This window comes from Notolepis coatsorum, assembly GCF_963971535.1.
Source record: "Notolepis coatsorum genome assembly, chromosome: 6".
Taxonomy (NCBI): domain Eukaryota; kingdom Metazoa; phylum Chordata; class Actinopteri; order Aulopiformes; family Paralepididae; genus Notolepis; species Notolepis coatsorum.
The window spans coordinates 75,628,954-75,917,311 of record NC_140170.1 but is presented as its reverse complement, the minus strand read 5'-3'; the positions used below and the strand labels follow the sequence as shown (position 1 = coordinate 75,917,311).

General features: G+C 44.5%; 5 protein-coding genes across 9 annotated transcripts in view; 4 read left to right on the top strand and 1 right to left on the bottom strand.

Moving 5' to 3' along the window:
- LOC311231071 (uncharacterized protein) overlaps positions 1-43,136 on the top strand; it is a 133,359-nt gene extending 90,223 nt beyond the window's left edge. For all 3 annotated transcript variants that reach the window (XM_084317547.1, XM_084317546.1, XM_084317545.1), the window contains exons 2-13: positions 399-508; positions 14,343-16,872; positions 19,270-19,330; positions 20,450-20,639; positions 31,514-31,578; positions 35,582-35,716; positions 35,855-35,931; positions 37,987-38,030; positions 39,231-39,394; positions 40,099-40,205; positions 41,117-41,237; positions 42,738-43,136. In XM_084317547.1, the coding sequence (XP_084173673.1) occupies positions 14,366-16,872; positions 19,270-19,330; positions 20,450-20,639; positions 31,514-31,578; positions 35,582-35,716; positions 35,855-35,931; positions 37,987-38,030; positions 39,231-39,394; positions 40,099-40,205; positions 41,117-41,237; positions 42,738-42,803 (3,537 nt within the window). In that variant the 5' untranslated portion in view covers positions 399-508; positions 14,343-14,365 and the 3' untranslated portion in view covers positions 42,804-43,136. The remainder of the gene's footprint in view (positions 1-398; positions 509-14,342; positions 16,873-19,269; positions 19,331-20,449; positions 20,640-31,513; positions 31,579-35,581; positions 35,717-35,854; positions 35,932-37,986; positions 38,031-39,230; positions 39,395-40,098; positions 40,206-41,116; positions 41,238-42,737) is intronic.
- A 12,331-nt stretch (positions 43,137-55,467) lies between these two features.
- Positions 55,468-149,774, top strand: loxl2a (lysyl oxidase-like 2a). The gene is made up of 14 exons (XM_084316246.1): positions 55,468-55,654; positions 59,433-59,748; positions 74,243-74,418; positions 100,102-100,310; positions 116,804-117,020; positions 118,941-119,124; positions 124,917-125,068; positions 125,750-125,917; positions 135,111-135,276; positions 136,873-137,113; positions 138,179-138,294; positions 139,174-139,310; positions 139,538-139,649; positions 147,244-149,774. Exons 2-14 carry the CDS (start codon positions 59,454-59,456, stop codon positions 147,312-147,314), a joined length of 2,244 nt encoding a protein of 747 aa, XP_084172372.1. The 5' UTR covers positions 55,468-55,654; positions 59,433-59,453; the 3' UTR covers positions 147,315-149,774.
- r3hcc1 (R3H domain and coiled-coil containing 1) lies at positions 146,583-190,263 on the bottom strand. 2 transcript variants are annotated; one of them, XM_084316247.1, is made up of 9 exons: positions 190,130-190,263; positions 187,750-187,922; positions 187,074-187,211; positions 179,920-180,592; positions 159,327-159,502; positions 158,630-158,700; positions 155,488-155,583; positions 153,144-153,274; positions 146,583-146,699 (listed from the first exon to the last, which is right to left on the bottom strand). In XM_084316247.1, the coding sequence occupies exons 2-8, from the start codon at positions 187,797-187,799 to the stop codon at positions 153,162-153,164; spliced, it is 1,317 nt and encodes a 438-aa protein (XP_084172373.1). In that variant the 5' UTR covers positions 187,800-187,922; positions 190,130-190,263; the 3' UTR covers positions 146,583-146,699; positions 153,144-153,161. The 2 variants fall into 2 exon arrangements, with proteins under 2 accessions (XP_084172373.1, XP_084172374.1); XM_084316248.1 differs by having other exon boundaries at positions 187,750-187,877; positions 190,130-190,253.
- A 25,337-nt stretch (positions 190,264-215,600) lies between these two features.
- sdhb (succinate dehydrogenase complex, subunit B, iron sulfur (Ip)) lies at positions 215,601-242,591 on the top strand. Its single transcript, XM_084316249.1, has 8 exons — positions 215,601-215,725; positions 217,474-217,601; positions 219,887-219,972; positions 227,425-227,561; positions 228,273-228,389; positions 234,376-234,477; positions 238,898-239,020; positions 241,932-242,591. Exons 1-8 carry the CDS (start codon positions 215,654-215,656, stop codon positions 242,010-242,012), a joined length of 846 nt encoding a protein of 281 aa, XP_084172375.1. The 5' UTR covers positions 215,601-215,653; the 3' UTR covers positions 242,013-242,591.
- A 32,854-nt stretch (positions 242,592-275,445) lies between these two features.
- mfap2 (microfibril associated protein 2) overlaps positions 275,446-288,358 on the top strand; it is a 19,136-nt gene continuing 6,223 nt past the window's right edge. Inside the window, exons 1-6 of one of the 2 annotated variants that reach the window (XM_084316250.1) lie at positions 275,447-275,546; positions 279,378-279,434; positions 279,550-279,597; positions 284,229-284,255; positions 285,509-285,568; positions 285,716-285,757. In XM_084316250.1, the coding sequence (XP_084172376.1) occupies positions 275,507-275,546; positions 279,378-279,434; positions 279,550-279,597; positions 284,229-284,255; positions 285,509-285,568; positions 285,716-285,757 (274 nt within the window). In that variant the 5' untranslated portion in view covers positions 275,447-275,506. Of the gene's footprint in view, positions 275,547-279,377; positions 279,435-279,549; positions 279,598-284,228; positions 284,256-285,508; positions 285,569-285,715; positions 285,758-288,358 lie in introns of both variants that reach the window. The other variant, XM_084316251.1, reaches the window with a different exon arrangement.

Below are 288,358 nucleotides of genomic sequence, written 5' to 3'. Positions count from 1 at the left end.
AACAATGCTGATTTCAAATTTCAAATTCTGTAATCCAAAAACTAATATTATAAACACTATAATAATAACACCTGAAACAATGACATGAATTGACATTGCAACCGTAAATGTGTTTGCTGTTACAGAAATGCAAATGCGGACGAACTATGGCTCTTTGTCTGACGGCTTCAGTTACTGTCTGTCTCACAGCTGTATGAGAGGAACAATAGACTACAAGACTGTGGTTATGTTGTGGTTTGATTGTGATTGACTGTGTCCACATTGACCGTGTATCATTACTGAAGCCTACTGTATCATGCTATATATAGACCATAAATCATACAGGACATAATCACACGTCTTATTTCCTCTCTCGCTCTCTCCCTCTCCCTCTGTATCTCTATGTCTCTCTCCCACAGCTCTGACTCAGAGAGCCATTTTGAGACCCCTGCAGCGACTCCGGTCCACGGTCCTGTGTCGCTCACAGGAGAGCTGGAGAAGAACGTCACTGATGCAGCAGACAGAGCAGGTAACCCTCAGAGAGAGAGAGAGAGAGAGAGAGAGAGAGAGAGAGAGAGAGAGACATAGTCAGGGTCATGAGGTGTACTACTGTATATGTCGCCTCAACAATCCTGGGTTGACCATCGGATTATTTTTTTTTACTCCTGTATGGAAAATTTTATTTTGGGGAACTGTCTTAACCAATCACAACTTCAAACCTTTTGCAGCCTCAAAGGTCATGTAAAACTGTCAATCAATAGCCCCGGCAAGACATTTAAGAGAGAAATAAAAGTCACTACAAGCAAAGCTATTATTATGGTGCCATTATTCTGCAATCATAAATGTGCCTTTAATATAACAGCATGTACACAACATAACACAAGTTATGAAACACGCCCGTTCAGAATCACGTTTGGCCTACATGTGGAGAGATCTCACTTCTTTGAAGTTACCATGGCAACAAGGGGGTCAAATATTCCTCTTTTGAAGCCCCCCCGTACCGCATGTTCCTTGAGGGACTGTGTGCGTGTGCATGTGCAATGAGTGTGTGTGTGTGCATGTATGTTCATGTGTGAATGCGTTCATGTTACTCTTTTAATGACTTGACGTTGTCCTTTGCCAGTCCATAACACGTGCAGTCAATAGTAAACAAACTGGCCAGCAACGCGTATATCACTTACAGATTTGCACATCTTTCATATCTGACTGTGAGATGTCACCTATAAATAGCTCTTCTGATCTGACCTTGAGTTCCAGTGTCTAGCCACTGTTTCTGCTGCCCTGACCGCTGTGATACAGGGAGGACATACCTGTAGCGTATTAACTGCTCCCCGCCAGAGTAACCGGAGCCACATGCAGACGGCCCGGCCCAGGAATGTACCTGCCCCAACGCATATCAGCTCGACAGGAGAACTTGGCCCCCGTCTTTTTTAAGGCACAATGTCATCATCTAAATGTAAACAAAAGGGTCGTCTGCCCAACTACTGACGTTCAAATCACAGGATCGGAGACATGCTGTCCATTGTCCAGACCACTACAGATAAACATGCTTTCTGGAGCTGTACAAGGTTTGCTTACGTCCAAGATGTTTGTAAATACTGGCGTAAATAGACCGGTACTGTATTTTTCAGTTATTCCAGGAATGTCTGACCACTAAGTGTGTCTGACTCTTAACCACCAAAACCTGCACAGACTACAACGTATGCCATATATCACGCCAGTCAGAGTACCATGTGTATACTGTTTACTTTTACTCGTACTCACAGTATACATTCAGATACAAATTCTTTATTGCCTATATTTATTGTAACATATATCATATATAGGGCATACAGACCCTCATCTGCACCTTTTTATATTCAGAGTTCATTATATTATTTACACTGTTTATATTGTCTCATATTTTTATATTCAGAGTACATTTTATTGCCTATATTTATGTCTACTATTAGTATTACCCTGTCCATACCTGTACCTTCCCTCCCCCCTCCCCCATGCTGCTATGACGCCCGAATTTCCCCAAGGGGATCAATAAAGGAATATCTTATCCTATCTTGTGATTAGTTGAGAAAGTTCCAAAGGGCTTATTTTCCATGATTAACTCAAACTCTTTGATAATGTATGTGAGTATATTTCAAATTTACAGTATATGGTCAAAAAAAACTAAAATCCAGATTGGAAAACATTCTCTTCTTTGGACATAGACATAGCAGCATTATAAGCCTGGGCTGGTATGTTATCATCAAACGTTATCATTGCAAATAAATACATTACAAGTAATCAGTGGTGCTACCTCAGCCCTCTGAGGTGGTTAATGTGTAATCTGTACGGTATGCTTGGTGAGTAAGCCGGTATGCACGCATGCCGAAACCCGAAGCACTGGGGTTTAGGTTGTGATGATGTCAGCAGCGGTGTCACTGGGATCTGAATGAGGGGGCGGAGCCTATAGGGTAGTGTGTGGGAATGGATCCTTTTGTCCCGGAATGCAACAGGTCGGACAATAGGCTTCGGCTCGGCCCCCGCTTTATATCGGTCAATGGCTAGAGGTCGGAGGTCGGGAGGGTGACTGAACATGTTGCGAGCGGGGGCCCCCACGGGGATGGGAGGGACTCCGGGGATATTCTGGAAGAAATGTTAATCACTAGTTGAGGCTTAGTGGTAGGGCTGCAACGATTAGTCGACATAATCGACGACGTCGATTATAAAAAATCGTAGACGAGAAATTGTTGCGTCGATTAGTCATTAAAAAAAAAAAAAAAAAACAAAAAAAAAATGTGTGCACTACCTATCTTTGTGAGAGTGGCTTCTCAGGGTTCCAGACAACATCATAACATGATGATCCCATAGCAAATTTTGGACATTGAAAACATTGTTCCCCTGCAGGAGATGATGATCAGACTAGACACACAATACATTACACACGCACTCCTCTCACTCACACACAGCGATCAGAGTAAGACACACACATACACACTCCTCTCACTCACACACAGCGATCAGAGTAAGACACACACACATACACACTCCTCTCACTCACACACAGCGATCAGAGTAAGACACACACACATTCACACTCCTCTCTCTCACACACAGCGATCAGAGTAAGACACACACTCTCTACTCTAGACTCGCGCCGCGCGCGGACCCCCAAACTTTCTCCTGCGTGAGGAGGACATTCGCGGACATTCTCTCAGATAAAGAAAAAAAAAAGCTTACGCAGGAAGGAAAGGTCTCTCTCTCTCTCTCTCTCTCTCTCTCTCTCTCTCTCTCTCTCTCTCTCTCCCTCCCTCTCTCTCTCTCTCTCTCTCCTCTCCTCTCCTCTCTAGTCGACTAGCGCCGGCCCGTGCTCATAATAGTATCTCTCTCATTACGCTGCCGGCAACTGATTACGTTTGTGAGTGCTATAGACTAGTCCAATAGATGCGACAGCATGTCCTTTGTTTACAAATTAGATCCGCACCAAACAGGGTAGTGTGAACGCAGACCAAAATTAAACAATGTATCATTTTCACATTTGGTGCGGATCTAATTTGTAAACAAATTAGAAAGTCCGGACTATCCCTGGACTTTCAGATGTGAACACACCCTCAAAGTCTGGGGTGATGGTAGACAAGCAACTCTGAGGTCATGCTCAATGTCCAATCTGTTCCTCTGCTCTGTCTTCAGCTGGACCAGAGCTGAGAAGCCACTTTCACAAAGATAGGCAATTCAAAAAAAAGAAAAATCATTTTTTTTTCTTTTTTTGTTGTTGTTTACATTGGTTTTCGATTAGTCGACTAATCGAAAAAATAATCGGCAGATTAGTCGACTACCAAATTAGTCATTAGTTGCAGCCCTACTTAGTGGTTAGGCTTGTGGTCTCCAGATGGGTTAAAGATCCACGGAAAGGGCATTTACAGATATGACGTATTTCTGAATGACCTTTGGGGTGGGGTCGATTTGAGTTTTTATAAAGTTGGAGGAGGGGTTCAAAATCGACTCGGTACTGGGACAATGTTTTTGGAGTGACTCGCCAATGATTATTTCCAGGAAGAGACGACAATGGATTTCTTTAGACGGAAATACAAAAGGAAATGGTTTTTGTGGCACATGATGAGTAGATAGTAGATGAGAACAACAGACAAAGGGAGAAATGGGAGGGGGGCATTTCCTAGGGGGGGGGGGGGGGGGGGGGCACAAAAATACGGCGTATTGATGTTGAAACTTTTACCCAGAATTACCCTGGAGTCCCCCCCCCCCATGCTGCTATACATACAGCATTCTAAATTATTTTGGTTCACTTTCTCTCATCACTCCTTTTAGGAATCTAAATCTAATCTAGGTCAGTTTGTGTATTGTTTTGGTTGAATAATCCATGTTGTGAAACTCAAGAGAGAGAGAGAGAGAGAGAGGGTGTGTGTGTTTGAGAGAGAGAGAGAGAGAGAGAGAGAGAGAGACAGAGAGAGAGAGAGAGAGAGAGAGAGAGAGAGAGAGAGAGAGAGAGAGAGAGAGGGTGAGGGATACAGCAAGAGAGGGAGAGAAAGAGAGAGAGAGAGAGAGAGAGAGAGAGAGAGAGAGAGAGAGAGAGAAAGATAGAGATGGGGTGTGTGTGTGTGTGTGCTTGTATTCCTAAACCTGTGAGGACCAGTTTGACATCCAATAAGGGGTTATCGGATCATATTTTAAGATAAAATATGATTAGATTAGATTGAAATGTATTCTCATCGTACAGCACAAGTATACAGTACAAGGAAAATAAGTTTGCATCTAACTGTTTACTGTTATCAAGTGCAAAGGTAACAGTAAAGTGCATAACAACATACAGTATAACAAGATTAAATGGAATATATATATAACAAAGTGACTGAAATATGCTAATCTGATGTATACACAGTATTATTATGTATAGTATAAATACACTATGATAGTAAGCCGTACTGGCAAGTGGTATAACTAACAAGATTAGGTATGGGATATATACATATATATATATATATATATATATATATATATATATATATATATATATATATATATATATATATATATACAGTGTGTACAGTGCACAGAATGGGTATGTATACAGGTATGTAAACAAGAATATATGCAGGTATATTCATACAGATATAGAAAAAAATATATACGGTATATGCAGGACTATTTGTGGGAAGTGAGAACATTTTTGAGTCGTCACTTAAAAATAGGTAATTTTAGGGTTAGGGGTTAGGGTTAGATTAAGGTTAGGGTAAGGGTTAAGATTAGGGTCAGGGGTTTGGAAATGAATGTCTTCAATGGAATGTAGTCAATACTCCTTGCATTGAGAGAGAGAGAGAGAGAGAGAGAGAGAGAGAGAGAGAGAGAGAGAGAAAAGAAAAATTATATATATAGAGAGAGAGTACTCAAACAGTACACAGACAACAAATCTCAAATTCCTCCCAGCAGAATTGAAAGAAATGTGTATGCTGTAAAAGTGAGTCTGTGAAGAAGGAGAGAGGAGGAAGAGGAGGAGGAGAGGGGACTCTGGCTCCGAGTTCACGAGGAGAGGCTGTCCTTGGCGGAGTTTAATGTGCCTCATCAGTCAGCCATGTCCCGCCTCAAAATGGTCCAGCACTCTGCAGCTAGGTTCTATTTCATACTGGTTTCCGTTCAGCGTCATTCTGCACTAACCTCACTTCGTGCACAGCACTGAATAAAAACTCCACAATGTACCTTTACATACCGACATCCGTCTGGCCACACCCCTATCCGCTTACCTTCATAAGCAGGTGTGTGGTCACCTACTCGCCTCCTTCTTCACTTTCACCACAAGGAAGTGCCTTGGTATATACCCCACTTGACGAGGTTGTTTAGTTGAAGAAAGTTGATACGTGTTTAAATTTTTTCTTGCTTTTTTCTTTCTCTCATATATTTTAAAAAGAAAAAAGCTAAGTCATAATGTTTACCTCGGAGGGTCGCGCTAGCAACGTCACCCTTCACCAGCGGTTCTCCATTGCCTCCTCTGTCGTGCGTCTTGGAGTGGGGTTGAGGCCTCTTTCGTGGTCGGCAGCCACGCCCGGTAGGCGTCCGATAGATAGTTTGCCTCTCCAAGGAGCTGGTGCACCAGCGCCGTCTCCTGTGCGATGGCCTGGTTCCGGCTCTGGTTCCTCTGCCTCCGGGGAGTCGTCCGCTGTTGGGCGGCCGGCTCCTCTGGTTGCGGGGGATTTGAGACGCAAACTTTTTGCGTCAGCTCACTCCCGTCGCAAGATGGTGGCTTGTAGACGCGAACGGCCTGGTTTTGGTGAGTTGCTGGAGCCGGATGAGGATGCGTCTGATTCTCCATGGCCGATGGAAACAGAGGACTACATGGTAGAAGCGGACGGGTTCTTGTTCGAAGCCCCGGTGGAGACATGTCCGCCGCCCGTCCAGGTAACACTGGAGGGGGGTGAGATGTCTCCTTGGGATTCCTCGTACGCGGATGTTGGGTTAGAACCTCCGACTCGGTGGCGGGATGCCCTGCTATCAGCCACATCAGAATGTGGCTCTTTAACCAGTAGTCTGCTGCATGTGAGGGACGCGAGCTCGGTGGGGGAAAGTATGCAGGGAGAACTGCATGCTTTGTTCCCCGAGCTCATGGCGGCGGCGGCAGTCGCAAACGGCGTGCCGCTGCCGCAGCCACTGCCTGTTCCTATTCCTGACGATCTCATAGGTCATCTATGGCAACGCCGTCCGGTGAGAGGGGTGGACGTTGTCTGTCCATTTTTCCCCTCAATGGAGGCCTACGTCCGTCAGGGACAGGTGGTCTCCCACATCATGGGCCTCACCCCCGCCTACGTGCAAGTCACGAGGGTGGTGGGTTTGGTAGAAGGTATGAAGGAGGGCGTGCCTCGGCTTGATAGGCCGATGGCGGCGCTCCTTTGTCCTGAGGTGGTGTGGGAGCCGTTACGGAAGCCGGTTCCCCAAGGGAAATTGGCGAGGCGGTTGGCTTTCTGGAGTGACCAGTCATTTATCTCCGCAACGCAATTTCTGGCTGCCACTTCGAACATCGTGCAGCTGGCGAGATTCATGTCCGGGATACTGACGGGCGGTACGGAGCTGACTGATTTGCAACATGATCAGCTCGCCCAGTCGGCAGGAGCCATCCTGCATCTGATCCAGCCGCAGGCCATAGCCGCTGGGAAAGTATGCGCCCTGGCCACTCTTGTCCAGCGCCACTCTTGTCCCCCCCTGTTCCCTTCCCGGCCCAAATATGATTTGTTTATAGAAAATAAAGAGTCCCTCCTTTTGTTACAAACTGTGTGTTTATTCACCAAACATATGATGGGGATACGACGTGTGAATCTTTCGCTAGTATGGGTTTGATAGGAGGGCTAGACTTTAAGTCTTGTTGGTCGCTACATTCATGTTAGAGCTTAAGCAAGGCCTGCAGCTTACACTCGGTTGAAAAAGGTTTTTTCTGCCTCGACCTGAATCTTCACATAAAGGTAGAGGTTAGTTGTGTGCTCTGTTGCTTAAACAGTGATATTGAGCCGCAACACTATTGTGTTGGTCTGCAGTAATGCTCGTGTATGAAAAAGTACCGCGGCTCAGGCCGCTCTCTCTCTATCAGATTTTCTGTGTCTTACAACATAGATACGGGTGTCGGGTTCACACATACATAACTTGGCATTGCTATAAACCCTGTTCACAGATGTGTCTGTGGCTAGCGTGCATTGAATTAGCTTTGCGCTGTTCATTAGCATATTGGCTACTTAAGGTATCATATGGCTGTTTGTTGTTGTCGTATGCAAGGGTTGGGCTTGCGAGGGGGTACCGGATAAACCCCTCCCTCCCTCTTCTGATTGGTCAGGGGGTTTCTTGGACTCTCTTTTCATTCGGTCAGGGCCAAGCTGTTAGGCAGCTTGGCACGGGGGGGGGGAAGGGTTTCCCTGACTCCGCACCTATCACAGGCGGTTGAGTCATGGGTTTCCCCCCGTCATAGAAAACGTCACTAGGCACGTTTCTATTGGACGACGGCTTCCGTGAGTTTTTTCAGACCCGTATGTAGGGTCTGTTATTGTCAAGTTGTCGGGGCAGAGCGTAGGAACTTACTGTTCTACTACGCTCGATATACGTGTGACTTGAGTCTGTTGGTCACATGACTCAATGTTACCGTGACTTTTCAATCTATGGCTCACGTGGGAAGTCTCTCTGAGGATTCCCGTCTCCTCTCTGTGGTGAGGGTGGCGGGATGTAAGAATGTAAAAAAAAATTACCCTCGGCCGCGTCACGTGGGATTCATGTCAGTCGGTGTTTCTTTCTTTTTAATAATAAAAAGAGTGAAGAATATGAAGCACGACAACTTCTTGTCGTTCTCCCAGGCGACTTGAAGGACCAATGTCTGGTGTCTGGTTAGACTATCCATTGATGTGTTTGGGTCTCGACGCGTACATAGTGCTGGCTCGGGGTGTTTTCTGATAAGAATCATGCAGGAGGCTAGTACGCCTTGGTTGCTCGTTATTAAAACAGCGTTTTTATAGGGCAACTCGGATGGGGGATTTTTTCCTCTTCCGAGCACCTGTTACTGGGTCTCGACGGATTCTCGTTCATATCTGGGGGATGTTAACGGAATAGATCAGAACATAGGTAGAGGGGTCTCACGCCCTTGGGGTGGGCCACTGAGCGCGGTACAAATGGGACCGTCTGGGTGGCGCCCTCTTTTCATGTTTTAGATCGACACGCATACCTACTCCCTCTCCTGGAGTGGGCATGTCGGCGTGGTTAGGGCACGGGACTGGTTCTGGTCGCGCTGGTCCAGGTCAGTTAACCCGTTGTCCGCCGGGGATGCAGATCTGCTGTTCTGGTACCCTGAGGGACTTGTGTTTTTTTCGGGGGGGAAAATGCCGGGTCGACCCGGGTGTCACAGGGTTGGGCGTTATGGAGACCCTTTGTTGGGTACATGTTGTACCCTGCACTATCATAAAGGGGCTGGTTCTCCATTATTTTCGCTCCTCTCTCACGCATGGCGAAGAGGGGGCTGTTGGGGTGGTCTTCTGGACCTCCTCTGGTAGCCCTGTGTGCTTCCCGAGCCGCCGGGCCCGGTCCGAAGTTGTGTTTCGTCAACCCGTAGGCCTGGAATAACCCTTTTTTGAAAACTGAAACACGCGGTGATATACCCGCAGGTGTGTTTTGGAGTTTTTTCTTGAGGGGTTATAGGAACAACCACCGCATGTGGTACCAAGAGGGTGGTTGATTCCCTGGTGTGTTGGAGCAGAGTCAACTCCCGGGTTACCCGGTTGAGTGTGCCCCTGCACGTTCATGACGTCTGCCAATCGTGTCAGCCTTCTCTGCCTCGACCCCTCTGGGTGGGTTTTTTTTGGTGGAGCCTTTGTCATGGTGCGCAACAATGCCAGCATACGCCCCTTCCGCCGGGGTGCTGTTTTCAGTTGACCCCTTTGGCGCCTGTCTCGTCCGCAGTGCTCCAGGCTCGGGTCTAAAGCCTGCTGCCTGGTTTAAGGGATCGACCCCTCTGGGGTCGTCTCCCCGGTGCGCTGCCTGCTTCCGTTATGGTTCGCCTTTTGAGTGCTTCAAGTTACGGCCATGCTGACTGCCTGTGTTGCAGGGTCAGTGTGCCAGGCGGCGTACTAGTGGGGGGAAGGGCCCGCTCTTGGAGGGGCCCTGTCCGAATACGCTGGCGATGTGGGGGGCGGTGTCACTAAGTGACCGCCTGGTGAGGTCTTGATGCTTGGCGTCATTGACCTCTCCGGGCCCCCTTTTTCCAGGGGATCCAGTCCCTTCAGTGGGTCTGGGTCTTCCTTCGTGCTCCGCTGCTACGGCCTTGCCGCGGGGTTGAGTTTGCTCTTGACCCCGTGTTTTTGGGGGCAGTAACGAGGGTTGTTCCTTCCGTTCGTTCCCTGGTGGCATGCGGGTTGTGCGTGTGCGTAGTCGTGGGGTCAAGCCACGATTTGCTCACCCTGTGCGTTGAGTTGCTCGAGTTTCTCTTCGCACGGTCGGATCCGTCTCCCTCCCGTCCTCCAATAGGGAGGGTATCCTCCATTAGGGAGGGTCGGGGGGCTCGGTCCTCTCCGGTCTGATGGTTGTGGGGGGCCTCAGCGGGGTACATTTGTCGAGCTTCTGGCGTCCGCTCAGCTCCTGTTGTGCAGAATGACGCTGAGCGGAAACCAGTATGAAATAGAACGTAAGGTTATGTATATAACCAAGTTCTATGAATACTGGTGACGCTCAGCGTCAGGACGCCACTGCGGCCCTTGACCTCGCCTTGTGGTGAAAGTTTGGGAAGGAGGTGAGTAGGTGACCACACACCTGCTTATGAAGGTAAGCGGATAGGGGTGTGGCCAGACAGATGTCGGTATGTAAAGGTACATTGTGGAGTTTTTATTCAGTGCTGTGCACGAAGTGAGGTTAGTGCAGAATGACGCTGAGCGTCACCAGTATTCATAGAACTTGGTTATATACATAACCTTACGTTCCTTACCGGCACCAGAAAGAGAGAGCACATCACACCAGTCCTAGCCTCCCTACACTGGCTCCCAGTCCCACATAGAATAGATTTCAAAATCCTCCTCCTCACCTTCAAGGCACTATCGGGTGCAGCACCCCTATACATCACCGAGCTCATCACCCCCTACGCAGCACCCAGGTCACTAAGGGCCCTTTCTCACTCACCCTATTCGTTTCTATTTCGTTCCGTTCTGGCCCGTACCGAGATCTGATGCGAACCCCCCCCCCTCTCCCCCCTCTAGTTTGCGTACACACTGCAGTCTTGTTTCGTTCCGGGTTCTGTTTACGGTTTGCCTTTTGAGCGTTTACGCTTGCCGTAGGTGATGATGTCACGTTCGAAAATGTAAACACAGGAAGTGTTAACATGGCGCTCGAGACTGAATGCTGATATAAAATGAATAAATAAGCAATAAATATGAAGTTATATTTGAACCTCTGTTGTCAAGCCTTGTCAATATAACCCACCCCATTTTATCACGAATGGATGGTGTTGTAGAGTTCGCTTTTGAGCGTTTCCCAGGGCTAACGCTAAGCTAACGGTTAACGCTAGTTAGCTTAGCCTAGTCTAGTATAGCCTGTAGCACTTTCTTTTCAGCAAAGAACGTGCAATAAACAAAACTGATACATTCACTGTGTGTTCTGCCTGTCATTTGTTGATGAAACAAAACTAACATCAACACAAGTGACCACCAAGAGCGGATAGTTTAGTCTCAAAAAAGATCTGTGACTTTTGTTAGCTACATTGTTAGCTGCATGCTAACGTGAATGGAAGATGCCATTATAACAGTATAGCATTGTGGCTAGAAGCTAACGTTAGCTCACGCTAGTTAGCCAGCACCAAACTGATGATATCGGGAGCCATCAGTAGCTAGATAACATTAGAGACAACACTGTGTGTATTAAACAACGGTGAATAGATGACTGGGCCATTTGTTTAATGCTTGTTAAGATTGAAAGAGGAGCTCTGAGCTAACAGGCTCTGATAGCTAACGTTAGCCAGCTGCTCATGCAATCGCCGAATCGGTAATGCTAGCAGAATGAATGGATGTAAACTTTATTTAACATATTGCATATGGGTACAATACAATACGGCTCAATACAAACAATTGTTAAGGGAATGCAGACTGTTGTAGCTTGGACTGGGGTCCTTATAACAATAACTTCATGTTTTCATCCACTTGTTTTTGGTTGAGGTCTGAACTCTCAAATTGCCCATAAATATCGTTTTTGTGGGTATTCTCCAGTTGTTGCTGTGTGTGGTGTTATCTGCTCAAAATTCAAGCAAGCATGACAGTAACGACGTTGTGTGTGTCACAGCGCGCACAACCCGCACGGCGCGATTCCGAGACCACCTAATTCAACTGATCCCGTTCAGCGGGGGGTGAAACGAATCAGCGCCGTTTCGCATCGCAAAAGGGGTGAGTGAGAACACTCCCCCCCGTTCTCGGGAGCAGTGATTCGATCTCCAAACGCGAGTGAGAAAGGCCCCTAAGATCCTCCAACCAGGCTCGGCTGGTCCCCCCCCGCACCAGACTAAAAAAGAGAGGCGATCGCTCCTTCAAGGCCGTAGCCCCAAAACTAAGATAAGATATTCCTTTATTGATCCCCTTGGGGAAATTCAGGCATCATAGCAGCATGGGGGGGAGGGGGGGGGGGGTACAGGTAGTAAAAAACAACACAGGCAGTGTAAACAATAAGGTCAATTTGGTCAATATAATTTAGTATCTAACTAGCTGAAGAAAATATTCACATTATTCACAGTGTCACATAAGGTGCAGTATGCATAAGGTAGTGTTATAATTTACTATCTACTGAATATACATTATTCACAGTATCACAGTATCCACTGAAATATACATTATTCACAGTATCACAGTGTCACAGTATCCACATAAGGTGCAGTAAGCCTAAGGTAGTGTAGGTTGTCCTCCTTGGGTTCCTATAAGTCCCACTATGGAACCAGCTTCCCCTGGAGATTCGATCTGCCCCTACGCTGGAGACATTTAAGGCCCGTTTAAAAACCCACTTTTATTCCCTAGCCTTCGATTAATCCTGTTTCTCCCACACCCTAACCCACGCACTCCCATGCAATTTTATCCTGCCCCCTCCCTCTTGTATCTCTTCTTGTGCTCCTCTGTCCCTGGTGTGCTATACTGTACTTTGTGCTCCCCTATCCGCTTGTCCTATTTTTTTTAATGTACTGTCCTGTCCTGTTGTGCCTTTTTGTATTTGTGTATTTTATAGGACATTGATTTTATGCTTTGACTGTACTGTACAGCACTTTGGTTGGCTCTCGAGCTTTTAAATGTGCTCTATAAATAAATGACTTGACTTGACTTGACTTGACTCTAAAGTCCTTTCTATATAAACACACGCCGATGGCTTGTTTGCCTCGAGTCATCCAAGGTCCCCATTAATACACCAGGGACAGGCTTTGTGTTCGTTAAGACAGCCGGTAAAATGTTTGGAAGATAGATAGTGACGTAACAACTTAACAAGTCACTGTTACCACCCGGATGACACAAATCAGGAGCTATCAGCTGAGCTGATTTGGTCTAATTTCTGAATATAGTATTATTGTGCCTTTAATGAGAGTAGACTTATGTTCAGATTTCCTAATATGTATGTATGTATGTATGTATGTATGTATGTATGTATGTATGTATGTATGTATGTATGTATGTATGTATGTATGTATGTATGTATGTATGTATGTATGTATGTATGTATGTATGTATGTGTATGTATGTATGTATGTATGTATGTATGTATGGATGGATGGATGGATGGATGGATGGGTGGATGGGTGGGTGGGTGGCTGGGTGGGTGGGTGGGTGGGTGGGTGGATGGATGGATGGGTGTATGGGTGGATTGATGGACAGAGGGATGGATCATACACTAACATCATACACTAAAATACCATTTCCATGACAACATTATCTAATATTAATATTAATATCCTAGTAACCATTGGGCAATTTAAATCCATGATTCAAACAGCCTCGCTATATGTACAAGGAATGGCCATTCTACCAATAAAAATTATATGCATAACACACACACACACACATACACATGCACATACACAAACAGACAGAAAGGTAAATATACTGTAGACCCTTGACTACCATATAAACACACTTCTATACCATAATCAGGTAGTATGGCCTATATATAGTATAAATATCTCGGCAGCATAGCTGATGTGTTTTAATAATGTGGCTATAAATACACCAGGCTGTCAGTGTTCCAGTGTTCCTTGTCTCATAGCAACATACTGTTGCCTGAAAACTGTGAGCATGACAGGCGTGCTGAAATATGTTGACACCCGGGGCATTGATATTACAACACCATAACAGTCACTGTTTCCAATGCTCGGCATACAGAACTATCTCTTTTTCCTTTTCTCCCAAGCACCGTTTAGCTGTCACCGTCTGTAATCGCCATGGCAACAGATGCAACTTGGCTAGTTAGCAGGGTAGCAACCAGTACTCTGTGAGCCAATCAGATATCACCGACCTCTGTGGATATAGATTTGATTGGACGACTCAAATCTAACATAACCTGTTGGACCTGTAGTTCGTGTTTAAGTTTAGACGTTTTCCAACGCGTCAACATAAACATTCAAAATGGGCCCAAGTTTATTTTGTGTCTGCTGACACCGATTGACTCTATGACGACGTTATCTATAAATAAATATATAAATCCTTTCAGGAGTGTTTTGGAATTGTACCTAAGAATCCTTAGAATTCTACCACTCTAAAGCTTTCAACAGCCAGTAGCCATTTTGAAATCATAATTAGAAAGTTCTCAAAATGATTGTACACCTGAAATGGTTAATAATAAAATAATAATAATAATAAAAATACACTTGAGCCCAAGCTTGATTTTTCTTATCTTGTCTTCAGATTTGGAGGAGGAAGAGCAGCTGATGGTGATCGGTCCTGCTGTGGTTCAGGAGATACTGCCGGACCAGAACATGGGTCAGGGTGGGTCCCCTCTGGACATAAAGATCAACAGCCAAACACCGGAACAGACAGAGGAACCTCCAGAGTCTGTACCAGATCCGGCCTTAACCATGGCCCAGCCTAAAGTGGATGAAGACACAACCCCAGCCCCATCTGTAGCCCCAGAGCCAACTCTGGCCCCAGCAGAAACACAGGTTGCTGCCCGAGCCACAGTAGAGGCTCCATCTCCAGCCACAGTAGAGGCTCCATCTTCACGCACAGTAGAGGCTCCATCTTCACCCATAGTAGAGGCCCCAGCACCAGCCACAATAGAGGCTCCAGCACCAGCCACAATAGAGGCTCCAGCACCAGCCACAGTGGAGGCTCCATCTCCAGCCACAGTGGAGGCTCCATCTCCAGCCACAGTGGAGGCTCCATCTCCAGCCATAGTAGAGGCTCCAGCACCAGCCACAATAGAGGCTCCATCTCCAGCCATAGTAGAGGCTCCAGCACCAGCCACAATAGAGGCTCCATCTCCAGCCACAGTGGAGGCTCCATCTCCAGCCACAGTGGAGGCTCCATCTCCAGCCACAGTAGAGGCTCCAGCACCAGCCACAGTGGAGGCTCCATCCCCAGCCACAGTAGAGGCTCCAGCACCAACCACAGTGGAGGCTCCAGCACCAGCCACAATAGAGGCTCCATCTTCAACCATAGTAGAACCTCCATCTCCAGCCATAGTAGAACCTCCATCTCCAGCCATAGTAGAGGCTCCATCTCCAGCCATAGTAGAGGCTCCAGCACCAGCCACAATAGAGGCTCCATTTCCAGCCACAGTAGAGGCTCAATCTCCAGCCACAATAGAGGCTCCATTTCCAGCCACAGTAGAGGCTCCATGTTCACCCATAGTAGAAGCTCCATCTTCAACCATAGTAGAGGCTCCATTTCCAGCCACAGTAGAGGCTCCATGTTCACCCATAGTAGAAGCTCCATCTTCAACCATAGTAGAGGCTCCATCTCCAGCCACAATAGAGGCTCCATATCCAGCAATAGTAGAGGCTCCAGCACAAACCACAGTAGAGGCTCAATCTCCAGCAATAGTAGAGGTGTCATATTCTGCCACAATAGAGGCTCCACCTCCAGCCACAGTAGAGGGCCTGTCTTCAGCCACAGTGGAAGCTCCATCTCCAGCCCCAATCCAGAACAGTGGACCTTCACCCGGCACACTTCCAGAGCCCCCTGAGGAGATCCCTCTAGCCAGGCCAGAACCACTGTGTAACGGCTTATCGGGCCAGAGTGATCCTGCTTCAAAGGCCAACACTACCAAGTCTAAGCCATCCCTGAAGATAAACACGTCTCTGAATGAGTCAGCTCTGGAGGACCAGGATCAAGATGTCCAGGTCCCCAAGGGCAGCTACAACTTCAACCCCAACGAGTTGGATGACGCCTTCAACCCTTTCACCTGCGGAGGCTCCAAGATTCAGAACTCTCCTCCCCCCTATGGCACGAACTCTCTCCCCAGTCTAGAGCCCATCGGTGGCTCACTGCCTCCCCAAAAGGCTAGCTCGGTGCCTCGAATGCCAGCAGAAGTGACGGAGTCGTCCTTAGAGGCCAAGCCCGTGAAGCTGGAGTTTGGCCTGGACGAGGGGGCGGTCAGTAAGCCACCGCCGAGGAGGCTGGGTGGGAAGAAGACTCTGAGCAAACTCCCAGGGAAGAAGCTGAGGCCCAAGTCATCGGCAGCTGCCCCGAAACCTGCGCCAGAACCCACGGTATCTGAACCGGTTCCCGAACCCATATCAGCACCAGTATCAGAACCTGTATCGGAACCAGTGTCGGAGCCAGTGTCGGTTGCAGAAACTGCTTCTGCTCCAGTCTCAGACTCAACCGGGCCTTTAAATCTGGATGACGTTCCCATTCCTAAATCAGGCTATAACTTTGACCCCAGTCAGTGGGACGATCCCAACTTCAATCCGTTCGGTAGCAATAGTACGGCGGGTGGCTCTCCGGGGCTTCCCAAGGGCTCCTATAATTTTGACCCCGACAACTTTGATGATTCCATGGACCCCTTTAAGACCGCCAAAGCCTTGAGTGATGAAGGGTCATCCGGTGCGACTCCTGTGCCTGAAAAGAAAGTCAAAGGTGGCGTCAAACAGAAAGTGGAGCGTCCCAAAGCCTTGAGTGATGAAGGGTCATCCGGTGCGACTCCTGTGCCTGAAAAGAAAGTCAAAGATGGCGTTAAACAGAAAGCAGAGTGTCCCAAAGCCTTGAGTGATGAACGGTCATCCGGTGCGACTCCTATACCTGAAAATAAAGTCAAAGATGGCGTTAAACAGAAATCAGAGTGTCCCAAAGCCTTGAGCGATGAAGGGTCATCCGGTGCGACTCCTATGCCTGAAGAGAAAGTCAAAGATGGCGTCAAAGAGAAAGCTGAGTGTCCCCAGGTGGAGAAGAAAACGCGACAACCTCCAAAGAAAACCAAGGAGAGGGCAATCCCGTAAGTGGTCACGGACATACTAGCTTAGATAATAGCATTCAGTGTTCACCGTTGATCCATATAGCCATAATAACCCTGGTCTCTATAGTGTAGTTACCTGACCTATACAATTGTACAGACAACATCATATTTTCTAAGAAATGTAAAGGTCGATTCTGTAATGTCATCAAACAGTGACCTCTAGTCCCATGTGGTATTGCATTTTGTTTACATTTTAAATTTTTGGCCTGATGTGTGGGTTGGAGTTTAGTAATTTATTATACTGTGGATCTCTCCAGACTTCTCTTGGCAGAGCCTGAGTGTGGCCAGCAATAGCAACCCCTCCCCTATACCCACTGAAATCCAACCCGACTCCACCCAATACAAGACCAAAAAAACAAAGTGTAATACCAAGCGGGGCTCTTTTGCCTAGAGGTCACTGTTTGATGGCATTATAAATTCTACCTTTAAGCAAGTACTGTACTATTGAATTATTTTTAAATAGGGACAGTACATATTAATGGACATTTTCATCTAAATATGCATTATCTGTAGTCCCTTTGCAGGTTGATGTTAACAGATCAGACAAATTACAAATGTACACAAACCTCATAATCACAAGAACAGACAACAGTACATGTACAAGTTACTAAACTACACAAACTTCACAAGCACAACAACAGACAGTAGATGAAACAGACAATGGCAACACAATATATGCAATGTGGCGAGACAAACCGGGAAATAGGAAGACTATACGTTTAAAGTGCTTTAGGTACCAAGTGTGACTGGTGCCCTTTTGCACAGAATTTCAGCATTTCACAAGTTATTGCACTGGATAAGCATACATAGATGTATTTATGTACATATTTTGTAGAACGTTGTATATACAGATCAGGTTTGTCCTAGCCACATCATTCAAATGACTGGAATAGTGTAACATCAACACATATGCAGTCACAACATACATATATCAAGAGCTATGCACATAAAAAGTAACTGAAAATTGTTTATAGTTTCAGTCCATGCACAAGGAAAGTACATAACATTTATTTGATTTTGGCCGCAAAGAACCTGCTGTTTCTCAGGCTGAATGTGTGTAATGCTGTGTGTACCAGCTAGTCTAGATGGAATATGTATACCCACTACCCAGCACTGCTTTGAAGTTCAAACACTTGGCAAACACTTAACACTGCATATCGGTCATTGGTGTGAATCCTGTACTGGTTAAATATAGGGCGTTTAGAGCTTAGCTGCAGTGATTGATCTATACTTAGCTTTTGGCATTTTATGGTTTATGGCCAATCCCCTCCCGCAAACTCTGATTTTACTGCTGGCTTTCTCTAACCTGCTGAGCTGAACCCCTTTAATCACTCACTCTCGCTCTCCTGTGTCCCCTTCTCGTCCTCCACCCTCTCATCCTGATCTGTCTATCTGTCCCTTTGTCCCCTTCCTGTCCTCCACCCTCTCATCCTAATCTGTCTATCTGTCCCTTTGTCCCCCCTGTCCTCCACCCTCTCATCCTAATCTGTCTATCTGTCCCTTTGTCCCCCCTGTCCTCCATCCTAATCTGTCTATCCTATCGTTCCTCCTCATCATCCCCTCATCCGCCCTCCCCCCTCATTCCCAATCTCTGCATTTTTCCACTTCTATTTACCTCAGGACCTCTGAACAAGTCAAGTTTCTCTGTTTTCTGTTGTAAGTACTCTCTCTCTCTACCTGTGGTCTCTATCTCTGTCTCTCTTCCTACCTATGTGCTCTCTCTATCTATGCACTCTCTCTATGTGCTCTTTCTCTCTCCCTATCTCTCTCCGCCTCCTCCTTTCTATCTCCTTCTCTCTTCTCTTTTCTCTCTCGCTCCCTTTCTCTCTCCTCCTTTCTCTCTCTCTCTGCCCATCTCTCTCAATCCCTATCTCCCCCTCTCTCCCTTTCTCTCTCCTCCTTTCTCTCTCTCTGCCCATCTCTCTCAATCCCCCCCCTCTCTCTCTGTCTCTCTCTCCCTCCCTCCCTCCCTCTCTCTCTCTCTTTCTCTGCCCCCCCCCTCTCTCTCCTTGTTTTATCTGTCTCTTTCTCATGCCCGGTCTCCATCATGCTCTCATACTGTAGCATGGTGTTGCTTTGGTAGTTAACTGGTGAGGAAGCATGTGAAGCAGACAGAGCTCTGATTGGCTAAGCTACTCATCAGCCTCCCTGACACACAAGGCCACAACAGCAATTCAATTAGTCCTGTCTTGTGATTTCCTCCGGAAAGTGATTATGTCCATTATGTATTTGTTCCTCGTCTGATATGGCAACAAGCTCAAATTGCACCAAATTGCTTACCGTGTGTATGGCTGCACAAACAGTGACTATATAGACACGTTAAGAAGACAAAGCTTAGAAACCTGTTTGACATCCGTTCCTCTGCTTGCCTTGTAGGAACTCCTGTAAAGTCAAGAAATATGAGAGCCAGTCCCTGGTCCTTGACGTTTGCTATCAGGTAAAGTGTGTGTGTGTGTGCGAGTGTGTGCGAGTGTGTGCGAGTGCGTTGTGTGAATCCAGTATCAGCTGAAAGTGTTCACCTTACTGCAGCAACACTGCAATGCCCATTACTCACCTAGTTCACTGTTCCCCTGGCCTCCAAACACACACACACACACACACACACACACACACACACACACACACACACACACACACACACACACACACACACACACACACACACTCCAAGCTGATGGGAGCATCAGTGTGCCTAGTTCTGCAGTGCTGGGCTGGCGCGGCCCGGTGACAGAGCCCTGACTCATCACTTGGCAGGCAGATATTAGGCTGTAACCCCTGTGTGCACTCAGTCACCTCATAGCCCTCACTTCAGATGTTACAAGGCATTCCAGTCAAAGGTGGTGACTTCCTTGTATGTATGTAGAAGCCAGTGGCAGTGGTGAATCGGCAGAAAATTACTACTAAATATTTCAGTAACAGTAGAAGATTGTGGAAAGACTAAGGGCGCCAAGGCGAGAACTACTTGGAACCCATGTGTCAAAAAGACTGGTCTGGTCCTTTGAAGGCGGGTTTTAACACAACAACAATTTGTAATATTCTCAGGCTGTGTTTTGCCAGACAATATGGCACAATGCCACAACCCATTGGCCAAGGTGGCCATTTAATTACAAACTACTTTTTAGGTGAACAACATGATGAGGTGTGGCTTTGTAGCTAGGTCGAAATCCATCCACACCTGTGTTTGTAGTGGATCATCACCTCATCCATCCACACCTGTGTTTGTAGTGGCTCATCACCTCATCCATCCACACCTGTGTTTGTAGTGGCTCATCACCTCATCCATCCACACCTGTGTTTGTAGTGACTCATCACCTCATCCATCCACACCTGTGTGTGTAGTGACTCATCACCTCATCCATCCACACCTGTGTTTGTAGTGACTCATCACCTCATCCATCCACACCTGTGTGTGTAGTGACTCATCACCTCATCCATCCACACCTGTGTTTGTAGTGACTCATCACCTCATCCATCCACACCTGTGTTTGTAGTGGATCATCACCTCATCCATCCATACCGTTTCTATTGGCTCATCATTTCATTCCGTTGTCTCCAGGAGGACGAGGAGGAGGTGGTGGTCCGGGCTCCAGAGATGTCCCGTCGTGTCCGTCACGCCACCGACGAGGAGAAATTAGCTTCCACTGGCATCTTGGGCCCGACCACAGACACCCAGGAGGAGAGAGAGGACTCAGTGTGCAGTAAAGGACTCGGCAGAAGCCACATCATCGACAACATGTCTATTAATGGTATGTCTTATTAGTGACTTTTGTACTGACAAAATAATTTTTGCCCCCTAGAAAACATTGCTTCAAGATCAAGCCCAACGGGAGATGGTCTCATTATGGGCTCACGGTTATACCTCTGTGTAACAATGACATTCCAGACTCAGATTGTGATCATTTTCTGCAATGTAGTTTGTATGTAGTTGAATAACTTTTTCTAAGTAGTGTTAGTTTGACAAACGAACTTAAAGGAACACGCCAACATTATGGGAAATGCGCTTTACCGTCTTCTCCAGAGAGAGACAAGAAGATAGATACCAGTTTCCTCTCTGTGCGTTCAGTAGAAAGCGATCTGGCTGCATATTAGCCTAGCTTAGCACAATGAATGGAAGCGGACATGACCGGTTTAAGTTCAAGTTTCTTTAATAGATGTCATACAGACGTACAGAATACTTTTATACAAAATGCTTCTTACTGTTACGCTCCAGAGAATGTGCTTGACAAGATAAGTATGAAATAAAATAGTATAGCATGTAAAATAGAAGTAAAAATAGAGGTCACAGTGTTGTTCAGTATAGACATATGTACAATGTTCGATGCAGAATAGAAGTAACTGAGTTACCATACAATATACAATATACTATGCAATGTACTAATATACAATACTATATAGTGCAAAGCAGAAATGGGATGAGGTACAATTTAGGTACAATTTACAGTAAGGTGTACGAGTTGTAGTGCAAATCCTTTACCAATAAATATAAAGTGTGTTTGTGTGATCTAAAGTGTGGAGAGTGGGTGCTGCAGTGTGTTGTTTGTTTAAGTGAGTGTGTGGGTGTGTGTGCTGTGTGCATTTGATGGTTGTTGCATAGTGTTTATTGTTCGTTGAGCAGCCTGATGGCCTGAGGATAGAAGCTTCTTCTGAGTCTTTCTGTGCTCGCCTTAAGACTCCGGTATCGCTTGCCTGACCGCAGCAGTTCAAAGAGGCAGTTGTTCGGGTGGCTGGAGTCCTTGATGATTCTCTTAGCCTTACCCCTGCACCGCTTGTTGTAAATGTTCTGGAGGGTGGGAAGCCCCCCTCCAATTGTGCGTTCGGCTGAACGTGTCACTTTTGTCAGTGATGGGAATAACGGCGCAATAAGTAATGGCGTTACTAACGGCATTCGTTTTTTCAGTAACGAGTAATCTAACGGATTACTCTTCCAATCTTAATAACGCCGTTAGCGTTACTGCAAAAAAATGCGGCGCGTTACTATGAATTAACCTGTTTCTTTCATCAGACAGATCTCTGCGCCGAGAGGCAATAATATGTTCTTCCTTGTTTAGTGGGCAGTGCGCGAGCCAAGCATACATGCTGACGATTGGCTGAGGTTGAATAAAATGTCATGGTAAGCCAATCAGAGGTGGAGGTGGGCGGGTGTCTAAAGCATCCAGAGTCTGACACACAGCGCGACAAGACAAGCGATCACTGATCAGTCAGCATGAGACCGCGGTCCGTGTAGTGTACGTTTTGAGCCCAAATAATCCAAAACGAATCCAACTAACAACACAAGCGACTCAGTCAACATGAGACCGCGGGTCCATGAGCGTTTTGTGTTCACTCTTTGCAGCGCAGGGCACTGAGTGGCTCTACTGCAGTGCCGACAGCCTTATCAACAGTGCTGCACTTCCTGGTTTAATAGCACAGGCTTCAGGTGCTCAGAGATATATCTCTGTATGTCATGCATGTCTTAAATGTCATGATTAGATTAGTTTAGATGATTCGATTAGATTCTTATATCTGTATGCTGTGTATGTCATTGATTGATTGATTGAAAAGTTTATTAACAGATTGCAGAATGGGTACAGTACAGTACAGCTCAATACATACAATTGTTAAGGGGATGCAGACCAGAGAAAGACTTTCGTCATAAATGTAAACAAGACGAAACTCTTTCTCTGGTCTGCATCCCCTTAACAATTGTGTGTATTGAGCCGTACTGTATTGTACCCATTCTGCAATCTGTTAATTAAAATGTTCAATCAATCAGTATATATTTGTTATTTATTTTTGGTATAGTGCTTAACAAGCATAATTTAATGTTGCCCAGTTGTGGCCTGTTGAGGGGCAATACATATCAAAAGTTCCAAAACATCTATTCTGTTTGTATTTGTATGATCCACTATATAAACATAGTAATTATAATATCTACATACATGGCATTTGATTGGAGGCTAGTCTCACTTTGTCCCACAGCAACATTAAAATAGTTTAGATTTGTGTATGTTGTTTATGTATAAAAAAAAATCTTGAAAGTAACGCAATAGTTACTTTCTGAAGTAACTAGTTACTTTTATAATTTGTAACTGAGTAAGTAATTTAGTTACTTTTTGGAAGAAGTAACTAGTAACTGTAACTAGTTACTTTTTTAAAGTAACTTGCCCAACACTGCTCTTTGTAGTCTGCTACGGTCTTGTGCAGTGCTATTCCCAAACCAGGAGGTGATGTTGCCAGTCGGGATGCTCTCTATTGTACATGAGTAGAAGTTCTTAAGGATTTTCTGACTGACTTGGAACTTCCTTAGGCGCCTGAGGAAGTAGAGGCGTTGTCGTGCCTTCTTCACAACACTGTCAATGTGTGTGGTCCATGTCAAGACAAGTCCTCGGATATGTGGGCTCCGAGGTACTTGAAACTGTTCACTCTCTCAACCGGTGCCCCGTCGATGCTGAGGGGGCTGTAGTCCTTGACCCCCGACCTCCTGAAGTCCACAATCATCTCTTTTGTTTTGCTGACGTTCAGGGAGAGGCAGTTCTCCTGACACCACTGTGACAGATTCTCTACCTCTTCCAGGTAGGCCCTCTCGTCGTTGGAAGAGATCAGGCCCACCACTACTGTGTCATCAGCAAATTTGATGATTGTGTTGTTGTTCCGCTGTGCCATGCAGTCATGTGTGTACAGGGAGTAGAGGAGGGGGCTCAGAACACAGCCCTGGGGGGCCCCTATGTTGAGCGTGATGGTGGATGAGGAGGTGCAGTTGCCTGCTCTTACCACCTGGGGTCTGCCCGTCAGGAAGTCCAAGACCCACTGGCAGAGGTCATAGTTCAAGCCCAGGTCCCTGAGCTTGGCTATGAGTTTGGAGGGGACTATGGTATTGAATGCTGAGCTGTAGTCGATGAACAGCATTCTCACATAGTTCCCCTGCCTCTTGTCCAGGTGTGATGCTGCTGTGTGCAGCACATGGGCTATGGCGTCCTCCGTGGACCTGTTAGGGCAGTATGCAAATTGCAGGGGGTCCAGGTTGATGGGGAGGCATCGTCCAACTAACACCTCTCCCGAAGGCTAACCGGTCATGTCCGCTTTCATTCATTGTGCTAAGCTAGGCTAACATGCAGCCAGATTTGAGGCTGCGATTCCCAAAATGTTGGCGTGTTCTTTTAAGGTTAAGGTTTGTTTGACTTGTGAAGTAGGTAGTAGTTTGGTCAACTACAACTTTAAAGTAGTTTCCCTAACACACAGGATATATGTATGTTACGGATGGTAGGGCCTGCAGTGATCCCATGTAGTCCCTGAGATTATTGTCTCCCTTTTTGCTGGCCGCTTTTCTGAGTCACCCACGCTGGCCTTAACCCTGGAGCAGCGGGGTTCACTCTGCCTGGGTTTGGAACTCCCCTCGCAGGCCCCCAAGGCCCCATGGGTCCGTTTGGTAGTTCTGCTTCGGGGTCAGAAAGAGGACATTGTTATATAAGAGGACTGTTACAGTAGTTCCTCCTCTGTGGTGAACAAGAGGTTCGGAGGAATATCACGCCAGTCCTAAATAAACACATTGTTCAAGACGACATAAAGGCCCACACTGTGAAATCAAAATGTAAACTAAAGGGTTATTTATTATGGGATTTTTTTATACACTCAGCGATTCTCTGAACTGACAGTATATGGAAACCATGCATGACTTTTGAGGCTGTAAAATGTTTGTTTACATTTGATTGATTGATTGAAAACTTTATTAACAGATTGCAGAATGGGTACAACACAGTACGGCTCAATACACACAATTGTTAAGGGGATGCAGACCAGAGAAAGACTTTCATCTTGTTTACATCAGGGTCCCCCATGAAATGTGAATGTGTGTAAACTTGGAGTAAAAGAGCATTAATTTATCAATTAGCAAAGCTGCAAAAAGCTTGTTTTCCATGTATTAGTCAAGTAAGGACTATGTTCTATGTAAGAACTAAGTACGGACATTTTAAAAGACATCTATGAGAACACGAAAGGGAAAGATTAAAAGATAAAAACACAAGAAAACACAAAGTAAAGTATAATAGAATAAAATAATAATAGAATAATATCAATTCACATCTCCACACATCACTTATGAAAGGTCATACAGATGTCAACAGATGGTGTTATGTGCATCAGGAGCAAATGCGTATCATATTTCTATTCATATACTGGCATAGTTACATGTCTGAAAATACCATATCATATCTATGGATATGAAAGATTTTCTTTCATAACGAGCGCATGTATTTCTATAACATATCAATAGGTTAACAGATGGTTAGTATAGGGTGACGTGCAAAGGAAATGTGGGACGTTGCGTAATCCCTCTAGTCAGAACAGTATGTACACATTCAGAACCTTGTCTAGAGTAGCTCGCCTTCTTGTTCTTAGGAAGGAAAACGATTACACATTTATTATGTGGTGCAAACAATGCTGGAGGCCAAACGGCATTCCCTATCTGTCATTTCACCCCCTGGCTTGTCATAACATTTAGTGGAGTGTGGCTACAGTATTATATACAGTATAGAGTCTATTTATGTACTAAACAGTGTATATATTTAGCTCCAGCTGAGCGTGGTGAAATGAGAGGTATGAGGGGTACAACTCTAGCTCGGTGGTTCTCAACCTGCGGGTCGGGAACCCCCAGGGGACCGCAAGATGATTTTTTTGGGGGGACGTGAAAGACATACAAATACATCATGTTTATGATCTTTGGTATGAATGTTTTTATTTTTTCTTGTGAGGTAAAAGGTATGTTAACACATTGGGCGCCGGGCATTGTGCCCATCATTATACCCAGTCTGCCAGCGCTGTAAGCCTATGGAGATGTTTACCTTCTTTGCAGGGCTATAACTTTTAAAATATTATAGCTATATCTGCATTACTATGGCCCATTCAACATCGATTATCTATCATTCCGGATGTGGGAACCTTATATTTTTTCATTCATTGTGTTAATACCGTCTAGAATATAAGTATGTTTTTAAGCTTTTCTGCTGTAATTCCAAAAACGCTAGTTATAGGCCCTGACGCATATGATAGATTATCGATTGGCGTTTCTTTCCTATACACGCTATATTAAAAAATTCAAATGTATATGATCGGTATCCATTATGCTTCATCATGCGTGAAGGAAAGGGGGGGGGGTCGTTTATAATTCATTGATCATCAGTAACGGCTTTATTTAGTATGGGTTGATATATTGATCAGACTGATTGCAAACAAAGACATGGGTAGAAAAAAGCAGGAAGCCGGACCAGCACTCTCAGGTTTAGAAAGTTTTAATCGCAGCCGGATACAGACATGTTTCAGAACAGGTGTTCCTTCTTCAGTGTTAATGGCTAGCCAAAGACATGGACAATCGGGCTGAAAATAACATTATATATAGAACATATAAATAAGGCCATGAAAACGTCATTCTTCCACCTAAGAAACATAGCGAAAGTAAGACCTTTCATAAATAAAAAGGATGCAGAGAAACGTATTCATGCTTTTGTATCAAGTCGGCTTGACTATTGTAATGCACTGTTCACTGGTCTTCCCAAAGCAACCATTGGGAAGCTTCAGCTTATCCAAAACTCTGCAGCTCGATTACTAACTCATACAAGGAGAAGAGAACATATCACTCATGTCCTCTTACCATTCGCCGATGAGACTGGAGGAAAAAGATCCCAATTATTTGACGTCAATCTCCTAGATCCATTTCCGGTATGGCGCAATAAACGCCGAAATCATATCGATTATTGCGTTTAGAAAGCGATCCAAATGCACTCAAGTGTTTGTCTGGACCCACGTAACAAGATATTACTGCCGGAGGAATTTCCTTTCGCCACTTCCGGTTTAGCGTGAGTGTAACTTGCCCGACCATCTCAAACATGGTGCCGCTGCAGTCCGGAGGGAGGCTGGATGAATTATGAATGCCATGGCGAATTTTTTTTATATTGATCCCAAAAACGATTTACGCCGTTGTTGGCGTTCAACGCATGGCGGGCAATAACCACTTACGCCGTTTATGGTGCACAATGTGTTAAAGGGGAACTACGCCCAGTTTCAGAATTCATACATGTTATTCCTCTGGTCTAAGACAGTATAAACATATAGTGAAAATGAACTCTCTCCCAAATCCAAAAACTAAATACAGGAGTCTCAAGGCGAGCACAGAAAGACTCAGAAGAAGCTTCTATCCCCAGGCCATCAGGCTGCTAAACGAACAATGAATGAACACTACACAACAACAACCACCAAACGCACATAGCACACACATCCACACGCACACACTCACTTTAAACAAACACACTGTAGCACCCACTCCACACACTTATAGCACACACCCACTTTAAACAAACACACTGTAGCACCCACTCCCCACACTTTATATTTATGGATGAAGGATTGCACTACAACTCGTACACCTTACTGTAAATTGTACCTAAAATTGTACCTCATCCCATTTCTGCTTTGCACTAGATAGTACTGTACATTAGTACACTGCATAGTATTGTGTATTGTATATTATATGGTAACTCAGAACATTGTACATATGTCTATACCGAACACTGTGACCTCATTTTCTTCTTCTAAATTCATGCTATATTATGTTATTATGTTATTTGATACTATCTTGTCTAGCACAGTCTCTGGAGCGTAACAGTAAGAAGCATTTTGTATGAAAGTATTCTGTACTTCTGTATGACAACTATTAAAGAACTTGAACTTGACTAAAGTATTTAAAAATTCAAACTTGTGATGTCATCAAGTATAAAGTCTGAAGCTGCTCCATAGACGATACATTGGGAAAGATTTTATAGATGACACTGAGAGCACCCAGGGGAATGTTCTGAGTGCTCTCAATGAGTTCATAGGAAAATCTTCTGTTTCAGAACTGAGGTCACTACTTTAGAATAGTAGTAAAAATTTAAATAAACATTCTGTCGGTCCCACATTCTGTCTCCCATTCATTGTAAATGGAGCAGCTTTAGACTTTATACTTGATGACATCACAAGTTTGATTCTTACTTCTCTAGTTTCTGGCTTTGGGAAGAAGCTCATGTTCACATATATTGATTGAACTGTCTTAGGCCATGGAAATAGCATATTAGATGTTTCAATTGAAGTGGATGTTCCCCTTTACTGTAAGCCTAAAGCCATGATCAAGTGAAACAGCGTGAGAAGTAGAAACTAATCACTCTGTGATAGATCACAGGCGGCCAAGATAGGGGTTAAATTTATAGCACAAACCCAGCAGTGGAATGTAGGGTTCAGTCAGTCTGCACAATAAGCAACACGTCATGATTAGATTAGATATAGATATATATATATATGCTGTAAATATAAATATATAAATGTATGTATACGGTATATATACCCCTCCCCCCCATGCTGCTATGATGCCTGAATTTCCCCAAGGGGATCAATAAAGGAATATCTTATCTTATCTTATCTTATCTTATACAGAGTTACTGTATATGGGTAGACTATAGTATGAGGTAGGTAGTTATGATTATTATGATTACTATGATTAATCCAACGTCCAAAAGGTATTGTCGGGTGTAGGTATACCGCTAATTTGCAGAAACCGGGGAGATGCCGGGCCTTGGGTCTGGAGGTCACGTTGTGCACGCGCCGCCATCTTGGGTCTGGAGCTCACGGCGTCATGTGTTTTCTATCAAATATTTCGTCTGGGAATATAATGGCCTTGCTGATCACGGTAGTTCACATAAACGGGAGCTTTGATGATGTTTTTCACTGCCACCTGGCTGAGACATGGCATGCCGTGGGAAATACCCAGGGGGTTTACACACAAGTGAAGAGTCGCGCAGCGATCTGTCTGTGGGCCATTACTGCTCAGGCAGCGCGCTGTATTGTTTTGCAGATGCTCGTCTCCAGAGTAACAGTTGCGACAGCTCAGATTTATCAAGACAAAGTGCGAGTAGAGCAAAGCAACGTAGAATCAATGTGGACGTGGTGTTCTTTTCTTTAATCACATACACATTTTGAAAGGAGAAAGACTGACTGGTCACAAGCCACATAAGTTGGCTTTTGAAAAGGGCCCTCTGACACAGAGACACAGGACATGCGTGACGTTGAAGATACCAGAGCAAATGGAATCAACGGACATCAGCTCCTGTCTAGTCTGTCATGGTTTTTGATTTACTTCGTCTTTCTGTGAGTTTACAGCTATCTATTTCGTCTTCCTGTGAGGGACAGCTGTCAATCACTGGCCTCTGTGATTAGTTGCCTCATGGTAGGGCAGGTGTGTGGGCTTGATTGCACCTGATTCAGTGCAGCTGTGCCTATGGTAGCTCTATTTAAGTTTGAATTTCTCAGGGTTAGCTGCTTTCTCATTTCCTTTTGTGTTGGCTATCCTTCCGGTCGGGCTTTGCTATATTAAAGTGTAGCGCTGATCTCTGCCCTATTCAGCATTTAGCCTTTCTCCGTAGCCATTCTGATTTTAGGCTACTGGCTTATTTAGCACTTTATTTTCTAGTAGCTGAGCCTTTTATTGTAGTGTGTTTCTTTTTATGACAGTTTTCTCTTGTTTCCTTTTGTCATTACTCATTAGTCCACTACTACACATAAACTCATTTAGTAGAGGTTTATTGTTATTTGTATGAACTCCGTTATTAGGAGGTGCCTTTGTGGCTTATTTCAGTTTTTCTATAATGCCTCTTTATTGAGTGTTGTCCTATTTTTTTGGACTTGATTTATTTTCTTAAAATACACATTTTGAGGCTTCCACCTATAAAGGTTGTTTTTTGCTGTTTACTTTCCCCTTCTCCTTAATGTCTGCTTAGCAGTTTAGTGGTTATTCATTATACGTATAACTTGGAGTCCCTATTATCTGCTCGTGACCCAAACACCTGCAGCCCTTACATAGTCAAGCTCTCCGCTAGTGTGTGAGGGGGTGGTCAATTGAACCTGTGTGCATCAATTAATTGGTGCACAACAGGTGCACAGTCACCCCTGCTCCTGAGCCTAATTGGCTTGAGCCAGTACAGGTGTGGCTTAAATCAAGCCATCCCCACACCACATACCAACTACAATACAATACAATACAGTAAAATAACTAAAACAGCTGAGTCTAACCAGGGTTCCCAGAATAAAAGACTGGACTCTAGGGTCCCCATACCTTAACAGTGCGACACCTTGATTGTAGAGCTATATTTATATTCTATATTATAGCTATGGAGACAATACTATAGTCATTTGACAGTGACTTTCTTCCATCGAACATGCAAAAAAAGAGAAAAAAATGTCATGCATACGTTCGCGCGTTATCCCGTGGTGAATATAAGTATAGTTTAGGAGTGATCCGGGATCATTCCTGAAAAGTTGATTATAGGGCGCTACGTGTATTCTACTATAAGCGTAAGGACACGCTACTATTTCCAAATCAAATGTATATAATAGGTATTATGTTTCATCATGAATGCATGAAAGGGGGGGGGGGGGGGTGTTTTTTTATGCTTTGATGGCCAATAACGGCATTCGTGTTGAACACTACAGACGCAGATCAGCTGGATCGATATGAAAACATTGTTGGATCAAGCTGAAATTGATGTCAGATAGTCCTTACCTTTGGTCGGGGGTATTCCAAAAAGAATATTCCAATTGTCTGATCGCAATTTCCAGTATTGGTGTCCATCTGGTCCCGGACATAATTTGGCACAATTTATGGATCAAGTGTGCCAGATGCGTTTCGAAGTGGTCAGATCGGATGAAGCGATTTACTCGGCTCCATCTAAATTTAGCGCCTGGAGGGATTTAAATGTAACACACGGTCTGGAACACGGTTTACTGCAGTCTCGATACTGCCACCTAGCCGGATCTGGCCGGTACTGCACCCTCTGGGTCCCAGTATGCCTTTTAACGGCAACATACAGGTCCGTGACATTGAATAGAATATTAAAATCGGAAAAAAGAAAAACGGACCAAATAACGAGTTTACTCGTTGTTGGCGTTCAGCGCATGGCACCCAATAACGAGTAAACTCATTGTTGGCGGGGAATGAGTTAACAGAATAAAAGACTGGACACTAGGGTTCCCATACCTTAACAGAATAAAATACTGGACTCTAGGGTTCCCATACCTGGCTAAAACAACATAATCAAATGACCAGACTCTGATGCAAATCCATTACAAACCAAAATAGACCTCTTTTCAGGAGTTCTGAGGTTCTGGAACAACGCTGTCTGTGTGGCCACACAGAGCAGTGACCACAAACCACCTCCTCCCTTTCAGAGAGCAGAGGCCCTGGGCTGCTGTGCTCTGGCTGGGCTGCTGCAGGGCTGCTTGGAGGGGTAGATGGTCTGCTTGGAGGGGTAGCCGGGCTGATTGGAGGGGTAGCCGGGCTGCTTGGAGGGGTAGCCGGGCTGCTTGGAGGGGTAGCTGGGCTGCAGGGCTGCTTGGAGGAGTAGCTGGGCTGCTTGGAGGGGTAGCTGGGCTGCTTGGAGGGGTAGCTGGGCTGCTTGGAGGGGTAGCTGGGCTGCTTGGAGGGGTAGCTGGGCTGCTTGGAGGGGTAGCTGGGCTGCTTGGAGGGGTAGCCGGGCTGATTGGAGGGGTAGCTGGGCTGCTGAGCTGTCGTCGCAGTTCGATTTCGACATGAGCTCTATAATGATGTTGCTTGTCTTCTTTGTAGGACCTGAGACCAAGATGACAGAATACCTGGAAGAGAAAGACGCCTTCAGTTTAAAACACAACATGGTAAGTAGATCTACTTGTGGCTACTACAGATAGAAACATGACATGGTAGGTACTAGGCCTACTAGCTGCTACTACAGGTAGAAACATGACATGGTAGGTAGGCCTACTAGCTGCTACTACAGGTAGAAACATGATATGGTAGGTAGGCCTACTAGCTGCTACTACAGGTAGAAACATGACATGGTAGGTACTAGGCCTACTAGCGGCTACTACAGGTAGAAACATGACATGGTAGGTAGGCCTACTAGCTGCTACTACAGGTAGAAACATGACATGGTAGGTAGGCCTACTAGCGGCTACTACAGGTAGAAACATGACATGGTAGGTACTAGGCCTACTAGCTGCTACTACAGGTAGAAACATGACATGGTAGGTAGGCCTACTAGCGGCTACTACAGGTAGAAACATGACATGGTAGGTACTAGGCCTACTAGCGGCTACTACAGGTAGAAACATGACATGGTAAATACTAAATAGGCCTACTAGCGGCTACTACAGGTAGAAACATGATATGGTAAATACTAAATAGGCCTACTAGCGGCTACTACAGGTAGAAACATGACATGGTAAATACTAAATAGGCCTACTAGCGGCTACTACAGGTAGAAACATGATATGGTAAATACTAAATAGGCCTACTAGCGGCTACTAGGGTAGAAACATGACATGGTAGGTAGGCCTACTAGCGGCTACTACAGGTAGAAACATGATATGGTAAATACTAAATAGGCCTACTAGCGGCTACTACAGGTAGAAACATGATATGGTAAATACTAAATAAATAGGCCTACTAGCGGCTACTAGGGTAGAAACATGATATGGTAAATACTAAATAGGCCTACTAGCTGCTACTACAGGTAGAAACATGATATGGTAAATACTAAATAGGCCTACTAGCGGCTACTACAGGTAGAAACATGATATGGTAAATACTAAATAGGCCTACTAGCGGCTACTACAGGTAGAAACATGATATGGTAAATACTAAATAGGCCTACTAGCGGCTACTACAGGTAGAAACATGATATGGTAAATACTAAATAGGCCTACTAGCGGCTACTACAGGTAGAAACATGATATGGTAAATACTAAATAGGCCTACTAGCGGCTACTACAGGTAGAAACATGATATGGTAAATACTAAATAGGCCTACTAGCGGCTACTACAGGTAGAAACATGATATGGTAAATACTAAATAGGCCTACTAGCGGCTACTACAGGTAGAAACATGACATGGTATGTAGGCCTACTAGCGGCTACTACAGGTAGAAACATGATATGGTAAATACTAAATAGGCCTACTAGCGGCTACTACAGGTAGAAACATGATATGGTAAATACTAAATAGGCCTACTAGCGGCTACTACAGGTAGAAACATGATATGGTAAATACTAAATAGGCCTACTAGCGGCTACTACAGGTAGAAACATGATATGGTAAATACTAAATAGGCCTACTAGCGGCTACTACAGGTAGAAACATGATATGGTAAATACTAAATAGGCCTACTAGCGGCTACTACAGGTAGAAACATGATATGGTAAATACTAAATAGGCCTACTAGCGGCTACTACAGGTAGAAACATGATATGGTAAATACTAAATAGGCCTACTAGCGGCTACTACAGGTAGAAACATGATATGGTAAATACTAAATAAATAGGCCTACTAGCGGCTACTAGGGTAGAAACATGATATGGTAAATACTAAATAGGCCTACTAGCGGCTACTACAGGTAGAAACATGATATGGTAAATACTAAATAAATAGGCCTACTAGCGGCTACTAGGGTAGAAACATGATATGGTAAATACTAAATAGGCCTACTAGCGGCTACTACAGGTAGAAACATGACATGGTAAATACTAAATAGGCCTACTAGCGGCTACTACAGGTAGAAACATGATATGGTAAATACTAAATAGGCCTACTAGCGGCTACTACAGGTAGAAACATGATATGGTAAATACTAAATAGGCCTACTAGCGGCTACTACAGGTAGAAACATGATAGTAAATACTAAATAGGCCTACTAGCGGCTACTACAGGTAGAAACATGATAGTAAATACTAAATAGGCCTACTAGCGGCTACTACAGGTAGAAACATGATAGTAAATACTAAATAGGCCTACTAGTGGCTACTACAGGTAGAAACATGATATGGTAAATACTAAATAGGCCTACTAGCGGCTACTACAGGTAGAAACATGATAGTAAATACTAAATAGGCCTACTAGCGGCTACTACAGGTAGAAACAGTAGGAGCTGAACATGGTGGGCTGACCTCATCCCAGGCGTCCCATACATCTGGTTTGAGGTGTCTATGTACAGAATAATGGGGTTTTAACACTCAAGATAATGTGTTTGAGAATGTGAGGGACATGGTTTGTAGAGCATGTTAGATCCAGCAGAAATTTGGGCCTGACCGATATTAACATTTATTTTTAAAGATTTATTTTAGCATTTTTACAGCTTTATTCTGGTCAGACATGACCGACAGAGAGCAGAGGAGAGGAAGAACGGGAGAAGATATGGGGGGAGGACATGCTGCAAATCCGTCCGGGATCGGGAGACGAACCCGGGTCGACCGCGTAGGTCTGCAGCGCAGTAACGTGGTGCACCACTCGGGCACCCCCGATATTAACATTTATAATCCTTTTTCATTTAAAAAAGGCACCTGTGTAGGGGCGGCTGGGTGGCGCAGCGGACATTGCGCTCGTCACCAACGCAAGAGACACCGGGTTCGAATCCGGCTGTCGCCGTTGCCTCCGGCTTGGGCCGGCCGTCATACTAACTCAATTGGCAGAGTTAGCAGGTGGGAAGTCGAAGGGTGGTAGTCTGGTCGCTGTGAACAGTGACTCCTACAGGTCGGTGGGGGCGCCTGCACAGCAAAGTCAGGAAAATGGCCGGGGCAGTGTGAGCCTCCTACACATTACTCTTCGCCAAATGAGAATCCGCGCTGGCAGGTGAAAAGATGTGACAGGCTGCCTCCACATGTATCGGAGGGGACATGTGATGCAAGGCTTCTATCCGCCCTACAACCGGTCAGTGGGGGGCATATGCGAGCAACGATCAGGACAGGGGATGGAGAATTGGCACGAGAGGTAAAATTGGGATGGGGAGAAAAATCACAGAAAAAAGGAGGAGAAAAAGTAGAAAAAAAAGGCACCTGTGTTTTTTTGTCTCACACAAATGAATAGCCTTGTGCTTATAGGGACACGTGGGAAATGTGCTTACCATACAGAGTCAGACGAGAAGATGGATAACAAATGTCCTCTCTGTGCGAAGAAATTGTTATCCATCACCTTGTCAGCTGAGTAACAATGTTCATCAAAGTGTTGAGTGCTATTGTGGGTTAGTATTTTAGGACAAGTTCATGACAGTAAGGTTAGTTAGGGTTAGAGTTTATTTTAAATTTTTTATATATTTCATTTCAGATAATGATTGAAGAAGTGCGTCTTTAGTCGATGGCGAAAGATTGGACGGGTTTCGGCTGTCCTAACTGGGGTAGGAAGTTCGTTCCACCATTGTGGGGCAAGGACGAGAATAGGTGACTTCTCTTTGATGACCCTCCCGGAGCTCGGATAGGAGTAGGTCTGAGGCGGCCGGAAGATGCAGAGGGTAGGGGTCTTGAGGGTGTGTAGTTACACACCATTGGCCGGAGGTAGGCGGGAGCCGTTCCCTTCACCGCACGATATGCCAGGTCGACGGCCTTGAAGTGGATTCGTGTGGACATGAGGAGCTAGTGCAGGTCCCTGAGAAGTGGGTACATGGGCTGACTTCGATAGGTTTGAGATCAGGCGGGCCGCTGCGGTCTGGATGAGTTGAAGTGGCTTGGTGGCAGTGGTCGGAAGACTAGGTATAAAAGACAATAAAAGTAGTGCAACGTAGAACGTGCAGACATAAGAATAGGCATAAAATAAGTACAGTGCAGATAACAATCTCAGGCCAATATCGGCTGAATGTGTATAGAAATGTGTGTTCTCTATATGTCCTACAGAATGAGGAGCTGTCAATCAACCATACGTCAAAGGTGATTGGCGGTGAGAGCGGTGACACAGGAAGCCCTTCGCAGGATCACATCTCCCTGAGTGAGATGGACAAGGCGGCAGTGCTGACCCTTATTAGAGAAGAGGTAGGGCACCACCAGGCACCACACCACACATTAACTTATCCTCTTAGGATAATAATGTTTGAAGACATTGTTTCTCTGACAACTTAAAACTGAGTTACATGGATCTTTGTCTGAGGTACTCAATGTTCTCTTCAACAGATCATCACGAAAGAGATCGAGGCCAATGAGTGGAAGAGGAAGTATGAAGAGAGCAGAGCAGAAGTTCTGGAAATGAGGTATAAAGTTTAAATTTTTCCGGCACCTTTGTTTACATTTATAGAATGTTTGAGTAATAGCTTCTTTATTTACATTCATATAATGTTAGAGCAGTAGCACCTTTATTTACATGTATAGAATGTTAGAGTAGCAGCAGCTTTATTTACATGTATAGAATGTTAGAGTAGTAGCAGCTTTATTTACATTCATATAATGTTAGAGTAGTAGCAGCTTTATTTACATTTATAGAATGTTAGAGTAGTAGCAGCTTTATTTACATTTATAGAATGTTAGAGTAGTAGCACCTTTATTTACATGTATAGAATGTTAGAGTAGTAGCAGCTTTATTTACATTTATAGAATGTTAGAGTAGTAGCACCTTTATTTACATTTATATAATGTTAGAGTAGTAGCACCTTTATTTACATTCATATAATGTTAGAGTAGTAGCACCTTTATTTACATTTATAGAATGTTAGAGTAGTAGCAGCTTTATTTACATTTATAGAATGTTTGAGTAGTAGCAGCTTTATTTACATTTATAGAATGTTTGAGTAGTAGCAGCTTTATTTACATTCATATAATGTTAGTGTAGTAGCACCTTTATTATACACTATACCTACTCAAATCCAATCCAGACATCAGACAAAAATGTGAAATGTAAACAAAGTGCAGTACCATGTTGTCATCTTTTGCCTAGAGGGCGCTGTGTGACGACATTACTGATTCTACCTTTAAGGGGGAAGTGGATCATTGAAAAGTCTGTCTGTAATCCCGCAGTACCTACACAATCAGATAGAAGCTACTAACCCTAATATCCACAGTCTATGCTTTTAGAACCTACTGTTCAGTAGATTCAGCCAGTAGGTCAAAGATCTGCTCCTACTGTGCAGTTTGGAAGTAATGTTTTTGTCCCACTCCATGTCATGGAGAATAAACATCACATTGCATGTTATTAGTGTCAACAGCAGCAATATGCAGCATTTAACTGGGTTGGGTTTATTGTTTATTGTTTAAAAGGATCCCCATTAGATGTCACCTAAGTGGCGAGCTAGTCTTCCTGGGGTCCACACAGAAAGACAACAGAAAATACAAAACATAACAACATGAGATACATATGACAATCACAATTAACAATGATAATCTAAAAACAGTAAAACATTGTAGACATCATTATCAACATCAGAATATTTTGCTCACATATTTAAGTAGTGCATTCTCAGGTGGTATTTGAAAGACACTTTACTATTTAATTTACTTATGTTCAGTGGGCAGTTATTCCAATGATTGATGGCACGATAAACAACAGTCCTCTTTAAAGCATTTGATTTTGGACGTGGTAACATAATCTGTCCATCATCAGCTGACCTAGTAAAATAAGAATGAACCTGACTGCATCTGACAATTTGTTTGTATAAGAAAACAGGTTGAGACATAAAGACAGTGTTCCTGAAAAATTTAACTGTGTTGAAAACCAGCCTATTCTCTATTGGGTGTTACATTTGCGATGAACAGACAACAGTAAACTGTGTGGGGCTTTAAATTGGCTGCTTCCATGATTGTGTTGGTTGTAGGATACGTCAGTGAAGTCACGCCTTTTATTGTAATACTGCACTGCATTTTGGGAGGAATGTATGAATCCACTTCCTGAAAGTAACCGTGTTAAACATAATCAATATAACCCAGAAGACAGTAGACATCCGCTCATTTGAATGGTACTGAAGGAATACCCCAAAAATGCATACTCAACCATCATAAAGTTAAGACTACTGAGCCTCTGTACAGAAAAGATCATACTTCCTACTCAACGAACCATCATAAAGTTAAGACTACTGAGCCTCTGTACAGAAAAGATCATACTTCCTACTCAACGAACCATCATAAAGTTAAGACTACTGAGCCTTGATTGGTCATAGAACTATGAAATGTAGCCTTCTTGTCGAGTGCAATCGCATTTCTTTCAAAGAAAAAAAAAATGGGTAAACAGTACACTAGGGTACAAATGTAACACAGATTATAAATATATTTGAAGGACACAGAGAATAAAAGGCTTACTGATGTTCTTATCTTGACAGGATAATTGTGGCAGAATATGAGAAAACAGTTGCACAGATGATCGGTAAGTTTTCTGCCTACTCCTGTGTGCTCTATTCAGTATTCATGTTGGTTCTAGCGTTAAATAGTTTTACTTAATGTGCACTCTCACAAAACATACGGTGCAACAGCAAGCTAACTTTCCCTTGTTGGATACTGTCCGTTAAACTGTCTGTGGCTAAATTTATGATTCAGCGTTACACAAACGCGAAACATGTGGGGTGAGACAAAGCTCTCAGGAGCTTTTACCAGAGGGGTGTTTTCAATCATCAAGCTGTGAACACACTGTTCCAACGTAAACCATTTAGGTCACATGCATTCATGTGTTAGAGCTATAATCAAATTGATGTTCACCGCATTGAATTGGATAATAATGTAAAGTGTGATATCAAACCAAAACCAAAAAAGATATTGAGAAAAGAGAAAAGAAAAGAGTGTTAATATGTGGTTGTTATCGTTCATCTTCTAGATGATAATTGTGCACAACGATATCACAATTTCACCACGATATGAATACAATAAACGATCATATCGATTGATCGCCCATCTACACTGTTTAACTGCGGTTAGTTGATTGGTTGTTAAATGGGTCAGCTTCTTCCCACAGGCCATCAGAACATTGAACACTGATCTCTCCACACACAAGAACACATGAACACATGAACACACACACACACACACACACACACACACACACACACACACACACACACACACACCACACATTCTGCACTCTCTCACATACAAACACACCACAGCTCACTTTAAACACATAAAATGTCACTTTAACCTGTTAAGCTGTAGGTATATTTCACCTAAAGGCACATGCCTAAGTAAATGGAAGATTGCTCCACTTCTGCAAGGTCAATTAGCATGTTCTTGGTATCTAGGAACATCTAGGGACCTGGGGGTATGTATTTCCAGTGTCAGAAATATTGTCAAAAAAAAAAAAGTCACTTAAAAAAACTGGATGTTTTTGTATAGTATAGGTAGTACAGAATGAATGAATGAACAACGTTATTTAACAGATTGCAGAATGGGTACAATACAGTACGGCTCAATACACACAATTGTTAAGGGGATGCAGACCAGAGAAAGACGTTTGTCTTGTTTACATCAGGGTCCCCCATTTTCAATTCATAGTGACATATAGTATAACTGTATAGTAGTGTACATAGGACTCATTACCTTTAATTAATTGTTAAACCCCCTCTGTGTCATCCAGAGGACGAGCAGCAGCAGAAGGCCCTGGGCTGTCACAAGAGCGTCAGACATTTGACCATGGAGAGAGACCAGGCGCTGTCCGACCTCAACTCAGTGGAGCGCTCGCTCTCTGACCTCTTCAGGAGATACGAGAACATAAAGAGCGTCCTGGAGGGCTTCAAGAAGGTCAGTAGAGCTGAAAGAAAACACCAGGAGGTGGTCATACATCACAGACTTCCATACATGTTTAATCTGGATCAAAATATCTGGGTAATTAAATCCCCTTGAAATCAGAATGTTTTTCAAAACATTGTCAGGTTGGACAATTTGTATTCAAATATCCTAAAATCAAGACTTCAATCCCGATTCCCAGTGCTTCAATATGCCTCTCTGCTGCCATCTGTTGGTCCTGTACTGAAAAGTAACAAGTAGTGAACTTCATGCAAGTTTTTGAATGATCTTTATTCACTACAGAGGATACAAGGACAACATAACAAACGTAAAAAGGTATAGCATCCTGGTTTAGTTATTATTATTATTATTTTTACAAGATGCACATATGACAATCTGTTTTTGATCCCCTTTAAAGCGCAAAGGTTGATTTCTCATAAATCCTTGCAACCCTAAATCCACCTATCTAGTAGTGGGATTAGTATCATCTGGAAATGTTGCACCAAAACTATCCAGATTCTTACCTTGAGCTTTGAAAAAACCCTAAAACAGCATTTAATCTGGATAAAAAAATAGGACTGGATTACCAAATCCAAAATTTCAGCATCAGGATTTATTTTATCAGTTTGGGAAAAGAAACGCAATTTGCGGATGAAATCCAATCCATTTACTATTGTCTTCTAACCCCAGATGTCCTCCATCTGTCTGTGTGTTTCCAGAATGAGGAGGTGCTGAAGAAATGTGCCCAGGATTACCTGGTGAGGATCAAACAGGAGGAGCAGCGCTACCACACGCTCAAGCTCCACGCCGAGGAGAAACTGGATAAGTAAGTGTGGTGGCAAACCCGTTTCCCCTGTTTATCTACACAAAGGGCAGACACATTATCAACACATATAAGTAAGTCTCTGTTTCTGTATTTGTATCCATGATGACACATTTCACAACCAGCTGACAGCTCCTCACAGCTCACAGCTCCTCACAGACGTACACACAAGAGCCACGTACACACACAAGTCAAGTACACATAAAAGTCAGTCAAGGTCACCTAGCTTCACACAGAAAGGTACATAACAAACTCATTTCTCAGTAGAAATATAAGGTCACACACACACACACACACACAAATAACCTACAGTAGCCAAGAGGCTCGGACAAAGTGGCGTAGGATGTTTTCATTTTTGAGAGCTGTGACGACAATTGACGAATAAACTTCCTCAAGTGGGTTTGACCAATTGAATCCTGTGTTCTGAAGTATTTCCCTGGATCGTGATACTTATATAAGTATAGTTATTGAAATATACCATATAAGCAAGGCTTCCGTCATGTTTTATATACTGTATGCTTTTAGCCAAAGCACCTTACAGTACATGTGTTAATGTGGGTGGCTCACCAGTGGAGAAAGAAGTACACAATTCCTGTATGTAAGTAATAAGTATAAATACCCCGATAGAACAGTCCACTGATGAAAGTAAAAGTACTCTATTCAGAATTCTACTTAGGTAGAATAGAATAGAAAGGTATTCAACCCTCTATCGTGTTGAAATGGTTAGTGGTCCCATCCCACTTCCTGCAGGTTTGAACATTGAAAGTGCATGATTTTCAGTCTTCTCCCTTTCTCTCCTCTCTCTCTCTCTCTCTCTCTCTCTCTCTCTTCTCTCTCTCTCTCTCTCTCTCTCTCTCTCTCTCTCTCTCTCTCTCTCTCTCTGTCTCTCTCTGTCCCTGTCCCTGTCCCTGCAGGGCCAATGAGGACATAGCCCAGGTGCGCTCCAAGGCCACCTCTGAGGGAATGGCTCTCGGTGCCGGCCTGAGGATGGAACAGATGAAGGTGGAGTCACTGGAGAGAGCCGTCCTTCAGAAGGTATTATTAGAAACACAGACCGAGCGCCATTTGATTTTGAAAGCTTAATTCTTCCCACTTTGGCTGCTCAAATGCTACACTGTTACCTAGTATTAAGCAACCAAAAACAACATAAAGTCTAACTTAATCAAAACCACAATAGGCTAACAGAATAACCCCAACAAATGAAGTTAGCTTGAAGTGAACTTTAGAGGTACCCATGAGACAGGTGTTTATTGAATTAGGAATTAGGATTTATTATTTATTTTGTCATTATTTCAGAAATGCAACATTCTTTCTTTTTATTCTATTGTTATTCATGAGAGGATATTGGATTATAAATAGGGGGTGCAGGAGGTCAGGGATGGGAATGGAAGCTCCTAAAATGTATCATGTTCAAAGGACAGAACTTTTACGGACCACTAGTGTGCAGTAGGTTGTGAGATGAACTGCTTGCCTCGACTCCTCTTGTGTTCCGTGAGGATGACGTTCTCGATAGACGACGATCAAAGACAGTGGAAATTCTTTATCCCTGCTCTGTAGAGGCATTTTAAGCAAGATCAACTGTGTCAAATACTTTCAGCTTCAAGTTACACGGCACCAGTTTGATCACCCTATAGTCTGCACTGCCCGTCTGAAAAGTCTGAGTTCATTATTAATTATTGTCTGATACTGAGCATTGATCCAATCCGTTATTTTTGCTAAACAGTATGGATGGAGTGAAATCCTTGAGTTACTGGACAAAAGTAATATTGCAATATAATAAATGTTTCTCCATGAGAGAGATCTAACATCACATGTAAAAACAAAGCCTTATTGCTTTGAATTTTTTATGTTATACATGGCTCTTGATATCAGATTATTGGGGACATTCTCTGATACCCATAATTTAGCTTGATATCTACCCAATTTCCCCCTAGTTCAAAACCTATGTTCAGTTTAACCTGACCTGTCAGATGGTCTGTTACACAGAACCATCTGGGAAGTCGTCCTTTGAAACTGTTTCGAATTAGGGCCGGCACTTTAAGAAAATGTCCTGGCAGGTGATTGGATCAACCATCAGTCTATCACCGTCTATCAGTGGCTATGGAGAAAAAGCCTTGCTCTTTGCTCTAGTTTCAATGAAGAAACGCCCTCCAGTTCTGATATGACTGATGCTATTGCAGCATCTCCGCTAACCTCTTCAAGAACCGCCATTGCTGTCGAATTAACTCCGATTACAATCCTCCGCTCTCCCGTAGCAGCCAGTAGTTCCTCAAAGGACGCTGATTGGTCCAAACCACTGTGGCACAAGTGCATAACTTGAAGCCTGACCAGATGGATTATCTCGTGATCTCGGGAAGCCAGCTGCTGTGCGAGGCTATGTTCAGTTGTCCGTTTATTTACACTGCCTCATTCTTCTCTTTAATAGTCTTTCTGTATAACACAAGTCTCTTGACCCCCCCCTTGTCCGTCTCTCTCTCTCTCTCTCTCTCTCTCTCTCTCTCTCTCTCTCTCTCTCTCTCTCTCTCTCTCTCTCAGAATCAAGAGATTGAGGAGCTCACGAAGATCTGTGATGAGCTGATTGCCAAACTGGGAACAGACTGAGGGCTGCTGACACTGTGGTTGTGCAACACTCCCCTGCAACGAGACGTCCCTGTGGGACTAAAGCGACGCCGCTGAGGAGGAGCTCCCTGTTGGGCGACGTCACTCATCAGAGTTGCTCAGAAGGTCCCAGTGTGTAATGATGGCTCTAGAAATACTACAATCAATCTTTTTAGCACTTGGCCCCCGGCTTTCCACAGCTGTGCTCCCTGAAAGCAGCCTTAAGAATACCCCCCCACTACAGCTCACAATGTAAATACCAACCCACACATCTCAACCTTTTTCCATATCAGCAACATTCTTTTTTTTTATTAAAATATAATTGCAAAGGCAGAATAGTTGCATTCAGCTCCTTTTGCACCTTCCTGCAAATAATCAACCGACATTATCATTTGTTTGAATGCAGTCAAGTCAAGTCAAGTCAAGAGTTTTAATTGTCACGGCATACAGGTATACAGTGAATGCAAATAAAGTATGTGATATTTAAAGCAGCGTGCATGCTAACACAACTTTATAGTAAGGTGCATTTGAGGATAAATATTTTTTGAACATGTCATTTGTGATTATTGTATCCCAGTTGGGATAATAATAAGATCCTAGGATCTTCTTGACGATGTGTGTCAGGTCAGTGACTGACTGGTGATTCCCTACCGTTCAACTCTTTGATGGATTTAAACGCTTTAAAGACACACTCTGTAGGATCGGATATTAAACCGTCTGGGAAGACACAAGCGAGCCCGATGGGCTATAGAGTTTTGATGTGTAAAGCGTGTTTATCCACATTCTATAGTTTATACAGCATGTTTTATACAAAACTGTAGAAGATAACATGGGAGAGATGCAATATGAAGAAGATACAGTACTGTGGCACACAGGTAACATGACCAGACATCAATAATAATAATAATAATAATACATTTGAAAAGCACAGTCAAATAAAAAAATAAATATATATATATATAAAGGGACGAAAATCAACTGCGGAATAGCGTTATTCTGGACCCTGGCCGTGTGGTTGGGAGACGAGTCTGAAAAGGTGTTTTCAGTCTGTTTCTGAGGAGGCTGATGGAGTCAGAGACACGGATGGAAGGTGGGAGGGAGTTCCAGAGTCTGGGAGCAGCAGCAGAGAGCAGTCCCTGAGGCCGGATCGTTTGAGGGACAGAAGGAAGTCCGGTATCAGAGGAACAGAGTCCACGTGTGGAGGGTGTAGGGGCGGAGTAGGTCAGTTCTGTACATACTGGAGCCGGGCCGGGGAAGGGCCTTGGCGGAGAACACCGTAGAGACGTGTGATGTACTTAAGCTGGGAAAAGGCAGACTTAGTAACTGATTCAATATGGGATTTAAAGGAGAGGGGTGGGGTCGAGCAGGACCCCCACATTGCGGACTTCGGAGGAGGGGCAGATGGAACAGCTGTCGATGGAGAGGCTGAAGTTGCTGATTTTCAGAAGGGTAGCCTTGGGTGCCACAACCGTTTTGTTGCTGTTTGGTTTGAGGGAGTTGGTGGTCATCCGCTCGTTGATTTCATGGAGGCAGGTGATGAGGGAGGGGGGGGGGCAGATGGTTTGGTATGGAGATATAGATGGGTGTCATCAGTGTAGTGGTGATAATTGAGATCATGTTCTGACCAAGGGGGAGGAGAAGAGATGGTGAAGAGAAGTGGACCGAGGACTGAACCCTGGGGCACACCTTGTTTTACTAGGGCAGATCTGGAGCCACTGAGTGACACTTATACTGATGCCTGTCTGATAGGTAGGACTTAAACCAGGCCATCAGTGAGAGTGCAAGCACATTCATATTCTGGATACTCGCTAATATCCTGGTGAAGTTCTTGGATAAAGTGTTATGAAAATATATGAAAAAAATATGCATTTTCATAACCCAATCACCTATATGCCTGTATACAAATGGGCTTATCCTGGTTATTGTAAACAGGATACAGTGTTTACATGCGCCAACTCATAGATGGAATACTATAAACAGAGTTTTATAAATAATATTGGAATATGTACATGTAAACAAACCCAATATTTCCTTATTTTTGTCATCGTCAGCTCATTGTTGCTACGGATCACTTGATGTACAGTGTACTGTAAATGTTACACAGTCACATTCTGGAGGGAGAAATCAGTTTTATGGAGTGCCTAAAATATATGATTATATTCAATTTTATCATCTTGTAGCATTTTCTGTTATTCCTTTGACAAGTTGGGGATTTTGCTGAAATGTTCCTTTCATCACAAATCTAAGTACAGTATATCCAGTGTAACTCTGCATGTCTTCAGTTGCCTTTGACTTTATTTTTGCTGTCAGTTGTTGCCAATAATGACAGTCTACTGTATCTGAAAGATTCCCTTGTTGTGTGTCGTCTGAAGTCAAACCATTGAGGAATGTTGACAGTTTGCCCCTTCGTAGTTGATCAGTCGATTCATCGTTCGGTTTGGTTTTATTCGACCAAGACTTTGTTAGTTCATTTCTATGCTTTTTCACACGCTGAATGAGTTATGTCCTGACAAATGATAAGCACATCTCTGGTCAGCACTAGATTTCTGCATCATTACATGTGGAAAACTAAGATGTTTACAGATGTGTCGATGGAATCAACTATTCGATTAGTCAAAAGATTATTTGACTGATAATTGATTAAGAATTAATTTAGACGAGGACAGGCCTACAGTATACTGTAGAACAAATGATCAAGCTGTTCAATCTATGGATTTGTTTCACGTGAAAAGCACGTAAAATAATAATGTCATACTTATCTAACTCTCATTCATATAAGAGAGAATCTGATTAGAGTTACAGTCAACTTTTCTACCATCATTGTGGTGGCTACGTGGCTTAGTGGGAAAGGCGCTCGCCACGAAATGCTGGAGACGCTGGGCTCGTCAGTTCGAGCCCAGCCCTCCACATTTGCTTTCAGTTTAGCTGGTCGTTCATACTAATACACATTGGCCGTATTAGGGGGTGGGAAACTGATGGGTGGGGATCGGGCATTGTGGACAGCGACTCCTACAGGTCGGTTGGTGCGCCTGCGCAGTAGAATCAGGAAGTGTCGGGGGCAGCGTGAGCCTCCCACGCGTTACTCCTCGCCACTGAGGGATCGAGCTGCGCAGGTGAAAAGATGCGACTGCTGTTACCTCAAGTACCGGAGGGGACTTGTGCTATGTATGACTTAGTCCACATTGCAGGCGGCTTGTGGGAGGCAAGAAACAGCGTCCGTGACAGGGGAGGGTTGAATTGGATGATACGAAATTGGGATGGGAGAAAATATAGAAAATGGGAGAAAAAGTGGATAAAAAAAAACATTTCTACCATCATTATTCTAACATTACCCTCACAGAAGAAAGAAAACACATGAATCTCACAAGTGAAGGATGTATGAAGGCAAACTGTCATACATGGAATCATAGAAGCACAAGTTGAGTCATGTAAATCAAATCTGACGTGTTCTAATACATTGGAAACGTCCTACCAAATATGGTAGGATTGGTTAAAAGATAGACAGCACATACCGTACTGTAGTGCTGTGGCCATGTAGATATTTTTCAGTCATATTCATGTTTTGTCTGAGACCTCAATATTGCTAATGTGCCTTTACTTTGATTCTTTGTAAATAAAATGTGCTCGTTTTGTTTATCCATTGATCTGTTGTTGCAGGTGTTCCCAAACCTTTGCCAAAGCATGTATATATAGGCCTACTGTGCTTGTTCAAAATATACAGGACACATGGATTTATCCATGGATAATGGATTTGTAATTGTGTTGCTTCACTTGCAATGGTAGGTAATTCAGCCATGTTTGTACATGAACAGTTCCATTATGTTGTTTTTAGACCTGGAGATGTGTGTCGCTGCTGCTTCAGTTAAAGCCACAACGTGTGACATATTGTGTAGATCAGTGACATTTTGAATTGGTTGTTGTTCTTCACCAGACACTTGACAACATGGTGGCGTTTTTACATTAAGTCCTTCAGGTTCACTAAAATGGAATATTAGCTTTATTGGCATTCCTGATTGAAACCAATGGGCACAGCCAGCTAACAGGCTTACAGCCTGCAGTGCCCCTATGGTTTCAACCAAGACTTCAAGTTTTCAGAGTACCCCTTTAAGCCAATGTGGTGTTTAGAGGGGCAGAAAGGACCTTGCTGTTATATAGCTCATCCTGTTTCCTCTTTCATGCTCTAATCTCACCTACAGTAGCAGCAGCATAGCAGCACAAAAACACATTGGATTTGGTTGGTTGGATGGTATACACTGTATGGTCGAATAACAAACAGGATGTGTTCCTGTCTTCACTGTTGAGCTAAAGGAGCCCTAATCCTTGGAGCAATGGAATGGCTTTTGGGACATTTATATCATTGTATATCAATCAGATAAACTGTAAAATACCATAAACTGTGCCAAATCAATGGGGGTTCAGTATGATTTCATATCCTGTTTTGATGGTGTTGCATTTGTTTAAAGGTGCTTTTTAGTGTAAATCCATTGTTGCCGTATAGTACAGGACATGTATATTTTATACTTAATGAAGAGGACATTATTTTGTTGTTGATATTTGTAAAACGGAAGAAATGTGCTTAGATTCTATGTCAACCGCTATATTTTGTGCATAAGGCATTCCTGAATAAATGGTTAACATTTACTGATATGGTGTCATTGTTGTTTGCTGTGTTGTTTAAAGGGGGATTCAGCTGAAATGGACTTTTAGGTTGAAATTGCCCAAAGGAAACCATTTCCCTAAAATCTATTATAATATTTTCCTTCTGTTTTGTGAGTTTTGAGTTGTGGGCTCTCAAAGTAAGAGAAATGCATATGTGATAATAATAATAATATAATAATAACTTTATTTGTATAGCACTTTTCATACAGAGGTTGCAGTTCAAAGTGCTTCACAACAGTAAAAAATACAGGCATAAGCGAGCATAAAAAGATAGACGGGTAGAATCACAGTGTTTCACATTAGGATCTAGCATCCCAATAGGCTCTCCGCTTACAGTTTTCAGTAACACAAATAGTAAAAATAGTTTAAAATGATTCAGTTTAAAAATAGTCAAAAAATTATAAAATAGAACGGACATAAAAAATACAGGCATGAGCGAGCATAGCAAGATATGGCAAATCACAGTGTTTCACATTAGGATCTAGCATCTTAATAGGCTCTCTATTCAGTAATACTCCTGTAGTTCATGAACAAATAATCACAGTGTTTCACATTTGGATCTAGCAAATAATAAGAATAAAATGATTCAGTTTAAAAATAGTCATAAATAATCCTGTATGCATCGTTGTTTAGTGTGTATGTGTGTTTATTGTGTTGTGTGTGTGTGTGTGTGGTTATAACATCATAAAATTGCATTGCCTGAAATTAAACAAATAGAACTTCTAAACCAAGAAAAAATAAACATTATATAGGTAGGTTTCAACCAATTTGATGATATCTGATATCAGTGTGTTGAATTGTCATCTGGAGAGCTCAAAATTCAGAAAACATCTCATAACAAATGAGAATTGTAAAATGTTGGAAAAAGATGTATACATAACGTTAGTACCACACAAGGTCCTCTTGCCACATAAACACAGTGCGGAGAGAGGTCTCTTTAAACCAGAGTGCCCTGCATGTCATGGTTTTTACTTGGTTTGGTGGTCCTGTGATGGACAGCTGTCAATCACTGGATTCTGTGGATTTATTCCTGTGATGGACAGCTGTCAATCACTGGACTCAGTGGTTAATTGTCCCTTAGATAGATACTATGTTAATTGCCCCTTAGATAGATAGATACTAATTACCCCCAAGATACTATGAAGTGGGTGGAAAGTCAGCCAAACTGTTTGCTCTAGAATAGACTAAATAAAAATGAATGTATAAGGCGGCTGGGTGGCGCAGCGGACTAAGCGCTTGTCACCAACGCGAGAGACACTGGTATCAAATCCGGCTGTCAGCGTTGCCTCCGGCCGTCATACTGGCTCAATTGGCAGAGTCAGCGGGAGGGAAGCCGGTGGGTGGTATTCTGGTCGTTGTAAACAGCGACTCCTACAGGTCGGTCAGGGCACCTGCACAGCGAGGGAGGGAGATGGTGAGGGTAGTGTGACCTCCCACACGTTACACCTCGCCAATGAGAGTCTGTGCTGGCAGGTGAAAATATGCTGCTGGCTGTCTCCTATGTCTCGGAGGAAGCATCTGATAGACTTCAGGGCTCCCTAGTCCGACCAGTGGGGGGCACATGCGAGCAACGACCAGGAAGGGGAGGGGGGAATTGGCATAACGACCAAATTGGGATGGGAGAAAAACACAGAAAAACAGGAGGAGAAAAAGTGGATAAAAAAAATGAATGTATTACCAAGGATACTGTATCTCTTCCAGACACTGCCTGTAGAGGTCACTGAGAAACAATTCACAGAGTGGGACAAAGGTTTTATGTCCCACCATTTAACGATTTCAAGATGTATTTGGCAGGGGAAAAGACCTAGAATTAGACTCAAAACACTGAGGTCTAGGGCCTCCACAGATGCGCTTGATAGAGCTGGCGGACACTGGGGTTGGCGCTCCGTTTAAAGAATCACAGGGCGATGCTTCAGTTTAGGGGTTTATATTCAGGGAATATTTGTGTGTGGTTTTTAATTTCCCCAAAATAAGAGGCAACTGTAGCATACTAGCACTAGTACTAGGAAAATACTAGCAGGTACACCGCTGAAACGGACATACTGTTGGATACTATTGAACTGCCAAAGGATGCCTTGTTGTGTTGTGATGTAAACTGTAAAAATGAGATGCATTGTAATGACTTGTGCTTTTTATATGAACGTATAATCGAATGTCTCCACGTTTCTAGTAAGCCTTTATATAAAGGTAAAAATAGGCCTACCCATCATGTCTGGAATGAGCATGTGGCAAAACTTCATAACGAAGCGAGGGACGCTTTTAAAGAATGGGCAGGGACTGGTAGAGTGAGACAGGGGCCCTTGTTTGAGCACAAAAAACGGGCTAATGCAAGATTTAAATATGCTGTCCGCTTCATTAGCAGGAATGAGGATACAATGAGGGCAGACTCCCTTGCTCGGAAACTTACAAAAAACAGCTATTATGACTTCTGGAAAGAAGTGAGTGTTATGAACAATTGCAAAGCTCCCTTGCCATCCAATATCAATGGTGTATGTGGATCTGATAAAATAGCAGAGGTATGGAGACAGCACTACTTTGAGCTGTTTAATTGCATTAGAAGTGATACATTTGTACCTGAAGATGTAGACCCGTCTGAGAACGTCTGTTAGTCCAGAGGAAATCCAACATGCCATACTAAAGCTAGATAACAACAAAGCCTGTGGTGCTGATCATATCACTGCTGAACATCTAAAGCATGCCAGCCGTAAGGTCATCCCTCTCCTCACTTTGTGCTTTTCTGGCTTTTTAAAACCTGGTATTTTACCTGACTCCATGATAGCAGTTCAACTTGTGCCTGTTATCAAAGACAAGACAGGTACAATTAACAGCAAAGACAACTATTGGCCAATTACATTAGCCAGCATACTATCTAAGGTGCTGGAGAGAATCTTATTGTATAGAATAGAAATGTACATTCTCACCAGTGATAATCAATTTGGCTTTAAACAAAAACATGGAACAGACATGTGCATATATGCTTTAAAACAGTGGTCACCAACCTTTTTAAGCCCAAGATCACTTTTATTTTTTTGGTGAAGGCAAGATCTACCTATTGAAGCGTTGAGAGAAAAAGACAGCCAAGATTGTACTTTAAACTAAATGACTTTTATTTGCCTGTATTCTAATTACATGCAATGTTTTGGTCCAACATTAAAACGTCAAAGTAGAACTATTATGTACTTTCTCAGTCAGTGCTAAGTGCAGTCATCATATGCAGCATCACTTTTCACATCAAAACAAAAGTAGAACTGTAATGTGGACTTTCTCATATTATTAACATTGACAAACATATTTACAATTAGCATTTTATAAAGTAGAACTGTAATGTGTACTTTCTCAGTGAGTGCTAAGTGCAGCATTACTTTTCACATCAAAACAAAAGTAGAACTGTAATGTATACTTTCTCAGTCAGTGCTAAGTGCAGCATCATTTTCACATCAAAACAAAAGTAGAACTGTAATGTGTACTTTCTCAGTCAGTGCTAAGTGCAGTCAGTGCTAAGTGCAGCATCATTTTCACATCAAAACAAAAGTAGAACTGTATGTGTACTTTCTCAGTCAGTGCTAAGTGCAGCATCACTTTTCACATCAAAACAAAGGTAGAACTGTAATGTGGACTCTCAGGGTAAGATCTAAAAAAAAATATATATATATTTTCATGGAAAGATCTACAGGGACAGTCTCAAAGATCGACCAGTCGATCAAGATCGACGAGTTGGTGACCACTGCTTTAAAAGAAATAGTAGCCAAGTATAGAAGACAGAACTCTACAATGTTCTTATGCTTTATGCCTATGGATGCCTCTCAGTCTAAGGCATTCGATAGAATAAACCATAACATACTGTTCCATAAACTGTCCCAAAGAGGGGTTCCTAAGGTCATAGTTAGGATTTTAGCATTTTGGTATGCCCATCAGCTTATACAAGTTAAATGGGGTAACTCGATGTCAGCTAATTTTAATGTGGGTAATGGAGTAAGACAGGGCAGGATTTTGTCTCCCTTCCTGTTCAATGTATATATGGATGACCTCTCCACTAAACTAAGTGAAAGATAGTTCGGTAATCAGCCAATCTCATCTCGTCATCTCCTTCGTGACTCTCCCTGTTCTGCGTTGTTTGTTTTCAATACTTCACATTGGCTGTCACACACTGTATCAACCCCTGTTAGTACATCCGTTAGTCATAAGAAACGACACTGCAACGTGATCTCTTTCCTTAGATCCTCATGTTTATTTTCATAAACATAGCCTCTGTACCAGATGTAACCAATTCGGTAATGTCCTTGAACAGTCTTAATTAATTCTTCTCCACCGTCTTTTCTCTCATGGTTCTGGGCCTTGTCGTAGCCAACCAGCCAGTATCCTGTTAGCCGAAGCTAGCGATGATGTGTCATATTCCCCTCCCCCACCCGGCGAGGGTGAGGAGGGATCTCACAGTCTCTGATCAGCGCGTCTGCTTGATTGTGTGTCGTGTCTCAATCTAACTTATCCCGGAAGAAACTCAAACCTCATAACATTCTCCCCATAGCAACGGGCCCGCCCCCTCTTCTCGTTACTATGTGACACGCTACCATGGCAACTGCTCTTCACCTTTAACACACTAAACATCCGTTCTATCAATGTCAAACTTTCCCCATAGTTCTCTCTGACCAAACCTGCTTATCAGTGTTTATGTTAACAAGCTGCCGAACGACCTCGGAGCCATGGGCTCTGCTATTAGTCTGCTGCTAATACACACTGACTGCCGGCTACTTTTAAGATCTATAGATCCGTCTGAGTAGATGCTGTCACCCACCGATATATACATTATATACACATTGAAAAACATAGATTCCTTCATAAGGGAATGTAAGACTGGATGTATGGTGGGAGAGAGCCTTATCAACCATCTGATCTATGCTGATGACTGTTATACTGTCCCCCTATAGTGCTGGTTTACAGCAACTGCTTAAAATCTGCTCTGTGTATGGCATACAACATGATATCAAATTCAACCCTAAAAAGAGTGTTGTTATGATAGTGAAAACTAAGGAGGACCAGAAGCAAAAGTTTCCCTCCTTCTTGCTGTCTGACTGCGCTCTAGTCTAGATGACTGCGCTCTAGTGAAGAGTATGCAATATTTGGGTCACAATATCACTGATGACATGTGTGATGATGTTGATGTGCAGCGCCAGTGCGGCCAATATGCTGGCACGAACATTTTATATGTGTACAACAATGTAAAAATAAGCCTGTTCAGAGCCTATTGTACTCAGCCAAAAAAGAAAAGAAAATGCAGGTAGCAATGATGCATTTAGGATCCTCATTAAGCTCCCAAGACGGACTAGTGCAAGCCATTTGTTTGTCCCCACCAAATGTCCCCACCTTCCATGCTCTGCTGAGGAACCTGATGTTTAAATGTATGTGTCGTTTATTAGAGTTATTGTATTCTTGTTGTTGTTTTGTATATGTGTAATATGGACCTTGAGTTGAGTCTGAAATAAAGTCTTCATCATCATTACCAGCAAACCAGTATGTGACACTAGCTGGAGCACATCACACACTGAACAACTACATTGGCATAACACCAATCACCCTCTCCTGCCAATGAACAATGACAACATATTAAAGGGCAATTACAAATCAAAGTCATTTTAAGTCAAGGGCTTTCCTACAGGGAATGGCGCTCCCCTGCCTTAAAGATTACTATGATGATAATCTTGTTCCCAGTTTTATCGGGCAATTACAAATCAAAGTAATTTTAAGTCAAGGGCTTTCCTACAGGGGGAATGGCGCTCCCCTGCCTTAAAGATTACTATGATGATAACCTTGTTCCCAGTTTTATCTCCGTGAGATAAAGCCTGATAAAGAACTACTGCCGAAAGTGTCTATGGGGTAGAATTTCCGGTGTATGTACTTCCCCTGGAAGCTGCCTCCGAACAGACCAAACTTTTCCCGAATCCTGTCAGCAAACAAGCTAGAACGTCCCGGTCATGTAGTAAATTCTTCAGGCAAAATCGTTGCAGTGGCTTAAACGAGGAAATATTGTGCACTTCACACGTTTCTATAATTGTTTTGTCGAAAACCGGAACGCCTGTAGCCTGTACTTCCGTTTAGACACTTTAGGAGGCATATCTTGTCCAGCCTACTATGATGAGGACAAACTAAGACCTTTGGTGTGTTGGTGCAATCCTAACTATAATGCACAATGGAAGGATATAGAAAGTGACTTGGTTAGAGATGTTCCGATACAGATGCTGATCGGAGACTGGGACCTGATGAAGAATCTGACCCATAAAGAAAACCCATGGATCAAGTTACCACAAGATATGGAACAAAATATTAAAAAAATGGCAGACATGAGGGAAGCGGGAAGGGTGTTAACCCTTTCACTGCCACACTACCAAAATGGTTAACCCTTTCCCCGCGACAATACACGGAAGGTTAATAACCCTTTCACTGCCACACACAACAGCCGGTTAACCCTTTCACTGCCACACGACAGAAGGTTAACCCTTTACTATCACACAACCGACGGTCGGTTAACCTTCTGCCGTGTGGCAGTGAAAGGGTTAAGATGATGTGCACACGATTTAGACTTGACCCTGAACAGAGACGGAAGCAGAAGAGACTCACATTCCATTATAAGCTGTATATGAAGGTGGAAATAGAATGCTTGGAGAAGCTGTAACTGAGACATGGATTGGAAAACGATGACTTCTATTGATATCTCCAAGTGCCTCACTATTTAGATCAAACCATTACAGAATATCATATAAGAACCATAGAGGAAGGCGTATTAAAGGTATTCATAGCAGCATACAATTCAGAACTGAGAAGACGGAAGTATACAATGGATTACATAACTTGAAACAGATACAGTATTGAACTTTACTATAACAATAGAATAATTGGAAACGATATGTAAACACCAATGGAAAATAACTAACTCACAGACTTGTAGAGAATTTGAGTGGGAAAACATGGTCAGATTCTTCCATCAAACCCTCACAGAAAAAAGGAAGTGGATGAGTCAGGTGGTGCCGACGGAGGGAGAATGGATGAACGTGAGCATAGATCTCTATGTGATGGAAAGATTGACGTATGCACTGAGACAGTACAGGGAGAGGGTTGACAGACCAATAAGTAGGTTGTTGTAGCATCTTCTAACCACTTGGTGGTGTAACACCACAGCATCGCATAATACTGGAGAACAGGCCGCAAGAGGGGATTGATTCCTTGATTTCCTTCAGAAGGTCGTGTCAGTGACTGAGGGGATTTTACATTGTAGATTTATTTAGGAGGACTACGGTATTTGGTTTGCCATTAAAACGAGTTTATTTCATTCATTCAAGGTGCAGTGGACTACTTTTAATAGGCTTCAGCTTCATCTTAATTAATTTCTTGGAAAATATACAACTGATTACAACAAGTTACAACACTCCAGCAAGTCACTCGTATTTTTTTTTGTCTAGTGTTTTCACCCAGAGAAATGTTCATTCATACAAGATTAACATTCCTTGCCCTTTCTTATCTTTGGCGCTTCTTTCACTCTCATTGGCTGCACTGTGTCTTTTGTAAACTCTGTCATCTAATCTGATGAAAACTCAACGTCAACTCAACACACAAGTTTCAAATTTGGTTTTATTTGTCACATAATAATGTACATTATTACAGTGAAATGCTTGCTGAGACTGTGCTTCACATATCTTAAAAAAGTACAAAATGCAAACAATAAAGTACAAATGCAAGAATGAGGTGTAGGGATGTCGTGCAAATATGTTTGTAATAAATAGATAAAAAAAATATGGTGTAGTGTTGAAAGTGTCGAGGAATCCCTTTTTAAATATTTTTAACCCACTCTGACTCACCAGTATAGTATTAACCTCGGACACGTTGACGTGATGTTCACACTCAGTACCACTTGGTATTGTTTTCATAACCCCCCCTGTTTGGGACAAGAGGCGGGTAATGATGCTGGGACCGTGTAGGATTGGTGCTTTCTGGGTGGATGTGTGAAGTGGGACGGTAACTTCGAGGAGTGCGGCTGCAGATGAGAGGGGCAGACCAGCGGTGGGAGGACAGAGCAAGGAACATATGGACAGAGGAAGGAACAGAACACATCACAAATAAAGACCCGCTACTTACTACAGAACTACCTACCCAGTCCAACAAGTGGCGAGCTGAGCTGAAGCCTGCTTCGTTTCTGTTCAATCAAAGTAAGTATTTTTTCACAAGCCTGTTTTTGCATGCTGAGATGATGAATTCCGCAGCCTCTTCTGTTTGCAATATTCTGTCCGAAAACTTGTCATACATGGATGGCTATAATGGTTAATTAGCTGAAATAAGTAGCTGCGCGATGGACACAAATGGTAAAACATACATAGCCCCCTAGGCGAGCACTAAACCTTTATATTTTGAACACTGCATGGACCATTTTCGTTTTGATTGATATTTCATAGCGGTTAAAGAATGTGATAGCATATCAAGACACACTTACTGTAGCCAATGCTGAACTGTCATTTCAGGAAGAATTGCTTGAATCTTGAATGAGACCAGAGAGCCAGAGCTCTGTTCTGTCCCAGAGTCAAGAAAGAATACTGAGAATGTGTGACTTTGGCATCAAGAAACAGGCTGTAGCATAACTGGACCCGTGCTAGACATTGATTTACTCTTTTTCCAAGAAGAAGGAAAAAACGATTCAAGAATATCTCCCTTGTTTTGGTAGAAATATGGCCTTGAATGAGGGACATATACATTTAAGATGTGGAATGTTTTACTTTTTGATTGCTATGATTCTCTTGAACACCATTCCTGGCCTGCATTTGAGATGGGTCTGAGGCTGTGATGTAGCTTTATATTTCTGGTTCACGCCTGGGCTGTGATATGGCTTTATAGTTCTGATATAAATGTATAGTTCTGGTTCAAGCCTGGGCTGCGATATAACTTTATAGTTCTGGTTCAAGCCTGGGCTGTGATATAACTTTATAGTTGGTTCAAGCCTGGGCTGTGATATAGCTTTATAGTTCTGGTTCAAGCCTGGGCTGTGATATGGCTTTATAGTTCTGATTCAATGGGCTGTGAGCCTGTGATATAGCTTTATAGTTCTAGTTCAATGAGCCTGTGCTGTCACACTGCTGTGATATAACTACAATGTGTTTGCAGTTGTGTTATCAGAGCCAGATGTAATGTACTGCTGAGTGCTGACTCTAGCTTCTGCGGGCAGAGATGGGAATTTCACTTCCAATATGTAATCCATTACAGACAGGCTACTGGTTAGGCTCATAATTAACATCACTACTGGTTAGGCTTATAATTAACATCACTACTGGTTAGGCTTATGATTAACAACACCACTGGAATACTCAATTGGATTTACTTCAGTTACTTTTGTGTTCCTCCGTTTGCCTCCAGAATCTGTAGAATAGCTCAACTATAACAATTCATCCCAGTTTACACAGACGTAAAAATAACACAAAATGTGTGTATCAAAAGAAATGCCTTTTCTGAGTGATCTAACAAATAATCATCATCCTATAAAAAAAAACTCTGTAATCTGCTCACTGCCCCCCCCCCCCCCCACCAGGTAATCTAATTGATTACAGTTTTTCCTGTAAGCAATTTGTTTAACCCTTTCACTGCCACACGACAGAAGGTTAACCCTTTACTATCACACAACCGACGGTCGCGTGGCAATGAAAGGGTTAACCGGTGGTCGTGTGGCAGTGAAAGGGTTAACATGTTACTGCCCAGCTGTGACAGCATGTTAGAAGTGGACGGAGCCTCTCTATCCATCAGCGGTGGAGTGCATATTTCTGGACACAGGGTTAAACTAGTCCAGCTGAAATGTATTCATATTAGGTGGAAGGGAAAACAGATGTGTTACCATCACGAGTGACGCATTGTGTCCTTAATTTATAATAGGGACTTTCACTTTCTGCACTTCAAACTAGTAGTATGCAATATTGGTATTGGAACTGATCCGGCTCCTAAGAACAAACTAATTATTTCACTTTGGGTGCACTGTAGAGTACTGTAGGGTGCAGCATTTGGGCCTATTTCACGGCTAGTACAGATTGAAGTGATTGCTTTACATTTGTTTTGTGGCTAACTTGTCAGAGCTTTGAGTATCCAGTAGCTATGTAGCACGGCATGGACTGTGAATGACTAACCATCAGCAACATCATTGGATACAACGTCATAGGAAATAGGGCTCTGGGTAAAAGAAAATCTGAATTCACCCTTTAATTATAAACTCTTCCTGCACCATGGTGATTCTTTGAGGTATAAAGACCGTGAAGATAATAATAATACAATTGCAAACTGCCAGCTGTGCGAAACCCAGGGAGGTCTAATTTCAAGAACAAACAACAACTGACTTTCCCTTCCTGTAATTGTCTTATAACAGGCCAATAGCCTACGAGTGAGAAAGTACTCTACTTTCAGAGAGAGTACTCTACTTCAGAAAGTACACTCTATTTGTTCTGAAAAATCAACAACTTGTTACATCAGAAGTTTGTTTGCAATCGCCATGATGTCAAATAGGAAAATCCCACCCCCTGCCCACCTCATTACTCCCCCTTCCCCCTCAAGGAGCCTCCTCTCTCCTTGGCACGTTGACAGTCTGGGGGTGAGAAGGGCCGGTTGAGTAACCATTCTCCCCTGTATCTGGTTGCAGTGCCTGCAGGGCCAGGTGGAGACTGTTAGATCAACACAGAGATACCAGGGGCTCGCAGGACCTTCTGCAGCCCTCCAGGATTCCACATTGGTCTTCATTTGACTGTCAGAGAGAGATAGTGTGTGTGTGTGTGTGTGTGTGTGTGTGTGTGTGTGGTTGGTCCTCATTTTAAAACGGGCTGTTTTAGGGTCAGTGGTTAAGGTCAGGGTTAAAGATCAGGCATTCAGCAGTGAGGGATAAAGTTAGGGTAAGTGGCTAGGGAGGTGTGTGTGTGTGTGTGTGTGTGTGTGTGTGTGTGTGTGTGTGTGTGTGTGTGTGTGTGTGTGTGTGTGTGTGTGCGTGCGTGCATGTGTGTGGAAGACATTAATATCACAATTTTCACAAGGGAATCCCCCAACTCCCCACCTTCTCTCCCTCTCTCTCCATATCTCCCCTCTCTCTCCCCCCCCCCCCCCTCTCTCTCTCTCTCTCTCTCTCTCAGACACATACTCCCTCTCCCCCCTCTCCCTTTCTCTCTCTCTCTTCTCTCTCTCTCTCTCTCTCTCTCTCTCTCTCTCTCTCTCTCTCTCTCTCTCTCTCTCTCTCTCTCTCTCTCTCTCTCTCTCTCTCCATCTCTCTCCCTCATTGGCAGTAAAGTGCTGGCTCAACCCATCACCATAGATCTCTGTGGTGAGTCCTATAGGGAATGGTTGGCTGTGTGCTGCTTGGTGGTTGTGGATGGAGCCGACGAGGAGCGCAAGTAATGAGCAGTCGTGACCAACGAAGGCCAAACCGTGCCATTCCAGGCCGATAATAACGCAATACTACACTGAACCGGGCCCTGTGCTCGTATTCTGGACTGAAACACCACACACACCACTAATTGCTGTCTGATTTCCCCCCCAATATTCCATCCTCTTCTGAGCTCTTCGGGGTTGGGAAACCGGGGGGGACGGGGGTTGGGGGAATATATAGTAAATACGTATATATTGATATATATATTGGATCTTTTCATTTGAATTTAATATAATCAATTCTTAAAAACCCTGAGAGAAGAGTTAACCTGACCTCACCAGATGCTCTGTTACACAGTCATCCTTTGAAACTGTTTGAAATATGTCCGGCACAAAAAATACTGTTGTTACACCCGTACAACAGTAGCTGGCAGTGGTTCTTCAAAGGACACTGATCGGTCCCAACCACTGTGGTTCAGGCACAAGCACATGACTTGAAGCCTGACCAGATGGATTCTCGCATGATCTTGTGATCTCATGATCTTGTGATATCGTGAAGCCCAAATCGTTGTTAACCTTCATGTCGTATCTCCCTCTCTCCTCTAGGTAACCTTTTCGCGCGGCACCATGCTGTACCCAACCTCCGTCCACTGTCTGCTGTCCGCCCTGCTGTGCACGTGGGCACTGTGCCACGCCCAGTCAGACTCCGCACTGCCCCCGGGCACCCCCGTCATCCAGCTACGGCTGGCGGGAGACAAGCGCAAGCACTATGAAGGTCGGGTGGAGGTCTACTATAACGGGGAGTGGGGGACCGTGTGCGACGATGACTTCTCCATCCAAGCAGCCCAGGTGGCCTGCAAACAGCTGGGCTTCCAGGACGCCGTGTCCTGGGCGCCTTCTGCCAAGTATGGAAAAGGAGAAGGTGAGACAATGGAACCACTTTTTGGGTTAGATACGTAGCCGCCCTCCAAAGTTTGAGCGTAAAGGGAGACACTCAGTGTTCAGTAGGCCAGGGGTTCCCAAACTTTTCAGGCCGGGGCCCAGAAAATAAGGCGTCAGAGAGCCGCGGCCCAATGCACATCGTCTGGCTTTTTTTTTTTTTTTTTTTTGCCAGGTGACCGATTTTTTAAGCCAAATATCACTTCAATCCTATTAAGTTAGTTCAAGTTAGTTATTCATTTATATGTGCTATTTATGAGAGGGCTAACTTGTTGCAAAATAATAATGATAATAATAATAGCCTCATTAAAATACTATTGTTGCTTCGGTTGTTTTCAGCGTTTTATGTGCATAATCTGTTATTTAGTTTGAAATGTTCATTGAAATAAGTAGATTTTTCGTTTTTGTTTATTTATTAAGTTAATATAAAACCATATAGTCACATTTTAGAATACAATAGAATAGAATTTTAGAATACAACTAGAAACACTGTCCTGGCCTGCTTCTAAGTTCAGTGGCCTGACAAAAAAAATTAAAATAATTTTTTATTTTTTATTTTTTTTTAAATCATCTCGCGGCCCACCCGTGGCTGCTCGCGGCCCACCTTTGGGTCGCGACCCCGACTTTGGGAACCACTGCAGTAGGCTACTGTTCATCCAAATAGCATTGGAAATTATTAGCTGAGATAATGGCGGCGACAGTGGCTCAGGAGGTAGAGCAGTCATCTGGTAATCGGAAGGTTCCCGGTTCGATTCCCGCTCCTCCTGGGCAGCGTGTCGAAGTGTCCTTGAGCAAGACACTTAAGCCCTATTGGCTCCCGATGAGCAGGTTGGCTCCTTGCATGGTTGCCCCCACCGTCAGTGTGTGAATGGGTGAATGTGGGGAACAAAATTGTAAAGTGCTGTGGATAAAAGCACGATATAAATTTACCATTTATAATATTAACATATTTGCAATGGGGTCCAACATTAAACCAGCGTATGGGGTTTCTCTGTGTGAAACTACAGCAGGGAATGGTAAAGGGTCCTTTGATCTTTGACGGAAAATCCACAATGATGAGGCGATGACATTTTAGACTCTGGTGATTTGATATCCAGTTTCTTTGTGCTCTGTCCTACACCCCACTTGGGGCAAAGTCATGTGCCGGCATGCTAGCTAGTTAGCTGTAAGATACCTGTATATTACACCTGCCCCATCCAATCTTACCTCAAAATATGTCTTGGAAAAATTCCATTTTGCTAATACAGAAGCAAATACTTTGGTTTTCTGTATTCTTTCACACTTCTGTAGTGGCAATAATAATAACCAGGTTTGTAAAAGGAGATCAAATAGGCGCATATGTCCTAAATATTTCTGTAATGTGGCCCCAGGTTAAGTTACTGTATTCCACTGGAAGTTCTATACTGCACATGTTAGGGCATGATCAGACTGGACGCTTGTTTTCCATAACCAAACGCAGGTGTGAGCATCGCCAGTAGGGGAGACCGGGGTTGGTTAGCACACAGCTGTTTTCTGGTTCGTAGGTCACAGACATCAAAATGTTTTCCTTTTTGATCTGCACTCATCTATTATTATTAAAACATTAACACACAAGTCACTCACAGTAATATGGCACAGAGCGAAAACTGTAGCAACCAACCCCAGTCTCACCTACACAGGGAACAAGAGTGTTGGGAACAATACATCATTCTCATTGCTAAGCAGCACAGAGTTTGAGAAGAGGATGACATCGACATGTGTCTGAAATTCACTCCACAGCGCATACAAAGTAGATTTCACTTAGCTTCAGTCAGCTTTACCCCATTGACTTTACATAAGTCGGTGGCTGAGTAGCTAGAGCTACTAGTAGCAAATAGGGCTAGGGTTCCAAAAATCTGAACTATCCCTTTAAGTCTCTCTTTGGAACACTGAGTGTCAGCTCAGTTCACCAGCAGGGCGAGTTCAACAGTAGTATATCTCTGTAGACAGTTTCATATGTTCAGTGGAAATCCCTGAATTTGCCACCCCACTTCCCCCCGTCTGTCTCCTAATCCTCAGGAACTGTTTTCCTCATTAAAGGAGAAGTGAGACTCACTGATCAGTTCTGCCGGAAAGGGAAAGACTGGAAACTTGGGCCACACGCCAGGCAGACGCACACACAGACAGACATAATGTCATCGCTCCTCCCTTTGTCCTGTATGAATGACTCCGGAGCTGTGAAAATGACTCATGACTTTCCCCAACTCTGTAAACATGATAGTTGTTGGTAGTAGTGTGGCAGCCGAGACCAAGATAATCATAAGACCAAGACCCATTCCAGATGAGACCAGGATAAGACTGAGACTTCTGTTAGATGAGACCAAGAGAAGACTGAGACTTCTCTTAGATGAGACCAAGATACGACTGAGACTTCTCTTAGATGAGACCAAGATACGACTGAGACCCACATTAGATGAGACCAAGATAAGCCCAAGACCCACATTAGATGAGACCAAGATAAGACCAAGACCCATCTCAGATGATTGATTGAACATTTTATTAACAGATTGCAGAATGGGTACAATACAGTACGGCTCAATACTCACAATTGTTAAGGGGTGAGACCAAGATAAGACTGAGACCCATCCCAAGATAAGATATTTCCTGTTATTTTGTATCAAATGAGACCAAGATAAGACCAAGACATAATAATAATAATAATAATAATAATAATAATAATAATAATAATAATAATAATAATAATAATAATAATAATAATAATAATAATAATAATAATAATAATAATAATAATAATAATAATAATAATTATTATTATTATTATTATTATATAATAGTGTTAATTGAACAGTGTTACCAGACCACTCATCTGGTGGCTCAGTGTAGACCAGGTGAAAAGGACTTTCACTTTGCTGCTCAATGTGTTTACTTTCACCAGTGCTTATTATGGGCAATATAACATTATGTACCCCCTTGGGGCAGTTTTTGATGTAGTTTTAGTCAGTCTTTTGACCAAAGGGGATTAATAAAGGAACATTGGCTACTGTAAAAGGCACAATCTGTAATTCAAATATAACCAAAAGGGTAGCCCCACCACAAAAGTTCAAAAAGCAGGATGGAAGACATGTTACCAGAACTAATTCGTTTTTGAGGTTTTGTCATGCTATTCTCCACTTGCACAATCTCAAAGTAGCCATTTCCGGCTGACTTCCGGTTGCCAATGGCACTTCCTGTCCCATCCAAATACATTGGTTTTAGCTACTTTTCTCCCCTTATTTAAACAACTTTGTCGTCACAGAGAGGCAATGAAACGTTTGTATTATTATAGTATAGAATGTATTTAATAAGCAAACGTTTGTCACCAGGGTTTTTGGGCTGTATTTCATGTAAAAACGTTTACTGTTAGTTTCCTTGCTCAGCCAGCATTAGCTAACAGAAGCTAGTGGTTAAACAGGCCGGATTAGCTTTGAGCTAACTATCTTTCCCGACCCATGTATTCATTCCATTCTAAACATAACGTTAATTTACAAAACATGACCTGTCTATATAACGTTGAGGAACAAATTATAAGTGTGTGGGTGTGTGTTTTGGTGAACATTGGACTGCAACAGAAAATGCATCACAGTTACAGACAGTAGCTACTGTTAGCTGCACTCAGGCTGGCTGCACTCAGACGGCGCGATCAGCCTGTTGGACAGGGAATGAAGATCTCCAGCGAACACTTCATTGCCTCGGATTATGTTGTTGGGGGTGGAAGGTTTGTCCAGAAGACCACTAATCAGCTGAAGCCTGATGCGGTTCCCTCGGTCTTCGACAGACAGACCGGCGCAGGCTCCAGTTAGTTAGCACCAGCCAGGTATCAACGTTAGCTCTCAGAACGATAGCCAGTTAGCCAGCACCAGCCAGGTATCAACGTTAGCTCCCGGAACGATAGCCAGTTAGCACCAGCCAGGTATCAACGTTAGCTCTCAGAACGATAGCCAGAGCTAACGTTGATACCTGGCTGGTGCTAACTAACTGGCTATCGTTCCGGGAGCTAACGTTGATACCTGGCTGGTGCTGGCTAACTGGCTATCGTTCCGGGAGCTAACGTTGATACCTGGCTGGTGCTGGCTAACTGGCTATCGTTCCGGGAGCTAACGTTGATACCTGGCTGGTGCTGGCTAACTGGCTATCGTTCTGAGAGCTAACGTTGATACCTGGCTGGTGCTAACTAACTGGAGCCTGCGCCGGTCTGTCTGTCGAAGACCGAGGGAACCGCATCAGGCTTCAGCTGATTAGTGGTCTTCTGGACAAACCTTCCACCCCCAACAACATAATCCGAGGCAATGAAGTGTTCGCTGGAGATCTTCATTCCCTGTCCAACAGGCTGATCGCGCCGTCTGAGTGCAGCCAGCCTGAGTGCAGCTAACAGTAGCTACTGTCTGTAACTGTGATGCATTTTCTGTTGCAGTCCAATGTTCACCAAAACACACACCCACACACTTATAATTTGTTCCTCAACGTTATATAGACAGGTCATGTTTTGTAAACTAACGTTATGTTTAGAATGGAATGAATACATGGGTCGGGAAAGATAGTTAGCTCAAAGCTAATCCGGCCTGTTTAACCACTAGCTTCTGTTAGCTAATGCTGGCTGAGCAAGGAAACTAACAGTAAACGTTTTTACATGAAATACAGCCCAAAAACCCTGGTGACAAACGTTTGCTTATTAAATACATTCTATACTATAATAATACAAACGTTTCATTGCCTCTCTGTGACGACAAAGTTGTTTAAATAAGGGGAGAAAAGTAGCTAAAACCAATGTATTTGGATGGGACAGGAAGTGCCATTGGCAACCGGAAGTCAGCCGGAAATGGCTACTTTGAGATTGTGCAAGTGGAGAATAACATGTTTGTTTACATTGGTAATGTTAGTAAACATGAGTAAAACAGACAGTTATGATCAGTTAAAATACATAATGCTTATTTTTGCATCTGGCACTCACTTTTCAATTATGAATACACCTTCAAATACAAGTCAAAACTAATTACATCTCTAAAAAAGGCACAAACATTTACTTTGGTGTTCAACAACAAATCAGTAACAATTTTCTTTGTAAAACTGAAAGTGTAGTATTAGTCTCCCAATACATAAAACTGAAAGTGTAGTAATAGTCTCCAAATACGGAAAACTGAAAGTGTAGTATTAGTCTCCCAATACACCATTGAGTCACTTTTTAGCAGATGAAAAATTACAAATCATTTGTCTTTTATTGCCATTTTAAATGCATGGTTCCAAGTACGAGACCAAGTCAAAAACAAGACCTCTCTACCAGATGAGACCGCGTCAAGATCCAGACAAGAAGTCTTCAACAAATGAAGTCTTTCTTGAGACCAAGAATTCACAGCACACACCTGTTAATACATAATGATTCAATAATGATGAATTTGAATGATGTCCTTCGAGAAGGATTAGAAGAAGTCATTCTCAATTTTCATATGAGTGTTGTTAGTGGCAACAGTAACAACCTCTCAACTCGCCTCATAATTAAAGACATCTTTTTCCACTGAGATGGCCACAGTGGCTAGCCACTTCAAAGTAAAGAAATAAACAAATGTGTTCCCCTAACGGCCAGCGTTACTGTAACCATCTGAGGAATCAGATGCATGAAGTAATGAATACATGATGATGATGATGATGGTGATGATGATGATGATGATGATGATGTAATGCACTTTATGCATGTCATTTTATAAGGTATAAGATAGGGACATATTACTAAGGATGTACCAACGCCAATACTAGCGTTGGATATTGGGCCAATACATACTGGTGCCAGACGAAAACAGGGTATCCATACCGGCGACATTTCTCCCATATAAAATGTGAAGCCTTGAGTCATTTGAGTCATAAATCAAAGCAATATTATATTGATGATCAGACGATACTTTAGAGCTTAGAAGTCAGAGTCAGACTCAGCTAGTTCTTTTTTCTTCTTAAGCTTTACATTATGCTTGTGGCTTTTGGGCAAAAGCCAAGCTTTTCATTTAAAGTCAGAGTCTCTGACTGTGACTTATTAACCGCGCATATTGGACGATAAATCACATCAAACTGGAAGGCCGCTTTGTTTTGTTTTTACATCAACTTTAGACACACGTTGCTCACAGGCCTTGAGTGAATGTATGGTGCATGTCCTTCGACTAACGGTATATTGTATACAGTATCTCGGCTGGTAAGCATGTACATACGATACCGGTATTTGTGCAGACTGTAACAGAGCAGCCTACCAACCTAAGACCTGGTAAGACTGAAGCTTCGAGTGACACAGACGTTTTGGAGACGGAATCCAAATGTTCAACTAAAATTATTTTGTATGATTGTGGCCATTGCTTCATTTACCCCTTTAGAATCTTGCGTATCAACGTTCACATTAAAGCAAAGTTAGCAAATTGGTCAAAATCCATTATGTCTGTCCGCCCACTAGGTCATTACGTCGGTTCAGGTCAAGCTGCAGGAGAGGTCGCGGAGAGGTTAAATGCTGTTTCAGTGTGTGTTTCTCAGTGTGTGCACAAACCCTTTGAAGTTAACCGATGCTCGTTTGCCTTGTTCCGATGATATAAGCCTCAAACACACAGATAATTGACACATCTGATCTGAGGCTCCTATGGCTCCCAGCAGGCATCAGATTTGAAATGCCAACACGACAGAACTAGCAGCAGGTCTGGTGCTGCTATATTGTGCAGCAGAGGGAGCTTTTTATTTATGTCTGACGGGAAATGACAGTAAGCGTCTTGTTTGTTTGTTTGTTTCGGTGTGGGTCTGTACACCCGCCAGAGCAAATCAATTGGATGGGCTTCAATTTTTTCAAATGTGCATCCCTACATGTCAGTGAGTGAACATTCAAATCTCCATTAAATCTATGAAATACGATGTGACTTATACTAGAGCCCTTTTTACATGCAAGTTTTAATAGGCCCCACTTGCTATGGACTGCATTTGGACTGCATTTATATAGCGCTTTATAACATAGGCCTGCTATAATTTGAGAAATTTATTTTGGGTAGGACAGTCATTACAAGCTTGTTTAAACGTCTGAAAGAAATTCCCATCCTAGTCCCTGAATAAATAAACTGGCTTTGTCTTCAAACAGGTCAGTGATTGATTACTGCAGCCTCAGACAGGCCGTTTTAACCCTTTCACTGCCACACTACCAAAACGGTTAACCCTTTCACTGTGACAATACACAGAAGGTTAAAGGATCATGTACACAAACAAACAAGTCAAATAATCTCCTCAAACAGCCTTGTTTTGGTCGCTGGATACTCATTTGTCGCTACCAAAATCTAAACAGGTTGGGAGTAGGGGCGTCAAGGCAGTTTGTCGCACCACATGACCCTTTTGGTGCACGTTTGGTGCAAAAGCCACATATGACTTTGCCAATCTGGGCACACTTTAAGCGGAAGGGGAGAATTAAAGGGCCACTTCACCAAAAAACAATGCTGATTTATTTTGCACATAATCACACACATGTTCAAAAACTCTAAAGGGTTTTACACGCATTAATTTAGTTTGACAGTTATTGAGAGTAAATGAGTGTCCCTGATGCCATATTCAAACTAATTTACTCTCAATAACTGTCAAACTGAATTAATGTGTGCAAAAAAAAAAAAAAATTGGATGTGTGTGAGATTATGTGCAAAATAAAAATGTGCATTGGTTTTTGGTGAAGTGGCCCTTTAATCATACTTGTTTGTGAGACAATAATGGTCATTACAAAATGTCATGATCGCATTAGCCTCCAATTGGAAACCAGTCCAGGTTTTCTTGTTGTTGTTAATGTTGATTGATTGATTGATTGATTGATTGATTGATTGATTGATTGATTGATTGATTGATTGATTGATTGATTGATTGATTGAAAACTTTATTAACAGATTGCAGAATGGGTACAATACAGTACTACGGCTCAATACTAACAACTGCTAAGAGGATGCAGACCAGAAAATGACTTTCGTCTTGTTTACACAAGGGTCCTCCATTTTCAATTATGATGTATGTCTATAGTTGGGTTTAAACAAGAGTGTTTCTTTACTCTCCATAATACTGAGCAATCTTAATATTAGCAAACTAAACCGCAGAGTTGTTTTCAGTCAAGGCAGGAACATTACAACTTAGCACTTTGGGATCCCAGCGAACAAAAAGTGCATTACAAATCCAATCTATTATTATTATTATTATTATTATTATTATTATTATTATTATTATTATTATTATTATTATTATTATTATTATTATTATTATTATTATTATTATTATTATTATTATTATTATTATTATTATTATTATTATTATTATTATTATTATTATTATTATTATTATTATTATTATTATTATTATTATTATTATTATTATTATTATTATTATTATTATTATTATTATTATTATTATTATTATTATTATTATTATTATTATTATAACTATAGAAAATCTCTTCAGGATGTAGAAAATTCCTGACGGCCCATCAATTAAAAACAACAGTTCTTAACTCAACCACTGTATACTAAGCTCGCTTTTTATACCAAACGTGGCTTTTAGTACAGAAACAAAACCAGTTTTCTTATGTTTAGCAGAAAGAAGGTCGTTGAAGCGTTCTTTCTGTCTGTTTTGGATTATGGAGACATATTTTATAGGCTGCTGCTTCCACTCTAAAGCCTCTGGACTCTATATCATTCTGCCCTTAGATTTATCACTGGTGACAGTTATGGTACGGTACCCATCATTGTATCCTAGGTTCTGTGATCCTCTGGCAGAGAGACGTGACTTGCATTGGCATCTGTTTCTGTATAAGGCCATTATTGCTAATCTTCCACCCTACATCACTTCATTGCTGGATTGGAGCTCTGGACCTTATCATACTCGCTCTGGTGATTGTCTTACGCTTTAGGTTCCCAGAGTTTACTGAATTAGGAAGATCTGCTTTTAGCTTCTGTGCCCCAGACACATGGAATGTTTTGCAATGCACTTTAAAACTAAAGTCATTAGTATTTATTGGTCAGTTTAAATCTTTAATAGCAAACCACTTCACCACAGTCTGCAGTTGTTTTGAATTATTTTAAATATTTAATTGATTGACTTCTGTTTCTACATATAGTTCTTTTTTGTATTTATTATGTTTTGTATTTCTCAACGTCAATGTAAATGAGAGCTTGCTCTCAATGATCCTTCGAGATTAAATATAGATTGAATGAATGAATGAAAAGTTTGTTTTGATCTAGCAAAGTTTAACGCTACAACCTACCTTAACATCATCAACAAATAAACACATGCATAGCCTATGTACAAAAAAATTAACAGGAGAGGAGTAGGGGGGTGTGTGTGTGTGTGTGTGTGTGTGTGTGTGTGTGTGTGTGTGTGTGTGTGTGTGTGTGTGTGTGCGTGCGTGCGTGCGTGTGTGTGTGTATGCAAACAGATGCGTGTGTCTAGGTGCGAGTATGAAGATGAATGAGTGCTTGTATGTTGTGTGTGAGAGGGTGTACTGTAGGTATGCAAGTGTGAAACTGGGATATCAGCAAGAGCAGGAGGGATCTACTAAGAGCGTGTTGTCTATATTCTTGAAGGCAGTCAGTGAAGTAAGAGCTGTAAGTTTAAGGGTGTCTTGAAAGGCGTTCCAGTCATAAGCTGCTGCAAAGTGAAAGGAGTTTCGGCCGAAGGTGGTCTTGGAGCTTGGGATGTATAGTTTGATGAGCTCACTTGATCTTATGCCGTAAGTGATATGAGAAATGTGGAGCAGGGAGGAAAGATAAGGTGGGGTCTTGCCCAGGATTGTCTTGTAAATGGTGTGGAACCAATGTTGGAGTGGAGGGAGGGCCAGTCAAGTTTGTAAAGGTCACAGTGATGTGTATTAAAGGGTGCATTCAGGTGGCAAAGCGGATGGCAGAATGGTGACTGAGTGTCCAGTTTGTGTAGAGCCATAGTCCAGGATGGGCAGGACAGTCATCTTTACAAGGGTGAGATTTGCGGAGCGTGTGAAGGAAGCTTTGTTATGGAAGAGAAATGCCAGTCTGGCTTTCACTTTAGACTGAATATTATTAATGTGAACGGAGAAAGAAAGGGAAGAGTCCAGCCAAAGCCCTAAATATTTGTAGGACTTGACAAACTCCAGTTCGGTGTCGTCAGCGCAAAGGATCTTGGGGGGGCTGGGGGGTTTCTTTTTGCGATCGAATAAGATGCATTTGGTCATCTTAGTGTTAAGGCGAAGGTGGAGGTTATGAAAGGACTGCTTGATGGAAGTGAGACTGTCTTGAAGAGTGGAGGCCGCGGAATGGAGAGAAGTTAGATATCAATTTCCTCTCAGTGGAAAGCATTCCGGCTGCAAGCTAGCCTAGCACAAATTAATGGAAGCGGATACGGACCACTAGCCTATAGCTGTTGCCAGGGAACAAACGTAACTTTTTGACTTACCAGCCATTTGGCTGGTAGATTTTAAAAACTACCAGCCAGGCAGATTTTTTACCAGCCAAAAATTATAAATAGCTTTTTAGTATATCGCCATGTGTTATTATTACTATATAATACTCTCATATGCTATTTTCAATTAATATCATAAACAACATAAGGAATATTAGCATAATTTTGAGTGGACTGAAGGAATGAGTCAGCGTTAATAGTTTTAAATGCGAATAATTTATTGAAACATAGAAGTGGGGTCGGGACACACACACACACACTGTTTCAACTCACCACCCCCGCATCATATTGTAGTCTAGTCCGTCTTCAAACTTCCACTCCTCTCGAAACTTTTTTATATTTGAATATCAACATTATCTGTCCATCCTCAGTAATCCTCAGTTTACTATAATATATTCCTGTCCTGAGTCCTGACTAGTGACTTCATCGTCTTTCCAAAGGCACGCACGCACGCACACACTGTCTGCTGTTCTCTATGGCTCTGCGCCTCTGCCTCTGATCAGGATTAGCTTGTTAGCTTACGCTAACGTTGTAGTGATTGTAATGGTACATAAACGTTAATTTCAGGCGATGTGGGCATAAAGGAATGGCGACGGTGCAAAGCATGTAGATTTGACCCGTTGTGAGAAGAAAAAAAACACCACAGACTTATTTCGGGTCGTGTAGGCGCACTGCTGTGTAGCGCTGCTCCTCTGCTTGACAGACCTGCGCCGCAGACAATAGCACGGACTGGGCGGATATGACTCGCGGAGTTGCTACAGGGTTTTTCAAAATAAGAGTATCATATGAACCGAACGTTGCTAGCTGCCGGAGCCATCGATATTATGACTGGAGCTGCGCTTGGGGCGGAAATGAGACCCGCACAGGATTTTCAAAATAAGAGTATCGATATGAAGTACACGCCAGGTGGCGGGCAGACCTCTCATTTTTACTTGCCAAACCTTAAATCTACACGCATTTGGCGCTTGGCAGGTGCTTATTTTGTTCCCTGGCTGTTGCCCAAACACACCTCTCCCAGAGCTTTAAGCTAGGCTAGTGGTCCGTATCCGCTTCCATTCATTTGTGCTAAGCCAGGCTAGCTTGCAGCCAGAATGGAAATTAGTATCTATCTTGTCTGACTCTGGAGAAGACGGTAAGCGCATCTCCCATAATGTTGCCGTGTTCCTGGCACGATTTATCCCTTCCTGGATCTATTGTTGAGACTGAATAAGTGAACAGATGGAATGGACTGGAGGATATTTCAAACCTCAACCTAAATCGCACCGTAGCAAAGAGTTGTTAAGGGAGATGTCAATCTGTTGTCGACGGTGGTAGTACAGGGGCAGTACATTTAGCTGTAAAAGCCTGATCAAGCTCAATAGCTAGCTTCTGTAACACGAACGCAATTACTCTGTACGATGCCATTGTTGTTGTGATGTTGGCTGAGTTTGCACATGCAGGTTAAGGGAGAGGTGGGCTATCGCGTCATCGGTTCAGGAAAATGCACGTATAGGCTTGTAACGACGGCGACGCAAGGGGGGGGGCGTCTTCAGATTTTCCCACTCTGGGAACCGGTCTCAGAAAATAGCGTTTTCAGGCTCCCGTGTGGATGAAAGGTGCATACAATAAAATACTTATACTGATACGACCGAAATCGGTTTCGTCTGGACATGGCCTTACTCAAGTAGGTACAACAACAACAACCACCACCAGCACAAACATCGCCAGGTCCTGTCACATTACTGCATGGCTGCACAATATAATGACCCCCTTTAGAGAAAACCACTGCCAGTCCCAGGAATCATTTAATTCAAATGGCCACATGGTTAATGAGTGAAAATTAAAACAAAACATTCAGGTTAATGAGTGGAAATGTAAACAAACAATTCATTGGGTTTTATCCAAGCAAAATGTGAAAACAACTGTAACTACGCAGAGACTGTTTTGAAAACTGATTATGGTCTCAGTTTGGTACTGTTCTGTGCTATGGCTACTGTTTGTAGCCAGGTTTTGGTGCCAGCAACATCTCAAACACAAAATTCATGGCTTCCCGAGTGCTCCACTCCCCACTTTTTTTCACTGGCTTGTGAAATTACATTCCCATAAGTCGTTTGGGATGATAGTTTTAACACAGCAATCTAGTTGTTGTTTTTGAATAACAACTGGCAATGCTAAACACTTATTTGGATAGGAAGACTTTGGCCCCCACAATAAAAATTTTACTTTCGAGACCAACCTGAAACGATACACTATAAAAAAAACAATACATCTCAACACACGGTAAGATTGAGCCGTTATGATGAGAATGTTCCAAATAAAGCCATCCTCCACCGGGTGGGGGGGGGGGGGGTCTCGGCTACGTGCACGAGGAAACGTACCAAATGTAGTCATGTTCTACGGTGTGCGTGATCGGGATGTGCCCCCCCCAGCAACGCGATGACATAGACTGAACCAATGTGCCGTGGTCTCCCCTTATGGTTGATTCATGACAGCCAGCTGGGCGGCAGATGATGTGCCTGGCTGCCGTGTGTTAAACAGCCCCTTCCCCCGGCCTGGTTCAGGCTGAAAGAATGTACAGGACACGGTGGAGCAGCAGATGATGTGCCTGGCTGCGGCGTGTTGGACAGCCCCTTCCCTGAAATAATGTACAGGACACGGTGGAGCAGCAGAACCACTGCGTTCCCTCCAAGACGCTCTCCTGTCTCCCTGCCTCCCTCCCTGGTTGTCAACTCGGCTAACATGACTCAAAGATAAAACAGAACTTTTCAGTGTGTGAAATCGGGGCCCTGCTCAATCTGAATTCTTTGTCCATAAACTGGGTGATAGTGGCTCGGTTGGTAGAGCTCTCGTCTGGTAATCTGGATGTTCCCGGTTCGATTCTCCCACTCCTCTCGGCCCGGGGCGGCGTGTCGAAGTGCCCCTGAGCAAGACACTTCTTAACCCCTAATTTCTTCCGATGAGCAGGTGGCCACCTTGCATGATTGCCTCCGCCCTCGGTGTGTGAGTGAATGGGTAAAATGTGAGGAACAAATTGTAAAGTGCTTTGGATATAAAAGCTCTATATAAATGCAACATTTACCATTTAAATGTGTGCTGCAATGTTCAGTGTTGGGGTCCTGTCCTTTTCATATTGTTATCATATTGTTTCTTCTTTGAATGACTGTCATGCTCATATGTATGCGGACGATACTACTGTGTACTGTATCGCTGACACTGTTCAGTTGGCCATTAAGAACTTGCAGCTTTTTTGTGTTTCAAGAAGCTTTTATCAATCTTGAATTAGTCCTTTAACTAGTAAAACTAAATGTATGATGTTCTCCAGAGCCAGAAATGAGTATAAATAATAATAATAAGTACAACTAAATTAAGTTGGCATCTAACCAGAGTGCAAAGGTGCATTATATACTGTATAACATATAGTCAATATGTGGAGTATGTGATATAGCTACAGAGTAAAATAGGCTAAGCTAATTATTGTACATTGCTATAGTGTTATATGGATAGACAATAGGATATAGTGATATAATGAAGGTAGTTATGACTTTATGAGTACAGTGAGGTAGGTAGTGAGTACAGTGTAGGCAGTAGATAAGTATGGATTTATTAGGTATAGGCAACAGAGTTCAGAGTGTGTATACAGAGTGTGAGAGAGAGGGAGAGTGATTATGGGGGCAGGGGGGGTTGTCAGCAAGATGACAGCTGAGGGGAAGGATGGTTGGGTCGTGCACAAACATTTTATGACCTTACAAAGTCAGAGCCTCATTGAATGTCTGTGAAGCAGATTTTACATCCCAGTGACCTCATCGAGTGGAGGGTCCTCTCTCGGCCTCGATGTGATTCACACATACTGACTGTACTGTCCTGGGGCACAGGGAGAACATTATGTGGATTAATAAAATGGACATTTAATGTATATTGGCCAATGCGATGATCTTTTTCCTTTTACTGAACAGAATAAATGTGGGACATTAGTTTGGGGTCATTGAACAAAAACGATGGAGATATAATAGATTTGAATAGTTCCTTTAATACATTTGATAGGTTCACGTGTGTGACTTGGTCTGTTCCAGGTCGTATCTGGCTGGACAACGTGCACTGCAGGGGGACGGAGAAGAGTCTGGCTCAGTGCGAGTCCAACGGCCTGGGAGTGTCCGACTGCAAGCACTCGGAGGACGTCGGGGTGGTGTGTCACCAGAAACGCGTTCCGGGCTTCAAGTACGTCAGCAACCAGGCCAACGTCGGCGAGGTAGGTGTGGCGAGGGGCGTGCACGTGTGTTCACGTGGACGTGGACGTGTGCACACACACACACACACACACACACACACACACACACACACACACACACACACACACACACACACACACACACACACACACACACAGACTCTTGTGAGGATGATCAACTACATTCTACCCCGTTTTCTGTCAAGTACCCCCCCTTGACCTGTGTGGAAATAGCAAGATATTGTTGCATAGAAAGGCGATGCTGTTCATTTAGGAATGTTAAACAGTGTGTGGATCTTTATATAAATCATGGTATTGGTGTGTTGTGATTCTGTGATGCAACTTAGCTTTTTATTTTTATATATATATTGTGCACCCCTTGCAGTACTCACCCTTACCCCAGATTTGAGAACCTAACCTAACCTTAATTCTAACCCTAAACCTAACCCCAGCACCCTAATATGGCCTATGTTAAAGTGAAGACCAGATGAAATATTGTCATTTTAACAGATTTAGCTCATTACACACAAACACAAACACACACCACACCACACCGCACTATATACACCACACTACACACACCACACTACACACACAAGCAAGGAACACAACACAGTCCGCCCACATTAACAAAATATTCAAAAGGCACAAACATTCAGGCTTCAACATAACTGCACAGATGTTCACCTAAAAACAAAAAGGAGGGGGTAACCCCCCCAGACGAAAGCATCATCCTATCAGCTGTGTGACTCCCTCTAACCCTGGCCATGTCTGTCGTCTGTCAGGAAGAGTTTGCAACAATATTTCCTTGTTGAAAGACCCCCCCCCCCCCCGTTTACTGACACATGACCCGCTGGGAAAATAAACCTTGTTCTGCACTGAACACCTTTTAATGGGGCAACAATGTTGATTTACTTTGCACATAATCTCACACACATCCAAAAGCTCTAAACAGTTTTGCACACATGCATTTAGTTTGACGGTTATTGGAAGTAAATGAGTTTAAATACAGCTGTATGAAATGATGTAGATGAAAGAAATAACAATACCGTGTCTTATATGGACCTTATCGTTTCATTGCGCTGTAATTAACACAACACAAGGATTCAATGTCCTCTGATGACATTGGCCATATTAATCCTCTGATCACCGGTGGCCATATTCAAACTGATCTACTCTCAATAACAAACTAAATGAATGTATGCTAAACTGTTTATAGTTTCATTATGTGCAAAAGTGCATGTTTATTGGTCAAGTGCCCTTTAAAGACCAATTTTGACCATTTGTAACCTGAATCCTGTGATAATCGAACATAAACCTTACCAACAGGTTCTTAGCTCTCGAGACACAGAACATGTTTATAAGTTTTATGTTTGATTATCCCATGTCCTCGTCAGAACCGAACAATAGGATTAAGCCTGAAATTAGGCGAAGTGGCCCTTTAAACATGCTAAACCATTTGTCTTTTGGATTTATTGAGCACCTAGGGTAGAAGTTAGAGAGCTACTTTGCAATCGTATAAAACCTTACAGTCTAAATCTCTCCTTTGTCACCTCACCTTCAAAATATCAAAAGGTCAACAGCAGAGTCTTGTATGGTGTAATTTACGTATATCATTGAAATGAATGCAACCATTGTTAACAGTTGTAGACCTAATGGTGAGGTTGGAAGTCTAGCAGATTCCCCAAACTGTGTCTGGGGGTCTGGCTTTGAGCACCTGGAAGAGACATTAGGAGGCCAGTAACCCAGGTCAGGACCTGATGACATCATCACAGAGCGGGAGTCCCATGGTCTCTCGTCAGGTCTGGAAAATCACAACCCGGGCGAGCAGTCAAGTGTCCTTTACAGACATTCTTTAACCTTGGGGGTCCAACACTGGCACCAGAATGGACCGTTTTACAAAATGATGACTGACGGTAGCCAATCAGGGTGAAGACTCTCAAAAAAGACACTACTTTTTAATCACTCAGCAGTGATGTGATGGCGCCCCCACACCCCATACTGAAAAACACCTGATATTAAAGAAATGAGATAAGATAAGATATTCCTTTATTGATCCCCTTGGGGAAATTCAGGCATCATAGCAGCATTGGGGGGGGGGGGGTGGAGATCAATGTTTGATTGAAGATTACAGTGCCTGAAGGTGAACTCAAAGTGCTGTTCTGTGGGAACACGTCACTGACACGCTATCCCAGTATCCAGACTTTCCTTTCTCTTGTGACTCAAGTGGATAGCAGCTGTGTTCGTCTCAACGGTTTGTCAGACATAGCAACAGTAACTATGGGAAGTGGGTCAAATCTATCATGATCAAATGGACTATAGAATGCTGGTACCATGACAACCCGTGAGTTGTTTACTTCCACAAATTGTGACTCGACCTTGTAATTTAAAAACCTTGAGCTTTGCCAGGAATGGTTTTTAAATACAGTCATATCTGCCCACAGGAGAGTAGTGAAATATATCCAGCAGTCGGCTAGAGATGCCTAATAATGTTGCTGAGCTGTCCTCTCCAGACATTTGCGCTAATGGCTTTGCCAGGTCCCCCCTAGTCTCTCCCTGCCTACACTAGACTTCCCCTCCAGTGTCTGGAAGATTCTGTAAGGTGACTCATACAGACATATGTGCACATTTACATACACACGCACGCACGCACGCACGCACGCACGCACGCACGCACACACACACACACACACACACACACACACACACACACACACAACATACACACACAGCCCCCCACGGACTGGGTTGGAAGAGATGACGATATTCTGGGTAGCATTACCTCTGTCTTGCATGCCCCCCCCCCCACACGCACGCACACACACACACGCACGCACGCACACACACACACACACATGGACACATCACACACACACAACCAGAGGGGAATACCATCCTGGTTCATTGATGAGAACACCTTTGTGCTCAGATGGAAAGTCTTGGTGGGTTTGCAGACGTGAAGCAAGACAGGGAAGGAAGGAGAGATGGAGGGGGGAGGGGTGGAGGGAGGGAGAGAGGGGGGGCGAGAGGGAGGGAGAGAGGGAATTCCTTCAGTACAGAGCAGTACAGTTAATGTAAAACCTCTGCCTTTTGGCGACACAGCATAACTAAGAGAAATAGTTGTACAGTTGTAAAGTCAATCCAACATACATCACCTGAAAGTACTCAACGTCTACTGTCTTTAACTATGAATGAACACAACACTCTTAACGTACAGTAAAGTACCATCTTTAGATAATAAAATACTCAGCCTCTACTGTCTTTAACTATGAATGAACACAACACTCTAACTTACCATCTTTAGATAATAATACTCAACCTTGACTGTCTTTAACTATGAATGAACACAACACTCTAACTTACCATCTTTAGATAATAAAGTACTGGGGCGCCCCAGTGGCGAACCACATAGCGCGCTCAGCCGCGACACGGCCGACCCCCCACTCTGTCTCCCATTCCTCCTCTGTCTCTCTCTACTGGACTGCCCAGTAGCAATAAAGCGATAAAACGCCAAAAAATAAATCTTTAAAAAAAAGATAATAAAGTACTCAACCTCTACTGTCTCTAACTATGAATGCAATATTTGCCAGTATTTCGTTTTCCCATTACACATTTTTATGTTGTTCTTGAACTTGTAATACAATTCATACCAAATTTACTATTTATTTTACCCTTTTAATACTGCTGTGTAGGACATAATTTTTTTTATAAATTTGATTAATATACTGTATGTAGGGCCTATATTTTTCACACTATGTATATATTGTGGATGACGATATAGTAAAAATCCATAACTTGTATCATAACAATCTATGACAGTTAATATTAATATTATGTTTACCTCCCAGCCCTAGTTTGAAAATATCTGAAAATCTGAAAATATGGTTCCTCCATATATCAAGTATTAATGACAAATATGTAATATCTGTTATATGGTTCCTCCTCACTACTGTGCCGGTCAGGTGGCTGTAGAGTTGGTCAGGGTGGATGTAGAGTTGGTCAGGGTGGATGTAGAGATGGTCAGGGTGTTAATGATAAGCAAGCAGTGCAAAAATGCTTCCGCATTCGTCACCGCACGCCAGTACGGTAAAGCGCCTTTCTTTTCAGGCCCCGCTTAGACAAATGCTATGGCATTTCCGCGTACATTGCAACGAATCACTTGAAACCTCGGCTGTCTTTAACTATGAGTGAACACAACTGTCTTTAACTATGAGTGAACACAACGCAACATTGTAACGTTAACGTGTAATTTACTATGGAATATAGTATATTATCGCGACGATTGTAACGTTAACGTGTACTTCGCGAATATAGTATATTATCGCGACGCGTCGTCGGACTAAACACTGTTGTGAACACAACACATTGTAACGTTAACGTGTACTTTACTATGGAATATCAGAAGAAACTACTCAACCTCGGCTGTCTTTAACTAAACAGTGTTGTGAACACAACACATTGTAACGTTAACGTGTACTTTACTATGGAATATCAGAAGAAACTACTCAACCTCGACTGTCTTTAACTATGAATGAACGCAACACTCTAACTCACCAATGTACAGTTTCTACGCCAAATGTATATACACTCCTTTTTCTGGACACTTTTGTATCACAAACAGTACTGTATTTGCAAATGTATAGGCGTAGCAGTACTGTCTATCTGTATGTCATGTATGTCATATATGTTATGATGAATTGAAAATGGGGGACCCTGATGTAAACAAGACGAAAGTCTTTCTCTGGTCTGCATCCCCTTAACAATTGTATGTATTGAGCTGTACTGTACTGTACCCATTCTGCAATCTGTTAATAAACTTTTCAATCAATCAATCAAACCATGTTTAGATAATAAAGTACTCAACCTCTACTTGTCTACTGTCTGACTGAACACAACACTCTAACTAACTTACCATGTTTAGATAATGAAGTACTCAACCTCTACAGTCTTTAACTATGAGTGAACACAACACTCTAACTTACCATCTTTAGATAATGAAGTATGCAACCTCTACTGTATTTAACTATGAAGGAATTACAACCTTTATTTAATGGTTAATATTTTGATAAAAGGTAATTTACTATATTTGTATGGCATTTACACTTAAAGTAGAAAAACAAAAGTAATCTGTAAAATAATAGTGAATTTCCTGTGAAAAAACATTTATTTTTTACAGTGTACGTTACACACACAAATGCTACAGTCATTATGACACATTTTACAAAGAAAGTCTTGTATGAACTACCAGTAATATAAATAATATTAACAACAAAAATGTGTTCCATCTTCATGTCGGACGCACGCACCTGAGCCGAGCGAGCACGCCGCCGCCGCCGGTGCACGCACCTGGGCGCTGGGCGCAGGAAAATGAAAGGCGCATTACTGCACGCCACTACGGTACATTCTTGCACTGCTTGCTTGTCATTAAGGAAGACGCAGTCAGGGTGGCTGTAGAGATGGTCAGGGTGGATGTAGAGTTGGTCAGGGTGGATGTAGAGTTGGTCAGGGTGGATGTAGAGTTGGTCAGGGTGGCTGTAGAGATGGTCAGGGTGGATGTAGAGTTGGTCAGGGTGGATGTAGAGTTGGTCAGGGTGGATGTAGAGATGGTCAGGGTGGATGTACAGTTAGTCAGGGTGGCTGTAGAGTTGGTCAGGGTGGATGTAGAGTTGGTCAGGGTGGATGTACAGTTGGTCAGGGTGGATGTAGAGATGGTCAGGGTGGATGTAGAGTTGGTCAGGGTGGATGTACAGTTAGTCAGGGTGGCTGTAGAGTTGGTCAGGGTGGATGTAGAGTTGGTCAGGGTGGATGTACAGTTGGTCAGGGTGGATGTAGAGATGGTCAGGGTGGATGTAGAGTTGGTCAGGGTGGATGTAGAGTTGGTCAGGGTGGCTGTAGAGATGGTCAGGGTGGATGTAGAGTTAGTCAGGGTGGCTGTAGAGTTGGTCAGGGTGGATGTAGAGTTGGTCATGGTGGATGTAGAGTTGGTCAGGGTGGATGTACAGTTGGTCAGGGTGGATGTAGAGTTGGTCAGGGTGGATGTAGAGTTGGTCAGGGTGGATGTAGAGTTGGTCAGGGTGGATGTAGAGTTGGTCAGGGTGGATGTAGAGTTGGTCAGGGTGGATGTAGAGTTGGTCAGGGTGGATGTAGAGTTGGTCAGGGTGGCTGTAGAGTTGGTCAGGGTGGATGTAGAGTTGGTCATGGTGGATGTAGAGTTGGTCAGGGTGGATGTAGAGTTGGTCATGGTGGATGTAGAGTTGGTCATGGTGGATGTACAGTTGGTCAGGGTGGATGTAGAGTTGGTCATGGTGGATGTACAGTTGGTCAGGGTGGATGTAGAGTTGGTCATGGTGGATGTAGAGTTGGTCAGGGTGGATGTAGAGTTGGTCAGGGTGGCTGTAGAGTTGGTCATGGTGGATGTAGAGTTGGTCAGGGTGGATGTAGAGTTGGTCAGGGTGGATGTAAAGTTGGTCAGGGTGGATGTAGAGTTGGTCAGGGTGGATGTAGAGTTGGTCATGGTGGATGTACAGTTGGTCATGGTGGATGTAGAGTTGGTCAGGGTGGATGTAAAGTTGGTCATGGTGGATGTACAGTTGGTCAGGGTGGATGTAGAGTTGGTCATGGTGGATGTACAGTTGGTCAGGGTGGCTGTAGAGCACCAGTCTCCTCACGCCAGGCAGCACAAGTGTCTGTGTTTTTACAGGAACTCACACTCTCTAAAGACAACAGGCCAGAGGAGAATCATCTCACACCACTGTGTATCTTTCTCATGGCTGGTTGGCCAACTGTGGCTCAGAGGGAAGGAGTGATGGGAAGAAGGGAGAGAAGGGAAATTCCATCTCTAACTTTATATACTGTAAAAAAAATAGTTTTTACCTTTATTTACCCAGGGTTGATTCATTATGCTCTTTTTCAGCAGCAACGCCCTGCTTCATAGAGTAGTCACCCATTCACACCTGGGAGCTGCCCAGTACAACCACAGTCTTGACACTGTTGGCCACTGAGCAGTTGGGGGTTAAAGGCCCCATGAAAAGGTTAGCAGAATGCTATTTGATTCCACATAATTTACATGTTTCCTGTAAAAATAGGAAGCTAGGGAGGGACTTGTTGCAGATTTTGATTGGCGTTTACAGTAGCCAATAGAGCTGACTATGCGTTCCATTAGTCCATTAGCTAGCAAGCTAATGTTAGCAATATTATGCAATGTTAGTAACGTTGCTATGTTAGTAACATGAGTAACGTTGCTACGTTAGTAAAGTTAGCTAATGTTAGCTAGAAAGCTAACGTTGAACATTGGTTTTGTTAACGAGGCATGTGCGAGGCGAGTGCTAGCTTAGTTACAATGTACTGTAAATGTTATAATAGAAAGCATTTTATTGGATGCAAACTGTCGATGTTGGGACAGATACTGGCGTAGGCCTATTGGTGACAATCAGCGCAAGACATTATGTGATAAAAGAACTTAAACATCTATTTTGATTTTGTGGGGCCTTTAAGTTACTTGCTCAAGGGGTGTCCTGGTAGTTCAAAGAACTAAGGTGCTTACCATGTGCAATGTCATCTCCTCTCCTATTTCCTGTAACCCTCTTTGGTACAGTATACTATACTGTATAATAAAGAATAAATAAGAATTGCCTTAAAATGTATCTCTTAAGGGGCGGTCGGATGGCGTAGCGGATATTGCGCCCGTCACCAATGCAAGAGGCTGCGGTCTCGACTCCCGGAGTCAGCATTGCCCTGTGGCTTGGGCCGGTCGTCATACTAACTTGTTTGGCTGAGTTAGCGGGAGGGAAGTCGAGGGTGGTAATCTGGCGTTGTGGACAGCGACGCCTACAGGTCAGGTCGGGGCGCCTGCTCAGCGAAAGGCAGGAAATGGTGAAGGCAGCGTGACCTCCCACGCGTTACGCTTCACCAATGAGAGTCCTCGCTGCCAGGTGAGAAGAGAGCCACTGGCTGTCTCCACATGTGTCGGAGGAAGCATGTGGTGGACTTCAGGGTTCCCTTGCACCGACCAGTAGGAGGAACATTCGCACAACAACCAGGTAGGGGAGGGGGGGAGAATTGGCATAACGACTAAATTGGGATGGGGATTTTTTTTTAAATCAGGCAGAGAAAAAGAGGGAAAAAAATTTAAAAAAATGTATCTCTTAAAAAGAAAAGTGCCTTACTCAGGCTCACTTCATCAGTGGGTGTTTAAGAAGGTTTGAGCATCAAACATCCGGCCACAGGCCTGCTTCTCTAACCTTTCTAGGCCACTGTTGTCTCCAAGTGAAATCAGGGATGCAGGGATCAGTCCAATACCAGGCTAAGATAGGATATCGGTATCGGAGAATTTCCCCAGTACTAAAATCCAGTAAAAGCAATGGACCGGATTGGTACTTCCTGTATCGGATACTGAAACTTTAGGACTCTGAATGGGTATTGGTGGTGAAAAAGTGGTATCAGTGCCTCCCTGATGTTTACTCCTAGACATCACTCACAGTTCTGTTTATACTGTACGCCAGTCAGCTACAGATGTAAGTAAGTGGTGCCCTCCTGTTGCTTGTTTGTACTGTGCCTCTGGGGTGTTATTGGAGTTCAGTCTCCCCACCCTGTAAATATTTCCTCGGTCTGGCCTGAGCCTTTCAAGTCGCAGGAGAGTGGAAATGGAGGGGAAAAGGTGTCGCGGCGCCTCCTGAACCATGCCTTACCCTGACGTCAGCAACGGGTAGCCCTGTTGATTCACGGGATGAATTGGTATTTCATCCTGGCTAAGTCTGGAGACGTTACGCCCAAACCATGTCAAAATGACCACACATTCCCAGCACATTTTTATCCACTTGCGGACAGCCGCGAGTATTTCCCTCACCTCCGCCTGACGGCTTTCGATCTTTTAAAAATAGACAACCGATTTATCTGAAAGGAATAATTATGCACTTTGAACAAGTTAAGACACTTAATGCTTTGCTCTTCCTACAGTCATGGGATTTCTGTACAGCGGTCATCAGGATCGGTTGAGATGGGCGCTTTCTTGAATCCATTCAACATTTTGGCAGCTTATACAGCATTCCTCCAAGCCCTTATCCTTATTTTTGTCTTCATAAAGGGCGGACATTGTATCATACAGTTCAGAGACGAGGAAATCTCCATCTTGATTTGAAACTTGACAAGATTGTGACGCCCACCACGCGCTACCTGATCGGTTCTTGGCTGCAGCTGGTTGCAAATATTGAACTCTTCAGGATGATTGTATGTGCTTTTACAACTACAACTACAAAGAAATGTTTGCATCTGTGGAGCAAAGCATTCTGAGAATATAATATGTGAAAACACGTGGACTTCTTAGTCTCTCACAGATACTGTAATTAGCAGGTTAAGCTTTGACCACAAATAATAGACCGTCCATATTGAAAGCATGTGTGCAGCTACGAGCCGCATGAAGCGCCAGTCGGAACCAGAACTTGAGGTCGATGAGACCTCAGTGGAAAAGGAAGACTATAAGAAGTATTATCCTCTTGTGCAGAACCGCATGAAGTCATAGTATGTATGGTTTCTTCCGTCTCGCTCAGCATTTAGAGCTCATCGTTGGCCTAACTCTACTCTTATGGCCTCCGTTCTGTCACTGGGAGCTTCTTTCAGTTCTACAGTCTGAAGATCCTTTTCAAAGGAAGACTAACCAAGTCCTTTTCACTTCCTGTAATGTATTGCATGGGCTACGGCATTGGCATTAGAGCAGACAGGCTCCATTCACCCCAATGAGAGATGTTGAGAGATGTGGCTATTTTCTTTCTTTACCATAGAAATCAAGGTGAATAATGGACTGTATCTTACAAGTTGAGCGTATCCTGAACATTTTAACACTAAATGGATGTTTTTCTGACCTGTAGACACAGCGCAAAACAAGTTTATCTGAGAGTCCTGCAATCTCAGTGTTAATGACATCGCCAAATTAAAGTCCTGCCCACTCAGGAGACAGGAAGTGTTCCATTTTCATCCCACTGGCATATCTTCCTTTATTAGAGCATCCTTGACCCTGACCCCTCAGGAACATCTCTTAACCTCTGGCCCTCTCATGGGCTGTTACCTTTGCGTTATTTGCATCTTTAGTGCTGCCTCATGTTATTTGCGTTTTTAGGGCTGCCTCATGTTATTTGCGTTTTTAGGGCTGCCTCATGTGGCTCTGGCTTAATGGAGTGTCTTTTGGACACTAGAACTTCTCTCCACCAGCTAACACTAACTTATTAAAAAATACACAGCAAGATTTGGGGAATATTCAAAGGTAGAAACCTTCCATAGGAATTAACGGGAATAAAATGGAAATATAGGGGTTATTTGCACAGGCTGTATTTACCATGTCATATGCAGATAGAAGCATAAACCTTTGACCATATCATAAGCAGACATAATTGCAAACCCTTCTAATAGAAATAATAATGTGTTGAACTTGAATTAAATGAGTTGACTCTGTACATTGTGTTATATATTGTATTGGGAGCATACATTCTCAAGTTATGGACTTATTTCAGTCATGTTTCCCACGTTTCTTTTGTACGTACCATCAACGCCACAGTAGGTACAACCAACCAGTAGCACCTTCTATGGACAGTTTCACCGTCACAACATAAACATTCATAAACAGACCCAAGTTTATTTCCTGTTGCAATGTTTGCTAATGCAATAACTGAAAGGAAATACACTTGGGTCCAAATTAGGGGTGGTTCTCAAAAATCACGGTTTTGGGGTCACGGTTTTGGGTTCGGTACGGTTCAGCGGTACTAATTCAAATAGTATTTGGTAAAAAATAAATACATAAATACAGTTTTGCCTTCAATGCATTAGCTAAAAGCACAAGGAACACATACTTGTCTAACTGTTTCCTTAACAGCATTCCAGTGACGCAATCTATTATACAAGTCTGGGTATTAAGTCTCACTTGCTTATATTTGTCTGTCTAACTTCCAGTGCAACTGTTATGGTCTGTGTATTCCTTTCAAGTGCCTCAGGAATTAAACAGATGAGGTCATCCATTAAGGGGGGTCGGGGTGGGGTGGGGTGGGTGGGCGGGAGGTAGCGGAGGGGGCGGAGGGGGGGGGCCGGGTGCCGGGTCAATCTCCTCAGCAGAGCCAAACACCCAGGCAGCTGGGAAGCCTTGTTGTGTATCATTAGTTAGCGTTGATGGGTCTCTCCGCCCCATAATGGCAGGTCGCCGTGATCGTGGGAGCAGCCACACGTGGTTAGCAACCTCTGCCTGTGTGCTTGCGGACACAGCCCCTTTTTTGGTGAACTGGGAGGAGCTAAATATGTGTGAGCACACGTGGGACAATGCTGGAACTTCATCAAGCTTTATTGGCATGTCAGATGGTGTTTATGAGGAGCGTGAGAGTTGTCATTTGAGGCTAATGATAGGTTTATGGTTTTAGGCTTGATAGAGAGTTCTTCTCTGATGCCCTCCTGGTGTTCTCCAACGAGCTGGCACAACCGCAGACTCATCTAATTGTGGTACTTTGATAGGTACTTTGTACCTGCCGGTCTCTGTGGAAAGAAACTAAAAAACCTACCGCCGAGCTATACTCAGCTTTTAATCTTAAACCCAGGATCATGTGGTTCTCATATAAACCTGGATAAGAATAACAATAAACTTTATTTGTATATAGCACCTGTCATAGAAGAATTGCAGCCCAAAGTGCTTCACAGCTGAAATGTGGATATACTGTAGGCATAAAACGAGCATAGAATTGGCATAAATATAGACAGGTGTAAAATGAGCAGTGAATTGACTAAATAAAATGGATGTAGAAGATCGACCTAGATAAAAAATGTCCACATCATTTCTCCCATTGTAGGAATTTGAGATATACTATATAAGTGACACGTTTTTCTTTAGACGTGTATTGTTCCATTTGTCCTTTTATCCATTCTGTGTGATTCCAAGCCAGAGAAGAGGTAATGTGGTATCGTTGTGTGGTTTGGTCAATGAGTTGACTTTCTCCTGAAGAGCAAACAGAGGGCAGGTCCAAGCGAGTCGATCCGTGTGAGGATTTGGCGCCCAGGTCTTGAGGGTGATGTGTGGTGATATGAGGGAGGGGATGGCCTGTGAAGTACTTTTCATAAGAATACATTTAACAACAGCAGCGGCCGTAGCTGCTCGCCAGACCCTTCATAATGACGGAGTGCTGCTTGCAGGCAAATATCTTCTCTAAAATCAACATAGTAGAGCAGCCACTTGTAATAACAGAGGCATGTAAAGAGGCATATGGTTCTCTGCAACAGCTAAACGGGGCAAAGGTTGCACTCCTCGCCAGGCAAAATGGTATCCGTTTTCAAATTCAATTCTTAACATTCTCTGCGATTACAACAAAGGGAAACTCGAGCCTCTGAGTTGTCTCTGACGAGGGGGCTGTGTGCGAGGCTTGCAAGGAGGAGAGTGGTCGAAGGGAGGAACGGGCTGTTGTTACACATGGAGCTCAGAGTCTGCAAAGCATACAAACCCTTTACTTAAGTGAAAGTAGAACCACAGTACCCTAATGGAATACGCCTCTGGTAAAAGTAGAACCACAATACCCTGATGGAATACGCCTCTGGTAAAAGTAGAAACACAATACCCTGATGGAATACGCCTCTGGTAAAAGTAGAAACACAATACCCTGATGGAATACGCCTCTGGTAAAAGTAGAAACACAATACCCTGATGGAATACGCCTCTGGTAAAAGTAGAAACACAATACCCTGATGGAATACGCCTCTGGTAAAAGTAGAAACACAATACCCTGATGGAATACGCCTCTGGTAAAAGTAGAAACACAATACCCTGATGGAATACGCCTCTGGTAAAAGTAGAAACACAATACCCTGATGGAATACGCCTCTGGTAAAAGTAGAAACACATTACCTTGATGGAATACGCCTCTGGTAAAAGTAGAAACACAGTACCCTGATGGAATACGCCTCTGGTAAAAGTAGAAACACAATACCCTGATGGAATACGCCTCTGGTAAAAGTAGAAACACATTACCTTGATGGAATACGCCTCTGGTAAAAGTAGAAACACATTACCTTGATGGAATACGCCTCTGGTAAAAGTAGAAACACAATACCCTGATGGAATACGCCTCTGGTAAAAGTAGAAACACATTACCTTGATGGAATACGCCTCTGGTAAAAGTAGAAACACAGTACCCTGATGGAATACGCCTCTGGTAAAAGTAGAAACACATTACCTTGATGGAATACGCCTCTGGTAAAAGTAGAAACACATTACCTTGATGGAATACGCCTCTGGTAAAAGTAGAAACACAATACCCTGATGGAATACAACTCAGGTAAAAGTAGAAACACAATACCCTGATGGAATACGCCTCTGGTAAAAGTAGAAACACATTACCTTGATGGAATACGCCTCTGGTAAAAGTAGAAACACAATACCCTGATGGAATACGCCTCTGGTAAAAGTAGAAACACAGTACCCTGATGGAATACGCCTCTGTTAAAAGTAGAAACACATTACCCTCGACATTTCGAGAGTATCTAGCTACTGTACTATAGCGTGACGTATTTCTGAGTAAAACAGAATAGGCAGGCGGGACATATAATTCCATCGGCGGATAGCTTGACCAGATAGCTTTCTACTGAACGCACAGATCACCTTGTTTAAATAAACATGGCGGATAAGAGAAACAACAAAAATAAATAAATGTCTTCAAGCAAATAAACTGGGGTCACTGCTTTACATTCGTGTAGTTCACATTTTTTGCAAAAAATATTTGACCGTAGTCTTTTTAAGGATTTCACCGCACTGGTCGTGCCCAGACAGAAGAGCTTGTATAGACTATTTCACTTTCATGCATCACTTGGCCCAGCTCTGTAATTTAGCTTGATATAATAAGCAATATGAAAAGTTTATATAGAGCAGTTTTTAAATAATCTTTCACTTTGCTATACGGCTTTTTTGCAAGTTACTGAACAGTACAAACCAACTGGTAACAACACAGTACTCCATTTAAAGCATCTAGGCCTAAAATAATAACTAAGGTAATAATAATCACAATATTCAAGTATTGTTAACTTACTTAGCCATATTTGAGTTACTGTGTAGAAGTGTGGGGAAACACGTACATGAACAACATAGAGCCATTGTTTATTACAGAAAAGAGCGGTAAGAATGGTTCATATAGTGAATTCAAGAGAACACACCAACAAAGATATAGTTGAGTTACAGCAGAGTATTGCCAGGAAGCTTGCAGAAGTTGTTTGTTTTTAGCTCCGAGGACAAGAACCATGGAAGGAAATGTAATTGTAAGCATCAGTATGCACAGACTACTTTAAAGCAGATGTGTATTTCAGTATGTGGCATAGAACTGTGGAAATTCTCTAGAGGTAGATTTAAAGAGTTGCATAAATATCTTTCAGTTCAAGAAAATGTATAAAGACAGAACAATTGTACTTGAGACTTGACTCTATTTTCTTTCTTAATCTTTTCTGACGTTATTGTAAGTATTGCTTGTTAAATAATTGTAACTGACCATCTATTTCTTATGTCTTGAGTAAGGGGCAGGCAAGATACAATTCTCTTCTCCCTGCTCCTTTTCACTCAAGGGATGTGATGAAATGAGAGGTGCTTTGATTATGGAACACTGTATTCTTTCATGAAACTGCATCACTCTGCATTACCATGAATAGAACAAATACAAATTTAATTAAATTAAATGAAAAAGAAAAAAAAAATTTAAAACCTTTGATCTTATTAAACACAAGTACAAGTATCAGTATACCAGGAGTACCACAGCAGCCATGGCAAAAGTTATTTTATTTTATTTTATTTTATTTATCCAGGAAGGTCCCATTGAATAGAAATTAAGCGTGGTTTGTGTAAGAATGTATCACAATCTCCACAATCTCCCTCTGAATGTGTATTGTGGCAAAACCTTACCCTGTGACTATCCAGGATTTGTCATATGGCCCACATCTAGTAGAAGTACCTAGAAACCACACAGTCCTTGAGTACGAGCGCTCTCCAGCCCTGGATGCCGGCCTGATTCTCTGACGGTTGAGAGGACTGCAGCTGGAAGCATCCCCACCACATGCCGAACAGCTGGAGGCTGCGATGACTTTTAGTGTCTCTGAATGAAGCATGATAATGCACACAGGGACTGGGGGCTCTAGTCTGAGGTTGTTAATATCTGGCTTTTATGACGCAGCATAAATTCGGACGTCGGATGTTGACTCATCACCTGCGACTTAATCACTGGCGTAACTCTCTCTCAATGTGTGCCGGGGACAGATTTGGGGGCGTGGCGAGTGACGTCGATGGGGGGGGGGGGGTTAGGGCCCGTAGCCGCATTTCTGCAGACCCCTCTCTGATTGGTTGAACTCTATTTCTGCAGACCCCTCTCTGATTGGTTGAGCGAAGCCCCTCTCTGATTGGTTGAGCGTGCGCATGCGCATGAGCCGCGACAAGCTCCTCCAGAAACTCCTCCAGAAACTCCGTTAAGCTCCAGAGAGAGAGGCTGAAAACCCACAGTTCTTGCCCGACGGATGGGAGCGAATCCCGGATCCGAGGTTTCTGATGACTACCCCCAAAACACGGAGGTTGCGAACGCAATTTATACGCATGGAAGTATTGATTACGCCATAACGAATCATTAAAAAAATATACCGTTAACTGGAATATGTTGTGTGTGTGCCTTTCTGAATATGATTTGGGAGGGTTATAATAGAAGAAAGACAGTGTAAACAATATAACGTTATGTGAATAAACCGCGAAATAATAACTAATTCCTTGGTCAATAGAAGTCTCTGTGATACTTTCTGAATATGATTTGGGAGGGTTATAATAGAAGAAAGACAGTGTAAACAATATAACGTTATGTGAATAAACCGCGAAATAATAACTAATTCCTTGGTCAATAGAAGTCTCTGTGATACTTTCTGAATATGATTTGGGAGGGTTATAATAGAAGAAAGACAGTGTAAACAATATGTTTGACGTATTTTAACACACACCTAGGCTGACGACCCGAGCTATTATTATGCAAAGACAAGTACTTTAGCGAGTGGGTACTTGGCCCTTGCAGGGCAAGAATGCGACCCCCATCTACTGCTCTTTGCATAATAATAGAACAGGTAGTCAGACTCAGCTCTTTGGACGGTAAAACGTGGGGGGGACACGTTCCGCCGTCCCCGGCGTCAAATACGCCCCTGGACTTAATGCATAGGTAGATCCTGATGCATGGTCTGCATACATTGTGCATGGCATCACCGTTGGTATATTCAGATATCACGTGATACAATATTGTTGTAAATGAAAGGTCTGTGGAAACAGCATTCAGGGCATTGCAAGCTTCCGTGATTTGACGTATTTCTGAATGTAGAATGCAGCATTTAACATTTCTATGGAGGGGCGGGGTCCAAAATCGAATTGTATTGAAAATTAAAAAAAATGTGTTGCTGTTTGGCTTGAAGTGCAGAGTGACTCACGGATTTGGTATTTTCTTCCAGGAAGAGAAAACAATGGATTTCTTTAAACGAAAATAAAAAAGGAAATTATTAGGGATGTCCGATATTATCCAATATTTTTTTTACATTTATTTAACCTTTATTTACCCAGGCAAGCAAGTAAGAACAAATTCTTATTTCATTTATTGTCAAAAGTATGCATAATGTTGTGTTAATTCCACGACAAGAGATATGTAATGAAATTATTCCGTTTTTTGGGGGGGGGAAACCGGTTGATATCGGTATCGGAAATTAAAGAGTTGGACAATATCCGTATATCGGATATCGGTAAAAAAGCCAATATCGAACATCGCTAGAAATTATTTGTGTGAATATTTTGGCACATAGTGAGTGATACATAGATGAGAACTAGGTGCAGATAAAAGGGTACAATTCTCGAAGTCAACTTCCTGTCTGTTGTTGCTACGCATCTACGGTGTGGGGGAAAAATTCACTCCCGGTACATTGTTTACGCTTCATTTAGTGCAGAAAACGGACCGGAAAGCGGCAAATTAAACATAATCAAGGGTAATTTTTAGGCATGTCCGATATTATCGGCCTACCGATATTATCTGCCGATATTGGCATTAAAATGTGATATCGGATAACTCTGTGATAACTTTCTCACTTTATATGTATGTGTTGTGTCTGTCCACTATGTTTGTTGACTTGTTATCTCCCCCCCCCCCCCCCCTTATGTAAAGCGACCTTGGGTCCTCTGAAAGGCGCTATATAAAACGAAGTATTATTATTATTATTATTATTATCGGAAAATATCTGTATCGGTTTTCAAAAAAAATTATGCATAATGTTGTGTTAATTCCACGACAAGAGATATGTAATGAAATTATTCCGTTTTTTGGGGGGGGAAACCGGTTGATATCGGTATCGGAAATTAAGAATTGGACAATATCGGTATATCGGTATCGGTAAAAAAGCCAATATCGAGCATCCCTAGTAATTTTCTTCAGTGCATCAAAATTCCAAAGAGCTGCTGTGTCACGTTTTGTACCAATAACAAAATCAAAAATCTAAAACTCAAGTTTTAGTTTTATATAATACCAGTTGAGACATCACTGAGGGAAAAGTGGCTGGCGGCTATCAAGAGGGCACACGTAGACGCAGACGGGAGAGTCGACCAAAGCAGACACTGGTCCCCCAAGTCAAATCATACGTATGTCTGCTCTACCCATTTCATAACAGGTGAGAATAAGGAACAAATAGTTATATCGTAAATTATGTTTTATTGGCTGTGAGGCTGTAAACAGCAGAGAAATGTTAGCTTTTAGCTACTTCACCATATATAGTCCATTCTCCGTGTATGTGCACTGGAGGCTTCAAGTAGCCTACATGCCTTTTTAATTTTTATATGTTACTACTATTTATCAATCACATTCAGTGTTGTTGTCCTTTGTCTAAGAACTAACCCCCGAAATAAGATGGCGGCGGTCTCGTGACGTCACAGTGTCTTCAAGAATGAAATAAAATGAAGGAAAACTAATTTCTCATGGCATGGGATCTTTAAGATTGGCGTTTAAATGGAAGTGACTAAGTGCCAGGTTCCAAGAAGTTCTGTAATACCTTAGAAAGCTGCCGGGAGCTACTGTATGGACCTCACAGGTCATAGGTGGATCTCACAGGTCATAGCTATACCTCACAGGTCATAGGTTAGAGGGCAGAGGTAACTATAGAGGTCAGAGGAGAGACTTTGTCCAACAATGTTAAATAATGCTAAAAATGTGTGCAGCACTTTTTAACGACAATTTATTATAATCCATTAATAAATCATCCTAATAAAACCCTGTTTCTGGAATGTTTTTTGAGTATTATATCAAGTATGGGAATATGCATACAGTAGATCCTAAATAGGCTTCATGGTAGTATTTTTTATAATGGGACATAATCTTTCAGATCCCATTTTACTCCAAATCTAGTTCCCATGAACCAATGTACAAAACAAAGAAAAAAGGGGAGGGGAAAAGGAGGGAAAAGCCTCAGAATGTATTGTTCAGTGCTACAGATTGTGTAACACAAGCTCCTTCAAACTGTGTTTTTTTGTCAAACCACTCAAATGAACATAAACAATGTTTTTTTGTATTTGGCCGAACTTGGCCCCACATGTGCCGTTCCACACCGACTCCAGATTGGCCCTTTAAATATTAACAAATGATGTGTAGAACTGAAAACACTACAGTATGTTGCCCTTGGACACATAACAATGATTTCATCTGATGCGTTTGTCCGTGAGGTGACCTGTGTGTGTGTGTGTGTGTGTGTGTGTGTGTGTGTGTGTGTGTGTGTGTGTGTGTGTGTGTGTGTGTGTAGAGGAAGGGGGCTAGTCTATACACTGCAAAAAATAACTTACATCTTAACAAGTAATTACATTTAGCCAATGGGGTCAGATACTATAATTGCGCTTGTTCCAATACAAAACAAGCTAATGATGTTGAAACAGAAGGAGTAACCTGCTGCCTAATAATCAGATATTGTACCAATGATATGATATTAGATAGAATTACTAGATATTGTCACTTGTTTCATGAGATGCCTGATGTTCAGTTGGACTGGAACAAGTAAAGTTCTGGCAGAATGCTTCTTCACATCTGAAAGTGAAAACTAAGATCTGAAGATAAAAAAAAAATACGATTAGAATACTCAAAATGGGGTATTGGTCTGCAGTGCACCGAGGGTTGCTAGTGTTCCTTTACTCTTGGTCCTGATGGGGTAGTTAGTGCACCCCAATAGATATTCCAGACACAAAAGCACACACACACACACACACACACACAGGTTGAAGCCAGCGGGGTGTGGTGTGGTGTGGTGGGGGGGGGGGGGGGGCGTCTCGGGGAGCCAGATGTAAAAGCCATTTCAACCGAGCCTCACTGTTCCCTGGCTCTCACGTCTAAACTGTGGCTTGATTGCCATCGCTCCCCCGCCCGTGTGATTAGCGGGAGAGAGACGGAGCGGGCGCCGAGGCACGTGCGGGGCGAACGTGAAGCGGTGGAGCAGACGGGGGGGTTGAATAAGACGGAAGAAATGCACAGTGGATGTAGCATTACTCATAGCCACCGGCTAGAGACCACAGCACTCGCGTTCTTCACACGTCTAGTGAAAAAGGAAAACCCACGCAGGAAACGGGAGTCTCCTTCCCTGGAGATGGAAATAGTTCAGTATTGCAATCACTAGTTTTCACAACTCTACAATGAGTGCAGTTTATTCTTTTGGTTTATGCTTCTTTCCTCCCCTCCTTCTCCTGGAAACGGACCGTTAGCTACGTGCAGCCAAAATATTTGGGCTTCTATTCAAAGGACGGTATATTATTGGAAAGAAGCCTCCCTATGAATCAGAACGGCATGTTGATGTTGGAGGGGCCGTACACCGTCAGCCGGTTAAGGGCAGGGAAGGTTACAGGAATGTATTGTTGAGGATTAAAATGCGGAAGCCCCCAGTTGGGAAGTCAGCTCAGTGATTCCTGTGAATGTCTGGTCACCTTAAGATTCCCATCCTGTCTGTCTCTCTCTCTCTCTCTCTCTCTCTCTCTCTCTCTCTCTCTCTCTCTCTCTCTCTCTCTCTCTCTCTCACTCACTCACTCACTCACTCTCTCTCTCTCAATATTATAGCAAGTTGTCAATTGTATGGCTAAAGTCTGGAGTCACTTTGTATCAGTTTTAGCCTTTTTTTTATGACAAATTTATATTTGGGATGCGAGGACACTACTTTTTCCGTCTTGTTTTTGGCCCGACCTCTGATACCAGGCATTGATGGGGGCGACAGTGGCTCAGGGGGTAGAGCGGTCGTCTGGTAATGAGAAGGTTCCCGGTTAGATTCCGGCTCCTCCCGGCAGCGTGTCGAAGTGTCCTTGAGCAAGACACTTAACCCCTAACTGCTCCCGGTGAGCAGGTTGGCACCTTGCATGGTTGCCTCCGCCGTCGGTGTGTGAATGAATGTAAGTGCTTTGGATAAATGGATTTAAATCAGTGAACTTTCACATCTCCTGAGTTGATATTGGATTGATTTCTTGTGCCTGCGTTTGAGAGTGTGAAAACATGGAAGAGATTACCTGCCAACGGCCTCATGTTCTTTGCATTGTGGTCAGAATTCTTTACTGTTCCATTCCCGGAGCTATAAATGACCAAGGTAAAACGACCCAGGCCTTGAGCAAACGGCACCGTGCTGATGTTATGTCTGGTCTGAGGGGGGAAACGGTTTGGACTGAACCCAGCTGTGGTGGGTCTCTCTTCTCCTCCGTCCCGCTCAACCTCACACGCAGTCATTCTGCCCAGCCCGGACGGTTTCCTCTCTTGGACCCTTCTCAGACAAACGTACCCCCCTCCCCCTCCACCCCCTCGTCCATAACCGCACTCCCTCCAACAACCCCCGGCAACACTACGCTGACGGAAAAGTCTCCCTCATGCTGTGACCAGCGGGACTGACTTCATGAAGACGTGCTTTCTCTACCCTCCACTGCTACTGCGGCCAGTGGGAGGACCGGGGTCATTGTTGCAACAGACTTTGCCGTCTTAGTCATCATCGTACTGTATCTTCTCGGTTACATTCTCTGGCGCTGAGAGCTTCCTGGTCTGGGTAACATACTAACATTCCCCCCCGGCTGACGCCACGTCAGGAAAACCACCCGCTTTTTTTTTTTAATTTTTTTTTGTTGCGAGAGGAGTCTGGGCTGTTGCAGAAGCACTGAGATCAGCAGTAGCACTTCGTGGAGCAGTGTCGGCTGTCTCTCATGCCTAGCCAAACAGTGGTGGTGGTTGCTGAACAATGAGTTATTGGTTAGCCATTCACACGTAAAGCCTGGGAGGTCAAAGGTTACCGTGCTCCTCTGCTTTAGGGGACTTGTAGGACAAATGAGGCTAACTGTGGATGGCGACTTGTCTGATCATCTGGCTCTACAGGAGCAGGTCTATGGACCACCCAGATACACACTCCTAACCCAAACTCTGTCAACAAGCTTGCCACTACAGTCTTTTATCTACAGCATACAATGTCTTGTTGTTGTTGACCTATGATTAACATTTTATGGCTCGCATAATATATATAGTACTTTTGATTTTCGTATCAAATTACATATTCCCTTTTAAACCAGTAAATCTGTGATGCTTAGGGTGAGAACATTTTAAACAGATGTATGGATTCCTTCCGTTCTCTCCCCTCAGGGGAAGGAGTGCTGTATAATGTGTCTTGTCTTCCACCTTTACTATCACCATAGCAGTCGTTACGGCATTGATTCATAATTCACATTTCTACATAACAGTGAAATACACATCAAACAAAAAGTCCTTCCAAATCACCAGTCATTCAACATATTTCCCCGTCCATTACGATAATTTTTCGGCCTTTATAGGCAGCCAATCAATTTTTCCCAGTAGATCTATCACCGCAGTCAAAGCAATGGCTCGGCTTGAGAGAACGGCCATCTGTGCAGGTGCTGGTGGCGTCCCAGATAGCAGACTGACGTAGAAACAACGCTGCCTCAACGTTGAAGTGTCAATATAAATAGAATAGAATATACTTTATTGTCATTATATTTGCATACAATGAGATTAGGGAACAAATAACATCGAATCAGCGTTGAAATGTAGTTTTCGACCGATTCAATGTTACGTTCCTAACATTAAAAAGGCCATCGGGGCGGCTAGGTGGTGTAGTGGGCAAGGCGCTCGCCATCAACGCTGGAGACGCTGGGTTCGAATCCAGCTCTCGGCGTTGCTATCAGCTTGGCTGGTCGTTCATACTAACACAATTGGCAGTGTTAGGGGTGGGAAAGCTGATGGGTGGGTCCTGGGCATTGTGGACAGCGACCCCTACAGTTCGGTCGGGGCGCCTGCACAGCGAGGGTAGGATCTGGAGGGAGGTAGTGTGACCTTCCACACGTTACACTCTCCCGGTGAGAATCTGCGCTGGCTGCCGGCTGGCTGCACATGCGTCGGAGGAAAGCATGTGACAGTCTCCGGCCTCCCGGACCAACAGTAGGGGGGAGGGCGCAACAACCAGGAAGGGGGTTGGGAATTGGCATAACGACTAACAGTGGGATGGGAGAAAAATCTGAAAAAGGAGGGGGAAAAAAGATAAAAAAAAAGAAAAAGAAAAAAGAAAAGGCCATCGGTTGGGCCCACGGTGTACACCGTGGGCACAGGCGTTGCACCCACACCCTTTTGTCGGGCTTATCGGTGACAGGACAACCACAAGAGGGTTTGTCTCAGATTTTTATATACGTTTAATCAAATCCACAAAATTTACATTAGATACAGGGGGGACATCCCAGAGTTACACCCGGAGTTTGACTGGGACGACGTTTGGACAAATGCTATATTAGCCTCCCACAACCCTAATCACCAACAAATTAATTTTAATTATATTCATAGGATGTATCTCACACCTAGGAAACTGTTTGCTATGGGACTGGTGGCCGACTCCTGGTGCACGTTATGCTCTCTAAGAGCCACCGGCGGCGGCACATATATGCATATGGTCTGGGATTGCCTACCAGTGGCCCATTTCTGGAAATCTATAGCGGCTAGACTCTCGGGCATCTGTAACATATCGATTCCACTCACGGCAGCATCATTACTTCTAAACGATATATCTTCACTACCAACATCCATACAACAGAAAATTATTATTCTGGCAGGTGTTACAGCAGCCAAAAAACGTATCGCTATGAGATGGTGTGAGGATGTGGCCAAGCGGTGGAGAAACGTAGTCGGAGACATAACATAATTAAATACAAACAAAAATGTCTAATGTCTTTTGTGTTTGTCGTGTGTTTTTGTTTTAATTTTTATTTGGTATATTTGTATTTTGTATTTATTAGTTAAGTTTAGATCTGTATTTATTATTTCCTTTTGTTTTGTATCATTATTAGTGCTGTTACTGTTGCCGTATGTTTTTGTACATTGTATTTATTGTTATTTTTATTATTTCTGAATGTTTTATCGTTATTGTAGTTACTATTGTTGAAGTATGGTCTTGTTGTGTCCCTTGTATTATCGTATTATTCTGTATTGTGTTTTGATTGTTCATTTGTTATTGCTGTAAAAAAAAAAAAAAAAAAAAAAAAGGCCATCGGTTGTCGACATTGATCCAACGCTGATTCAAAATGGACTTTTCACCCTCAACCAAAAGGAGGATCGTGAACGTTCAATAAACGTCACTTTGCTATCCGGGGTATGTTCCCCACCAGGCCCACGGGGCACCTGGCCTCTCTCGTCCGAGGGAGCGAGAGGGAGCGAGGAGGAGCGAGAAGAATTCCAGACATGTAGCATGACGTGCAAAAACATCTCGGCACTTAGTGGAAACACAAGATTTATGAACTAGATATGTATGATTTACTGTACTTAACATGTGGAAACACAAGATTTATGAACTAGATCTGTATGATTTACTGTACTTAACACGTGGAAACACAAGATTTATTAACTAGATCTGTATGACTTACTGTACTTAACATGTGGAAACACAAGATTTATTAACTAGATCTGTATGATTTACTGTACTTAGTCGAGCTGGACAATATATTGAATTTATAATATTGATATTGCAATATGAAATAGCTATGATATATATCTTTTTTTTACATTAATTTGAGTAATACACAGTAAGTAAAGTAATGTGAATGTGAAATATCTGGTAAACATGCCTCCCACATGCCCAGAAGATGGACAGAGATCGGTCATTAGGGTTTTCCCACTATCTACAACTACTAGCTACTGAACATCATCGTTACAATTCAGTGAATGACTGAAGATCAATAAGATTCATTCACTTCCCATCACCATACTTCCTGCACATAATCCGGCGGGACGGTTCGTCTCATTCACTCCGACAAAATTCACTTTCATATATATTTTTTTTGTATCTACTTTTTCTCCCATTTTCAATGTTTCTCCCATCCCCAATTTCGTATCGCCCAATTCTACCCTCCCCTGTCTCGAACGCTGTTAGGCCATGCCTCCCACAAGCCGGCTGCAATGTGGACTAAGCCTTACATCACGTGTCCCCTCCGGTACACGAGGAGGCAGCCGTCGCATCTTTTCACCTGCACAGCGCGATCTCTCAGCATCGGGGGTCTGCGTTTGGAGGGCACCCCGCCCCCGCCGCTTCCTGATTCTGCTGCGCAGGCGCACCAACCGACCTGTAGGAGTCGCTGTTCACAACGTCCGATCCCCACCCATCAGCTTCCCACCCCCTAATACTGCCAATTGTATTAGTATAAACGACCAGCCAAGCTGATAGCAATGCGGAGAGCTGGGCTCGAACCCAGCGTCTCCTGCATTGGTGGTGAGCGCCTTGCCCACTGCACCACCTAGCCGCCCCCACTTTCATATATTTAAAGAAAAAACTCGAAATACTATTGCGGTGGAAGTCAGGGAATCCTGAGTTTGTAATTCCAATACTGTGTTCTGGCTGCTGTTCTGGCTGCTGTTTTGACTCTTTTGGTTCTTTAAGTGGTATTTTCTATAGCTAAAATGTATGGTTAACTCCTCTTGGAGGCATGACTTTGACTATACAGATTGTTACTTGTGCAGAACTTGTCACCAGACCACCTTTTTCTCATGTGTCCACTGGAGAGGGAGATGTTCTCTATACTTACCTGAAATCTGAGTTGCATGTGTGATGTCACTAATAGGTGACCTATCATGAGCCAATATGTGGTAAATTGACACCTTTAGGACAGCTGCTGAACAAATTCCTAGTAAATACAGCATCAATGCGTGCTTGTTGGCAATTTGCATATTCATAGATTATTGTGTTTTTAATGAGGGTAAAGGTGCAGAGATGCTGATAAGCAATTTTCAGTCGTTTATTGAACACATTTTTTGTTTTTAAGATTAATTTTTTTAGCGTTTATCGCTTTTATTCTACTGGGCAGTCAAGTAGAGAGAGAGAGAGAGAGAGGTGAAACGGGAGACAGAGTGGGGGGAAGACATTCGACAAATAACGACGGGTTCGAACCCGGGTCGGCCGTGCCGTGACTCAGGCCGTTATGTGGTTCGCCACTGGGGCGCCCCTATTGAACAATTTGATGTACATTTTTTTTTACATATTTATACAAATTTATATTCAATATAGAACCTTTTTCTAAGGGTATTCAAATACATCTGGATAGGAGGGGATCTTTTAACACTGAAGTGAAAGGACACCCCCGCATTCATACAACTCATGACATCCACGTCGAACCAATAATGGCTGTGTATACTGAACAACCCCCACCCCTCCCTGCAGGCTGTCAGTGTACAGGTGGAGGACATGAGGATCAGGGCCACCTACTCCCAGAGGAAGCGGGTCCCCATCACCGAGGGCTTCGTGGAGGTGAAGGATGGAGGCAAATGGAGGCAGATCTGCAACCAGGACTGGGGAAAGATGAACAGCAGGGTGATCTGTGGCATGTACGGCTTTCCCGGAGAGAAGAACGTCAACAGCCGTGGCTACAAGTGAGTATTGCCGATAACAGGCCTACACTGGAAACTAAGGGGAAATAACCTTGTTTACCTTTTCTCCCATCCCCCAATTTAGTCGCTGCGCTACTCTACTGTCGGGCTGGGGAGGGTTTAGACTACCACATGTCTCTGTCGGTCTGGGGAGGGTGTAGACTACCACGTGTCTCCTCTGTTGGTCTGGGGAGGGTGTAGACTACCACATGTCTCTGTCGGTCTGGGGAGGGTGTAGACTACCACGTGTCTCCTCTGTTGGTCTGGGGAGGGTGTAGACTACCACGTGTCTCCTCTGTTGGTCGGGGGAGGGTGTAGACTACCACATGTCTCTGTCGGTCTGGGGAGGGTGTAGACTACCACGTGTCTCCTCTGTCGGTCTGGGGAGGGTGTAGACTACCACATGTCTCTGTCGGTCTGGGGAGGGTGTAGACTACCACATGTCTCTGTCGGTCTGGGGAGGGTGTAGACTACCACACGTGTCCTCTGTTGGTCTGGGGAGGGTGTAGACTACCACGTGTCTCCTCTGTTGGTCTGGGGAGGGTGTAGACTACCACGTGTCTCCTCTGTCGGTCTGGGGAGGGTGTAGACTACCACGTGTCTCCTCTGTCGGTCTGGGGAGGGTGTAGACTACCACATGTTTCCTCTGTTGGTCTGGGGAGGGTGTAGACTACCACATGTCTCCTCTGTTGGTCTGGGGAGGGTGTAGACTACCACATGTCTCCTCTGTTGGTCTGGGGAGGGTGTAGACTACCACGTGTCTCCTCTGTCGGTCTGGGGAGGGTGTAGACTACCACGTGTCTCCTCTGTCGGTCTGGGGAGGGTGTAGACTACCACATGTTTCCTCTGTTGGTCTGGGGAGGGTGTAGACTACCACATGTCTCCTCTGTTGGTCTGGGGAGGGTGTAGACTACCACATGTCTCCTCTGTTGGTCTGGGGAGGGTGTAGACTACCACATGTCTCTGTCGGTCTGGGGAGGGTGTAGACTACCACACGTGTCCTCTGTTGGTCTGGGGAGGGTGTAGACTACCACATGTGTCCTCTGTTGGTCTGGGGAGGGTGTAGACTACCACATGTCTCCTCTGTTGGTCTGGGGAGGGTGTAGACTACCACGTGTCTCCTCTGTCGGTCTGGGGAGGGTGTAGACTACCACATGTCTCCTCTGTTGGTCTGGGGAGGGTGTAGACTACCACATGTCTCTGTCGGTCTGGGGATGTGTCCTCTGTCGGTCTGGGGAGGGTGTAGACTACCACATGTCTCCTCTGTCGGTCTGGGGAGGGTGTAAACTACCACATGTGTCCTCTGTCGGTCTGGGGAGGGTGTAGACTACCACACGTGTCCTCTGTTGGTCTGGGGAGGGTGTAGACTACCACATGTCTCCTCTGTTGGTCTGGGGAGGATGTAGACTACCACATGTCTCCTCTGTCGGTCTGGGGAGGGTGTAGACTACCACATGACTTCACTTCATGCACAAGCAGTCGGGAAACATTGATACTGTATCGCGTTTAAAAAAACCACTTGACATTACGGTATTTTAAAAGCAAGTTACAATATATATATCGTAATTATACTATATGATAATAAATCACTGTGAATTGACATGCGTGACAAAAACATAAAATGTTCAAATGTATGATAGAAAAACAACATTACACATCGTCGATGGCGGAAGAAAACCTTGTTGATTTTAATATATAAATCAACTAATATGTGTGTGTGGTTTTACAAAGTTTAAACAATGGGAAAGCATTAAACCAATCTTCTGTCTAAACCTCGTAACTCTATTCGCCCTCAAATCTGTGTTCGTTTTTTTTATCTCCTGAAAGGTTGGGTTTTTGGAGTTACGAGGTTTTCTTCCACCAGCGACGACATGCTCAATGCATTTGCTTTTAGTCTTTTAACATCTTCACAAAGGAAGACTGATGACTCAAGCCAGGCTGACGTAATGCAGTAATGGATTGTTTGTTTTAGTCACCAACCAAGCCTCTCGTCCATCTTCAGCATGTCTTTGAGGCTAAACAGGCTCAGGGTTTCCTTCTGTGGGGGGGGGTGGGGGTTCTTGGCAGGCAGGTGAGGACAGTCACTGCTGTGGAGCACGTTTTGAGAAGGTGTGGTTCTTCACGAAAAATTCCAACACGGGCTTGAAGCTTCCATAGTAACTCGACAGATGCTGACTCACAATAATGAATGAGGAAAAAAAGAAAGAAGTAAGATGTCGACTGGTGCTCTAGAAGGAGAGGTATTTCACTAAATTACTGCACATGTGCAGCAGAAACAACTTTAATCTAACCGGAGATCTTTCAAAGGGAGACTAACCAAGTCTAACCTAACCTACTTCCTGTAATGTGTCACAAGAGCAACAAAAGGTGACATTAGCTGCTTTCTCTAACCAAAAATAGCCTGGAACCGTTAGCATTTGCAGATCAGGTCAGTGGCATCGGGTCATTTAATGTTAGCAACGTGGCTCTTAAAATTAGGCTTGTTAACTAAACATAGAATCCTCCTGTAAAATGTAATCAAATGTTACCTCTCAACTCACATGCAACAAAATGACTGGTAAACTGGAAAGGAAAACATGGTTAATTTTCGCCACTAAATTGACCTTTTCCTGATCTGTTCTGTAGATCCAGAGCAAAACCAGTTTGTTTAAAAGTCCTGCGTGTTAACGATAGTGCCTGGGTAGAATCCCCACCACAGGAGACAGAACCTGTTCCATTTTCATCCCACGGGCACAGCGTGGTGCATCTTCCTCGATGCATCTTCCTCCAACCATCTGAGACAGAGGGAGGGGAGTGGGAGATTCACAATGCTCCCCTTTGGGCCTTGGAATTTTTCTTTTCATGTTCTAGGGCTAAAGTCGACGTCTAACCTCAAATTGACGTCACCCTCTTCCCAAAGCTAGATGCCACCAAAACGTGGCTTCTATTAGGAAGATGCTTTGTGTCCAGTCATTTGTTAGTCTAAATTCACATTCCACCAAATGAGTCAGATGTTGTTTTGCAGTGGAGTTTTCCTTTTCACGAGAGAAGACCAAGGAGTGCTGCAGGTCTACTGGCAATACGCTCTCCTGACTGTATCCATGTTGATGTTTGCTCTAACTACCATAGCTGCGATAGTTACTTTTCCATGTGTTGCATGACGAGAAGAAATTATTTTTCCTATGACTCCTTGCAGTCAGTGCAACGACATCCATCTTGATCTTCCTCACTATCTTAACGTGGCTGAGGGAAAGGTTGTTGCTAAGCAGGCATGAAAGGACAGATGTTATCGTTGCGCACAGGAACATCACCGCATGAGTGAGCGCATTTCCAGACCCGGCAAGTCATGGAACACGCGAGAACATTCTGTTTCTCTCTTGAAAGCCTCAGGAGCAGGGCTGAGATATAGAGCCCAGCGGAGACTTGCCTGAATGGATGTTCTGTAAGCTTGGTTTGTAATGGATCATTTCTGAGTAGGGAACCTTTTTATTGTAAAAACATATACTTCTCAAAAAAATTCATTTAAAAAAAGCATTTAATGTGTTGACATTAAATAACGTCACGATTCAACTAGGAAGCTAGATTCCTGAAACTATTTCACTAAATTAACTTGTTGTGTGAACACTGTTTGTCATGCAAATACAACATTAATACATCACAAATATATCATAAATACACCATAAATACATCATAAATACACCATAAATACACCATAAATACATCATAAATACACCATACATACATCATAAATACATCATATCTCCAAAAGATTCTTCTGGAATAAGGGAAAACAAACGTGTTTTCTGATTGACAGCCGTGGAATTTTGAACGTATGTAGTGGCCTTTGAATGGGTTTCATAGTCAATAGGATTAAGAAACGTGCTCAAGGAGAACTATGTAAACGTTCAATTCATGTAAAGACACGAAAATCACCTAAACCGATGATAGAAGGCGTTTGCCTAACGTCAGTGAATGATGTGTCTATGAAGACGTCGAAGACTAGATTTTCAGCACTTTCCATCATGAATAGGCGCCAATACAAGTGCATGCTTGCTTTTATGTCCATGGCGGATCTATTCATCACACACACCCACCTCAGGTCTCTGCTGATCTTCACATTGCTGGCCTCCACAAGCTTCTCAGAATATTCACACTGTCTCCAACCACAGCAGAACTACCACCAGACTGGTCTCGGGGACCACATTAGTTTCAGACTTTGCTGTGGACGCAGGTGTTGTTGTTGGGGGAAGGGGGGGGGGGGTCAGATAAGGCAGGCTGGTCATACTTGTGACCATATGGAATGGCCGGGTGTGACGTGGTCTAGTTTGCAGCTGCATTTGTCTGTGTCTATGAGTGGCTTCAGGGAACCTCAACTATTACTCTCTGGAAACATAGGGTAAGAAAACAATTTTTTATAGCTTCAAGCCCTGCGGGGCAGACAGTAAATGTGTGGATCTGGTCACAGTTTCCCAGAAACCCCTTTGCTCTAAGATGCAAAGATGCTTTTGGGAACCATGGTCCATCTTCTACTTTAAAGGGGAATGTCACCACTTTATGAGCTTTATATTCTAGTATTGACTAGAATTACAACCTCATTTGGATGTAAGAGCGCACTCAGAAGCAGCCCCAGATTCTACACAAGACTTTACGAGTGTTCTCTTTTTGATTTCTAGCTTGACTGAACTGTCCTGGGGCACAGAAAGAACATACTATCTTCACTGTCCTGGTACACAGGAAGAACATACTGACTGAAGTTTCCTGGAGCACAGGGAGAACATACTGACTGAACTGTCCTGGAGCACAGGGAGAACATACTGACTGAACTGTCCTGGGGCACAGGAAGAACATACTGACTGAACTGTCCTGGAGCACAGGGAGAACATACTAACTGAACTGTCCTGGTACACAGGACGAACATACTGACTGAACTGTCCTGGGGCACAGGAAGAACATACTGACTGAACTGTCCTGGGGCACAGGAAGAACATACTGACTGAACTGTCCTGGAGCACAGGGAGAACATACTAACTGAACTGTCCTGGTACACAGGAAGAACATACTGACTGAAGTTTCCTGGAGCACAGGGAGAACATACTGACTGAACTGTCCTGGAGCACAGGGAGAACATACTAACTGAACTGTCCTGGTACACAGGAAGAACATACTGACTGAACTGTCCTGGGGCACAGGAAGAACATACTGACTGAACTGTCCTGGTACACAGGAAGAACATACTGACTGAACTGTCCTGGGGCACAGGAAGAACATACTGACTGAAGTTTCCTGGAGCACAGGGAGAACATACTAACTGAACTGTCCTGGTACACAGGAAGAACATACTGACTGAACTGTCCTGGGGCACAGGAAGAACATACTGACTGAAGTTTCCTGGAGCACAGGGAGAACATACTGACTGAACTGTCCTGGAGCACAGGGAGAACATACTGACTGAACTGTCCTGGAGCACAGAAAGAACATACTGACTGAAGTTACTGAACTGTCCTGGAGCACAGAAAGAACATACTAACTGAACTGTCCTGGGACACAGAAAGAATATACCGACTGAACAGTCCTGGAGCACAGGAATAACATACTGATTGAACTGTCCTGGAGCACAGGGAGAACATACTGACTGAACTGTCCTGGAGCACAGGAAGAACATACTGACTGAACTGTCCTGAAGCACAGAAAGAACATACTGACTGAACTGTCCTGGGGCACAGGGATAACATACTAACTGAACTGTCCTGGGACACAGGGAGAACATACTGACTGAACTGTCCTGGGACACAGGGAGAACATACTGACTGAACTGTCCTGGGACACAGGGAGAACATAATATGTGGCTAAGATAGTGGCATTCCCCTTTAAGTCACATATATAATTTGATGTCCATCCTACCAGCTTCTGCTCTGAAGCGAACAACAACACTTGTTTTTTTTCTAGAACGACAATAACAAAAGCATGTCTTGGTCAAGCTCTTTATTGGTTTTATTGGGGTGAAACTTTATTGGGGTCAACGCGTAACTCTCCTCCCCACTAAATTATGCCACACAGTGTCATAGACATGACAGGAACCGCACGTATGCATCCTCACATGATTTTATCACATCTGTGCGAGATTTCCTACCCTTAATAAAGGTGGGCGGTAATCGTAGGCAGCCCCATACTGTTCTCATTACATGGTCTGCTTCATCCAGAAGTAAACCCCCCCTCTCAGCGGCTTCAGGGGCCACTGTTGTTGTGTTCCTTTGTGACCCCATAGGTTGACGACTGCCGTTTAACTGTAGGGTCACGGGACTGTCAAGGAAATTCCCACAACAATGCTGCCATTCTACACCAGATGGACGTCCCCCCCAACACAGAATACCCACAGACTCCCTTTCCCCCGAAACTACTTGAGGTGAAAAGGTCGTAATGTGTTCCTCTGATTTACGACATGGCTGTGTGAGCAGAAGACCCACGTTTAAGTCACTTGTATCACAACAAGGTTGCAGCTTCAAATAGTCATTGGTCTTTGCTTTGTCTACCATGACTGTCTCCTAGTTCGTATTTCTATCTCACACGAGAGGGAGTATACTGCAAATCATCTGTCAATACAGCAAATTGAATGTCAACAACAGTAGAATAATACTGTACATTTACTAATGGAGCCTTCTAGTGCTGTCAGAAATATTGTACATATGGTACGGCTGGGTAGCATAGAGGTCTAAGCACTTGCCTACCACCGCAGAGACTCTGGGTTTGATTTCTGCTGTCAGCGGTACCTCCGGCTTGGTCACCCATTCCTACAAACACAATTGGCAGTGTTGGCAGGTGGGAAGCCGGTGGGGTATGAGTCCTGGAGCGCATAGTCTACATACAGCTACAATCATTCCTTGAACACAACACCATCCATGATAAATTCCAATCTGGCTTTAAACCACGACACAGCACTGAAACGGCCCTCCTCCGTGTCTTAAATGACCTGATTTCAGCTGCTGATGCAGGCAACCCATCCCTACTACTACTCCTTGACCTCACAGCCGCCTTCGATACGGTAGATCACCACATCCTTTTAGCTCGCCTCGAGCATTACGTAGGCCTTAGGGGCCCCGTCTTAGACTGGTTCCGGTCCTACCTAAGTAATAGGACCTTCTCTGTCCAACTTGGTGACTTCACTTCCTCTGTGGCCCCCCTCACCTGCGGGGTGCCCCAAGGCTCGATATTGGGTCCCACCCTCTTCCTCCTATATATACTCCCCCTAGGCCAGATCTTGGCAAAACATAATATCTCATTCCATTGCTTTGCCGATGACGTGCAGGTCTACCTCCCCCTAAAACCCACCCAAGGGAAAACATCAATACAACCACTACTTGACTGCCTGGCAGAGATCAAGTGCTGGATGTCTGAAAACTCCCTGACACTAAATGAAGGGAAAACAGAGGTCATTGTTTTTAATAGTGCCCCCCCGGCCCCCCTCATCGACGCACTTGGTCCCCTGGGTCCAAACCTCTCCACCTCTGTCAGGAACCTCAGGGTTATCTTCGACAGCAATTTAAATTTTTAATTTATCAAATTTTTTATTTGATAAACAGGTCAGCGCCGTAGTCAAAAACTGTTTTTACCACCTCAGACTCCTGGCGAAGACAAAGGCATACCTCTCCCAAAGTAACCTAGAGACGGTGATACATGCCTTTGTCACCACTCGCCTCGACTACTGCAATGTCCTCTACACAGGCATCGACAAATCCCTGTTTCGCCGCCTACAACTGGTGCAAAACGCAGCCGCGCGCCTCCTCACCAAAACAAAAAAACATGAGCACATCAGCCCAGTTCTGGCCTCACTCCACTGGCTGCCTGTTCGCTTTAGAATAGATTTTAAATTAGCCCTAAATGTTTTTAAATCACTAAATGGCACGGCTCCTCCCTATCTATCCGAGCTCTTGCACCGCCACACCCCCCACCGATCCCTCAGATCAGCTGACCAGCTGCTATTGGTGGTGCCTAGAACTAGGCTCAAGACTAGGGGAGACAGAGCCTTCTCCACCGCAGCGCCTAGACTGTGGAACAGCCTCCCCCTCAACATACGGGCCGCCCAGACCGTGCAGGTTTTTAAATCACTTTTAAAAACCTACCTGTTCTCCCTGGCCTGCCCCTCCACTTAATCACCACTAGACCTCTGGCACTTCTATCCTCTTTGTTTTACTGTGTCCTACCTGTTTTTTATATTCATTGTTTTACTGTGTTTTAAATTTTATATCTTGCATCGTATTAATTAGTTTTTTATCAACCTGCCTGTGAAGCACTTTGGTGCCAGCTGCCGCTGCTTGGAAATGTGCTATATAAATAAAATTGACTTGACTTGACTTGGTTGTTGCAATAGTGACTCCTATTGGTCGGTCGCGGTGCCTGTTCAGCAGGGAAGGGATCTGGGGGAGATGGTGTGAACCTCTACACGCGTTACGTTCCCCCAGTTAAACACTGTCTGGCTGGCGACTCCACATGTATCGGAGGAGGCATGTGGTAGTCTACATCCTCCCCAGACCGACAGTAGGGCAGCATTTAGTAGTCTACACCAGTGGCAGCTGCTGACCAAATTTCTTGGTGAAGCACAAAATTATTATATTATATTATATATTAAATTATATTTTTTAAACATCCCCAACGCTGCAACACCCCCATTCCTCCCAGGTGTCAGGCTCCTCATTCGCTTCCATTCATTTTGGGGACCATGTTTAAATATCTGAAGTATAAACAAACTATACTGCTGTGACGATTTCAATAAAACAGACCATTCTGAGTCAATGGTACAGCAAAACTGTACATTAGGTCAATCCCATTGTCCCGTGGGATTATGCCCCCCCCCCCCCTCCCCGCGGCGATATTAATATTTGATTAGAAACGCAAGCAAGGCTTGCGGCGACTCATGTGGTCCTTGGGGGCTACCTGGTGCCCACACGAACCGTGTTGGTGTATTACACACGCAAGGCCACAGCGGGCCAATGAATTCATAATATAAAAATAATAATAATAATAAAAAATATATATATTTTAAATGCACTCACCACACAACAGCCAAAGCAGTGACCGATCTCATCTTCCATTGAATATTGCAGCGTCCTTCTTTCCTTCTCTATTGATATCTCCTCATCACATCTTGGGAATCATAAACATTCCTTCCTTCCTCACTTCCCTAAAGCGTCTTGTTACTCGCTCTGCTCTCGTCCCCCCGGCCCCCTCCTCCTCACGAGCTCCATGTAACGCGGAAGTGCAGTGGTCTATGCCATGTCTCGCAGCTCCTCTTTGATTGAGTCTCAGACCGTCGAGGGCTGTCAATCATTCAACCCGCGTTCGTGTGTAGCGTGCGCAAAGTTGCACGGGCAGGGCTTAGATGACTCAAATAGCCTATTTTGATTGGATAATAGAATAAAAAGATCAACCCATGCAGGGAAAGTTGCACTTGAGTGATTGACAGCTAGCCATTACTGACTGCAGGCCTGATCAGAGCGCTCAGAGCTGTCACTTTTGGCCATTTTTGAAGAAAAAAAATTCACTGGCATTTCTTTTTTACAGAGGAAAACATTTCTAATAAAAGAATTATAATAATAATAAAAAAAAACATATACATATATATGTAAATTAATAATAATTATGTTGTCATGGAATAACCTCCACTGGTCTACACCCTCCCCAGACCGACAGACAGTAGGGCAGCATTTAGTAGTCTACACACCCTCCCCAGACCGACAGTAGGGCAGCATTTAGTAGTCTACACCCTCCCCAGACCGACAGTAGGGCAGCATTTAGTAGTCTACACCCTCCCCAGACCGACAGTAGGGCAGCATTTAGTAGTCTACACACCCTCCCCAGACCGACAGTAGGGCAGCATTTAGTAGTCTACACCCTCCCCAGACCGACAGTAGGGCAGCATTTAGTAGTCTACACCCTCTCCAGACCGACAGTAGGGCAGCACAACAACCAGGAAGGGAATGAGCAGAACGACTAAATTGGGGGATGGGAGGAAAGATAGAAAGGCAATATATATATGTACCAGTGGCGGCTGGCCGATAGGGGCGCTAGAGCGCCGCCCTCCCTGGTTAAAAGAAGAAGAATACGATTTTTTTTTTGCCCTATAAATAAAATAAACATGTTTAAAATGAATCATATTTACTCATTTTAAGTATGTTTGTGTTTCAATGCACAATATAACGTTAATATATCAAATATAAATAATTGTTTTCATTAACAGGAAGTGACTCCTTTCCGTAGCCGCATTTCTCTCGGGCTAGACGCAATAGCGCTTACAGTGGGCGTGCACTGGTTTCATCGCTGTATCCGTCGCAGCCAATCAGTGCGTAACGCGCTGTGCGCTGAAATATGATGTATTATGATGGAAGCCGGGCGCTTTTCCAAGCGATCTATTATCATCTAAGCAAGCAGCGTCGAGACTTTCCGTAGCCGCATTTCTCGGAGACGCTCTCTCTGATTGGCCGACACCAATTTCTGGTTAGGAAGTTAGTTAGTTAGTTACTCGATGCTGTTGTGTTGTGATGCAGTCACTCTGGACAGTGGATATACATCGACAACAACAGTCTGGGACTGTGGGACAGTGGACATTATACACTTTATCAAGCCCTCCGGTTGAACCACGTTTCAACTAAACACAGTGAGTTAATGAGTTAATGCGGTCTCTCTCTGTCTCTCTCGCTCTCTCTCTCTCTCTCTCTCTCTCTCTCTCTCTCTCTCTCTCTCTCTGTCTCTCTCTCTCTCTCTCTCTCTCTCTCTGTCTCTCTCTCTCTCGCGCTCTCTCTCTCTCTCTCTCTCGCTCTCTCAACACAGCCTGTTAATTTCGCTGTGGGTATTGCATAATGGCTGAATGAATGAATGGTAACTTGTTTAAAATGACAAGATAGGCCTATATATATGTGTTCATTATTGGATTGATGATCATACGTGTACTAGTGTAGTATGAATCAATTAACTCGACTTAACGTTGGTAACGTTATGAGTCAGTATTCGCTTGGTCAGCTTGGTCAGATGCCCGCGACCACCCAAATGTAGTTCACACCGGCCGCCACTGATATGTACATATGACTTGAGTGCACATGAGTGACCCAACAAAGAGGAATTGCGAGTGGGAAACTCGCAACATTTCTCGGAAACCTGAGTTGCTGAGCTGGGGGTGTGCCAACACACACACATGCACACAGAAACGCTTCAAGTCACAGAAGTTATTATCATTGGCTAGAAAGAACATATTAAAACGTCAATTTGTAAGGATTTGTTATGTGTAAGATAGTTGCATGTTATTGCATAATTTCTGAGATAAAACAAGAAGCTCAAATATTTTTTATTTGACTACTTCCATGTTGTTATTATTACCAGGTTTCTGACAAAAAGTTGGACATGAGTGAGTGACGTGTTGTGTTTACGATTTCCAACCCAAGAACTAGGAACTTCCCTGGAGGACTTATAACTAGGGGTGTAACGGTACACAGAAGCCACGGTTCGGTACGTACCTCGGTATTGGGGTCACGGTTCGGTACGAGTTCGGTACAACAGAAAATATTTTTTTATAATAATTATATTAAAAAAATTATATATATATTTTTTAATATATTATATTTATGATAATAATAATAATTATTATTAAATAGCATAATTTTCTATAGGCTTGCTGTGGTAGTCAGTGATACTGATGTCATTCTGTGTTCAGGCATCCACTTTACATTTACATTTACATTTAGTCATTTAGCTGACGCTTTTATCCAAAGCGACTTACAAGTTCTGTACGACAAGTCATCAGGAAGGGCACAACTCTATCAGCTGAGTAACAATGTTCATCAAAGTGTTGAGTGCTACAGTGTAGCTTAGTTTATTAGGACAAGTGCATGACAGTAAGGTTAGTTAGGGTTAGATATATTTTTATTTAAAAAAAATTATTCAGATAATGGTTGAAGAAGTGCTTCTTTTGTCAGGAAGGGGCGGATCCTTCTGACGTTGCTCAGGAGGAATCTGCAGGTTCTGGTTGTCCCTGCGATGTGAGCAGAGAAGTTCAACTGGTCGTCGAGGACAACACCAAGGTTCTTGGCGGTCGGGGACGCGGTCACAGCTGCATTCTCGACTGTGATGGAAAGGTCGGTCAGGGGGGAGGATTTGGCCGGCAGGTAGAGCAATTCTGTTTTGCTTAGGTTCAGTTTGAGGTGGTTGGTCGTCATCCAGGCGGAGATGTCAGACAGACAGGCCGAGATCCGCTCAGAGACGTGAAGAAGAAGAAGAAGGAGAGAAGAGTTGAGTATCATCTGCATAACAATGATACGAGAAGCCATGAGACGTGATAATGTTACCCAGTGATTTAGCGTAGAGGGAGAAGAGAAGGGGTCCTAGGATCGAGCCCTGGGGGACACCCGTCCGCAGGGGGCGGGTGGCCGACAGGGTCCCTCTCCATGACACTTGGTAGGAGCGGTCATTGAGGTATGATGTCAGCCATGTCAGCGCAGAGCCAGCTACTCCCATTCCTGCGAGGGCCGCGAGGAGGATCTGATGGTTGACTGTGTCGAAGGCTGCAAATAGATCTAGGAGAATCAGGACAGAGGAGAGGCCTTTCGCTTTTGCTAAGTGAAGTGCCTCTGTGACCGCCGTTTCTGTGGAGTGGTCAGTCCGGAAGCCAGACTGATTAGGGTCTAGGAGGTCATTCTGTAAGAGATAAGCAGTAAGTTGGTTGGATACAGCACGTTCAAGTGTTTTAGAAAGGAAGGAGAGAAGAGAGACAGGACGATAGTTGCCTATGACGGTGGGGTTCAGGGTTGGTTTTTTTATGAGCGGCGTGACTCTGGCTTGTTTTAGGGAGGTGGGGACCACCCCCGAGTTGAGTGAGGAGTTGATGGTTGCAGTTAGGAATGGGAGGATGTCTGGTGCTATGGTCTGGAGGAGTGGGGAGGGTAGCCGGTCCAGCTAGCATGTAGTCGGACGGTTCGACGTTACCAGTGTCAGGGTCTCAGCTTCTGTAATGGGAGAGAAAGATGACAGAGTGAAGGATGAGGTTCTCGATTCAGCATTTGGAATGGGTGGGGGTTGGGAGAAGGAGCTGTGGATGTTCTCCACTTTTTCCTCAAAGAAGATCACGAAGTCTTCGGCAGAGAAAGATGAGGGGGGAGGGGGTGGGGGGGGAGTGAGGAGGGAGGACATGGTAGCATGCAGTTTGCGAAGATTCTTGGCAGAGGCCTCGATCCTATGGTGAAAGAAGGAAGCTTTGGCATTAGTAATGGTTTTGGAGAATGATAACAAGAGGTTGTGATATGTGTTGATGTCAGCAGTGAGGCGTGACTTTCTATACTTCCTCTCAGCCGCTCTCAGGACCTGTCTTTGTTCTCTCACTGGATCTGTCAGCCATGGACTGGGTGGGGAACGGCGGGCAGGTTTCTCAATGAGGGGACAGAGCTTGTCGAAGGAGGTTGCAAGGGCTGAGAGGAGGGTGGAGGTTGCCATCTCTGTGGGGAGAGCAGAGAAGGTGTCACTCAAAGGTAGAGCGGATAGTATGTCAGAGGAGAGGGTGGAGGGGGATAGGGAGGGCAGGTTGCGTCTGAGTGAGACGGTTTGAGTTGGGGTGAAGACCTTTCGGTTAAGCATGAGAGTTAGTGAGAAGGATATGAAGGAATGGTCAGATACATGTAGGGGAGTTACCGTGGTGTTAATGATGCTGGAGTTACGGGAAAATATGAGATCCAAGGAGTTACCTGCTTTGTGGGTGGGAGGCATGGCAGTGGGAGTCAGGTCAAACGATTGTAGAAGGGAGACCACTGGGACCGACTGAGATGAGTCAGGCAGGTTGAAGTCGCCAAATAGAAGGAGAGGGGTACTATCTTCCGGTAAGGAGCTTAGAAGCATGTCCAGCTCAACTGTGTGATCGAGGGGACCTGGAGGGCGATAGAGTGTAACAATGGTGAGATTGAAAGGATTAGAGACAGATACTGCATGATATTCGAGAGAGGAGAGTGACAGATCTGTGAGTGGTGTTAAGTTTGTACCATTTGTAGATAATGCTGCAGGTGTTGATGAGTTCATGGGGGTTATCCAGGTCTCAGTTAGAGCCAGGAGCTGCAGATTTTGACTATGGGCGTAGGCAGTAATGAAGTCAGCTTTCTTGACTGCTGATTGACAATTCCATAAGCCTACTGCCCCTTTAACAACTTATCCTTGCGCATCCTTAAGTTTCAGTTTCACTTCCACGACGAGACTGAATACTACAGAACAGAGATGACATGTTACTTACAACAATGGCAGAGGATTATTTGGATTTAAACACAGTGGAGCTCAGATGATCTGTCCGGACTCCGGAAAAGTATGTTTCTTTTTTTTATTTGATTGTGGGGAGAATGTTGATGTGTGTCGGCGACGCGTGTGTGTGTCTTTCCCTTGGTTTCATTTAATTAACGTTATTGAGCGAACAAGAAAACGACCCTGCAGCTGTTCCAATGTGTGCCTTTCTCGTGCACTCGCCCGCTTTGAACTGAAGTCGGAGAGGGAGGGATGCGGAGCGTTTTGCGCACGCTCCCGACTGCGTGTGTGTGTTTCCCCATGCGCGTGGTGTGTGTGGGGTGCTCTGTGTCCCTCTCTCTCCCTCTCAGTCTCTCTCTCTCTCTCTCCCTCTCTCTCGCTCTCCCTCTCTCCCGACTGTGACGGTGTGCCGCGCGCTGTTCTCGCATGTGCGACTGGTGTGTTTGCGCTGAGGCGTATTCGCCGTATGGCGCGCGTACCGCACCATGATGGCCGTACCGTAAATTTGCGGGACGAATACACGTACCGTTACACCCCTACTTATAACTGATAGTATAACCAGATAACTTATATAATGAGGAGTTTTGAACGGAGAACAAACAAACATTCAGAGAAAATAATTAATTGTTCTGTTATTTCTAGGGCTGTCAGTTTATCGCGTTAATTAGATTAATAAAAAAAAAACATTTGCATGTTCTTGGTATCTGATTCTAGGGACATCTATGGATCTCAGGGAATGTATTCCCAGTGTAAATTGTAATGAACCAAATGAGAATATCAATTCAATTCTTTAAAAAAATTCAATTATCTTAGACTGTGAATAACACCATGCAAAAATGTACCAGACCTGAAAAATCTAAGCAAATGAATAAAGGGAAGATGATTAAACAGAAGGTTTTGTAGATACAGTACTGAATTCTGCCATCCGGACATGCAATTTGAAATATGATTATAGAATATAGAATATCAGACCTAAAATGGTTATGCGATTAAAATGCGATTCATTAGATTAATTAATTACAAATTCTGTAATTAATTAGATACATTTTTTTAATCGCCTGACAGCACTAGTTATTTCATGTCGAGTAAAATTATAATCTACTTAATTTCGAGGGGAAATGTGAGTTTTAAAGATGTTTAAAATGAATAACTATCTCTGTGGTGAGTGGTTGCCACACTCACTGTTATGGTTTGTAACCGACCTCAAACGCAACGGCACAGACAGGTAGTTCAGAGTTAGCCAAATACTAGGGCATATTTATTTACAGAGTCAAAAAAAGGGTAAAGTACAATTATCAAACAAACAGGGAGACTGCCTTCGGCAGAGTCATCTGCGGCTCTGCAGAATCCTCCTGGTGATAGCGGTGGGGAAATGGCATGTGACGTTGTAGCGGCTCTGCAGATACTCCCAGCCTCCACTCAAGGTGGAAAACGGAAAGAGAGAGAGAGGTATCAGAAACAGTCCAACGAAACACAGAGGCAGTGTGGTTCCCTCCTCCCTTAGCTGTGTCCAGAACCAATTGACAGTGACAGTCTTCAGTGTTCCCCACAACACACAATTAGCTGAGTCAGTGCAAACAAAACGAAATCTTCAGTGTCTCTTCTAAAACACACAATCAGAATAATCCAGAGGGGTAACGAAATCTTCAGTGTCTCTTCTAAAACACACAATCAGAATAATCCAGAGGGGTAACGAAATCTTCAGTGTCTCTTCTAAAACACACAATCAGAATAATCCAGAGGGGTTTGGTTCCACTCACCCAAGCGCAACGCGTAAAAGCGGGAAAACGAGGCGCAGCTCCAAACGGGGAACAAGGTTCTCAACAGCGGTTCTCCACAGAAAGGTCCTGGAGAGAAAGTAGACCAGGAACAGCAACGGGGAAAAAGCAGGCAAATGCAGTTGTATTCCAGAACGACCCAACATCGATAGAAAGAAGGTCCAGGTATATAAAGCCCTCTGGGGTGCTGATTAGAACACACATCAGGTGCGTGATGGTAATTGATACTTGACCTAGAAGTGTGCGTTAGGCAACGGACCAATCATCACAGCACCCCAAGAAGCGTGTGGCGGGGAATGCACCAATCCTCACACTCACTAAGGACTTTGTGGCAGAAACCACCGGATGACAAAATGTGTAGAAGGGGGTCAGGTCTTGTTAGCCTTGTTAGTTGCCATTATCAAGATGGCGACGGAGTGAGCGGACTCCTCTTGAGAGAGACGTTGGTATAACCATCACCTGTACCTCTTCCCGCCGCAGGCTGCTGTCCAAGCGCCGTAAGAAGAACTACTGGGGCTTCTCCGTCAACTGCACCGGCAACGAGGCCGACCTCTCCGACTGCAAGTTGGGCCGAGAGATAGAGCTCAAGGGCAACATGACCTGTGACGAGGGCATGCCCGTGGTGGTCAGCTGTATCCCCGGACGAGCCTTCGCTCCCACCGTCAGCGCTGGATTCAGGAAGGCCTACAGAGTGGAGGTAAGGGGTGATGCTACATACTTGTGAGAGAGAGCTTCATGGCAGAATGATTGGGCTGGGTGATTTAATTTGAAAACTTTATTTAAACTCATAAGACACTGAGGTTACCCTCTTTTACAGTGACGACAAGCTTACAAAACAACATTTATCAGATATATATACATTTATCAGTTTATCAGATATTTCATACATATAGGCACAATGAATAAGAATAAACAATTAAAAATCAGCTAATATAATTCAATTCAGTGATAATTCAATAATTTATCATCTTTCAGTTAGGATGAAATCGTGATATTGAGATGTTGTGATACACAATTCTGTTGTCTATTTTGATCATAAGAAGCACATATTAACAAAATGTTATCTGAAATATTTGAGAGGATGTCATGTGAGAATCAGCAGTTTTGGGTCTATGTCACTCTTTACATTAACCATGCCGGCCGATGAGATTAAGGCTCTTTCTCAAATGCACGACCAGACTCTTTAATCATGATTCACTGAAAAGAAATCTGTTGTAATTGAAACCCCATCGTCTCCAGACTGCTTTTAATACAAGAAGTCAAGAGTACGAGACCGGAAGAGGTTTAGTTCCATCGTGAACAAATGGACAATGTCTTAGTTCCCAAATACTTGAGAGTCTAGCTCATGGTCTAGTTTTCTTACCGCTAAGGTCACCCTGGTCCAACAGTAAGATTAAAACCCAGCTGTGAGGTGGTCCAGTTACGCATCTGCCACTTTCTGGCTCAGAGTTGGCCTGAGAAAGTAGAGGGAATAAACCATAAGCATTAGCTTACTTACCGGTATTCAGCCACCGGTTTATACTGTAGCTAGCATATCAACTTTAACCCTTTCACTACCACACTACAAAGGGTTAACGCTTTCACTATCACACTACAGAAGGTTAACCTTTCACTACCATACTACAGTTAACTGTCTGTAGTGTGGTAGTGAAAGGTTAACCTTCTGTAGTGTGGTAGTGAAAGGGTTAAACGGATAGTTCTGATTTTTGGAACCCTAGCCCCATTTCTTGATCCATGCTGTTCCTCACACTAGCTCTGGATAGTTAGCCTTAAACCAATGCAAAGTCAATGGGGTCGAGCTTCTGTCTACAAGCTGACTGAGGCTCACTCTACTTGCACTGTGGAGTCGATTCCAGTGAGCCTCGGTCATGCGTTGCCATAACTTATTTTTTGAAGAAACCTGGGTTTATTGAGTCAACTAAATTGGAGAGTGAATCTGAAATGGCAACTTTATGACGCTCTTTATTTTGTAAAAAATAAAATAAAAATAAAAGCCAATAGAGACAGGATACTTGGACAAATAAGTTAAGGCAACTTATTATTTTTTACAATGTGAATTCTCCTCTAGAGGCAGAGGAACCTTGAGGAAAGGAATATACAGAATTCCTGACAATTGCCAGTGACAGTTCTGAGCTGAGTATTACAGATAGTGGAAATATGTCTGGACAATTAAAGGTTGGACACTCCACAGCTGGTTGTGATGCTTATGGAACCGCTCATTCAGAGATATCTGAGACTGTACAAATTAGGCTTATTAATTTCAGCTCTGAACTTCCTTTAGTGTAAAGCCAAGTTTTTATAGAGTCAAGTCAAGCATGGTCCATGGCACAGGGATCTACAACAAGATCCCAATACTTCTGTTCTTCATTCAGGTTCAGGGGTGTTCATATTTAACACATTGACCTTTAACCAACTCTTGGCCTCGGTCCAACAGCACTGGATGTTCAGTATTTCCGGGCCGTTAATGAGACGGCCTGAGGCCAAACAGCTGGTAACCATAAACTGGACGAGAGCTACACATCTGACACAGAGACAGCTGTTAACACACAACTTCCAGAGCGTTTTCCACTAACTGTATTGTTTTTGTGGGTGTGTGTGTGTGTGTGTGTTCCCATAGCAACCGCTGGTGCGCCTGAGAGGCGGGGCCATGATCGGGGAGGGGCGAGTGGAGGTGTTGAGGAACGGAGAGTGGGGGACGGTCTGCGACGACAACTGGAACATCCGCGCCGCCACCGTGGTGTGTCGCGAGCTGGGCTTCGGCAGCGCCAAGGAGGCTCTGACCGGCGGCCGGCTGGGAAAAGGTACCTTCTGATCTGTCACCAAACACACAACAAAGGTTCCGGGGGATACTTTTCTGCACCGATTCATGGTGGAAATGTCTTTATAAGGCTCCCAGGCATTCTGTATTGCTTTTAAATATTTATTCTCCTGTATTGTTTCTGCACATTCAAAAACATATCACACATGTTTTTTTTATTTGTATTTTTTTCAGAATCATGTAGGCTACATATCAACAACAAATCTTGTCAAAATCACAAGAAATCACATCTTTAAAGATTAGGCTACTCTTACAGGAGTATATGAGTATTGTGAGATATTACTATTATTATAGTATTTTCGGGAGGGGGGTGTCTTTCATATTAGCTATATTTTTTGAGGGGGACCTCTTCTTGTACCTCTTCTCAATATTAAGGGGACATATCCCCTTCAACCCCCCCACCCCCTAAATCTACACCTATGGAGTACTATTTATTTAGTACGGGCCCCGGTGGGAATGGAACCCCTAACCCAATACAGACAGTGCCATTACTGCTGAAGTACCCCTGAGCAAAGACACCTAAGCCCTGTGTATGTGTTTACCAACCTGCTCCAAGGACCAGTATGAAACATTATCAGATTCTAAATACAGTACTGAGCTTCAACATGAAGGGCAGTTGATGAATGGGTCATTCTGCTTGTGAAAACAAAGCATAGATAAACAGTATAACCTTGGCAGCGTTAGAGCCGTGCTCTCTAACCACTGAGCCACACTGGAATAATGAACCATGACTGAATGACCTTTCTGGTGCCTGACTGAGACCCAGTAGAGAGAAAGAACCCCCCCCCATGTATTCACATTAGGCTGTGCTTCCATAACACTGTAGTAAACCCTGTTCACTGCCACACGACAGCCGGTTAACCCTTTCACTGTGACTGTTGTAAATTCCCCATTATTTGTTATGCTGTGTATTGTTATTTCCAGTCAGGCACTTCTTTGATGGCCCAGGGGTCCTATTATTTATAGTCTGGCATCTCTCTGGACAGCCCAGGGGTCCTAATGGGTTTAAATACAGCGGCCATCTTGCCGCCCATGTGTTCCATTGCTGTCTGCTTTCCCAGTGAGAGAGTGCATTCATGAACTAAAATACCACTCACTCAATCTTTGATTGCTCCATCCAGCCCTACGACCTGGATGGAAGCATATCGCTCAACAACAGAATCCTTAATAAATACGAAAGGACTGTTCTCTGTGTCTGCGTCCGCTCTCTGACCGGGGTGTGCCCTTCTGGATGAAGTGGCTCCAGCAAACTTTGCAAACAAGCATTATATCTTCAATAGTGACAATACAGAAGGTTAGCCCTTTACTATCACACAATCGACGGTGATGCTCCATCATTAGCATCATTAGCTCTGCTAATTAGTCACTCCTATCAAGTAGTCTTCGGACGACTAATTAGTGAGTGAAATTAGACTGTTCCCCAGTTCTCTCTGGACCCTCTGGACGTCCCCCAAGGAGCCCGCGGGCCTCACGTTGACAACCACTGCCTGATTGTTCACGTGAAAATGTAACAGTAGGTGGCTGAGACCGACTGCAAATATCCACCTTATCACAACCCCCGGCCGAGGCCTTGTATGGAACCTCCTATGAAAAGACACCTGCTATGCGATGAGTTAAATCAGTCTAGACCACAGTCAGCATAGAGAGGCTCAGCGGGATACTGGACGCCCTCACATCAAACAGGAAAGAGACTTTGGGAGGGGGAGAGGGGGGTATAGAATAGCACACGGTAATCTTTGCACCCTTGGACCAGAGTGTTCATGGGAATGCCGGCCGTCACTCTCTTCCCAGAGAATCAAGACAATCCGCCAAGAGAAGAAAGAGACCTTTTATCGGATCCAGAGGAGGAATGCGTTGTTGGAGACTGCAGACGGGTTATTTCAGTATGAAAAAGAAATGTTCAGGATTCGACCAGCCTTCGCTTCGACTTGTGCCGTCCCAGACTCCCCACACTGACCATAGACTTGGAACGACGAAGTGCGTTTGTTTTCAGAGGTCATTCGCGACAACCAAACATCCAATAAAATGTATTGTTAGCCGAAAGAAAAGGGTTCAACTTCCCAGGGATGTGAAAGAGGCACTGAGAAAATAACGTTACTCCTTCATTTGGTGGAATCAGACAGTAGGGCTGGGCGATTAATCCAGTTTCAATTTCAAGTATTCCCACGATCATGAAAGCAAGATAATCGAGATAAAACGATTATTGTGCCGCGTTGCTCTCATTTCGTCTTGTGTCGTAAATGCAGCGCACCCTTCCTTCACAGCTTTACAATGAGTATTGGCAACAGAGTTCAGAGTCGTACAGTATGTGGGGCGGCGTGGCTCAGGGGTAGAGCGGGGCGTCCAATGATCGAAGGGTTGGTGGTTCGAATCCCGCTCAAGCCCATGTCCATCCCATTGCCGTTGTGTCCTTGGGCAAGACTAGTGGTTAACACTGTCGCCTCACAGCAAGAAGGTCCAGGGTTCGAATCCCGCTTGGGGACCAGGTTTCCATGATGCCAGTTACCCAGGTGGGGTATCTCCCAGGCCTTTCTGTGTGGAGTTTGCATGTTCTCCCCGTGCTCGCAAGGGTTTCCCCCCCGATAAGATAAACCCAATGGAAAAACATGCACAACAACAAGATCGCTAACGCTGTGGCGTCCTTGACGAAGACGGACAGGAGCACTTGGATTGGTCCCCTGGCGCGGCTCACGTGGCGCCTGTCTGCTCCCGGCTGCCCTTGGGGGGGAAGGACGACGGGATGGGTTAATCGCAGATACGCATTGTATGCATGGTTCGCATGTGTGCCAAATGGTGACCTCGGAGCAGGTCCTAAATTATTATTATTATTATTATTACTTAACCTACTTGCCTCGTATGAATGTGTATGCATGTGAATGAATGTTGGTGGTGGTCGGAGGGGCCGTAGGCGTTGATTATTCGCCACGCTTCCGTGAGTCTGCCTCAGGGCAGCTCTGGCTGCAATTGTAGCTTACCACCACCGGTATGACTGTGTATGAACGAATAATGGACTCTGTGAAGCGCTCTGAGTCAGAGCAACAGTCAGTCAGAGAAGAGCGCTATATAAATCCAATCCATTATTATTATTATTATGTAGAGCCCAGGGTGTAGGCAATGGAGTCAGAGTTCAAAGTTTATATGGTGTGGAGGGGGGGGGGGGGGTTGTCATCGTGGCACAGTGTTCAGGGAGATGACAGCTGAGGGAAAGAAGCTGTTCCTGAGTTTTTGCCTCTCAAGGCTTATGAGGCTCGACTGTAATTCTTTGCCATTTTACAAAACTCATTTGACAATCAATCTTTTAAAAATTGTGCACAAGAATGTGTGGCTTTTCTGGGCTATAGGCAGCCCCGCTGGTCCTAGAGACGTGAAACGTGGTCCAGATGTGTATCTGGACATACATTACCTAAAAGTTTTGCCTCTAGGACCTATAACCTTTAATGACTGACACAAAAGTTGCTGGTTCAATGAACAGGCTTTTATTCAGGTTGAAAATCTCAGAGATCAATAAAACATTGGTGGAATTAGACTATTTGCCAATATTTTATCAAGTGTAGCACACAAGGTTCAATTGACTATAGAATGCCACAGTAATCAGTGAATTTAAGCCAATGTCAAACTTGACCCAATCAGAGAGCTCCATGTATATTTTCACGAGTGGAGGTTGAAGCGCACAAAATGTCTGTCTCTTTCTAATAAATCTTTTTAAATATTAAAATATTGACTGCGACTCATGGCCGGGGGAACCCTGTTGTTTCTGCCAAGTGTCTTCTCCATCAACTGCCAGTGTGTGTTAAACTCTGTTGCTTTAGTGGTAACATTGCCAGACATTCCTGCCACAGTCTCACGAGAGCAGTATCAGCAGGGAGGGAGCAATCATGACTTCATGTTTTTATTTTTACAATATTTTAATAATGATTAAAAAACAACTTAAACACGAATAAGGACACTGAAAAGAAAAAGGAAGAAAAAAATTTGAACAGTCAAAACAAATCTATTAATAAAAAAAACAGGCAGCTGTCTCAGGTTTAAAGGCAGCGAGAGGGAGGGAGGGAGGGAGGGAGGGAGGGTGAGAGATTTTGGCGACCTAGTCTAAAAAGGTGGGGGCGACAGTGGCTCAGGAGGTAGAGCAGTCGTCTGGCAATCCGGAGGTTCCCGGTTCGATTCCCACTCCTCCCGGGCAGCGTGTCGATGTGTCCTTGAGCAAGACACTTAACCCTAATTGCTCCCGATGAGCAGATTGGCACCTTGCATGGTTGCCTCCGCCGTCGGTGTGAATGTGTAAAAATGTGAGTAACAAATTGTAAAGCGCTTTATAAAAAAGCAGCTATTTACCATTTACCATAAATATCATACTTCTGAAGTATAAACAAACTACTGCTGTGCAGATTTCAATAAAAACAGACAAAGATAGGTGTTTGTTTTGGCATTTGATGTTTGTTTACAGATGTATTACCTTTAGAAAATAGAAGCAAAGCCGGTCAATTTGTTGTGAGTGTGCTGTGTATCTTTGCCATTACAATAAATATTTGGGTAGTGGTTACCATGGTTGCCTGCTACCTTGCTGGAGGAAAGATTCTAAACATTCTGAGAAGTCGATCACAGTTGGTCAAACTACACCTCAAGTGAGAAATAGTACTTATCTAAGAAGAAGAAGTCTTTAATTGTCATGCAGATTAACATATAGTCAAATATCCCTTTATTAACAGATTTTATTACAGGTTAAAACATATCCTCCTTGGTGGAGATAGAGAAATGATTTTACAGTGGGTTAAAACATAGCCTCCTTGGAGGAGACAGAGAACTGATTTTCGCCTGGCTTCTCCTCCTCGACTTGTCCGGCATGGGTGACCCTACCAGGAGATCTCCCACAGGCATGATAACTAGTTCATTAGAGCAGCAAAAGCCCCCGCACCACGGCAAGGTATCAGTCATTCTTAGACTTTGCATTGTGCGATAGATCAAGAGGATGGAATGATATCACACAGTCCAGTGTGCAGCCCTACTCGGTGGTCATACAGCAGGGCTACAGTTGCAGTTATCGGCTGATCTAATCTTTAAATTAAATTGTAAGTTATAAACATACATTTTCAACTGGGATAGCCTTATATTTTATCTACTCTGTCTTATGACTATGCTGTTTTGATTTAGTTTACTTAATCACGGCAATTATGATTTGAGTTTCCCTGAGAAAAAAAATCTTAGTTCTTCTAAGCAAATTGACAAAAGTGCTGAGATATTTTAGGGGGAGCAGGCCATTTTCAGCTATACGTTCTGGCACATTCTGTAGGCTACTGGTAATGACCACCTCTTTATGGTGAGGAGATATCATTTAGCAGGGTTCCTATGCAGGTCTGGAAAGATGAGAAAAGCATGGAAAATGTATTTAATAATTTCCAGGTCTTGAAAAGTTAGGTATTTTCCCGGAAAGTCTGGAAAAATATGAGGGGCGCGGGGGAAAATCGTATTCAGTCCCAATACAATATGACTCCATATTTTACTTTGTTTTTCTCATTTGTCCTCACCATGATTAGACGCAGACCATGTAATGGCAACGTCCTAGGTTCAAATCTGGCCTAGGACCTTTGTTGCATGTCATCCCCCCTTCTCTCTACCCCCGATTTCCCATCAATAACTGTCCTATCCAATAAAGCAAAAATGCCAGTAAATATCTTTAAAAAAAAAAAAACGTAGCTCTGAGCCCTGATGTCGCTCTATACCTTCACAACCAGATGAGCGAAAACTAAAAAAGTGTTGTCCGGTTTGTTCCCGTTGCAGGAATGGGGCCGGTCCACATGAACGAGGTGGAGTGCTCTGGCTTTGAGAAGTCCCTGACAGAGTGCCACTTCAACCGCGAGTCTCTGGGCTGCAGCCACGAGGAGGACGCAGCGGTCAGGTGTAACATTCCTGCTATGGGCTTCCACAATAGAGTGAGTACAACCAACTCTCCTTTTAGTGTAGTACCCATACCTGTGCCAGTTTGACCCCTTGAACGTTGGGTCACACCCTCCCAATGTGTTTTAAACCCTTCAAATCATTTTCTATATTTAACCCTTTCACTGCCACACGACAGAAGGTTAACCCTTTACTATCACACAACCGACTGTCGTGTGGCAGTGAAAGGGTTAACCGTTTTGGTAGTGTGGCAGTGAAAGGGTTAATAACAATTTGTATGAATATGGTTTTCCACCAAATTGTTCAATATGCTGCTGAAAATGGCTTAGCAGCATCTCGACACCTTTGCCCTCATTAAGAATGCAAGGATTTATGAAACAGGAAAATGGAAGCACCATTGATTCTGAATCAGAAGCTTATATTATTTCATGCCTACAGTACTCAGTCTCCACATATCGGACCATGATAGGTTTGACCTTTTAACGACATCACATATTTAACTCAGATGTCAGGGAGAAGTACAGAGAGGCTCTCCCTCTCCAGGGGGAAGAATGTGAAAGCTCTGTTGACAAGTTCTGCACAAATAAACATCTGCATAATCAAAGTCATGCCTCCAAGAGGAGTTACTCAAAAAAAGAAAAACATGTTTTTGAGTGGAGGGGGATCTTTAATGTCATCGCTGTAACTACTCTCTCTTTCTCTCCCTCTCTCTCCAGCTACGTCTGGCCGGCGGCCGCAACCCCTTCGAGGGTCGCGTGGAGGTGTTGGGGGAGAGGAACGGTTCACTGGTGTGGGGCACCGTGTGCAGCGAGAGCTGGGGGACGATAGAGGCCATGGTGGTCTGCAGGCAGCTGGGCCTGGGCTTCGCCAACAACGCCTTCCAGGTTAGACCACTGGAGCCTGGTTTGCCTTTTTAATGCGTTTATCGACATGCGGGCGTGTACTGACGTGATTTCACATTCCTACATTATCCATGGTATCTCGGGGTCAGCCCTATGTTCCCACAGCCCTATGTTCCCACATGTCTAAGATACTTCCAAAAATTAGGCCCTATGGTCCCACAGCCCTATGTTCCCGGGCGAACCCTCTACTACCAGAGGACAATTGGATAATAGGTTGGGTGTAATTGGGTACCAAATTAAGAGAAAGGGGGATAAGATCAGATACAAATTTATGAAAAAAGGAAATGTGGGAACATAGGGCTGTGGGAACATAGGCACGCTCCCTTTCACATTCGTACATTTTCCATGGTATCTCATGGGAAACTTTGCCTTCGCATAATATCGCATGTGATCACAGGACGCTTGTATGGAGGTATCAGATATATATGTGGCTTTTCTGAAAGCGCACTGGTGTTGATGTTCCGATACTTAAGCTACAGAACATCTCTCTTTATAATAATCACAGGGATTTCAGGTTCTTGTTTTCACCCGTCGTGTTTGTTCAAAGCTCAAGTAGCAGGACTAATTGGTGGGCAATTTGATTTTAATCCACTGCACGTTGTGTCCCGTCTGCTCAGTGCGCATCGGAGCGAGTGAGACTTTAAAAAACACATTTTAGATGTTTCCATGTTGTCATTGTCCGATTAGTAAATAGGACAATATAACATGAAGAGGTCTATGGGCCACATCTTAAAGACTGAACTCAAGTAACTTAAGTTACTGGAGCACACGGCTCACTTATTAAATACTTTATCAATAAGGTGCAAATGGCGTATTAATAAAGTATTTAAGTGAATTGTTAATTGTGTGCTCCAGGGTCTTCTTTGGGTTCAGTCTATAAAACATAGACCAGTTCCTTGTGTGTGTGGTTGTATTAAACTACAGGCTTCTATAACAACATGATCTTAATAAGGTTCTATAGGAGTATTAAAAAAACGAACAAAGTCTATCCTGAAGATGAAAAACGGCATGCCTTGCGCTGGGCTGACTTGTTCAAACGGAGAGACAGATGTGCTACATAACGTCAGCCAGGTCTCGTGTCGGCAGAGCAGGGTTTCTTTGCATTGCAGCCCCGAGCCACGCCTCTCCTCTCTCCGCCCTCCTCTCCTCCTCGCTTCAAAGTGCCAAGTCAGTAAAGTTATGCACTGTAAGCCAATGGATTTCGTTTGTCAAACAGAATTACAGATGACATTGTGTTTTTACTATATTAAATCCAGTGTTATTTATTGAATTGTGTTGCTTCGAGTCGAGCAAAAACCCATTTTTTTTATGATCAAATCTTTTTATTTTTCCTTTTTCTTTTACATGAAATATAAAACAACACAAGACACCACACAATACAATAATAATAATAATAATAATAATAATAATAATAATAATAATAATAATAATAATAATAATAATAATAATAATAATAATAATAATAATAATAATAGACATGACTTCACAGGACAATAATAACACTAACAATAACAATAATGATAGTGGAATCACAAAAATAATAAATACAGAACCTAAAAATAAAAACATATTACCACAGACACCACAAAAGACATTTCCTCCCCCACACCCGCCCCCCCACCCCAGGACCCCGAGACCCCCCAGGACCAACATCCCGATCGCGCTCAGCCGCTATATGGTGGTCTTAACCATCTCTGCCACCGCGACCCACAGCTCAATGCTGGCCTGTCCCACTCCAACCACATGAGCAGTCGAGATCTCCAGATAAATAACATCCAGCAATGTCAGGGACCAGTTAATTACTGTGAGCAAAAACACTTTTTATTAAACAGACTATAGATAGTACGAGGTTGCTAAAGAAGAGGAAAGCAAAACAAGCTAAAAGAACCAATTCAATCAAAAAGAGGAAAATGGGAGCTCTCTTACAACACTGCAACAAATATAATGCATCTTTCTTTCTTCTTCTACCCAATCGAGGAGTTTTTCCAAATTCCTGAACCCTGTCCCTCCTCGTCATGGCAACCGTTGGTTTCCTTTTCAAACATACAGTAGTCAGGGTCTGGTGGATATCACTGAGTGACATCACAGTAAGTAGCAGCAGTGTTTTACAGGCGGTTAAGCCTCCGGAGACGTATCAGGGGAGGTGAAAGCGGGCCTGATGGCAGCTAGCATGCGGCGCTAATGACTCCCGTCTTACGCTGCGTGCGCGTCCTCGAGTCGGCATGTTCGCTTAAGCGCATTCGAGTGTCACTGGAATGCCATTAAAACTCTCACTCTTAATGAGCTCCAATTGCAGTTTATTGAGTCCCGAGGGGGAACCTTTCCGACGTCACGCCGGGCTCACAAACATCAAAACACGCGGCTACCGAACGTACATAACGTGGCATATGGTCGTAAAGGACCTATGACATGAGAGTGAAGTTTAACCATGTGCTTCTTCGAGGGGTGCTGAGGAGGGTCCGTGGCTTGTTTGAAGTTTATTGGACGCTCGACCTCCAGCCCCCCTCGCAGAGGCTCGGCAGCGTCACTAGTTCCGTTTTGCACTTTTCCCCTTTCACTTCTAAAAAGGGGATTCCTGTGCTTCCTCCACGTTATAGGGTGAGTTAGTGGATATCCCCACAGCAACCGCCCACTCACCGACCCCCTGCGTGCGCTCTCCTGTTTCATCTAATAGTCATGTTCTATTTTTGGACAGAGGCCAGGTCAGCGTTTCCTAGTTGCTGCTGTTGTTGTTTTCCCAGTAACTTGGTGATAATATTGTGGGTCTGGAAAGTCTGTCTACTCTGAATCCTGGAAGCTTCAATAATGTGATGGAGGTTTTTACGAGTGGAACTTGAACCCGGCGGAGGCTGATAGAGGCTGTTGTTGAGATGATTGCATGACAGTTAAACCTGTCATTATACGTTTTGGGAACAGCAGGACTTCACTCGCGCTTTTGTTCCCCACATTTTATTGACCACAGACCCAGCGGCCATGCAGCTAAATGAGAATTTCCTACTAATTAGTTAGTTGTAAGTACATGATATTCACTCAAGGCTTTTGTTCTTCTTTTTTTTTTATAAAAACAGGCGACTCAACACTTTTTCGTTGCTTCATTTTGCGCTGAGTTCCATCATGAATGTATGAAAGGGGGGGGGGGGGGGGTAGTTTCTGATTATTTGATTGTCAGTAACGGCATTCGCATTGAACACTAAAAACAGTTATCAGCCCGATCGGTATGAAAGCATTGCAGGATCAAGCTAAAATTGACGTAAAATCGTCCTTACCTGTGATCGGGAGTATTCCAAAAATAATATTACAATTGTTTGATCGCCATTTGGTATATCCAATGTCCATTTGGTCGACGGCATAATTCACCACAACATATGGATCGGAGATATTTGACGTGCTTCGATGGAACCGGCAGAACGGCTGCCCTCGCCCCCGACAAGGAAACATGAAACCGGAGATGTGGGCGTCCCACAGAGAAAGATACAAGGGCATAAAGGGTGCTCGATAACGCCGTCTAGCGTGATACAGCCGGTATTGCACTTTTACATTCTCATGATGATTCCCCATGTTAACCCAGAGTCCGTGTGCCTGTAATTAATAGAAATATCGAATAAAAGAAATAACAATCAAATAACGAGTATACTCGTTGTTGGCATTCAACGATTGGCGCCCAATAACGAGTATACTCGTCGTTGGCAGTGAATGAGTTAATAAGATAATATGTATCTTTATGAATCCCCTTGGGGAAATTCAGGAGTTAAAGCAGCACAGTGGAGGGCAAGCAGGGTAATAAAAAGAATAAAAGGTCATAGGCGGCTGGGTGGCGCAGCGGACTAAGTGCTCGTCACCAACGCGAGAGACACTGGAATCGAATCCGGCTGTCAGCGTTGCCTCCGGCTTGGCCGGCCGTCATACTGGCTCAATTGGCAGAGTCAGCGGGAGGGAAGCTGGTGGGGTGGTATTCCGGTCGTTGTAAACAGCGACTCCTACAGGTCGGTCAGGGCGCCTGCACAGCGAGGGAGGGAGATGGCGAGGGTAGTGTGACCTCCCACACGTTACACCTCGCCAATGAGAGTCCACGCTGGCAGGTGAAAAGATGCTGCTGGCTGTCTCCTATGTCTCGGAGGAAGCAACTGATAGACTTCAGGGCTCCCTAGACCGACCAGTGGGGAGCACATGCGAGCAACGACCAGGAAGGGGAGGGGGGAATTGGCATAACAACTAAATTGGGATGGGAGAAAAACAGAGAAAAACAGGAGGAGAAAAAGTGAAGAAAAAAAAAGAGAATAAAAGGTCATAAATAAAACTAAAGATAAGAGTCTGGTCAGCCGGACAGGTGAGACATATACTGTATTGATAATAATAACACAATGTTCTCTTATGTACAGCCCCCTCCCTGGTATAATATACAGATTCTATCCCCATGTCCAAATATATATAGCTAACTTAAGCCTACTCTGTACAATGGGCAATACTCCATACTGAGTCTGTCTATTATCTAGCCTGTTATAAATAAACAGATAAAGCAGAGTATTAGTAAATATAAAATGCATGTATACAGATAAGATCTAAGGTGATAATAAATGAATGAGTGATGTGTGAGTTATTGTGCAAGGTGCGCCAGAGCATGTGCCGGGTTCAGTAGTTAAGAGTCAGACAGGTCTAACAGTTCTCTGGCCGTTAGTTCTCCAGCCGTTAGCTAAGTCAGTCAGTCAGTGGCCACGGTTGTGGAGCCTTATGGCAACTTGCACAAAGGACTTGACGGAGGCGATTTGTGGTGTGTCGAGAGAGAGAGAGGGGGGGGGGGTCTATGGCTGAACCTCATCTTAGCTAGTCTATTGCCATTACTGTACATAAGAGTTCTCATGTGATCCATAGGTCGGGAGAGAAATGGATGGCGTTTGTTAGCATAGTGCGGCAGAGAGTCATTAAACACAGCGCTCTGACAGCCTGCTCCAGAGCCTCTTTCCTGTCCGACTGTTAAATGCTTTTGCAGGCGACCCCCACCAACAGATGGAAAACATGACTCCAGGCGTAAAGCTATACTATATCAACCACTATACTGTACTACCTCCCACCCGCAAACATGCACTCACACACGCATGGGTGTAGCCCTCAGAGTTTGGGAGTTTGCTCCAAAACCTCTGAAGATCCCGCAAAGAAATTAGGGTTACTTAAAGTAATCATTTCAAACATTTTCATATAAATAAATGTTTATTTTGCCACTCTCAATTGTCAATTGAACCCTTGCACTGAAGAACCATATAAAAGTCAGTTTAGAATTTTCTTTGACCGACCATGTATTTGCAGTTGTCAAGTTACTCTAAATCACTGGGAGTGTGAATGTGATATATCACAAGAAACAACTCCACCTCGACTGTCTTTAACTGTGAGTGAACACAACACTCATGAAGGCTTTTACATTTGCTGCTCTTGGCTGCTCTAAACACTGGTGTCTGGTAGGACATTCCTGGGAAAATGATCTGGCACACAGGAAGTGATGTGTTTTACATCACCAGCAGCCACAGCAGTTTGTTTGGAATGAATAGAAGATTAACTCAGTAGTTAGAATATTCAAGATGGAAAGCAAATCAATACAGTGGAAAAACACAAATGGCCACTTATCACCAACCGATGTCATCAAAACAAACAAAGACGAGGATGTTGAGGATTACCACTAATAAAAGTATAAAAGTATTTGATATTAGATGCACTTGGGTATGGGGCAGCTGAGTGGCGCAGTGGGCAAGGCGCTCGCCACTGACGCAGGAGTTGCTGGTATCGAGCCCAGCTCTCGGCATTGCTACCGGCTTGGCCGGCCGTCATACTAACACAATTGGCAGTGTTAGAGGGTGGGAAAGCCGGTGGGTGGGGATTGGACGTTGTGGACAGCGACTCCTACAGGTCGGTTGGGGGTGACGCCGGTGCGGCGGAAACAGGAAGTAGTGGGGGCAGCGTGAGCCTCCCACGCGTTACTCCTCGTCACTGAGAGTTCGAGCTGCTGCGGTGAAAAGATGCGACAGGCTGCCTCCTCGTGTACCGGAGGGGACACGTGATGTAAGGCTTCTATCCTCACTACAGCCGACCAGTGGAAGGCATAGTCTAGCAACGTTCAAGACAGGGGAGGGGAGAATTGGAAATACGAAATTGGGATCGGAGAAAAATAGAAAATGGGGAGAAAAGGTGGATAAAAAAAAATATGTACTCGGGTATCAAAAGTAAACATCATGGCCTCGTATTTCTGTAGGAAGACACATGTATCTATAGGTTAAGCTAAGGGTTTGGTGGTCCAGTAATGGTTTCCCTTCCTCTTAACAGGCGCCCCCAAAATTGGCCATTTTAGTTTTCGTTTTTTAAGACTGCATACTTTTTTTGCAAACCAAAACACTATACTTTTTACTTATAGCACATGCATGAGCCTGGTCTCTTTTGAAAGATGACATTCTGACGTTTCTGATACAATAAAGATAATCCACTTTTAGTGCTAATGAAATAGTGTAACATAGGTCTGAACTTGAGTTGTAGAAAAACGTGTTACTCACGTTTTTCTGTAGTAGTTAGTAGTCCAGAAGTAGTATTTCCCAAGAAATTCGTATGGCTGAAACGACACAGTGGGTCCATAGCCTGAAGTCTTGTGTAGTACATGACCAGATTTCATAAAAATCTGTTCAGAAATGAGTGATTCGATTTTTGGTAAACTGTGTAGCGTTCCTGGTTTTTATTTCCTCATAGACTTCAATTCATTCGGCGGTTTTTCTCTTCCTTGTTTTCGCTCGTGACTTTTCACCTCTCATTCAACAGAGGTACTAATTATAGCACCTGATACCATTGCCTCAAGGCACATGGGGTCCCTTAAAATCAATGCGCGCCAGCGCCCCCACATAAGAAACCTCTGGGTCATATTCGACCAGGCCATGAATCTGGACAAACATGTAAAAAATCTGACTCGCAATTGTTTCTTTCACTTAAGAAACATTTCAAAACTCCGGTCCATCATATCACACAACGAACTAGAAATGGCTGTACACGCCTTTATCTCGTCCAGACTTGACTATTGTAATTCACCTTTCATCTGCCTAAATAGAAAATCCATCGATCAACTTCAGTTGGTCCAAAACGCTGCCGCCAGGCTACTCACAAGGTCTAAAAAATCTTGCCACATCACCCCTATCCTTGCTTCCCTGCACTGGCTCCCTACAGAGCCCTCCATGGGCAAGCCCCCCCCTACATTAATGAGCTCATTCACCCACTCTCCTCCAGCCGGTCACTGCGGTCTTCCCATCAGGAGCTCCTGGTGGTGCCCAGGACCAGACTGAAGACAAAAGGGGACAGAGCCTTAAACAAACAACTCACTGCAGCACCCACTTAACACACTTTATATTTATTGGTAAAGAATTTGCACTACAACTCATACCTCATTACACCTTACTGTAAATTGTACCTAAATTGTACCTCATCCCATTTCTGCATTGTACTGTATATTGTATTGTAACTCAGTTACTTTTTCTACTCTGCATTGTATATTGTATATTGAACACTTTTGTATATTGAACACTTTTGTTTACGTACTTGACTTCTATTTTATACTTATCTATTTTTATCTAGCACAATCTCTGAAGCAAAACAGAAAGAAGCATTTCATATAAAAGTGACTGCCCCAAGGCTCTGGAACGCCCTCCCTTTAGCCCTGAAAACCGCTCCCTCAGAGCTCACCTTTAAAAGGCAGCTAAAAACAGGCCGTTTAAACACCCATAGCCGTTTTCTCTCTGTTCATGTCTGTTTTGTTCTTGTTTTTTGTTTTAGTTTTTCTGTGTCTATTCTAGTGTTTTAGCACATTTTTGTATGTTTCTTTTTCCAATGTTTCTTTCTTGTATTTTCCACTGATTTCCGCTATACAAATAAAGTTTGACTTACTTACTTAGATCCCTGATTCGTACATCCCCATGTGGGGTATCATTGGAAAGCCACACGCATTGGCTACAACCCTATCCAATGATTGACGGAGCTAGAGCCCTGGGAGTCAGTGTTGTATTTGTACAACACTGTGTACTTCGGCGCACACCTCATATATCGGCATGTAACTCGAGAACCGCTGAACGGATTGTCACCTGAAAGGGCTATCGACAGGCAACAAATAGGGCTTTAATTCGATATATATATTGTATTAAAAAATATGCACACCCGAGCCGCTAGAGTGCAGGTGGGGAAATCCTCCTCAAGAGGGCCCACATGTGGCCCCTCGCATGTTAAGAGGTTTTAATTTTAAGTTACCTGGCTCTGTTACAAATTACTTTTAATAGTATGAATTCATTGCATGTATTGTGTGCAAACCCCTTTATTTAAAGTAACTGGTACTTGCTGTGTTACAGTTACAGGTACATGTAGGGAGGTAAGAAGCAGGATATTTGATTTACTATGTAAGGTAGTGAAGTAAAAGAATGGCGATATTAAAGTACAATTCCATTCTAAGACTAGGCAAACACTACTTTCTATAATATGTCCCCTTAAATTAAAGTGCCCTAATATACCAATGCATGCCAAAAAAGGTCATCTATATATATTTTTTTTAATGTATATTCTTTATCTAAATTCCGATCTTCTCTAATCCTCTGGAATGTGCCTACAGTATATTGTGTCACTCACTTCATCTCCCCACTGGGGGGCGTAAATAAAAACTCCATCAGGGCAGATCCTCTATAAACATGACTCATGAGTCAAAGTGCCATGCATGTGAGCCAGGGGCAGAGTGGCTAACCGCGAATGAATTTGTGGGTTAGTGACATTGCTGGTCTACGAGGCGCTTTGCATCTAAAAACTGCAGAGCGAAACGATGAAAGCAGCTGCCAGTGTATGAGTATAGCCTTGTATGTAGTCTGGAGGTCAAACATCCTGCCATAATGAAATCAAATGGAAGCTCCGCCCACAATGGTATTCAGAACGCAGTTATGTAAATATGCAATTTAAATAAATATTGGCTCTACCAGTTTCGGTAATGGCAGAAAAACGTTTGACCTCCCTGTATATAGCTTTGTATATAGCCGTGTATATAGTCTTGTATATAGCATTATACATACTGTAGCCTTGACAACAAACACCAACATGGACACTTTCAGACCATACCTAGCAAAGAGTTGTATTTTCTTGGGCTAAACCACTGACAGTTTCATTGCGTCTGTTCTGTCAGGAAACGTGGTATTGGGAAGGAGACAAGTCCGCCGACAAGGTAGTGATGAGTGGAGTCAGGTGTTCAGGGACTGAGCTAACCCTGGATCAGTGTCTCCACCACGGAAAACACCTCCACTGTCCCAGAGGAGGCGGACGCTTCGCCGCCGGGGTCTCCTGCACTGAGGGTGAGATAGATACTCGACCATATAAACACAATCCAACATAGAGGGCCAGGGACCGTTTTTATGGACTAATTCATTCCCACCACTTAAAAAAAAAAGCAAAAAAGAGATTTGTGGAACCATTGTTTTAGAGTGTTTGGTCAGTAACATGGGTCTCCCAGTCCCCTAGAGCAGTGGTTCTCAACAGGGGTGCCGCGGCATCCTAGGGTGCCGCAGAGAGCTACCAGGGGTGCCTTGAGATTTAAAAAAAAAAATAAGTATTCTTTTTGGATTACAGAAAATTATCACTAAAGTGCTATCTGTTGCAGCTGCACTGTTTTCCATGAAAATACAATATTTGGATAAGTTTGACCATTTCTCAAAATCTGAAAATCATTATTTAATAAAACATAAAAATTTAGAAAAAACCTTTACAGACAACATTGAGACAAAGCTTCCTGACACATCTCCATCCAAAGTCTTGGAAGAACTCATTGAAATCTCATCTGATACCACCTGGAGAGCTAGTTTCAGAGTGTGGTGCTGAGTGCAAGTATCTCATGATGCAGCAGTTAAGGTGTTGATACCATTCAGCACTACATATCTGTGTGAAGCTGACAGCTCTGAAAACAAAATATAGGGCCAAGTTGAGCCTTGAGGATGACATGCGTGTTGCCTTGTCAAAGATCTCCCCACGTATTGACCGTATTATTAGCCAGCAGCAGCAGACCTCGCATTGAGCTAGAAATTTCCACTGAGTGAACGAGTGCTTATTTTCTGTATTTATTTAATTTAATTTTTTGAGAAATGGTAACTTGGTGATCCTTTTCTGTATTTAAAAAAATACATGATTTTCTGTTTTTGAGAAATGGTCAAACGTATCCAAATATGCTATTTTTATGGAGCACAGTGCAGCTGCAACAGATAGCATTTTAGTGATCCTTTTCTGTATTTAAAAAAAAAATACATGATTTTCAGTTTGAGAAATGGTCACAAATATTATGCTATTTTTATGGAAAAGTGCAGCTGCAACAGATCGCACTTTAGTTATAATGTTCTGTAATTTTATTTAAAGAAATATGCTCTTTGACTTACTACTACAAGCAGTGTAATGTCAACAGTAGACCTGAAACACCTGTTAATAATGCATTATATAGCCTGCATATACACACAAATGTGTTTCCCGGTTTCTTAAATAAACATTATTTTGAAAGCAAGCACTTTTGTCATCATTGTAGCAAAAAAGACAGGACCGGAAAAGTCTTTATCGTATGTAGGAGTGCCCTGGAATATTTTATTGAACACAGGGGTGCCTTGGCAGCAGAAAGGTTGAGAACCCCTGCCCTAGAGCTATTTAACACTTATTTTAACAAGAAAATACCACTTACAGCATCATCACCTTATTCCAGATTCTTTTTAGAAACCCTGTATAATGCCTGCAATGGAGTTACTGTTGTAAACCGTTCTCTCTCTCTCTCTCTCTCTCTCTCTCTCTCTCTCTCTCTCTCTCTCTCTCTCTCTCACTCTCTCTCTCTCACTCTCTCTCTCTCTCTCTCTCTCTCTCTCTCTCTCTCTCTCTCTCTCTCTCTCTCTCTCTCTCTCTCTCTCTCTCTCTCCCAGCTGCCCCAGACCTGGTCCTGAACGCCCCGGCGGTGGAGCAGACCACCTACCTGGAGGACCGGCCCATGTACGCTCTGGAGTGCGCCAAGGAGGAGAACTGTCTGTCCAGCAGTGCCGCCACGGCCGACCCCAACTCCTACCGCCGCCTGCTGCGCTTCTCCTCCCAGATCCACAACAACGGCCGCTCGGACTTCAGGCCCCTGTCGGGAACCCACTCCTGGATCTGGCACGAATGTCACAGGTAGAGAGGGAGCTAACCGTAGGGTTCGAGGAGGCAGGGGGCGACAGAAAGCTGCTCCCACAATCTGGCCTATAAATGGGAATGGCCGTTACAGTATAAGTATAGGAAGCTAGATGGCTCCCACAGCTGTTCCATTAAACTGGAGGTTATCACTTGTACCTACACTGTAAAAGCAAATCTAGCTTCCTTTACTTATACTTTTAAGTATAGGTATACTAACCATCTTTTACTATTATGCATTTTACTACTAAGTAATCTACCTTGCCTATATTACTACCTACTATACTAATATGTCTTTACTACTATGCACCCAAGACTGTAGCAGTCAAGTTCAACACTGTTTAACGAACAATCTAACTTACTCTTAGCTGCCAGAGTTGTACCCTTCCTGTTGACTTGTACAGAACTTGAATAAAAGCGTCAGCTAAATGTAAATATAAGTGCAATTAATTATTTTTCTTATCATCAACATAGCCTATTCCTACTCTCCAGTCTAGCCTATTCCAACTCTCTCCTACCCTTAAGAGCTCTCAAGCAGAAAACCATAGTCCCATTGTCTGCTAAAATCATTAAATACAGCTGACAAATATTGTAATATATTATCGTGGAAAAACAGGGACATTGAAGTTGTTAAAAAATGTACTTCAAAGGGCAACAAGCTCCATTGATCTATCAATGTACAGTAGTAAACAGTACAGCGTGGTCTCTGAGCATGTGGGGGAGTGAGTATAAGAACTTGCTAGAGAGGAGGGGAAATATCATCTATCTATTGAGCTATATTTAATTTAGTTTATATCCCACATAATTTGATTCAACCTCTTATACAGTCGTACAGCCCTGGCCTATATTTTATTTCATAAATATATTATTCTATTGTGCTTAACTTAGCTCATATTTAATTAAATTTTACTCCACCACTTTATTGTATTGTCTTTTAATGTCTGTCCGCTAATGTCGCACCAGTAACGTCCAAAGCAAATTCCTTGTATGTGAAAAGTATACTTGGCAATAAAGACCTTTCTGATTCTGATAACAATGTCCCATTATCCGTCTCGTCCTGTCCAGACACTACCACAGCATGGAGGTGTTCACCCACTACGACCTGCTGAGTCTGAACGGCTCCAAGGTGGCTGAGGGACACAAGGCCAGCTTCTGCCTGGAGGACACGGCCTGCGACGAGGGTAAAAACTCACCTCTCAGTTCAATCCCCTGTTCCTTCATTCATATACTGCCGCTTTGGAGAGTGCAACGTTCTGACCATTCTATCCATGTGTAATGGACATAAGCTCCTTTTAACACATGGCATGCACTGGACTCCTGAACGTAACTCAATCAGTATCTTAACACAGTCATTTGTGGCTTGTATGTTGCAAATGTGCCACCCCTCGGCCTAAACCAAGCAGTAAATAAAAAATATACGAGAACACGTCTGTCACAGAGAAACACATGCCCTGTGCTACATGTGTAAAAGGGCAACTCAAGGCAAGGATGCCCACATCTTGTTCTCTGCCCACACCTGATTCTCTGCCCACACCTTGTTCTCTGCCCACACCTGATTCTCTGCCCACACCTTGTTCTCTGCCCACACCTGATTCTCTGCCCACACATTGTTCTCTGCCCACCCCTGATTCTCTGCCCACACCTGATTCTCTGGGCATTGTGTGAAAGAGGCTATCGTCTGGATTTATGAGGTGGTGGAAAGTAGCCAGTCACATTTTATTTTAAAAGGTATTTATCCAGGAAAGATGGACATCGCTGCTTCAGACTCGACAGTTACACACATTTACACCTGGAAGCTCAGTTGGAGGGTGAAGTGCCTTTCTCCAAGGCACCTAGATAGACCAGCTGATCCAGAAATGTGAAGGCCTTACATAACGTAACGCTCCACAGATGGAACTGTGCAACACCATCATCTCAGAAGTTAACTCTATGAAACAATGTCCTCATTTAGAATTTTCTTTTACCATGGGGTAAAACCACGCCAATCAAACGTTGAAACATTATGAAACCCAGAAATGTGTATTTGTAACAATGTACATTTTTCTTTTTTTGTGAACCAGGTATTCAGAAGAGGTATGAATGTGCCAACTTTGGGTCGCAGGGCATCACAGTGGGCTGCTTCGACACCTACAGGCACGACATCGACTGCCAGTGGATCGACGTGACAGACGTGAAGCCAGGAGACTACATCTTCCAGGTAGACAAGAATGTCTCCGCCGCTCACACAGACATGGGTGTTAGATTCTGCCTGTTATTCCTGGCGAGGGTACCGGTAGTCCAACAGAGAAACAGATGTGTGGCAGCAGGGACAGCTTCTGCATCTCAGTACATTCTGAATAGCTCAAAGCAATAGTTTAACGGTAGAATCTGTAATGCCGCCATATTGCAAGTCATTAAAATACTATGAATTGTGTGCTCTCCTAGGTGGTGATCAATCCCAACTACGAGGTTGCAGAGTCGGATTACACCAACAATGTCATGAAGTGCCGCTGCCGATATGACGGACATCGGATATGGACATACAACTGTCATATAGGTGAGACGACTGCTACAGAGAAAGTATCATAATAATCCTTTTTTTGGATAAAGGTCAGAGGAAGTCGTAAAAGGAAGTTGGTTAATAAGGTAATTTGTAAAAAGATTTTTAAGAATAAGTTCTCACATGAAGACATTTTCAATACTTAAACCCTTATTGGTAGACGGTACCAGACAGCCCTCCCAATTCAAATCATACCAATCTAACTAATGGACCCTTTTTTATGTCGGCGTCATCTTGTAGGCAACTCTGCTGCCTTGCGAAATCAAACCAAACCATGCATGTTTTGGGACATTCCGGATGAAAGCGCTCGCACGGACACGTTGCCGGACGATCGCGTGGTTTCATCCAGAGACCGTCCCTTTAGACTTCCGACACCAAATTGTGCATGCGTTCCAACTCAAATACTGCAAATCTATATGGATTGGATGGATTTGGGTGTTTAGGGAGGAGTGATGCATTAACCGTTGATGGCATCACCAAGAGACAAATCATTGAGCTGTTCCATTGGCAGGGAATGAGAAGCGTTGTGGACAGTGACCAGTGGGATCTTGCAGGGATACGGGCACATCCCCTGGTTTACGAGTGCCTAGCACTACAAATAATGAAGCCAGGCGTACAAAGCGAGAGGAATCATTCATTGAGGTTATGAAGTCAGCTTAGACTCCCCACGTTCTCGTCTCTTGATATCACACACCATTGATTATTTGGGTTTCTAGATCTGGGAGAGTTGTTCCTGTTTACAAGCGTCCAACCGTCTAGAACCAAAGGAATATCATCTGGACTCTATTTCACGGTGGATTCTCAGGTTGATCTTCACAGTGAAAGTCTAGGCGTGGGGCCAACGGAATTACAAACAAAAGGGAACGTAACCAAGGAAAGTCAATTAACCCCAGAGCTATTGTTTAGACGCTGGGAAGAAATTATTTTACTGCCGGCCGTTTGTCTTCCGATTAACACTTTGGTTGCCTTGGGTTAAATTAATGATATACCATAGGTTGCCGGCTCTATTTGTCTATGGAGAAGTACCCCTTCTTTGCATGGCTATAACTTTTTAAATTCTATTGCTACATTGCCATTATTAGGGCCCATTCAAAGTCCTATATGTATTGTTCATTGTGTAGCAACGTTAAACTTTTTCATTCACATATTGATAGTAAAGTATGGTCTAATGTATAAGTATGTTTTCATCTCTTTCTGCAGCTTTCTCCAGAACGTGATCTATAGCCCCAAATGCATTATATTGATGATGCAATAGTTTTATGGCAATCAGCGCGATATAAAAAAATTCCAACTAGACGTACTTCTAGAAGTTACTACACGTCATCTGATGTTGACCGGATGGGCTAGGGGGCGTTTATAATTCCGTGGGCAGCGTTATACCAATCATCTAATGTGGGTCAAATGTTGATAATAGCAGTTAGTATCGAAGAGGGTAACGTTACACGCTGAAACTCACCCCAGTCTCCGCGCGCCGTTGGGCGATCATCGTCGAGTTGAAATCTTATCATTATGGGATGTAAATTTACCCGGTCCATCTCCAGCTTGTATAATGGTATATACGTCCAAATCATGTTGTTTATCGAGTTATTGGCAATCGATCACTGTGTAGTGTGACGAGCCAGAGTCGCGGGACCTATAGCGAGCACCGGAAGTACTACGGTCGTCTAGGACAACCTCTATTCAACATCCTGTTTGGCGATTGCGCAGATCGGCCACCAGATGGCGCTCCTGAACCGCCAGAGAGCTCAGTGGGTCCTGCTGGTGGATCTCAGGCCAGCGGAGGGACATTATGAATCCGATCGCAGATTTTTGAAATATTGATATAAGGACGCTGTACAGCGTCCCCCGGCAACTTTAGCATGGCCAGCAAAGACGTGAAAAGACGTGTCCCGGCACTCAAAGTGTTAAAGAAGCCATTGAGAAATAATCCCTTTGTGATGTCGAAACAAGGATACAAACTCAGAGGATACGATCAATTCGTTTTGATTAATAATTTTGCTGTCTTTTTTGGAGCCAGGAACACATGCCAACCTAATCAACTTTCTTTTGTAAAAGAAGATTTGATGTGTGTGTTACTTACACCAAAGTAGTTTCTTCCGGGAAAAAAATATTCCAGATTCAAGGAAATTGTAAAAAAGGATAAAAAACATTTGTGAATATATACAGTACAGAATATATAAAAAGGTACCTTCAAAACTCACAGGAGAAAATGTATGTTTAACATCCATTCTCAGCGTGTGATGCAAATGAATGATGCAAATCCATCCATTTAAATTTATTTTAATACGATTATTTACAAATTTCAACATATTCACATTTAACTTAACATGACACAAAGTTTAACAGCCCTGTGTGGTATTCATATTTCCCAGGCTGGGCTTAAATTTGGTCTGTTAACATAGACATTAATATTACAGATTATAGCAAATATCCTGGCTAAAATTGACAGTGGAATTGTGTTTTTTGGGAACAGCTTGGATCTAAGTGTATTTCTCGTGGCAGTGTTTTGCCAATAGCGGACAGGAAATTAAGTGTAATCCATTTAGAACATGTTTGCTTTTGTTGTTGAGTTAAAGCCATCTTTACATGCAGCAAATCAAAGATGCAATACTTGACTACTCCAAATAATATTGGAATATTAATGTGCATGTAACATTAATGGCCTCTTATGAAGCCTCCATGGCCTGTTGTTGACGCCATTTGATGTAAAGCCTGTTAACAATTAGTTTGTTTTATGTTTTTCTTATTTAAACCGTTCAGCTCCTTTCAAACTGAAGACTATAAACTGAAAACTATATTTTTTGCACTCTTGCTGTATAACATACATTTATACTTTTTGTTCTATAACCATCAATTTGCAAGTTGTTTGAAAGAGCGTTGTTCATAACGAGGAACGTTTAGTTTTTTCCCATATATTTTAGCTTTTATCATTCTATTAGATTAATCGCTCCAATGATCGAGAGAGATTAATCGACAAAATCAAAATAGGCGTTAGTTGCAGCCAACAGCACAAAGTTTAGCTCAACTTGCAACAAAATAGTACAATCAGTGTTGGGGCTAACGCTGTAATAATATTACTTGTTCCTATAACAAAGTAATGTAAGGCACACTGTTCCAATTTGAGTAATCATGTTAAGATACTAAAAGAAATTGGTTGTTAACCGTGTTACATTATGTTATCTCTCCCTCTGCATTGTTACGAATTCAAATAAATATACTGATAATTCCTTCGTTATCAAAAAAAGAAATCCCCTTGCCCACTTGTTTTAATCTCCTCCCCTATCCTCACATTGCTGAGGTTTAAAGTGCACTGGTGGGGAGAGGAGGGTGAACACACTGCAAGGTAATGTAACAAGTAACCAGGGAGTAATAAGAAATGTTACTGTTAAGAGAGGTCAGGAGTAAATACATTACTTATTTTAAGTAATGACACCATCACTCTGTACAATACAATCAACAATATTGGTAAATGGTACAAAAAGCTTATCATCCGAGATTGAACATTCACAAACTGATGAATTAAGAATCCCTGGAGTCTTGTAGTGGAGTGAGACAGAAATTACAGCTATTTATAGTGAAAATATCTTTATAGAAAAAACGTTTTTAATATAATTTAATTATATTAATGAGAATTTTAAAACAAACTGTAATGAGATTTTAAAAGGCACACACAAAATTACATGACTAAATGATATGTTTCAGGTGTTAGTGTACATTTAAAATACTGACCTTTTTAATACTATGTCATGCCCTTTTTAAAGAAAAGCTGTCAAAATTACAGGAGAAAAAAATTCAACCAACTGTATAGTTTCCCCATCTGTATTTCTTCCTTTACCTTAGTTTTAAGATTGGCTTTGACTCTATATCATAGCTCCTAAGAATGGCCCAACCATGGGATGAGTTAAATGATCACGTGAGTTGAAGTATCAAATTAGAACTATAACCTCGCTCCCACAACAACTGGGAGTAAAAAAATATATATATCAAATTAGAACTATAACCTCACTCCCACAACAACTGTGAGTAAAAAAAAAAAAAGTATCAAATTAGAACTATAAGCTCGCTCCCACAACAACTGGGAGTAAAACAAATAAATTATAATAATAATTTTAAAGGAAAGATTTCCTGGCACTTGAAACAGTCGAAAATAAAATTATAATAAATAAATTAACGGGCACATACATTTCAAATCAACATCAGCTCTAACTCGAGGGCCTCACTTTAAATTGCAGCAGTGTGCAATGTAAAAACCTACATTAGTTAAGCACACTCCAGTTCCCCAACCCCCACCCACCCCCGCTTCTCCCAACATTCAGAATGCAGTAGGCAGAGAACGTTGGCGACCGTCGCCATCTAGTGGTTGCATTCAAAAAGATAAAATGTCCCCCTGCAGTGGTTCTCAAACTTTGGCAGACCAGATTTTTTTGGCTCCCCCTCAACCAAAAACTAATTTTTTTTTTTTTTTTTATTGTGCAACCCCTTTGCTAGAACAATAACATACATAACAATACAGTTCAATAGAAACTCAGAACAATAACATACATAACAATACAGTTCAATAGAAACTCAGACGGTATGCTTTTCTTTTTAATAGAGAAATTGTGGTTGTTGCAGCCACGAGAAACACGTCGATGTCAAAACAATAGTTCTGACTGGTTCTCCAGTTGCTCGCCTCTGCGCCCCCCATGGGGGGGGGGGCACGTCCCATGTATTGAGAAACACTGCACTATAGGGACACTTTTGAATATTATGCTTTAGAAATCTGTGAGAGCTTGGAACAAGTCAGACATTTTGCAAAAGTATAAGCACTTGTGTCGCAACATTTTGCTGCAGAACCAGGATCTTTAAAATTGCATTGCAATTGTATCGTTCTACAAAATTTTCTACCTTTTTATCGTATGCACAGAAGTGTTTATACGGTTACAAAATGTCCAACTCATTAAAAGGTCAAGCTTTGCTGACGTTTTATGCATAATTAAAAAGTACCCCTGTTGGGAAAATGAATGGCGATTGGAATCTTAATGAATTAGGGGTGTCACGATTCAGATTCTAGGTCGAAAATCTAATGAAAAGGAGAAATCGATTTGGACCGTAGAAATCAAAAGCAGGCTTGCAATTCTCTCCACCTCCACGGCATACATTTCTGCACTAAAATAAACCAAAACAGACCAAGCTATACATCAACACCCCACTCCACCGGCGTTATAGAAGTGCAGATGTGGGGGATCTCCGACCCAGCGGTGCGATACCTGGCTGTCCTCAGTACCTAGAGTCCGACCCAGCGGTGCGATGCCTGGCGGCCCTCAGTACCTAGAATCCGACCCAGCGGTGCGATGCCTGGCGCTCCTCAGTACCTAGAGTAACACCTTTCCAACTATGAGTAACACCTTTCCAACTACGATTGGGACAAAAGCCTGTCGAATACAAGACACCACCTATCCAGTTGGTCCGCGCCCAGTTTTGGATCGCGTGCGGACCAAAACTGGGTGGCGCGGGATACCCAGTGACTTTATTATTTTATTTAAAAGAATAAAGTGGTGTACTCCTTCACTTCCACAATCAGATCAGTCAGCCTTTGCGCATGAATGTCAGGAATTGCTAGAAGAATAGTAGATAGAATTCTTAACAACAACGAAATATTAAGTTCAATAGATGAGGAATGATGACATGATGAAACATGTGTCCGACTTCCTCCTCTACTTTTTCCTTCCTCCTGCATGTAAACCAGATCACAAAAACCGCCTTCCACCTCAGGAACATTGCCCGTCTACGCCCCTCACTATCCTTCTCTGCTGCTGAAACACTGACCCATGCACTCATCACTTCCCGACTGGACTATTGCAACAGCATTCTGTATGGCATATCCACCAAAATCCTCAACAAACTACAATACGTCCAAAACTCTGCTGCTCGCATGCTCACACTCCACCCGCCACTCCGACCACATCACCCCCATCCTCCATGATCTCCACTGGCTCGGTGGCTCCCCATCATATACAGGATTCAGTTCAAAATACTCATCACCTTCAAAGCCCTCAACAACCTGGCCCCCTCCTACCTCTCTGACCTCCTTCCCCACCACACGCCTACCCGCTGCCTCAGGTCCGCAGATACTAACTTCCTCCAACCCATCAGGATTAAACTCCGGACCTGGGGCAACAGGGCCTTCGCTGCATGATGACGATAGTGCTGCATCTATTGAACTTAATATTTCGTTGTTGTTAAGAATTCTATCTACTATTATTCTAGCAATTCCCGACATTCTGTCTGTGTAGAGTACACCACTTTATTCTTTAAAAGAAAATAATAAAGTCACTGGGTATCCCGCGCCGCCCAGTTTTGGTCCGCGTGCGATACCCATCTGGGTGGCCCGCGGACCCATCTGGGCCTCTCTCGTGGACCAAAACTGGGCGGTGCACGCAGATCAACTGGATAGATGGTGTCTTGTATTTGACAGGCTTTTGTCCCAATCGGCGCCTCATATCCAACAATATGACGAAGACATTCTGTCAAGATCAGTCAGACCAGCGCTCCGGCTTCAGTCTGTTTGGAACTGGTATAGTTTGACAACGTAAAAGCTCTGCCCATTTGTTCTCATGCACGCACATCAGGACTTTATTTAACAGATTGCAGAATGGGTACAATACAGTACGGCTCAATACACACAATTGTTAAGGGGATGCAGACCAGAGAAAGACGTTTGTCTTGTTTACATCAGGGTCCCTGCTAGTTCTGTAGTGTGGTCATTTCAAATCTGTTGGATTTGGAGAATCGTGACACTCCTATTATGAATGCAACCACTAGATGGCGACGGTCACCACTTTCCCGCCCTATAACCATTTCAGCCAAATCGGTGTTGCAACCCACCCTCCCTCCCTTTTAATCCAGAGAGACAAAGATGTAGCACCACTCTCTTTCTCTCTGTGCTCCTGACCCTGGACCGTGGAGGAGCAGACGAGCGGTGGTGGGGGTCCTGTAGCGTCTGCTCGGTGCTGCCACATGGAACACTGGGGTTGGCAGCCAAACTGAGGCATCTGCTGAGCCTTCCTGTGGAAAAATAAACTAATATTAGATCATCCACTCCACTGCTGTTGGGAGAAAAACCCTGGATTAATAATGACGTTTTTTTTTTTTTTTTACTTGAATTTAAAAGCCGACTTGGAAACTTGGTTACAAGTTTCATGATCCTAGATCCATTTAAACTCCAATGAATCTCAAAATTAAAGTAGTTTTTTTGAAACGTTGGCCCTTTTGGAGATGCAAGGTTCTCACCCGACAGTTTTAATGTTTGATAACACCCAATGGGTTTCGGTAATGGCGCCTTCTTCAGGAATATGTTGGTTTGATCTACAGTATTTTACCAATGAAGGTTTTTAAATGTATACATTTAACTTGTGTTTTCAGTCACTCTTCCTTTGCACTCTAGTGTTCTGGCACTAGATTTCCCCAAACACCATGATAGTTTTTATGTTCATAAATACTGATTGGCCATTTCAAGGCTGCTTTTTACCTCCTCTTAAAATGTGATGTAGCTACAAGTCAACATGATAAAAGAAGCAATTCCTCATCCGTCTCTGTTTGTCCCCCCCAGGTGGCTCACTGAGCCCCGAGACGGAGGAAACCTTCCCCGGGTTACTGACCAACCAGCTGGGGAACAGGTAGACCCGCACGGACCCACGGACGGACGATAGGAGGAGCTGCAGTAGAATGCATGTGTATCTGCATCCTCGCTGAGTCCAAGAGGCACTCGTTCTTAGCTGAAGCTGCCACGTTACACAGGTGTGCCTTGGACTCTGCCAGAACGCAGATAGACCCTTTCTCCAAGAGTGACTTTGTGAGCAGCCAGAACTAATTAACGAAGGAACACTTGACAACCACTAGAGGGGGCTGTGCTCCACTCCCTCCTAGAAATGCCGCACTCCTGCCTCCCCGCTCCTCTCAGCTGGTACAAAAGGACAATGGACTAATGAACTGCTTGCTTGCTATCAACCACATTTGACTGTTAAAGAGGATGTTAAAGATGCTCCCATCTCTATCGTCAACTACAATTACATTTTGTTCTTGCGTATGGCCCACCATAACCGTTGAAACATTAGGTTTTGACCCGGTGCTCATTAGGAATGTTTTTAGGGTGGGAACATGCAGGATTACTTGAAACGATTGAGCAGCATAGCTGCTGTCCCAGTGACATTTTCAAAGATATTAGTGCTCTGACAAAAGCATTGACCAAAAAACTATGAGATGGGTCGTCCTTCACAATGAGACGGCATAAATGTGGCAAAATATAGTCATGATCAAGTAATGGGCATCCTACCTTATGAAAACCTATTTTGAATTGAATGGGGGAATGTATAAATCACAGGGTCGTTGAGGTTTAGCCTCCAACTGAAAACAAAGAGGCTCATGGTGCTCCTGTACTATGGGGTTAAAAGCTAGATGCAATGGCAACGTTACAATATAGATCATCATCAGTATTTGTTTCAAAGGGGAGATTTAGAAATCATAGTGTTAGGGCTGGTCAGTATGATCAAAATCTGATATGATTTTCTTATTTTTGACGCTATGAAGATATTTGACAGTATCTGTTTTCTTCCAGTGAGAATTAAAGTGTGATCTGACTTTTTTTTTATGTATTTCTTTTTAATGGTGCTTTATCATTCAAAGGGGTATATTTCAATCCAATTTCTATCTGCAATACTGCTGCAAGGAACAACTTTTAGAATCAGGAAATACATGCATCATTAGATGATTTGTGTAAATTGTTGACTGTAAAGTAAAAATCCAATGGATCCATGACAATATGCTCTAATATTCTGTACACCTCCCAGCTCTACGTAATGAACTTTAAACATCAGAATGACCACAATTTTCAGTACTTGTTTGACTTTGTGTGCATGCTCTGTTGGTGCGTGCTCTGTTGGTGCGTGCTCTGTTGGTGCGTGCTCTGTTGGTGCGTGCTCTGTTGGTGGTTGACAAAAGACAAAACCCAACTACAGCCTAAACCCGGTGATCTGGCACTAATAAGCAAGTAGTAATATGATGGGAAAATTTAAGGTCATTGTTATTTAGGACTTCCAGATAGAGAAAAGGAGTGTTACTTAGCTTAACTGTATAACGACTTTTCATCTTGGCCTTGTTTTGATATGAGCAAACTAAGCAACAAACCCAACAGGAAGTCAAGTGTACTGTAGTCTTAGCCGTTCCTAAAAATGCAGCCAACGCTGAAACCAACTATAGAATTTGTATCTCGCTTCTGTTGTCAGAGCGCCTCTAATGCTGAATATTAGGATGTCAATGAAAACCCCTTTTTGATTCTAACGGTTAATTTATATTAGGACACTCTAGCATACTGTGTGTGACTGGATAGGTAGATGGAATACCAGAACTTGCCATGGATCATACGCTTATGGTTTCACTCAGATTTTGGATGTAGCTAACGTTGGCAGAGCAAATTAACAGGAGCTTGGTGTCGCCAAACATGCAATACCTTAATATCTGTCAATCAGCGGTTGACAAAAGTGTTGATCAGAAAAGCAAGCAATTTGACTTAAGGATTTTTGGTGCTAAGGATTTTCAGTGACGCTGATAAGTGATCTCTCTTTTGGAATATCTCTGATGGCTTCTCTTTAGAACATCTCAGGTGGCTTCTCTTTGGAATATCTCTGATGGCTTCTCTTTGAAACATCTCCGATGGCTTCTCTTTTGGAACATCTCAGATTGCTTCTCTTTGGAACATCTCTGATGACTATCTCTTCACTTTATTCCCCCTCTGAATATTGTAGCATGTCCCTGAGTTTACCTTAAAAAAAATTCTGAAGTTTTTTGTTTCTAAAGTAAAACAAACTTTAGTTTTCAGAATCGGCACATAATCCCTCTGTTTTTTTTCTCCAAAGATCTGTGTCATTAAATTATTACAGTGAGGGACTTTTATATACTATTTGTTGGGTGTTTTTTTCTGTAAAAAGCCACAATTGTGTGTGAAAATGCCTCCAGGGCCCCTTCATTTTAAAAGGATGCTTGTGACTAGCTGAGTGACTGTTTCCATTTTGTATGTATATATATATATATTGTTGAATGTGGAAAAGCATTTGTGTAAAAATAAATAAAAGAAGCAGACCTCTACGATGAAGCAGCAATCATTGTGTACCACTTCCTTAAAAGGAACACGACAACATTTTGGGAAATTAGCTTACCATCTTCTCCAGAGAGAGACAAGAAGATAGATACCAGTTTCCTCTCTGTGCGTTCAGTAGAAGGCTATCTGGCTGCATGTTAGCCTAGCTTAGCACAATGAATGGAAGCGGACAGTGCCGGTTAGCCGCGTCTCTACAATTCGTAGCCGCATTTCTGCAGACCCCTCTCTGATTGGTTGAGGCCATTTCTGCAGACCCCTCTCTGATTGGCCGAGCGCGCGCATGCGCATGAGCCGCGACAAGCTCCTCTAGCCAGGAGTCGAAACTCCGTTAAGCTCCAGAGAGAGAGGCTGAAAACCTACAGTTGTTGCCCGACGGATGGGAACCGAATCCCGGATCCGAGGTTTCTGATGACTACCCCCAAAACATGGAGGTTGGGAACGCAATTTATACGCATGTAAGTATTACGAATCATTAAAAAAATATACCGTTAACTGGAATATGTTGTGTGTGCCTTTACACATATGTTGGATTATGTAATTGGTTTGTCATTAAATGTTGTGCCTTACTAATAATAACTAATTCCTTGGTCAATAGAAGTCTCTGTGATACTTTCTGAATATGATTTGGGAGGGTTATAATAGAAGAAAGACAGTGTAAACAATATAACGTTATGTGAATAAACCGCGAAATAATAACAAATTCCTTGGTCAATAGAAGTCTCTGTGATACTTTCTGAATATGATTTGGGAGGGTTATAATAGAAGAAAGACAGTGTAAACAATATAACGTTATGTGAATAAACCGCGAAATAATAACTAATTCCTTGGTCAATAGAAGTCTCTGTGATACTTTCTGAATATGATTTGGGAGGGTTATAATAGAAGAAAGACAGTGTAAACAATATAACGTTATGTGAATAAACCGCGAAATAATAACTAATTCTGTTATGTTATATAATGTTACAATGTACAGTTTCTAACAGCTGGCTGTGTTGTGAAATGTGCATAACGTTATGAATAAACCGCGAAGTCACGCGAAATAACGTTATACCATACGCGAATCTGGTAGTACATATCTTTTTATCTTCAATCTTGATATGATAACATAACATCCGCCTTTTACCGCGTGACGAGCTAAACCAATCAGAGAGGGGCTTCGCTCAACCAATCAGAGAGGGGCTTCGCTCAACCAATCAGAGAGGTCTGCAGAAATGGAGTTCAACCAATCAGAGAGGGGTCTGCAGAAATGCGGCTACGAATTGTAGAGACGCCGGTTAGCCTAGGCATTGTCCAACTAACACCTCAACCAAAGGCTAACCGGCACTGTCCGCTTCCATTCATTGTGCTAAGCTAGGCTAACATGCAGCAAGTAGGCAATATTAAAACACTTTTAGGTGAATAGCTGATTTGAACGTTTGTTTTGGTTAATAACAACTTGCACTTGGTCTTTCAAGACATTTAATTGGGACATTTGTTATTTTAATAATTATTCAAAACATATATAAGTAACTAGATTTACCAGTGAGGGCTACACTATATAGACAAGATAACATACAGTGATTGTTTTGACAGATATTCAAGTTAACTTGCAATGTGATGACTTGTGATATCGTTTTGTAAAGTCTAGTTTTAGTCTATGTTACTGTTTAGAATTTTAAAAAGGCATTTGAAAATAAGAATATCTCCCATTGGACATCCCACGGATGTATTTCTGGATTTGAGGTAGGTAATATATATAGCCTTTATATTATATATAGGCCTATTTCTATTATATCACACTGTACTGAATAATTTGAAGCTTTGTTCTTAACCGAGGTATTTGAACACTGAATAAACATTGAGATGTTGCAGTTTTATGTGTCCAACCAATTCAGTGGGTGTTTTCTGTGCAATTGCCGATAAAAAAAAGTGAAGCTTCACTTTGAAAAGTGACTTTGGTCATTTAGAAAAATATATTACCATGCCTGCACATCTTTTCATCAAATAAATATAGAAACATCTTACAGTATGTCAGTATGGAATCTGTTTTTCTTAACACTTTAAGTGCCGAAAACGTGTTTAGGCGTCTTTCCTAGCCATGCTCAAGTTGCCGAGGATGCCCTAACTCGTCTTTAATATCAATATTTCAAAAATCTGTGATCGAAATCATATTTTTCCTCCGCAGCCCTGAGACACAGTGCTGGCCTCCTCTCAACCCTCTAGCGGTTCAAGAGCGCCATCTGGTGGCCGATCGGCAGATCGCCCAACAGGAAGTCACCCTTTGAACCGGAAGTACTCATCCAAATGTGGTCCGGCCACTCTCTATAGCTCCCGCGACTCCATCTTGAAACACTCGATAATAGATTGCTCGCCCTAACTCAATAAACAACGTTATTTGGACGTATATACTATTATACAACCTGGAAATGGATCGGATATTTCTACATCCCATAATAGGAATATTTCAGTTCCACGCTCATCGTCCAGCGGCGCGAGGAAGCCACGGTAAGATTCAGCGTTATTCTCTAACGTCTTCTTTACTAACTGCTATGATGAACATATGACCCACATTAGATGAATGGTATAACGTTGCCCACGGAATTATAAACGCCCCCTCGCCCATCCGGTCAACATCAGATGACGTGTAGTAACTTCTAGAAGTACCTCCAGTTGAAATTTTGTATCTGGCACAGATCGCTATCAAATAATGCATTTGGAGCTATAAATCACGTTCTGGAGAAAGCTGCAGAAAAAGATAAAAACATACTTATACTTTAGACCATATTCTAGTATGAATATGTGAATGAAAAAGTTTAACGTTCATACACCCTGAACAATACATATAGGACATTGAATGGGCCCTAATAATGGCAATCTAGCAATAGAATTTAAAAAGTTATAGCCCTGCAAAGAAGGGGAACTTCTCCATAGACAAATAGAGCTGGCAAGGGATGGTATATCATGAATTTAACCTTCGGCAGTTAAAGTGTTAAAGGTCCCCTATTGTAAATAATTGTTTTAATGTCTTGGAGGGGAATTCACTTATGATTATGACGGCTACAATTCCATTATCAAACGATTCTCAATGCATTTATTATTTTCAATTTGATAATATTCAATATATTATCTTTTTAATTAGTTCTATACTAGCTCACAGCGTAATTACTTGAGTTGTTGCCACACTTCATGGTTAGAATATAGAATATTATTTAGAATATAATTAACTTCAGTTACTGTTAATAGGCTCGAAATTAGCACACAATACAGGGAAGAATAACTAATTTAAAACCTTTTGTACATTGTTATGTAATCACTTATTTCTCACAACCCTAGAATTCCTGAGGTGTGCCTTGTTGACGGCTCCTGGAGCTCCTCACCTGTGGTCATCGACAGGATCAGTATCTCAGGGCTCGTCCACCACCCCTCTGGAGCCCCAGGGCTCTGGTTACCATCCGCCTGGCTGCAGCAGAGTCTGTGCGGGGACGCTCCTTCACGGGTTGGAGAAACTCTGGACAACACAGGAGAAAGAATTTCTTTTTTTTAATGGTCCTAGTAGGTATCCGCAAAGAAAACTCTTCTGTGTCAAGTAAACTTTGGTATGACATTTATAGTTTTTTTTTTTTAACTTCATTTTTTAGCGTTTATCGCTTTTTCTGGTCAAGTATGACAGACAGAAACAGGTTGAATGGGATGTAGAGTAGGGGAAGACACTCTGAGAAAATACGGCGGGTCCGGGAATCGAACTTGTGTACCCCAGATCCGTGACGAGCACGGTTGTCCCCGACGCTGAAATAGCGCCGAGATACGCGGTGAGCTACGGGAGCTCCCCGACATTTATAGTTTTTAACTTAAGAGGTAGGGTAGGCAATTTCTGAGAAATTAGCAAGACTGAGCTTATATGTCCAGCAGAAATAGAAGAAGCTGGGCATCATGTTTCAAGCCACAACAAGAGGTTTTCCAGACTCCCAGAGGAACCAGCAGCTTCAAGCTGGATTTATCAAAAAAGAATAAAAGATGATTTCAACATGATCATTTCCGGCCACTGATTGGCAGGCAATTTTGTTCACCGTGGGTACTTTTGGACGAGGAACATGACTTGGCAGGCCAAAATAATCTGATTCAGGCCACCACAAGATTTTAGAATGGAGGGCCTGAAAAAGTCTTTCCCCAGTGCATTGGATTTTTTGGCAGCCGTTTGTATATAGAATTTCACCAAATATTACCAAATGGTTCTAAATAATATTGCCTACACCACCTTTAACACTTTCTCCGCCAATAACGTCATACAACGGGTTTCAAGTTCATGCGAATTCTGCCAGATCACGGCGTACGACGTTATTGTGATCATATTTCATATTTTCGCCATGGTATTCATATTTCACTCACGGAGCCTTGTATGATGCTGTGGGACTCAGCACAACTCTGCAACGCTTCAACACTGCCACCTGGTGGATGATCGGCGAGTTGCCAAACCGGATATGCCTGTTGCATATCGGTGCGTCTCCTAAATCCGTCTGGCCAGCCACTCGTATATCATCCCAGGACTCTAGCCACACACCGTGGATATGGATCGCTGCCATAACTCAATAATCCACATGATTTGGGCGTGTATTAGTATTATACAAACCGGAAATGGATTGCCTCGATCCCCATCACATAACTGGGATCTGTTTGCTCCAGTATCATCGCCCAACGGTAAGAGGAGGCTGCCGTGAGTTTCAGCGTTTTTGTTTATTATTATCGATGCAAACTGCTCTGATCTATATATCACCCATACTACATAAATCATTTAACGACAATCACAGAATTATAAACGTCCCCCCCCCCCTCCATTCACCCGCGCATGATCAGTCATAACGTTTAGGACCATGTACAGTTGAAATGTTTTATATAACGTGTATCGGCAACAAATGGCATTTGATAATGTATATATACATTTATGCCTATATCTCACGGTCTAGGAATTACTGCAGAAAACGATAAAAACATTTATATTCTAGACTGTATTTTTGTATGAATGTGTGAATGAAAAAGTAAAACGTTCCTACATCCTGAACGATAGATAATCGATGTTGAATGGGCCATAGTAATGTCAATTTAGCAATACAATTTAAAAAGTTATAGCCATGCAAAGAAGGTAAACATCTCCATAGACTTAGAGTGGTGGCAGTGATCAAACATTGATGGATATAAGCGTGGCAGAGAAAGTGTTAAATTGCTTTGTATGTGTTATTATGACACAATTCGTTTGTCTCTGAAAATATGTGGCAGCGTTAATCGCTTGAAAGCACCTCCTGTCTGCTTCAAGCAGACTGTAAAATAAATTATTGGAAAATGATTGGACTTATTGAAAAACTAGATTGGGGGGGAGCTCGGTGGGCAAGAGGTTTTCAATGGAACTAAAGACCTACTGAAAGACCTAAGACCTAAACTATGACCTACCAACAATGACCTACTACATTCTTTTTCAATTATGTATAAAAAACTGTTTGGGAAAAATAGTAACGTAATGGCAATCGTGAAGACAAACATGAGGAGGAGCTAATGTTGAGGAAAGAAGGGAAGTTATTGCAATATCACTTTAAGTCACATTTCCTTCATCAATAAAAAGGAGTCATATCATACAGGAGTATTAGCGTTTTAAGAAATCAACCCATTCTCCACACACTATCCTCAGACCAAGCATGTCATTGTGCAATGTGCTGGTAGTGTGACCCTTACCTGCTCGCCTGATGGCTTTGCCTTTGGCCTTTTTGCTCCCTTTAGACAGTGTACGTGTCTTCAGGAGGGGGTGGCTGATGGAGAGGGCGTGAAGCGCTGCGTACAAGACACAAGAACAGAGCTATAAACACTCTGTTAAATCACATGCATATAAGACACAACAACAGAGCTACAAACACTGTTAAATTAAATCACATGCATATAAGACACAACAGAGCTACAAACACTGTTAAATCACATGCATATAAGACACAACAACAGAGCTATAAACACTATGTTAAATCACATGCATACAAGACATCAACAGAGCTATAAACACTGTTAAATCACATGCATACAAGACACAACAACAGAGCTATAAACAGTTAAATCACATGCATACAAGACATCAACAGAGCTATAAACACTGTTAAATCACATGCATACAAGACACAACAACAGAGCTGTAAACACTGTTAAATCACATGCATACAAAACACAACAGAGCTGTTAACACTATGGTTGCCGAAAACGTAGAACTACGTTTCTGTCGCCCAATTGTTGAGTGCCGGAAACGTAGATCTACGTTTTTCTCACAGTATTTCTTTTCATCGCTATTGCCATTCATAATTCAGCGGGGCACCTTGTGCATACTGTTCTGAGTGTGTCTGAGCTGGCAGACGGTCTTATACCACCCTCTAACGCCTTCGGCCATTATTGCACCCCATTAGAAACAGGTTAGTTTCTTTTCTCTACCGAGCTGCGGCATGGGGGCGGGTCCTAAACACTCCGGCAAAACACACGCTTGTAGGGATGGTTTGGATGCCCAACAACGTCGGAGACAGGATCGCTGTGGATAACTGGAATGGCGATCAGCTAATTGGATTCTTTTTTTTTTCATTACATCAGATACCAGGTAAGGACACTATATATGAAAGCTTGTGTTGATCTGATATTTCTTTCTACCGCGATTGAAGCTATCTGTGTTTTATGTGTGTGGCTGTGTGCCGTTGGGATGCAGGAAGGGGGGCGCCGGTCTAAACCACATAGCATGCTTGCACGAGGAAGGATAATAATGATGATCTAGCAGGGCGGCTAGGTGGTGTAGTGGACAAGTCACTCGCCACCAGTGTGGAGACGCTAGGATTCGCGTGTTCGAATCCAGCTCTCCACATTGTTTTTCAGTTTGGCTGGTCGTCCGCAGTAATACACATTGGCCGTATTACGGGGAGGGAAAAACTGAAGGGTGGGGATCGAACGTTGTGAACAAGCGACTCCTACAAGTCGGTTGGTGCGCCTGCGCAGTGAAATCAGGAAGTGTCGGGGGCAGCGTGAGCCTCCCACGCGTTACTCCTCGACACTGAGAGATGGAGCTGCGCAGGTGAAAAGATGCGACTGCTGTTACCTCAAGTACCGGAGGGGACTTGTGCTATGTATGACTTAGTCCACATTGCAGCCGGCTTGTGGGAGGCAAGAAACAGCGTTCGTGACAGGGGAGGGTTGAATTGGATGATACGAAATTGGGATGGGAGAAAATATGGAAAAATGGGAGAAAAAGTGGATCAAAAAAAAAAATAATGATGATCTAGCATTGATTTCAGGAAGATTCGATAATCAGGTGAAAAATTACAACGTGTTTATTGAATTACACAAAAACGCTGTTTTCGCGTCTTTTCCCTGGAATTACTCAGAAGCACCCAAACTATATTCATATTCAAAACGGTATAAAACGGAAATGTACGGATGAAAAAATTATCAGTTTTTTTGCACGTTGACTGGAAGCAACTCACTGACACTCAACGGCGTTATTAGACCCATAGCTATACTATAAAATATAGGTTTAGCTCTACAAACTACAACTACGTTTACATGGGGTTAATGGACGGCAAGGCCAGGTCACTTCCCGGAAGGGGCGTGGCACTCAATGTGTTAACACTTTGGTTGCCTAAGGTTAAATTAATGATATACCATAGATTGCCAGCGCTATTTGTCTATGGAGAAAGTCCCCTTCTTTGCAGGGCTATAACTTTTTAAATTCTATTGCTACATTGCCATTATTAGGGCCCATTCAAAGTCCTATATGTATTGTTCATTGTGTAGCAACGTTAAACTTTTTCATTCACATATTCATAGTAAAGTATGGTCTAATGTATAAGTATGTTTTCATCTCTTTCTGCAGCTTTCTCCAGAACGTGATATATAGCCCCAAATGCATTATATTGATGATGAAATACAGTTTGATGGCAATCAGCGCGATATAAAAAATTCCAACTAGACGTACTTCTAGAAGTTACTACACGTCATCTGATGTTGACCGGATGGGCGAGGGGGCGTTTATAATTCCGTGGGCAGCGTTATACCAATCATCTAATGTGGGTCAAATGTTGATAATATCAGTTATTATCGAAGACGGTAACGTTACACGCTGAAACTCACCCCAGTCTCTGCGCGCCGTTGGGCGATCATCGTCGAGTAGAAATTTTATCATTATGGGATATATTATTACCCGGTCCATCTCCAGCTTGTATAATGGTATATACGTCCAAATCATGTTGTTTATCGAGTTATTGGCAATCGATCGCTATGTAGTGTGACGAGCTAGAGTCACGGAACATGTACCGAGTGGCCGGAAGCAATACGGACGTCTAGCAAAACCTCTAGTGCGCTTCCTGTTAAGCGCTTGCGCCGATCGGCCACCAGATGGCGCTCCTGAACCGCCAGAGAGCTCAGTGGGTCCTGCTGGTGGATCTCAGGCCAGCGGAGGGACATTATGAATCCGATCGCAGATTTTTGAAATATTGATATAAAGACGACGTACAGCGTCCCCCGGCAACTTTAGCATGGCCAGCAAAGACGTCTAAAGACGGCTCCCGGCAGTCAAAGTGTTAAGAGGTACTGCTATCGTGTAAAGGTAATGGATTAAGTCTGTACTGGCTGATGCATACAAAATCAGTAATTGCAGTGAAAAAATACATTGGTGCATCCCTAACAATATGATAATACTGTGGTGAGGCCGGTGGTGTGATTTAAGCAGCTACACCTGTTGGCTAATTGGGCCGAGAGCAGGTGCAACTGCACACCTGTTGTGCATTGAGCATTAGTCGGTTAAATCACCCCTCCCCACACACACAATTAGCATTCACCATGTAGAGAGGGGTCCTACCTGCAGACGCACTGGAGAAGACACCCAGTGCATGTGTGTTGTCCACCCATTTGATCTTCATCCCTCCATCACTGTGTGGTGAGTGAGTGAGGAGGTAGAGAGAACATATTATTCCTTGGGTTTTAGTGCATCCCCATACAGCATCTTTGTAGGCAAATAAATACATGAATAATAATTAGCAATCACCTAATTACCTAAATTTGGGCTGGATATGTGTGTGTTGCACATCGCTAGTATTGCAAAAGATATTCACAACATATGCACGGATGAGCACTGAACGGAATGTACCATATGTTTACATTTTTTTTTTATGTGACACACCTCACAGAATAATAAATTATAATAATGTCACTCATTCACTGATGATTTTCCACTCTGCCCCTAGTGGCGACTCACAGGTATGGCACTTTGTGTGAGTGACCAGTTCAATCTATGCAAAGATGCCCTGTGTGTCCTCGTTTCAATCCATGCTTGTATGTCTCAAGGAACATTTGCACATACGCACGTAAACAACAATAAACTTCTGTAGAAGAATAGTTCCCAATGAAACTGTCCACAGTGAGGTGTGTGTTTAATCTTGAGTAACTGAGTCATGATTTCTGGAAAGAGACATCGCTGTTGAGTTTTTTTTCCAAATGCATTTGGACAGAACTGCTCTCATGGACAGAACTGCTCTCATTGACAGAACTGCTCTCACCTGTATTCTGTGAAGGCGTCCAGCAGGTCTTCCGTTTTAAAAAAGGCGGGGAAGTCGTAGATCTCGATCACGTGGCTGAACTCGTCCTGGTTGAGCCACACGTTCTCGAAGGAAGAGTAGTCGTTGTGGGCGTGCTCGATGGAGATGCCCTCCATCTCCTTCAGTTGTGCCGTGATCTGAGGGACGGGAGACGCAACATAACTCATTTTATACTCGTTTTCCACTATAATAACGATTAAAAGGACTGCATTTATATAGCGCTTTTACCGAAAGCGCTTTACATTACAACTTATGCCTCACATTCACCCATTCACTCACACATTCACTCACACATTCACCGATGGCGGAGGCAATCATGCAAGGTCCCAGCCTGCTCATCGGGAGCAGTTAGGGGGGTTAAGTGTCTTGCTCAAGGACTCTTCGACATGCTGCCCGGATTACCAGACGACTGCTCTACCTGGCGAGCCACTATCGCCCCCTTACCTACCACCCTGGACACTACCCTGCTACTGGACTAGTAGCGTTACGGCTGAACTGGACGAACACTACCTGGACATCATTCCTGCCTGCCTTCCCCATCATCAACAGACATCAGTGTTGTGTGAATAGCATTCATGATCCCATCTCCTGTTCTGCTCCCACTGTGCTGCTGTCTAAATGTTACCGTCACCCACCAACTTAATCATGGAGTCCACCTGTTGGTTCTGCATTGCGTATGCTATTTGCCATACCACAACACAATTATCCTGGTCCCACTACTCCTTTTCTCCCACCGAAACCTGGCAAGAACCCAAAGAATTTTTCTCACCAAGCTACACCCCACCAGATTTGGCTACCTCTGCAAACCCTGTCCCTCTCACCATGGAGGTGGTTTATTTAACCTGGACTTTAGACTCACAGAACTCACTCTCTCAACAGTCTCATCATTTGAATTCTTAGCTTTCAAAGCCTACTGCTCAATGGGCCTCATTCACGAAGCGATATAAGAGATTTCCTCTTTTTTTTTTTTTTTTTTTTATCAAATATTTTTCTTTTCTTTTTTCCAACATAAAACAAAACATATCACAATACAACAACAACAATACATAAAAATACTTCCCAAGACAATAACTCAACACCACATGACAAGACAACAACTGATACAACTATACAGTGATCATCCTACATGGACACTCGCTCGTTCTCTCCCCCCCCCCCCTCCCCCCGCTCACCCCAGGACCTCAACATGAGTCACACTCACAATACATCACTCAGCAAAAAACAAGAATCAAAACAAAAATGTCCAAACTTATATGCGTTCCCTCAACTTTGCCACTGTAGCCAACCAAATTGCGTTATTTTGTTCTTAACTAGAATTTTGTTCTTACCTGGGATTCAGCAATGATTTCTTATTTTTGATTTTCTCTTAGGCAAGACCACATTCTAAGAGTGGTCGAGAGCACTCTTACCCAGATAAGAAACTCTTACCCAGATGACAAAAATAAAAATAAAAAGCCTACCATTGGTCAATTGCCCCCAAATACGACTTAAAAAACCCAGAACTTTTCAATTATTATAATTTTTTTTATCTACTTTTTCTCCCCATTTTTCTATTTTTCTCCCTTCCCCAATTTCGTATTGTCCAATTCTACCCTCCCCTGTCTCGAACGCTGTTAGGCCATGCCTCCCACAAGCCGGCTGCAATGTGGACGAAGCCTTGCATCACGTGTCCCCTCCGGTACTTGAGGAGGCAGCCGTCGCATCTTTTTCACCTGCACATTCTACTGCGCAGGCGCACCAACCGACCTGTAGGAGTCGCTGTCCACAACGTCCGATTCCCACCTACCAGCTTCCCACCCCCTAATACTGCCAATTGTATTAGTATGAACGACCAGCCAAGCTGGTAGAAACGCCGAGAGCTGGGCTCGAACCCAGCATCTCCTGCGTTGGTGGCGAGCGCCTTGCCCACTGCGCCACCTAGCCGCCCCACTTTTCAATTATTATTATAACTTATTGTGTGCGTTCTGCTTCTGATATGGATTATATACAGTATTGCTGTTAGAACTGTTAGATGCTCAGGGCGGCTAGGTGGTGTAGTGGGCAAGGCGCTCGCAACCAACGCAGGAGACGCTGGGTTCGAGCCCAGCTCTCGGCATTGCTACCAGCTTGGCTGGTCGTTCATACTAACACAATTGGCAGTGTTAGGGGTGGGAAAGCTGGTGGGTGGGTCCTGGTCGTTGTAAACAGCGACTCCTACAGTTCGGTCGGGGCGCCTGCTCAGCGAGGAAAGGATCTAAGGGGGGTAGTGTGATCCTTCCACACGTTACACCCTCTCAGTGAGAGTCCGCGCTGCCAGGTGAAAAGAAGCGGTTGATTGGCTACACATGTGTCGGAGGAAGCATGCGATAGCCTCCACTCTCCCAGACCGACTGTAGGGGGTAAGTGCGCAGCGACCAGGAAGGGGATTGGGAACGACTAACATTGGGATGGGAGAAAAACGGAGGAAAAAGGAAGGGGAAAAAGTTCAAAAAAATTAATAAAGATTAGATGCTCTGGCCGCCCAGGCCGTATGCATAGAACGCATATTTAGAGATAGTCTAGATCAGGGGTTCCCAAACTTTTCAGATGGTGTCAGAGAGCCGCGACCCCCATTATTATAGGAGGTATAAAAAAAAAGATTAATTTTTTATATATATATATATATATATATATATATATATATATATATATATATATATGGAAATGTATGGTTGAAACATGCAAACGTTCAAACGCACACACACTAATAAGCATTGGAGGCTTTTAACCATGGCCGGACTGGGGAAATCATTCAGGCCAGGAAATATAGTGCAAAATATAGCCCCAGTCAGGCCACTTTTTAAGCAGGGGGTCTGGGGGTCCCCCACCAGGATTTTTTTTGTTACAAAGACTTCATTTCCTGCATTCTGGTGCAGGATTTTTTTTATTTGTACCATTTAAATACCAGTGTTTGTGATGGCATCACAAATTATTGTTAAAAAACAGGCTAGCATATGTATGATTAGCAACAACACCGATTTTGATGGATTTTCTGTTTTTTTGTAATGTCAGATTGAAAAAAATACAATCTTTTATTCAACTTCAGCCCTGATCATAACACCACATATTCATTTTATAATTCTAACCCTTTAAATGCCAGTGTGTGTGATGGCATATATTTGCAATATATCAAATGCAAAGTAGATTTTTCTGGGGGGGATTATTACAGGCTAGCATGTGTCAATGATTAGCAACAGTTTTCCCGCCTCCACTAATCACATGCGGCTCCCTTTGTGTGTGCGTGTGTGAGAGCAAGAGAGAGAGAGAGATAGTTCTCCAACTCCAACTTGTGTGAGTTGCAGTGATCTCCTGGTTGTTCCCCACCTAGGTTATCTAACTATTGCGCTGCTGCAACTAGAAACACTGGCCTGGCCTGCTTCTAAGTTCAGTGGCCTGCCGGCAAAAAAAAATTTGATACATTTTTATTTTATTTTTTATAATCATCTGGTGACCCCCCCCCCCCCACGGCGGCTCGCGACCCCCACTTTGGGAACCCCTGGTCTAGATCAGGGGTTCTCAAACTTTTATACCACACAACCCCATTTTTTTGCTACCCCACACTTAACTCATTCACGGCCAACCACAACTATAGCTGGGTTATCTCGCCATGCGTTGAGCGCCATAGTCGGGTTTTCGATTGTTTTAATAGTTTTTTCTTTTATTCGATTTTTTTATTCTATACAGTCTCACAGACCTCGGGTGTTACCATTGGAACTCATTCTGAGACCCCGAGAGTGCAATACCGACCGAATCCTGCTAGGTGGCAGTATCGCCTACCCGTTGAAACCTTATTTGTGTGTTACATTGTATATGGCCCGGGCGGAGAATTTAGACCAAGCCAAGTGAATTGCTTCATCCGAGCACTTCGGAACGTGTTCAGCACACTTGAGGCATATCTTGTGCCACTTCATGTCAAGGACCCAATGGACATCAATACTGGAAATCACGATCAGACAATTGGAATATTCTTTTTGGGATACCTCCTAGTAAAGGTAAGGACTATATGACATCAATCCATTGTTTGATCCAACAATGATTTCACATTGATCGCAACGATCATAACGTACTCCAAAACGTATGCCGTTGCTGACGATCAGAGCATCAAAGAATACCTTTGATTTGGAAATAGTAACGTGTCCAGGCGAGCAACGCGAACGCCTTTAGCAAAATGCACATAGCGCTCCATAACTCAGCTTCCAGGAATTAGCCTGGATCACTCTGAAACTATACAATATTCACCACGGGATAACACGCGAACGTATACATGAAAAAACGTATAATTTTTTACATGTTGGACGAGAGATAGTGACTGTCAAATGAGCCATAGTATTGTCTCCATAGCTATAATATAGAATATAGATATAGCCCTGCAAACATCGTGACGCACAGTGAAAATGCCTATCTTTTAAAGCATGGCCCATTGACTACAGGGATGGGGATAATCGCTGGCGCTGAATGAGTTAATGTATGGCATAATTTAAAAGTGGAAATAAGGAATATCAAAATAAAAGCGCACGTTGTTGAATTTGATCATGCATATTTATTAGAAAATGAAATTACAGCACTATGTTATCAACTAGGGATGCCCCGATCACGTTTTTTGCCACCGATACCCATCACCGATCGTCGTGAGCCATATCGGCCGATACCGATCCGATACCGATAATTTCTGATTAAATTTTTTTTAAATGATTTTATATAAATTGTTTTTTATTTTATTTTTTATAAAATATATATATTATATAATTAGACATGAACTTGTATTATCTGCGAGACATCGCCACCACGCAACAAGTCAAAATGCTCGCTATGTGCAAACAGCTCCACTGTCTGTGTGTACTAGTAGCCTCCAGATACGGCCAGGATTCTCCGGCGCTGCAGCTGGACCCTCCGGCGCTGCAGCTGGACCCTAGTATTGGTATAAATCACATTCAGCAAGCCCTCAGCTCGAATACGCATCAAATCGATGTTATAAGACATTGATATCAGGAGCTATCTGTAGCTACTGCTAGCCGGCTATATAACGTTAAGACGACGCCTCAGTGAACTATTTAGTTCAATGGGACATTTCGTTTTGAACAGTGAACTAACGCGAGCTAGCTAACGTGAGCTAACGGAGGTATCAACATGCACTACTAGACTTGCTGGAGCATTTGTTGATATCAGGAGCTATCAGTAGCTAGCCGGCTAGATACCGGTTAGACAATGCCTACTAAAAGTGAATAGTTGACTGGGTAATTTTGTTTATACAGTAACGATAGCTAGGTAGCTAACGTTAGCTCACGTCGAATGCACTATAGACTCGAGCAGAGCCTCCTCTCAGTCCTGTGTTTACAAACTGTACACGGGTGCGGGCGGGGCAAGGGAGGAGGAGCAGCAGCAGTTTGCAGGTCCTGTGTGTCTGAGACAGACAGCGAGTGAGATCTCCGCTTGATCGGTTTCCGCGATCGGCGAATATGGCCGATCGATCGGGGCATCCCTATTATCAACAAAAGCAGAATTGTTTCTGTATACACATTTATAAAACGAGGCATATTTATCCAAAACCCCTGATTCTGCAGATCAATTATAATTTGAAGCCCTGTCCATGCACAATAGAACATATCAACCCATTAATCAGTTCATTCAAAACGCGCTACATGAACTATCAGCCACTGCCCTGCTGTCCAAACACTCCTGCTTTCCAAGTGACTTTGTTAACACATTGGTTGTCAACAACGAGAGATCTCGTTATTGGCCGCCATGCGTTGGTTGCCAATAACAAGATTTCTCGTTATTTAATCGTTATTTCTTTTATTAGCGATATCCATTAATTTTTCTTTTTTTTGTCCACTTTTTCTCCCCATTTTCTATTTTTCTCCCATCCCAATTTCGTATTTCCAATTCTTCCCTCCCCTGTCTTGAACGTTGCTAGACTATGCCTCCCACTGGTCGGCTGTTTAGTGAGGATAGAAGCCTTGCATCACGTCCCCCTCCGGTACACGAGGAGGCAGCCTGTCGCATCTTTTCACCGCAGCAGCTCGAACTCTGTGGCGAGGAGTAGCGCTTGGGAGGCTCACGCTGCCCCCGATACTTCCTGTTTCCGCCGCACCGGCGTCACCCAACCGACCTGTAGGAGTCGCTGTCCACAACGTCCAATCCCCACCCACCGGCTTTCCCACCCTCTAACACTGCCAATTGTGTTAGTATGACGGCTGGCCAAGGCGGTAGCAACGCAGAGAGCTGGGCTCGATACCAGCATCTCCTGCGTTAGTGGCCTTGCCCACTGCGCCACTCAGCCGCCCTATCCATTCATTTTTCATCCGTCCAGCCTGACATTATCATTGGGAATGGCTGAGCTCGAAAAGGGCAAATACCGCCGCCCATCGTCTCCCGGATGCTAATGCACATCATTGGATTGGATTGAGTGAAAAAGTGCATCAGAGAAATACTCTGGTCCAGGATTTTCCTATCTCTGGCAAGCAGTGTCGTGTTACCAGATTCACTGACGAGGCTGGAAGCAGCTTGGATTATGCGTTTCGGACTATAACGTAATCAATAAACACGATCAATATTTGGAATGGCGATCAGGAATTGGATTCATCTTTTTGCAGAACATCTGATCTGAGGTAAGGAATCTATGTTACCAGTTTTGGGTTAATCAGAGTTGTTTTTCACAGATTTCACAACATGTGTGTGTGTGTGTGTGTGTGTGTGTGTGTGTGTGTGTGTGTGTGTGTGTGTGTGTGTGTGTGTGTGTGTGTGTGTGGCGTTAGGCGCTGAGTGAGGCACGAATAAATTATTTTTAACCCCGCTTTTGTATCGTGCATAAGAACACAAATACTCTCAATAATCTAGCGTTTATTTGAAAACTATTCATAAATCAGCCGGAAAATGACAACGTGTTTTGTGTATTCCAGTTGGCTATTCTCGCGGAATTTCTCTGAAATTACAAGAACTCTCCGAAACTATACTCGTAATCAAAACGGTATAAAAAGAAAATGTACTGATGAAAAAAACAATCAGTTTCGTACATGTTGACTACAAACAAGTCATAGATAAGCGACGGGTGTATTAGCCATAATTTAAGATATAGTTTATGCGTTCGCAAATGTGCTCGTCCTCCCATTGATTAACGTGGTGGCATCCAAGCGATAAATCATGATATCCGGCTGGCAACCAATGTGTTAAGGCATTTCATCTTCTGCTTCAGTATTTTCATTTTCCTTGCATCTTCTTGCAAGTGACAACTGTTGTCGTATTTTCTGTGAGGCTTTTACACACAGGTCCGCGTTTTGACAGGTCCTGCAGTGTGTGTGTGTGTGTGTGTGTGTGTGTGTGTGTGTGTGTGTGTGCTGTGGCAGGTGGCCAGGAGCGCGCAACTAGACAGTATAAATATGGAATATTAATACAGTCTATTCCACTATATAGCTATAGGTGCTATATGACAATACATTTGAATTTGATCCAATTTTGATCCATCGCAAAGCGCTCCAGCACTACCTGTTGAATCCGCTCATGCAGAGTAGACCCATGTTTTGCACATGGCTCTCGTATTATAATGAGCTCTGTATGCAAATTAATTGAGCGTGAACGCGCATTTGAGTTTAAGAATGAGGGATTCTGGGGTGCCAGGGTGGCGGCATCTTCTCCCATCCTTCCTCTCTGCCGGGTCTGTCAAATAAAGCAATAAAAATGCCAAAAAAAAAAAAAGAGGGGTTCATCATTCAACACACCTGGGTAAGAACAGATTTGGACATTAAGAACAGGTTGATGAATGTGGCGGTGGCTTTTCTTATTTTTCTCTTAACTCATTCAGCGGCAGGGATTAGCCGGGTCCCGTTGTAGCTATGCCACGCTTTAAAGATAGGAGTGCGTAGGGGTACATAGGGGGTACGAGCTAGAGCATATGTGTGTAGGGTATTAGATAGCAGGTATTAGGTGTATATCCTGTATAAGACATTTAACTAATTGGTGACTTCATTGGATGTGCACTGTTAATTAATGCTTGTATATCTTATCTTGTGTTGTCATGTTTGTTTATGCGTTTGTTTAAAAAAATTATAAAAAAAATAAAATACAAAAAAAAGGAGTGTGTCACCTTGTTTGTTATTCTATAATATATTCTATATTATAGCTATGGAGACAATACTATAGTCATTTGACACCGACTTTCTTCCGTCCAAGATGCAAAAAAAGAGATAATTTTTTCATGCATACGTTCACGCGTTATCCCGTGCCTATAAGTATAATTTCAGAGTGATCCGGGATAATTCCTGGGAAGAGAGTACCGGTAATAGGGCGCAACGTGAATTCTATTATAAGCGTTGGCGTTTCTTGCCTGGACGCGCTACTATTTCCAAATCAAATGTATATAATAGGTATTATGTTTCATCATGAATGCATGAAAGGGGGGGGGGGGTCGTTTGTGATGCTTTGATTGCCAGTAACGGCATTGGTATTGAACACTAAAAACGCTGATCAGCTGGATCGGTATCAAAACATTGTTGGATCAAGCTGAAATTGATGTCAGATAGTCCTTAATTGTTTGATCGCCATCTGATGTCCATCTGGTCCACGACATAATACGGCACAACACATGCATCGAGGGGCCGAGACCCGTTTCAATGCGACCGAGTGAATCTCTAGGCTTCCCTGTACTAAAAAACTGCGCCCAGAGCGGTTTAAACGTAACACCCGGTCTGGAACAGGGTTTACTGCACTCTCGATACTGTCACCTGGCAGGATCTGGCCAGCACTGCACCCTCTGCGTCCCAGTATGCCTTTTAACGGCAACATACGGGTCCGTGACATTGAATAGAATATTAAAATAAAAAAAATAGGAAAAACGATCAAATAACGAGTATACTCGTTGTTGGCATTCAAAGGATGGCGCCCAATAACGAGTATAATCGTTGTTGGCGGGAATGAGTTAACAGGCGGTTAAGAAAAAATAATAAGAGAGTATTGGTGAATGATGCCCAATGACTGTCATCCTCATCTACCGGCCACCCAAACCTAACTCATCATTCCCGTCTGAACTCCAGGCGATAGCCACACCCCATGTCTATTGCTGCTTGGTGATCTAATATGTACACACACATGAACTGGACTCCAAGTTTGCATCTAAATTCACTGCTGTACTTGAATGTTTCAACCTCACCCAGCATGTCAATTTTACCACCCATATCAAAGGCCACATCCTTGGCTTGGTCTGCTCTTTCAACCTACCAGTACTCAACATCAATACCATGGTATGAGCCACAGCATCATGCTAACCAGACTCCAAGACCTCAGTATGGAAGGCACTGGACTCACCTGGTCCTACCTCACCAACAGATCACACTTAGTCTCCCTCAACAACCACTCCTCTGACACACCCAGTCACACAAGGTGTCCCCCAAGGCTCTGTACTTGGTCCACTCCTCTTCATCATCAACATCCTCCCTCTCAGTCAGATTCTCCGCCATAACAACCTGGACTTTCACTGCTATGCTGACGACAAAAAATGCAGTATGTCAGCAATAAAAGTCTTCCTAAAACTCACCAGTGACAAAACATTCAAAAATGCCACTCTCCCAGTTCAGTGTTAACACTTTGAGTGCCAGCGACGAGATTTCTCGTTAGTTCATGCCAACCGTTGAGTGCCAGCCGATGAGAAATCTCATTTTTAACCATTATTTTTTTTATTATCGATTTCCATTCATTTTTCATCAATCTAGCCTCACATTACCAGTGGGGATCTGTCTGAGCTCGAACAGGGAAAATACCGCCCCCTATCGTCTCTCCGGATGGTACTGCACCCCATTGGATTGCACTGAATGAAACGCATGGGGAAAAAAAGAGTCCGGAATCCACATTTTACTTGTCAGTAGGGATGACCCCCGGACCCCGGTTCTAAACGGGAACCGGTACTATATTAGAAAAGACCGGAGTAGGCGTAGGAAAGGCGGTGCGTCAAGATTTTATGATGTTATTTTTTTTTTTTTTTTTGTCTTTTTCCCCCTCCATTTTCCTCCGATTTTCTCCCATCCCAATGTTAGTCGTATGCCAATTCCCAGTCCCTTCCTGGTCGCTGCGCACTTACCCCCCACAGTCAGATCATCTGGGAGAGTGGAGGCTACCACGTGCTTCCTCCGACACACGTCCAGCCAATCACCGCTTCTTTTCACCTGGCAGCGCGGATTCTCATCGAGAGGGCGTAGCGTGTGGGAGGACCACACTATCCCCCTCGAGTCCTATCCGCGCTTAGCAGGCGCCCCGACCGAACTGTAGGAGTCGCTGTTTACAACGACCCGGACCCACCCCGCCAGCTTCTCCCACCCTCTAATACAGCCAATTGTATTAGTGCAGACGGCCAGCCAAGCTGGTGACAACCCCGGAGCTGTGAGCTGGATTCGAACAGGCGAATCCAGCTCACAGCTCCGGGGCTGGTGACGAACGCAATCTCCGCTCGGCCACCTAACCGCCCCGATTTTATGATGTTATAAGAGAATACAATGCACCCAAATTGGCGGGTCTGAGATTGAGCTGGGAGAACGATGTACGGGAGGATATTACTGAGGAAATGTGGGAGAAACTGGTGTCCAAGTGGGGTAAATTCTCTAGGGAGGCGCAATCACAACTTATTTTTTACAAAGTGTTGAACAGAAGCTATTGGACGCCTAGTAAACTGGCCAGACTGAAATTAAGGGACAGTGACATCTGCTGGAGATGTGAGAAGGAGACAGGCACTTTACTGCACATGCTGTACGAATGTGAGAAGGTCCGGAAAATGTGGGATCAAATTGTGATATTCCTAAGTAAGGTTCTGAATGTGAAGATAAATAACGCCCCAATGGCATGTGTTTTGGGTATAGTACCGAAAGGGATTAAACTGCCTAAATACCGGGGAATGTGGTATAGAATGGCCATGATATCAGGATGTAGAATTGCATTACGACATTGGAAATCACTGTTGATATTACTTTTAAAGAATGGATGGAACTAATGTTCCGGACAGCATCATATGAAAGGGTGACGTATAGAGTCGCAGGGAGAGAGGATATTTTCGCTGAGGTATGGGACAGTTTTCTACACCTGACTGAACGGTCTGGGGACAAATGATTAAGGTGGGATTACAATGTTATCAAGGATGAAAAAGGGGATCTGATCTGATGGTACTTGTGCTTTATAATGTATTGTGTATGTATGTACATGTATTTTATGTCCGGATGGTGTATCTATGGAACGGTCACTGTCTCTATCACACTCACATGTGCACAGGTATAGCCGCATACAAGTATCTAGGATACACATATTCATATGTGTACATAATAGGTTTACACACACTCATATACACAAGGATAAGTTATACACGTCAGGGGCACACATACATGCACATACTCACTTATAGGAAATAGGCATACACACACCTACATATACACATAGTTGAAGTATAAGCTTTCACTGACACATATGGGGGATACACATGTATATAGGAGACACACACATACGTAGCTGAGACGCACATATATATACACGTCTGAGATATACACTCACATAGGGGGCAGAGGCACACATGGATACGAGACACACACAAGAGATAGGAGTACAGTCACATACCAGGAAGATGCACACACACACATATGAGGCATGTACACATGCTTACGTGATACACGTACCCACATACATGTGTTGGAGACATGCGTGCATGCATGTTATCATGCACAACTGCATATGTCTGGGGCGCTTTCTCTCACATGCAATATGGAGAAGGGTGGCATCCCGATAGAGGATGCAGCACATACCTGCTCGAAGGTAGTTCGGTCTACATGCAAAGTATATATATCAGGGATGTATACGCATTATGTATAGTATAGTATGTTTCTTTTTTCGTAAGTCTTTTTTTATTTTCCATGTCAGTTGTTAATGTATTTGTATGAGTCCTTTACATGTTTTGTATGTTCTTACAAAAAAGAAAAAGGCAAATCCTGGAAATTGCATATGATGATGTGGAAAGAGATGTTTTGAATATTGGAGAGATTTGTGCAAAAAATATAAAAAAAAAAAAAAAAAAAAGACCGGAGTATTTATAAGCTCCGACGTGATCGGTACTGCTATCGATACTCTAGAGAAATTATTATTATTTAAAAGTTGCGAACGATCTCTCCTCTCTCTGTCTCTGCACGAGAAGCGAGCCGCAGCGAGTCATTATTATTACACACACTCCTCGCGAGTCGCGATAGTCCTACATATACAGGTACTTCTTAACTGCTGTCTCTACGTGCTGACACAGACAGCTCTGCCTCTGCATGCACTCGTGAGTCGTGATGGCGGATAGAGCGAAGCGTTCGAAAGTATGGATATACTTTACAAGAGTCAATGCCGACAACGCACGTTGCCACAAGTGCAACAAAACATTTGCCAGTAAGGGTGGCATTCAACTGCCTTGCGCGCAGTGTTCCATCTGCATCCACGTCCACTGCAGCCGGTAAGCCAAGATACGGAGTTGCCTAGGCTAATAACGAATTATTACAAATAGGTTAATAAACAAAATAATTGTTTAGCTACAATCTAAAAACGTTTTATAGATCGTCAAGCTGAGGCGTCAGCCACCATGTCCCAGCCCAGTGAGCCTGGCACCACCACACATCCTCCCTCTACCTCCACCACCCAAAGTCCTTTCTCCCTAGCAGCTAGAGGAAGGATGACAGGATAGGGTGAACGAGTGTCACAGACTCACAGGGCTGTGACAAAGTTTGTTGTCAAAGGCCTGCCCCCGTTCTCTACAGTGGAGTCCAAGGACTTTAGGTAACAACAACTAATCATTCAGTGTATATCGTTTTTTTTTGTATACAACATAGTTGTCTAACTTGTCTGTTGTTGTTATAAGTTATTATTGAAGCAGCTATTCCCACCACTCCACACAAATGTACAATAAATCAATCATTTCTAATCTTTACTGTAGGGAGATGACCAATGCTCTCAACTGCAAATATACCCCTCCCTGCAGGAATGTCCTCAGTAACACACTAATTCCTGCCTGGTATAATGTTGAAAAGGCCAATGTTATCACAGAGCTTAAAGATGTGCCAAAGTTAGCCTTTACATCGGATGGGTGGACCAGCTTAACTCAGGACCACTACTACTAAATAAAATAGAAAGTCCCAAAATAGATAATTTATCTGACTGCTTGTATTAATTGATAAAGTAGCCATGTGCAGTAATATAGTTATATAAAAGAATAATAAAGCAATGTCGATTCTGTTCTTAATAATTTGTTTAAAAAGAACCGATAAGAGTATTGATAAAGTACAGAACCGTTAAGCAGTATCAATAAGAGTAGTAGTATCGATAAAATCCTAACGATACCCATCCCTACTTGTCAGGCAAGGAACCGGAGACGATCCCACTCATCGCCCACCATCAGAACAGCGTGGAATATGTCTTTCGACCACCCAGCGTTGGCGTATTTGGAATGGCGATCAGGAATTGGAATAATCTTTTTGGAGAACATCTGATCTGAGGTAAGGAATCTATTTTACCAGTATTGGGATAATCAGAGATGTTTTCACTTATATATCAACGTGTCCCATAATGTGTGTGTGTGGCTGTGAGTGTGTGTAGCTGATCAGGAAATAAGATAATCGATTTTTCAGCCCGCTTCTATAGCGTGCATAAGTACACATTAGTGTTGTCAAAAATATCGAAGTATCGATACATATCGATACTGAATATTTAAAATGGTTTCGATACTAATTTCCCGAAATACCAATACTTTCTGCAGTATCGGTACCAGCTGGCGAGTGTTCTACCGCAAGTTGTTGACACGCTGTTCAGAGCACGCTTGCCCCTCCGGCTCCTCCAGCCCTCCCCCTCACAGAGCCGTCTTCAGTTTGTAAACAAACATTTTAGCTGAAGATGGCAAATGCAGAGCCTCCGCAACTTGTGCTTGTGGATAAAGAAAACAGCAGAAGTGCTGTTTGGAGGTACTTCGGGTTTGAAGTAAACAACGAAGGACAAGCTAAAGACCCCAATGCTATTTGCAAGCGGTGTTACAGAGCAGTGCCAACGCGGATCTCCATAAAGAAATAAAAGAGGTTCGTGACAGCTGCTCTTTCAACGTCACTGTTGAGAGATTTGGGGTGCTTTTTCAATGTATGTGATGTATAGATTGGGGGGAGGTGACCACAGCTAAAACGGTGATTGAAATGTGCATGGAAGACGGTGATATTGACGGTGGTGGAACCAGTGGTTTCACAGGCACAGGCCGCGTCAGCGAGGGTTTTGTTATGAATTCCTTGGAAGAACATCTGAGATTAGAGTGTACTGTCTCCCAGGGCAGGAGGGAGAGAGGTTCATCTTAATGAAACGTGAGTTTATTAGTGTTAAAGGTTATGCAGTTGTCATGACAACACGTCGCATGACAACCAGAAGGCGGGGCCGTCGTTGCGACGACGAACATCTATGAGTCGAACGGTGTTTCCGGGTGTAAGTCAGACTAGAATCTGACCAAGAGCGAGGAGGACTGAGATCACACAGACACTCTCTCCTCTCATTGAGAGAGAGGGGGGGGGGGGAGAATGCCACATCACCAGTAGCTTCGGCTACCACGAGGATGGTCTTAGGCTAACGAACAGGCCTGAACACTATTGGACTGAATCACAAAAGGACGATAGACGAACACACCGAAAGATCATTAGAATAGACTCTTCAAGGACGATACAATTTGATAACATCTGATAACATCTGATTATGAGGTTCTGTTTATAGCAATAAAACAACGCTTTTCCTCATAAGGTATCTCACGGTGTCGGAGTGTCGAATTCTTACGGAAGTGGAGAATTATTATGGTTTATGGATTGCACTAACGGGGGAGATAAGGATCTTATCTGCCAGTATCGGAGACGTCAGGACCATTAAAAGTACACAACGCAGAGGAATTGGATGGAGAGCCAAACAGACGAAGACGTGATACTGGCCAGTTTGATCAGAATCTTACAGTTGGTGCCGTGACCCGGATTTGCAAGAGATTAAAACAACGGGAACAGTTGGTTGTTGATGACAGCCGGATTTTCAAGAGATAAGAACAACGGATAAAGACTTTTTCAATAATGGGGCGACAGTGGACAACAGTCATCAATGTGTGGGAGAATCATGATCGAAGCAAGGCTGGCCAGCCCTGGGAGAGAGCGGCGAGTCGAGTGGTCAGGAGGCGAACCAGCGCTGTAGGGGAAACAGCGCTCCGATCAAAAATGTGAGTTCACTGTGCACACGGTTGTTTTGATCTTTTAAGCCAAATAAAAACGAACGAAGATAGTGCATCCGTAAATAAGTAGCGACAGAGAAGCCAGCTGTAATAATATGAGCAGAGAGCCATGGTGAAAATCGAGGGTGTTATCTACAGAGAATGAAAAGCAAACGAGGCAGGCTGCACTGTTTTGGTTTAAGGAGGGTAAATGCGAGATGAGGAAAGGGGGGGGGGGGGGGGGGGGCGCTTGAATCAGATCGAAAAATTGTTGATGGCGGGACTGTTTTCATAACAGAAGGAAAGTCGAAAGGAGATTGTACCAGTGTGTATTATGTCCGATCAGGCAAGAGTATTAGTCTGAGAAAGCGTCCCCTGATAATGGATAGGAAAGAGAGGAAAAACAGCTGTGTTTTTAGGCCTTGGAAGGAAGGGCAGCGTTCGTTTGTTGAGAGAGTAGCCATTTGCACCGAATCAAAATGGCCGCAGAGCCACGAGGGGTTTAGAATCAGGAAGTGACACGTCAACTAAAACACCATCGAGGAGGAGTAGGTCGCCACCTAGTGGCGGAGGGGGGGGGGGGGGTAGTGCTGGGGAGTTTCCATTACCCATAGGGGAATATTTAGAGTTTAAGTTAATTAAGGAGTTTAATTTTTTCAAAATTACCAACTGCTTGTGTGTATACACGGTGGTGTATGTGAGAACTTTGTAAAGGAACTCAAAGTGTGGTATAGAGCGACGGTGACAGCTCCAGGGCGACGGTAGACAGCCCCGTAGGGTATAGAGCGACGGTGACAGCTCCAGGGCGACGGTAGACAGCCCCGTAGGGTATCGAGCGACGGTGACAGCTCCAGGGCGACGGTAGACAGCCCCGTAGGGTATAGAGCGACGGTGACAGCTCCAGGGCGACGGTAGACAGCCCCGTAGGGTATAGAGCGACGGACAGCTCTGTTGTATGTTAGATGATAGTACGAGTACGTATGTGAGTTAGGGGCAGGGAACCAACCTGCTCTGTTGTATGTTAGAGCGATGCTCGGTTGTGTGTTATTATCATAATAATAATATTGATATACAGGTTAATTGAATAGTTTATTATTGAATGGGTTAAATAAGAATTGCAGAGAGAGAGGAGATGCGGTTTATTAAATAAGTTTAATTATGAAATAAGAGGGAGTTCGATCTCCAGTGGGGCCTTCTCACACCTAATAAATAGGCAGAGTCTTGAGGGGACACGTCACCAGAAAGAACTGGCGCGCGCTGGGGGTCACCCGTGGGACAAACGTAGAGCGCCGAGTGGGTATCGTTTAGCTGCTGGTGTCACGCCGGAAGACAACAAAACAGGGAACAGCCCTGTAGGATTAGATATGGGTGTTGAGAAGGTGGGGGACTAATAGAGAACAAATAGCGCCATGGGCTGTAGGACACTCACACCGTCCAACAGTCTGAAAGGGCGTGGCCATGGCAGGGGCTTGCAGAGGAAAAAATATATAGAGAACGAGCTGCAGGCCCAAAGCCACGGTAGACTAATAGAAAACACAGGGTCGAGTGTACAGAAAAACTGCCGGCGTGGTGTTTCTGCTTTCAGAGTCTGGAGAGGGCCGACGGCGGTGGAGATGAGCCTCAACCAAGATGACCGACAGGGCGGAGATGACCGACGGGGCGGAGATGACCGACGGGCGGAGACGGCCGACGAGGCGGAGTCCAGCGGTCGCAGGCGGTGTTTTCCCAGGGGAGAACGAGGCGGACATCGGAGGGGGTTTCCCTGCGGAGACGCTGTTTAGAGAGCGTTTTGAAACAACAGAGCACGGGCGGTGAATCATGAACAAACAGGGACTTCCTTTCAGAGTCAATCAGGAGATCGAGAGACGAGACAACAGCGAGAAGTCCTGTGTTCATTGATTAGGAGTATGAGATATAAATGGAGGATTCATATATAAGATATATGTATAGAAGGATATATATATATAGAAGGTAGATAAGAGGGAGAACAGTAAAACAACAGGATATAATTATTGGGAGCAGACAGCTCCAATGGTTATGAGTCGTTGGATGTTGTTGGTTTTGGTGGTCGGTTTCGGTTCCCTTTATGCACGAAGGGGGGCGCAAACAGACATCAGGCAGCAAGATCACTGGGTTGACCGTGGGCCGTCTTCGTTTCTTGTGCACGAGAGATGGGGTTGGTTTGCTTCAACCACAGGCTATTTTTGTGTATAATTAATTGAAAAACCAAGTAGTCTGTTGATTCTGAAAGTTGATTGAGAATCAAAGGGGGGAATGAGAGATTTGGGGTGCTTTTTCAATGTATGTGATGTATAGATTGGGGGGAGGTGACCACAGCTAAAACGGTGATTGAAATGTGCATGGAAGACGGTGATATTGACGGTGGTGGAACCAGTGGTTTCACAGGCACAGGCCGCGTCAGCGAGGGTTTTGTTATGAATTCCTTGGAAGAACATCTGAGATTAGAGTGTACTGTCTCCCAGGGCAGGAGGGAGAGAGGTTCATCTTAATGAAACGTGAGTTTATTAGTGTTAAAGGTTATGCAGTTGTCATGACAACACGTCGCATGACAACCAGAAGGCGGGGCCGTCGTTGCGACGACGAACATCTATGAGTCGAACGGTGTTTCCGGGTGTAAGTCAGACTAGAATCTGACCAAGAGCGAGGAGGACTGAGATCACACAGACACTCTCTCCTCTCATTGAGAGAGAGGGGGGGGGGGGGAGAATGCCACATCACCAGTAGCTTCGGCTACCACGAGGATGGTCTTAGGCTAATGAACAGGCCTGAACACTATTGGACTGAATCACAAAAGGACGATAGACGAACACACCGAAAGATCATTAGAATAGACTCTTCAAGGACGATACAATTTAATAACATCTGATAACATCTGATTATGAGGTTCTGTTTATAGCAATAAAACAACGCTTTTCCTCATAAGGTATCTCACGGTGTCGGAGTGTCGAATTCTTACGGAAGTGGAGAATTATTATGGTTTATGGATTGCACTAACGGGGGAGATAAGGATCTTATCTGCCAGTATCGGAGACGTCAGGACCATTAAAAGTACACAACGCAGAGGAATTGGATGGAGAGCCAAACAGACGAAGACGTGATACTGGCCAGTTTGATCAGAATCTTACACTGTGACTGAAGCATTAAACCATTAACTCTAGTTTAATACATGATACGTTGTCTACTGATGGCGCATAATATCAACAGCTGATTCGTTGTTAGTAACGTTATAGCTATCAGCTAACGTTAGCTACTGCTAGCCGTTAGCTCCGTTAGCTTAGCTTAGCTGGCCACCTTTATAATTACTGCATGGAAACGGAGTAACGTTAACGTTTAAACGTTATGTCGAGGTCATACAATACTACAGTCGACATAAGGTTAACGTTACCCCGTTTCCATGAAGTGTTTAAATAGCAGCAATCTTGTTGAAAATGTAACGTTACTAAATGCTCCGAGCATAGCCCCCCCCCTCTCCCTCTCTCTCTAAATAAAAATCAAAACTGTTACTAACTGTAATACAAACAGTTCAGTTTGTCAGGTACATGCAACACAGATTACAGTGTTTACATCCGTCTGCTTGAGAAAATACCATGTTCTGCATCTGCAATAAAAATTATTGAAGTGAGATGAACAGTTATTTTTAAATGTGTGATCTAAAGATAAACAAAGGGTTTTAAAAGTGTTATATTTATCTTCTCGTATAGTACCAGAGAGAAGCTGAGGAGAATCAACCAGCAACAAAAGCTAAATTTGTTTAAATATATATATATATATATTATTATTATTATTATTATTATTTTTGGTATCGAAATGGTATCGAAGTATCGATACTTTTCAAGGTATCGTATCGAAGTCGAAATTCCAGTATCGTGACAACACTAGTACACATATTAGGGGTGTAACGGTACATGTATTCGTCCTGCGAATTTACGGTACAGGCGTCACGGTGCGGTACGCGCAGCCATACGAAGAATACGTCTCATACCACTAGGTGAAACTAGGGTTACACATTTTACAAATCTATGCTCAATATCTTTACTTTACTTTACACTGGCTTACATTGATCTTTAACGTTGAATATTAAGCTTGTATTGCCAAATGTAGATGATGAATAAAATGTTGAAACTTAGGCACGATGACACTCTGCATTCGGCTCTCCCCTCCCATTTACTACAGCCTTTCATGTCCCTAAAACAAAACCATGAATGAATTATATGTTTGTTGTAACACAGCAGGGTCATTACAATTTTACAGTTTTCTTTCATTTTCTTGTTCGCCCAATAATGGTAACCAATGGAAAGACACACACACACACGCTCGTGAACACACGCTAACTTTCTCCCGCAGACTTTCTCACAGCTGATCGGAGAAGGAAAAAAAAGCACTACTGGTACATACTTTTCGGACTGATCATCCGAGTTCCTCTCCAGTTGAGCTGCTACAGTGTTTAAATCCAAAATATTGATAAATCCTCTGCCATTGTTGTGGAACACGTCATCTGTTCTCTAGTCTTCTTCAGTCTCGGCTTCACCTGAAGTTAAATTATTCGTATTCGTGACCTGTTCTGTCTAAATGTTTAAATGTTGAGCGATTTGCAGTGTAAAATTTCCCTCGGGATAATAAAAGTATTTCTATTCTATTCAAAAATCCTCTCTACAAGGGAAACTGAAACTAAGTTGTTGCATAAGTTGTTAAGGGGGCAGTAGGCAATTAATTTACTCAGTGGATGCCTGAACACAGAATGACACCAGTATCACTGACTACCACGGCAAGCCTAAAGAATATTATTCTATTTAATAATAATAATAATTATTATTATTATTAAAAATATATAATAATAATTATAAATATTTGTTTCCTGTTTTACGGAACTCGTACCGAACCGTGACCCCAATACCGAGGTATGTACCGAACCGTGGCTTCTGTGTACCGTTACACCCCTAACACATAATACTATCGATAATCTAGCGTTTATTTGAAAACTATTCATAAATAGGCCGAAAAATTACGTGTTTTGTGTATTACAGTAAAGCGTGATTCCTGCAGAATCCTTTTTTTTTAAGTTTAAAAAAACTAGCATTTTTCAAAATGGTATAAAACGGAAATGAACCGATTAAAAAACAATCCGTTTCGACAATGTTGACTGCAAACAAGTCATTGATAAGCGACGGTCGTATTAGACACATAGCCATAATTTAAGATATAGTTTATGCTTTCACAAATGTGAGCGCTCTGTCATTGAATAGAGCGGTGGCACTCAACGGGGTATATAGGACTGGCACGGCCGGCACGGAAAGTGTTAAAGCTTACTTCTTTGCTAAAGTCGGCTGTGCCGTCCTCTATGCTTGTGTCCTCCACGCTGGTGTCCTCCACGCTGGTGTCCTCCACGCTGGTCTCCTCCACGCTAGTCTCCTCCACGCTAGTCTCTGTTGGATGCAGTCTGTCCGGCACGACGCTGCCCGCCTCCTCCAGGGTCATGTACATGAAATAGGAGACTGTGTCGTCCCAGGCAGGGGGCAAGGGACAAGGCATGGCCTCGCACAGCTTCAGCACCACGGCCTCCTGTTGGTCCTCCGGGGGACAGGACGGCAGGCTTTCGGCGGCGGCGCTGTTGCATATACCGTCCGGTAAGCTGGGGGACGACGATGAGGACCCCATGACCTCCGCTGTGTCTGAACAACAGGAGCAGGAGCAGGAGGTGGAGGTGGTGCTGCTGCTGGCGGTGCCCGGGCTGCAGCCACAGGAGCCCGAGGTTGGTACCTCCTCCCCCCCCGTGGAGTCCTGTGAGCCTGGGAAGGACAGCTTCTCCCTGGCCGCCCGTGGCACGTAGAGGGCCTTGTCGGGCCGCCTGGGCCCTCGGTTTTGCTGCGGGGTAGATTTGGGCGTGGTTCCTTTGGCCATCTTCCCTCTACCTCTGGGCGTGGGGGGCTCCTCATAGAAGCTGTTGTTGCTTTCTAAGTCGCTGTCTTCCTCTACCTCGCCCCTGCAAAACAAAACGTACAACAAAAGGCATTTATATACATTATGGATTGCTCATGGTTTGAACATTGTTGGAAACATTTGGGATAATGTAAGTACACAACTCAACAAAATATATTATAACATGATCTCCCCGGAACCTCTTTTTTCTTATATCTACAAATTATGGCAGCGTTAAAGGCTTATGGGGTGCCGTGGGACAAACCATTAGAACATCACCAATTTCACAAATTATTTTATGACAAGGGTACATCGAGGGGCTTTGTCTCTGCTTTCTATCGCCACTTACTTATGTCCTCTTATAAGGACCTCCGCCTGGACACGATCTGGAGAAGGGATGTGCCGGGACTCGATATAGATTTTGATTGGGATTTGGTCTGGGAAAATATTCATCTATGCTCTTGCAATCCAGACCACCAACAGATTCACCTAAATTATGTTCACAGGACTTATCTAACTCCCAGACGATTGAATCTGATGGGTCTTATGCCTGATTCTCGATGTACCTTATGTCCACTTGGTGTGACTGGAACATTTATGCATATGTATTGGGAATGTCCACCAGTGGCACTTTTTGAGAAATGTTACTTCTCAACTATCAGATATTTTCTCCTTGACTATACCTGTATCTCCCTCTATTTTGCTTCTGAATGACACAATCTGTTCCTCGCCTCCATCCAAAGTCCCCTCATGAACTGCCAAAGACTCATGAACAATCATGTCCCGTTCATGAACAGTGTTCCTGGACTCATGAACAATCGTGTCCCGTTCATACTGTCCTCTGCTGCCATCTCGTGGACAAACGCTGCTATTACCTCTGCTATTACCTCTGTTCATGTTCACCCATTTCCTTGTCTATCTGTCCCTAGTTATTAACACTTTCAGAGCCTTTGATTAACCTTGATTTACCCTGTTGAATGCCACCATCCACTTCAATGTTAGTGTTAAAAACGCCTAATCTATGTTTTAAATTATGGCTATGTGTCTAATCTGCCCGTCGCTTATCAATGACTTGTTTGCAGTCAACATTGTCGAAGCGGATTGTTTTTTTATCGGTTCATTTTCGTTTTATAGCATTTTGAAAAGCCCTCGTTTTCAAGGAAAATATAAAGATTCCATGATAAAAGACATTTACTGGAATATTCTAGAATACACAAAAACGTTGTAATTTTTCGGCCTATTTATGAATCGTTTTCAAATAAATGCTAGATTATCGATAGTATATGTGTACGTATGCACACTATAGACGTGAGCTGAAAAATCGATTCTCTTATTTCCTCATCAGCGATCACAGCCAAACAGCCACATCACACATATGGCAAACGCTGAGATCTCAGCGAATACAACTCTGATTATCCCAAGACTGGTAAAATAGATTCCTTACCTCAGATCAGATGTTCTCCAAAAAGATTATTCCAATTCCTGATCGCCATTCCAAATATCGATCACGCTTATTGATTGATTATTGGCTGCGGTAAATATATATTCCAGGCTGAATTCTGTCCCGCAAGCAGATCGCTCTTGAGCAGACAGCTCGCCAGCACAAGGAGCGACTTGGCTCCCCCCCCAGACATCTACAGATCCCAGGTTAAGCGACTGACCGGCAGTTACACAGGGATAGACGATAGGGGGCGCTTTTTTCCAATCTGAGCTCCTGTAGGGGCTGGTGTACCAACGGGAGACTCGGTTGATGAAATATGAATTCAGATCGCTAATAAACAAATAAAACGATATTTGTCGTCGTGGGCGCTCAGTGGGGGGGGGTAATAAAACGAGATATGTCGTCCGTGGCACTGAAAGGGTTAATGTACTTTCTGTCATGTTGTCATTCCCTGCATTCTTGTATCTGCTGTGTCCTGTTGTCTAGTCTAGTGTTGTGTCAGGCCATGTCCCCACGTATCTGGATCTTTTGCCAAACGGATATTCTCAGGCTCCGTTTAAAAAGAAATCCTCGTCCACACGACAGTGTAAAAAAAAAACGGATCCAGACGCAAACACATAAACGCATATAAATTGCTCCAACAAGCATGAGGGCCAGTAGGAGGCGATAAGCGATATCTCAAATACCATAGTGGTATGAGCGGTCAGGACGATTGAGAAACGATAGGAATTGTCCATTGGTTCCCCCAGCCCATGTGACCATTCCTAGCACTTCCATTGGCTATATTGACATACATACAGTATATAATAAATAGAAAGATATAGCGGTGGATTAGATGCAGTCCAGAGGAAACAACCAATCTAGATATGTCACGATTCAATGCTTTACTTCTGCGCACTGGGCGACGGAGAGATACAATGTCAATGTTGAGAGATCACAATCTCCGGATTCTGAAACTAAATATGGCGAGTCCTTATCACAAACTATATATATACTAATTACAACAAGACATTCATTAATTGCATTGTACTGTTCACATGTGGTGCCGACATCCTCAACTATCCGCAACATCAGAGAGCATCAGGTGCAGACCTCTTCTGTCGCGAGTCTATTAACTAAATTTAGAATGCAATTTGGCTTTTAACTGAAACCGGGCGCAAAACTAGACATGTTTAGCAAAACATTAAATATCTTTGCAACAGTTTGTGATAATGCCTCGCCTTATTTTGTTTCAGAATCGCGATATTGTGATCTCAACTCAACATTGACATTGTATGATATCTCTCGAAAAATAAGCGGACGAAAAAAACGTCACTCGTATTTAACAACCTCAAAAACTTTCGAAACACGGTTTATATTAACTTAATAAATAAACAAAAACGAAAATGTCCAGTATAACTAAATAACAGATACATCCCTATTACACTCAAGCAGCGTCTGATGGCTGGATCTGTCGGCACTGGAGTATACAGTAGCTGTTACATCTAGACATTTATGAATGATATACAAGATATACAAATATAAATCAAATCAAATCAAATCAATTCAAATTTGTATATACAAATATACAGTCCGGTCTTACGGCTGCCAAAAAGCTAATAGCATCACGCTGGATTCAACCTGATAAAATGTGCCGGAGGGTATGGATTCTTACCTATCTTGATGTGATTTACCTAGAGATATCTACCGCACGAATTCTAGGTGTTAATGAAGCCAGCATAGCAATCTGGTCAGAAGTGGTGGAGAGGAGGATTAATATGAACTATTAATCCTTGGTATCAAACGGAATAATGGATGTATTCAAGGGGGGTCCGGTGGGGGGGGGGGGGGGGGGGGGGGGGGGGGGAGAAGAACGAGTAAGAGCATTTATGTGTTTTATAGTGGATTTCTACTGTAAATGTTTGTATGTCATGTCAAAAAAAATAAAAAATAAAAAAAACATTTGTTCACAAAAATATATATATATATACAGTACTGGTTAAGAGGCAGAGATCAATAAGAGAAAATATATACATTCGAGGGGGAAGAAACTACATGCTATTTCTGTCTGTCATTTCAGCACCAGGCGCTGTCCATCTTATTACCTCCGTGCGCTTCAAGGCTACGGGTGCCTATTGCCATAGATCAGGGGTGTCAAACTCATTTTCACAGAGGGCCACATCAGCATATTTTTTTAATACTTGTGATATTTCTTAACACTTTGAGCGCCACGCCGGGTTTTCCTTTTTACCCGCTGAATGCCACCATCGGCGCCAATGTTAACGTTAATATCGCCTAATCTATGTTTTAAATTATGGCTATGTGTCTAATCTGCCCATCGCATTATCAAAGACTATTTTCCAGTCAGTGCTGTCAAGGCAGATTGTTTTTTTATCGCGTCGTTTCCGTTTCAGAGCATTTAGAAAAGCACCCGTTTTCAGATAAAAAACAGCCCATTGTGGAGCATTCTATGAAAATCGTCTTTTACTGGAATATTCCACAACGTTGATATTCGTCAGCCTTTTTATGAATCGTTTTCAAATAAACGCTAGATGATCAATATTATACGTGCACGCAAGCACATTCGAGCCGCGCACGAATAATCGCCCCGTTGATTTCCACTCGGACCCGACATCAGATGGTATCCAACTGGTATATTCCAATTCCTGATCACCATTCGAAAAAATCGATACGTGTATGGATCCAACGCGATACAGTAGAACTCCATGATCAGCGGGGCTCTGAGGTTCCAGAATGAACTGTGGTAACCCCGGCTGGATCAGTGGACTGGAAAATGTGGAGTACCGGATTTTTTTCCCCATTCATTTTCATTGAGTCCATTCCAAAATCACTTATGTCATCTGGGAGACGACAGGGGGCGCTTTTTTCCACAATGATCGCCGGCGCCGCTCGGCTATACTCGGGTAGGCTCGGGTGATGCAATATGATTTCAGATCGCTAAAAAAAAATTATAATAATAATAATTCCGAGAAATCTCGTGAGTGGCTTTCAACCACCTATAAATAAACCCGAGTATTCTCGTGTGTGGCACGGAAAGTGTATAATACTGTGTCATTTTAAAGTAAACAGAAATTAGTTTTGAAGATACAGCTAATAGTATCTGTAGCTGAAGATATAGCGAGCAGAGCTGGCGAGGGAACACAAGTGGACAGAAATTAAAAATCTTCAACCTGAAGACCAGCTGATTCTTAAAACTTGGAACGAGCTTCCTGTGACATACCACACAATGCAGCGTGAGTATTGCCGTATTGACCATGTTTGGCTCTACCATATGCATGTGGGCAGTCATTCTCGCATATGAGGAACATTAAGACCAACCTACGCTCACGTTTAACTGATGGAAGCCTCAACGCCTGCATGAAGCTCAACCTCACCACGTATGAACCAGATTACAAGGCCATCAGCAAAACCATGCAGCACCAGAAGTCGCATTAAAAGTAAGACCTATTTAATTTATTATACGTTAAAAATACTATATGGCTCTCAATGAAATATATTTAGAAATATTTGGCTTTTATGGCTCTCCCAGTCAAAAAGGTTCCTGACCCCTGATCTAGACTATGCGTTTACAGTGGCTACACGGATCCACTGAACGGATATTTTGGAAAATCTTCACTTTAAAATGCGTTTAAAATCTCCGTTTGTTTCTGAAGACACTGTGTGGATGAAAGGCCCAATCGTGGAATAAAATGTGCGTTTGGCAAAAGATCCAGATATGTGGGGACATGGCCTCAGTGTGTGTGTATTTGTATTCGGTCCAGTCATGTATTCTAGTCTGTCTGTGTCTCCCCAGCTGTAGCCTATTGTAATCAGTATCTGTATATCTGCCTGCATCTTCCTGACTTCCTTGTTGTTGTGTGAAGCTCCCCGTCTACCCTGTTCCCCGTTATCCTGTCGTGCTACTCTGTTTATCATTTGTGAAGCTCCCTGTATCCTGTATTTCGTGAAGCTCCCTGTATCCTGTATTTCGTGAAGCTCCTGGTATCCTGTATCTCCTGTTTCCTTGCCGTGTAGCGGTTTGCACCGTGCGCCTTTTCCAGCTGTGTTTAGTTTCTTTTGTTGTCTAGCACTTTGGGATCCCAGCGAACAAAAAGTGCATTACAAATTCAATCTATTATTATTATTATTATTAGCGTTCTCAGTTTATTGTCGTGTACCCTTGTTTGCTGCCTTTCTAAGTAAAGCCCTTTTGTTCCACATCCCGTCGACTCTCGCCACCTCTCTCTGCTCCGCTCAGTCCCATGCTTGGGTCCACACTTCCCCACGCCCTACACCACCAGATTCTAACATGTCTCAATTGCCGGCTACTACACATATGAAAAGACTCATTCTTGCTGGCCTCACAGCTGCCAAGAAGCTGATTGCCACACACTGGATACACCCGGACAAGCTCTGTCTAAGTGTGTGGATCCTCACTTATCTCAACGTGATCTACTTGGAGATATCCACGGCACGTGTGATTAGGGTCAAGGAGTCTAATGTTGCTGTTTGGTTGTTTGCCGCTGTGAAGTTGAAGGAGCGTGTATAGCTCTTGAATACTGTATGTAACTCTGTATGTCCTTTTTTCACAATTTTTTTTATTTGATCGCAAAAAAATATTATAACATTTACATTTAGTCATTTAGCTGACACCTTTATCCAAAGCGGCTTACAAGTTCTGTACAACAAGTCAGCAGGAAGGGTACAACTCTGGCAGCTAAGGGTAAGTAACATTGTTCGTCAAACAGTGTCGAACTTGAGTGCTACAGTCTTGAGTGCATAGTAGTATAGACATATTAGCATAGTAGGTAGTAGTAGTATAGGCATGGTAAATTCCTTAGTATCTAAGTGACATTATATAAATATATATATATAAACATAGGTCTAGCCGTTTTTAGACATTTTAATGCAGAAATGCAGAAATTATATCTTTAAAAACGTTTTGTTACCAGACCTGTGCTGCCTGCTTACACTCCCCCCTGATTTTCCAAAGAATCTTGTCAGGACGGCCCATTCTGTGCTATAGACTCAGTCGAAGTGTGTGCTCCCCTTTGGCCCAAGACACACATCTATGCTTGTAGGGAACGACCTGTGTTATGACCAAGTGCAGCGTGAGATTCAGTACCTGAGCTCAGAGTAGCAGACCACTACCCTGCGACACCAGCCCTCGCCCACAGAGAAGGTTGCCAGGTCAGGATGGTTCTCTGCGGTCTTGTGAATCAAGTAGCGGAGCCGACTAGGTAGAGGAGGGAACAACAGCACACTGGACAGGGGGACATAAGAAGACATGACGGAGAGAAATGGAGAACGGTGAGGTGACATCTGCAAACAGACCGGCAAACTATATGTTGTTGTGACTGTCTAACGAGAGCCTGGTGTCTATTTGTGTGCAAACTGGGGTAAGCAGATACGGCTTACAAGAGCAGAAATCGGAAGTGGAAATCATTGGTCTATGCTCCTAAAAACAATTCTGCTTGAAAACTAAAACCTGTTGGGAGCTAAAAACAGGCAGCTAAAGTTATTTACAATACATTTTTTAAATCTATGATCACGCATGTGTATTCATCTCTATTTTAGGTTAAGGTGGGGCGTGATGTCTCCATTGAGGTTAAGGTATGGTTAGGTTTAGAAACTACTTTTATGGCAAAGGATCAACGAAATGCAGATACCTTCTAGCCAATGCCATGACCACCATTACCACTTATCTGTTGGTCTCACAAAGAAACGGCACTACTGGCAAGGTCAGAGGTCAGACAAACTGAAGAAGCACAGAGTATTTTCCTTGTAAACGTGGGCATTACCTTTTGTGGTTGGCTTTCTGTTGGTAATCCTCCAGTTCAACCAGGGCCATGTGCACAAAGTCATTCTCTTGCTTTGGGAGATAGAGGCCATCAAAGCAAGGAAACGCCAGGGTGGATGAGAATGACAGCTGTTGTTCACAGTAACGTTGTCGTAGTGGAGTGGAGTGGCTGACCTAGCCAGAAAAAACATATTTACAGTGTAACAATTAAAACTGCAAATGTTATGCCTGTCTATTTTGAAATGTGCTATACAAATAAGGTTCATTATTACCGTACTATTATTATTATTATGAATAGCCCCAGAATGACTGATATTTCATACAATACATGTATTCCATATACAGACATAGATCACTCAATGCAATTCCTTGGAGGGATGCACCCCCGCCCAAAATATGCTGCGACTTGCTGTCAGATTCTGTCTTATTGTATCAAATTAATTTGAACGCTTTGGCAGAAAACATATTAGTAAAACAAAAACATTTAATCTCCACTTTTCCACGAGATTCACACACTGACCATATTCTGTACGTGTAGGCCTACGCGATGGGGATAGTAATCACAGCTGCACGAAACACATGGAAACGTCCATTAACTAAATATAATAACGCACCTGGCAGGCTAATCAAGAGGTTTTCATGTGTTTCGTGCTGCTGTTATCGTGCTGCACCTATCACCATTATTATCACTATTATTGAGATTTGCACTACTTCATTTTGTACTTTAGTTTGTATATTTTGTATAATGTTTGAACTTTATTCTTTTTACCTTTTTACAGTATGAAGCCCATTATCAGGGGGCTCATACAGAACCAAGCATTTCACTGTAATGTACATGCAGGGGTGTAAATAACTTGAATAATTGTACTTCGTTACAATACTTAAGACTTACTGTTTTGGGGGATTTGTACTTTACTCGAGTATTATTTGGTTTGTATACTTGTACTTTTACTCAATTACATTTCAGAGGGGAAAAAACATACTTTTTACTCCTTACATTTAAAATGCAGACCTACAAAGTACAAATCTCGCCGGTCCAACCATTTTAATTAGTATTTATTTGTTTCTCTGGCCGAACTAACGTCAACGTTATTAATCCTGCGGCCGCACATTATTTAAAAACAGCCAATCAAATCCCCATCAATGGAAAATGAACCCGCCCATACCCATGCTGATTGGTCCTCCTTGTGCAAGACTAGACAGCGGGGATCTTTGATTAAACACCTGCTATCAGAAGAACAGACCACAGACGATAGTACGAGTGATGAAGAGCACGAACACCCGTGGCCCTATCTCCATGACATTTCCTCTTTGGCTGCAGTCAACACTGATTCGTATAGAATGAAATAAAATTACTTTTTACTAGTAAATTTTATTTTTTAATGTAGAAACTGTTTGACTTTTACTCAAGTGTGTTTTTAGCCAGATACTCTGACTTTTACTTGAGACGGTGCCCATACTTTCATAATGTTTGGGTACTTTTACACCCGTGTAAATAGAACAACTTGAGTGTGTGACACACCGCGCAAGGATGCATCCCTCCAAGAGGGGTTGCATTGAGTGATCTATGGCGTTAACGTTATATGGAATATCAGCCATTACTCGTTTTAACGTTAAGTTAAGCATGCCATATACATAAAGTTAAGCGGCGGTTGTGTATAAGCTAAGCACGTCAGTTTTTCTTAACTACTAACAACACATTTAAAATCGACAGCCATCGTTGGACATACTTGTGTGCCCAACCCCCTCCAATGTACAGTCATTTACCTAGTATGGTTGTCAATAGTCCAATGTACAATTTTGTTTGTTTGTACAGTGTCCCCCCCCCCCCCCCCCCCTCAATGTACAGTTTTGCTTGTTTATACAGTGTGCCCCCCCCCCCCCAACCACCTCCAATGTAGATTACCCAGTATGGTTGTCAATATCCCAGTGTACCCAACCCCCCCCACCCAACCTCCTCCAATGTACAGTTTCTACGTCAAATGTATATACTCCCTTTTCCTGACTCCTTCTGTATCACAAACAGTACTGTATTTGCAAATCTGGTATGTCATAAATGTATAGATGTAGCAGTACTGACTATCTGTATGTCATGTATGTCATATATGTCCTGATGAATTGAAAATGGGGGACCCTGATGTAAACAAGACGAAAGTCTTTCTCTGGTCTGCATCCCCTTAACAATTGTGTGTATTGAGCTGTACTGTATTGTACCCATTCTGCAATCTGTTAATAAAGTTTTCAATCAATCAATCAATCAACACAGCTGTTGCTTTGTCCAAGCAGCACTGTTAGCTAACGTTACCCTAAAACGCTTTCAGTTTTTGGACAAGGCCACTGTATCCGACATGAACGATCTTAAACATTATTTTAATTCTTACCTTCACGCTTAAATAGTAGCGCTAGGGACACCGGTTAGGGCAGGGAAATGGTTCTATATGAGGGGAAAGCTAACATTTAGTCCGCGGTGCATGTAGTAGTCTTGTTCTTGATTTTACCGGCGCGGTTGTCTAAACACCAGTTTGGCGCATTACCGCCACCTATTGCCCTGGAGTGTGGGAGGGAGGGCGTAGCTCTTCTTCTTCTGGCTGGACCCTACCATAGATATTCTATAGATATCTATGGACCCTACTCTCTCTTCTTCTTCTTCTTCTTCTTCTTCTTCTTCTGCTTCTTCTTCTGCTTCTTCTTCTTCTTCTTCTTCTTCTTCTTCTTCTATATTTCCGGCGGACTAGGCGTATTACCGGCCTCCACAGGACAGAGGGAGCACTATAGATTTCCAGCCCTCCCTAGAAGGATTTTCATTGTTCTCTGTACTTAATACAGTCCATCAGGACATACTGCACTGACTCCGCCCCCCCACACTCACACAACCCAGAAGGATGTTTCCCTACTGTACACAACGTCTGATTAAGCCCACAGTGCCCCAACCGTAATCTACAGATTATAACAGAGTCTCTTCTCGCCCCCCCAAAAGGGGCCCCATCCTCCTGACAGAGGGCTGGATAGAATAAAAATACCTCCCCTTGGTCTCCGAGTCCCACCTACACTGCCACTCCCTCAAAACCCTGTCCCTAATTTCCCCCCTCAGCTCGGCCCCCCCTAACTGTACAGACAGATCCGGGGCCATTCTACCTAATGAGCCTTTAGCTATGCCATCCACAATTTCGTTTTCTACAACTCCTGCATGCACTGGGACCCAGCAGAACTTTACCTCACAGCCAACCTTCTCCAGCCTAAACAACACCATCAAAATCTCCTGGATCATGTCAGGCCGAGCCTTTGACTTGCCCTCTCTCAAGGCCACCAAAGCCGCCGCTGAGTCCGAGCACAGAAGTACCCTCTCCGGCTTGACATCCTCCACCCACCATAATGCCCAGAGGATAGCCAGCACTTCTGTCACAAAGACTGAGCTCCCATCTGAAATCCGAAGCCCAGCCCGCAGATCCCACTGGGCCACATATACTCCAAACCCATTACAGCACGTTCTCACAATATCAATATTAGAATGAAATAGAGAGGAAACAGAAAAAACAAAACGATTATATATATTTTTTTTTACGTGTGTTGTCGGCCTTACAAATAAATTTGATTTGATTTGAACCTTGTTCACCTCATTTTAGCATTTTGTACTTTGATTGATTGATTGATTGAAAATTGTATTAACAGATTGCAGAATGGGTACAATACAGTACAGCTCAATACACACAATTGTTAAGGGGATGCAGACCAGAGAAAGACTTTCGTCTTGTTTACATCAGGGTCCCCCATTTTCAATTCATCATAACATATATGACATACAGATCAGTACTGCTACATCTATACATTTATGACATACCATATTTACAAATACAGTACTGTTTGTGATACAAGAAGAGTCTAAAAAAGAGAGTAATACATTTGACGAAGAAACTGTACATTGGAGGAGGTTGGAAGGTGGGGTGGAGGGGGGGGAACTACATTGGAGGTGGGGGGTGTTGGGTAGGCGGGGGGGGGGGGGGGTAACTACATTGGATTATCGACGAAACCTTACTTGGTCCCAAGAAGAGGGTCTTGTGTATTATTGTGTTTAATAGGACATTTATTGTACATTGGAGGGGGTTGCATTAGGACATTTACAGGGGCCAGTTTCGAATTGCAGTCTCTCCTAGGTGCTCTTCGAGAGTGGTTTTGAAAGTGGGTAGTGATTCACATTCCTTTACAGCTGTGGGTAGGGCGTTCCACATTGATGTGGCATAATTGCTTTGAGCCAAATCTGGGTTTAACATGATTTGTGGAGCTCCCTCTGGTGTTGTGGTTGTGGTATTCACTGACCTTTGGGAAGTATTTTGACATGTACATGGGTACCTTAGTCGTGTGTAGTGTATCTTGTAGACCAGGCCCATTGCAAGTTGCTGTACTCTGTCGTCTACTCTAAGCCATCCTAGGTTGTCAAAGTGGGCAGGGGTGAGGTGGGTTCTAGGAGTAAGGTCAAGCAGTAGTCTGACCAGTTTGTTTTGAGATGTATGTAATTTTGTTTTTAGCGCCTTTGAGGTGCTTTGGTACCATGAGGTGTAAGCATAGTCGTAGTACCCTTGAATGAGTGCTCCTGCCAGAGTCTTCAGTACAAGAATCTAGTTCGTTGGTTGACTTTTTTTATTACATTGGATGCCATTTTGTCACAGGAAAGATTTGCCTCTAGGATGGAACCTAGTAATTTCATCTTTCCTTGTGACAATATTGTCACCCACTGTAACTGAGAAGCCCTCGGTCTTGCTGAGTTTGTTATTTGAACCGAAGAGAATGGACTCTGTTTTACCCAGGTGTAATGATAGTTTGTTATCAGCAAGCCAGATGCAGATTTTTCCTAGTTCCGAGCTGAGGGTTTTTTCAACCTGTAACTTGTTCTTGTCAGAGACCAGCAGGGCTGAGTCGTCCGCAAACAGGAACAAGTTGCAGTCACAAGCTGACGACATGTCATTTGCATAAATTAGGAACAGTAGCGGTCCTAGTATGCTTCCTTGTGGAACACCACAGCTCACTGGGAGGGGGGGGGGGGGGGGATAGGGTACCGTTTACCTCCACCATCTGTTCTCTCCCCTCCAGGTAGGATTGCATCCAGCTCACTGATAGACTATCAAAACCAATTGCTTTTAGCTTGTCAATCAGAATGGAGTGATTGACAGTGTCGAAGGCCTTTTGTAGGTCCAGCATGACCATGCTACAGTATTTGCCCGCGTCCACCTCTTGTTTGATGTGGTTGTTAAAATAGAGAAGGCATGTGTCAGTGGAGTGGGATGTTCTGAAGCCAGATTGGAATTCATAGATTCGATTTTTTTCCACAAGGTACTTTTCGACCTGTTCGTATACAATTTTGTCCATGACTTTGGAGATGGAGGTAAGGATAGAAACAGGGCGGTAGTTGCCTGGGTCAAATTTGCTGCCCTTTTTGTGCAGGGGTGTTACTCTCGCAATTTTGAAGTCTTTGGGTACGTGTCCCTGTTTTATGGAGAGGTTTATTATGTGTGTGATGACTGGGGTGATGGCGGCTGCTGAATTTGGAGGGGATATTGACATGGCCAGTGGCCTTGTTAGGTTGGAGGGCGCTCAGTTTTTTGAGTACCTCAGCTGTTGTTACCATTTCTAGTTTGAAATCGTCTTTGCGGACCCCTAGGTTATTGTAGTAGGCTATGATGTGTTCTACCCCAAAATGCCCTGAGTGGGAGGGTAGTTTGTTTACCAGTGTTGTGGCTATGTTTGTGAATCTGGTTTTAAGTTTTTTACTGCAGCCTAGTTGATTATTGAGTAATTTCCAAAGTTCACGTGGTTTGTTTTTGTTTTCCTCAGTTTTGTCATTGATGGAATAATTTTTTGCAGTTTTGATCGTGGAGTTTACGTCATTTCTTAGTCTGTTTTTTTTCAGTTTGAGTTCAGTCACGTGGGCTTGGAGTTCACTGCTCGTGCTTTTGGTAAGCTTTGACTGACTTTTACGAAACTCAGAGCATTTTTTGTCTCTGGTTTTGTTATGGTTTGTAACCGACCCCAATCGCACAACACAAGACAGGTATGATGGTTTGCCAAGAAACAGATATTTATTGAGAACAGGGAAAAAGGGCACTGTCCCTTTAAGGGAGAAAACACAAAACACTGGAATAACACAAGAGGGGAAGGTAAAGTGCCTTAAGAGGTGGGCAGGTAAAGGGAACACTATGGGAAGGTAAAGGGAACGCCTAAGGGAAGGTTAAGGGAACGCCTTGGGACAGAGGACTAGGGACTAGGAGAGCTAGGGATAGAGGACTAGGGACTAGGAGAACTAGGGATAGAGGACTAGGGACTAGGAGAACTAGGGACAGAGGGACAGGTACTGGGGAACATAGGGAACAGGTTCTGGGGAACAGAGGGCCAGGTTCTGGTGACAGAGGGAACAGAGGCCCGCGGAGGCGGGCTGGGGACAGGGAGGAACTGGGGACTGGTGGGAAAACATCTGGGCCGCTCTGCAGAACAGAGGAGAGGGTTAATATTCAAAGGGAAAAAACAGAGCAGAAGCAGAACAGTCCAAATAACAAAGTAACAAAGTAAATACTATCTTCGTGTGAACAAACACACAGTGGGAGATGGAATGTCCAAAATAATATCCACGAGAGAACAAAACAGAGTGGGAGATGAAATGTCCAAACTAATAACTAAGTGAGAACTAAAGGAGGCAATACGCTGGGTGAGTGACATCACAATCAAAACTCACCCAGGCGTATGCGTAATGGTGCAGGAACAGCAGCGGGACGAGGGCAAGGGGCATTACGCTGAGTGAGTGACATCACAATCAAAACTCACCCAGGCGTATGCGTAAAGGTACAGGGACAGCAGCGGGAACGGGGGCAAGAGGCATTACGCTGAGTGAGTGACATCACAATCAAAACTCACCCAGGCGTATGCGTAAAGGTACAGGGACAGCAGCGGGAACGGGGGCAAAAAGCATTACGCTGAGTGAGTGACATCACAATCAAAACTCACCCAGGCGTATGCGTAAAGGTACAGGGACAGCAGCGGGAACAGGGCAAGGGGCATTACGCTGAGTGAGTGACATCACAATCAAAACTCACCCAGGCGTATGCGTAATGGTACAGGGACAGCTACGGGACGAGGGCATCGCCACCGGGTGGCTGGCTGTCCGAGCCGAGGAACAGAGCGCTGGAACAGCGGCGGTGGCGAGGATGTCGTCCACCGGGTAGCCGCTGTCGGAGCCGAGAAACAGAGCGCTGGAACAGTGGCGGTGGCGAGGGTGTCGTCCACCGGGTAGCCGCTGTCGGAGCCGAGGAACAGAGTGCGCGCCACACCTTGGTGTGCGCGTCGGAACAGTGGCGGTGGCGAGGGTGTCGTCCACCGGGTAGCCGCTGTCGGAGCCGAGGAACAGAGTGCGCGCCACACCTTGGTGTGCGCGTCGGAACAGTGGCGGTGGCGAGGGTGTCGTCCACCGGGTAGCCGCTGTCGGAGCCGAGGAACAGAGTGCGCGCCACACCTTGGTGTGCGCGTCGGAACAGTGGCGGTGGCGAGGGTGTCGTCCACCGGGTAGCCGCTGTCGGAGCCGAGGAACAGAGTGCGCGCCACACCTTGGTGTGCGCGTCGGAACCGAGAGACGCATCTGGTGCGTCTGCGTGGAGGAGTGTGCCAAGCAGGAAGGTCTGGAAGATGCGCGTCGGCGCGCTGAGGTCTGGAGAGCGTGCCAAGCTCGAAGGTCTGGAAGATGCGCGTCTGTGCGCTGGTACGGAGGAGCGTGCCAAGCTCGAAGGTCTGGAAGATGCGCGTCTGTGCGCTGGTACGGAGGAGCGTGCCAAGCTCGAAGGTCTGGAAGATGCGCGTCTGTGCGCTGGTACGGAGGAGCGTGCCAAGCTCGAAGGTCTGAAGTGGAACACTGGAATACCTCCCGTAGAGGATTAGAGAGCGCAGTACAGTGTCTCCCTCCAGGCAAACGGCGGCAGGTGGCGAAGGCTTGAGCGCATCTGGCGCGCTGGTCTGGAGTGGAACACTGGAATACCTCCCGTAGAGAATTAGAGAGCGCAGTACAATGTCTCCCTCCAGGCAAACGGCGACAGGTGGCCAAAGCCCTTGAAGATGCGCGTTGCGCGCTGGTGACTGGAGAGCGTGCCAAGCCCTTGCAGATGCGCGTTGCGCGCTGGTGACTGGAGAGCGTGCCAAGCCCGAGGGTCCGGGAGATGCGCGTTGGTCTAGATGTGCGTCAGGACGAACAGCTGCGCTGGGGTCTGCAGTGGAACGCTGGGGTGCCTCCCGTGGAAGTTACAGGGAGCGCAGAACAGTCTCCTCCACAGGCTACGGCGACAGCAGACGAAGGCTGGAGCAAACATCTCAAGGCTGGAGAGATCCATCTTACAGCATTGGTAGACCAGAGGATCTCCCGAAAGAGTCTAGATGTTAGAGAATATGACTCAGCATGAATACAACACGACCCCACGCCGAAACGAGGGGAAGAGCCCTGGTATTTAAAGCCCACAGGGGAACTAATTAGCCTGCCACCACAGGTGCGAGAGGTAATTGATAATAGTCCAGGTGTGGCCACTGAGAGTAAACGAGAGTAAAGAACGAGAGGGTGGGGGCTAGAGAGAGTGAGTGAGAAGGGAATTTCTAACAGTAGGCTTTAAAGAAACAGAGAAAAGGTGGTGAGCAGCGGGCAAAACCTCACAGTACCCCCCCCTCAACGGGAGCCACCCGGCGACCCAAAACAAATACAGACAGAGTGGCAGGGGGCAAAACAAGAGGTACTGACCAAGCCAGCAGGGGAAGCCACCACAAGAGTGGGGCTAGCAAAAGAAACAGGGTCGCCGAGGGGTAACTAGGGTAGCAGAGGGGCAACTGGTCTAGAGGAACTGGGTCTAGAGAACTAGTCTAGCGAACTGGGCAAGAGAACTGGTCTAGAGAACTGGTTTAGGGAACTGGTCTAGAGAACTGGTCTAGAGGAACTGGTCCAGAGGAACTGGGTCTAGAGAACTGGTCTAGAGCAACTGGTCAAGAGGAACTGAGGGGCAAGCAGGGTAGCTAAGGGGTAACCATGGAAGCACCGGGAAAGGGCTAGCAGAGGGAAGGTTGGCTGCCAGGGCACTGATAGCTACAGGGCCTATGCTAGCTGTACTGCTACATCAACATAGAGGCTGCGCAAGCTGCCGGAGCCAGGCTAGCAGAGGGAAAGGGTAGCTGCCAGGGCACTGATAGCTACAGGGCCTATGCTAGCTGTACTGCTACATCAACATAGAGGCTGCGCTAGCTGCCGGAGCTAGGCTGGCAGACAGGGCTGGACCAGCATGAGAGCACAAGCTAGCTGGAAGGACAGTCCTAGCTGTGTGAGAAAAACTGACCTTGCTAGCTGAAAGGGCAGTCCTAGCAGTGGGATAAACTACACAAAAAGGTGGAGGCCATGCAGAGGGACCGGGTTAGCTGCTTGGGCCTGGCTAGCTACAGGGCCCATGCCAGCTGCAAGGCTGCATAAACATAGAGGCTGTGCTAGCAGCCGGGGCAAAGCTAGCAGACAGGGGCTCTGCTGAGGGACTGGGTTAGCCGCCAGGGCATGGCTAGCTACAGGGCCTATGCCAGCAGCAAGGGCTGCATAAACATAGAGGCTGTGCTAGCAGCCGGGGCTAAGCTAGCAGACAGGGGCTCTGCTGAGGGACTGGGTTAGCTGCCAGGGCATGGCTAGCTACAGGGGGGTCAAACAGGGCAAAACGGGAAGCAAACAGGGGAGCTAACCGGGGAGACTAACAAGCTAAACAGGGGAGTAACAGGCTAACAAGGGAGCTAAACAGGACTAACAGGGAAGCTAAACTGGGCTAACAGGGAAGCTAACAGGGCTAACAGGGGAGCTAGAGGGGACAAGAAAAAAAAAGGCAAACTCAACATACACCGTCTGTGCTGGCTGGGGTCGTCGATTGGGTGGGGTCGTACTGTTATGGTTTGTAACCGACCCCAATCGCACAACACAAGACAGGTATGATGGTTTGCCAAGAAACAGATATTTATTGAGAACAGGGAAAAAGGGCACTGTCCCTTTAAGGGAGAAAACACAAAACACTGGAATAACACAAGAGGGGAAGGTAAAGTGCCTTAAGAGGTGGGCAGGTAAAGGGAACACTATGGGAAGGTAAAGGGAACGCCTAAGGGAAGGTTAAGGGAACGCCTTGGGACAGAGGACTAGGGACTAGGAGAGCTAGGGATAGAGGACTAGGGACTAGGAGAACTAGGGATAGAGGACTAGGGACTAGGAGAACTAGGGACAGAGGGACAGGTACTGGGGAACATAGGGAACAGGTTCTGGGGAACAGAGGGCCAGGTTCTGGTGACAGAGGGAACAGAGGCCCGCGGAGGCGGGCTGGGGACAGGGAGGAACTGGGGACTGGTGGGAAAACATCTGGGCCGCTCTGCAGAACAGAGGAGAGGGTTAATATTCAAAGGGAAAAAACAGAGCAGAAGCAGAACAGTCCAAATAACAAAGTAACAAAGTAAATACTATCTTCGTGTGAACAAACACACAGTGGGAGATGGAATGTCCAAAATAATATCCACGAGAGAACAAAACAGAGTGGGAGATGAAATGTCCAAACTAATAACTAAGTGAGAACTAAAGGAGGCAATACGCTGGGTGAGTGACATCACAATCAAAACTCACCCAGGCGTATGCGTAATGGTGCAGGAACAGCAGCGGGACGAGGGCAAGGGGCATTACGCTGAGTGAGTGACATCACAATCAAAACTCACCCAGGCGTATGCGTAAAGGTACAGGGACAGCAGCGGGAACGGGGGCAAGAGGCATTACGCTGAGTGAGTGACATCACAATCAAAACTCACCCAGGCGTATGCGTAAAGGTACAGGGACAGCAGCGGGAACGGGGGCAAAAAGCATTACGCTGAGTGAGTGACATCACAATCAAAACTCACCCAGGCGTATGCGTAAAGGTACAGGGACAGCAGCGGGAACAGGGCAAGGGGCATTACGCTGAGTGAGTGACATCACAATCAAAACTCACCCAGGCGTATGCGTAATGGTACAGGGACAGCTACGGGACGAGGGCATCGCCACCGGGTGGCTGGCTGTCCGAGCCGAGGAACAGAGCGCTGGAACAGCGGCGGTGGCGAGGATGTCGTCCACCGGGTAGCCGCTGTCGGAGCCGAGAAACAGAGCGCTGGAACAGTGGCGGTGGCGAGGGTGTCGTCCACCGGGTAGCCGCTGTCGGAGCCGAGGAACAGAGTGCGCGCCACACCTTGGTGTGCGCGTCGGAACAGTGGCGGTGGCGAGGGTGTCGTCCACCGGGTAGCCGCTGTCGGAGCCGAGGAACAGAGTGCGCGCCACACCTTGGTGTGCGCGTCGGAACAGTGGCGGTGGCGAGGGTGTCGTCCACCGGGTAGCCGCTGTCGGAGCCGAGGAACAGAGTGCGCGCCACACCTTGGTGTGCGCGTCGGAACAGTGGCGGTGGCGAGGGTGTCGTCCACCGGGTAGCCGCTGTCGGAGCCGAGGAACAGAGTGCGCGCCACACCTTGGTGTGCGCGTCGGAACCGAGAGACGCATCTGGTGCGTCTGCGTGGAGGAGTGTGCCAAGCAGGAAGGTCTGGAAGATGCGCGTCGGCGCGCTGAGGTCTGGAGAGCGTGCCAAGCTCGAAGGTCTGGAAGATGCGCGTCTGTGCGCTGGTACGGAGGAGCGTGCCAAGCTCGAAGGTCTGGAAGATGCGCGTCTGTGCGCTGGTACGGAGGAGCGTGCCAAGCTCGAAGGTCTGGAAGATGCGCGTCTGTGCGCTGGTACGGAGGAGCGTGCCAAGCTCGAAGGTCTGAAGTGGAACACTGGAATACCTCCCGTAGAGGATTAGAGAGCGCAGTACAGTGTCTCCCTCCAGGCAAACGGCGGCAGGTGGCGAAGGCTTGAGCGCATCTGGCGCGCTGGTCTGGAGTGGAACACTGGAATACCTCCCGTAGAGAATTAGAGAGCGCAGTACAATGTCTCCCTCCAGGCAAACGGCGACAGGTGGCCAAAGCCCTTGAAGATGCGCGTTGCGCGCTGGTGACTGGAGAGCGTGCCAAGCCCTTGCAGATGCGCGTTGCGCGCTGGTGACTGGAGAGCGTGCCAAGCCCGAGGGTCCGGGAGATGCGCGTTGGTCTAGATGTGCGTCAGGACGAACAGCTGCGCTGGGGTCTGCAGTGGAACGCTGGGGTGCCTCCCGTGGAAGTTACAGGGAGCGCAGAACAGTCTCCTCCACAGGCTACGGCGACAGCAGACGAAGGCTGGAGCAAACATCTCAAGGCTGGAGAGATCCATCTTACAGCATTGGTAGACCAGAGGATCTCCCGAAAGAGTCTAGATGTTAGAGAATATGACTCAGCATGAATACAACACGACCCCACGCCGAAACGAGGGGAAGAGCCCTGGTATTTAAAGCCCACAGGGGAACTAATTAGCCTGCCACCACAGGTGCGAGAGGTAATTGATAATAGTCCAGGTGTGGCCACTGAGAGTAAACGAGAGTAAAGAACGAGAGGGTGGGGGCTAGAGAGAGTGAGTGAGAAGGGAATTTCTAACAGTAGGCTTTAAAGAAACAGAGAAAAGGTGGTGAGCAGCGGGCAAAACCTCACAGGTTTTCATAGCGGCCAATATTTCGGAGTGCATCCATGGCTCAGCGCGATTTTTTACCCTGGTGGTGCTCAGGGGCGTTTTTAGGGTTAGAAAACATTGGGGGCTTCAGCCCGGGGGGGGTGGAGGGGGGGGGGCAATTTTAGAGTAATTAGAGATGAATACTGAATAACTAGAATCATTAGAGGTTCTCAACGTAAGGTCCAGGTCCATGAGAGGGATCTGGGCAGTCCCCATAGAAAATTCAAAGTTAACAGGACCAAATCATCAGTTTCTTATTTATTTATTTAACCTTTATTTAGCCAGATAAAACATTGATCTGGTCCAAGAAGCCCCAACAGGAGTACAAATATACATATATACACATATATATACATATATATATATAATATATATACATATACTGTACATACATACACACATATACACCAATAACAAAATAAAAACACAGTTAAGAATCATACACATAAGCAAATAAACAAACAAACATATGCACAGCCTATGTACAAAAGAAATAAACAGTTCATCTCTAGTCTTTACAGTTTTCTTCAATTGCATAAACACTCAAATCAAAGGTATTACACAATTATCAAAACCTTACACTCAAGGAGCAAAATATAGGCCCAGATTTGCACCCCTACAATGTCAGCCTCACACTTTTTGCAAAACAATACACACAGTGATTTGCAAAACACTAAACACACTTGCATTACATTAGACACAGAATGTCAAATTACCACACATACTGTATGAGCCAATTGGTTAAACACAGCCATCAGATGCACAAACACACCACTGATTGCTTAATTGTAGATACACCAATCAGGTTTAAGCACTATAAAAATGCAGCAGGTGAGTTCACCTGTCTTCAACCAAAATGGAAGGAGAGTGAAGTACTGTACACAGAGAACGTGAAAATATACAATACATCCACCAAACACTACACAAGACAACCAATGATGCAGACTGATGAAAATATACATTTTCTCCCATTTTCCCAAATCAGTCAACATGGAGAATCACAACAAAAAATTATCTTGCCAGATCCAGCTAGGCAAAGAGATAATGTCTAGTATTTTCTGTTTACATTTAAAAAAAAAATTTGTTTTACTGTAATTTTAACCTGTACTGGATACAGTATTTTATGTTTGTCTGATATTTGCTGAGCTTACAGTGTTATGCACATAGTAGCATGAAAACTGGGACATGTATTGTTGTGATTCTCCATGTTGAAATGTTGACTGATTTGGTTATATGGAGAGAACATTTATATTTCCATCAGTCTGCATCATTGATTTGGGTATATGGAGAGAAAATGTAATTTTTTTCATCAGTCTGCATCATTGATTTGGGTATATGTAGATAAATAAATTATATTTTCATCACAGCATTGGTCTTGTGTAGTGTTTGGTGAATTTATTGTATATTTGCACATTCTCTGCGTACTTCACTTACAGTACTCTAATCACTGAGAAGTAGAATTGCTAAATGTGTTTTAGGTTAAGCACAGCAGTGTGTGTAACTGGTTCAAACAGAATTAAGTCATATGAAACGTGTGTTTCATATGGTAACAAAATGTAGTTTTTATAAATTAGTGTATGGTTTTGACAAGTGTTTAATTTAGCAAATGATCTGATGTGTTCTGATAATTGTGTGTGTGGTTGTTGTGCTAATTGTGTGTTTTGAAACACCGGGCCCCGTTTTCAAAATCATGCTTAGGCAATCGAAAAAAAAACTGTATTGTGTGTTTCATTATATACATATGTTTCAGTCTTCTCATAAAAAAAGATTCGATTTTTGGGTCTTTTCCTGCCTTTGGTCCGCTTTGCATTCACATCTCAAATGAACCGCAGCAGGGTTTACTTGCAAGAGTGAATGAGCTTTCACACCACCCCAAACCAACCGGACTATCCGAGGAAATTAACCAGGGTTCGATTAAAGCTTATTATAAGACACTGGACATGGGTATGGATGGCTCCAGGTGCTGCTGCGTTAAAGTGCACATCTTCAATATCTGTACTATTTAAAAGCACAGTGCAGGACACACTCAAAGGTTATCGCACCTCAGAGATGGCAGTGGACATGTATGACAGGACAAAGGCCATATGTAATGGCCTTTGGATTGAGGAACATACTACCAGCCAAAGGAGGAAGCAGAAAAGGATGGATGAGTATGTAGTTGAGTCATCTTGTGGCACAAGCTCAGACCTCAGCTCAGAGACTGTTCTATCCAGTCGTCGACAGAATGCTGCAAGAGCTTGAGAGCAGGTTCTCATGAGTTGGATAACAACTTATGAGAGGCATACAGGCATGTTATCCAGCCTCAGACCAGTTTCTCTCAGTGGAATTGCTGCAACCCCTCGCCACACATTACAATATCCAACTATTGCCAGAGGAGATCACAGTTGCAAAGTGTTTCCTGGTCAGGACAGGCAGAGATGCAGTCCCTACTATCCAAAGTGTCTTTTCCCTCCTGGATGATAATAATAATAATAATAATAATAATAATAATAATAATAATAATAATAATAATAATAATAATAATAATAATAATAATAATAATAATAATAATAATAATAATAATAATAATAATAATAATAATAATAATAATAATAATAATAATAATAATAATAATAATAATAATAATAATAATAATAATAATAATAATAATAATAATAATAATAATAATAATAATAATAATAATAATAATAATAATAATAATTGTAACTGAGGGGTACAATTCCCTGACTGTATTGATAAGTATGGTATCATTAAACCACTACCGCTTTATGTACTTTAACTACTGGCCATACAGTACACAATATCTAAATATGATGAACACTTTCCCACCATGAAACCAGGTCCACACAAAGGTAATAATCAAATATTTAATATATAGCAAAAGGTACATATAATATTCACCATTACATTTATGATTTGAATGCTCTTGTAAGGCAAATGAGTACTCGTAGGCAAATCAACACTGAATGTCCAATCTCTGGTTACGCAGGAAGCAAGTATACAACCTGGCTCTTAGGGAATTATATCTATGGTCACTTAATGATTATAGCTGGATATACTGTAGGGGGTCCTGCCGGTTGTAAGCCAGTAGGGGGGGTAGGAGAGCCGTCGGCAGTATCCCGTCTGGTCAACGATTTCTAGGGAGACTTCACGTACAGAAGACAGTGCAGTAGAATCTTGATCCACAGATGAATACACCTTGGCTCTCTTGTAGGCTGTAGCTGTAGCTGTAGCTCCACAGTGAAGAAGAAGCGAGGCGACCTCAGTCTGGTCTGAGCGCCGTCTCACCTTGACTCCTTTCGGGGTGGATCCAACACTCACCGGTGTTGGCGATTATCCGCTCCACAAATCAAAGTACCAAAGCAAATATATATTCCATGCCGCATAGGGCTCAGCAGTCGTCGGGTAGGTAATCCAATGTACAGGTCCACTCGGTCCTCGCCTAGAACTCCTCGGATGAAAGCACCACGTGTGGTCTGCCCAACCTGGTTAAGACTCTAGATAACACGAGGAAGCGATGGGGGTGCTGCTCACTTTAGAACTCTAACCGCACGATGCACCATACATAATAGACTATTATTACTTAATAGAAATACGGTGTCAAACTCTGGCAATTCAGCTATTAATTCGCACGAGGTCTCACTGCTATTCTAAGGCCAAACAGGCCATACTACACCGCACGCGGTATCGTGGGGTGAGGCTTCACGTTCTGTTACTTAGTTGGGTAGAAGGGTAAAGGACTAAGGGATAAGAGGAATTCTACATTTACTTGCGCCCTATTTATATGCACGGTGAACAAATAGTGCCACTCTGCTTTCGGTAGCCGTATTCCTGCGCGGAGCCGGGGCTAGTAAGGGCATGTCTCGTCGGTACCTTTGAACTTGAACGCCAGGGGCTGGTCCCTGGCGCCTGGTCCTTTTGTCCAATAAGAGAATGAACTATTATGGGCTGTAGTAGAATAAAGGAATATTCCGTGTATATGTACAAGGAATATACAAGGGATATCAAACGATATACAAATACTATTCAATATATATCCATAAATAAATATATATATTCGGTTTAATCTGATCCTTCACAACAGCCGCCCCCTCTTTAGTCCCACCTAATTAGCTAAGCAGAGACAGATTAACCGCACTGTCCACTACTCAATGTCCGCTGTAAGGGTCAGTCAACTCACAAAGTCATGGGGTCATGGTCGTCATCGATAGTATCGGGGAGCCTTGGCAGTTCTATTAGCCTCGCCACGGGTCGGGTGTAAGTCCGTCCCTGGACGAGCACTTCAGCTGCTCGGACCTTTCCATCGGCACCGGTGATCACTTTGCTTACGCGGCCAGCCGGCCACATAGCTCGGGGTAGTGACTGGTCGATAATCATGACGACTGTTCCTTCTGTCAAATTGTCTCTCTCTTTTACCCACTTCTGGCGGGTCTGTAGAGACGGTAGGTAGTGGAGTAGGAAGCTGTTCCAAAACTTGTCAGCCAGTACTTGACTGTACCTCCACATTCTTCGGCCGTTCGCTTCTTCAGGCCTGTACATTGTCTGTGGTAGCGCGGGGTCCAGCCGCCCATCAAGAGTGTGTTGGGGGTGACTGGGTCGACATCTGCTACATCACTTGAGACGTAACCGAGGGGCTTTGAGTTCAATACTCCCTCGATCTCCGTGAGGACTGTCATTAGGACTTCTTCCGCCACGGTCTGGGCCCCAAGCACGGCGTACAGGGCTGTCTTTATGGAACGTACTTCTCGTTCCCAGGTTCCACCGAAGTGAGGTGCGTTCGGGGGATTAAACTGGAAGTCAATCTGGGATGGAGCGAGGTGGGTCTTAAGTTCTGGGCCCATAGCTTGGAAGCTCTCTCTCAGCTCTCTTTCTCCGCCTTTGAAGTTTGTCCCGTGATCAGACAATAATGTAGACGGTTTTCCTTTCCGTGATGTGAATCTTCGGAAGGCCATAAGGAATGAGTCTGTGCTCATGGTTGGGAGGAGTTCGATATGTATCGCTCTGGTGGTCATGCATTTGAATACAATACCCCACCGCTTCTCGGTTCCTCTTCCTTTCTTTATATACAGCGGGCCGAAACAGTCCTTACCGGTGGAGTGAAAGGGCTTGTCGCCGAGTCGGAGGCGACAGGGAGGTAGGTCAGCCATCCGGGGTATACTGGGCTGCGCGCGCCACTTACGGCAGTCTAGACAGGTTCGCTGGAAGCGCCGCACTGCTTCTCTCCCTTGCAGTATCCAATAACGACGTCTGATCTCCGCGAAGACTCTCTCTGCCCCTGCGTGGTGCACATCTTCGTCGTATTTCTTTATGATCAGCTCTGTGACCTTATGTCGGCTGTTCAAGACTATCGGGTACTTAACGTCATCCGGTAGGTCTGGGGCTCTCCGCAGACGACCACCCACTCTGATGAGATTATGGGCGTCACTCTCGGGTGCCAGGTGGAGCAGTCTGCTGTCTGATGGGACGGGCTTGGCTCCCTGTAGACAGGCTAGCTCATCGGGGAACGAGTCTCTCTGGGCTCGTTGTAGTAGAAGAAGTTCTGCTTCTTCGTAGTCAGCTGCTGAAATGTCAGTTGTGGGCTGAACCTCTGGGTGGTGCCACAGAAATGTCTTTAGCTGCGCACTCTCTAGGGTGAGGCAATCGTCTAGAACCGGGTCTGTGGGGACGAGTGTGTGTGTCAACCCACAGAACATAGGTTTCTTGTTCTCTGCCTCCTCTTTACTCGCCTCCCGTGGGGTGGGTGTAGGCCACTCTTCTTCCGGGAGCTTGAGGAACTCTGGCCCGTCACTGTAGAGGTTGTGACGGGTGAGGTCATCCAGGGACATTCCCCGGGTGATGACGTCAGCTGGGTTGTGTTTGGTGTCCACATACCTCCAGCTGGTTACTTCTGTTAACTCTTGAATCTCGGTGACTCTGACTCCCACGAAGACCTTGTATCTGCACGAATCAGACCGGATCCATGTGAGTACGGTCGTGGAGTCTGACCACAAGATTGTTCTTTGCACCGGGATGGTGAGTTCACTTTGGATTAACGTGGCGAGCTGCGCTCCTGCTAGGGCTGCGCAGAGCTCTAGACGCGGGATAGATTGTTGCTTGCGTGGGGCTATTCTTGAGCGAGCCAGGATGAAAGCAGTATGTATTTCTCCTCCCTCCTCTCGGGCACGCAAGTAAGCCACCGAACCGTAGGCTACTTCGGAGGCGTCGCTGAATACGTGCAGGTCGATCTTGCATGTCTCTGGCCTCACTGTGGGTGGGAAGTAGCTGCGGCGTATATTAACACCTGGGAGTGAGCGGAGTTCCATCTCTCACTCTCTCCATGTGGATGCAAGGTGTTCGGGTATGGGATTGTCCCAGCCCTGGTCTTTGTCCCATAGCGCTCTTACAATCATCTTTGCCCTGGTGGTGTAAGGTAGAATACATCCCAACGGGTCATATTGTCTGGCGAGTGTTCTGTATACACTCCGTCTGGTGGTCGGTATTGCCGTCGACCTTCCCTGCTCCTTGATCAGGGGTTTGTGTCTATAATGGAGCGAGTCTGTTTTGAAGCGCCAGACTAGTCCTAGTGTCATTTCTTGGGCTTCTCCTGGGATGGTCGCCATCCAGGTGTCGCTGCTCGCGGCCTTGTCCTCGGGGGAGAGGCTGCGCAGTACTTGCGGGTCGCTGCTGGCCCACTGCCTGAGATCAAAGCCGCCTTTGATCAGGGAGGCGCGGAGCTTGAGTAGGAGAGCCTCGGCTTCTTCTGGCGTCGAGACGCTTTGTAAACAGTTGTCCACGTAGAAACTATTTGTCACACTTTGTTGGACCTCTTCATCTGCTGCTGGGTCTTCTGCGACGTGTTTTGTAGTGCAAACGTAGCACAGCATGGGCTGCATGTGGTTCCGAAAGGGAGGACTTCCCATTGATAGATGGCTGGGTGCTCATCTCCGATCCTCTCTCTCCATAGGAACCGCAGCAGGGGCTTGTCCTCCTCCACTAGTCTCACCTGCAGGAACATCCCTTTGATGTCACCGCTGATAGCCACCTTGTCCTGGCGGAAGCGTAGTAGCACGCCTAGTAGGGAGGGGCCGAGTGTTGGGCCGGCCAAGAGTTCTTTATTCAGATTTTGTAATCCGATCTGGTAGCTGCAGTTAAACACAATGCGATCCTTGCCGTTGTGGTGGACCTTGTGGTGCGGCACGTACCATGATTCGGTCGTCTGATCGGCCTCTTTAATGTCAATTTTCTTTATGTGTCCCGCTGTGATTAATTTGTTAATCTCAGCGCGGTACACAGCTTCTTGAGCGGGGTCTTTGGCTAGGCGCCGCTCTGTGTTCAATAGATACCGCTCCGTCGCCTCTTTTGTGGCGTGAAAGGTGGGCATTCCCTCTCGCCTCAGGAGTGGAGTTGCGTATCTCATCACTCCGTTGACGTCGACTCTCTTTGTCCCGTGCTCCAGGAGGGCTATAGCGTAGATATCTTCCTTAGAACGGATGTCTTTCTTTTCGTTCTTAAAGGGCATTGTCTCTAGTGTCCATAGCCTCTCGACATGCTGCAGGAGTGTGGTGTCTCCTTCTGTCACTCTGGAGTGGAGGCAGCTAGTGGCTGCTGTTCGGTTGAGAGACTTGGCGAGGGGGCCTTGTAATGTCCATCCTAGGCGGGTCTCGACTGCTGCAGGACAACCTCTGGGTCCTGTATGGACCCGGTCTATCGGGACTATGAGGTCTGCATGGTCGGAGCCTATCAGCAGGGTCGGGGTGGCACCGTCTATGAGCGGGATAGGGAGTTGACGCAGGTGCACATATTTCTCCATCAGCTTGGCGATGGGGTAGGTGTACTGCGATAGTCCTATTTCTTGGCTGGTGAAAGCATTAGTAATCCTGTACCGTCTCTCTGGCTGCCCGCTTGCTGCGATAGTGAAGGAGACATTCTCGCCCTTTATCGTCTTTAGATCTCTTCTTATTGTCCGAATAGTCATCTGGTTCTCGCTCCCCCGTAGCCCCAGCTGGGCCGCAGCGGACGCGAGGAGAAGGGTCTTCTCTGACCCGTCATCAAGGACGGCGTAAGTGTCCATGATCTTATCTTGGTAACTCAGTGTTACACGGACCACCTTTAAGAGCACCTGGGCGCCGCTGCTGCTAGCGGGGTCAGTGTACATAACACTTGCCTTTGTGCTGCTGGATGGTGCAGGCTTTCTTTTGTTACTGTCGTGTAGGACATCCAGATGGGCTCCGTCACACCGACTACACCTCTTCTTTAGGCGGCACTCGGCTGCCATGTGACTGCGCGCACATCGGTAACAGCGCCTGTTGGACTTTATCCAGTGACTCACTTCTTCAGCGGTCATCTTCTTGAACTGGTCACATTGTGACAACCAGTGTTCCTTCTCGCAGTACGGGCACACCATCTTCCACTTCCACTCTTTCATCGAGGGGGTACTGTGGTTCTTGCTGCTCGGTACTGATTCTGATTGGTGCATGACAGTCACCGATCTTCGGCCATCGTTTACTCTCCTAGGTCCCTCTCTGGAGCTTGGTGTGCTCCGCACGAACATGTCCAGCCGTAGGCTGCTGACTTCTCTCGCCAGGAAGTCGGCTAGGTCTAGGAGGGATGGCTCGGGACCGTTAGGATCACGGTGGTCTCTTTGCCGCCTGAAGCGCTCTTGTCGGGCGGGCGGCAGCTTCTCTAAAATCCTCTCGACGTTCGAGTTTGCGTATAGTTCGTGCATACCCTTTTCTCGTTGCGCCCCCAGCATCCCTACCAGGGACTGTACTTTTATAGGCAGGTCGTCTAGTGAGCGATTGTCTGTTGCTGGGGGTAGGCGGTCAATATGCCTTATCTCTTGTATTACGTAATCCCATATACGTCCATATCTTTGGTCTAGTGCTGCTAGAGCCGCGGTGTATGGGGTAGTAGAGGTGGCATAGGCCAGTGCTATGTTGTGCGCTCTGGGCACTTTCAGGTGCTTCAATAGGATCGCATACTTGTGGCGTTCATCAGCTACATCCACCATCATTGTCTCTAAGCACATCCGTAGCTCCGTGTACTGTGCTCGGTTCTCATGGGTGAAGTCTGGAAACGTCGGTGTGCCAATGTATGACGCCATGGATGGCTGGCACATCGGTGAGCGTTGGAAGAGAGGCCTCCTGGGCGAGTCTCTTCTTACGCCTCTCGGTGGGCTGGTACTGGCAGGGTACCATGGCCCGCTGGTCCAGGTGCTATTCCTCGGGACTGGTCGTGCGTCATGCTCACCCGTGAATCGAGTCGGGGGTCTGTAGCGCAGAGCCGCGGGGGTATAGCCTGGGCTGTACTGGACCTCCTGGTCCTGTGGAGTAATGTGCTGCTGTCGGGCTTGACTCTCCTCTTCTCCCTCTTCTTCCTCTGCCAGGTCTTCTAGATCCTGTAGTCGTCTATTTAGCCTCTCCGCGGTGTCCGCTGTTCCTTCCTTGTAGCTGGGTCTCACTTGGACCGGTCGGGGAAGGAGTTCGGAGGGGGGTGTGGGCTCTCTCTGGCGGTCGGGCTCAGGGTCGCTTAATCGGTTAGGGGAGGGTGCCCTTGACGTGTGTCTTGACGAGGCCCTGGAACCCCTTGTGGAGGGAGGGGGTGTTGCCCTGGTGATCAGCTGCTCCATTAGCTGCGCTTGTAGTCTGTCGCGCTCGGCTTCGCGCTTGGTGAGATCTGCTTCTCTTTGGGCACCGGCAGCGGCGCGCTGGGCGTCGGCCCGGTCTCTTGCCATATTCTCTTCCGTCTGAAGGCGTCTCAGCTCCAGACGTATGTGCTCTTCTTCGCTCCGTTGCTGTGCTTGGAGTCGATCGCGTTCACCCTGAAGTCGATCGCGTTCGGTAGAGGCTGCTAGGCTGGCGAAGAACGCCTGTGACAGCATCCTCTCCGCCTCGCTGGGGGAAGACGCTTGTTGAGGTGAGCCGCTCCTGGCAGTACCCGTTGGGGATGCGTTCCCCTGCGGGGAGTCCTGGAGCTCTATCTCCTCGGCGCTCTCCTCATCTTGTTCCGTACAGAGTTCCATCTCTGGAGGGTTGTCTTCCTCCCGGAGCTCTTGGGGGACTACTTCTTCGGTCTTGGCGGGGGGTAAAGTCGTGTCAGTTCCCTCCTGGTCCCCACCGTGAGCTTGGTCAGTTACATTAGAACCCACTAGGGCCTCTGTGGTCGGGGTATCCTGGTTGATAGGGTCGGACATAATTTTACTTTCTACTTTTACCGCGTTTACTGTTTGTAGAAGGCTAGGTAGTATACTGGCAGCGTAATCCTCTAAGTACTGAGGTGGCTGTCGTCTACGCTGCAGGCGTTCTACTTTAGGAGGACCGTTTCGTGGAGTGTTCATCATAGGCCATTTCAATATTAATACCACTATATTAATATTACACTAATTACCATCCGGCTCGAAGGACCAATTGTAACTGAGGGGTACAATTCCCTGACTGTATTGATAAGTATGGTATCATTAAACCACTACCGCTTTATGTACTTTAACTACTGGCCATACAGTACACAATATCTAAATATGATGAACACTTTCCCACCATGAAACCAGGTCCACACAAAGGTAATAATCAAATATTTAATATATAGCAAAAGGTACATATAATATTCACCATTACATTTATGATTTGAATGCTCTTGTAAGGCAAATGAGTACTCGTAGGCAAATCAACACTGAATGTCCAATCTCTGGTTACGCAGGAAGCAAGTATACAACCTGGCTCTTAGGGAATTATATCTATGGTCACTTAATGATTATAGCTGGATATACTGTAGGGGGTCCTGCCGGTTGTAAGCCAGTAGGGGGGGTAGGAGAGCCGTCGGCAGTATCCCGTCTGGTCAACGATTTCTAGGGAGACTTCACGTACAGAAGACAGTGCAGTAGAATCTTGATCCACAGATGAATACACCTTGGCTCTCTTGTAGGCTGTAGCTGTAGCTGTAGCTCCACAGTGAAGAAGAAGCGAGGCGACCTCAGTCTGGTCTGAGCGCCGTCTCACCTTGACTCCTTTCGGGGTGGATCCAACACTCACCGGTGTTGGCGATTATCCGCTCCACAAATCAAAGTACCAAAGCAAATATATATTCCATGCCGCATAGGGCTCAGCAGTCGTCGGGTAGGTAATCCAATGTACAGGTCCACTCGGTCCTCGCCTAGAACTCCTCGGATGAAAGCACCACGTGTGGTCTGCCCAACCTGATTAAGACTCTAGATAACACGAGGAAGCGATGGGGGTGCTGCTCACTTTAGAACTCTAACCGCACGATGCACCATACATAATAGACTATTATTACTTAATAGAAATACGGTGCCAAACTCTGGCAATTCAGCTATTAATTCGCACGAGGTCTCACTGCTATTCTAAGGCCAAACAGGCCATACTACACCGCACGCGGTATCGTGGGGTGAGGCTTCACGTTCTGTTACTTAGTTGGGTAGAAGGGTAAAGGACTAAGGGATAAGAGGAATTCTACATTTACTTGCGCCCTATTTATATGCACGGTGAACAAATAGTGCCACTCTGCTTTCGGTAGCCGTATTCCTGCGCGGAGCCGGGGCTAGTAAGGGCATGTCTCGTCGGTACCTTTGAACTTGAACGCCAGGGGCTGGTCCCTGGCGCCTGGTCCTTTTGTCCAATAAGAGAATGAACTATTATGGGCTGTAGTTATCACAACAATAATAATAATAATAATAATAATAATAATAATAATAATAATAATAATAATAATAATAATAATAATAATAATAATAATAATAATAATAATAATAATAATAATAATAATAATAATGCATTTGATTTATAAGGCGCCTTTCAGGACACTAAAAAAAAAGTCCACAAATCGGTGAATGAAAAAATTATAGGATCAAATGAAAACTACTTACTAAAAATGGATGTTTAAAAGTACTAAAAACCAACAAAAAATACCAAACACTAACAAACATTCAGCACAGACAATGGGAATGCTGACATAAAAAAAAGTAAACAATTTTATTTTTATTTTTTTTAGATCCGGGGCTAGGAGAAAAACATCCGGGGCCAAAGCCCCGGAAGCCCAGGGCTAACGACGCCACTGTGCTTAGGGGGGCCATGTCGTTTAGTATTGTTGAAAATTTGGTTTTGAAACCAAGCCATGTTTCTTCAACCAGTGTACTTGTTGGGGGACCCTGATGTAAACAAGACGAAAGTATTTCTCTGGTCTGCATCCCCCCCCCCCCCCTTTTTTTTTTCTTTTTTTTTTATCTTTTTCCCCCTCCATTTTCCTCCGATTTTCTCCCATCCCAATGTTAGTCGTTATGCCAATTCCCAATCCCCTTCCTGGTCGCTGCGCACTTACCCCCCACAGTCAGATCATCTGGGAGAGTGGAGGCTATCACGTGCTTCCTCCGACACACGTCCAGCCAATCAACCGCTTCTTTTCACCTGGCAGCGCGGATATTCTCCGAGAGGGCGTAGCGTGTGGAAGGATCACACTATCCCACTCAGGTCCCATCCACGCTTAGGAGTCGCTGTTTACAACGACCCGGACCCACCCCGCCAGCTTCTCCCACCCTCTAATACTGCCAATTGTATTAGTGTGAACGGCCAGCCAAGCTGGTGACAACCCCGGAGCTGTGAGCTGGATTCGAACAGGCGAATCCAGCTTACAGCTCCGGGGTTGGTGACGGACGCAATCTCCGCTACGCCACCTAACCGCTCGGTCTGCATCCCCTTAACAATTGTGTGTATTGAGCTGTACTGTATTGTACCCATTCTGCAATCTGTTAATACAATTTTCAATCAATCAATCAATCAATACCATTGAGCTCGTCTGACCAGTCCAGGCTCTCCAGTTCAAGGTTAAAGGCCTCGCTAGAGTAGGTTTTGAGGTCTTATCTCTAGATGTGACTGTTTTGTGACAGCCGGCCTTTTGTTTTAGCTTTTTGCGGGTACAGAATATCATATAATGATCACTTAACCCGCATGCTATAACCCCTTTATTGGAGATCTTGGACTTGTCAGAGGTCAGGATGAGGTCAATGGTAGTCTGAGTTGATTCACATACACATGTGGGTTGGGTGATCAGCTGGCTGAGGCTGTGCAAATCACAAAACCTATTGAAGGATTTGAAGACGGGTGCATCTTTTTGTTGCATATCTGTGTTCCAATCCCCAATAAGAATCGTTTCTGCATCCTCAGCTCCAGCTAAGCACACATCCAGCCTATCATAAAAGCCATTTTGATCTGGCAGTCTGTAAATTGTGCCGACTAGAACAGATTTAGCCCTTTCAAATAGAATTTCCACCCATACAGTTTAAATTGCCTCATGATATAGGTTTTGATTGATTGATTGAAAACTTTATTAACAGATTGCAGAATGGGTACAGTACAGTACAGCTCAATAAATACAATTGTTAAGGGGATGCAGACCAGAGAAAGACTTTCGTCTTGTTTACATCAGGGTCCCCCATTTTCAACATATATGACATTTACATTTACATTTAGTCATTTAGCTGACGCTTTTATCCAAAGCGACTTACAAGTTCTGTACGACAAGCCATCAGGAAGGGCACAACTCTATCAGCTGAGTAACAATGTTCATCAAAGTGTTGAGTGCTACAGTGTAGGTTAGTTTATTAGGACAAGTGCATGACAGTATGGTTAGTTAGGGTTAGTTTTATTTTTTTTATTTTTGACACACACGACATACAGATAGACAGTACTGCTACATCTATACATTTATGACATACCAGATTTGCAAATACAGTACTGTTTGTGATACAAAAAGTGTCCAGAAAAGAGTGTATATGCATTTGACGTAGAAACTGTACATTGGAGGAGGTTGGGTAGGTGGGGTGGGGTTGGGTAGGGGGTGGGGGACACACACTGTACACTGTACATTGGAATACTGACAAAGCCATACTTGGTCATTTACTGTACAACTGGGTTAGGACATTTGTGGGGGCCAGTTTCGAATTGCAGTTTCCCGTAGGTGTTCTTTGAGAGTGTTTTTGAAAGTGGGTAGTGATTCACATTCTAGCTTTGGGTAGGGCGTTCCACATTGATGTGGCATAATTGCGAAACGTGTTTAGTCCCTTGTTTGAGCCGAATCTGGGTTTAACATGATTTGTGGAGCTCCCTCTGGTGTTGTGATCGTGGTATTCACTGACCTTTGGACATGGGTACCTTGGTCATGTAGTGTATCTTGTAGACCAGGCCCATTGCAAGTTGCTGTACTCTGTCGTCTACTCTAAGCCATCCTAGGTGGGTTCTAGGAGTCAGGTCAAGCAGTAGTCTGACTAGTTTGTTTTGAGATGTTTGTAATTTGGTTTTTAGTGCCTTTGAGGTGCAAGCATAGTCGTAGTACCCTTGAATGAGTGCTCCTGCCAGAGTCTTCAGGGTATTCTTGTTTACCAGAGAGGAGATCCGGTACAAGAATCGAGTTAGTTGGTTGACTTTTTTTTATTACATTGGATGCCATTTTGTCACAGGAAAGATTAGCCTCTAGGATGGAACCCAGGTAGGTAATTTCATCTTTCCTTGTGACAATATTGTCACCCACTGTAACTGAGAAGCCGTCGATCTTGCCGAGTTTGTTATTTGAACCGAAGAGAATGGACTCTGTCAGGTCAGTACGGTTAATGAATTTGGTGTCCTTATGAGCTTTGAGGGGATGATACAGGGTGGGGGGTTATGTAGTGTAGTTGTGTGTGTGTGTGTGTGTGTGTGTGTGTGTGTGTGTGTGTGTGTGTGTGTGTGTGTGTGTGTGTGTGTGTGTGTGTGTGTGTGTGTGTGTGTGTGTGTGTGTGTGTGTGTGTGTGTGTGTGTGTGTGTGTGTGTGTGTGTGTGTGTGTGTGTGTGTGTGTGTGTGTGTGTGTGTGTGTGTGTGTGTGTGTGTGTGTGTGTGTGCGTGCGTGCGTGCGTGCGTGCGTGCGTGCGTGCGTGTATGTATGACTTTGTATGTATGTATGTATGTATGTATGTATGTATGTATGTATGTATGTATGTATGTATGTATGTATGTATCTATGTATGTATGTATGTATGTATGTATGTATGTATGTATGTATGTATGTATGTATGTATGTATGTATGTATGTATGTATGTATGTATGTATGTATATGTATGGTCATTTAAAAAATCATATTCTCAAAAGAAGTTGCCATATTCCAGTAGATGGCTGTAATGCAACATTTATGGATGCCAATCGCCTAAACAAAACAGAAGAAGAAGAAGAGTCTGCCGGAAATTGAAAGAAGAAGAAGAAGTCGCAGGGGATCTTGGGAGGCACAACACGCAGGAACTATCAGAGGTCAGAAGGAAAGCTCCAATATGTCGGTTGCCGGGCTCTCGTCCTTGAGTCGCTGTGGTGTTTTGGCGTTACGATCCCCTGTCGGAATGGTGGTATGGTCACATATAACTATCTTAAACATATACAAAGTCGTTATCGTTACATATAGTTTAAAAATATGTGTAGGGCGGGCTACGCTCTGCGAGCTACAGAGCTATCTTTGACAGTGGAGGGCGCCGTCTATTCACTGATGAGCTAACATGTTATGTAGAGGTCTAACTGGGTCTAACGCTAGTGTTCGTTAGCTAACGTTACATGATACATGTCAACAAACTGTCACCTGACGTAATGTTACACAACTATAATATATGGACATAATTCTCTTGACGGTGTAGTTTTGTAGCTGTTAGCTTACGTACCTTAAACGTTTTACTAACGTTAGTGTAACCTAACCACAAACCTAAAAAATGACTCACAAGTGACAGGAAACCACTGGGTTGATTACCTAATGCCTACCTCATTAACTGGCTCGCCTATATCTTTATGCGGTACATGTCAACAAACTGTCACCTGACGTAATGTTATGTTACACAACTATAATATATGGACATAATTCTTTTGACGGTGTAGTTTTGTAGCTGTTAGCTTACGTACCTTAAACGTTTTACTAACGTTAGTGTAACCTAACCACAAACCTAAAAAATGACTCACAAGTGACAGGAAACCACTGGGTTGATTACCTAATGCCTACCTCATTAACTGGCTCGCCTATATCTTTATGCGGTACATGTCAACAAACTGTCACCTGACGTAATGTTATGTTACACAACTATAATATATGGACATATTCTCTTGACGGTGTAGTTTTGTAGCTGTTAGCTTACGTACCTTAAACGTTTTACTAACGTTAGTGTAACCTAACCACAAACCTAAAAAATGACTCACAACTTGTGACAGGAAACCACTGGGTTGATTACCTAATGCCTACCTCATTAACTGGCTCGCCTATATCTTTATGCGGTTTCCAGTTGAGTAATTTCGAGTGGTGGTCATTAGCAGAAATCATTTATCTTGTGGTGGTCTGGTCATGGGTCACTATGAATTGAAAATGGGGGACCCTGATGTAAACAAGACAAACGTCTTTCTCTGGTCTGCATCTCCTTAACAATTGTGTGTATTGAGCCGTGTATTCATTCATTCATGGCATGTGATGCCTTGTTTTGATTCATGTAACGTCTGTTCAGTGGTTGTTTACAAACTGGTGTGAGAAAATGATCGCCCTACTCGATACTTAACTAATGCAGTAGGATCCTGAATGAATCGATTATGTAACATTGCTGCTACCCGGAGACAGTTATTGGTTATAAATATCTCTGCTGCTAACCCGTAACCCTTAAGTGATGACCGCCACCATAATGAAGAATTCCACAGTTTGTTTATGTAATTGTACCAATAATTTATTTTAGCAGTGGGTGACTTGTTGTAGTACTCAAGTCTAGGACTCTGACTCGAGTCCGAGCCCTGGACAGATTTTCAAGACTCGTGACTCGATTTGGACTTGAGCAGTGATGACTCGGACTCGAGCATTGACTGCATTCGGACTCGGAAGGTGCAGACGAGGACTCGGCCTTGTTAATTGATAAATACAGTTATTTACTTGGACTCGGACTAGGGTAATGGGCACTCGACTCGGGCTCGTCTTTGGTGACTCAGACTCGAACACTGGGAACTTGAGACTCGACTCGGACTTGACATTTAGTGACTCGACTACAACACTGGTGGGTGATAATGGTCCATTATGACAAAATAAATGGTGTGGAAGTTGTCCCGACTGTTTTCCCCTCTCGTCCTTCACTACCAGGCGGTTCGCTATGCCCAGACAGCAGCGGCAGTGCAGCCTAGAGTAAAAAAGTTCCAGATATACCGCTGGGACCCGGACACGCCAGGAGACAAGCCCCGCATGCAGACCTACGAGATCGACCTCAACCTGTAAGTTCAAGCTCTCTCCTCCATCAGACTGTTGCAATGGGGACTTTGCCTCAATGCTTATTATCACTGTGGCGGATCTTATCTTTAATGAGGTCTACTGCAGATGTAAGCAGGGTAGTAATAAGCGCACCCAAATAAGGTGCCACACTGAAATGTGATCCGGTCTAAGTGTTGAAAGGTCACGCACAGAAAGGCCCCCCCCCATCCGTTCAGTTATTTTGTTGATGCCTCAACAGTGGCATTTTCAGTCAGACGGCTCTTCCTCAGATGTAAGGAACACGTATGTGTTTTTAGAATGTTTGTATGAGTCAAACTTTAAAGGTCCCATATTTCTGAGGTCCCCTAAACATGTCTTAAATAATGAAACTGAAAGGGAGTCAGTCTGTCAGTATGCAGACTTTGACTTTTGATTTCAGCCTTTTGTTGCCATGCTAAGAGCTCCCATCAGTAATCTCCAAATTATGATTTTCTGGCATCTGGTCTCCTATTCATCTACTACACCGAAGGAGGAAGATGTTACTTTAAAAGAGCAGTTGCTAAGTGCACTATTAACACTTTCAGTGCCCATCACGTCATATGACGTTTTATCAGCCCAATGCCTGAATGCCCACAACGACAAATATCGTTTAATTTTTTTATTAGCGATCTGAATTCATATTTCATCAACCGAGTCTCCCGTTGGTACACCAGCCCCATCAGCAGCTCAGAATGGAAAAAAGCGCCCCCTATCGTCTATCCCTGAGTAACTGCATGTCAGTCGCTTAGACCAGTGGTTCCCAAACTGTGGTGCGCGAGCGCCCTCTAGGTGGTGCGTGACATGAAAAGGCTAATGGTGGTCAATACATTTCTTTAATTGTTTTTTACAATTAAATTTCATAAAAATCTTAGTCAAACCTTTAGTATTATGGATATTAAACATGCTGGCAGAGTACATGCATCCATGTTGTCGTGAACATTTTAATTAAATAAAGAAATTCCCTATCCATAGTCGCCGTGGGAAGAGATAAATTCCATACCTACTCATGGCCTTAACTGACAACCAACAGGAACCAAACAATATTTTTTTTATGCCTAATAAATATAACTAATATACATTATTTCAAATTGGGATTTTCACTGTGTAAATCATGAAATTCAAGAAACGTTTTAATAAAAAAACGTATGTTTTAATAATAATAATAAACAATAATGTCTCGGGCGTGTCTGACACAGGTGTGCTTCATCTGTGCATGGAGACCAGCAACAATTTTTTCTAACCGAAACCCATTGGGGGGTGCGTCAGCTAGGTTGGGAGGTGACAGGGGGTGCACAGCCAAAAAAGTTTGGGAACCGCTGGCTTAGACTGACCTGGGATCAGTGATATGTAGAGGCGGAGCCAGCTGGCTCCTTGAGCTGGCAAGCCGTCTGCTCAACATGGAAGTCATCGCGGGATGGGAATCAGCCTGGAATATAATATTCACAGTAGCCGATAGTAGACAGTAGTGATCGATTTTTGGAATGGCGATCAGGAATTGTAATGATCTTTTTGGAGAACATCTGATCTGAGGTAAGGAATCTATTTTACCAGTCTTGGGATAATCAGAGTTGTATTCGCTGAGATATCAACGTGTCCCCCATGTGTGTGTGTGGCTGTGTGCGCGATCGCTGATGAGGAACTCAGATAATCGATTTTCAGCTCGCGGCCCCAGCGTGCATACGTACACATATACTATCGATAATCTAGCGTTTATTTGAAAACGATTCATAAATAGGCCGAAAAATTACAAAGTTTGTGTATTCTAGAATATTCCAGTAAACGTCTTTTATCATGGAATCTTTTTATTTTCCTTGAAAACGAGGGCTTTTCAAAATGCTATAAAACGAAAATTAACCGATAAAAAAACAATCCGCTTCGACAATGTTGACTGGAAAACGAGTCATTGATAAGCGACGGGCAGATTAGACACAGCCATAATTTAAAACATAGATTAGGCGTTATTAACGCTAACATTGAAGTGGATGGTGGGCATTCAAGCACTAAATCGTGCGCCCCCTGCTGGCACTGAAAGTGTTATGGAACCAAGAACAGCCCTCGGGTGGCTCTGGTGTCTGTCTTTCTCTCCCATCTCTTACTAGCTCCTCAGCCTCTGTCAGTGAGTCACAATCCATGTGCTTGGAGGTGCTTGAAATCACTTTTTACTTTCTCCCTAGTGACTTATCATTCATCAAGCCAAAACAGCTGTGAGAGTTTTCCTTATGGTCAGACACAAAACACCAGTGATGCTACTTGTTCTTCCTTCCCACAGCTGTGGTCCAATGGTTCTCGACGTCCTCATCAAGGTCAAGAATGAGATGGACTCCACTTTGACGTTCAGACGCTCCTGCAGAGAAGGTCAGTGAGAGCCGCATCACTCAATTTCTCCCAGGGATTAATCAAGATCTGATCTGATCTAATCCCAGTATATTTTAGGGCTGTTCTCAATGGACCTATCTCAAACCCTGCCCTCTTTTCTTGATCCTCCAATCACAGCTGTCGCTTACCTCGGACTTCCTCGTACAAACAAAGTTTGTCCGAGGTAAGCGACAGCTGTGATTGGAGGATCAAGAAAAGGGGCAGGGTTTGAGATAGGTCTTGTCGCTAGGGATGCACGATAATTATCGGGCCGATATCAGCAATTATGACGTCATCCCGATAAACCCGATAACGTTATTGATAGCTCCGATAATATATAATACATTTTTTGGTTAAAATAAATCTGGTGTGGGTGGATTTGGATGAAGGGCGCTTGTTTTTATTATAGCCTCCTCCCGTTTTGCCAGTACTGTGGTACGACTGACAGCGTGTGGTTTAGGAACAGGGAGTTTTTCACAAATCCAGCGCTCCCTTTCTTGGCTGTGACGTAGTCACGTTACATTCGGAGGCAGACAGTCGATCTGCCAATTACGTCCCACCGCTTGCACCCACCTCTTCTTCTTACCACCAATCAGAAGCTCTCGTTCGTTTATTTACCTCCGGATTGTCGGCCATTATTCTACTCGGAGCGCAGGCTACTAACGTTAGCTCCCCGCCAGCCACATTGACAAGTACCAGCGCTTATACATTACAAATGTCTTGTTGCACTTGTGGCAACGAGCGTTGTCAGCATCGACTTTAGTAAAATAGACCCAGACTTTTGAACGTTTCGTTCTGTCCGCCATGATGAGAGCAGAGCTGTCTGTACTCGGCAGCACCCGTGTGTGTGTGTGTGTGAGTGAGTGTGTGTGTGAGCACAGCCCGCTCCTCGCGCAGGCAGAGACACCGAGGCAGGAGAGATATAGAAAACGGCCAACAAGATTAGTTTGCGACGTTTAAATTCCTCAAAAAAAACCTCCATAATTTCTCGAGTACCAATAGCAGTACCGATGACGTCGGAGCGTATAAATACAAAAAAATAAAATAAAAAGATTTGATCCAAAAGAATATATATATATACATTTAAAAAAAAATATATAATACAATAAATATCGGTTATCGGTTATCGGCTTGAGGAGCATAAAGTTATCGGTATCGGTGTCAAAAAATCAATATCGTGCATCCCTACTTGTCGCCGCTGGCCAGGGTTTAGCCATGCTGTGGCCTGTCTGGCGCACAGTGATGCCTTGTCTCCATTGTCTTTAGAACCTGGCCAAACCTCGGGCGGCTGATTGGCGCAGTGGGCAATGCGGCCGGTCGTTCATACTAACACAATTGGCAAGTGTTAGAGGGTGGGAAAGCCGGTGGGTGGGGATTGGACGTTGTGGACAGCGACTCCTACAGGTCGGTTTGGTGACGCCGGTGCGGCGGAAACAGGAAGTAGCGGGGGCAGCGTGAGCCTCCCACGCGTTACTCCTCGCCACTGAGAGTTCGAGTTGCTGCGGTGAAAAGATGCAACAGGCTGCCTCCTCGTGTACCGGAGGGGACATGTGATGCAAGGCTTCTGTCCTCACTACAGCCGACCAGTGGGAGGCATAGTCTAGCAACGTTCAAGACAGGGGAGGGAAGAATTGGATAATATGAAAAATTGGGATGGGAGAAAAATGGGGAGAAAAAGTGGATAAAAAAAATAACCTGGCCAAACCTGGCTGGACCACGGCTGAGACGGTCACCTTTCACAACCTGGCCAGAACTGGCCAAAGCCGGCTGGGACTGTTGTATCGTCATGGTTTAGCTTGTGTACCACAGTTGTTGGTGTGAAACGCAATGTAGACGCAAACCCAACCATACCAAACCTGAACATGGCTAATAGGCTTGGGCGGTATAATTTTTTTCATACCTTCATACCTTTCTGACATCACACCCCGGTATACGGTATATGACGGTATGACTTTCATCAGGGGGGGAAGCTAAGTTAACAATATACTCGTTATCACCATACATAAAGATTTTCCGGGAGTTAATACTTGATATCTTAATCATAACCATAGTTGCAAGATGTTATAATGAAAAGGTCTCGTTATCTTATCTTATGCATTGTTTCTACATAAGCAAGCACACGTTAATTTACATCCACAACATAACTCAAGTTCAAGTTCTTTAATAGTTGTCATACAGAAGTACAGAATACTTTCATACTGTGGTATCTTAACTCATTGGACGCCAGACCCAATGATAGTCGGGTTAACTCGCCGACCATTCAGCGCCAATCACGAGTATAGTCGGGTTTTAATCGTTATTTCTTTTATTAGCGATATCCATTCATTTTCATCCATCCAGCCTGATGTTATCGTTGGGAATGGGTCTGAGCTCGCAAAAGGGCAAATACCGCCCCTACGCCTTCCGGCTGGTATTGCACTCCACTCGGAATGGTATAGTTTTCTTTCTGGGACGATCCAAGCCGTGCGGGCGTGGTTTAAATAATCAGGCGAGGTAACCTGATTTCAACGATAGATCTGCGAGGCTGCCCCCCCGCCCCCTCATATGCAATGCTGTTGAACGTGGCACGGACCTCCGCGCCCAGTACTTCAAATGGTGATCAGATAATTGGATTATTTCTTTTGCATTACATCAGATACAAGGTAAGAACATTATATATAAATTTGATCGTTGATCTGATATGTATTTCTACCCGATCGACGCTGTATCTGTGTGTGTATGTGTGGCTGTTTTCCGTTGGGTGCAGGAGGTGGGGGGGGGGGGGGGGGCCGCGCTGCGAGGGCCATTTCATGTATCCACGAGGAAGGACTAATGATGATCTAGCGTTGATTTCAGGAAGATTCGATAATCAGCCGAAAAATGACAATGTGTTTTGTGTATTCCACTAAAGGGCTATTATAGCGTCTTTCTCTGGAATTACTAGAAATCACCAAAACTATACTCGTATTCAAAACGGTATAAAACGGAAATGTACCGATGAAAAAACAATCCGTTTTGTACATGTTGACTGAAAGCAACTCACTGATAATCGACGAGTGTATTAGACCCATAGCCATAATTTAAGATATATTTTAAGCACTCGCAAATCTCCCACTCCTCCCATTGATTAAAGCGGTGGCGCTCTAGCGCCCTCTGGCGCACTTAAGCATGGCGGTCAATGAGTTAAGAATGATACAAGATGCTTATATTGAAACGCTTTGACATTAGGGCCGTTCTTTAAACCTAAACGTGCACTTTCTTCAACCTCGAACCTAAATTCCTTAGCGACCCGTGTTACCAACGTAAACAAACTGCACACTACAGCATGCACATACGAGACACCCAGATATGAAACGACATACGCAACAAATAACGGAGGCTGAAATGAGACCAACGTGACTCACAAACTCACGACAGTACACATACAGACGCACAAAATTTAATCTGCATTGATGAACTGATAATCAAAACCCAGCTGAAGCCGTTAAACCCCTGTAGAAAAGATATCCGGACCCTCATACATTCATCTTCCATACGCTTAACCATAACATAACTTACTTACCCAAACAACGTGTTCCCGAGTCCACATTCACGCACAAATCCGTACTCTCAATGTTAGAAAAACACTCCGATACCCGAATCCACAATCATCCGATGTCTGGGAGTGGACCCATGGTCCATTCGACCTTAATAAACAGACAGTCACCGGTCCATAACCGCATTCTATAGAAGAATAAGGGCTAGATCCACAAAGAATGGATTGCACGGTGCTAATGGCACCCTTTACTTACAATTCATTATGAATTGAAAATGGGGGACCCTGATGTAAACAAGATGAAAGTCTTTCTCTGGGCCCCGTTCCATGTACGTGGTTCAACTAAGTCGATCAACATGTCCATTATCCAGCTTCAGTTAACCCGATGTTCAAAGCCGGGATTTTCCTGTTTCACAAAGGAGGATTCAGTCTCGTTAACTCAAGCCAGACTTGAGAGTCAGGCTCAAGTCAGGCTAGATGCGCGCTCCCGTTTTAGGTGGAAAGCCAGCACGTATCGATGGCAGAGACCCTGATTCTCAACGGCATTGATTGATTAATTGATTTAAGACTTTATTGACAGATTGCAATAGGCTCAATCGCCTCGCCGACAAGTTAAATGCGTTATCTATAGGCTAATTCTAAGTCCCTCATTACCTCAATCAATCAGATTATATTTCTTTAAACTTGCCTGCTGGATTGAATAATCAAATGAGATCTTGCTAGCGAAAATTATTAGTTAACTGTTATACAGAATTACGATACGGCTCTCTTACCCATTGATTGATGTATAGTCAATCTTTTACTTATCTTCTCTGTGGTGTAACGGGTTCTTCTTTTGACTTTCACACGGACGACCGGGGTTCAAGGCCCTAGTCTTTTCCTTCTTTTTGCAATATAGGAATAATTCAATTTGGTGCACGTTGAGAGCTATATAAAGAATGACATCCTCAATGCATGTAGATTTATAATATTTTAACTTAAAACCAGGCTACTTTGGCGTATAATCATTAATATTATATTCAAAAAAATCATATTGGAAACACGGGGATTTGAACCCCGGTCGCTGAACTGGCAGGGATGAGCACTACCGCTGGGCCACTGGGCCAGATGGGATAAATTCATTGTTTATACATTAATGAACGAGAGACCCGAGAGTGTTTAGAATATCCGTTGTTTTGAATGAAGTTTATCTCTTTATCCTCATTTATTAATGTGACGTCAACGGCTCATTCAATTTCTCAAATCCGTCAAACAGCGCATCTCATCAGACATCTTAATCCCAGTTACAATTAAAATAACCACATCATGTGTACATCGCACGAGCGAGCGCCACCGTCGCCACGGTATATATAACGTGCATTATTTAGGACAAAGTGAATTTAATATCAGCATTTTGGGTCTATTTTACATTTCAAAAGCCCCCTCTGGAAGAATGGAGCACAAAAACGTAATTCAGAATGGTATAATGCAGATCGTAGACTGTGGGAATAGTTTCAGGAAACGGGCTGTCACTTCTTTGCGGGGGCGTGGCGATAGTTCAGGCTAACTTGAACTTGAACTCTGCTTTCGAGCAGGCTCAAACTTTTGGATATGTTGTCATGGTGATTTGGGAAATCCAGGTACATGAAATCGGAAAGTCAGGCTAACACAGTTAGCCTGATAAAGTTATCCGGCTAACTCGGTTATCCCGGTACATGGAACGGGGCCCTGGTCTGCTTCCCCTTAACAATTGTGTGTATTGAGCCGTACTGTATTGTACCCATTCTGCAATCTGTTAATAAAATTTTCATTCAATCAATCACAGCGCAGTGATTGATTGAATGCAAATTTTATTAACAGATTGCAGATTGGTTGGTGATCTTCTCTTATGCTGCTCAGTGTGTTCATGTGGTTGGTGGTCTTTTATATATGCTGCTCAGTGTGTTCATGTGGTTGGTGGTCTTTTATATATGCTGCTCAGTGTGTTCATGTGGTTGGTGGTCTTTTATATATGCTGCTCAGTGTGTTCATGTGGTTGGTGGTCTTTTATATATGCTGCTCAGTGTGTTCATGTGGTTGGTGGTCTTTTATATATGCTGCTCAGTGTGCTCATATGATTGGTGGTCTTTTCTGCACAGCATACAGTATATCCCTATGCTTATTTCTTTATTTTTTGTCTTTTTTCTGTCTGTAACTGTGTTTATTGTTATGCTGTTGCCTGTCTTGCCCAGGCCTCCCTTAGAAAAGACATTATTAATCTCAATGGGACATTCCTGGTTAAATAAAAAAAATAATACAATAAAATATTATAATATTCTTAGAATCTTGTTGACATGGATTTAACACTTTCTTCGCCAGGCTTATGTACATCATTATACCCCTCTCTGCCAGCTCTATTTGTCTATGGAGAAGTTCCCCTTCTTTGCAGGGCTATAACTTTTTAAATTGTATTGCTAAATTGACATTACTATGGCCCATTCAACGTCAATTATCTATCGTTCAGGTCGTAGGAACGTTATACTTTTTCATTCACATATTCATACTAAAATACGGTCTAAAGTATAAGTATGTTTTTATCGTTTTCTGCAGCTTTCTCCAGAACGTGATTTATAGCCCTAAATGCATTATATTGATGATCAAATACAGTTTGATAGCGATCTGCGCAAGATAAAAAAATTCAAATGGACGTGCTTCTAGAAGTTACTACTTATCATCTGATGTTGACCGGATGGGGGGGGGGGGGGGGGTCGTTTATAATTCCGTGGCCAACGTTAGATGATTCATCTAGTGTGGGTGATATGATCATTAGAGCAGTTAGTATCGAACACGTTAAAAAAAAACCTGCTGAATCTTACCGTAGCTTCCTCGTAGCGTTGGGCGATGAGCGTGGAGCAGAAATATTCCTATTATGGGATGTTGAAATATGCGATCCATCTCCAGGTTGTATAATAGTATATATGTCCAAATCATGTTGTTTATCGAGTTATTGGTAACGGATTGCTATCCATTGTGTCTAGCTCGAGTCCCGGGACTATTAGCGAGTGATCGGACCGAATTGGAATGAGCACCAGCTTCCGTTTCCGGTTTGGGCGATCCGCCGATCCGCCACCAGATGGCGCTCTTGAACCGTTGGAGAGTTGAGAAGGGGATCAACAGTAGATCTCAAGTCTCCGGGGGAGAAATATGATTGCGATCACAGATTTTTGAAATATTGATATCAATGACGTGTTACGGCGTCATTGGCAGAATTAGCATGGCGGGGAATGACGAGTTTAGGCGTCTCTGGCAGAGAAAGTGTTAATTAACATCTGTAAAATTGTGTTTTCCACATGCACTCTTTTTTTTAATCTAGCAGGAGAGGTGCTTATAATTTTTTAAGATAGAAGTTGTGGTGGAAATAGCCGAAGCTAATAACTTACTCAGTCAAAAAAATCTATAAAAGTATCATTACAAAATAGTCAGTTAGGCTGGATGACTCTCAACCAGGCGTTTAGCTAGGACACCACCGGAAGAGACACCAGGCGTTTAGCTAGGAGTCAGGACACCACCGGAAGAGAGACGCCCTCACCGGATCTTCAAACATCTAAATACATTTAAAAAAAAACGGAAGGGGTGGGGGCCACAGGGAGACACGACGTATACATAGGGAAGGATCGGGAGGGTTTATTGAGGTTAAGAGTGAGGGGTGGGGGTAGGAGGGAAAGATGAGCAAGGGAGTTTTATCTCCCACAAAGTCCTTTGGCACAGAGGAAAAAAAGCATGAAAAAAAACAAATAATCAACTGACAAAGTCTTGGTCGACTAAAACCAAACCGACTGGACCATGGGGAGGCAGTTTGTCTTACTATACAGTAGAAAAGCACAGGACTCATGCTTCAAGTGAATCTTACCATATAGAAAAGCACAGTGAAATGTTACTGAATGTGTTGTGTGTGTGTGTCCATGTCCTTATCAACGCAGGTATTTGTGGATCCTGTGCTATGAATATTAACGGTGGCAACACACTCGCCTGCCTGAACAAGATTGACACCAACCTCAGCAAGCCAACAAAGATCTACCCGCTGCCACACATGTACGTGGTGAAGGACCTGGTGCCTGTGAGTGTCGTCGTCGTCCTTCTCCTCCTCCCTGAGCCAGGGCTGGATTCATTGTAGGTCGTGGGCCACATGCAATCCAACACCAACTCATGCAGTTCGGATTATGTAAATATAGGCTAATACAGAAATTAGATAAAATAAGATATTCCTTTATTGATCCTCTTGGGGAAATGTGGGCAGCATGGGGGAGGGGAGGTACAGGTATGGGCAGGGTAATTGTAGAAAGATGCAATTTCCACAGAACTATAAAATCATTCAAGAGGCCGGGTTGGACCGCCGGGCGGACCAGATCCAGCCTGCATGTTTGATTCCCCAGTCTTTAAACAGTTACAGACGCTTCAAGTCATCTACTCCGTAGGCTACTACCTACCGATGCTAAGCTAGCTTACTCGGACAGTTTGGCATCACATCTTTTGGGGAACAAGTATGACTGATATAATCCATTTCTCTCCGTTAAAGAAATGAAACATGCCAGAAAGAAAAAGTCACATGGCTGATTTCTGACATGTTGTACATCTTGGTATCAGATGATGGTATTGAGGGAAATTCTCCTGCTACCAAAAGCCCATTTCTTTGCCTGGTTATCGGCCCAATATGCATCCAGTTTCCACACAAGAAGAAAACTTGTATTGAAGACAGTTGTACTGGAGGTAGTTGTATTGAAGACGGTTGTACTCGAGGTCGTTTTAATTGAGACATCTTGCTTTGCAGGACATGAGTAACTTCTATGCTCAGTATAAATCCATCGAGCCCTACCTGAAGAAGAAGGACGAGGCACAGGAAGGCAAGGAACAGTACTACCAGTCTGTGGATGACCGAGAAAAACTGGTATGTAAACAAACGCTTACATGTTCACCATATTTCTTTTAACCCGGGCCCTATTCAAACTAGGGATGCACGATAATTATCGGGCCGATATCAGCAATTATGACGTCATCCCGATAAACCCGATAACGTTATTAATAGCTCCGATAATATAATATATTTTTTGGTAAAAAAAATGCGGTGTGGGTGAATTTGGATGAAGTGCGTTTGTTTTGACTGTCCGGCTCCTCCCGTTTTGCCAGTACTGTGGTACGACTCGTAGCGTGTGGTTTAGGAACAGGGCGTTTTACACAAATCCAGCGCTCCCTTTCTTGGCTGTGACGTAGCCACGTACGTTTCTTGAAAGCAGCGCGGATGTAAACAAAGATGGCGACGCTAGTGGGGATTGTTTCAGAGGGGAAAAGTTCGCTTGCTATTTGTAATAAATGCAATGCAGAAGTTCCACGAGGAGGGAAAAGTGCAGCGGCTTGTGATACATCCAACCTAGCAGGTCACCTGCGGCATCACCACCGCTGCAATGGTGTGTTATTGTGTTAACTTAAAAGCCTGCGACGACGCGGGGAGCTAAGCAAAGCTAGCCCCTTTCATGGCTGATGCAACCCTTGGTTGAATACGCAGTCACTTATTGCTCCGTAGTAGCCAGGTTAATTTGCACCACCAAGGACTGCTTAAAAGCTAGCGGCTTGAGCCCTTGGGTCATTTCTGTCAAACTTCTTTAATTTAGCAAACGACTCGTCAATAGGTACAAGCGTGCTCGCGCCGTCGTCGTAGGCTTCTAACACCATTGCAGCGGTGGTGATGCCGCAGGCGACCTGCTAGGCTATGTGTCCACTCAAAGCCTTTCTTTCAAGGCGGACAGCTTTGAAAAAAGAAGAAAAAAAAAGCTTCGAGCGTCTTAGGTTGGATGTATTATAAGTTGTTGACGGATTGTGAATTTTCATTTGGAAAAATAAATATGGTCACTTTATCAGTCAAAACTGTTGTCTTGGCTTTTGTTTCTGTTGTCTGGTTAGGTCAAAACTACAGGAATATACATTTAAGTTGGTGTTAAGTTATTGTCCTGGGAAGTCTTTTTATGTATTATTATTGTATTGTGATATGTTTTGTTTCATGTTGAAAAAAAAAAGAAAGAAATTTGATAAAAAAAAATATATACATTAATTAATACAATAAATATCGATATCGGCTTGAGGAGCATAAAGTTATCGGTATCAAAAAATCAATATCGTGCATCCCTAATTCAAACATTGTCCGTGATGTTGACTAGTACAGGCCATAATGTGACCCATCGCTTCAGTTTTGAGAAACTTGGCACTGTGCTGCATCCTCTCACCAGGCTCCAATCCAATCCAATGGGGTCAAGTGTTTTATCCTTTTTAAAACCATGTTCTACAACGGCATGCAAATTTCTCTATTCTGATTGGCTGAAACAGTCAATTTACACGTATTTATTTTTCATAATCCCACGCTCTTGGTCCCAGGACCCGCCCACAACCGAATTACTATCACTCCGCCGTGCGACTTTGTAGGAAAAAACAAGATGGCGGACAATAATCTTTACAAATGGATATGTTGATAGCGTCATAACGAACCGATTCTGTCACGGCGAATGTCTTAGTTCTTTAAACAATGTTGGATGATGTAATTGATGGGTCATGAGTCATTGTGGAACGAAATAAAAATCGTGCGGATTGATTGATTGATTAATTGCAAAAAAAAATAAAAATCTTTTCTTTCTATAGAAGCAACTGGGAGAGGTGCGCTGTTTTAAGTGAGGGTGGACTGAATGGATATGTTGAGGGCGAAAACTTTTTTTCCTAATAGGGCAAATAAAACCTTTTGTTTTACCTACTTTCTATAGAAGCATCTAAGAATGAAGTTCTATAGAAAGTAGGTTAAAAACTAAAGAAAAGTTGGATGTGTTAGTTTGTTGGAAGTCTAGGTGAAAGACAGTTGGATGTGTTAGTTTGTTCGATGTCTTTGTTGAAAGACAGTTGGATGTGTTAGTTTGTTGGATGTCTAGGTTGAGAGACAGTTGGATGTGTTCGTTTGTTGGATGTCCTACTGAGAACAGTTGGATGCACTTCCGAGCTGCTTCCACATGGAGGCAACTTCTCTTTTTTTTCTTTTTTGGGAACTACTTTTTCTGGCGGATGGTTTTTTCAATAAATCTTCAATTAATGTGTGTTTATTGTATAGCAATAAGGTTGGATGAATGTGCCAGTTGTATAAAAGCATTACACCACTTGTAGTCGTGGATTGTGAAAATTAGACCATGCCTAGGGGGGTCTAACGACCACCCCTAGGCATGGTCTAATTTTCACAATCCACTCCTGCGCGTGATGTAATGCTACCCTCGGCTGCGCCTCGGGCCTAACGACCACCCCTTGGCATGGTCTAATTTTCACAATCCACTCCTGCGCGTGATGTAATGCTTAAATACATGTCCTTTTCCAGAACAGGAAGCTCACAGCAGTGTTAATTTTGTCAACGAAAATGATGACTAAATATGGTCGTCAACAAAGCTTTTTCCCCTGACTAAATCTAGACTAAAACAAAAAAGTAAAAAATGTGTTAAATAGCTAGCTTCTTTGCAAAGGGGAAATACCAACTGAGGAGCCAGAAGAGGAGCCTACGGCCTCCAAGACACATAAAGCTTTTTTTTTTTTTTTTATCTTTTTCCCCCTCCTTTTTCCTCCGATTTTCTCCCATCCCAATGTTAGTTGTTATGCCAATTCCCAATCCCCTTCCTGGTTGCTGCGCACACAGTCGGTCTGGGAGAGTGGAGGCTACCACGTGCTTCCTCCGACACACGTCCAGCCAATCAACCGCTTCTTTTCACCTGGCAGCGCGGATTCTCACTGAGAGGGCGTAGCGTGTGGAAGGATCACACTATCCCACTTAGGTCCTATCCGCGCTTAGCAGGCGCCCCGACCGAACTGTAGGAGTCGCTGTTTACAACGACCCGGACCCACCCCGCCAGCTTCTCCCACCCTCTAATACTGCCAATTGTATTAGTGTGAACGGCCAGCCAAGCTGGTGACAACCCCGGAGCTGTGAGCTGGATTCGAACAGGCGAATCCAGCTGCTCCGGGGTTGGTGACGAACGCAATCTCCGCTACGCCACCTGACCGCCCTACATAAAGCTTCTTTTAATAAACGGGAGTCATACTTAAAATACGGGTTTATCCCAACAGGTGACTCTTGCGTGCCGACGTCCTCTCTGCCAGGGTTAGAAATTAACGGGGGCTTGGGGCATAATGCCCTTGAAAATGAACAAAATGCCCTCGAAAATCAGTTAAGGGGGGCACTTAATGCCCCAGACAGTTTACTAATTATATATATATATTTATCCGGTAATGGAGCGTCTGTGTATCGTACGGTTCAGATGACGCGCAAATAAAAAAAATCATTTGGCGGAGCCGGTGTTCTGCACTGGCTGCAGGCAGCAGCAGCACTGCAGCCAGGTGCTAGTCAGTTTGTGTAAAAATGGCACGCACAATATAAATCAATCTTCATTACGACTTTAAAAACATAGCCATTAACATTACATAGGCCTACACACATCTTGCCATAGCGTTGGCAGTTTGTAAACACAACGCACGTTTTAACTATGGTAGCCCGACGCAGCCCGCAAGCTAATACTGTACAGTCAATGAAATGTCACCGTAGCTACTAGCTACTGTAGCAGAGGAGGAAATGGGAGTCTGAGAGGCGGGGTGTTTAAAGACAATGATAGGCGTTTATTCAACATCCAAGAAGGCTAACATACAACTGTGTTTTACTAACTCCAACCGGGACTATTGCCGCTTTCGCGCTGCTTGTTGATGTTATGAACTCCTCCTAACGTGACCGGAGCTGAAGGTGCCACACGCTAAAATGTCCGTGGGGACCCGGCGCCAACCCATAGATAGTTCCAACTCACCGAATTACGTAATCCACCACAGTTGCACTCAATATTTAAATAATGTTAGTCTAAATAAATGTAGACAGAAACATAATAATTTCAAGCAGAAAACGAATATTTCCATTAAGAACTGACAATCAGGGAATTTAAACATGGTTGACATTGTTTTTGTGTGTTTATATTAATTAAAGAAAGGAAAGTCTAGTGCTGGCTGAGCATATTGTTTGTTTGCAATAAGTTAATACTTTGACAAATGTAGCCTATATTTTTCAGTCAGTTCGGTCTTTGTGTGCCAAACATTATTTAAGGCTGTAAACACTGTAAACCTTTTATTTTATTTTTAATAAATGAGAAGCATGTTTAGATTTGAGTTTTTTTTTTAATAAAAATTAACCTATATCGAACTGAAAACCGTGACCCCAAAATCGTGATACGAACCAAACCGTCCATTTTGTGAACCGTCCCACCCCTACCGTTTATCATAAAAATTCAGTGCCCCCGAAATACAAAAAAAAGCCCCCGAAAATCAATTAAGGGGGGCAAAAAAAGCCCTTGAAAAAAATGTTAATTTCTAACCCTGCTCTCTGCATAATATGTGGCGACAAGATAGAAAACGAGGCAATGATGACAACTGTGTTCAAGTTGGCAGATAAAGTAGCTGCATTCAACGCCAATTTGGAATTGGAGGGCGGCGAGTGAACATTTGACATGTTTCAAACATTAGCAGGGATTTTGGAGGACTGAAACAAGCCCAGGGCAGGGCTGCGTTATGGTGAGTCGTGTTTTCATGCATTCTGTTCTGCTATTCATGTGTTACTTATGCACTTGCCGCGGTGCTGCATGAAAATCAAATGCCCATCCTACTGATCTGCTGTTCATGTGTTACTTATGCACCCGCCGCGGTGCTGCATTTTTCACTTATCATTATATTAAATTAGCCATTGTTTTTGGTTCTGGCCCGCCATTCAATGGCTTGGGGGAAAATTGGCCCTTGGCCAAACCTAATTGCCGACCCCTGCTCTATATGTATGTGTATATATATATATATATATATATATATATTCTTTCTGTACAACCAGGGGTCGTCGTGTCTGCTTCACATGGGCTGTGGAAACGTTCGGTTCACTTTACTGACTGGTGAGGGTCTGTTTACATCTTTAACTCATTACGTTATGTGGGGAGAGGGGCGTCTACATGAATCTATGATCCCAATAGAAATTAATTTGAATTTGACTGACTGTAACGGTACATATAATTGCATTACAAGAGAATAAAAAGCTATTTTTTTCATTAACGAAAACTAGACAAAAATGTCATCCGTTTTCTGCGACTAAATCTAGACTAAAACAAAAAAGGCAATCGAGACTAAAACTGACTAAGACTAAAATGCTCAGACCTGTAGTTGACTAAAACTGACTAAACGAAAAATAAATGAAGGTGACTAAATATGATAAACGAAAAAGGAGCATTTGACACATGACTAAGACTAAAACTAAAATAGCTGCCAAAATGAACACTGGCTCAAAGTGTAAGGTGTGTCTTCATGTGTTCTACTGAGGAAATGGTTGCAAACCGTACGTACGTTGTATAAAATGTACCCTATGATGATGTCTTAAGTTGCCCAGTTACATTTCTAACCGCCATACGAAACTGCACTGTGAGCTTCCCGTTTTGGAAAAGGACATGCAACACTTGATCCCATTGGATTATACTGGAGCCTGGTGAGAGGAGGCAGCACAGTGCTAGGTTTCAGTGATCAGTGAAATGAATGTCTGTACTAGTCGGCAACATCAACGTCATAAAAGTGACCCTGTCCTATGAAGAAGTAATACTGAGTCTTCTTGGGACAAAAAACCATCTGTACTATTATGTACCTTACTATTATGCTACTATACTTGTACTACTACTGTACCTACCATGTTAATATGTCTCCTATACATAGACGCTGAGTGTAACACTCAAGTTCAACACTGTTTGATGAACAATGTTACTGACCCTTAGCTGCCAGAGATGTACCCTTCCTGCTGACTTTGGATAAAAGCATCAGATAAATGTGTCTTACCCCCCCTCTGCTCCCACCAGGATGGGCTGTATGAATGTATCCTGTGTGCCTGCTGCAGTACCAGCTGTCCCAGCTACTGGTGGAACGGGGACAAGTACCTCGGACCTGCTGTCCTCATGCAGGTGAGTGTGTGGGAGAGTGCTGGGGCTGGAAGGTGTGTGTGTGGGAGCGAGTGCTGGGGCTGGAAGATGTGTGTGGGAGCGAGTGCTGGGGCTGGAAGGTGTGTGTGGGAGCGAGTGCTGGGGCTGGAAGGTGTGTGTGTGTGTGGGAGCGTGTGCTGGGGCTGGAAGGTGTGTGTGTGGGAGCGAGTGCTGGGGCTGGAAGGTGTGTGGGAGCGAGTGCTGGGGCTGGAAGGTGTGTGTGGGAGCGAGTGCTGGGGCTGGAAGGTGTGTGTGGGAGCGTGTGCTGGGGCTGGAAGGTGTGTGTGTGGGAGCGAGTGCTGGGGCTGGAAGGTGTGTGTGGGAGAGTGCTGGGGCTGGAAGGTGTGTGTGGGAGCGAGTGCTGGGGCTGGCAGGTGTGTGTGGGAGAGTGCTGGGGCTGGCAGGTGTGTGTGTGTGTGTGTGTGTGTGGTAGAGTGCTGGGGCTGGCAGGTGTGTGTGGGAGAGTGCTGGGGCTGGAAGGTGTGTGTGTGGGAGTGTGTGCTGGGGCTGGAAGGTGTGTGTGTGTGTGGGAGCGAGTGCTGGGGCTGGCAGGTGTGTGTGTGGGAGAGTGCTGGGGCTGCAAGGTGTGTGTGGGAGAGTGCTGGGGCTGGCAGGTGTGTGGGAGAGTGCTGGGGCTGGAAGGTGTGTGTGCAGGGAGCGAAATTAAAGCCCGCCAAGCGCCATTTGCGGGCAGATTTTACGTTTGACGGGTGGGACTGAGCGGTCTGTCCGCCATGTGGCGGGCAACGAAATAGTCATGTGAAAACGTGGGAGCGTGTGCTGGGGCTGGAAGGTGTGTGTGTGGGAGCGTGTGCTGGGGCTGGAAGGTGTGTGTGTGGGAGCGTGTGCTGGGGCTGGAAGGTGTGTGTGTGGGAGCGTGTGCTGGGGCTGGAAGGTGTGTGTGGGAGCGTGTGCTGGGGCTGGAAGGTGTGTGTGTGGGAGCGTGTGCTGGGGCTGGCAGGTGTGTGGGAGAGTGCTGGGGCTGGAAGGTGTGTGTGTGGGAGCATGTGCTGGGTAGGCCTGGGCGGTATCATAATTTTCACACCGCCATACCTTGATGACCTAATACCCCGGTGTACGGTATATGACTGTATGACTTTCATTTTCATCAGCGCGGGGGGGGGGGGCAACCCGTGTTACCAAGTAAACAAATCGCGGAGATGGCCTTACCGTTTATTTGCTTGTTCCACCAGTCCACAACAACACACACTCTCGTTACCACAACGCTTTACGGTATTTTCACAGCACTGTCGCAACATTACCGTAAAGCGTGACCACCGTTGTGATACACATAAACAACAGTTAGCTCTCAGAACAGCCAGTTAGCCCGCAGCACCAGGCAGCAACGGTAAGCGTGTCTCGACTCTCATTTAATTTCCAGTGAAGCGGGGTTTCCCCTCCTCCTCCTGTGTGTAGACAACCAGCTCTGCGGCTCGCTCGACTAGTGAGGACTGGTCTCGCCCTCTGCTGGCGCGTGTGTGCAGTGCACTACAACCAACCACTGTTAAAACTCCGTTTCACTGTAATATAAACTGAAACGGATCTTGTGATTTTGACGGTATTGGTTTTCAATACCGTCGGGATTTCTAAATACCCTGGTATACCGTCATACCGCCCAAGCCTACGCTGGAAGGTGTGTGTGTGGGAGCGTGTGCTGGGGCTGGAAGGTGTGTGTGTGGGAGAGCGTGTGCTGGGGCTGGAAGGTGTGTGTGTGGGAGCGTGTGCTGGGGCTGGAAGGTGTGTGTGTGGGAGCGTGTGCTGGGGCTGGAAGGTGTGTGTGTGGGAGCGTGTGCTGGGCAGCGTTTCCGTTAGCCGGTAATTACCGGTATTTGACCGGCAAAATCTGTTGAAGTCCGACATATTTAATCTCTCCGGTCATAGTGTCCGGTGAAAATGGTTCCCTCTGGGCACAGTTTGATTATTTGAATTGTATTCAGGTGGGCTGGAATTGAGTGGCCTATGCGATGAACGAAACAATCATTACGTTTGTTGTCGTTGCTTCGCCAAGCAGCCGGTCTGATAGTGACGACGCTGTGTCGGCGAGAGCTTGCTGCTGGATTTGCGAGGGGCATGCAGCTGCAGACCCACAGAACCCACCAGCTTTGCTGGCACAGTGCGGTCCCCAGACCTGGAAAGCTGCTCTGCGGGTCTGCAGCTGGATGCTTCTTGCAAACTAACTGTAGCCGGCTCGCGCTGACAACAGCTTTCATTGTTGGACCGGCTGCTTGGTGGGGCAACGATGAAACGAATGTAATGAATCGTTCATCGCATAGGCTATTTAATTTTGGCCTGTTTTAGTGCAGTTCAAGTGATCGGGTTGTGCTTGGAGGGAGTTGTTTTCACCGGACATTATGACCAGCACCAAGTCGTTGGGAGGTGGAGATATACATCACGCAAACCCACGATAATGTTGCCGTCTCTCTCTGCCAAATTTCTCAGTTCTTCGCTTGATATAATTAATACAAATGTCCAATATAACGGAATTCGTTAGCTCATAAAAATGTGATTATAACAGACTGCTGTTTAGTGTCGGACCGACTGCCCACATACGCGGTCTATTTTATTTCAAGTCAGCAGCAGCACGGAGTATCGAGGGACTTATTTTATTTTAAATATATTAATGACTGTATACGCAAAAGTAGCCTAGTTTTAAGTAATAATATTATAAATCTACATGCCTTGAGGATGACATTCTCTATATAGCCTGCCTATCAATTGTTTTAAAGCTCAATAAACTATGACCGGAATTAATCTCATTTGTCCGGTAGATTGAAATCTTGCAGGTCACGGAGACCGGCAACAATTTTTTTCTGACGGAAACCCTGGTGCTGGAGCTGGAAGGTGTGTGTGTGGGAGCGTGTGCTGGGGCTGGAAGGTGTGTGTGTGGGAGCGTGTGCTGGGGCTGGCAGGTGTGTGGGAGAGTGCTGGGGCTGGCAGGTGTGTGTGGGAGAGTGCTGGGGCTGGCAGGTGTGTGTGTGTGGGAGAGTGCTGGGGCTGGAAGGTGTGTGTGGGGGGGAGAGTGCTGGGGCTGGCACGACTATTACATTTTACTAGTGGTGAGAACTCATCGTGGGCAAAACTGGGCATAGCGTTAAATGTTCTCTATGTTTTTTTTTTTGTTTTTTTTTTATCTTTTTCCCCCTCCATTTTTCTCCGATTTTCTCCCATCCCAATGTTAGTCGTATGCCAATTCCCAGTCCCCTTCCTGGTCGCTGCGCACTTACCCCCCACAGTCAGATCATCTGGGAGAGTGGAGGCTATCACGTGCTTCCTCCGACACACGTCCAGCCAATCAACCGCTTCTTTTCACCTGGCAGCGCGGATCTTCCCTGAGAGGGCGTAGCGTGTGGAAGGATCACACTATCCCACTCAGGTCCTATCCGCGCTTAGAAGGCGCCCCGACCGAACTGTAGGAGTCGCTGTTTACAACGACCCGGACCCACCCCGCCAGCTTCTCCCACCCTCTAATACAGCCAATTGTATTAGTGTGAACGGCCAGCCAAGCTGGTGACAACCCCGGAGCTGTGAGCTGGATTCGAACGATTCGAACAGGCGAATCCAGCTCACAGCTCCGGGGTTGGTGACTAACGCAATCTCCGCTACGCCACCTAACCGCCTGTTCTCTATGGTTTCTAACAACCATAAGATATTCCTTTATTGATCCCCTTTGGGAAATCCGGGCGTCATAGTAGCATGGGGAGGGGGGGGGTACAGGTATGGTAGAAAGACATAAATATAGGCGATACAATTTGATCTGAATATAAAAATGAGAAACTTTTTTTTTAATATTAAATAATTAAATAACGAGCACAATTTTAATTGGTGCGCGAATCCAGCTGCCAGTCTAGTGTCGCTATGTGTTGTGTCTTTTGCTAGTATGGTTGTGAAATTGGTATAAAACGTTGCTCTAAGTGCCGTGGTATTTAAAAAGTCTTCCATTTAACTTGTTGAAACCTGCTGATACCCTGTTGGTCTAAAAAACGATTAACCAGGAGTGTCTGTCTCTCCCTCTAAACGAGTAACCAGGAGGACCTGCAGTATTGAGTGTCTGTTGTCTCTCCCAGGCCTAGACCTGCAGTATTGAGTGTCTGTTGTCTCTCCCAGGCCTAGACCTGCAGGTGTCTGTTGTCTCTCCCAGGCCTAGACCTGCAGTATTGAGTGTCTGTTGTCTCTCCCAGGCCTAGACCTGCAGGTGTCTGTTGTCTCTCCCAGGCCTAGACCTGCAGTATTGAGTGTCTGTTGTCTCTCCCAGGCCTAGACCTGCAGGTATCTGTTGTCTCTCCCAGGCCTAGACCTGCAGTAGCTGAGTGTCTGTTGTCTCTCCCAGGCCTAGACCTGCAGGTATCTGTTGTCTCTCCCAGGCCTAGACCTGCAGTAGCTGAGTGTCTGTTGTCTCTCCCAGGCCTACCGCTGGATGATCGACTCCCGAGACGAGTTCACCGAGGAGCGGCTGGCCAAGCTCCAGGACCCGTTCTCCCTCTACCGCTGCCACACCATCATGAACTGTACCAAGACCTGCCCCAAGGTAACAGCAGGCCCATGGCTTTCAATGAACTGGGATCAGTAATAATAATAATAATAAACTTTATTTGTATAGCACCTTTCATACAAGAATCTCAGCCCAAAGTGCTTCACAGCAGTGATGTAGATACAAAATAGACATAGGCATAAAATGACCATAGAATTGGCATAATTATAGATGTTCATAAAATGAGCAGAGAATTTATATTAAAACCTCTCTGGGGGCGCCCTTGTGGCTCATCGCATAGTGCCTCGCACACCTACGCGGCCGTTCCGGCCGCCTATTCTTTATTCCCAGCGGAAGAGTGCTGCCGAGTGCTTCCGCGTTTTCCCTGATTGGCTGCGACACGCCCCGCGGCAGCCGCAGAGCGGAGCGGCAGAGCTTGCGGCATTATGTAGCCGTAATCCCCGATGTTTTTCATTCGACGCTTAGCTCAACTGGTATGCCGCCGTGCTGTGGATCCTGGTGACAAGTTCGATTCCCTTCAATTATTATTATTATTTTTTTTTTAACATGCATTCTTTCGCCGGTTAAGTTTAGGCATGTTAACTTTAAGCATTGTTTCGGAGTTGGTTAAGGTTAGGCATTGTTTCGGAGTTGGTTAAGGTTAGAAGGGTTAAGTTTAGGCGCTGTTAAGGAGCTGGTTAAGGTTAGAGTTTGTCTTAGAGAATGGCAATATTCTTTCGGAGTTGGTTATGGTTAAGGTTAAAGGGGAACTATCTTATAAATGGCCTTTTTCAGTGTTTAGCATTGTTTCCTAGCTATGTGGACTTATATTAACACTTTGACTGCCGGAAAACGCTTTAAAGCGTCATTCCCGGCCATGCTCAAGTTGCCGGAGGACGCTGTACAGCGTCCTTATATCAATATTTCAAAAATCTGCGATCGGATTCATATTTCCCCTCCGCTGGCCTGAGATCCACCAGGAGGACCCACTGAGCTCTCTGGCGGTTCAGGAGCGCCATCTGGTGGCCGATCGGCGCAATCGCCAAACAGGAAGTGCTATGGAGGTTGTGCTGGTCGACCATATTACTTCCGGGCACTCTGTTTGGCTCACGGGACTCGATCTCGACACAATACATAGCGATCGATAACTCGATAAACAACATGATTTGGACATATATACTATTATACAAGCTGGAAATGGACCCGATATTTCTACATACCATAATAGGTAAATGACTGTTCCACGCTCATCGCCCAACGGCGCGAGGAGGATACGGTAAGATTCAGCGTTATTTTTGATCGTATTCCATATAAACTGTTATGATGAACATATCACCCACACTAGATGAATGATATAACGCTGCCCACGGAATTATAAACGATCCCCCGCCCATCCGGTCATCATCAGATCATACGTAGATCATTCTAGAAGTACGTCCAATTGAATTTTTTTATATCGCCCCGATTGACACCGCTGCATGATAATGTCCCAGATGCCGCGCAGGCCACACAGTGGTTTAGGAGCCCAGCCTCAAAACAGCTTAAGATCTTCAGGTAGAAAAATGCTGTTTTTGAGGACTTGATTAGAAATACAAAACAATGAATTAAAAAAAATATATAATTACAGAGGTGTTCCATAAACTCACAGGAATTGTGTAAAAGTGCCCAAATAGTGAAAGAAATAGTAAAATAGTTCCCCTTTAAGGTTAGGCATTGTTTCGGAGTTGGTTAAGGTTAGAAGGGTTAAGTTTAGGCGCTGTTAAGGAGCTGGTTAAGGTTAGAGTTTGTCTTAGAGAATGGCAATAGACAGCCTATTTCCGCACTGCCGCTCTCGCGCTGCCGCGGTCACATGGGCGTCGCAGCCAATCAGGGAAAACGCGGAAGCACGCGACGCACTCTTCCGCTGGGAATAAGCTACACGCGTCCCGGCCTGCCTCTCGCTCCCGGGCTGATTTGTCGCATGTCCTCCCCACATCTTCTCCCGTTCTCCCTCTCCTCTGTCGGTCTTGTATGGCCAAAAAATGAAACAAAAAATGCTAAAAAAAAAAAAAAAAAAACTCTGGAACATTTTAATAAAAATAATTTAAATAAAAAGATCACTCTTCATCCTCTCATCCTGTGTCTCTTCATCCTCTCATCCTGTGTCTCTTCATCCTATCATCCTGTGTCTCTTCATCCTCTTCATCATGTGTCTCTTCATCCTGTCTCTTCATCCTCTCATCCTGTCTCTTCATCCTCTCATCCTGTGTCTTCATCCTCTCCATCCTGTCTCTCGTCATCCTTTCATCCTGTGTCTCTTCATCCTCTCATCCTGTCTCTTCATCCTCTCATCCTGTCTCTCTTCATCCTCTCATCCTGTGTCTCTTCATCCTCTCATCCTGTGTCTCTTCATCCTGTCTCTTCATCCTCTCATCCTGTCTCTTCATCCTCTCATCCTGTCTCTCTTCATCCTCTCATCCTGTCTCTTCATCCTCTCATCCTGTCTCTCTTCATCCTCTCAACCTGTCTCTTCATCCTCTCATCCTGTCTCTCTTCATCCTCTCATCCTGTGTCTCTTCATCCTCTCATCCTGTGTCTCTTCATCCTGTGTCTCTTCATCCTGTCTCTTCATCCTCTCATCCTGTGTCTCTTCATCCTCTCATCCTGTCTCTCTTCATCCTCTCATCCTGTGTCTCTTCATCCTCTAATCCTGTGTCTCTTTATCCTCTCATCCTGTCTCTTCATCCTCTCATCCTGTGTCTCTTCTTCATCCTCTTCATCCTGTGTCTCTTCATCCTCTCATCCTGTCTCTCTTCATCCTCTCATCCTGTGTCTCTTCATCCTCTTCATCCTGTGTCTCTTCATCCTCTCATCCTGTCTCTCTTCATCCTCTCATCCTGTGTCTCTTCTTCATCCTGTGTCTCTTCATCCTCTCATCCTGTGTCTCTTCTTCATCCTCTAATCCTGTGTCTCTCTCTTCACCCCATAGGGACTGAACCCAGGAAAAGCGATCGCTGAGATTAAGAAGATGATGGCCACGTACAAGGAGAAGAAGACGGCCACTGCTTAGACCTCAGCTCTCTCTCTATATATATATATATATATACTCCTTCCTCTATCACATCCCCTCCCCCCTTTAAATTATATGTTGATTTCAAAATAAATGCCTAGCGAAGAGTGATGGGTCTGCACTCCTGTCACCTTCTGCACCAAAACCACCACTCTTTAACACTTGATCCGAACGGAAGTGGAGGGGGGAGTGGGTAAGATCTGTGTTGGTGGTATGTCGACAACGCACAAGATATTTCTATTTTATGGGAGAAAGTGTGTGTGAGAGAGAGAGAGAGAATGTGTGTCAGAATCATAGATGATGCAGTCCTATACATATTTGTATGATCTATGATTCGGTGTCTGTATGCGTGTTTGAGATACATGATGACCCTGCTTACTATGAGAAGAGTGATGTATATATTCTCTGGCTCATACCCTTCCTTCTGTCCGGTCTGTGTGTACCAACAGTCACACACTATGTTTAACTGGTGTAGAACATGAACGTCTATCCTCCAGTTCATCATACCATACCAACAGCAGTTTTTTTCTTTTCATGTTTCAAGTTTGACAGTATAATAAATTGCTATAATGCCTGCCATTCATTTGTTGTTTCATACTATTTTGTAGCATAATGACAGCCATTTACTTCTGTGATCTTATGTTACAGTAGCTCTCCATTGCAATGCTGTATAATGTAGGCTACATCCCCGCTATGTAGTAGCATTCAATGTCCGCTGGATGGCACATTGTGTAGGTTTACCAGGGGAAAGGCAGCATTGCCACCCTGCTAAACCCATGTTAGATCAAATCATCACATTAGCATGTTTATGGGTTTGCTTCAACTTGTAAAGACGGATGGGTTATATATACATATTTTATTATTATTTATTTGATTACGTTTATACAATTATATTTTCCCTTTTTCTCACTGACTCTGCTAAAGCTTATATTTATGCCGCATCGTTAATAAATGACGGGCTTGTTTGTTGGAAGGATTTTCCGCCCCCAAATGCGTAGATAGTAGGTGTAGTCTAATTGTAATTTCGCTCGGCCCTTGTCATCTCGTAAAGTCGGAGATTTCCGAGTTTACCACCACCCACCCCCTCCTAATGTACAGTCTCCCCATCATATGTATATATTCTCTGTTAGGATCTATGGGTAACAGTGTACTGTATATTTGCATATCGTATATGTCACAAATGTAACCGTACTATATACCTGTATGTCTTGATTGATTGATTGAAAATGTTATTAACAGATTGCAGAATGGGTACAATACAGTACAGCTCAATACACACAATTGTTAAGGGGATGCAGACCAGAGAAATACTTTTGTCTTGTTTACATCAGGGTCCCCCATTTTCAATTCATCATAACATATATGACATACAGATAGACAGTACTGCTACATCTATACATTTATCACATACCAGATTTACAAATACAGTACTGTTTGTGATACAAAAAGAGTCTAAAAGAGTATATGCATTTGACGAAGAAACTACATTGGAGGAGGTTGGGTAGGTGGGGGGGGGAAACTGTACATTGGAGGTGGGTGGTGGGGTTTGGGTAACTGTACATTGGATTATCGACTAAACCTTACTTGGTCCCAAGAAGAGGGTCTTGTGTATTATTGGGTTAGGACAGCGGTGCCCAACCTTTTTTGAACCAAGATCTACTTTTTAATTTGCCACCTAGCCGAGAGCTACCAGCTCAAATTTGACCTACTCTCGGCTAGTATTAGTAGTAATAGTATTAGTAATACCCATTCAATATGCACATGACAGAAAATATTATATGGCATATAATATTTTCTGTCGTGTGCATATTGAATGGGTATATAATATAATGATATTTTGTGGCGGCTAAGTGGTGCAGTGGGCAAGGCGCTCGCCACTAATGCAGGAGATGCTGGGTTCGAGTCCAGCTCTCGGCATTGCTACCAGCTTGGCTGGTCGCTCATACTAATACAATTGGCAGTATTAGGGGGTGGGAAGCTGGCGGGTGGGGATCGGACGTTGTGGACAGCGACTCCTACAGGTCGGTTGGTGCGCCTGCGCAATAGAATCGGGAAGCAACGAGGGCGCCGTGTCCCTCCCACGCAGACCCTCGCCGCGGAGAGATCGCGCTGTACAGGTGAAAAGATGCAACGGCTGCCTCCTCGTGTACCGGAGGGGACACGTGATGCAAGGCTTGGTCCACATTGCAGCCGACCTGTGGGAGGCACTGGGAGCCATGGCCTAACAGCGTTCGAGACAGGGGAGGGTAGAATTGATATTATGTACAATTAAAAGGGAATAGGAATAATGTGTAAACGGCTGTCACATTGCAACTGACAACACGCAGTCAATTAAATTCAAAGAAAACATTTACATTGCAAAGCAAAAGTGGAATACAATCAAAAAAACAATTCCACAAAAAGGTCTGTCAACAGTCACTGATAGTTCTCCTTTATCTTTATTTTTTTAGTAGAATTAAATGTCAGTCTCTACCTTACTGAGAACGCTGGCACTGGGAAGAGGAAGCTAGTTTTTCAAAGTCTGGGTTGTAGGAGCAGGTTGCAAGCCTCAGGCAGTCCACAAGATGGCCATCTGTCATTGTGGTTCTGTACTTGGACTTGATTATCTTCATGTGAGAGAAAGCAGACTCACACACAGACTCATGGCATATAATATTTTCTGTCATGTGCATATTGAATGGGTATATAATATAATGATATTTTGGGGCGGCTATTTTGGTAGCGCCCAGTTACACATGATATTGGATTGATTGATTGATTGAAAAGTTTATTAACAGATTGCAGAATGGGTACAGTACAGCTCAATACATACAATTGTTAAGGGGATGCAGACCAGAGAAAGACTTTCGTCTTGTTTACATCAGGGTCCCCCATTTTCAATTCATCATAACATATATGACATACATGACATACAGATAGACAGTACTGCTACATCTATACATTTATGACATATCAGATTTGCAAATACAGTACTGTTTGTGATACAAAAGTGTCCAGAAAAGGAGTGTATATACATTTGGCGTAGAAACTGTACATTGGAGGAGGTTGGTTGGGTGGGGTGGGGTTGGGTGGGTTGGGTGAGGGCTGTACATTGGAGGGGGGGGGGGTTTGGGTAGGGGACACACACACATTTTACACTGTACATTGGAATATTGACAAAGCCTTACTTGGTCATTTACTGTACAACTAGGTTAGGACATTTGTAGGGGCCAGTTTCGAATTGCAGTCTCACATAGGTGTTTTTTGAGAGTGTTTTTGAAAGTGGGTAGTGATTCACATTCCTTTACAGCTTTAATAATAATATAATGCAGGACCTGTTGCGGAGGTCTTTATTCGGCATGCAACGACACTCAATGTTTTAGCGGTACACACAGTGGTTAGTTTTTTTAGCACACACACCGGAACACACACGCATGCATTGTCTCTTTAGAATCGCCGATGCGATTCGTCTCTGCGATTAACCCATCCCGTCGTCCTTCCCCCCCAAGGGCAGCCGGGAGCAGACAGGCGTCAACGTGAGCTGCGCCAGGGGACCAATCCAAGTGCTCCTGTCCGTCTTCGTCAAGGACGCCACAGCGTTAGCGATCTGTTGTTGTGCATGTTTTTCCATTGGGTTTATCTTATCGGGGGGGAAACCCTTGCGAGCACGGGGAGAACATGCAAACTCCACACAGAAAGGCCTGGGAGATACCCCACCTGGGTACCTGGCATCATGGAAACCTGGTCCCCAAGCGGGAATCGAATTCTGGACCTTCTTGCTGTGAGGCGACAGTGTTAACCACTACACCACCGTGCCGCCTTTAGGTAGGGCGTTCCACATTGATGTGGCATAATTGCGAAACGTGTTTAGTCCCTTGTTTGAGCCGAATCTGGGTTTTACATGATTTGTGGAGCTCCCTCTGGTGTTGTGATCGTGGTATTCACTGACCTTTGGGAAGTATTTTGACATGTACATGGGTACCTTGGTCGCGTAGTGTATCTTGTAGACCAGGCCCATTGCAAGTTGCTGTACTCTGTCGTCTACTCTAAGCCATCCTAGGTTGTCAAAGGATATCCCCATTATTTCTCTTTTGTTGAGCACAAAGAAAATAACGTTTTAGTTAAATGTAAATTGTGTCTTGGCTCAAAGAACCTATCTTATGTTACGAATGTTAATAACGACGGATTCAGTGGAAAATGATACCAAAGATTGCTTTGTTTGCTTATAAAAACGACCTGGTGGTGGTCAACAAAAAACGAATTGCAGTATGCAAAACGTGCGGCTCAAAAACAACTTCAAGCTACAACAACAAGCAACAACTTCCAACTACTTCGTTCGACATTTGAAGCTGCACAAATCGGTAAGTAACTTGGCTTGCTATTGATTGATTGATTGCAAACGTTATTAACATATTTCAGAATGGGTACAGTACAGTACAGCTCAATACACACAATTGTTAAGGGGATGCAGACCAGAGAAAGACTTTCATCTTGTTTACATCAGGGTCCCCCCTTTTCAATTCATAGTGACATACATGACATGCAGATAGACAGTACTGCTACATCTATACATTTATGACATACCAGATTTACAAATACAGTACTGTTTGTGATTGTGATACAAAAAGAGTCTAAAAAGAGAGTACATTTGACGTAGAAACTGTACATTGGAAGAGGTTGGGTAGGTGGGGGGGGACTGTACATTGGAGGTGGTTGGGTGGGGGGGTTAGGTAGGCGAGGTGGGGGAAACTGTACAACTGTACAAGCAAAACTGTACATTGGAATATCGATGAAACCATACTTGGTTCTAAGAAGAGGGTCTTGTGTATTCTTGGGTTAGGTAATTTACTGTACATTGGAGGGGGTTGGGGTGGGACATTTACAGGGGCCAGTTTCGAATTGCAGTCTCCCGTAGGTGTTCTTTGAGAGTGGTTTTGAAAGTGGGTAGTGATTCACATTCCTTTACAGCTGTGGGATGTTGATGTGGCATAATTGCTAAACGTGTTTAGTCCCTTGTTTGAGCCGAATCTGGGTTTAACATGATTTGTGGAGCTATGGTGTTGTGGTCGTGGTATTCACTGGCCTTTGGGAAGTATTTTGACATGTACATGGGTATCTTAGTGTATCTTGTAGACCAGGCCCATTGCAAGTTGCTGTACTCTGTCTTCTACTCTAAGCCATCCTAGGTAGTCAAAGTGGGAAGGGGTGAGGTGGGTTCTAGGAGTAAGGTCAAGTAGTAGTCTGACCAGTTTGTTTTGTGATGTTTGTAATCTTGTTTTTAGCGCCTTTGAGGTACTTTGGTACCATGAGGTGCAAGCATAGTCGTAGTACCCTTGAATGAGTGCTCCTGCCAGAGTCTTCAGGGTATTCTTGTTTACCAGAGAGGAGATCCGGTAGCGTGTACCACTTCCGCACATAGCTGTCAACATTGGGATTTGAAAAAACGTGCATGTTTAGCCCCGCCCCTTTCCCCTGCCCCGCCCTCTCGGCCCGCCCCCCTCCCACCCGGCCCCACCCCCTCCCAATGGAGCTGCCTCATCGCTGCCATCTGCTGGTCAAAACCTGTATGTACCCAGCCATTCGTTGTAGGGTAAACTTTTCCTACTTTAAGTTAAATGCTATGTAAATTATGGTTTTGTTGAACATTTGTATTTCACAGGAGAGAAACTGTATTCAAAGAAAGCTATTAAAATAGTCTTTGAATCTAAATATACTTTCTTTGTGTTGATTTTACATTAATTCCATGATTTTACTCAAGTAAATATCTGTTACAAGCTTCGCTTTTATGTAGAAAAATGCTGTTTTTAATCTAGATTAATCTAGATTGATTACAGAAAATTGTGAGATTGATTAGTTAATTTTTTTTATCTATTGGCGGCGCTGGTGTATATATTATATATATATATATATATGTGTATGTGTATATATGTAATGTGTGTATATATGTCAGAGAATCAGCCCCTTACGTCCTTAGTGTATAGCATATGACATGGTGTATGTTTGTTCATTGATGTGACAGTGTCTGGCAACATACTGTTTGTGTTCTTTTTATTTATTTTTTCTTTGTGTTTGTGATTTGTCTTGATGTGTGTTTGTGAAACTATAAAAGCTGAAAATAAAATATTATAAAGTGTAAATGCTATAAAAATACAGTAAATTACATTTTATCAAAATATTAACCATTAAATAAAGGTTGTTGTAACTGAGGGGTACAATTCCCTGACTGTATTGATAAGTATGGTATCATTAAACCACTACCGCTTTATGTACTTTAATTACTGGCCATACAGTACATGATATATAAATATGATGAACACTTCCCACAATAAATCGGTTCCACACAAAGTTATAATTAAGTATTTATTGCAGCAAAAGGTACATAATATACTTCTCTATTATACTTTGAATGCACTTGTAAGGCAAAGGAATGTGCGTAGGCAAATCAATAATGAATGTCCATTCTCTAGTTACGCAGGAGGTAATTATACGACCTGAATCTTAGGGAATTATATCTATGGTGCACTGGTAATATATATAGCGGGAGATACTGAAGGGTCCCCCCGGTTGTAAGCCAGCAGGGGTAGAGGATCTGTCGGTAGTAGAGAGTCTGGTCAACGATGACTAAGGAGACTCCAAGTACAGGAGACGGTGCAATAGTCTCTTGATCCACAGACGAATACAGCTGTTCTCCGTAGACTGTAGCTCCACAGTGAAGAAAGCTAGCCTGCCTCAGGCTCTCTGAGGCGCAGACTCGACGTGGCTCCTCACAGGGTAAATCCCACACACGTGTAGGCGTCGGCGATTCTCCGCTCCATAAATCACAGGACCAAAACAAATATAATCCAGCCGTAAATGGCTATGCAGTCGTCGGGTAGATTAATCCAGTGTACATGTCCACACGATCCTCGTCTAGGTCTCCTCGGGTGAAAGCGCCATGAAAGCAGCCCAGCCTGGATAAGCACTCTAGCTGGTACGAGGAAGCGTTGGTGATGCTGGTCACTGTAGAACTTTAGCCGCACGATACACTATACACAAATAGACTATTACTGACTTAATAGAAATATGTCGCACTCGACGGTATAGCGCCAAACTCTGACACTTCAGTTATTAATTAGCATGCGGTCTCAATGCTCTATTTGGGGCCAAAAAGGCCATACTTCACCGCACGGAGTATCGTGGGTGAGGCTTCAACTTTAGTTACTAAGACTTCTGTATTCACCTGCGCCATATTTATATGCACGGCGAACAATCTAGTGCCAACCTCATTTCTGTCTCGTATTCTTGGGCAAGGCCGGGCATGTACAGACATGTCTTGACGGTGGCTTTGAACCTGACTCTGGAGGCATGGCCCTGGCGCCTGTGGACCGCTGTCCAATAGGAGAATGAAATATTATGGTCTGTACTAGGCTAAAGGGATATTCCGTGTATATGTACAAGGAATATACAAGGGATATCAAACGATATACAAATACTATGCAATATATATCAATCAATAAATATATATATTCGGTTTAATCTGATCCTTTGTAACAGCCGCCTCCTAATTAGTCCCACCTAATTAGCTAAGCAGAGACAGATTAACCGCACTGTCCACTACTCAATGTCTGTTGTGAGGGGTCGGGCAGTTCACAAAGTCATGGGGTCATGGTCGTCATCGATAGTATCGGGGAGCCTTGGCAGTTCTATTAGCCTCGCCACGGGTTGGGTGTAGATCCGTCCTTGGACGAGCACTTCGGCTGCTCGGACCTTTTCGTCGGCACCGGTGATCACTTTGCTTACGCGGCCAGCCGGCCACATAGCTCGGGGTAGCGACTGGTCGATAATCATGACGACTGTTCCTTCTGTCAAATTGTCTCTCTCTTTCACCCATTTCTGGCGGGTCTGTAGAGACGGTAGATAGTGGAGTAGGAAGCTGTTCCAAAACTTGTCAGCCAATACTTGACTGTACCTCCACATTCTTCGGCCGTTCGCTTCTTCAGGCCTGTACATTGTCTGTGGTAGCGCGGGGTCCAGCCGCCCCATCAAGAGTGTGTTGGGGGTGACTGGGTCGACATCTGCTACATCACTTGAGACGTAACCGAGGGGCTTTGAGTTCAATACTCCCTCGATCTCCGTGAGGACTGTCATTAAGACTTCTTCCGCCACGGTCTGGGCCCCAAGCACGGCGTACAGGGCTGTCTTTATTGAACGTACTTCTCGTTCCCAAGTTCCACCGAAGTGAGGTGCGTTCGGGGGATTAAACTGGAAGTCAATCTGGGATGGAGCGAGGTGGGTCTTAAGTTCTGGGCCCATAGCTTGGAAGCTCTCTCTCAGCTCTCTTTCTCCGCCTTTGAAGTTTGTCCCGTGATCAGACAATAATATAGACGGTTTGCCTTTCCGCGATGTGAATCTTCGGAAGGCCATAAGGAATGAGTCTGTGCTCATGGTTGGAAGGAGTTCTATATGCATCGCTCGGGTGGTCATGCATTTGAATACAATACCCCACCGCTTCTCGGTTCCTCTTCCTTTCTTTATATACAGCGGGCCGAAACAGTCCATACCGGTGGAGTGAAAAGGCTTGTCGCCGAGTCGGAGGCGACAGGGAGGTAGGTCAGCCATCCGGGGTATACTGGGCTGCGCTCGCCATTTACGACAGTCTAGACAGGTTCGCTGGAAGCGCTGCACTGCTTCTCTCCCTTGCAGTATCCAATAACGACGTCTGATCTCCGCGAAGACTCTCTCTGCCCCGGCGTGATGCACATCCTCGTCGTATTTCTTTATGATCAGCTCTGTGACCTTGTGTCGGCTGTTTAAGACTATCGGGTACTTGACGTCATCCGGTAAGTCTGGAGCTCTCCGCAGACGACCACCCACTCTGATGAGACCATGGGCGTCGCTCTCGGGGGCTAGGTGGAGCAATCTGCTGTCTGATGGGACGGGCTTTGCTCCCTGTAGACAGTCTAGCTCATCGGGAAACGAGTCTCTCTGGGCTCGTTGTAGGAGAAGAAGTTCTGCTTCTTCGTAGTCAGCTGCAGTAATGTCAGTAGTGAGCTGAACCTCTGGGTGGTGCCACAGGAATGTCTTTAGCTGCGCACTCTCTAGGGTGAGGCAATCGTCTATGTCGGGGTCTGTGGAGACGAGTGTGTTCAATCCACAGAACATAGATTTCTTGTTTTCGGCCTCCTCTTTACTCGCTTCCCGTGGGGTGGGTGTAGGCCACTCTTCTTCCGGGAGCTTGAGGAACTCTGGCCCGTCACTGTATAGGTTTTGACGGGTGAGGTCATCCAGGGACATTCCCCGGGTGATGACGTCAGCTGGGTTGTGTTTTGTGTCCACATACCTCCAGCTTGCTACTTCTGTTAAATCTTGAATCTCTGTGACTCTGACTCCCACGAAGACCTTGTATCTGCACGAATCAGACCGGATCCATGTGAGTACTGTCGTGGAGTCTGACCACAAGATTGTTCTTTGCACCGGAATGGTGAGTTCACGTTGGATTAACATGGCGAATTGCGCTCCTGCTAGGGCTGCGCAGAGCTCTAGACGCGGGATAGATTGTTGCTTTCGTGGGGCTATTCTTGAGCGAGCGGACCAGCTGGGCCGCAGCGGACGCGAGGAGAAGGGTCTTCTCTGACCCGTCGTCAAGGATGGCGTAAGTGTCCATGACCTTGTCTTGGTAACTCAGTGTTACGCGGACCACCTTTAAGAGCACCCGGGCGCCCCCGCTGCTGGCGGGGTCAATGTACATAACACTTGCCTTTGTGCTGCTTGAGGGTGCAGGCTTTCTTCTGTTACTGTCGTGTAGGACATCTAGGTGGGCTCCGTCACACCGACTACACCTCTTCTTTAAGCGGCAATCGGCTGCCATGTGACTGCGCGCACATCGGTAACAGCGTCGGTTGGACTTTATCCATTGACTCACCTCGTCGGCGGTCATCTTCTTGAACGTGTCACATTGTGACAACCAGTGTTCCTTTTCGCAGTACGGGCACACCATCTTCCACTTCTCTTTCATCAAGGGGGTACTGTGGTTCTTGCTGCTCGGTACTGATTCTGATTGGTGCATGACGGTCACCAATCTTCGGCCATCGTTTGCTCTCCTAGGTCCCTCTCTGGAGCTTGGGGTGCTCCGCATGAACGTATCCAACCGTAGGCTGTTGACCTCTCTCGCCAGGAAGTCGGCTAGGTCTAGGAGGGATGGCTCGGGACCGTTAGGATCACGGTGGTCTCTTTGCCGCCTGAAGCGCTCTTGTCGGGCGGGCGGCAGCTTCTCTAAAATCCTCTCGACATTAGAGTTCGCGTACAGTTTGTGCATACCCTTTTCTCTTTGCGCCCCCAGCATCCCTACCAGGGATTGTACCTTGATAGACAGGTCATCTAGTGAGCGATTGTCTGTGGCTGGGGGTAGGCGGTCAATATGCCTTATCTCTTGTATTACGTAGTCCCATATGCGTCCATATCTTTGGTCGAGTGCTGCTAGAGCCGCGGTGTATGGGGTAGTAGAGGTGGCATAGGCCAGCGCTATATTGTGCGCTCGGGGCACCTTGAGGTGCTTCAATAGGATAGCATATTTGTACGGTTCATCAGCTACATCGGACATCATTGTCTCTAAGCACATTCGTAGCTCCGTGTACTGTGCTCTGTTCTCGTGGGTGAAGTCCGGAAACGTCGGTGTGCCAATGTATGATGCCATGGATGGCTGGCACATCGGTGAGCGTTGGAAGAGAGGCCTCCTAGGCGAGACTCCTCTTACGCCTCTTGGTGGGCTGGTACCTGCTGGGTACCATGGCCTGCGTATCCAGGTGCTGTTCCTCGGGGCTGGTCGTGCGTCAAGCTCACCCGTGAATTGAGTCGGGGGTCTGTAGCGCAGAGCCGCGGGGGTAGAGCCTGGGCTGTACTGGACCTCCTGGTCCTGTGGAGTACTGTGCTGCTGTCGGGCTTGACTCTCCTCCTCTCCCTCTTCTTCTTCCTCTGGCAGGTCCTCTAGATCCTGTAGTCGTCTATTTAGCCTCTCCGCGGTGTAGACCGTTTCTTCCTTGTAGCTGGGTCTCGCTTGGACCGGTCGGGGAAGGAGTTCGGAGGGGGGTATAGGCTCTCTGGTGGTCGGGCTCAGGGTCGCTTGATCGGGTAGGGGAGGGTGCCCTTGACCCCTGTCTTGACGAGGCCCTGGAACCCCGTGCGGAGGGAGGGGGTGTTGCCCTGGTGATCAGCTGCTCCATTATCTGCGCTTGTAATCGGTCGCGCTCGGCTTCGCGCTTGGTGAGAGCGAGGTCGCGCTCTGCTTCTCTTTGGGCACCGGCAGCGGCGCGCTGGGCTTCGGTGGCGGCGCGCTGGGCTTCGGCCCGGTCCCTTCCCATATTCTCTTCCGTCTGAAGGCGTCTAATCTCTAGACGTATACGATCTTCGTCGCTCCGTTGCTGCGCTTGAAGGCGTTCTCTTTCCATGGAAGAATGTTCGCGCTCACTAAGCGTCTGTGCTTGGAGTCGATCGCGCTCTGTTGAGGCTGCTAGGCTGGCGAGGAATGCCTGTGCCAGCATCTTGTCCGCCTCGCTGGGGGAAGACGCTGGTTGAGGTGATCCGCTCCTGGCAGTACTCGTTGGAGATCTGTTCTCCTGTGGCGAGTCCTGGAGATCCATCTCCGGGGTGCTCTCCTCTTCTTGTAGCGGGTAGAGTTCCATCCCTGGAGGGCTGTCTTTATCCTGGAGCTCTCCGGGGACTACTTCTTCGGTCTTGGCGGGGGGTAAAGTCATGTCAGGTCCCTCCTGGTCTCCACCGTGAGCTTGGTCAGTTACGTTAGAACCCACTAGGGCCTCTATTGGCGGGGTAGCCTGGTCGATAGGGTCGGACATAATTTTACTATCTACTTTTTCCGCGTTTACCGTCTGTAGAAAGCTAGGTAGTATATTGGCAACGTAATCCTCTAAGTACTGAGGTGTCTGCCGTCTACGCTGCGGGCGATCTACTTTAGGAGAACCGTTTTGTGGAGTGTTCATCATAGGCCATGTCAATATTAATACCACTATATTAATATTAAGCTAGTTACCCTCCGGCTCGAAGGACCAATTGTAACTGAGGGGTACAATTCCCTGACTGTATTGATAAGTATGGTATCATTAAACCACTACCGCTTTATGTACTTTAATTACTGGCCATACAGTACATGATATATAAATATGATGAACACTTCCCACAATAAATCGGTTCCACACAAAGTTATAATTAAGTATTTATTGCAGCAAAAGGTACATAATATACTTCTCTATTATACTTTGAATGCACTTGTAAGGCAAAGGAATGTGCGTAGGCAAATCAATAATGAATGTCCATTCTCTGGTTACGCAGGAGGTAATTATACGACCTGAATCTTAGGGAATTATATCTATGGTGCACTGGTAATATATATAGCGGGAGATACTGAAGGGTCCCCCCGGTTGTAAGCCAGCAGGGGTAGAGGATCTGTCGGTAGTAGAGAGTCTGGTCAACGATGACTAAGGAGACTCCAAGTACAGGAGACGGTGCAATAGTCTCTTGATCCACAGACGAATACAGCTGTTCTCCGTAGACTGTAGCTCCACAGTGAAGAAAGCTAGCCGGCCTCAGGCTCTCTGAGGCGCAGACTCGACGTGGCTCCTCACAGGGTAAATCCCACACACGTGTAGGCGTCGGCGATTCTCCGCTCCATAAATCACAGGACCAAAACAAATATAATCCAGCCGTAAATGGCTATGCAGTCGTCGGGTAGATTAATCCAGTGTACATGTCCACACGATCCTCGTCTAGGTCTCCTCGGGTGAAAGCGCCATGAAAGCAGCCCAGCCTGGATAAGCACTCTAGCTGGTACGAGGAAGCGTTGGTGATGCTGGTCACTGTAGAACTTTAGCCGCACGATACACTATACACAAATAGACTATTACTGACTTAATAGAAATATGTCGCACTCGACGGTATAGCGCCAAACTCTGACACTTCAGTTATTAATTCGCACGCGGTCTCAATGCTCTATTTGGGGCCAAAAAGGCCATACTTCACCGCACGGAGTATCGTGGGTGAGGCTTCAACTTTAGTTACTAAGACTTCTGTATTCACCTGCGCCATATTTATATGCACGGCGAACAATCTAGTGCCAACCTCATTTCTGTCTCGTATTCTTGGGCAAGGCCGGGCATGTACAGACATGTCTTGACGGTGGCTTTGAACCTGACTCTGGAGGCATGGCCCTGGCGCCTGTGGACCGCTGTCCAATAGGAGAATGAAATATTATGGTCTGTACTAGGCTAAAGGGATATTCCGTGTATATGTACAAGGAATATACAAGGGATATCAAACGATATACAAATACTATGCAATATATATCAATCAATAAATATATATATTCGGTTTAATCTGATCCTTTGTAACAGTTGTAATCTGTAAATGTATTTGATTTGACTGTAAATGTTATGAATTGAAAATGGGGGAAGTCCTTCTCTGGTCTGCATCCCCATAACAATTGTGTATTGCACAATACTGTATTGTACCCATTCTGCAATCTGTTAAATTTAGCAATCAATCAATGTATTACCATAGTGCCTTTATACCTTCATCACTGTAGGCTACATATTAATACTACAACTCGTTAAAGCTATAAAAAATACCTATGGTCATTAATTTAGCAGTGGGAATATCATTTTTGGAACAGTGTGTGTGTCTACAGAGAAATGTGAGAGAGAAAAAAACCCAATGCGATTTTGTGTTTTTCCTCAATATCTCTGCAATGCCTGCGAGTTACCAGTAACTGTATTTGTCATACCATGACAATTCACGACAACTTTTAAAACGGATCAATTTATATTTATAAATCGCATTCAGGAAATTGGGCGTCAGAGTGAAGGCATGCTCTCCGTGGAGGAATGAGGAGGGGACGCGTGAACCTTCTCCCGGTCTGACTTCCTGTGATAACGTTCTAATCTACACTGCTGCCAAGTACAAAATACGTGCCAATACGTGAACCGTGAACAGGGCGTGAAGAGGCTTGAAAAAACAGGAGAATCCCGCGAAAAACGGTAGGGTTGACAGCTATGCTTCCGCAACGGATTTGATTTCCGGGGTTGGCCTGATTGGCCACTAAGCCCACGTGACACTACGCTAGCACGCCCCCCTTGCCCCGCTTACGCCTGAGAGTCACACACCAGCTAGCGGCAGCCAGATAGCCTTGCTACTACTAGCCGAGTGATGAATGAAGCTCTATCTGTTTCACCTAACAGCACTATTGCTCCGTGATCATAGCCATCCATCTCTAAAGCTAACCACTATTTGTAAAAGCCACAACCACGTTACCATATGTAATAATGTAAATCATTGTGTCGTTGTACATATTGTGTATACACCGTTAGAAGCTAACGGCGCTTAGCTTGGTAGCTATGGCTAGCTGCTGGCTAACAAGCTGGGTAGCTATTAGGGGTGGGACGATACATCGATCCAGATCGATACATCGATGTAATTATCAACAATCGAATCGGATCGATGCGATGTAATAAGATCGATTCATATCGATACTCTTATTTTGAAAATCCTGTGGCGAGTCTCATATCCGCCCAAGAACAACAGCAGTAGCTCCGTGTGTGTAGATGTTACAGCATAGCATTCTCCCTTTCTGTGTGTGTGTGTGTGCGCGCGTCTTTGGAAAGACCAGATGAGGTCAGAGGAGTTTGATGTTTAAATGTTATTTAAACATAAACAATATAATACATAATAAATGTAGGCCTATACATGATCATGCAACATCAACAAATTGTTGTAGGAACGGTTTGGGAGAGGGAGGTTGTGAGTTTTGAGTTCCAAAAAAATGTAGCTTAAAGTTTAAAGCTCAATATATAAAAACGTGGCACTTTACAGTGAACAGGAGGTCTATTTGTATTAAAAACAATAGATTGATTTTCCTTTAAATGTCTGGAAGAGCTCAAAAATACAAATGTCAAATGATATTTTCATTAGCTTTTTTTTGTTGATCTAAATGTTACTGATTGTGTTAAATGGGCATATGATATCATCTCATATCGATCGCAGGCACCTGAATCTAATCGTATTGTATCGTGAGAGACTTTGTGATATCGGCAAATATCGTATCGTTGTCCAAAAAAATCGATATCGTATCGTATCATGATGAAACTGGTGATTCCCACCCCTAGTAGCTATGAGCTAACTAGCGCTACAAGCTCAAACACCCTACAACCACCACTATTGTCGCGTCCACAAGCTCCCCCGGCAAAACACCCGCAAGGACAAAGGCACACAAAGAGGAGAGAACCACCCCAAATCGGGCACTCATGCCGGCCAACAAGCGACCTGCGTCTATGCCTTCTACATCGGGCATTCATGCTGGCTAACAAGCTGGGTGTCGTGGTATGGCGTTAGCACAACAATAGCTACCAAGCTAAGCGCCGTTAGCTTCTAACGGTGTATACACAATATGTACAACGACACAATGATTTACATTATTACATATGGTAACGTGGTTGTGGCTTTTACAAATAGTGGTTAGCTTTAGAGATGGATGGCTATGATCACGGAGCAATAGTGCTGTTAGGTGAAACAGATAGAGCTTCATTCATCACTCGGCTAGTAGTAGCAAGGCTATCTGGCTGCCGCTAGCTGGTGTGTGACTCTCAGGCGTAAGCGGGGTAAGGGGGGCGTGCTAGCGTAGGGTCACGTGGGCTGGGGTAAGGGGGGCGTGCTAGCGTAGGGTCACGTGGGCTTAGTGGCCAATCAGGCCAACCCCGGACATCAAATCCGTTGCGGAAGTGGTACACGCGATCCGGTACAAGAATCTAGTTCGTTGGTTGACTTTTTTGAATACATTGGATGGCATTTTGTCACAGGAAAGATTTGCTTCTAGGATGGAACCTAGGTATGTAATTTCATCTTTCCTTGTGACAATATTGTCACCCACTGTAACTGAGTGAGCCATCGACACAGTCAGTGTGGTAACGTTAGCATTACATCCTAGATTGATACACGGCTGGCTAGGCAGTTGGTAGTCATATAAAATAAAACAATCAGCAATGTCTCGGTTGATGAACAGTACTGCTGCTCCTTAATTTCTTTTTATTGATTGACATTTATTTAGTGCCTAAGCTTAACCAGTGTAGAAACAGGCGTCGGCCAATCAGAGAGCGTCTCCGAGAAATGCGGCTTGGTTTCGTAATCACGCGGCTGAGGAGCTTGTCGCGGCTCATGCTTATGCGAGCGCTCGGCCAATCAGAGCAACGCGGAAGGGCCAGGCATGCGTTCTTCATGTGCAAGTACTCGCTATTTGCATATCAATAGCGCCGGTCGTCAGGTGTGTTAAATACGTTCTCAGATACATTCACACCTAACTTGTTGTGAAGACATGTGTTACATTCCATTCGTAGAGGCAATTAGGCACTGTCTTTAGTCTGTGCTCAAGCGAGGGGACATTAAATGCGCATTCGCGGGAGCGCGCGCGGTGCGTGCAACCACAGATGATTTCAATAACGCACCACTGCATGTTGGCCATAGATATATATAGAACACTAGATAGCTTACCCGCGCTGCCGGCCAATGGAGAGCGACGTCGTCGTAGGGCCGCCATCTTGCTCGAGTCAGCCTTGAGTGAGGGTGAGTGATCTGCACAGACAAAAATACTCATAACTCGCTGAAATATTGACGGATTTACAAACGGGTTGGTTTGCTATAAACATCAAATATGTAGTTATGATACTGCATACTTATTATACTTATTTTTTTTAAAGATGTTTTTTTTACAAACCGCTTGAATCATAGCCACGTTAATAATGCTTGTAATAAACCAAACCGTTTGTAAATCCGTCAAAATTGATTTTTGGAACAGGGAGATGGAATAGGGGCTTGCTCCGTCCACTCCACGCATCGACCTGGTCTTGCAGTATCTCCAGGAACGGTGCACTCACTCCTCTTAACTTTGTCAAAGTAAATGTTTTGGTACGGTAATCTGCGATGGGTTAAAGGCAACGCAAAAAAAAAATGAAATCATTAGATGGGCATCGCTCTGTTTAATCTGCGTTATGTTTTCCCGCCCTTTTTGTTAAAAAAAAAAAACGTGCGTGTAAATGGCTTCATTTACATATCGCTTTACAATTTGTTCCTCACGTTTTACCCATTCACTCAGACGTTCACACACCGATGGCGGAGGCAACCATGCAAGGTGCCAACCTACCTGCTCATCAGGAGCAATTAGGGGGTAGGTAAGTGTCTTTAAACAAAACACAATGAATGCAAACACAGACAACGTGTTGTAAATGCTAGTACAGTAACATCCACCCCCCTGCGTCCTGTATCAGCCGCGCCGGGCGTGCCCGCTGGCCATAATGGGGGTTATTGCTTCTCGGCCTTTTGGCTAAGATCAAGTGTAGTATCTGTTCTTATCAGTTTAATATCTGATACGTCCCCTACCCGGGGACCATATATTAAATAGATTTTTGGAACAGGGAGATGGAATAGGGGCTTGCTCAGTCCACTCCACGCATCGACCTGGTCTTGCAGTATCTCCAGGAACGGTGCACTCACTCCTCTTAACTTTGTCAAAGTAAAGGTTTTGGTACGGTAATCTGCGATGGGTTAAAGGCAACGCAAAAAAAAAATGAAATCATTAGATGGGCATCGCTCTGTTTAATCTGCGTTATGTTTTCCCGCCCTTTTTGTTAAAAAAAAAACGTGTGTGTGTGTGTGTAAATGGATTCATTTACATATCGCTTTACAATTTGTTCCTCACGTTTTACCCATTCACTCAGACGTTCACACACCGATGGCGGAGGCAACCATGCAAGGTGCCAACCTACCTGCTCATCAGGAGCAATTAGGGGGTAGGTAAGTGTCTTTAAACAAAACACAATTAATGCAAACACAGACAACGTGTTGTAAATGCTAGTACAGTAACATCCACCCCCCTGCGTCCTGTATCAGCCGCGCCGGGCGTGCCCGCTGGCCATAATGGGGGTTATCGCTTCTCGGCCTTTTGGCTAAGATCAAGTGTAGTATCTGTTCTTATCAGTTTAATATCTGATACGTCCCCTACCCGGGGACCATATATTAAATTGATTTTTGGAACAGGGAGATGGAATAGGGGCTTGCTCCGTCCACTCCACGCATCGACCTGGTCTTGCAGTATCTCCAGGAACGGTGCACTCACTCCTCTTAACTTTGTCAAAGTAAATGTTTTGGTACGGTAATCTGCGATGGGTTAAAGGCAACGCAAAAAAAAATGAAATCATTAGATGGGCATCGCTCTGTTTAATCTGCGTTATGTTTTCCCGCCCTTTTTGTTAAAAAAAAAAAACGTGCGTGTGTGTGTGTGTAAATGGCTTCATTTACATATCGCTTTACAATTTGTTCCTCACGTTTTACCCATTCACTCAGACGTTCACACACCGATGGCGGAGGCAACCATGCAAGGTGCCAACCTACCTGCTCATCAGGAGCAATTAGGGGGTAGGTAAGTGTCTTTAAACAAAACACAATTAATGCAAACACAGACAACGTGTTGTAAATGCTAGTACATTAACATCCACCCCCCTGCGTCCTGTATCAGCCGCGCCGGGCGTGCCCGCTGGCCATAATGTGGGTTATCGCTTTTGGCTAAGATCAAGTGGATGACCGGTGTATGCTGTTCCTGGTTTTGTTTGCTTGTTTATTATTTTTCTCACATTTCCACAGTCGTGCGGTGTATGGGACTGGAAATTGAGTTTTTTTTATTGTTTGTGCTGGCTTCTCCCTACGATGGCCAGCACTCCACGGCAGTCGACCCCTAGGGCTGGGTTACGGTTTTCGGCGCGGTTCATAAGGAAGGATGGAACGATGCCCATGTGGAACAGAGATGTGTTTGTGGATGGTGTCATCATGACTCAACTCAAGTTGAAGGCGGACGATATTTTTTGCATCCAGCACAATGCCCAGGAGAGGGGCTACGATGTTTCCTTGAGATCCAGTTTGGGGCTCCAGGGGGTTTTGGAGGACTGCAAGCGGATGGAGGCTGATGTCGGACCCCTCAGGCATTTCGAGGTGTTTTCCCTGGACAGGCTGAATTTTCGAGTTATCAGTGTCACAATGTACAATCCGTACGTGATCGACAAGGAGGTGACCGATTTGTTGGCCCCCTACGCTGAGGTGATATCTGAGGTCCGGAGGATCAGAGACAGACGTGGGATCTGGACGGGGCGGAGGCAGGTGCAGGTGCTCCTAAAGGCTGATCCCGGTGGCTGTGACGGGCTGGCTCATCCCCCAGCTTTCTTTTCCTTGGGGCCTGATAGGGGGTATTTGTTTTATAATAACCAGCCCCCTTTCTGCCGAAGGTGCCGGGTAGCAGGGCACTCTGACGGAAAGTGTGGGGAGGTGAGGTGCCACCATTGCAAGGAGGAGGGCCACATGGCTAAAGATTGTAAGGTGGGTAAGAAATGCCACAACTGCGGTTCTTCCGACCACCTGGTGAGGGCCTGTCCCCAGGAGCGGCGGTATTCGTCAGTGGTGGTGATGGGGAAGGAGCTTGCGCCGAAGACCGGAGAGGAGGAAGAAAGTGCACCAGTGGCACCAGCACCAGCACCAATAGAGGTGATTCCTGTGGAGGAGGACGCAGAGGCGGAGACGGTACTCCATGTTGTCAACAAGGAGGGGATTGCAAAGACAGTTTCCCCTTTGTCTTCAGATGGAGAGGCGATGGACGAGGAGGAGGTGGCCGGTGGAGCCAGCGGAGTCAGTGGAGCCAGTGGAGCCAGGTTAAGGGTTAAAAGGACTACACCTGGGTCAGAAGGTATGGGGGCAGGGGAAATTACCGGTGGGGGCCCACAAAAAAAGGTAAGGGGAGGGAAGGGAGGTAGGGTGGCCCTCTTAGTGCAACAGGTCGGTGGGGAGCAGGGGGTTGGTGGGGGAGTGGGTTTGGCGGATGTTGAGGCTGAGGGGGAGGGGGGTGGTTTACCGGTTTACCCTGTCCTGGACAGTACGGACAGTATGGACCCCTTTGAGACTCCAAGCCTTGGGGAAGGGTTACAGGTGGGAGCACCCAACACTATGCCTGCTTCTTGGGATAAGGGGGAGGATGGGGAGGACATGTAAAAGTGGGGGTAGGGGTATTATTGTGGGTTGGTTTTTTGTTTATTTTTAAATTTTTAATGTCAATGGCGTTCGCAGTGGGCACTTTTAATGCACGGGGGTTGAGGGGTTCTGTTAAGAGGAGGGGCTTTTTTGATTATGTTGCCTCACTCAGGCTTACAGTTTGTTTTGTTCAAGAGGTGCACTTACGGGATGGGAGGGATTGTGGTCTGTTTTCAAAGGAATGGGACAAGGGGGAATCGTTTTGGTCAGTGGGGGGGGTTCACTCATCTGGTGTGGGGATACTGTTTGGAAATCGGGAGGCAAGGGTGGTGGGTTCTTTTGTAATTGTGCAGGGGAGGGTTATGGGGGTTGATGTGAATATTGGGGTTTTGAAATTGAGGGTGGTGGTGGTGTACGGGCCACAGAGGGCGGGTGAAAGGAGTGCCATGATGGAGGTTTTAAGGCCTTTTTTTGCCACAAACAGGCAGATGGTGGTGGGGGGTGATTTTAATGTGGATCTGGGGAGGGTGGGTGATCCAAGTGCTGGGTGTGTTGGTTCTTTTTTTAAGGGGCAGGGGCTTGTGGATGGAGGGAAGGCACTTACCCCTCGAATAGATGGTCCCACATGGCGTAACTCCCGGGGGGTAGCCAGGCGTCTCGATTATGTGTTTTTTTCTCGGTCCTTGGTCCTATTGTCGGGCCGGGTGGTCCCTGTTTTTTTCTCTGACCATGATGGGCTCCTCTTTCGGGTCCGGTCTAGCGCTCCTGTCTTCGGCCCCGGGTACTGGAGGTTGAACTCCAGTGTCCTTGGCGAGGATGAGTTCTGCAGTAGCTTTGTCTCCTTTTTCCGGGGGCTCGAGGGACTTAGGGTTTTGTTTTCTGGTGTGGTGGAGTGGTGGGAGGGGGCTAAGGAGAGGATAAAGGGGTTTTGTATTATGTATTGTCAACGGAGGGCGAAGGAGGCGGGGAGGGAAGTGCTCCGTCTTCAACACCTCCTCGAGCTCGGGTACACTTTGGGTAACCTAGGTGGCGCTGTAGACCAGCGGGTTTGTGACTCCCTTAAGACAGAACTTAGGGATGTCTATGAGGATAAGGCCCGTGCTTACCTGACGCGGTCACGTCGTGAGTTCTTGGAGAAGAATGAGACGTGTTCCGCAGCCTTTTTCAGCAGTGTGAAGGCTGACAAGGGAAGGAAGGTGATATCGGGAGTTAGGGACAGTCAGGGTCAGGTGGTTACTGAGACAGGGGAGATGGTAAGGGTCGCAACCGATCACTTCCGCTCCTTCTTCTGTGAACGAGTGGTGGATGAGGAGCGAGCAGAGGCATTTTTGCAGCTTGTGGCTCAGAGGGTACCGTCAGACCTGGCTGAGGCTTTGGAGGCCCCTCTCTCTCTCGAGGAATTGGAGGGTGCCCTTCGTAGAATGGGCAAACGTAAGGTTCCGGGCATCAATGGCCTGCCGGCTGAGTTTTATCTCATGTTTTGGGATATTCAAATCAAATCAAATCAAATTTATTTATAGGGCCCGACAACACACGTTAATGTCCCCATGGGCCGTACAGGTCTTCTTTAAACAAGTCAAGAAGAAAACATAACAATAAGTCAAGAACAGAACAAGAACACCATAAGGTCCAAACATTTTTAGATGAATGCAAATAAATGAAAGAATGCAACCACTCCCAGACATACCCCACGCGAAGGTAAGGAAAAACTCACTAAAACCTAACAATAGGGAAAAAAGCTCCACAGGCAGTGTGGAGGAGAGAAACCTTAGAAGGGCCATTCAAGGGGGGATCTCCCTTCTTAGATGTTGGTGATAGTAGTGTTGCAGACGGACAGTTGGTAAGCATGCACTCATGTGTGTGGTGAAACACAGATGAGTGCATGCAATAGCAACTGTACATTTTGAAAGATTAAAGATAGAGCTAATAGCGATAGCAACTGAACATTTTGAAAGATTAAAGATAGAGTTGATAGCAGATCTATTTGAGGCACAGGGGCGGCGCAAAGAGGGTCACGTCCTCCCCGTCTTAGTCACGGGACATTCAACACTCCGGTCGTTGCTCAGGGACAGCCGGAGACAGGGAGATAGGGGTTGGCGCAGAGAGGGTCGCCCGGTGGTTCTCGAGGTCCTGACCGAGGTCCTCCGCACAGGGGCACTGGGAGGGTCAATGGCTAAGGGGGTGATCTCACTTCTGTTTAAGAAGGGGGACGCCTCTGACCTTAAGAACTGGCAGCCATTGACCATGCTGTGTGTTGATTACAAGCTTTTGGCTAAGGTTCTCACAGACCGTCTGTGCACAGCTCTCCCAGATGCGGTCCATGTGGACCAGACGTGTGGGGTGGCTGGGCGCTCGTTGAGATAAAATCTCCAGCTCATCAGAGACGTCATCGCTTGGGCAGAGGATCGGGACCTGCCACTTATGGTGGTGGGTCTTGATCAGGCCAAAGCCTTTGATAGGGTTCACTGGGGTTTTATGTTCAAAGTTTTAGAGAGAATAGGCTTAGGGCGGGTTTTTGTTGGGTGGCTGCGTACTCTGTACACAGCAGTGGGGAGCACGGTTTCTGTTAATGGGCACTTGGGGGAGTTTTTTGGGTTGCACGCAGGGGTAAGACAGGGGTGTCCGCTCTCACCCCTGCTCTACGTCCTTTATATGGAGCCCCTGGCGGCGGCCATTAGGGCTGACCCGGGTGTGAAGGGTATCCTGGTACCAGGCAGCAGGGGCCTGAGGGTCAAGTTGTCGCAGTATGCGGATGATACCACACTGCTACTGGACAACGATGCGTGTCTGAGTCGGTCTTTGGAGATCTTCCAGGACTTTGGCCGGGTGTCTGGCGCGGAGCTCAACCGTGCTAAATCCTCGGTTAAGTTCTTTGGGCGGTGGAAGAGTAGGTCAGACGTACCAGCAGCGGCGGCAGAGGCCCAGGCGGGGAAGGCGGCTCCGGCGGATGCTCCGGCATCGGCGGTGGCAGAGGCCCAGGCGGTGCGGCCGGCTCCGGCGGAAGCTCCGGCATCGGCGATGGCAGAGGCCCAGGCGGCGCGGCCGGCTCCGGCAGAAGCTCCAGCATCGGCGGTGGCAGAGGCCCATGCGGGGGAGGCGGCTCCGGCGGAGTTTCCAGCATCGGCGGTGGCAGAGGCCCAGGCGGGGAAGGCGGCTCCGGAGGGAGCTCCAGCAGTGGCGGCAACATCGGCCCATACAAGGTAGGCGGCCTCGGTGGCGGATCCGGCGCAGGCTCCGGCGACGTCTCCAAGGAGGACTCGGAGGCCAGCTCCGGCCCCACCGGCGCAGAGGAAAAGGATGGCACCTGCACCACTAGCAGGCCAGGAGGAGGCGGTACGGAGGCAGAAGGTGCAGTCAGTGTCTGCCCCACCGGGAGAGCAGGAGGGGGCAGGACGGAGGCATGGGACGCAGTCAGCGTCTGCACCACCAGGCGTGCAGGGGGAGATGAGACAGGGGGCCAGCATGGCGGGGATGGTGACAGGCACTGGTAGCCAGAGAGTTTCAGTGGCTGGACCATCGCTCCGGGCTCCAGAGCCCACAGAGGGGGGTTTTATGCAACGGATTGGGTCAGTTGTTGCATCAGCTGCCAGGAAGATCCGGACCTCACAGGGTCTGGGGCTCTCGGGTGAGGGAGGCGTGAGGAAGGCCAAGGGGCCTGGGGGTCAAGGGATGGGTGGTGGGTTTGGTCTGGGTGGCACGGTGGCACGGGTGTTTCTGGCGGACTGGGGAAAGGGGGAGGGGTTTCTTCTCCCAGCTCAGAGGGATCGTCGGGGGAAAGTTTGGGGTTGGAGATGGACTATTCCCCAAGCCTTGTGGCTTTGTCCCCTTTGGGGACTGACGCTTATGAGGGTTCGGAGAGGCCACCAACTTCCCCCAACGTGATGCCCTATTCGTGGGCAGAGGCGTCAGAAGAGCTCTACCAGGACCTTGGGATTTAGAGGGGTCTGGGAGTGTTTTTTCTTGTTTTTTCCAAAATGTCTTTTATAGCTGCTACTTTTAACGTCAGAGGCTTGAGGGACCGAGTCAAAAGGGCGGCTGTTTTTGATTTCCTCGGTTCCCTTCATTTCTCTTTCTGTTTTTTGCAGGAGGTGCACTTGAAGGGTGGGGAGGATGTGAGGGATTTCCAGAAGGAGTGGAGCGGGGGGGATTCAGTGTGGAGTGTGGGGGGGGTTCATTCTGATGGGGTGGGCATTTTGTTTGGGAGGGGAGTCAGGGTGGAGGACATTTTTGTTGTTTCTCAGGGGAGGGTTTTTGGTGCTGATATCGCAATTGGGGAATGTAGGTTGAGGGTTATCGGGGTGTATGGGTCTCAGGGGGTTGCAGATAGGGTTAGACTGTTTGAGGGGTTAGTGCCACATTGTGCGACAAATAGACTGTTGGTCATTGGGGGTGATTTTAATTGTGAGTTGGGGAGGGGGGATATGGGTGGTAGGTGCATCGCGGGGCTCATGGCTTCCTTTTTTTTGTTTGTTTTTGATCCACTTTTTCTCCCATTTTTCCATATTTTCTCCCATCCCAATTTCGTATCATCCAATTCAACCCTCCCCTGTCACGAACGCTGTTTCTTGCCTCCCACAAGCCGGCTGCAATGTGGACTAAGTCATACATAGCACAAGTCCCCTCCGGTACTTGAGGTAACAGCAGTCGCATCTTTTCACCTGCGCAGCTCGATCTCTCAGTGTCGAGGAGTAACGCGTGGGAGGCTCACGCTGCCCCCGACACTTCCTGATTCTACTGCGCAGGCGCACCAACCGACTTGTAGGAGTCGCTTGTTCACAACGTTCGATCCCCACCCTTCAGTTTTCCCTCCCCGTAATACGGCCAATGTGTATTACTGCGGATGACCAGCCAAACTGAAAAACAATGTGGAGAGCTGGATTCGAACACGCGAATCCTAGCGTCTCCACACTGGTGGCGAGTGCCTTGCCCACTACACCACCTAGCCGCCCGGGCTCATGGCTTCCTTTGGGTTGGTGGACGGGGGAGGGCTGTCACTCCCCATTTGGATGGTCCCACATGGCGTAACTCCCGGGGGGTCGCCAGGCGGCTGGATTACATCCTCGCTTCACGGTCCTTGGGTCTGTTGTCTGGACGGGTGGTCCCTGCCTTTTTTTCGGACCATGACAGGGTCCTCCTGCGGTTTTGGTCGGCCGTTCCGGTTTTTGGGCGCGGGTACTGGAGGCTGAACTCCGGCATCCTCAGTGAGGCTGAGTTTGCCGGTGGTTTCGCCCTTTTTTCCGGGGGCTAGAGGGACTCAGGCCATTCTTTGCCGGTGTGGTGGAGTGGTGGGAGGTGGCCAAGGAGAGGATAAGGGGGTTTGCCATTGGGTACAGCAAAAGGAGGGCGAAAACCTGAAAACCTATCTCACTGGACCAGCTGCAAAGGCAATAGCAGGACTGACATTAACAGATGATAACTATGACAATGCGGTCACTTTATTGCAAAATAGATTTGGAAGGAAAGATCTACTGATCAGTGCTCACATGTCAAAACTACTGCATCTTACTCCTGTGAAGAAAGCCTCTGATGCATGCATTGAGGCAGCTATATGATGAATGTGAAATTCAAATGAGGAGCTTGGAGTCACTGGGTGTAGTGTCAGAAACCTACGGGAGCCTGCTATGCCCAATTTTACTGCAGATGATTCCAGATAGCATAGCTCTTGAATATAGTCGTCAGAGGGGAGTAGATGATGAATGGAAAGTTTCTGAAATAGTCACATTCCTACAGAGGGAGGTTCAGAGCAGATAAAGAGTACTGCAAATGACAACAACATCCAACCATCAGAAAGAAGAGAGCAAGCCATGGAAACAGGCCTACTCATTCAGCGAAGTGAGACCAAAAAGACCCAGCATGCAATCTACTGCTACACTGCATACAGCCAGCCAGGTGTACAACTGTTTGTTCTGTGACAGTGCTGATCACAAAGCAGAACATTGCCCAGATAACAACGTTATTGAACGTAAAGACAGACTAATGCGAATGGGAAGATGTTTTGTGTGTTTAGGACAGAAACACATAGCCAAATTCTGTAAAAAGCAGGTCTCCTGTGCAACCTGTGGAAGAAGACATCACATTGCTGTGTGCACTGGCAAGAAAAGTGAGGAGCAGAAACCCCCTGTTTCGGAAGAGGCTGTTGTTTCCTCAGTCATTCCTCATTCAGTGAAGATGAAACCAGATGGACAGAACACTGTGCTGTTACAAACTGCCAAGGCATGGGTGGAAGGCCCAGGAGGCAGGGTAATAGCTTGTTGCTTACTAGATGGAGGGAGTCAGAGGAGCTTCATCCATGAAAACCTTGTGAAGAGCCTGAAGTTACCAGTAATGAGACAAGAGAAACTCACTCTTCACAAGTTTGGATCCTCTGTCCCTACAATGTCACAGTACAACACAGTGAAGGTCACCTTGAGGAATGTCTGGGACACCCAGCAAGAAATCGAAATAGAGGCTATAGAGACCCCACAGGTGTGCTCAGCAGTGATGAAGGTGCCTGGTGACCAGGTTCAACATGAGCTCAAGAAAAAGGGTCTGAGACTGGCAGACTTCCCAGGAAATGAAAGTGATCCAGAGCTCTCCATCCTGATAGGAGCAGACTATTATTGGCAAATAGTATCAGGCAAAGTGGAGAGGCTGACAGGGACTTTGGTTGCAGTGGAGAGCACCTTTGGATGGTCTGTGCAGGGGCCTGTGTCCATGTCAAGTGTAGCTGAGGCAGCATGCATGCTCATCCCCATTGATGAAGACACACTTGTCTCCAATCAACTAAAGGCATTCTGGGAAATTGAGTCTCTGGGTATAACAGGCGAGAAAACACAGAACCCAGCAGAAGAAGAAGCTCAACAGATGTTCGAGAGAACAACAACCTTTAAAGATGGGCGATACCAAGTGGAGTTGCCATGGAAGGCAGAAAGAACAGAACTCCAAGACAACTATAGAATCGCTAAGAAAAGGTTTGATGGTCTGAAGAAAAGACTAAAGAAAGATGTTACCTTTTACAGCAGGTATCATGAAGTAGTGGAGGACTATTTACAACAGAACATAGCAGAGGACGTGCCGAAGGATGATGCAAGGACAGACAGTGTGAAATACTACTTACCTCACCACGCAGTACTCAGAGAGGACAAGGTGACGACGAAACTGAGAGTAGTGTTTGATGCTTCATCTCATGAAAATTGCCATCCATCCCTCAATGACTGCTTATTCACAGGACCCAACCTGAATCCAGACCTCCTCAACGTCCTGATTAAGTTCAGGCAACATGCGATCGCCTTCATGGCAGACATCAAGAAGGCCTTCCTGCAAATATCCCTCGCAGAAAGGGACAGAGATGCTGTGAGGTTCTTGTGGCTCACTGGCCCACCAAAGGGAGAAGAGGAGGAAGAGCCACGAGTGTTAAGGATGACCAGAGTGGTCTTTGGCGCTTCCCCAAGTCCATTCTTACTCGCTGCTACAATCAGGAAACACCTGAAACAGTATGAGACAGAACATCCATCCGTTGTAGAGACATTGAGAGAATCACTTTATGTCGATGATTTTATTGCAAGTTCACACAACGTTGAAGAAGCTTACACTGTGACGACAACTGCTAAACAAATGCTGTTGACCGTAGGCATGGACCTCTGCAAGTGGATGACAAACTCTCCTGAATTGATGTAAAAATGGGAGAAGAGCAAAACTGACCTCACGGTGGCGCCAGAGACACACGGAGCAGTACTGAAAGTGCTCGGCTTGGTATGGAGGCCAGAAACTGATGACTTCACATTTGACTTAAGGCCACTGGTGAGCATTCTAAAACAGAAGGAGAACACTAAGAGAAGTGTTCTGCAATCGTCTGCACGCATTTATGACCCCCTTGGGTTCCTGACTCCTTTCACAGTCCGAGTCAAGTGCATGTTTCAAGAAATGTGGGAGAGAGGACTCTCCTGGGATGAGGAGCTACCACCTGATCTGACTAGAGAATGGCAACAGTGGTGTTCGGAGCTCCCCCAGCTACACCAGCTTGCTATCCCAAGATGGTACAGAATAGACCTGCAGACAGAGAACAGCCATCTCCTGAAACTACATGTGTTCTGTGACGCCAGTGAAAGGGCTTACAGTGCTGTGGCCTACCTGCAGGGCGAAAACCAAGATGGAGAACTTAGAACGAGCTTAGTGGCATCCAAGTCCAGGGTAGCCCCTCTCAAGAAAATGACACTGCCGTGCCTGGAGCTCATGGGAGCTGTAATTGGGGCAAGACTAGCCAGCCACTTGATGAAAACTTTGAAAATGGAACACAAACAGATTACAATGTGGACAGACTCTATGATTACGCTGCACTGGATTTACAGCTCCGCTCACAAGTGGAAACAGTTTGTCTCAAACAGAGTGACAGAGATCCAGTCCTTGACCAATCCAGAGTCATGGTCACACATAAAAGGGAAGGTAAATCCAGCTGACCTCCCTACCAGAGGACAGACTATGTCAGACCTGATACAGAACAAGCTATGGTGGTACGGACCTGAAGTTCTGACAACACCTGACCAGTCACCTGATCAGTCAGAGGAGACTGATGAGGGCCAGGTTCCAGAAGAAGTTCACACAGAACTCAAGTGCCATCACCAGGTCACAGTACAGCTTACTGCAAATGACGCAGATCTCTCTGAACCAGTATTGGAGCTGGCAAGATATAGCAAACTGAGAAGGGTCTTAAGAGTGACTGCCTGGATCAAGAGATTCATAACCAATGCTCAAAGGAAGACAAAGACACAAGGAGAGCTGACTGCTGACGAGCTCTTTGAGGCAGAAAGGTACTGGATCAAGACAATACAACAACAAAGTTTCAGTCAGGAGATCAAATTACTGAAGACAGGAAAGAATCTGACGAACGACTGTAAAATAAAGGAACTCCAACCATTCCTGGATGAATATGAACTGCTCAGCGTGGGAGGAAGACTGCAACAGTCCAACTTCACCTTCCGAGAGCAGCACCCGTGGATTCTGCCCGGAAAACAAAGATACTCAGAAATGCTGACACAGTCCTGTCATGAAAAGATAATGCATTCAGGAGTGAGGGACACCTTAGTACAACTAAGAGAAAGATACTGGATCCTGCATGCTAGACAGCTAGTCAAGCGTGTTTTAGCAAGATGCACTGTCTGCAAGAGATTCAAGGCAAAGGCTGGATGTCAGATCACTGCACCTTTACCAAGAGACAGAATAACTGAATCCCCACCCTTCGAAGTCACAGGTGTGGATTTTGCAGGACCGCTTTATGTGAAGGCAAATGGATCGGTGACGAAGTCATACATTGCACTGTTCACCTGTGCTGTGACCAGGGCGGTACACCTGGAACTGGTCTCAGATCAGTCGACAGAGAAATTCCTGTTAGCTCTGAAAAGATTCATTGCCAGAAGAGGAATATGTAAAGTTATCTACTCTGACAACGCAAGAACATTCAAGAGAGCTGAGCTGGACTTGAAGGAGCTGTGGAAGGCCATCAAAGACCCACAGCTGTTGGAGTTCTTCTCAGAAAAGGGCATCACCTGGAAGTTCATAGCCGAGCGAGCTGCATGGTGGGGCGGATTCTGGGAGAGGCTCGTCAGATCCGTAAAAACATGCCTAAGGAAGGTGCTTGGAAGAGCTTCACTCAACTTTGAAGAGATGTGCACAGTCCTAACGGAGGTTGAGGCTATCCTGAACTCTAGGCCTCTGACCTTTGTGCACAATGAAGTGGATGAACCACAGCCGCTGACCCCAGCCCACTTCCTGGTGGGTAAAAGACTCACGTCTCTGCCGCCCAAGACATTCCCAGTTGACGCACAACGCTCAAATCCTAAGTGTAAAGAGCTCAACCGAAGATGGAAGTACAGGCAGAGACTCGCAACCAGCTTCTGGAATAGCTGGCGTAAGGATTACTTGCTGGATCTGAAATCAGCACATCGCTGTGACACGCCGTCACCCATCCCTCTGAAAGAGGGTGACATTGTACTCATTGGAGAAGATAACACTCCCAGACAAACCTGGAAGCTGGGAAGAATCAAGGAACTGTTCCCAGGCCGAGATGGACTTGTGAGGTTGTGCACAGTTCGCACTACCTCAGGAACTTTGTTGAGGAGACCTATTCAGTTATTATATTGTTTAGAGGTCTAGGATGAACTAGCAGTTCATCGGGGGGGGAGAATGTTGTAACTTAATAGGCCAGGTTAATGATTATGAGTTATATTACATATATGTTAATATCGATTATTGTTTACCTTTGAAAGAAGAAGTGGAAGTGGAAGAGTGTTTGTTTATTCTAGTCAGAGATACTATTATTTACATTAGTCACCACGTTAGTAGAAATACAAGTCCCAGGATGCATTGCACCTGCTACCAGCTGCGTCCTTTTAGGTGATTGACAGAGAGCGTTTATGAATGGAACTGATGAGAACTCAACTGTAATGTAATGATTCTATATAAAGTACAACCTATTGGAATCCGACGTATTGGACAATCTATTCTTTTGGAAAGTAGTTATTCTACAACCTGTGTTGAAAAACCATTGTGCCCCCCCGAGAACATTTTATGCCCCCCCACTAATTTGTTTCTGCAGCCTGGTCTGTGTTCACACATAATCGTCTGGCCGTAAAGTGACGAAGAGCTCTGGTCAGACGTATATTAAATACACAGTTGTCAGACGTAATATTATACATATGAAAGTAAAACAAAAATGGTTCCCAGTCACGGGAAGCAACAACAACCTTGCTATGGCTGGGGAGATGTTGGTATCTTGGAGTCCCTTAAAGAGACACACACACATTACATAGCTGGTCAGAGTGAACCAGTCAAGCTGTCTATAATGACATGATAATATATTCCACGACACTCTTCATTCTCTCATCCTGTGTCTCTTCATTCTCTCATCCTGTCGCTCTCTCTTCATCCTCTCATCCTGTCGCTCTCTCTTCACCCTGTGTCTCTTCATTCTCTCATCCTGTCGCTCTCTTCATCCTCTCATCCTGTGTCTCTTCTTCATCCTCTAATCCTGTGTCTCTTCATCCTCTAATCCTGTGTCTCTTCATCCTCTAATCCTGTGTCTCTCTCTTCACCCCATAGGGACTGAACCCAGGAAAAGCGATCGCTGAGATTAAGAAGATGATGGCCACGTACAAGGAGAAGAAGACGGCCACTGCTAGACCTCAGCTCTCTCTCTCTATATATATATACTCCCTCTATCGCATCCCCTCCCCCCTTTAAATTATATGTTGATTTCAAAATAAATGCCTAGCGAAGAGTGATGGTTCTGCACTCCTGTCACCTTCTGCACCAAAACCACCACTCTTTAACACTTGATCCGAACGGAAGTGGAGGGGGGAGGGGGTAAGATCTGTGTTGGTGGTATGTCGACAACGCACAAAATATTTCTATTTTATGGGAGAAAGAGTGTGTGTGTGTGTGTGTGTGTGTGTGTGTGTGTGTGTGTGTGTGTGTGTGTGTGTGTGTGTGTGTGTGTGTGTGTGTGTGTGTGTGTGTGTGTGTGTGTGTGTGTGTGTGTGTGTGTGTGTGTGTGTGTGTGTGTGAGTGAGAGAGAATGTGTGTCAGAATCATAGATGATGCAGTCCTATACATATTTGTATGATCTATGATTCGGTGTCTGTATGCGTGTTTGAGATACATGATACCCTGCTTACTATGAGAAGAGTGATGTATATATTCTCTGGCTCATACCCTTCCTTCTGTCCGGTCTGTGTGTACCAACAGTCACACACTATGTTTAACTGGTGTAGAACATGAATGTCTATCCTCCAGTTCATCAAGGTGGATACCAACAGCAGTTTTTTTCTTTTCATGTTTCAAGTTTGACAGTAATAAATAGCTATAATGCCTGCCATTGATGTGATGTTTCATACTCTTTTGTAGCATAATGACAGCCATTTACTTCTGTGATCTTATTTTACAGTAGCTCTCCACTGCAATGCTGTAATGTAGGCTACATCCCCGCTATGTAGTAGCATTCAATGTCCGCCTGATGGCAGCATTGTGTAGGTTTACCAGGGGAAAGGCAGCATTGCCACCCTGCTAAATCCCATGTTAGATAAAATCATAACATTAGCATGTTTATGGGTTTGCTTCAACCTGTCGTAAAGACGGATGGGTTATGTATATACATATTTTATTATTATTTATTTGATTACGTTTATACAATTATAGATTATTTTCCCTTTTTCTCACTAACTCTGCTAAAGCTCATATTTATGCCGCATCATTAATACATGACGGGCTTGTCCGTCCGCTGTCCGCCCCCACAGATAGATAGGTAGATAGTAGGTGTGTAGTCTAATTGTAATTTCGGTTTGATTGATTGATTGATTGATTGATTGATTGATTGATTGAAAACTTTATTAACAGATTAAATTTATTAATACAATTGTTAAGGGGATGTAGACCTAGAAAGACTTTCGTCTTGTTTACATCAGGGTCCCCCTGTCATCTGATAAAGTCGGAGATTTCCACCATGAAGTTGCACTCGAACTGCCAGTGCCGACACCAAGTGGTAAACACCAGAAAGGTTGAACAATCCGGCTGAACCCGTTGCCTTGCATCTGACTGCCCCTTTACAACCTAACAACTCGCGTATACCATTTGGTCACAAGGGAGAGTCAATTAGTTGTTGACATTGTGAATGTTCACTGTTGACAACAATCACCAGCAATCAATGTTCAGCCACCGCCATGGTTGGGGAGAGCAGATCATGTGCATGTGAAACAAACAAAGCCTACTTTTTGAAGGGATGTTTAGCCTACTTGATGAAATATTTACCAAAATGTTTGAACGAGTTCAAGTTTCACGTTTTGTTTTATTTCTCACATATAATGTACATTACAGTAAAAAGCTTGGTTCTGCATGAGCCTGTGCTTCATACAGTAAAGGGTCAAAGAATAAAGACCAAACACTACAAAATATACAATATAGAAATGACAATGTGAAGTACAAAATGCAAACCATAAAGTAATGCAAGCTTTTTAAAATGCAAGAATGAGAAGAGGTTTAGTTTGAGATTAGAGTGTGTCTTGTACGTGCCTGAACATGAAATATTGCTTGATGCTGGTTATAATATAATATAACATAATTCTAAGTAAGAGGTTTTGAAGACAAAGTCAGCCCCCAAAGTAGCTAGAGAAAGGGCCCTTAATCGCTGAGTTTGAGTATTCCTGGCGATAATGTCAATCGATGACCATTTCAATCGACTATACCTGCGGTAAATAGCCGAACCCAAACAGTTCCATACCACTTTGGTTCGGCTATTCATTGCCGATAGCCGATTCAAATGGTCATCAATTGACATTATTATCCTGAGGAATACTCAAACTCAGTATAAAGTATTATGGCCTTGACATCTTTCCCAGAGTGTTCATTGCTGGGTGGGGGTCGGGTTGATGATGGGAACGGGGGAGGAGACAGCCGAGGCGGGCGGGGTGCTACAATGTGGCGCTCCATCAGACGCGCTCAGTGGACGTATGACCCGAGGATTGTCGGAGCAAAGTGAATTAAAGTTAGGTAAGAATTCAATTTTTTTTTGTATTTCTATTTAAGTGCATGCAATAAAAAATGCTAAATGCATGCGTTTGATATCAAGTAGGGCCTATATCTTTTTGCTTTTATATCCACAGATGTTATTCTACTATTTACTATTACTAGACTTCAGATTGGTGCTGAAAGAACTTCAGTGGATAGTTTATCATGTCTGTCACTAGATGCATCTTTTACATTTAGATCTTGAAAACTGCATGGGTTTTTTAGGGATAAGATCTCACCCCCGGGGATTGTCTGGTAATAATGTAGATCTATTGATGATAACTTTACTTTCTTTATTATTTGATGTGGTCCTTTCTTCGGAGAGAGTCCGCTAGACTAATCCAGGGGGGGGGTCGGGGGACTATATTGCACAGCCTGTGGCCATGGCAATACAATGGAGAGTTGGCCAACACACACACACACACACACACACACACATACACAATTTGGTCCGGGCACGAGCTGAAAGATGGAGAGATTTATCTTCCCTTGCCTCTGAAGAACAAAGGCCAAATTATATTTTGCCAAAATAAATGGTGTCCTCTTTCGGGGAACGGTTGTACATCGTAGTCTTTTTCGGGGGGGGGGGGGGGGTGTAGGGAAGGCAGAGACTTATGAATAGGGGGGGGGGGGGCTAATCGCTCCCAGATGTGTTCAGTGAAAACATATGGTTTCCGAATAGCCACCGTGATGCACAAGAGGAATGTCTGAGCGCAGTCACATGTGCCCCCCCGCCCCCCTCTCTCTCTCTCCATCTCCCCCTCTCTCTCCCCCTCTCTTGCTCTCTCTCTCCCTCTCTCGCTCTCCCCCCTCTCGCTCTCTCTCTCTCGCTCTCTCCCTCTCTCTCCCCCACACACACATAGACACACACTTCCAGATACATAAGCATCAGACTTTGAGCAGACATGTAAACATCACACAGTCTCCTGTAACTACATGCAACCGTATTAACTCCACAGTATTTCATATAAAATTTCAAAGCATGAAGATAAAAAAAAGTTGCCTAACCACATTGATATGACAAGATGAGGACTCTGTTATCCTGTCACTGTCAGCAGCACTGTTGAATATAAAAGAGCAGTTAAAGGGATGGTTGTGGTTTTTGGAACCCTGGCCCTATTTGCTAATACTAATGATGTTGTTGATCGGTAAGAGTCCTTTCTCAGCACAATCCATGCTGTTCCTCATATCAGCTCCGACTAGTTGCAAAGTCACTGGAGTCAAGCGCCTGACTGTACAAACTGACAGCTGAAATCTACTTTGTGTGCACTGTGGAGTAGTTTTCTGTTGTCTTCCGTCAGCTTGTACAGACAGGTGCTTGACCCCATTGACTTTGCATTGGTTTGTGGTTAACTATCCAGAGCTAGTATGAGGAACAGCATGTATTGTGCTGAGAAATGACTCTTACCGATCAACATCGCAGCAGTAAATAGAGCCACAGTCACTTTTACTATATTCTACTATTACAGGAAGCTTAGTTAACACAAGTACAGTATCTGCTGCATTCCTATCTATGATTAATTGAATGTCATTGATAAAACAACTGGAGGCCTAGTTTATGACTGATTCTTGGTGCTATGACTGAGTCAGTGTTATTTCTTGGGGAATGCTGTCACGACGTCCATATGTCATCTTGGCATCAAAACCCCAACCTGGCCAGCTCTTCCTTTCTGGTCGAGGGAAGAAAGAGAGAGAGAGAGAGAGAGAGAGAGAGAGAGAGAGAGAGAGAGAGAGAGAGGGGGGGGGGGGGGAGGGTTTCAAGGAAATTACCAGTAGAGAACTACCGAAGGGAAATTAAAGATGTGGGGAGAGAGAGAGAGAGAGAGAGAGAGAGAGAGAGAGAGAGAGAGAGAGAGAGAGAGAGAGAGAGAGAGAGAGAGAGAGAGAGAGAGAGAGAGAGGGAGAGAGAGACAGAAAGAGAGAGTGAGAGGGGAGGGGTGGAGAAGGGCTCAGTGGTTCTTTTCCTGGAATGCAGCCCTGACACTGTCTGCATGCAGTAGAGAGAGAGAGAGAGAGAGAGAGAGAGAGAGACTTCTCTTCTCACAGTGGAACGAAGTAAAGTAGAAAAACAGAGATTGTTAAGGAAGACAGACGTGCCACATTCTTGCTGTCAAAGCCCCCCCCCCCCCCCCCCCCCATTCCTGTTTTGGGGGGCCAGGAGTAGGGCAGAGAAAATAGAGAGAGAGTGGGGGGGGGGGGGGGGGGTAAAGGAGGACAAAGAAAAAGTGTCTGGGGGGGGGGGGGGGGGGGGGGGGGTGGAGAGGTGATGGAGGCCAGATAGGAACAGTGGACTCAGGGTGGGGGTCAGAGAGGAAGGTGAACTCAGGGTGGGGGTCAGAGAGGAAGGTGGACTCAGGGTGGGGGTCAGAGAGGAAGGTGGACTCAGGGTGGGGGTCAGAGAGGAAGGTGGACTCAGGGTGGGGGTCAGAGAGGAAGGTGAACTTAGGGTGGGGGTCAGAGAGGAAGGTGAACTTAGGGTGGGGGTCAGAGAGGAAGGTGAACTCAGGGTGGGGGTCAGAGAGGAAGGTGAACTCAGGGTGGGGGTCAGAGAGGAAGGTGAACTCAGGGTGGGGGTCAGAGAGGAAGGTGAACTCAGGGTGGGGGTCAGAGAGGAAGGTGGACTCAGGGTGGGGGTCAGAGAGGAAGGTGAACTCAGGGTGGGGGTCAGAGAGGAAGGTGGACTCAGGGTGGGGGTCAGAGAGGAAGGTGGACTCAGGGTGGGGGTCAGAGAGGAAGGTGGACTCAGGGTCTCACATGTGTGATCAACGCTCACCCAAAAAGTTGCAAGTCATCGGCCTCTAGATCTTTTCAAACTTGACAACATGAACATTCACCACGTTTATTTCCTGTAGCAGTGTTTGCAAATATCAATAACTAACAGGACATAAACCTGGGCCCACGCTGTTCTCTCACAACGCAATTCCACCAAAAAGGTCTATAGGCGGTTTCAGCGGAATTGTGTTGCTATGGAAACAGCTTGAACCCCAGCTTATTTCCTGTTACTTCGATATTAGCAAACACTGCAATGGGAAATAAACATGGGTTCTATTTAGAATGTTTATATTGTCAAGTTGAAACCGTCTATAAGAGTAAAGGCTCGTTCCCACCGCCTCCTGCCTCCAGTCTGGCAGCGTGGCTGCATTCAATGCGTTTCCAATGTAGAGGAGCGTATACAGCCACAAGGTACAACGCCAGGTGCTACATAATGCTCCTCTACATTGGAAATTAATTGAATGCAGCCGCGCTGCTAGACTTGGCTAGAGGCGGTCCGAACAAGCCTTCAGGTTAGAAGAAGAATATAAAATTGGACTATATTAACAACACCAACATGTTTTGGGCATTGCCTTTATCAGGAGAGAAGCATAGCCGCCCTACAGTCTTCATACATTTTGCCGTTGTTGTCGCCTAGTATTTTATTATCACCTCATATATACCTATCCTCACCCGTCTGTACTTACCTGCACATAGTCCTACTATATCTATATCTGTACATATCCTACTCTTTCTAGTTACGCTACTGCTGGCCAGTATGACTACTACCATACTGTCTTTATACCTGTATCACTGTACATTCAACGGTGTATACCTCTGATTAGCACTACACTCAGTAGTACTAATTTGTATATTTTGTACCCAGTTTAATCACCTGTACATTGTATATTACTGTTGTCCTTTACTGCTACATTTGCACTCTGGTTGGATGTCAAACTTATTTTCGTTCTACTGTACTTGTGCTGTAAAACGACAATACATTTGAATATAATTTAATCTAATCTAGTATTTTATGTCATTGTCTCCTCCTCTTCTCCTCAGTGTCAGTCTACCTCCAGAGAGAGACCATGAGAGTCCTACTACTACTTTCAATGCCGGGTAAGTCCAGTAATAAAAGCACTGCCGCACATGCGCGACACACCCAGCGTGTTCAATACACACAGACAGTACTACTGCACACGTTTTGGTGAATATCTCTTTGCCGTCTCCACAGTTCTGCTTCTCGCCCAGGCGCAGTACCAGGAGCCCTATCCTTTCCTGGGTGAGTTCACGAACCCCTGTTTAACCGTCTGTAGTGTGGTAGTGAAAGGGTTAACCTTCTGTAGTGTGGCAGTGAAAGGGTTAACCCTTTGTCGTGTGGCGGTGAACAGGTTTTAACCTTCTGTATTGTCGCAGTGAAAGGGTTAACCCTTTGGTAGTGTGGTAGTGAAAGGGTTAAATGCTCAAGTTCATTTGGCCCTTTTTAGCGGAGTCAACGGTGAGGAAACATCTGTGTCCTGGGTTACTGCACATATTTATTTCTTTATCTGACGATTCTAATGTTTCGAATGAGCTATGAAAGAAAGATAATAATAATTTGTTTGATATTTTGCTCCGAAACATTTCTTTAAAGGGGACATGTCTTGCTATTCCTTTCACTATTTGGGCAACTTTACACAATTCCTGTGAGTCTATGGAACACATCTGTAAAGTTCTTAAAAAAAAAATATCATTGTTTTGTATTTCTAATCAAGTACTCTAAAGCAGCATTTTTCCACTTCAAGATTTCAAGCTGTTTTGGGCTGGGCTCCACCCATAAGCGCTTTGAGTGACAGTCACCCACAGTCTGCACTAGCAGACAGAGAGAGATATAAAGATATTGAGGGGGATACTAATAAATTTCGCCTCAGGGACGGGGGCATAATCCCACGGGACAATGCATTGGTAACTTGTTTCAAATGACAATATATACCCCTGTGAATATTCTTGCACGGATCGGAATACGGGCGCACGTGTGGGAGCGTGCGCAACGATATTTTGACAGTGATATGCGATTGGAGAAGCTCCAGCCCCGCGCGCACACACATTTACACACACACACTCCTGCGCGTGGTTGGGAGGTTGTGTAAATGCTCGTGTCCCTCTCTCTCTCTCTCTCTCTCTCTCTCTCTCTCTCTCTCTCTCTCTCTCTCTCTCTCTCTCTCTCTCTCTCTCTCTCTCTCGCTCGCTCGTTCTCTGCTGTCTCTGTTGGCTCCCGCGCACGTCAACCCGTTTGAGGAAGTAATTCCACTCGCTATGTTGTTGAGCGAATTGTTAATTGTGGGCGGTGACTACAACCAGTGCCTTTCTCACGTCAGCAAAACAGTAAAATCAGAATGGCTTAGTTGAGTGAGGGAGGATCTCGTGAACTCGAGACTAGACTGATGAGCCAAAATGAGAATTAAAGACACATTGATACAAACCCCCATTGCTAGAAAACAATGATAAACACTGGAAAAGGCAATTTATAAGACAGGGGACCTTTAAAAAGGAACACACACAGACATTATGTGAAATTCACTTACCTTCTTCTCCAGAGTCGGACAAGAAGATAGATGCCGATTTTCTCTCTGTGCGTTCAGTAGAAAGCTATCCGGCTACAAGCTAGCCTAGCTTAGCACAAATTAATGGAAGCGGATAAGGATCAAGGCAAGCTTGCAGTCGGATAGCTTTCTACTGAACGCACAGAGAGGAGATTGATATATCTTCTTGTCCGACTCGTAAGAGAAGAGAAGACGTAAGGCAATTTCCCATAACGTTAGCATGTTTCTCTAATGTGGACAAACTGACTCATTGACCAGTGTAGCAGCAGTGCAGAGATATTCCATTCTAAACTTTCACATCTAACCAATTAGAAAGGGAATTTTGTTGGAGCAAGCATTACATTTAGTGGTTATTTAGTGGTCAGTCCACATGGCCCTCATTGCCAGACTGTGTTGAATGAGGACCATGTAAATCGAACCACTATAAGTGCTTATTCCAATGAAATTCCCTTTGAGCTCCTCTGATTGGTTAGAAGGGCATGGAAATATCTCTGCACAGCTGCTACATGTTATCATCGAGGGATAATCAATGGGGTACGTGTATGTTAAACGCTTTTAAGGCACGACGTGGAGGCAGAGAACCACCAAAGGCGCAGTGGTTTGCCTCTGTGAAGTGCCTTAAGACGGCTTAACGCACATGTACAAGTCGATTCTTTTTTGTTTTCATCCACGTTTCACCCTTAAACTATCACATAATTAACGCTACATTGGACAAATCCTGTATCAAATAAGTACTTTTGAAATTATTTATTTGGTAGCATTTCAAATAGACTGTTTTCATTTTACGAATGGCATTATAGAGGTGCGCCCCCCACTCCATGTCCATGTCATACTGAGTGAGTGGGACCTTCCCAGGCGGTTGCCTGCCTAGCTTTCTGGAGTCCATTAAAACAAAGATGGACAAGTGTGGCGTGGTCGGAGCGGTGTTCCTTGACCTGAGAAAGGCCTTCGACACCATCAGCCATGACCTACTTACCACCAAGCTTTCCAGGTTCAACTTTTCACCCACTGCAATAAAAGGGATGATATCATATCTCGAGGGTAGGACACAACGTGTCAGGATTAACAACATCACATCACCCCCCTTGAAATATGTTGTTGGAGTGCCTCAAGGATCGATCCTGGGACCTTTGTTGTTCAGTCTGTTCATAAACGACTCGCCCTCTGTCTGTGCTGGCACAACAGCCCAGATACAGATGTATGCAGACGACACAGTGGCTTACGTGCATGTAAACAACAAAACCCAGGCAGCACACAAACTGAACGCAATAATGGCACGCATAGTAAAATGGCTCTCAGAAAACTGTCTCCACCTCAATGCAAAGAAAACAGTCTGCATGTTCTTCGAAAAAATATAATCTGTAACACCTGACCCAGACATGTTTGCAGCAAAGGAGAGGCTTGAAGTAGTCAAAGATTTTAAATACCTCGGAAATAACCTTGGACTCAAACCGCACCTTCAAAAAACAGGTAAAAAAAAGTCACACAGGCCGTAAAATTTAACATACAACTTTAAATATATCTGAGACTGCCTCAACATGGAAACAGCCAAACTTTACTTCAACTCAGTAATTATGTCCCATCTGACATACTGCATAACCAGCTGGTCTCAGACCTGCAAAACAACATTGACACCAATTCATTCAGTTCATAAACAGGCCCTGAAGGTGTTGGACAAGAAACCCTTTCGCCGCCACCACCACTGTACCATCCTCCAAAAACATGCCCTGCTAAGCTGGGAAAACATGCTGAAACTAAAAGATGCCAGCCTGATATATAAAATCCAACACGGTCTAGCCCCACCACCTCTCTCACAGTTTTTAACAGAAAGCAGCAGGTTCACCAGAACAGTGCTAGAGGGAAATTTCATCATCCCAGGGAGGAAAAGCGCGTTTAGCAAATCAGCCTTCTCGATCAGAGCTGCAGAGTTCTGGAACACCATCCCATCTCACATCCGCAGTACTAATACACTCAGGTCCTTCACACACACACACTCAAAGCATGGCTGTTACAAAATCAGGTCTGTGACCATTAGCAAGTCACGTCGTAGTCCAGCTGCCCAGTCCCTGTATGCTTGCCCACTAGCCTGACTGTCCTGATTGTGATAATGTGATTATGTGATTTATGATTATGTATATGTGTGCCTGCCATATGTGTGCCTGCCTATACAGTGTTTATACATGTATGGGCTTTGATTTGTCCCTGTACACTGTTTTTTATAGATGCACGAATGCCTAGTGGGTGAATGTACAGAATATGTTTTCAACTGTTTTTATATTAGCTTTAATGTCCTTCTATTTTTCTGTTTCTTTTCTGGCTTAAACATCTGGCCCAGGGACTACAACTGAAAACTAGCAGCCCTGCTAATGTTGGCATATTTACAGTTTTTTTTACTTGTATTAATTTATAAATGTATAACTGTTGATTGATATGCACTGTCCCTGATCAAATAAACTGAGTAAACTAAACTAGCTCACAGTCACAAACAGGGTGCCTGCCCACTGTTGCACATGCCTAAGTTGCCCATGTTGCCAATGCCTAAGTTGACCTTGTTGCCCATGTTGCCCATGCCTAAGTCTGCCACTGCCGACTGCTGTCGTTAGTTTATCAAGTTGATAAGGCAGCTGTGCTTTGGCCGCAGTTGATAACGAGTAGCTTTGACAGCTGTGCTCTTTGATTACGATTAAACATACTCATATCTACAGCACATAGTTTAAATCAGAGAGATTACCGTAGCATAGCCAGGCTTTACTCATATCTACAGCACATAATTTAAAGCAGGCTTTACTCATCTACAGCACATAATTTAAATCAGGCTCTACTCATATCTACAGCACATCATTTAAAGCAGGCTCTACTCATATCTACAGCACATAGTTTTAAAGGCTTAAAGGGAGTATGGTTTGAATTGTCCCGACCGAGGATTGGTTTATATCGTGGCTCTAACACATCTGTTCACCATTTCTCGTGGTGTCCTCCTCTTGGTGTGTCACCAAGCCTCAGGGATGCCTTCCCTCCCCCTCGCTTTGTTACCGCCGCCACAATAGGAACTGTTGTCAGCGTAAATAGTACTTTGGATGCCGAGCATGTTATTATTTGTTAACATCTTGGAACATGAAGTCATACACCGGAGCCAAGAATCCTTGCGACCCCCATCATTTCCCCTGACTTCTGGCAGGCAGGTGGTTTATTTTATATGGTGAAATGTTTTATGTGACCCGCTCCCTAGCAGTATTGGAGTAGAGCTGTAGAACTAATTAGTTTCACAATGCCGGTGATCTCATGAAAACCAAATGCCTTTATTTATTTATTATTATTTTTTGCTTCACAGAGGACTATGGCCCTGATTATTTTCCTGGTAAGATATGTTTGCTTCAGCAGAAAATCTACTCTGAATTTAGAAAAAACATTACTGTGATCTGAATGCTAATATATTAACATTTTAGTTCAGCCAGTCGGTATGAATAATATGTTGCCTAATAGTCAGTATGAATATGTTGCCTAATAGTCGGTATTAATAATATATTGCCTAATAGTCAGTATGAATATGTTGCCTAATAGTCAGTATGAATATGTTGCCTAATAGTCAGTATGAATATGTTGCCTAATAGTCAGTATGAATATGTTGTCTAATAGTCAGAATATGTTGCCTAATAGTCAGTACGGATATGTTGCCTAATAGTCAGAATATGTTGCCTAATAGTCTGTATGAATATGTTGCCCAATAGTCAGTATGGATATTTTGCCTAATAGTCAGTACAAATATGTTGCCTAATAGTATGAATATGTTGCCTAATAGTAAGAATATGTTGCCTAATAGTCAGTATGAATATGTTGCCTAATAGTCAGTATGAATATGTTGCCTAATAGTCAGTACGGATATGTTGCCTAATAGTCAGTATGAATATGTTGCCTAATAGTCAGTACGGATATGTTGCCTAATAGTCAGTATGAATATGTTGCCTAATAGTCAGTACGGATATGTTGCCTAATAGCCAGTATGAATATGTTGCCTAATAGTACAGATATGTTGCCTAATAGTCAGTATGAATATGTTGCCTAATAGTATGGATATGTTGCCTAATAGTCAGTACAACTATGTTGCCTAATAGTCAGTATGAATATGTTGCCCAATAGTCAGTATGAATATGTTGCCTAATAGTCAGTACAACTATGTTGCCTAATAGTCATTACGGTTATGTTGCCTAATAGTCATTACGGATACTGTATGTTGCCTAATAGTCTGTATGAATATGTTGCCTAATAGTCAGTATGAATATGTTGCCTAATAGTCATTACGGATATATTGCCTAATAGTATGAATATGTTGCCTAATAGTCAGTACAAATATGTTGCCTAATAGTCAGTACGAATATATTGCCTAATCTTTGCTTGTAATGTAACATAAGCCATATGCTGGACACTTTTATCTAAATCTTATCTTACAATACAGGACCACTATGTACTCTATAATCATGAATCAATAACTACTAAGAGCAAATACTGTAATAGTAAAACATTTAAAAATTAACACACATAGCCTACGCACACACAGATAGATAGATAGATTCAATACAATCTCTTTCTCTCTCCCTCTCCCTCTCCCAATAGAGAATACCGAATCTTTCCAGCAGCAGGTTCTGTTGGACCCGGCCGTTCGTGAGCAGTCGGGTATTGGTGCTTTATCTGTTCATTTCTTCGGTTATTATCACAACCATAGGGTTTCATTTTGAGCCCTAATGTTCGAATGAAATTGAAAGTATTTTGTGTCTATAATCTCTTTGAAATGTCTAACAAAATTTTCCATGTGAATTTCAGAATCTGAGCTGGAGACTGAACCCACAGAACCGGGCCCTCTGGGTAAGAACGCTGGGTGGAGGAGAAGGGAAGAAAATTATGATTAATATTATATTCTTCGAGTACAGTTCTCTTCCCTAGATTTCCCTATTTTTGGTATGGCTACTGCTGTTAGCATAATGTTTAAGGTGCAGGTTAACTGGTGGTATGGTATGACTACTGCTATTAGCATAATGTTTAAGGTACAGGTTAACTGGTGGTATGGTATGGCTACTGCTGTTAGCATAATGTTTAAGATAGGGGTTAACTGGTGGTATGGTATGACTACTGCTATTAGCATAATGTTTAAGGTACAGGTTAACTGGTGGTATGGTATGGCTACTGTTGTTAGCATAATGTTTAAGATAGGGGTTAACTGGTGGTATGGTATGACTACTGCTGTTAGCATAATGTTTAAGGTACAGGTTAACTGGTGGTATGGTATGACTACTGCTATTAGCATAATGTTTAAGGTACAGGTTAACTGGTGGTATGGTATGACTACTGCTATTAGGATAATGTTTAAGGTAGGGTTAACAATAGGTTATGTATATAACCTAGTTATATGAGTACTGGCTGAGCGTCTTGCTCTTCGCCATCGAGATGTACCTCATCTCCAGTACCTACTATACTTCATTAACGAAAAAACAAATGCACCCAGCATCTGACCAGGCCCCGCCCCAGTGCCGTACTATAAGGCAGCAGGCATGGTCACCACTCGCCCTTCCTCGGAAAAAGTTTCCATTAGAAAAGTTTCCCAAGGGACCTCAGGGCGCGCTAAGAGCAAGACGCTCAGCCAGTACTCATATAACTAGGTTATATACATAACCTATCGTTATATAGTCGTACTGGCGAATCGCGTCTTGCTCTTCGCCATCGAGATATGGGGACAGAGCAGACGCGAGGACCGACAAATGCACCCCCTGAGGACCCGTAAGCCCACATCAGGGGGGAGGGGAGTCCCGTCACCCCTCCTTCCTAGTGAAGAGGGGGCGGCAGTCAACTCCACCCAAGTGCGAAAAAGAGGGAACTAGAAACCTCTAAACGCACAGCACAGGCGGGACCACGTGTGACACAACACCTTGTGATCCACACCCACACATCCCTGCTAACCCAATGAAAGGTGGGAAGCAGGGGAGGTTCCAGACCTCAGAACCGCCTGGGAGACAGAACCCCCGGTCATGTCCATGAGGTAAAACCTTACGAAGGGACCCGGGGAGGACCATGAGGCCGCAGCACAGATGTCCTCCACCGAGGCCCCTCCTAACAGGGCGGCAGAGGCCGCCACCCCATGAGTGGAGTGCCCCCTGACACCCCCAGGGGGGCCAGCCCAGCCAACGCGTAGCAAAGGGCAATGCCCTCGCACAACCAATGGGACAGGCGCTGTTTCGACAGTGCCTTACCAGCGCGAGAGCCACCGCAACAGACAAAAAGTCGATCGGTAGCCCTGAGGCCCTGAGTACGGCTGAGGTAAATCCCCAAGCCCGGACCGGACATGACAGGTGAAGGCTCGCCTCTAACTCACTAGCGTGAAGAGGCGGATGAAAACACCTGAATCACAATATCCCCGGAGCAAAAGAGCTTTGGATATATTCTGGCACGAAGACTGGGTTAGGCCTCAGAGTGGCACCGCTATCGAACCGAATAGACAGACACTCAGGCCGCACCGAGAGAGCACAGAGCTCACCCACGCGCTTAGCGGAGGTGATGGCCAGCAGGAATGCAGTCTTGAACGACAGCTGTTCCAAAGGCGCTTGCTCAAGAGGCTCAAACGGGGCCTCGGACAACCGACAGAGGACCAATCGAAGATCCCAACTCGGAGCCAGAGAACGTTTCACCGGCTTAAGGCACCGAGCGCCAAGCAGGAAACGCTTCACAAGAGGGTGTCTTACACCACTCTTGGAAAATACGCCACCTACCCGCGTAACCCGCGATAGTGGAGGGAGCATGCGCGTTCCGGATGGTACCAACCACAGAAGGATCCATCCTCTCCAGACTCACCCTCTCACCAGCCAAACCATCAGCGGCTGGCCCAGCACAGGGAACTAACACAGAGACCCGTGCGCTTGAGAGGGCCCATGATGACCAAGGAACAGGCCACGACGGGGCTACCAAGAGCTGGATCAGGACCGGGAACCACACAGCTGCGCCCCGGTCCGGCGCAATCAGGATCAAGGACCTGCGCTCCTCAACGTACCCACCCCAACAACTGATGTATGGGGGGAAAGAATCCCAGGCGGCACGGCATCGGTCCCAGACCTGCCTGACTACTGTATGTCCGGACGTAATCCCCACCCATCAGGGTGAGGACCGCCCGCGACATCACACTCGTATCCACATTCACCCTGCCGGTGATGTGGAGAGCCCTCAGGCTGCGCAGATGGAGAATGTGAGGACGCCAGGCCCTCCCCAGGGGGCGAGGTCCCCCAGTACTGACACGGGAACCTTAGCCGCTTCCACTTGCCTCTCACCGGGTCTATTTCCATACTGAAAAAAAACCACCTCCGTAACCTCCTCCTGGGGTGAAGAAGAGGCCACGAGGGACCACGGAATGAGCAGATGCCATCATACCGAGCAGGCGTATCACGGACAGCGCCGTAACCGTCCTAGGACGGAACCTCCCGA

What these genes read in the sequence shown, in the direction of transcription:
- loxl2a (XM_084316246.1), top strand. Translation starts at nt 59,454, where the DNA reads ATGCTGTACCCAACCTCCGTCCACTGTCTGCTGTCCGCCCTGCTGTGC. An exon ending in ACCAGGCCAACGTCGGCGAG is followed by an intron (nt 74,419 to 100,101) that starts GTAGGTGTGGCG and finishes CCCTCCCTGCAG; the next exon opens with GCTGTCAGTGTACAGGTGGA. An exon ending in CAGGAGACTACATCTTCCAG is followed by an intron (nt 139,311 to 139,537) that starts GTAGACAAGAAT and finishes GTGCTCTCCTAG; the next exon opens with GTGGTGATCAATCCCAACTA.
- r3hcc1 (XM_084316247.1), bottom strand. Translation starts at nt 187,799, where the DNA reads ATGGCCCTGGTTGAACTGGAGGATTACCAACAGAAAGCCAACCACAAA. An exon ending in CAGAAAGCCAACCACAAAAG is followed by an intron (nt 187,212 to 187,749) that starts GTAATGCCCACG and finishes CCCCCTGTCCAG; the next exon opens with TGTGCTGTTGTTCCCTCCTC. An exon ending in GACGCCTTCACAGAATACAG is followed by an intron (nt 158,701 to 159,326) that starts GTGAGAGCAGTT and finishes CTCACCACACAG; the next exon opens with TGATGGAGGGATGAAGATCA.
- sdhb (XM_084316249.1), top strand. Translation starts at nt 215,654, where the DNA reads ATGTCGGTTGCCGGGCTCTCGTCCTTGAGTCGCTGTGGTGTTTTGGCG. An exon ending in CAGACGCTCCTGCAGAGAAG is followed by an intron (nt 219,973 to 227,424) that starts GTCAGTGAGAGC and finishes TTATCAACGCAG; the next exon opens with GTATTTGTGGATCCTGTGCT. An exon ending in GACCTGCTGTCCTCATGCAG is followed by an intron (nt 234,478 to 238,897) that starts GTGAGTGTGTGG and finishes TGTCTCTCCCAG; the next exon opens with GCCTACCGCTGGATGATCGA.